At 42.8% G+C, this 251,090-nt stretch overlaps 3 protein-coding genes, 1 long non-coding RNA gene and 1 pseudogene across 7 annotated transcripts; 1 reads left to right on the top strand and 4 right to left on the bottom strand.

The window, feature by feature from the left end:
- Positions 1-15,410: 15,410 nt before the first annotated feature.
- NOB1 (NIN1 (RPN12) binding protein 1 homolog) lies at positions 15,411-24,034 on the bottom strand. Its single transcript, XM_082711753.1, has 9 exons — positions 23,798-24,034; positions 23,542-23,674; positions 22,586-22,716; positions 19,949-20,020; positions 19,623-19,751; positions 19,327-19,530; positions 18,658-18,755; positions 16,712-16,856; positions 15,411-16,009 (listed from the first exon to the last, which is right to left on the bottom strand). Exons 1-9 carry the CDS (start codon positions 23,858-23,860, stop codon positions 15,740-15,742), a joined length of 1,245 nt encoding a protein of 414 aa, XP_082567879.1. The 5' UTR covers positions 23,861-24,034; the 3' UTR covers positions 15,411-15,739.
- Positions 24,035-30,470: 6,436 nt separating this feature from the next.
- On the top strand, positions 30,471-178,122 carry WWP2 (WW domain containing E3 ubiquitin protein ligase 2). 3 transcript variants are annotated; one of them, XM_082711686.1, is made up of 24 exons: positions 30,471-30,572; positions 52,504-52,588; positions 61,753-61,900; positions 62,273-62,394; positions 96,644-96,781; positions 98,596-98,692; positions 121,635-121,762; positions 134,966-135,176; positions 148,307-148,396; positions 156,888-157,062; positions 164,151-164,205; positions 167,589-167,670; positions 168,230-168,358; positions 168,715-168,790; positions 169,088-169,159; positions 169,385-169,473; positions 171,253-171,412; positions 172,667-172,800; positions 173,123-173,263; positions 173,540-173,660; positions 173,965-174,069; positions 175,332-175,428; positions 175,590-175,662; positions 176,142-178,122. In XM_082711686.1, exons 2-24 carry the CDS (start codon positions 52,519-52,521, stop codon positions 176,239-176,241), a joined length of 2,613 nt encoding a protein of 870 aa, XP_082567812.1. In that variant the 5' UTR covers positions 30,471-30,572; positions 52,504-52,518; the 3' UTR covers positions 176,242-178,122. The 3 variants fall into 3 exon arrangements, with proteins under 3 accessions (XP_082567812.1, XP_082567813.1, XP_082567814.1); XM_082711687.1 differs by lacking the exon at positions 30,471-30,572 and adding an exon at positions 30,727-30,819; XM_082711688.1 differs by lacking the exons at positions 30,471-30,572; positions 52,504-52,588; positions 61,753-61,900 and adding an exon at positions 62,103-62,194.
- Positions 78,023-78,525, bottom strand: LOC309853918 (large ribosomal subunit protein eL22 pseudogene; annotated as a pseudogene). The gene is made up of 2 exons: positions 78,440-78,525; positions 78,023-78,310 (listed from the first exon to the last, which is right to left on the bottom strand). The product of its transcript is annotated as a large ribosomal subunit protein eL22 pseudogene (transcript).
- Positions 96,183-96,725, bottom strand: LOC309853584. The gene is made up of 2 exons (XR_014305817.1): positions 96,583-96,725; positions 96,183-96,362 (listed from the first exon to the last, which is right to left on the bottom strand). It is a non-coding gene; the product is annotated as an uncharacterized lncRNA (long non-coding RNA).
- A 12,986-nt stretch (positions 178,123-191,108) lies between the features above and the next one.
- Positions 191,109-198,768, bottom strand: PSMD7 (proteasome 26S subunit, non-ATPase 7). The gene is made up of 7 exons (XM_082711768.1): positions 198,577-198,768; positions 196,438-196,529; positions 195,532-195,624; positions 194,727-194,824; positions 194,091-194,171; positions 192,254-192,345; positions 191,109-191,597 (listed from the first exon to the last, which is right to left on the bottom strand). The coding sequence occupies exons 1-7, from the start codon at positions 198,648-198,650 to the stop codon at positions 191,153-191,155; spliced, it is 975 nt and encodes a 324-aa protein (XP_082567894.1). The 5' UTR covers positions 198,651-198,768; the 3' UTR covers positions 191,109-191,152.
- Between the last annotated feature and the right edge of the window lie 52,322 nt (positions 198,769-251,090).

Raw genomic sequence — 251,090 nt, 5'->3', positions numbered from 1 at the left:
CCCCCTCACCCCCAGTGGCGCAGTCTGTTAAATGCCTGCCTTCACTCAGGTGGTGATCCTGGAGACTGGAGATCAAGCTGTGCTTCTGGCCACTTGCTCAGCAGAGAGCCTACTTCTCCCTCTGCCCTTACCCTGCTTTTGCTCCCTGGCTCTCTCTCTCAAATAAGTAAATAAAATCTTAAAACACACACATAATGAAGGATTTTTAAATTAAGGTATGCACATTGTTAGACGTAATGCTATTGTACATTTACTAGAGTAAGTGTGGGGTAAACATAATTGTTATACACACTAGGAAACCAAAAAACTGATGCGATTTAATTTATTGTGGTTGTCTGCAACCAAACCTGCAATATCTCCGAGGAATGCCTGTATTACCAAAGGGGAAGGAAAAAGAAATAGGACTTTAAAGTGTAACAATCAGGGGTGCCTGGGGGGCTCAGTGGGTTAAGCCTCTGCCTTCAGCTCTGGTCCTGATCTTAGGGTCCTGGAATAGAGTCCTGTATCAGGCTCTCTGCTCAGCAGGGAGCCTGCTTCCCACTGTCTCTGCCTGCCTCTCTGGCTACTTGTGATCTCTCTCTGTCAAATAAATAAAAATCTTTAAAAAAATAATAAAAAAATAAAGTGTAACCATCAGAAAAATTAGAAATGAAAAGTACATCCTTAGGGTAGGGTTTGTAAAATTTAAGGGTGTGCTAAAAAACTCGATAATCAAGACAAATAACTATCTTTTAAGTCTGTTTTTTTCCTTTTTTAAGGTTTTATTTTTTAAGTAATCTGCATACCCAATATGGGGATTGAGAGTTACACACTCCACCGAGTGGGCCAGCCAGACACCCTGATAAATAACTCTTTAACACAATGTTTTTGAAAATTATTTTGCAGAAAAGAAAGTGATCATAGACAAAATACAAAAATGTTAGGGGCGCCTGGGTGGTTCAGTAGTTAAGCCTCTGCCTTGGGCTTGGGTCATGATCCCAGAGTCCTGGGATCGAGCCCCACATTGGGCTCCTTGCTCAGTAGAGAGCCTGCTTCTCCCTCTCCCTTTGCTTCTCCCCCTGCATGTGTGTGCTCTCTCTGTCAAATAAATAAATAAACAAAATCTTTAAAAAAAAAAAAAAATATATATATATATATATATATATATATGTTAAAGATTAGTAGCAGTGCCAAGCCATGTTGAGCCTAGAGAAAAATGAACATTCACTTAATACCAATTCATTCTTTATTCTGTTAAAAAATAAAATTAAGGGGCACCTGGGTGGCTTAGTCATTAAGAGTCTGCCTTTGGCCACGGTCATGATCCCAGGGTCCTGGAATTAAGACCTACATTGGGCTCCCTGCTCAGTGGGAAACATGCTTCTCTCTCTCCCTCTGCCTGCTGTTCCCCCTACTTGTCCTCACTCTCTGTCAAATAAATAAATAAAATCTTTGAAAAAAAAATTAAAATAAAAAAAAAATTCAACAGTACGTTTGGAAGAGGCTTTATTTAATGATTCATGAACCAGGCAGCATCCAGTCTAGCAGGTAGAATGGGGGTCTGAGGAGCTGTACAAATGAAAGACTTCTATAGGCAGAAAAGAGGGGGGACAAGGAAGTTACACTTTGTGAAAAGTGGATTGGTTTCTTTTGAGGTTACTTTCCTTGAGTGGGTGGTGGAAGGGTCTATCAGGTAGATTACCTAACTAGTACTGATCAGGCCATTCCTGACTGATTTATTTAAGATTCTAGGTCAGGGTGAGCTGAAACCGCAAGTCTGTTCAGTAACATAGGGCTAAGCGTAAGTGACTCCATTTTGGATCTGTTGTCTTGCTTTAGCAATTGCCCCCTTCAGTTAGACCCTCAGCCTAAAAGATCTGATTTAAAAATGCAAGGTTTTAAGGGTACCTCAGTCAGTTAAGTGTCTGCTTCTGGCTCAGGTCATAATCTCTTAGGATCAAGTCCTGCTGGGGCTCCCTACTCAGCCTTCTGCCCCCTCGCCTTCTGCCCCTTGCCCCCCCCCCAGCTCATGCTCACTCACTCTCTCTTGTGAGCCCTCTCTCTCTCTCTAATAAATAAATAGAATATTTTTTAAAAAATGCAAGGCTTTGGTCCTATTGCCAGTTACTCTCTGGAAGACTTCGTTGATTATGTGTAATTCACAGGTCACACAACATTGGGTTCACATTCTTTAAATCAGTTATTCTCTTGAATTCTTTTTTTTTTTTTAAGATTTTATTTATTCATTCAACAGACAGAGATCACAAGTAGGCAGAGAGGCAGGCAGAGAGAAAGGGGGAAGCAGGCTCCCTGCTGAGCAGAGAGCCTGATGCAGGGCTCAATCCCAGGACCCTCAGAGCATAACCTGAACCAAAGGCAGAGACTTAACCCACTGAGCCACACAGGTGCCCCTTCTCTTGGATTCTTTACTGAGATCATTTGCTTGGTGGTGGAGGGCAGAAAATATGCCTTTAAAACTTTTGAGAGAATATAGCACACTGAGGAGGCTATGGTTATTATAAGCAAGATAATGCCCAATGTCTGGAGTACACATGACAGCCATGGTCCCCAAGACCTAAGCCAATCAGAATCAAATAGGTCAAAGACAGACCCCAGTTGAACGGGCACTTTTAAAGGCCAACTGACTTATTTCAGTGATCTTGTGCAGCCGAGTCTCAACTTCCAAGTGTCCACCTGAGTGCAGCATGTGGTGCTGGCCACGGCACAAAAACCTCTTGCTCAGCTAAAAGATCATCAGGGGCTCTCCTCTTACCAGGAACGGTGTTGACTGGAGAGATTAGGGATTTCTATAGGGCAGCTAACGCTTTAGCAGCAGATTCTACATGTCTTCAAGAGTTAGGGAGAGGTGCCTGATCATAGCCTCACTGGCACTTACCTTAACCAGGACAGGACAGTAGGGATCTGCCACAGGACATGAATTTTGAATAATGAGTGACTCTCGGTAATTCCCATTTGAATCTGTGACTAGGGACTGGAAAGGTGACAGTAAAACTGAAGGGTCTGCAGACTGCACAAGTGATTTATTCTGGTTACCCTTGCCTTGTGTCTCCTTCTTTGAACAGAGACATGAGTTTCCCTGGTTTGGGGTCGTTAACAAGAGTCCAGGAAAGGGGGACGCCTGGGTGGCTCAGTTGGTTAAGCAGCTGCCTTCGGCTCGGGTCATGATCCCAGCGTCCTGGGATCGAGTCCCGATCGGGCTCCTTGCTTGGCGGGGAGCCTGCTTCTCCCTCTGTCTCTGCCTGCCACTCTGTCTGCCTGTACTCACTCTCGTTCCTCTCTTCTGACAAATAAATAAATAAAATCTTAAAAAAAAAAAAAAAAGAGTCCAGGAAAAGGACCCTCAGGATTAGGGAGCCTAACATGATAGAAAGTGGCTGTTTGTTTCAGAGAAACCAAAGCATTGGGAATCAAGGAGGCAGGTATCCCAGATCACCAGTTTGGTGGCAAATATAACAGTTACTTAAAGGTTGCATTACCCACTCCCCTGCTGCCCCACCCCACACACAGCTTGCAGTGGCCTAAGCTAAGTGAGCAATGACAGCATCTTTCCAGGCCAGAGCAAGGCAAAAGGTGAGCAAGAATCATTAAGACCTTCATGGTGTAACAATTAGGAAAAAGATGGTCATAGAGGGAAGGAGGAATGGAAACAAGGTCAGAGCAACATTAGTTACTTGTCTTTTTCCTGTTAGATTTTTTTTTTTTTTTTTTGAGGTCTCTGTCTTGCACAGGGCCCGGTACCAAGTAGCACCTTCTTTAGCTGTGAGATGTGTGTCCCCAGGTTTGACACTTTGTAATTGGGCACCAGGGTCAGTGGTCAAGAGTACTTGGTAGGATCCTTCCCGTGAATCTTCATTTTGCAAAAGCATCAGAGTAAAACAGGAACTGTCTGTAAATGACAAAAGATTTTAAAATGTCCATGGTTGGGGCGCCCGGGTGGCTCCGTTGTTAAGCATCTGCCTTTGGCTCAGGTCATGATCATCATGCAGGGATCAAGCCCTGCATCGGGCTCCCTGCTCAGCGGGAAGCTTGCTTCTCCCTCTCTCACTCCCTCTGCTCTGTTCCCTCTCTCGTGTCTTTCTCCTTCAAATTAATTAATTAATTCAATGTCTATGGTTAAGCATCTGATGAGAATTCATTATAATAGAATTGACAAGGACATTTGGTTATTTCTGTGATACACAGTATTTTAAGATCATAACTGGAATGATAACATTGTTCTAGGACATATCAGGTTTGTAGGAATTTTGTATAATTTCTATAACCCCTATCTTAATAGGCATCCATACAAATATCACCTAAGAAGAATTAGCCTCACTTCTTATTTGATAATGCTTGCTGGGTAATTTAATATACCAAAGAAATGTTATTTTTTTAACATCTTTGTAGGTGAGAGAGAAATCCTTTAGCTTTCCCAGGGAACATCTGGTTAAACCTCAAAGTTAGTTTGAGGTCAAAAGATCCCATTTAGAATTTTATTTGAAGAAAATGTCGAGTGGTTTTATACATTTGATTAGATAGGATATAGATCAGGGGCACCTGGGTGGCTCAGTCAGTTAAGTGTCTAACTCTTGATGTCAGCTCAGGTCGTGATCTCAAGGTCCCTAAGATTGAGCCCTATGTCAGGCTCTGCAATGATCATGGAGCCTCCTCGGGATTTTTTTTTTTTTTTCCACTCTTCCCTGGCTTGCATTTGCTCTCTATTAAATAAATAAATACTAGGAAATAATGGGGAATTACCTACTTAACCAAAGTGACAATATATGTTAAAGGCAAGTACAGATATTTACTTTGTTGTGAGAAGACCCAAAATCTTAGCTGTCCAGGCAAATTACCTAAATGATAAGGAAACTTTTACAATCACATATAAAAAGCAGACCAGAAATCTAAGAAAACCTGTCCTTTTAAGAGTAAGAAAACTAAATCTAATTTTGTACCAGTGTATTTTCCATATGAAAACTCGTTAAAGGGGGCACCTAGGTGGCTCAATCAGTTCAGGGTCCGCCTTTGGTTCAGCTCATGATCCTAGAGTCCTGGGATCAAGTTCCAGGTCAGATTCCCTGATCAGCGGGGAGTCTGCTTCTCCCTCTGCCCCTCCCCCTGCTCCTGTGTTCTCCCTCTCTGTCTGTCTGTCTCTCTCTCTCAAATAAAGAAAATCAATCAATCCCATTTTAAAAAGTCCCAAATACCCTTAAATCCCTTCCAATCTTAGCTAGCTGAACCAAACATAGACTTCCTTTCCCAACATACTTTTTGCACAAATCCTGTTTTTTTTTTTTTTTTTTTTAAGATTCATTTATTTATTTACAGACAGAGATCACAAGTAGGCAGAAAGGCAGGCAGAGAGAGAGGGGAAAGCAGGCTCCCTGCTGAACAGAGAGCCGGATGCGGGGCTCAATCCCCAGACCCTGGGATCGTGACCCGAGCAGAAGGTAGAGGCCTTAACCCACTGAGCCACCCAGGCGCCCCAAATCCTGTTTTTGTTTTTTATCGCCATTCAAATTTTGTCCTATGTTTTATTGTTTTATTCCCACTTTTTTTCATTCTGGAACATTCATTTTATTTCTTTGTCTAGTTTTCATACACATTGTTTCCTTTCATCCTTTTTACTTTTTTTTTTCTTTTTTAAGTAAGCTCTGCACCCAACATGGGGCTTAAACTCATGACCCAGAGATCAAGAGTCATCTGCTCTAGGGACTGAGCCAAACAGGTGCCCCAAATTGTTGTTGTTGTTGTTTTAATTGAGATATAATTGACATATAACATTGTGTCAGTTTATGGTGTGCCAGTGTTGGTTTGATACATTTTTTTTAAATTTTACCTATTTATTTATTAGAGAGAGAGAGATCACAAGCAGGTAGAGAGGCAGGCAGAGAGAGAGAGGGGGAAGCAGGCTCCCCGCTGAACAGAGAGCCCAATGCAGGGCTCCATCCCAGGACTCTGGGATCATGACCTGAGCTGAAGGCAGAGGCTTTAACCCACTGAGCCACTCAGGCACCCTGGTTTGATACATTTTTGTATTGCAATATGATTGCTACAATATTAGCTAACACCCTTTTCAAGTCACATACTTATCTCTTCCTTTTTGTGTTGAAAACCAGTTAAGATTTAGTATCTTGGTAACCTGGAAGTTTGTCATATAGTATTGTTGACTTTAGTCACCATGTTGCCCTTAGAGCTCTAGAACGAACTTCTAGTTATAAGTTTGTACCCTTAAATGTCTCCCCAACTCCCCACCCCCAGCTGAGAACCACCATTCTACTCTGGTTTTTGTAAGCTCAGTATTTTTTAGATTTTACAGATGAGTGATATCACATGGTATTTGTTCTTCTCTCTTGGATTTACTTTCCCTAGCGTAATGCCTTCAGGGTCCACCCATCTTGTCAAAAATGGTGGGATCTCCTTTCTCATGTCTGCATAATGCCCAGCTGTGTATGTGAATGTCTCCTTTATCCACTCATCTGTTGACAGACACATAATAGCCACACGCCCTATGGTTAATTATTTTAAGACCTTATCTATTGGCTTGATATTATGAAAGGCAGGGACTAGAACTTTGATACTGTCCACCATCTTTCCTCCTTCTATTCTCCCAATATGGCAATATAAAAAAATTGGCCAAATCAGTGATTAGGGTTTACTATTATGGTAATTAGTCAAATAGTGAATTATGATCATTTTCTTTCTTCAATTTCTTGTTTACCTAGAGTTAACAATTGCCTCTTTTCCTCATTGGTTTTCTACACCATAAACACTCTAATTTTCCTAAACCTTCCATTGAAATTGTGAAAAACAGGGGAGCCTGAGTGGCTCAGTTGTTAAGCATCTGCCTTCAGCTCAGGTCATGATCCTATGGTCCTGGAATCGAGCCTCACATTGGGCTCCTTGCTTGGTGGGAATTCTGCTTCTCCCTCTCCCACGCCCCCTGCTTGTGTTCCCTCTCTCGCCGTGTATCTCTCTGTCAAATAAATAAATAAAATCTTTAAAAAAAAAAAAAGAAAGAAAGAAAGAAAGAAATTGTGAAAAACAGTGGTGCCTGGCTGACTCGGTTGGTGGAGAACGGAACTCTTGATCTTGAGATTGTGAGCTGAGCCCCACATTGAGTATAGAGATTCCTTTAAAATCTTGGGGTGCCTCGGTGGCTCAGCTGGGATCTCAGGGTCATGGGATTGAGCCCAGTGTAGCCCTGTGTAGCCCCGTGTCTGGCTCTCTGCTCAGTGAGGACTCTGTTTACACTCTCCCTCTGTTCCCTGCCCACCCCTGCCCTCCCTCCAGTGGCTTGGGGGATGATCTCAGGGTCCTAGGTTTGAGCCTGCATTGGGTTCCCTGCTCAGCTGGGAACCTGCTTCTCCCTCTACTGTTCCCACTGCCTGTGCTCTCTTGTGCTTGCTCTCTGTGTCAAATAAATAAATTCTTTTTTTAAAAAATGTGTAAAACAAAGATAAACATACCATGAATGCTAATTTTCACTTAATCAAACTCATCAGTTATAACCCTTCTATTCTTCTGGGAATAGTTCTGGAAGTCCTCTGTTTCAGTCCAGGCTGATCGCTCTCTGAGGTTTGCTGCAGAGGTATCTTTCTGAGGGCTTCTCTCTTATGCTGGAGTCCGTGTATTCTCTTTGGTTTACTGTCCTCACCTCCCCCCAGATTACATTTTCTAATAGTTTGCTAACAAAGGATAAATGGAAGGTAAGTTTTTTTATATTGTAATATCAAATTGATATTACAATTCAATTATCAATAGATTATCAAATTGATACTGTAATATCAAATATCAAATTGATATTATAATATCAATTGCAATGGTCACAGTAATCTGATCTTAGAACATTTTCATTACTCCAGAAAGCATCCATTAGCATCTCCATTTCTCCTGCCTGTCCCACTCTTTGGTCCTAGGCAAAAACTAATCTTTCGGTTTCTATGGATTTGCCCATCCCAGTCATCTCATACAAACGGTATACATTATGTGGTCTTTTTAACTATCTTCTTTCACTTCACCTAATGTTTTCAGGGTTCATCCATGTTGTAGCAGATAACAGTACTGCATTTGTTTTTATGACTGATTAGTATTCCATTGTACGGATGAACCACATTTTGATTATCCTCTCATCTGTTGGTGGACATTTGGGTGGTTACCACCTTTTGCTCTTATGAAGAATGCTACCATGAACACATGTGTCTAAGTTTTCATTTCTCTTGGGTAGATATCCAGGGAGAGAATTGCTGGTTACATGATGTTTAACATCAGAGAAACTGCCAAACTGTTTTCCAAGGTAGCTGTACTATCTTCCATTCCTACCAGCAAAGTAGGAGTGTTAGAATTTCTCCTCACCTACACTTGCTGTTGTCTCATTTATTATAACCATCCCAGTATGTGTGTGAAGTGGTATCTCATTGTGGTTTTGAGTTGCATTTTCCAAATGACTGGTGATAGTCAATATTTTTTCATGTAATTCTTGGACATTTATATATCTTCTTTGGAGAAACATTTAATCCTTTTCTTTGCATATTTTAAAATTAGATTGTCTTTTTTATTACTGAATTGTAAGGGTTCTTAACCAACTGAGCCACCCAGGCGTCCCTGAATTGTAAGGGTTCTTTATACAAGCTCGTTCATTCATTCGTTCCTTCCTTCCTTTAAAGTAAGCTCTACACCCCACATGGGACTTGAACTCACAACCCCGATTTCAAGAATCACACACTCTACCATGAGCCAGCTAGGCGCCTCCTTTATACAAATTCCTTATCAGATACATGATTTGTGAATATTTTATCCTATTCCTTGGGTTATCTTTTTATTTTCTCAGAGGTGTCTTTTAAACCACATATTTAATTTTGATGAAGTCTAACTTATGATCCTTTTATCAGTTCTGCTTTGGTGTCCTAAGAAATCATTGTCTAACCCTAGATTTATACCTGTTTGTTTGTTTTTTTTTTTTTTTTTTTAAATCTGTGAGTTTTACAGTGTTAGCTCTTATATTTAGGTCTGCAATCTGCTTTGTAGTAATTTTCATGTATGATGTGATTAGGGGAAAAAAGCCTCATTTTAGAGATAGGGAACCTGATGAACCAAGTGGTAATATGGTTTGTCCATGGCTGTACAGCTAGTTAGTGGTATAGTTCGGAATTTGAACTCGGGCCCTCAGATTCTAGAAGAAGCTTCCAGCCCTCACTTGCCCTCAGTATTAGAGTCAGAATTTATTTATTTATTTATTTATTTATTTATTTATTTATTTATTTGACAGAGATCACAAGTAGGCAGAGAGGCAGGTGGAGGGTGGTGGGGAATGGGGGAAGCAGGCTCCCTGCTGAGCAGAGAACCCGATGTGGGGCTCGATCCCAGGACCCTAGGATCATGACCTGAACCGAAGGCAGAGGCTTCAACCCACTGAGCCACCCAGGCGCCCCTAGAGTCAGAATTCTTGTGTCCAGCTCCAGATCAGCTGCCAGTGCTCTTCTTTTTGAGCCCTGGTTGTATCTGTAGCAACACAGGTTTCAGCTGCATTACCCTAAAGGTCCCTCCAGCTTTAATTTGCTGTCAGTTTAAAAATTGTACAGTTCCCAGGGATTCTCTGAGCAGACTTTTCCCTGGAGTATGTAGGTAGCAGCATCACGTTGGTCACATTGACTTAAAACTGTGTCCTCAAGGTCTCTCCCACATCATCAGGGAGCAGCCAGCGCTGACGGTCTTCATTATCTAGAAACAAAGAAGCAGAGGCAGGAGAAATCTCAGGAGTCCCCCATCCTCCTCCCGATGAAAGAACACAAACAGCCTCATTAGTCACCTTAGCAGGTGGCTGCCTCCATGAGGGTGCCTCCTTTTTAGCATAAGAAGTCCCCAACGCCCCTTGCTGTGGATCCGGGACTTGGTGCAGCAGAGCTGGGCCACACAGGCCTGTCTGGGGACCCAGGCATCTGTCGTCCTCAGTGGCTCCCATGGCTACCAGCCAGATATCCCTGGAGGGAACAGGCCTTTGGTATTAGGGGATTAATGATTCTTCTGCTGTAAACCTCCTCCTCTCTTGTCCCCCAGCCCAGTCACGAGGCTGTGGAACCTGCACTGTTAGGTTGGACTAATATGTTCCTGTGTGTTTTGCTGGAACTTTGTCATGTTATATGTTGTGTCAGTTAGGCCATTCTCTATTGGTCTTAGACCACTATGTGTAAACTGAAATTTCTCTTGAAATAGCATGTATGTGTTGTGGAGAGGTATTATCTGATAGAGCAAATTGAGTTCTGATGTCAGATCACAGAGTTTTAATTTTAAGTATAGAATGAGGGCATCTGGGTGGCTCAGTCGTGATTCCCGGGTCCCGGGATCAGGCCCCTCGTAAGGCTCCCTGCTCAGTGGGGAAGCCTGCTTCTCCCTCCCACACTCCCCTTGCTTGTGTTCCCTCTCTCACTGTGTCTCTCTCTGTCAAATAAATAAAATCTTTGAAGAAATATAAAGTATAGAAGGGACTCCATTTTCAATGCTTGATCCTTTTTCTCCCACTAGTAACTCTTCAGTTGTGGCACAAATACCTTCAGGAGGAGGGAACTCATCTGTAATTTCCAAGAGCAAACTACCAGAAAAGTTAGGGAAAAGCATTCTTTGTCTCTTGATCATTTTCTCCAAACTGGTGTGAGTCATGCACTCAGTCCTACAAGCATTTATGAAACATCATTCAAGAACTTGGCTATGTGCCTCACGAAGGGTGTAGAAAGATAAACCCCACCCAGTTCCCAAGTTTGCAGACCTGTGAACAGCTCATTACTACAGTGTGGTAAATGTTCACCATATCTCCATGTCATCATGGGTCCCAGAATTACAGTCTCATTGTTGTCTTAATAATGCAGAAAGTTTGCATTGATGAGAATTTACCTCCAAACTCATGAACACACAAACACAGTGAGCTAGACACGGCAATCATTTCCACTATAGCTATCCCCAGTCCACGTGTACTGGGGTGGAAATAACTACTACATGTGGGGGCTGTGCTTCCAGAGGTCCCAGGGTTTTGCATTTGCTGCTTGATGGTGGGTTACAGTGGTACTCTTTCCTAGGAGGTGTTTTGGGAATGTCACTAACACTGCAATTAATGGATCTTGCTTTAAAGAAGATAGTTGTGTAGCACTGATGCTGGCACTCTTGATCCAGGGACCCAGAGGGGGTCCTGCAGTACTAGACAAGAGGGTCCTTGGCTTCATGCAGGAGAGAAATCAAATGCGAGTCCACAGAGCTTATTGGAGATAGGGAACCGATATAGTTGATGTGTCTGGGAGACTCAGAAAGGAAAGGAGTAGGAGTCTCTTTTTTGTTCAAATGGGAGGATAGTCATCCAGTGTATGTGTGCTCCCCGGCATCCAGGAACCTGTTAGAACAAAGACGGGAGCCCAGGTGTTCTTCTTTGGAGCCTGAGGGTCTTGGCATCGAGATGTCTGGCCCCAGTGGTCTGGAATATGCACATGATGGCTTTGTGGGGGTCCCTTTCATCTGGCCCTTCCTTAGATATTATCGACTCTCGAGAAATCATTAACTCTTTGTTGCTTATAAGGAGGACATTCTGAGCCTTGTGTAAAGTGGGATAGGGGTGCAGGTCCTGGCAAGAATAGAAGCAAGAAAAGGAGCAAAGAGCAGATTTTTATGGAGTACTTCCATTTCCTTATCTCAGAACTCTTATTAATTATTAATAACTAAAAGTGTCAATCAAGGTTGCCAGTAGTATTTGGGTTAAATATGAGTTTCACATGTCCTGAACTAGCAATCAAAACTTTCAAGGATAACTTAGATAAAAGTTCCTAAACTTTTAAAACTTCAAGTCCTAATGACCTAAACACTAGAATTAACAGCCTGCTATGCACAAACTTAGAACATTTTATCCATTGTTCCTGCTCCCAAGTTTCTTTCTTTTCTTTTTCTTAAGTTGTTGTTGTTGTTGTTGTTTTTATTTACTTGAGAGAGAGCACAAATAGGCAGAGAGACAGGCAGAGAGAGAGAGGAGGAAGCAGGCTCCCCACTGAGCAGAGAGCCCAATGTGGGGCTCGATCCCAAGACCCTGGGATCATGACCCAAGCTGAAGGCAGAGGCCATCCAGGAACCCCTCCCAAGTTTATTTCAAAGTTACTTGTATGCATCTCTACAATTTGTGGTTGTTACTAATGGCTATTCACCAAGTATTTCTAACATCCTACCTTCCAGCTGTTGACTGGAATGCATTTCCTGGTCCTGTCTGGGTGGGTGGGGCCACAGTACTAGCTCTGGCCTGTGAACTGTGAGAAGCATCCTTCTGAGGTTTTCTTTGCTGGGTGGGACCAGAGCAGCCTTTTGGGAAAGTATGGAATTTTCCTTTTTTGGTATCTGTGTCTGAGTATAAGTAACCTATTGTTCAGCTGGGACTTACGGATATTTCGTGGTGGGTCACCTGATGGGCCCGATTGTATGTAGTGGCGGGGGTGGGGTGAGATGGTCTGGGGTTGGGTGTCCCTAAAGGTCCTTCTACCTGACTCAGGTTTCCATTGTTCAAGTTGGTTGCCTAAAACTGACCTCTATGTTGGCACATGAGTGTTATACTACCCCCTGCTTTTCTCTAACAGTATGAGGAGAAAGAGAAACAGACTCTCACAGGATCTTGCCCCTATGGCCCTCTCCTCCAGCACCCTGGGCAGCAGCGGTGACGGCCAGCCTGTACGCCGCCGGCACCTTCAGTGAGCTTCACAGAGGTGGAGAGCAGGAGAGCCAGTGTTCACCCTGTTTCTTATGGTCTCCACTGGCCCATTTGTTGCATAAAAGCAGACAGACTAAGCTGAAATCTTGGGCAGGACACTCACAAGCTATGTGACTTTAAGGCATTTAATCTTACGTAGAGGATGACTGCTGTTCACAGTACCTACATCTCGTAAACAATGAATGTCCTGCCCAGTAAATGGATGAATGTGGATTACATACTCAACCCAGAGCCTGTAACATGATGAAGTGCTTGAACTAGTAGCTTTTCATGACAGTGATAAAAACAAGGAAGATCTCTGTGGATGGATATGGATTGATTTTACTGAGCCAGCCAAGCGCCCCTACTACTATTAGTTTAAGAAAAAAGTTAGGGCACCTGGCTGCCTTGGTCAGTGGAACATGGGGCTTTTGATCTCAGAGTTGTGAATTCAAGTCCCACGATGGGTGTAGAGATTATTTAAAAATAAAATCTTAAAAAAAGTTGCAGAACAAAACAAAGATGAAGTAGAAACAAAAGAAACCAATGACCTTATCTGTTAAGATGAAACAGGAGGGGAGGGAATGGCATCTGCCTCTAAGTATACCTTTTGGTTTTTACTTTTATTTTTTTTTTTAAAGATTTTATTTATTTATTTGATAGAGATCACAAGTAGGCAGAGAGGCAGGCAGAGAGAGGAGGAAGCAGGTTCCCCACTGAGCAGAGAGCTTCATGTGGGGCTTGATCCCAGAACCCTGGGATCATGACCTGAGCCAAAGGCAGAGTCTTCAACCCATTGAGCCACCCAGGTGCCCCTGGGTTTTACTTTTAAAACTGTGTTTATTTATGTTAAAAAAAAAAATGGGAAAAACCTTAATGTTTTTTTTTTTAAATTTTATTTATTTGACAGACCGAGATCACAAGTAGGCAGAGGCAGGCAGAGAGAGAGGGGGAAGCAGGCTCCCTGCTGAGCAGAGCCCAATACGGGACCTGATCCCAGGACCCTGGGATCATGACCTGAGCCAAAGGCAGAGGCTTTAACCCACTGAGCCATCCAGGTGCCCCAATGTTTTTGGTTTAAATTCAATCTAACTATATGCCAAATGGGTGAGATAACTATACAAGAAAAAAACCTAATTAAGGAGATCATCAAAAGCTCCTTAAGATTAGGTATATATATATGTATTTTGTATATATACTATCAATATATAAAGACCTTGGGAAAAGTCTTGTACTAGGTTCATATCCCAAGTAACCAAAGTTAGCGTCATTTAACATGATACTCTATATATCTACCATTCATGGAACATTCCCGCCCAAAGGGTTTCCCCCTACCACCATTGCTTATGCAATCTGTCAAACCCAAATGGAGGGACATTTAAAAAACGTGATACTGGGGCCCCTGGGTGGCTCAGTGCGTTAAGCCTTGGCCTTCGGCTCAGGTCATGATCTCAGGGTCTTGAATCGAGCCCGGCTTCTGGGCTCTCTGCTCAGCAGGGAACCTCCTTCCCCCTCTCTCTGCCTGCTTGTGATCTCTGTCAAATAAATAAATAAAACCTTAAAAAAAAAAAAAAGACTTGTTTAAAAAAAGTTATAATATTAAAAATGTCAACTGCAGGGGCGCCTGGGTGGTGCAACTGATAAAGCATCTCTTCAGCAGGAAGCCTGCTTCTCCCTCTGCCTGTAGCTTTCCTTGCTTGTGTACTTTCTCTCATAAATAAAATACTTTTTAAAAAGGTCAACTGCACAAGGCATAGGTTAAAAGTGTTCAGGGGTGTCTGGGTGGCTCAGTGGATTGTGTCCAACTCTTGGTTGCTCAGGTCATGATCTCAGGGTAGTGGGACTGAGCCCCATGTTAGGCTTCATGCTCTGTGTGAAACTCTCCCTCTGCCCCTCTCTCACTAAAATGCATCAATCTTTAAGAAAAGGGTTCAGAAATAGGAAGGATGGTGGAACAAACTGGAGAAACTGAGTTCTGCTCTACTTCATTAATGGTAATATATCAATGTTAAGTTTCCTAAATTGATGCAAAAGAACATCCTTTTCCTAGGAGATTCTTGGCGTACTCAAGGGTGTAGAAAGGAAAAAGGAAACAAGGCAAAGTAAGACTGAAACTAGGTGAAAGGCTATAGCAGTTCACTACACTGAACTCTCTTAAATGAATGAAAGGCTCCAGAGTAAGTTTTTTTTTTTTTAAATATTTTATTTATTTATTTGACAGAAAGATCACAGTAGACAGAGAGGCAGGCAGAGAGAGAAGGAAGCAAGCTCCCCACCGAGCAGAGAGCCCGATGTGGGACTCGATCCCAGGACCCTGAGATCATGACCTGAGCTGAAGGCAGCAGCCTAACCCACTGAGGCCACCCAGGCGCCCCGTGTGTTGTTTTTTAAAAAAATACTTTATTTATTTGACAGAGAAAGAGAAAGCACACACACAAGAAGGGGAGCAGCATGCAGGAGCTTGCCATGGGGCTGGATCCCAGGACCCCAGGATCATGACCTGAGCTGAACGCAGATACTTAACTGACTGAGCCATCCAGGTGCCCCAAGAATAAGTTTTAAAAAAGAAAAAATAGTTGCTTTTGTTTTATTATAACAGACCTAGTATATTTTTTTGTAAAAAATATAATCTAAATGCTTGATAGTTGAGTATACAGCTTAAGTGTTACCTTCCAACTACCTAAGCATTAGACATTTGGTGACGTAATGAAAAGGCACAGCAGCTCACAACCACATTTATTAGAAAAATACTACAAGCTGGAAGTTCCTTTCTTTGAATGCTGAGGATGTGCTCCATGGCGCCATTCCTTCTGTTTTCATCAAACTCTGCTCAGCATGCCAGGAATCCCAGCTCTCTGGATGTTCCCAGGCCAAGGGATGGCCCAGTTCCACCATGAACCTGACCCATCCCAGGCAGTCAGGAAGCAGTGCTGCGTAAGCCAGGTCCAGTGCCTGGACCCAGAGGGATCTGGACCTGACAACTGGGCAGCGAGGTACCTGCGCGCCTCAGCAGCCACGGCGGCAATCCCGCCGGCCCGCGGAGCTTGCACTTCACCTCTTCTTCACAAACTTCTTTCTGGAAGCATTGGGATTTAACCGCCTTCTCCCTGCTCCCAAGGTGGTGTCTCGGATCTGCAGCGTAGCCGACCGGCTGGAGATGTCATTCTCCGCAAAGGGAGATACCCCAGCTATGTAGTCAGGGGCAAACACGTCCGTTTTCTGCCTGGCCTTTCGGGACAGTCTCAGCTGAGGGAAGCGCTGGTCCTCAGTCAGATGGGGGTTGATGGCGTATTTGCCCCCTTTGGGAGTGGGAAGCGAATACTGCAAACAAGAAAGGAAAGGTCATTAGGCGGGCAACCTATCTAAACACGTCCGATCCTGTTAATGTCAAGCTTCCTGACGGCTCTGGATGCAGGCAGATGACATCAGGGGAGTTTATCAGTCACTGCTCCTTGTGCTGTGATTACACACCCTCAGCTAACAATGGAGTTACCTCCAAACACAGAACTCTACTAAGCAGGTACCGTTTTCACTGGCGTGGGTAACTCTGAAACAAGTGTTCTAGGATTGAGCAAATAAGTAATTATGGAAAATGGTGTCAAGGTATCAGGGAGGGCTAGCATGAACTCTGTTGGGTTGAAATGGAACTTACAAACTCATTTTAAAATACAGATATCTAACAGAAAATATTCCTTGTATGATCACATACAATCTCTATCCACCATGGGTTGAGACATCTCTGACCCCCTAGGGCAAGGAGCCTACCCTGTGCTCAGCTCTGTGCTTCAAAACCCCATTGTCCATAGGAATCAGAGAAAGGGCTGATCTCAGGGCAGGGACGGAACTAGAAGAGTGCCAGACCATCTTGGGCCACAAGGTAAGGATGGGTTCAAGGCATCAGAGGGACAGTTCCATGCCAAGCCTCTCCTGGTCCTCTCTGCAGATTCTGGTCCTGGAGCTAAGAGGTCTTGCTCTGCCAGTTGCAGGCCCGGCTGTGAGGGGAGTGGGAGAGCTGCCACTTACCCGGAGGCCCCGAGGGTTCAGCACCTTCGGGTTGCGTGAGAAGTGCATGTGCAGGCTTCCATCGTCACTAACGGTCACGGACACTTTCTTCAGGGTCTTGTTTCCACAATGCGAACAGAATACTCGGCTCATATCAGATGTGGTTCTGGAGAGAAAAGGAAAGTTTTGGCAAAGAAGTCATGGGGGGCAAACCCCGTCCCCAGAGCACAAGATGAGTCATGGTTGTCAGAGGAGGAGAAGGAAGCAACAAGGAACAGGGGAGACTGAATGGCCCAACATGTCACAGACCATGGCCGCCCAGCCTTGTGTTGCTGAGAAAAGCCGCCACTGCGCTGTGCCAAGGGCAAAGATGAACAAAGTAACACAGGCAGCAAGTCCGTAATTCAGCTCGAAGTTGAGCCAAATGTTGTTACACTAGTAAATGAAATCTTACTGTTAGACATTATTCCACAAGTTTAACATCAAAACAGTCCTATAGAGCTGGCATTCTGTCCATCTTATAGATGGGGAAACTGAGGCACGGAGCCAGTAAGTGGCAGCTACAAGGCCAGGAAGGTGGCTCCACAATCAGTGCTGTCAATGGCACCTGACTCAAGTCAAAGGGCTTATTGCTCCTTATTCCTGCGGCTCTCCGCACCTTGCCTGGAGATGGCAGCCATGCTGCTGGGCCAGGAGGGAGCTCCAAAAGTGCCCAGAATGTATTAATGAATGCCGCAGGAAACACTGGAAAGCTGCTACGACTGGATGAATCTCCCAAGAAGCTGAATTCCTGACCTGCAAGTCTTTAAGAATAAACCGCAAGTGCCTCAGTCACTGGGCTAATCTCACAAGAATGGAGAATGTTTCTTAGGGCTGCTAAGAATGCATGTTCATTTGGGGAACTTGGGGTTTTATAACAAAGGGCAACGGGGGAAATGGGATTTCATGAAGCTTCACTGTCCTAGGCCTGGTACATTTCCAAACTGAAGATTGAGAAAAAGGTGGAGGCTGATGGTAGGGCAGGGCCCCTGGGGCACGAGTGCCTGGTTGTCTTAAAGCTGGCAGGGGAGCAGTGGTCCATCTACACAACTTTACCCTCAGTGGAACAGCACTAGGGACCCAGGAGACATCTTGCTCCTCCACGAGATGATCTGTATGATGGCCACCAAATCTGGAGTGAATCTACAGAGAGGCTCTCAGCCACCGCAGCGTAAAATCCCAGGGCCATGCTTCCCTGGCAAAGCTGAAGTACAGCCTCGTCCGTTCCAAGCAGGTCTCCGGGACCCCACCATCCCCCCATGAAGACCACTTTATGAGCCAGAGAGAAGGGCATGCTCTGTGAACTAACAGTTCACCTGAGTGGACTGCGTCCTGTGTTCTAGATATCACACTCTTCTAGGACAATCAGCCCTTCTGATTTTATGCAAGAAAAATCTGAGTTCACCAACTTCTGTAAAGCTACTGCGATACAGAATCTGGATCTGAGCCTGTGTCATCCAAATCCATTCCACCTTTTTTTTTTTTTTTTAAATAGAAAATCTAAAGTAGACCAAAGAACACAACGGACCCCCAAGGGCCCCTCACACAGCTTCAACAACTATCCATTGATGGCCATCCTGTTCCATCCTACCCTCACCCGCTCTTCCCATCCGTGGATTATTTCAAAGCAAATCCCAGGCATCATTTCATCCATAAATGCTGCAGTGCATGTGGTTAAATGATAAGGGCTCTTTGCTCCACAATCCACGCCTTTAATCCTGTGACTAAGAAACTAAGACAGGAGGAGGTCACTGGTGGCCTCTGTCCCAGAGGTTTCAGCACTCTGGTGAGGACAGAACCTAGGTACATATGAAGGACAAGGGGGAGGAAAACCTACACACAAGGCCATCCTTCCGGAAGCTGACACCAAGGACAGGGAGAGAAGCAGTCCACAAAGAGGCCGCGGGTGTAGATCGTCAGCTGCGTACCTGAAACAGCCGTGGCAGCGCAGGATGTAGCTCCGGGCCTCTCGGACCAGCATGCCGTTCACGGCCAGAACATGCAGCCCCATCTGTAGCAGGACGTTCTGCAACCAATGAGCAAAAGCACCACCCAAGTCAGCAAAACCAAAGTCTAACATCTGTACAATTACAGTGAAAAGACTTCGCAAAGCCTGGTTTGGTTCATAAGGGGGTTTTGCTGAGGGAAAGGAAGATCAGGAGGCCACTCAAGGCATGTAAACTAGAGCTAAGACCTAGATTTCCCCCTTGTATTTGAAGGGGCCAGGTCTTTGGCCCAGGGCCCCTCACTAAGCATCTCTCTTAACAAAGACATTTACCGTGTCGCCTTTAAAAGCTTAAACACACACACACACACACACACAAAGATATTTATTTTGTCAAACACAAAAATACACTCTTTCAGGAGCTGGAAACCTCTACTTTTTCCAAGAACCTAACTGAGAACAGAAACTTAACACAAGACATCTACTTTGTCACTATGTTGATTTTCTAGTTCCCAACCAAAGCTACAGAAAATCAAAGAGCACAGGTAAAGTTTCTAGAACCAGGAAAAGAGGCATCACAGGGTAGAGCTGTACATACTCCTATAAAGGTTATGAACTAGAGCCCAGGTCCGGCTGATGCCCATCCACCCACCTGCATGGCAAAGTCTGTAGTCACACAGCCAACCCGCACATCCTTCGGCACAGCGCACTGCTCTGACTCGCGCTGTATCTGCTTGATGTTGCTGGGAGTTATCCAACCGCCCCCGTCATCGTCGCTATCCCTGTCTTTCCCTTCTTCAAATCCGTTCTCTCCTTCCTCATCCTCCTCACTTGGAACATCATCATCTCTGTCCATCTGAAACAACAGAATTCACACAGTCCCAGCCCACGGGAACGGCAGGAAGAAGCTGGCGTGCTGTCCTCGGGGAATCATACATAGGGCCTTACCAGCAGCTCCTGCAGTTCATGATCAATATTAGGCAAAGGGTTTCTCCAGAACATGAAGGAAGTGAATTCTAGGTTCTCAGGCTCACCAGCTGGCTGTCCATGTTGTACTGTTTCTCGTGGGGATTTAGACTGAGGTGAAAAGAAAATTAATTTTAAGACCTGAAAATTGAGAGGATTACATTCGGAATGATAGATGACACAAGTCAGATCTGACAGGGGCTGGACAAACTAGGATATTAGTTTACATAAATGTGGTTCACTGCATACAATTTGTGGAAATATATAGCAAAAGAGGGCAGGAGAGCATGGCTTATCTAAGCAATTACCTTTGAGGGGAGATGGAAACCAGAAATGTGGAGAGGAGTTTCTGGGTGCTGACTTGATAAGCTCACTTTAACCTTTAAAAAAAAAAGAAAAAAGTGACAGCTCTAAGCAGAGAAATACACAGTCTGACAACTGAGCATGAAGAGTAAGTCAACAGAAAACAAAGTATCTTCCCTACAGTTATTAAAAATTGGGAAACATAAAAATAATTATTCAGTGATCCCGTAACTACCAAATAACGACTTTGGAATAGTTCTTTTTTGAATGCATGGATGAACAACGTTACTTATAAAACTTACATGTATCTTTAGTTATATACTTGGGATAAATGCCTAAGAGTGGAATTGCTGGGTCAAAACATAATGTATTATTATTATAATGTATTATATTATTATTATTATTTTAAAGATTTTATTTATTTATTTACACAGAGAGAGAGATCACAAGTAGGCAGAGAGGCAGGTGGAGGGAGAGGGGGAAAGCAAGCTCCTCGCTGAGCAGAGAGCCCGATGCAGGGCTCGATCCCAGGACCCTGAGATCATGACCTGAGCCGAAGGCAGAGGCTCAACCCACTGAGCCACCCAGTCACCTGATACTGTATTATTTTTTAAAGATATACTGTTTTAAAGCTTCTGATAGAAACTATCTAACTCCTGGGGCACCTGGCTAGCTCAGTGGGTAGAGCATGAGATTCTTAAGCTGACAGTCATGAGTTCAAGATCCCCACAGAATTTATAAAAAACAAAACAATCCCCAAATCTAACTTCTGCCCAAAAGGCTGTAGGAAAAGGGCTATTTTTAGGAATCACGAACTGACGGATGCCAAATGGATAGCCAGCGTCTAGTCACACTGTGCTCAGTCTCAGACTCAGGCTTTATGTTTCCCTTTACCCCATCTCCCTAAAACATTTCAGTGACACACAGAAATCTGTGTTTTACCCATCAGTTTTAGGCTCTTTGCACTGGAGGGCTCTAAATCTGGTTGAAAACATGTGAAGGCAGTCCCAATTAGTACACATGAGTTTAGAAGACTTCTGATGATTTGAGACAGAGAATATTAAGCAATTCTTAGTTAACACTATTTGAATTAATTATTACATGATTATTTGGCTTATAAAATCTTCTGGCCTGGGAAAAGCCAATAGGACCCAGCCACAAATCAATTAATCTCTTGAACTAACCAATGCAGGCAAGTCCCTGAAAGCACAATAGGAACCTAGAATTTTAAAAGTGGCAAGAGTTTAAACAAACAAACAAACAAACAAAAAACCAGACAAGCACATAGTGTTCTCTCTTGCTTTTGGAAAGAACTCTGTTTAAAAATAGCAAGAACACAGCTTTTTTTTTTTTTTTTTTGAAGATTTTATTTATTTATTTGGCAGACAAAGATCACAAGTAGGCAGAGAGGCAGGCAGAGAGAGAGGAGAAAGCAGGCTCCCCGCCGAGCAGAGAGCCTGATGCGGGGCTCGATCCCAGGACCCTGGGATCATACCTGAGCCGAAGGCAGAAGCTTTAACCCACTGAGCCACTCAGGCGCCCTGAACATAGCTGATTTTACTCTATTTCTGCATTTTCCAAATTTAACCAACCCTTTCTAAAAACCTGCAGATCAAGAGACAGATACTGAGATGCATCTGCTAAATGGAACATTAGAATCTTACTGGGATCGTGATCCAGACAAATGTTAAAAAAAAAAATTGTAAAATAATTGGGAAATGTGAATACTAGGTAGACATTTTTTTTTTTTTTAAAGATTTTATTTATTTATTTGACAGAGAGAAATCACAAGTAGATGGAGAGGCAGGCAGAGAGAGAGAGGGAAGCAGGCTCCCCGCCGAGCAGAGAGCCTGACGCGGGACTCGATCCCAGGACCCTGGGATCATACCTGAGCCGAAGGCAGAAGCTTTAACCCACTGAGCCACTCAGGCGCCCTGAACATAGCTGATTTTACTCTATTTCTGCATTTTCCAAATTTAACCAACCCTTTCTAAAAACCTGCAGATCAAGAGACAGATACTGAGATGCATCTGCTAAATGGAACATTAGAATCTTACTGGGATCGTGATCCAGACAAATGTTAAAAAAAAAAATTGTAAAATAATTGGGAAATGTGAATACTAGGTAGACATTTTTTTTTTTTTTTAAAGATTTTATTTATTTATTTGACAGAGAGAAATCACAAGTAGATGGAGAGGCAGGCAGAGAGAGAGAGGGAAGCAGGCTCCCCGCCGAGCAGAGAGCCTGACGCGGGACTCGATCCCAGGACCCCAAGATCATGACCTGAGCCGAAGGCAGCGGCTTAACCCACTGAGCCACCCAGGCGCCCACTAGGTAGACATTTGACAGTATTAGGGAATTACTATTAATTCTGTTTAATGATTTTGTGGTTTTTTGTTTTTTTTTTTTTTTTTTTGCTTTTTGAGAGAGAGACCAAGAAATATCAATGAAATACAATGTCTGAGTTCAAAATCCTAAGGGCTGGGGGTCAGTAGAAATGAACCTGATAGATCATGACTTGCTAAGTGTGGAGACAGAGTAATGTGGAGACTGGGTCCAACTATTCCCTCTACTCCGTGTATCTGATAGTTCCCGGAATAAAAAAGTTAAAAGGAGGAAAACCAATAATCCTCCTGATTTACCTTTTCTGGTTCTTGTTTTAGGTGAGACACCCCAACAAATTCTGCTTCTAACTGATAGGTGAGTGCCAGCACTTGAATATCTGTGGCAGAGAGGCTGGGATAGTCGCCAGTTTTCTTTGAAAACTCAGTCACTGTAAAGAGAGCCCCAACTCAAATTAGAAACAAAAAGCTATATGACCTTGGGGAACCATAGTGAAAGTATGAAAAAGAACTCAGGATCAATATCCCCAAAAAACATTCTTAATATTTTCATTCATTTCCTTTTTCTACTCACTGTTGAGACATTTGTACTCCCTATCATTAAAATTCAAGCCAGTTAGGTTTACTGTGACATCCTTATTCAGTCCAGACCATGGGACACAGAACAAAGTTAACAGAAAGTAACTAAAAGCATAATGTCTGCAAATGATGAGAGTTCCTTATTAAATCTGGTATTATGTTGGAATAGAAGGTATCTTCTCTGGTCTAAAATTCTTTCATTCTAAGTATAACAAGCCAGATTAATAGGATATTCAGATTCCATAATGGGATTACAAGTTAATTCTGTTAATAACTGTTGTAGTTTATGATAAACAAAATTATTGGACTGCTCTGTAACGACTCTGCTTTATAACAATACCACTCACATTTCCTAAAAAGCAGGTATTAGCAGCTAAAATTTGTTGGGCACTTACTATGTATTAAGTACTGTACTAAAAGCTTCTTATTTTATCCTTCAACCAAACCCTATTACCATTAGTTACTTCTCAGAAAGAGTGAGTAACCCGTATATAGCTAATAACTGGCAAGGCCTGGCTGACTCCTGACCCAGAGAGCCTCTGCCACCATGATCTCCTAGATCGTGGTTCTGAATCAAAGCTGATAAAACAGCCAGACCTCCACTCCCACCCGAGCCGGTCCCGAGCAGGTAGCCTGGGACCCAGCTTCGCCATCGACACCGAGGCAGAGGCACTCACCCAGCCGCACGTACTCCGGGAAGGGCTCCTTGAAACGCAGCTCGTAGGGCAGGACGGCGAGCCGCCTGCGCGTGGCCTTATCCCGAATCTCGTTCACGACATCCCGGATTGTATAGATGTTCTTCCCGATGTCCTGCGGAAAGACCCACACAGCTTACACCCATCCATACCACGCAATGCACTGACCGACTGCCCGCAACACTTCAGGGGTCGGTCCAGCTCGGTCCCTGCTCCTCTTGGCGGTAGCCCTCCTTACCTGCAGAGCCGCGTCTCGCAGGAAAGCCCCGGCATCCGCCACAACGTGCTCCACGAGCGCCATCTTGACGGAACGCACCCTCAGCGCGCTTGCGCACAGAACTGGCTCCACCCCTACGTTCCGAACTGGGCCTCTGGGAGCCGGGAGGTCCAGTTGTGACTCCGCGGCGCCTCCTGGCGGCCGCGTAGGCCTTTCCTAGCTCAGGGATACCCGCGCGCATGCGCGGCGTCTCCAGCAGCCCTGTCAGGTGTGGGCAGGTCAAACTTTGGGAGACACTGTAGGAGGTAGGCTCCTGCGGCCCACCCCTTAGCGCCTTATTTACTTTCAATGTAAAACCTGATGTAGTCCTATTATTACAAGTCAATACAGAGAAACTACAGTTTATTTTAAGATCACAAGTCGATGAGATAGGTACTGTTTTGTGTCTAAGGGCTAGCTGCTCAGGACAGCTAGTCTCGGCTAACATGCCTAGTATCCGGTTTTACGAAGATTAACATCTGGGGGTAACTCTCGATCTCACGGTCGTGGGTGTGGAGCCTACTTACAAAAAGGGAGAAAGAGAGAAAGAAAAGGAAAAGGAAGGAAGGAAGAAAGGAGAGGGGGCGAGAGGGGAGGGGGAAAAGGAAAGGAGAGGATAGGTAAGAATAGATTGATTAACGGACAAACCAACCCCTGAGCCACTTTCTTATCCATTATGCTCTGTTGACCGCTGCTTACGTACCCCCACTTGATTTTGAGAGTCTTTGATATCCTCACCTACTCTCTAAGCAAGGCACGTAATTTACTAGCAAATAAACCCTTGCGGTATGGAACTGAAAGGGAGTATTGGATGACTTCTAAGTTCCTTTTGCAATCTGAGATTCTATAATTATGAGATCTGGTCTGTCAAAATTCATGCTGGAGAATTTCAGCAAAATGATGACGTGGGTTTTCTGTCATTCATCTTCAGCGTAATTGATTCATTCCAAGCCTCCTTTGTCAAGTCTTCAATCTTATCGCTTGATTATAATTTATTCATCCTACCCCCAAAAACCTTTCAGTGCCCTAGGCAGCTCTTTGAACAGTTGCCCAAATCTCCTTTCTTTCTCTAAACATCTGTCTCAACTTTTCTTACTATTTATTCTCTTCAATGACTCCTGTCTTACCTGCCCTGCCTGAAATAGCATGGTGGAAATGGAAAGCTGTTTCTTTCTTTTTTCTTTTCTTTTTTTTAAAGATTTGTTTTTTAAATTTTTATATATTTATTTGACAGAGAGACACAGTAAGAGAGGGAACATAAGCAGGGGGAGCGGGAGAGGAAGAAGCAGGCTTCCCACTGAGCAGGGAGCGGGATGTGGGGCTCTATCACATGACCCTGGGATCATGACCTGAGCAGAAGGCAGATACTTAACAACTGAGACACCCAGGTACCCCTGGAAAGCGGTTTCTAATGTTCTAGTGGATCATATCAAAATTTTTTGGTTTTTATTTTCCAGCTTTGTTTCCTTGCAAAATTTGACACTGCTGACCAACTCCTCTTTATGGACTGTCTCTCCTCTCTTGACTTTGGTAATACTTAAGGATCCTGGTCCCCCTGCCTCTCTGATGGCTTCCCACACTCCTTCACTGGATTTTATTCTGCCTTGCACACAGAGCACCCTCCACAGAAATGTTTTGGCCCCTTTGTCCTTCTAAGTTCTCTCCTTCAGCAATACTATCTATCTTCAAGGCTTCACTTATTACATTGTAGGAATGTCTCCCAAATCTTTAGGTCCGATCCCTATTTATCTCCCAATTTAGCTTCCTGGAAACATCTATCTAAAATTTTTAGACATCTTGGGGTGCCTTGGTGCTTCAGCCAGTTAAGCATCTGCCTTTGGCTCAGGTTGTGATCCCAGGGTTCTAGAGTCCAGAGTCTGGCTCCTTGCTCTGCTGGGAACTTGCTTCTCCCTCTTCCTCGGCCTGCCACTCTCCCAGCTTGTGCTTTCTCTCCCAAATATATAAATAAAATCTTTAAAAATAAATTAATAAAAAATAAATAAAAATTTTAGACATCTTCACTCAAGGGGAAGGTTGAAATTGATGTAATTATCTCTTAACCTGCTTAAACTTTTTTTCACTCATTAGAGTTCTTATTTTTTACTAGTGGCATTTCCAACAAAGGCACTCAAGGTAAGAATCTGAGTCATCTTAATTCCCACGTTCATTTTTTAAAAAAAGATTTTATTTATTTGAGAGAGGAAAAGAGCATGGGTTGGGGTGAGGGGCAGAGGGAGAGGGAGAGAGAGAATCCCAAACTCTCCAGTGATTGTGGAGCCCCACACCAGGCTCAATCCCACAAACCTGAGATCATGACCTGAACTGAAACAAAGAGCTGGACCACTTAACTGATTGAGCCACGCAGGTGCCCCCCCACCTCTTTACCTTCGTTTGCAACCAGTACTCTCCTTGATGCAACTTCTGAAATATTTGGGGTGCCTCTGACTCCTCTACATGCATCCCGTTTACTCATCTTAATCTCATGCCTAGAATATATAATCCACTCAACATTGGTATTCTTTTCTCTCCTTCTTTAATTGATTGCTCCTGTTGCCTAAAAAGGGAGGAGGATGTGGGAACTGGACTCCATAATAGGTTTATTAAAATTGGCAGTAATAATTCTGTAATCCCTGTAATGAAGAAGAATGATCTAGATCAGTGGTTCTCAAACTGGAGGGTGCGTCAGAGTCATCTGGAGAGCTTGTAAAAACAGATGGGTAATACGGGTGCCTGGCTGACTCAGTCTATGGAGCAAGCAACTCTTTATCCTGGAGTCCCGAGCTGGAGCCCCACACTGGGTGTAGAGGTTACTTAAAAATAAAATCTTAGGAACAAAAACGAAACCAAAAATGGATGGCTAGGCTTCATCCTCACATTCTGATTTGTAGATCCGGGCAGTGTCTGAGAATTTGCATTTCTAATAAGTTTTATGTGCTGCTGCTGAGCTGAGCTGAGGACACACTCAAGAACCACAGATTTAGGGGAATCATGACAAAGAAGATCAGGCTTTGAGGCATTCGTTTTCCAGTGATGACTGAGAATATGTATTAATATAGAAGGTCTCTTGACACTGTGTATCTTTTGTCACTTTTTAAAGCAGTATTTTAATTGCTTTTTTGTTTCTTTCTAACATTAGTCTCCAAGTTCCCTAAAGCCTTAGAAGGAATTTAATTTACTCCACAAATATGTATCAGGAGCTAATTTATACCATCATGGGTTGGGTGATACAACAAAATGAGTTTGTGGCTTTGGAGCTAGATCTTGAAGGACAAGTAAGGCAGAAGCACCGAGGTATGAAAGTCCAAGTAGTGTTCAGGAAATTGAAGATAGTATGTGTGGTAGCTGAGGACATCTGGGAACAGGATCTCTCACAGATGAAGTAAGACCTGAAACCCTTCAATTTTTTGAAGTTTATGGGTTTTCAAAAGTAAAGAAATCTAACACACTATTACAAAAATTATGGTCACTTTAATTAGTTTACATTAAATTAACACTTTGAAAAACATGTAGAAGGACTCAATGTATGACTCATTTTGGAGATAATGTCAAGTTTTACATGTGAAGCCCTGGTGGTTTTTTTTTTTTTTTTTTTTAACGTGAACTTGGGTGGCTCAGGTCATGATCTCAGGGTCCTGGGATTGAGCCTTGCTTCAGGCTCCCTGTTCAGCAGAAAGCCTTTCTCCCTCAGCCCCTGCACTCCTGCTCCCTGCTTGTGCTCTCTCTCTCTTCCTCTCTCTCTCAAATGAATAAATAAAAATCTTTTAAAAAATAAAAGAGAAAGGTCTTACTTGTGGGCCAGTGAAGATCTGAATTCATTTCCAGGACTGGAACATGAGGAGGCTGTGGAACTATGCACTTAACAGTGGGCTAGGGGAAGGGAATAGTTGATGCAGAAGAAACACTACAAGGAATCAATAAGTATCCCTAGAACTCCTTTGAACATTTTTGGGAGTGTCCCAAACTTTTTGTCTCTGTCTTTGCCCTTGGTTTTTCTTCTTCAGGGACATTGTGTTGGCCAGTCACTACTTAGTCTCCCGAAGCAGTTCAGTGGTCCCTTCTGTAAACCAGTCTCTGATTACTCAAATCAGATTTTTCCCCAAGGACAGATTTGTACTTTTCTTTCTTTTTTTTAAAAATATTTTTTTAAAAAAGATTTTATTTATTGGACAGAGAGATCACAAGTAGGCAGAGAGGTAGGCAGAGAGAGAGGGAGAAGCAGACTCCCCGCTGAGCAGAGAGCCCGATGCGGCACTCGATCCCAGGACCCTGGGATCATGACCTGAGCCCGAAGGCAGAGACTTTAATCCAATGAGCCACCCAGGTGCCCCTGTACTTTTTTTCTTATCAAACTTAAGACATTTTAGTTCTTTTGCTCAATGAGCAGTTATTATTTGTTTTGCATTGTAATTAATTGTGCATTTAAAAAAAAGATTTTATTTATTTGAGAGTGAGAATGAGAGAGAAAACATGAGGAGGAGGAGGGATAGAGGGGGAAGCAAACTCCCTGCTGAGCAGGGAGCCCGATGTGACTTGATCCCAGGACCCTGGGATCATGACCTGAGCTGAAGGCAACTACTTAACTGATGAGCCACCCAGGGGCCCCAGTTGTGTGTCTTCTTCAAGTGGGGTGGTGGGGGGAGAGGGATATTTTTCCTCAAATGAGCATTTCAATTTACCTTTTAACTTTGAGGGGACACTTTTATGAAAACGTATTTCATATATTTTGGTGTGTCTTTGAAAAACGTCTTCTATACTGTGGGATCTACAGCAATGTGTTCAGTGCTCAATAAATGTTGATGAAATCTATTCATTCACCAGTTTACTTAAAGAGACCTCCTGTGAGCCAGGCACTGCTTTAGGACTATGGCTTTGGGGATATGGCTCCTGTCCTTATAATTCTTCTGGTGGGAAACAGATTACACACACACACACACACACACATGCATACATTCATTTGTAAGTAAGGTAGTGATTAAGTGTGGAGGAAATATGGAGGAAAAATATTAAGCAGGAACAGGGGCTGGTAGGAGGTATAATATATTTTTATATTTAATAAAAATATTAAGCAGGAACAACTTGTCAAAGAAATGGGCTGCAATAATTAAGCAGGCTGATCAGGAAAGGCTTTACTGTGGACAGTCGAGCAAACATTGGATGAGAGATGAGGGAGTCAGCCATCTGACTTTGGGGAAAGAGCTTTCCAGGCAAAGGGAAAATCAAGTCCAAAAAGAGTAACTGGAGATAAGATGTGGGGAGGGATCATGTAGGGCCCCATAGGTGACCATATACACTTTAGGTTTTACTCCTTTAATACACACACAATTGTGAGCATGTTTGCTTAGTTCTTTTTCTTTTTTAAAAATACTTTATTTGACAGAGAGACAGGGAGAGAGAGTGCACAAGCAAGGGGAGTGGCAGGCAGAGGGAGAGAAACAGGCTCCCCATAGAGAAGGGAGCCCAATGTGGGGCTCCATGCAGGGGCTTACCTCAGAATGCTGGGATCATGACTTAAAGTGAAGAGACGCTTAACCGACTGAGCCACCCACGGACCCCTGCCTAATCATTTCTTTCTTTTGGTAAACATCTACTTAAATGCTTCCAAATCAAGGAATTCTTTCCTAATCCCTCTGGAATAAGAAAAACTTCCTTCAGTGGAACTAGAGAAGTTTTAATAGTTTTATAAGAGGAAATTAATATAGAGTTTAAGGTATTAAAGAGGCCTGTATTTCCATGAAATACCATCTCCTGGATTTGGAATGGGAATAGGAAAAGTAGCAGTGCTCAACCAATTTAATTTGCATGCATAATAGGATCCATCTAAATTTGAAAACCCAAAAATAACGATAATTAATTCGCAGTGCTTAAGGCTAATTAAGTGATTAGTATTAATTTTAGTTAATGGTGATTAAGAATGAAAAAACTGAGTCTTCATTCAACTTGTCAAAGCTTAAGGTCCATACAACTAGTACAGAATGTTGATTTAAAATGTTCTTTATAATTAATAAAATTCTGTTTTGTAAATTAAGGGAATGGGGGTTAGTTTGGTGTGGTGGGGCATTTTATGGACCCAACCGGGGGTTTTGAATCTTTCCTATCTTAGCTTTATGTCACAAAAAACAGATGCTCCATAAACTGCCACTTTTGTGTTTCTAGAGCCTAGTACAGTGCGTGGTACCTACTAGGCATAGGGTTGCCAGATATATCAAATAAAATTACAGAATGCCCCAATTTTTAGCTAAACAGCAAATACTTTTTTTTTTCTATCTGTCTATCATGGGAGTATTTATAGTATAATACTCTCATGCAGTATTTGGGGCACGTCTACATATTGCATAATTATTCGAAATTCAAATTTAACTAGGCGTCCGTACTTACGGGGTAACCCTTAGTAGCTCAATAAATACTTGCTGACTTGATTGGCCTCCTCTCACCTGTAAAATGGGGCTAATGATAGACCCGCCTCGGGGGTTGACGGAGTGAACGAAGCTCCTGGCAGACAGTGAGCCTTCAACGTATTTGCTTACTCCAGGACCATCTGGTGAGTGGGAACCCCTTCTATTTTGACATACACAAAGGACAAGAAGGCCGACTCCCGGCCAAAGGCGCCCAAACCAGGCCTAGGTTGCCCACACCTGAAAGTACGGCCGGCCTCTTCCGGGTCAGGTGACCGCGGGCGGTCACGTGACCCGGCCCGAGTGCGGGCGGTGGAAGGCGGAAGTGGGAGCGGAGTTGGGCGCCGCTTCTGTGGCCGCGGCAGGTAGCGAGCGCCGGCGCGACGGGCGCGGGGGGTGCGGCGAGCGGGCGGGCGGGCCGGGGGCGCGGGGCGGGCGGGGGGGCGGGGGACGGCGCGGGGTGGGCCGGGGCGGTGCGGCCCGGGCGCCGGGGGGCGGCGGCTTCCTGTGGGAGGGGCCTGGCTCGGCGGTTCCGGCCTCCGAGGAGGGGTGTCCCGGCTCCCGCCCGAGCGGGGTGGGCGTGCGGCGGGCCGCGCGCGGGGGTGCTTGGAGGTGGGCGCGGAGACAGCCGGGGGTGCGGAGGCCAGCGGGTCCTGCCGGAAGAGGGAAAGGAGCTTAGGTCCTAGGGATGGAGAGGCGTGACCTTTGTGGAGGGTTCGGGTCTGGAGGAAGGGGCGACTTGGGACTGAGCTGGAACCGTGCGCTTGAGTGTTTGAAGTGGAGGGAAAGGAGAAATCAGGAAGAAGATGCTGTGTGAACCCCAGCTGAGAGTCTCTTTCTTCCTTTCTCTTTGGAAATGGTTGTTACCCGAGGCTTTGATTTTGGTCCCATTCAGTTTTTAAACTTCAGGAAGGATCACAGAATCTGGATCATTTTGCTTTCGTCACACCCACTTAGTCCTGGTTGGGTAGGGTTCCACTTCTTGGGAACCTAGCCCTTCAGATCATCTTTCTTTTAGATTTTCCCAGATCTCATCAACTTCGAGCCTTAAAAAAAAGAGTGAGGGCACTTTGCTCTGACCGTAAAATGGCTTTTAGCCTAAATTATTGACCACGACCTAGCCCAGCATTACCTCAGCAACAGTGACTGCAGAAATCTTGGGCAGAGTATTTGTAGTGCTTTATGACTTTTATTCTTTCTTCGATTTAAATTATTCAGTTTCACTTATCATGTGACTGCTTATCTTGATAAAGTGTAACTAGGTAGGGTGACTGAACGGTCTCTTTTGTGTTTCTTTTATTGTGACCTTAATCATGATTTTGATATTAAACACCTGTGTAAAAGCTGCTTACCCTCTTCATGTTTACTAAAATTCGCAGAAGTGAAATGAATGTGCCACAAAGATGTGGTATAACTAGAGTGAATGTTCCAGCTGGACTTTCACAGGAGCCGGAGTCGTTTTGGATTACCCGTAGGAAAAAAAAATGACTTTGCTGACATGTTATGAGTTAAAGTTCTTGGAGTCTTTGACATTTAAAAATTATTTTCTTTCGCAGCCTTTGAGTTAGGTTGGGAAGGTATTATTCATACTTTGGAATGAACAAACAGCCCTAAGGGAGAGAGACTTGTTTTGTTGTTGTTGTTGTTGTTTTGTTGTTGGTTTTTTTTTTTTTTAGCAGTTTATTGCTTTCTTTTTTACTGGTCTCTTTGTTCCTGCTAGACTGCACATCCTTCAAGGGTAGGGTTCATATTGCATTTGGCTCCTACCCTAGTGGCTGGATATTGTGGGCACTTGGTAAATGTTTGGTGAATAAATGACTTTCTAGAGGTCGCACAGCTGTAAGTGAAGGACAAGGGATTTGAACCCAAGACCTAGCTTTTCTCTTATCAGACCATTTTCTGTGCTATTGGTCCATATGAAGATGATGGGCATAGGAATAAGGCTTGGGTTGGCTTCTTAATCCCTTTTACCTAATGATGACTTCCTTGGTTACAAAGAGCTCTTACCAACATCTCGGGACCATGATCCTGTGAAGTTCAGGACTGTCCCAATTCCACAGATGAGGAAGCTAAGGCTTATTGATGTTCTTGCTTTAGATTCTAGAGCTAGTGACTGAGCAGGGACTCAAACCCAGGCAACAGACTCATTCTCTACCATTTACAGAAGGAGTATAAAGTATTTTTTTAAAAAGATTTATTTATTTACTTATTTGACACACAGAGAGATCACAAGTAGGCAGAGAGAGAGAGGGGGAAGCAGGCTCCCTGCTGAGCAGAGAGCCCGATGCGAGGCTTGATCCCAGGACCCTGGAATCATGCCCTGAGCTGAAGGCAGAGGCTTTAACCCACTGAGCCACCCAGACCCCCCTATAAAGTATTATTTTAAAGTATTTTTTCAAGTACAGAAAGAATGACATTTTAAGGAAAAATAAAGTATACCAAAAATTATGAATATGGAATGTAATTGAAGTTTAAAAAATTCCAAGAGGCACCTATGGTGCCTCTTCCTGGGAGAACATTCTTTCATTCAGTGAGTATGTAAGTGCCTACTCTTGGAGTTGCACTGTCCAGTATGGTTGAGTACTGGAGATCTGCAATGGAGTATAAAATACACTGGAGTTTGAAGAGTCAGCTTGAAAAAAAAAATATGTCATTGATTTGTTTTGACTGTTGTAAGAAGCATAATATTAATATAATACCAACTTATGCGACACACGATAACATTTTAAGTTTATTGGGATAAATGCAGTATAATTGAAATTAATTTCACCTGTATCTTTCTACTTTTTAAAATGTGTTTCCTAGAAAATTAAAGATTATATTGGACAGTCCTGTTCTAAACACTGGGAATATAGTACCCAAGAAAAGGAAAAACTCTTGCCCTTGTGGATCTTAAATTTTAGTGGAAAGGAACAATAAACAAAATAACCAAGTAAAGTGCATGTTTTATTGTAATAAAGGGGGGAAGTGGGATGTGGAGTGTTGGCTGCGGCTGCAGTTTTGCATAGGGTCTTTAGAGATGCCTTCCTGGGAAGGTGACTGTTGAGTAATGACCTGAAGGAGGTGAGGGGAGGAGCCATGGAAGTGGGGACATTGTGGTCCAGGCAGAGGGGACAGCAAGTTCAGTAGCCCTAAGTAGGCGCACCCCTAGCAGGTTTATGGGCCAGCTAGGGGGCTCCGGTGGCTGGAGGAGTATGAGCAAGGGAGAGGAGGAGATTGAGGTCAAAGAGATGTTGGGGGCAAGGGGAGTGATGGGCACGTCATGGCGGGCCTTGCAACCCATTTTAAGGGTATGGGTTTTAGTCAGTGATTGGGTTCATTGGAAAGTCTTAAGCAGTGGCTTGGACACGGTCACCCTGCCTTTTAACAGGCTCGGTCTGGTTGCTGTGTGGAGAAGGAGTACAGAGGAGCAAGGCTAGGGCAGGGAATTGAATTTAGAGACCTCCAAGAGCCGTGGGAAAGACACAGGATGGATAGTGAGTTTCTAATGTTTAATTATTGGTCTTACCTGACATGTATCGGATGCATTTTGTTTGTCAGGTATTCTGTTGTTTTACAGATTTAAAACAAACAGAACCTCACTGAGGCGAAGTGATGTACGTGAGGTCATGTAGCTCGGTCATGGAAGAACTGGGAGTTGAGTCTTGATCTTTGAGTGCAGAGCTCTTGCCTTCCTTAGTGAGATACTTGGCGGTGGATACATGAACATAATCTCCCACTGGAAGCAAATCAGTGAGCTGCTTTTGAATGATTTTGAGTCACCATGGGCTCTTATAGATTCTGGAATTTCCGAGAGTTAGGAACAAAAGGGAAGTTCATGTTTCCCTTAAAAACGAACCAGTTGAATCTTTTTTAGAAAGTTGCAGGCCTCTGCTTCTCCCCACAAGGTTGTAAACAAACACTCAGTGATTTAAGTCAAGTGTTAATAACTACTTCTAGGAAAATACCAAACACTAAGGCTTGGCAGTCCTGACCTAGGGCAGGTCCGCTTCCTCTGTGTCACCCATGCCTTTTGCTTCCTGTTTTGTTGTGCGATCTGCTTTCTATTCTCTTTTATTATTAGCCTATAATTCCACTGTACTTCCAAAGATATGACCTTCCCTGTCCCTCCCTCTCTGTTTTTATGTGCTTGGCCTTTTACCGATGTCATTTGGCAAAGTTTAGTTGTGTTTGATTGTTTTTCAATGTGGGGCTTTGGAAAATGGAAGGTAACTCAATGCTGGCCAGAGAAAAGAGGCCAAGCAAGAAGAATTAGTGTTGGGAAAGAAAGAAAGAGCTGGGAAAGCAGGAGAGTATGAAGGAAAGGAGAAATTTTTGAACAGACCCTTCTCTTCACATTTTTTAAAAAGTGGATATAGAGTAGATCTGTAATTATAAGAAGCTCTGCCTGTTTCTACAACTGCCTAATTAAAACCTTGATGTCGGTGAATAGTTTTTGCCCTTCTTTGGTCCATGTGCTTCACAGGTCCTTTCATCTTGAGATCAGTGTTCAGTGGTTTCTTGACTCAAAGCTGAGTGAAGAATTTGAGGAATTGCAGAGCCTAGACTTTGAGCTTCAAGAACTGTTTTAGCTTGTATTTTAGTTAATATTGAAGAGCACTTACTGTGTGCCAGCCGCTTTCCTTGATTGGGCTCATTTAATCCCTACAGTAATCTTAGAAGGTAAGTAATATTCTTAGGTTCATTTCACAGATGAAGAATTGAGCTTTAGGGAGGGTGAGTAACTTGTCCACTATCACACAAAGGCTTGTGAGTGACCAGACCTATTTGCCTCTAAAAATTGACTGGTCTGAAAGGTTCTCCTGCAGTTGGGTGAGAAAAAGCATCAGGTGCTCTAGATACTGCAAGAGCTATCCCTTGCTAAAATTTATGCATGGTTGCTTTCTTGTGCCAAAAGCCCTTTGAAGATTTCTTTAATGGGGGTCCCTCAAAGTAAGAGATCTGAGGTCCCAGATGTCAGGGACCCCCTGACATTCCCCATTGTATTTTCAGGGCCTGGCACAGAGTGGGGCCTATCAGCATTATTGAAAGACTGACCCTGGCTCTGGACCGCGCAGGTTGGAATAAGGGTCCAGAAGAGGCACAGTCAGACAGCGGGCTGCCAGGCCCTGGAAATACAAAGGTGAATGTCAGGGATTCCTTGGCCATTTTAGTCCCCTGGTTTCAAGAATCAACCTGTCCTAGCCACCTTTTGTATCTGGAATCACAACTATGAAGCACAGTTTAAGCATGACCACATCTCCTGTGACTGCTGGGCTGCTTTCTTTTCGGAAGTTACTGCGGGCCTGGGAGTTGGGCCTCCAAAGAATGTGTAATGGGAAGGGGACTTTGAGTTTCAGCCTGATGTCATTTGAAATCTGGGTCTTCTAAAGCCTTTGCTGCTAATTGTATTAGTTTCCTCTTCCTCATCTGTTGTTGTTTTTTTTTAAGATTTTATTTTTTTATTTATTTGACAGACAGAGATCACAAGTAGGCAGAGAGGCAGGCAGAGAGAGAAGAGGAAGCAGGCCCCCCTGCTGAGCAGAGAGCCCAATGGGGGGCTCGATCCCAGGACCCTAAGATCATGACCTGAGCCAAAGGCAGAGGCTTTAACCCACTCAGCCACCCAGGCGCCCCTTCCTCATCTGTTTAATGCATTACTGTAAACCTGACCAACGTGATGGTTTAAAACAATGTTCTGGAGGCCTGAAGTCTGCAGTCAAGGTGACAGTATCAGTATCGACAGAGCCTCTGGGGGTGGTGGGGTGGGGGGTGGGTGGGGTGGTATTGGTGGGATCGAGGGGAATTCTTTCTTTGCCTCTCTTAGTGGCTCAAGGCATTTGTTGGTTTGGAATCATAGGACTCCAATCCCTGCTCGGCCTTCACATGGCTTCCTCCCCTGTGTGTGTCTCCTCTCTGTCTCCTGTACAGATACTGTGCCCACTCTAAATTCAAGGTGATCTCATCTCCAGACCTTTAACTTAATTGCCTCTGCACAGACCCTGTTGCAAAATAAGGTCACATTCACAAGGTTCCTTCCACATCCACAGATTCAGACATATGTTTTTGGGTGCCACAATTCAACCCCCTACTCTAATTGAATGTAGGATGGAATGTTCTTATTAAAATTAAATAAGGACATCATCCTATGACCTGATTTGAAGAGGAACCTTTTTCTTTTCTGAATGTAAATTTTATTTGTGACTAAAATAATACATGCACATAGTTTAAAGAGCCAAAGAGCCTTATAAGACTGAGAACGCAACAACAGTTCCTGGCTTCGCCTCTCTTTGTTCTTGATTCTGATATGTGTAGTCAGTGACTTTCAACTCTTAGTTTTCTTCTAGTATTGACTTGTGCGTTTCTTTTCTTTTATTATTTTTTTCCGATTTTATTTGTTTGTTTGAGAGAGAAAGCATGAGAAGCGGGGAGGGTCAGAGGGAAAAGCAGACTCCCCACTGAGCAGGGAGCCCAATGCGGGACTCTGATTCTGAAACTCCAGGACCATGACCTGAGCTGAAGGCAGTCACTTAGCTAACTGAGCCACCCAGGTGCCCCCCTCCCTTTTTTTCCTTTCAAAGTAGGCTCCACACCCAACATAGGGCTTGAACTCATGACTGAGATCGAGTCACATGCTCTACCTTCCGACTGAGCCAGCAAGACATTCCAACTTCTGCATTCCTGAATGACAGTTTTATCCTGCTCTCTTAGCCTGTCAGTTTTATCTACTGTCTTTTAACTATTGAAGGTGAGGATTTAGCCCTGTTTCGGGCCAGTCTCCACAAATACAGAGTTCTACACACTTGTACCTCCACCTTGTGATTATTCCCACATCACAAGTTTTGATTAAGTTGTTTATGCTGTTATAAATATTCACAGCTGAGCCACGTAGTATGTTAGGATTGCATTTCCTATCATATAACTTGTTGCTAGTTCCATATTTCCTGATTTTTTCATTTGCATAGTTTTCTGTGTTCCTGTCACTTATCCTGCATCAAATACTGCGATAGAGCTAAAAGTGCCACTTTTTTCAGTGCACTCGGATGCATCATGTAATCTCTTTCTTCCATTTTCTTTCTTTCCTCTAGAGGTGACATTTCCTATAAATTCTCTAATCCGGACTGTAATGCCTTGGGATTTTTCACTGTTAACCTTGTAATTGCTTTTGTCTCTCCCACGTGAATCCCCACTGTTCTCCATCTTTTTCCTTTATTCCCCTGGAACACATCTTTCAGTAGCTTCCTGACAAAAGCAGCATAGGGAGGAGTTTCTGTGAGACCTTACAAACCATGGTTTTCCAATCCTACTTGACTGATGGTTTTTTGGTTGTAGAATTATAGATTGAAAAGTTAAAAAAAAATCATTTTATCTCAAATTTGAAAGCATTGCATTGTCTTTTCACCTTTGGTGTTACTTCTGAGAAGTCTGATGCCATTCTGATTTTTCTTGTTTGTAAATGTGACTGGAAGCTTGTATACCCTTTGTTCTTGTGTTCTGAAATTTCATGACATTGTGCAATAGAAATTTTTTTTTTTCATCGTTTGGGGCACTCAGTTGGGTTCTTTCTGTTTAGAACTGTGTATTCTTCAGCTTAAGAAAAATCTTCTGTGACATTTCTTTGATGATTTCTCTTTTTTTTTCTCTTTTATTTCTGCGACTTGCTATAAGATGGACATTGGACACTTTAAAGATTTATTTGTTTTAGAGAGGGAGCGCGCACAAGTGGAAGGGGCAGAGGGAGAGAATCCAAAGTAGACTCTGTGCTGAGCATGGAGCCTGAGGCAGGGCTCGATCTCACCACTCTGAGATCATGACCTGAAACCAAGAGTTGGGTGCTCAACCGACTGAACCACCTGGGTGTCCTAGACTTTGGACATTTTGAACAAAACGACTGTTTTAAAAAAGTCATTTTTTACCTATTTACCATCTTCTTTGTCTTTCAGGTCACTTTTTAGTGTATTTCCTCGCTTTATCAGCTTGGTTTCTGCTATGAGGACTGTCCTTTCTAAGAGCAGATTGTTATTCTCTGAGTCCACCAACCAGCCAACTTACTTGCCTGCCTGCCTTCCTTTAAAATTGCATTCTGTTCTTGTTTCATGGGTGCAATATTTTATCTCTCTAAGTTGTTTTGAGGTTTTCTTTGACCTCTATTTTATATAACAGTGAGCTTTTATTTTTTTTAAGATTTTTATTTATTTATTCGGCAGACAGAGATCACAAGTAGGCAGAGGCGGGCAGAGAGAGAGAGGAGGAAGCAGGCTCCCTGTTGTGCAGAGCCCAGAGAGAAAGAGAGCACGCATGAGCCAAGGGAAGGGCAGAAAAGCGGACTCCCTGCTGAGCAGGGAGTCCAGTGAGGGCCTCCGTTCTGGGACTCTTGAATCATGACCTGAGCTAAAGGCAGACACTTAACCTACTGAGCCACCCAGGCACCCCTCTTTGTAACTTTATGAGGAACTGCCAGACTTTTCTAAAACTGCACTATTTTTCATTTCTAATTAGCAGTGTATGAAGATTCTAATTTCTCAAAGTTCTCAGTACTATTTGTTATTGTATCCTTTTTGATTTTGGCCATTTTAGTTTGTGTGAGGTGATGTCTTATTGTGGTTTTAGTTTGTATTTCTCTAGTGACTAATGATATACATTTTTAAAAAAGATTTTATTTATTTATTTGACAGAGAGAGATCACAAGTAGGCAGAGAGGCAGGCAGAGAGAGAGAGAGAGAGAGAGGGAGGGAAGCAGGCTCCCTGCTGAGCAGAGAGCCCAATGCAGGACTCAGTTCCAGGACCCTGAGATCATGACCTGAGCTGAAGGCAGTGGCTTAACCCACTGATCCACCCAGGCACCCATGATATACATTTTTTATATGCTTATTTTTAAAATATATTTTTTAAAGATTTTATTTATTTGAGAGAGAGGGTGAGACCGAATATAAGCAGGGGGAGCAGCTCAGGGAGAGGGAGAAGCAGATTCCCACTGAGCAGGGAACCTGATACAGGACTCCATCCCAGGACCATGAGATCATGACCTGGGCTGAAGACAGATGCTCAAACAACTGAGCCACCCAGGTGCCCCAGTTTTTATATCTTTTTTAGAGAAATGTCTGTTTAGACCCTTTGCCCATTTTTTTAAAAAAATTGGATTGTCTTTTTATTATTGAGTTGTAAAAGTTCTTTATATATTCTAGACATTTTTTTTAAGGTTTTATTTATTTGACAGAGAGGGATATCACAAGTAGGCAGAGGGGAAACAGGCTCCCCGCTGAGTAGAGAGCCTGACTTAGGGCTTGACCCCAGGACCTGAGATCATGACCTGAGATGAAGCCAGAGGCTTTACCCACTGAGCCACCCAGGTGCCCCTCTAGACTTGATTTGCAAATATTTTCTCTCATTCTTTGGTTGTCTTCACTTTCTTGATGGTATCCTCTGAAACATAGAAGATTTTAATTTTGATGAAGTCAAATTTATCTTGTTTTTATTGGTTATACTTTTCATATTATATCTAAGAAACCATTTCTTGACTTAAAGCCATGAACATTTAAACCTGTGGTTTTTTTTCTGAGTTTTATAGTTTTGCTCTTATATTTTGGATTTCGGTGCATTCTGGATTCATTTTTGTATAAGGTATGAAGTAGGGGTCTAACTTTGTGCATTTGCTCATGGATACCCAGTTGTCCCAGCACCATTTGTTGAAAAGACTGTTACTCTTTTTCCATTGTATTGCCTTGGCATCCTTGTCTAAAATCAGTTGTATGTAGGTGTATGAATTTGTATCTGGACTCTCAATTATCTTTTCTTTCTTTTTTTTTTTTTTAAGATTTTATGTATTTATTTATTTGAGAGAGAGAGAGTGCACAAGCTGAGGGTGGAGAGAGACAGACAGACGTGGAGGGACCAGCAGACTCCCTGCTGTACAGGGATCCTAGCTCAGGACTTGATCCCAGAGCCCTGAGAGCATGACCTGAGCTGATGGCAAACATTTAACTGACTAAACCACCCAGGCTCTCCTTGACTCTCAATTTTCTTCACTTGCTCTGTGTCTATCTTTATAGTAGTACCATGGTCTTGATTACTGTAGCTTGCTAGTAAGTTTTGAAATTAAGTAAGATCCTGGGTGTTATATGCAACTGATGAGTTATTGAACACTACATCTGAAACTAATGATATGCTATATGCTGGCTAATTGAATTTAAGTTAAAAAAAAAAAAGAAATTAAGTAGTATGAATCCTCCAACTTTGTTTTTTCTAAGATTATTTTGGCTATTCTGGGTCCCTTGTATTTCCTTATGTATTTTAGAATGACTTTATCAATTGAGTTCTGTTTTTTCTTCTTATGTTTTATTTTAAAAAATTATTTATTTATTTATTTATTTATTTATTTGACAGACACAGATTACAAGAGGCAGGCAGAGAGGGGAGGAGGGGAGGAAGCAGGCTCCCTGCTGAGCAGAGAGTCTGATACGGGGCTTGATTCCAGGACCTTGGGATCATGACCTGAGCCGAAGGCAGAGGCTTTGACCCACTGAGCCACCCAGGCGCCCCTCTTTTTATGTTTTAATATCTGGCTTTTCTTTCTAAGGGTCTCTTTAGATAGTTGGATTCCTTTATGTATTTAGTAGCCACAGGCTGAGCTGTGTGCTCAGCCTCAAATGGGGGAAGGTGAGTGGGGATGGGACAGTGACTTCTCATAGCTCGGGATGTAGACTTCCACTTATCTGTCTGGATCAGTATGGTGCCTAATTGCTACCCTCAGCTGTGCCTGACGTCCTCAGGTCTGGTGTAATCTATCCAGAGACTAAAAATGAACTCTTCCTATTTGGGATTGGGGAGAGGGTGACTGCCTGGCTGAATAGTTGGGGAGGGGGTCTGGGAACTGTTTCTCATACAGGCTTTTACTCTTCTCTCCTGTTTGTAGGCCAACTCTGCTGTCACTTTCAGACACACCTAGTGCCCGCAGTCACCCTTTCTGTGATTCCCCAGTGCTACTAGCCTGCTTTTTGTCAACCCTACCCCCCAACCATTACAGGCATCTCACTTGCCCCTTTCCAGGATGTGGCTGCTGCCCCCTCTGTCTGTTGTTTCCTTTCCCATTCATTTTTAGTTGGTTTATATTTTTGTGTTTCTTTTCTGTCATTTTGATGGGATTTGAGAAGAGAGCAGAGATAAATATATGTGTTTAATCTGTTACGTTTATTAAGAGCTCCTGGAAGGTTCTCTAAGGGAAAAGTTGGTATCAGGGAAGGTGCTATAATACTTAGTCTCCTCAGAACCAGTCCTGGCACAGAGCTCCTTCACTGTGTACTGTTCCTAAAGTTTTATATTGCCCCTTTAAAAAAAATCTGCATATTGTTTAGTGCAATCTTTCTGCATAATTTTAGTTTAGCCTTAAACATTCTCATAGAGCTGGGCGCCTGGGTGGCTCAGTGGATTAAGCCTCTGCCTTCAGCTCAGGTCATGATCTCAGGGTCCTGGGATGGAGTCCCGCACTGGGCTCCCTGCTCCATGGGGACCCTGCTTCTCCCTCTGCCTCTGCCTCTCTGTCTCTTTCTGTCTTTCATGAATAAATAAATAAAATCTTTAAAAACAACAACAACAACAGCAAAACATTCTGATTGAGGTGAAGTCCTACTCTTAGTGTAGACAACTAATTCAGTAATGCTATACCAGTGGTTCTCACCCCAGCTTTATATAAGGATCCCCTGGGGAATTTTTAAATAATGTAACTGACTGTACCCTACTCCAGACCAGTCAAATGGGAATCCCTGAGGTGGGTTTGGCTGTCATTGTTGACTGGTTCGTTTTTAGTGCTCTCCAGTTAATTCCAGTGTGCAGAAAGAATTGAGGACCGCTGTTCCAAAGCATTTCATAGTTCATTAAGAATAATTTTACCTCGGCACCTGCGTGGTTCACTGAGTTAAAGCTTCTCCCTTTGGCTCAGGTCATGATCTCAGGTTCCTGGGATAGAGCCCCACATTGGGCTCTCTGCTCAGCAGGGAGCCTGCTCCCCCCCCCCCCCCGCCTCTCTGCCTACTTGTGATCTCTGTCAAATTAAAAAAAAAAAAGAATAATTTTATCTAACAGGATACATTCCATTATATCCCTTATTGCCATTTTCTTCCTCCTTCACTGGCCCCTGTTTGTTTTGTAGCGTCCCAAGACTTACTACTACCTCGAGAGCTCTTGCTCTTTTATCTGCCTGGAATGTTCTTCCAGTGTCATTCTCAGTTCTGTCCTTCACCTTCTTCTGATCTTTGGTTAAAAGCCACCTTCTTGGGGCGCCTGGGTGGCTCAGTGGGTTAAAGCCTCTTCCTTCAGCTCAGGTTATGGTCCAAGGGTCCTGGGATCGAGCCCCGCGTTGGTGGGGGAGGGGTCTCTGCTCGGTGGGGAGTCTGCTTCTCGCTCTCTCTGCCTACTTGTGATCTCTGTCTGTTGAATAAATAAATAAAATCTTTAAAAAAAAAAAAGCCACCTTCTCAATGAGACTTTCCTCATCCACAGCTTTTTTCACTTTGGCCGCCATCTTAAATTCCTGTCCTCCTTCGCTGCTTTGTTTTTCTCGGAGTCACTTGTTACCTCTGCAGTTCTTTCATTTGCTTCATATCTGGCATCCCTTTTGACACATGTCCTTTCCCTATGTTATCAGTCTTTTAGAGTTTAAAGAATCCAGTGGATGGAGCGTCATTTATTCTCTCTCCCATGCCCTTCTCTGCTGTTTGTAGATGCAAGCTTCTGACCTGTATCATTTCTTTCTCCTGGAAGGACTTCTTTTAAATGTTTCTTTCAGGGTATGTTTTTGTTTGAGGAAGTCTTTTGTTTACTCCTTCACTTGTAAAGAATAACTCCATTGGACACAAAATTCTAGGTTAGTATGTTTTTTCTTTCAATACTTTAAATATTTCTCTCTGCTCTCTTCCTGCTTATATGGTTTCTGGTAAAACAAACCAACCAACCAACCCTGTTGTAATTCTTATCATTATTCCTGTATAGGTTAGCTGTTTTCTTTCCCCTTTTGGCTTCATTCAAGACTTTCCTTTTGTTTTTAGTTTTCTCTAGATTCAGTATGGTAATATTCTGTATCTAGTTGTTTGTTTGTTTGTTTGTTTGTTTTGTTCTAGTGTTTGGTGTTTCTCCTGCTTCTTGTTCTCTGAGCTTCCTGGATTTGGGGCTTGCTGTAGGTCATTGACTTTGGAAAATTCTTGGCCATTATTACTTCAGATATTTCTTTTGCTCTGTTCTCGCTTCTTCTGGTATTCCAGTTATGCATATTTTGCACATTTTGAAACTATCCCACAGTACTTGGACTTTTAAAAACATTCTTTCTTGTGTGCTTGGACAGCTTTGTTGGTTGAGTGGCTGCCTTCGGCTCCTGTCACGATCTTAGGGTCCTGGGATGGAGCACTATATCAGGCTCTCTGCTCAGTGGTGAGTCTGCTTCTCCCTCTGCCCCTTCTTCTCCACTCATTCTCTCTCTCTCAAGAAAATAAATAAAATCCTAAAGAAAAATTCTTTCTTTTTGCATTTCTATTTGGGAAGTTTTTATTGACATAGCTCTAAACTCTGTGATTCTATAGCTGTGCTGTCTACGGATGAACCCATGGAGACAATCTACGTTTCTTTTACACTGTTTTGGATTTCTAGCCTTTTCTTCTTTCTTTCTTAGGGCTTCCATGTCTCTGCTTACATTATCCATCTGTTCTTGTGTGTTGTCTCCTCTTTCCATTAGGGCCCTTAATATATCTATCCATAGTTATTTTAAATTCCCTGTCCATTAGTTTTAAAATCTGTGTCTTCTCTAAGTCTGGTTCTGATGCTTGCTTTGTCTCTTCACACTTTTTATTGCCTTTTAGCATTGCTTATAATTTTTTGAAAAGATTTTTTTATTCTACAGAGAGAGTGAGAGAGCATGTGGAGCGGGGAGGGGCAGAGGGAGAGGGAGAGAGATTTCAAAGCAGATTCCCTGCTGAGCGTGGTGCCCTACATGGGGCTTGATCCCAAGCTGAAATCAAGAGTCAGACACTCAACCGACGGAGCCACCCAGGTGCCCTTTGACATTATTTATAATTTTTAATTGAAAGCTGGACATCATGTATTGGGTTAAAGGAGCTGAGGTGAATAGGCCTTTAGTTTGGGGTTTTATGTTAATCTGGCTAGGAGTTAATTTGGGTTTAACAATTGCTCTGACTTGGTGCACCAGGGTGGCTCAGTTGGTTAAGCATACAGCTTTCGATTTCATCTCAGGTCTTGATCTCATGTTCATGAGTTCAGGCACCCTTGGGTGTGGAGCCTACTTAAAACAAAACAAAATAATTGCTGTAACTGTAGGTACCAGAGGTTTCAAATTTATCTAGTATCCTTGTTTTGGTCTCCCTGTTATCTTTGGTCTTCCTTAAGAACAACTTTGTGAATAGTATTTGCACCTTTCAGCTCTTTCAGCTGTATTCCAGCTTTATTAGACCTATGATATGGTGGGAAAGTATGGGGGAGGGCCAGAATTTTGTAGTCTTATCATTAAATCCCAGTCTTTTAGGGGTGTCCAGGTGGTACAGGTAAGCGTCCGATCTTAGTTTTAGCTCAGGTCGTGATCGTGTGGTTGTGAGACTGAGCTCTGCATTGGGCTCAAAGCTCAGCATGGAGTCTGCTTAAGTTTCTCTCCCTCTCTTTCTGTGTCTCCCCTTCACATGCTCTTTCTCTAAAATAAATACATCTTAAAAAAAAAACCACCCTCAGTCTTTTAACGAGTCTATGTCCATGGGTTGTCACCTTCAAAAGTGTTTTTTAACTAGTTTTCCTCAAGTGATACAGGAAGAGTAGAAGGACCTCAGGCAGGGGAACTTCCTTCCCCTAGTTAGGATAAAGCTCTGGTGAAGTTGTTTTCGCTAGAGAGTAGGCCCTCGTTGTGAACATTTGGGATATTTTACAGTGGTTACTTTTTCCTTTTCCATGCAAGAGCCAGGAGGGAATCTTTCTTGGCTCTTCACCAGGACAACCTCTAAAGCAGGAATTTTGTTTTGTTTCATTTTACTCACCGTTTATCACTAGCACCAAAACCAGTGCATGGTATATAGTAGATGCTCAATAAATATTTGTTCATCCAGGCCCATGAGGTTATTTTACATATGTGTGGGAAAATTTCTCAGACCTAAGATGGTAATGAACTGATGACATTTCTCTGAGTGAATAGTTAGTCCTCAAATCTATTGATTACTTGTTGGGTTTTGTGGTGTTTTGTGAGTGTCTCTCTAATTTGAAGCCCTACCCAACATGGGATTGTTACAGAGCTGCTCTCATGCAACCTTTAGTAAGGAAACTAGTAAGGAATGTATTTTATATCATGATCCAGTGTACTTGTTTTGTTTGTTTGTTTGCTTTTTAAGATTTTATTTATTTGACAGTGAGAGAGGGAATACAAGCAGGGGAAGTGGGAGAGGGAGAAACAGCTTCCTGCTGAGCAGAGAGCCCGATGTGGGGCTCGATCCCAGGACCCTGGGATCTCAACCGAAGCTGAAGGCAGAGGCTTAACGACTGAGCCACTCAGGTACCCCGATCCAGTGTACTTGTACATATAAATGTCCATTTATCTGGACAGACTTTTCATGAAATAATACTTTCCTTTATGTATGATGTACTCTTATATTTTATATTCTGTTATATTTTACTTAAAAAAGGTTTTTTTTTTGCCCCAAAGATTTTTATTTATTTGACAGAGAGAGAGAGAGATAACAAGTAGGCAGAGAGGCAGGCAGAAAGAGAGAAGGGGAAGCAGGCTCCCCACTGAGCAGAGAGCCCAATGCAGGCCTTGATCCCAGGACCCTGAGATCATGACCTGACCTGAAGGCAGAGGCGTAACCCACTGAGTAACCCGGACGCCCCTAAAAAAAGGCTTTTTATTTATTTTTATTTTAAAAAAGATTTTATTTATTTGACAGAGAGAGAGAGATCACAAGTATGCAGAGAGGCAGGCAGAGAGAGAGAGTGGGGGGAGCAGGCTTCCAGCTGAGCAGAGATCCTGATGCAGGGCTCGATCCTAGGACCCTGAGATCATGACCTGAGCTGAAGGCAGAGGCTTAACCCACTGAGCCACCGAGGTGCCCCAAAAAAGGCTTTTTTTTTTTTTTTTAAATATTTTATTCATTCATCTGTCAGAGGAGAGAGCAAGAAAGAGAGCACACACAAGCAGGCAGAGGCAGAGAGAGAAGCAGGCTCCACACTGAGCAAAAAGCCTGATGTGGGATTCGATCCGAGGAGCCTGGGATGATGACCTGAGCCTAAGGCAGCAGCTTAACTGACTGAGCCACCCAGGTCTCCCCAAAAAAGACTTAAAAAAAAAAAAGATTTTATTTATTTGTCAGAGAGAGAAGCATGCACACACGCTTGTGAGCACTAGCAGGGGGAGGGGTGGAAGGAAAAGCAGGCTCCGCACCGAGCAAAGAGCCCAATCCAGGACCCTGGGATCGGAACCTGAGTTGAAGGCAGATGCTTAAGCAACTGAGCCACCCAGGCATCCCTAAAAAAATGCTTTTCAAGATTTACATAGAGGACAGGTTCAGAGGACAATACGCTTTTAGTGTTTTTACACTTGATCTTAGCCAAAAGCCAAGAAGCGATTGTTTTTAGTGTTTTTAAAGAAATTTGGGTTAATTCAACTAACCAGAGGTAGATTTGATTTTCCTCTTCCCCACCCAATAAATCCATTACGCCCTTCAATAATGAAATTCTCTGTGTGTCTATAACCTTTGGTGATACTTAAAACATTGTTCCCCTTCCTCCTCCTTCCTACCCTGGGCTTATGCTAACTCATGTTTTTGGGAGTGATTTGGATGCAAACATTGCCCATTGCTATGAGCAAGGGAAAAAATTAAACTTGAGTCCAGGTGCAGGGCTGCTGAGACAGGTATAGCATAAATCCTGGGCCTCAGGTTTCATGACCTTCCGGTAGTAGGTAGTTGGGGATTGGAGCCTCCTGCCTATTAGGGACCATGTCTCATATGGGACCCTGAGGCAGAGGCTGAGAGGCTAAATGTACTTTGGGATGGGGTCTGACTTCTTTTCTCAAGTAATGGTTACTTTTAAAAAATACATGGTTGGAAAGGTCTTACAGTTCAAAACACCTACCTTGTAAAGTCAAGGTGGTATTTTCCTTAATAGATCTGGAAAGACAGACAGTCCCCGATGTAATAACACTGATTATTATTAATAAACACTGGACTACCATCTCGAAAGACATTGGAAAAAGAAAACTTGTTATCTACTCTAATTCTTCTGCTTTCCCAGTTGGCTTTCTTCCTTCTGAGACTTCATTAGAATTTATCTGCTTGGTTTTGTTGTGGGGCCCTGACGGATACAGATCCAGAGGTTTGGTCTTCTCCCATTTAGGCCATGTAGGAGGTTTCATTCTCTCGAATTCTCTTTGAGTTTAGGCCATAGGCTAAAAGGAGAAAAGCTCAGGGAGGACGTGCTAGTTTAAAACTACCCTCAGTTGAGTTGTCTTAGGAAAAGAGTCCTAATAGATATAAAGATTTTTAAAATATTCTTTTATTTTTTGAGTCTCTAAATAATGGATCTCCTGCTTGTAGTGCTTTAACCTCTGTTACCGAAAGCCCTGAGGCATATTTATAATCATTAATTTTTCCTTCATTATTCAAGATATGATCTTCCCCCTCCTTAAAATTATCGTTAAATTATGAGAGAGATCAAACATGTAAAATGGTTCAGAGAATAAGATAATGAATAGTCATAAAAACCACCATCTGGATTTCATGAATATTAACATCTTGCCATATTTGCTTCAGAAACTTTTTCTTTAAAAGACAAAATGTTGCAGATACCTTTGAAGTTCCCGTGGTCTCTGTCCTTCCACCAGTTCCCATGGTCCCTTCTGTGCTACCCCAGAAGTAACTTCCATTCTCATCTCGGTGTGGTTACTTCCCAGCCACACTTTTATACCTTTATTCCATTCATGTCTTGCCACAGCAGTATATACAACTGATTCTGTGTAAGTTCAAGCGTGCACCAATGACATCATACTACACTTAGGTTTTCACTTGCTTTTTTCCCCCTTTTGCCATTATAATGTGGGATTTTTTAAAAAAGATTTTATTTACTTACTTGACATACAGAGATCACAAGTAGGCAGAGAAGCAGTCTCCCCACCGAGCAGAGAGCCCGATGCGGGGCTCGATCCCAGGACCCTGAGATCATGACCTGAGCCACCCAGGCGCCCCATAATGTGGGATTTGTATGTGTAGATTGAATTCAGATATTCCAGCTATTCCACAGAATTCCATTTTTTAAGTAGATTCAGTTTATTCATTCCCCCACTGATGGACATTTAGATCGTTTACAAATTTTTGCTATTACAAACGTTGTGATGAACATCTCTGCAACACGGCTTCTTCGGCATGTGTTGGGAGATTTTTCCCGGGGCCGAGACCCAGGAGGGAAATCCTGCCAGGCACAATATATGCATCTTTCACTATACGGAGGTTGCCAGGTACCATCTCATTTGCCTTCAGAACTGTGTAAGGCTTCTCACCACTACTTTTTCTCTGACATCTCATCTCTTGCTGGTCTGCTCGGGGGAAAGAGAGCATTGATCTTTTTATTGCTTTACCAAAACAAATTTAGTCTAGGAAATCAAAACATCTTCCTTTTAAATTTCAGACAGTGATGCTCCAGTTCACTGGGTAAACATTTATGGAGCTCCTGTTAAGAGCCAGGCATCATTCTGGACGGCAGAGCAGGGCTCCAGGGCTAATAGATGGGGCACACATCTCAGCCTTTGTGGAGCTTACATTCTAGGGGAGGGAGAGAGACAATAAATACGATAAATCCATACAGTATGAACCATGCCAGTGATAAATGCTAGGGAGGAAAAGTAAAATAGGGAAGGAGGGGTCCAAATGCATGTGGAAAGGTAGTGTAATAGAGTGGTCCAGGAACACCTCTTAAGAAAGTGACTTCTGAGTACATGTCTGAGGTAGTCCCTATAGGTGAGCAATTGGGGAAAGAACATTCTAGATGGAAAAGGTAGAATTCCAATAGGGGAGCAAGTCTGGCATGTTCAGGGATGAGTGGGGAGGCTTGTATAGCTTCAGGAGAGGGAGGAAGTGGGGAAAGAAAAGAGAGGGGAGGTCAGAGAGGCGTGTGGACTGTATCATGCAGGGCCTACATTTTAAGGACTTTGACTTGTACTTTGCAGTAGACTGGAAGCCCTGAATGGTTTTGAATAGCAGAGTGATGTAATCTGACATATGTCTTAAAAAAAAATCAGTCTGCTGAGCATAGAGATTAGAATGAAGGTAAAGAGGATCTGAGCAAGAGAAAGATAATCTGGGTAAGAGATCACAGGGCTTTGGACCAAGATGGTGCCAAGAGGTAGAGAGAAATGTTTGAACTTGGGAATATTTTAAAGGTAAAACCAAGACGATTTCCAAATATGTTTTAAAGATTCTTAAATTTTATTTTAGAGAGAGAGACAGCCCGGAGGGGAGGGGTAGAGGGAGAGGGAAAGAATCTCAAGCAGACTCCGGACTCCGTACCGAGCCCACCATGGGGCTTGATTGCACCACCCTGTGATCACGACCTGAGCTGAAATCAAGAGTCGGACGCTCAACCGACTGAGCCACCCAGTGGCCCCCAAACAACAAGATTTCTTGACAGTTTTAATGTGGGGTGTGAGAGGGAAGGTAGAAGCAGGGATGAGTCCTAGAATTTTGGCCTGAGCCACTGGTTGGAAAGAGTTGTCATTAACTGAGATGCAGAAGGCCAAGAAGCAGGTTTGAGAGGGAATATCGGAAGATTCGTTTGGTCATTAGACAAAGAGGGGCTGAGGTTCGAGGGTGAAGTTTGTACTAAACACACCAATTTGGGATTGTCAACAGTTGGCTGGTATTTAAAGCCATACGAGAAATTACCAGAAGACATGCAAGGCCTGAGCTGTGGGACACCCTGCTGGTTAGAGGTTGAGGAGTAGAGAGGGAGCCTGTAAAGAGGCTGAGAACGAGCAGCCCGAGAGGCAGGGGGAAACATCGGGCAGCTGTGATGTCCTGGAAACCCCAGGAAGAAAGCATTCCAAGGAAGAGTGTGATCGATCTGTCATATCAGGTGTGCCGGTAGGTTGTATGAGACGAGGACTGAGAATTCACTATTGGACTTAGCAACACAGAGGTCTGGTCTTAAGAACTTGATAGCGGTAGTTTCTGTATTGTCTTCTTAGATGCTCCCTAGAACTTTTTAGATGTTTCTATTGCCACCCCATATCTAAGATTGTAAGTCAAATGCCTGTTATAGACTAGTCTGGGAAAAACTAGTCACTAAAAATTTTTTTGGACTGCATGTACCTCATAAATAAGGCAGTTGTTTTGTTTTGGCTAAAATCTTGAAGTATAAAAGTATTTGACTTCAGCTATGGAAAATGTCAAAATCAGTGTGACTTTATGGTAGCTACATTTTCATCCTCACATAAAGGGTTTCCATTCTTAGTGAAATGTGGTGACTTAACATCTTTTAAGGCTGAGTAACCCTTCAGAATAGCAAGTTGGAGGAGAGATCAGAAAGAAATACAATGGAAGAAGGTATTAATGATGTCGAACAGAAGAGGACTTTCTTAGTGTCTTTACAGTAGCAGTTCTCCACGCGAGGGAGCAGCAGTGACCTCTGCTGGCCACTTGAGACTTAAAAGGTTTTGCAAGATCAAAACTATTTTCATAATAACCTTATTTGCCTTTTCCACCGTGATTGCATTTGCACTGATGGTGCAAAAGCGAAGGTGAGTACAACTGTTGCTGCCGTTGTTGGAATCTGGGCTGTGCTGCGAGGCTGAGCTGTTGTCCTTGTCTTAAAAAAAAATCAGCGGACTTAGTAAAAAGAGAGCAGGCCAGTTTGACTTCAGAATGTGCTTGACAAAGCAGTAAAAATTAGTAATTTTATTAAGTCTCAACCCCTATGCATGTCTTTTTTCTAATATTCTGTGTGATGAAGTGGGAAATACGCCTACAGCACTTCTGCACGCCTAAGTATGATGGTTGTCTTGGGAGGAAGCGCTTGTGTGAATTGAGAGCGAAGTTGCTTTTTTCATGAAATGCTATTTTTACTTAAAAAAACTGAACAAACTGAAGTTACTAGATTGGGTATTTGGCAGACATTTTGTTGAAGATGAATGAAGTGAGCCTGTCACTTGAAGGAAAACAATGGACAATATTTGTTGCCAATGATAAAATATGAGTTTTTAAGTGAAGATTAGAATTTTGGAATACTTACATCTGCCACCAAGAGCTTGACACTTTCCCAATACTTAAAGATCTGTTTGATGAGATCAGTGGTGACATTCACAAATGTGCTTTTTCTGATAGTGTATAATGAAATGTGTCAACATTTGGAATATCTACATAGCTCAGTGAACCAATATTTTTCAAATGATAAAGGGCGATGTTACAAAATTGTGTATAAAAGATCCATTCAAAATGCAAGATAGACTTATGCTTTGAGCCAAGGTAGAGTGACAGGGATGCCTGATGGCTAATGATGTCCAGAATGTGCTAATTGGCCATTCGTGTATCTTTTTATTATTTACTTATTTATTCGTTTTTATTTTAGACAGTGTACCTGGGAGGGTGGAGGGCAGAGAGAGAAGGGAGAGAGAGAATCCCAAGCAGAGAATTCTAAGCTCCACACTGGGTGTAGAGCCTGATTCTGGTCTTGATCTCACAATCCTGAGATCATGACCTGAGCCTAAGTCAAGAGTTGGTCACTTAATCTGCTGAGCCACCCAGGCACCCCTTTTGTGTATTCTTTATTGATTTTAAAAATTGGAATTTTATTTATTTATTTATTTTTAAAAAGATTTTATTTGTTTATTTGACAGACAGAGATTACAAATAGGCAGAGAGCCAGGCAGAGAGAGAGGAAGGGAAGCAGGCCTCCTACTGAGCAGAGAGCCCGATGTGGGGCTCGATCCCAGGATCCTGGGATTATGACCTGAGCGGGAGGCAGAGGCTTTAACCCACTGAGCCACCCAGGTGCCCCCCCAAAATTGGACTTTTAAAAAATTGTTGAACTGTGGTTTTCTTTTTGAAAGTGTTATATTAGGCTCTCTCCTCTAAATGTTGATGTCGTAGTAGTCCTTTGCCCTTCCTAGGCTAGCAGAGACCTAGCTAGGCTCAGGACAAGACAGACAAACTCCACCCCGACGGAAGTAGCACGGAGTTGCTTGGACCTTTATATTTTTCTGGTTCATCTCTTTCAACTGAAATATTAAAAAGGGGTTCAGTTCCTTAGTCTCTTACCGGATATCCTCTAAACCTCCTGCTGTTTGTCTTGCAGTTTTCTGGTGATGACATGGCATCTGCCAGCTCCAGCCGGGCAGGAGTGGCCCTGCCTTTTGAGAAGTCACAGCTTACTTTGAAAGGTGAGTGGCACCCTGTGAAATGTTTTCTGTTTGAGGTCCAGTGCAGTCTATGGGGAAGAGGCAGAATTATACCACGCCTCCGTCTGAGAGCCAGATACTGTGAAACAGCCTAAGAGTCTAATCTTCATTCTCATAGTGTTACCATATAGCTGGATTTCTTTTTCTTTTTAATATTTCATTTTATTTATTTATTTTTTTAAAGATTTTATTTATTTATTTGACAGAGAGAGATCACAAGTAGGCAGAGAGGCAGGCAGAGAGAGAGAGAGAGGAGGAAGCAGGCTTCCCGCCGAGCAAAGAGCATGATGCGGGACTCGATCCCAGGACCCTGAGATCATGACCCGAGCCGAAGGCAGCAGCCTAACCCACTGAGCCATCCAGGCGCCCCTTAATATTTTATTTTTAAGTAATCTCTGGAACCAGCATGGGGCTCAGACTCACAATCTGACCGAGCCAGCCAGGTGCCCATAGAGCTGGAATTCTTTTCCTTTCTTCCCTTTTTTTTAAAGATTTTATTTATTTATTTATTTGAGAGAGGGAGAGAGCACAAACAGGAGGAGTGGCAGAGGGAGATGGAGAAGCAGACTCCCCTCTGAGCTGGGACTTGACATGGGGCTCCCTCCCAGGTCCCTGAGATCATGACCTGAACTAAAGGCAAATGTTTTACCACTGGAGCCACTCAGGCACCCCTGTCGCTGGAATTCTTAAAAAAGAAGGATAAAAGGAACTTTTGGCAAAAATTAATGGTGATTCCTTCACCATTTCTGCCTATACTCATTCCCTAGGTAATCTCATCCAACCTCATGGTTTATTTATTTATTTTTAAAGATTTATTAATTTATTTGAGAAAGAGAGAGTGCTTGCACAAGCACACAGTGGGGAGAGGCAGAGGGAGAGAGAAACTTTAGCAGACTCCATGCTGAGCGTGGAGCCTGATGCGTGGGGCTCGATCTCAGGATCTTGAGATCAGGACTTGAGTTGAAACCAAGAGTCAGTCACTTAACCAACTTCACCACCCAGGCGCCTCCCCCAACCTCATGGCTTTAAATGCCACCAATAATAAGAACACTGCCAAAATTATGTCTCTAGCCTGGACCTCTCCTTTGATTTATTTCCAGATTTTTATCTCTAGTAGCCCACTTGTCATTCCACTTGAATGGTTAGTAACCATATAAGCTCCTGGTTTTCCTTATCATATTCTATATTCAGCCAATCAGAGAATCTGCTCATGTCTGCCTTCAGAACTATCCATCATTCAGCCTCTTCGTGCCACCTGCAGCGTCTAGGAGCTGCCATCTCCACCCTAGATGAAGGCAGTAGCCTCCTAACCTGCCTCCCTGCCTCTGTCCTTTGTCTTACTTCGTCCTCTCAGTCACACAGCAGGCACATCGTGTCAAGGGTGCTCCATCTCACCCAGTAAAAGCTGAGGATCCCATGGGATATGACCCCACCCACCATTCCCATTTCTCATCTCCTGTTACTCTTCACATACACCCTGCTGCGGCCACGTGGGCCTCTTTGCTCTTCACTGTGTGTGCCGGGCACACTCCCACCTCCGAGCCTTTGCATTTGCTGTTCCTTTTGAGTGAAATCCTTTGGGGCCAGATATATACCTGGTTTGCTTCCTTGCTTTCTTTAGGTCTTTACTCAAAAGTCAACCTCTTTTTTTTTTTTTAAGATTTTATTTATCTATTTGACAGAGATCACAAGTAGGCAGAGAGGCAAGCAGGGGGCCAGGGTGGGGGGGAAGCAGGCTCCCTGCTGAGCAGAGAGCCCGATGCGGGACTCAATCCCAGGACCCTGAGATCATGACCTGAGCCGAAGGCAGCGGCTTAACCCACTGAGCCACCCAGGCGCCCCAGAAATCATCCTCTTTAACAAGCCTTCCTGATTCCCCCATTTGCAGCCTCCCGCCCTCCTCATGTCTATCCCCTTCACTACTTTATATTTTTTCTTAGCCTTGTTACCATTTAACGTAGTACGTATATATTTTTAAAGATTTTGCTTATTTATTTTAGAGAGAGCAAGTGTGGGTGCGCAATTGAGGGGAAGAGCACGTGGGAGGGAGAGGGACAAGCAGACTGCACTTAGTGCAGAGCCCAACTTGGGGCTCAACCCCACCACCCTGCAAGTGTGACTGACCTGAGACGAAAATCAAGAGTTGGACATTCACCTGACTGAGTCATTCAGGTGCCCCAATGCAATTTACAGATTTTTATGTATTTCTTTTATTGACTTTCTCCTTCAATAGAATGTAAACACAAAAATAGGGCTTTTGGTCTCTTTTGATTACTTTTGGTACCCCAGTGACAGAGAACAGTGCCGGACACTTAGTGGGCTGTCAATATTGCTTGAGTGACAGAAGGTTGCTTTGGTAGCCTTAGCTCTACAGAAGAGTCATGGGACTGAGAGATGCCTGGTGACCCGGGACAGTACTTAGTATCACAGCTCTGGCCTCTCAGAGACATGGTCATTTGGAGGCAAAATTGTCGCATCATTTTTAAAAATTATTATTTCTGAAATGCAAGTATTATTCATCTCTTTAATTCATTCAGATGCTTTAAAATTGTTTCCTTTCCTCCAGTTCCTCAGTGCCCCTGCTGGGAAACTAATATTACCAGCTTCTTGTGTGTCCTTTCCAAGATACCTGAAAGGGGATATGGTTTTGTAATCTTGAGAGTCAGGTTGTCTTCCTTGGAAGGAATAATTTTCTGGCAGTGCATGAGAGTGCCCATTTCCCCACATCTTTACCGATACAATGTGTTCTCAGACTTTTTTTTTTAATCTTTGCCAGTCTGATTAGTTAAAAAAAAAAAAAAAACTTTTTTCTTTTTCTCTGTCTTTTTGTTTTTAAAAGATTTATTTATTTGAGAGAGAGAGAGAGAGTGTGCATGAGCAGAGGGGTAGGGGCAGGGGAGAAGCAGGCTCCCCTCTGAGCCTGATGTGGGGGCTCCATCCCAGACTCCAGGATCATGAATTGAGCCAAAGGCAGATCCTTAATCCACTGAGCCATCCAGGTGCCCCCAAATAACTGTTTTCTCAGTGGACTTTTATTTCACATTTCTTTCATTATAAATGATGTGTAACATCTTATCCTATGTTTAAGGGAAATTTGGATTTCCTAGTCTGTAGATTCTCTGCCTGTTTCTTATTTACTTATTGATTTAAAAAATAGTCTTGATACATTTTAACCACTTTTGTTGATGTCTCATGGTTACTCTAGTCTAGCCCTCTTGAGGAGGGAGAAGCATTAGAGAGAACTTGATAGGGTTTTGAAGTTGGGAGTTTAGCTTTTACTACCTGGTCTAAAAATTATCAAGTCTAGGTTAAAACAGAAGGCTGCCCATAGACCTGGTGACACAATGAGGTCCCTGTTTTGGGGCCATATTATTCAGGAATGCATTTGACTTGTAAAGATGTCTGTTTGCCTTTCCTCAGTGTGAATTTTTACTAGTGTGGAATGAGCTAACTGGATAATACAAGCGTGTCTGACTACAGATGCATTTAACCAATAAGGATTCTGTAATACCACTGAGGAAAATGATGGGGGGAAGAGAAAAAGAGAAATAACAAAGTAGATGATGTAGCTGGTTCCTCCTCCCATGTGTTTCATTAAGAGAGCCTATAGTGTAATTTGGGAAAGGGGACTTTGCCATTCCTTCTCTCTGCCTCGCTTCCCTTATGTTTCTCTATAATGCAGTCCTACAGTTTTATTTTATTTAGTTAGTTATTTATTTATTTAAAAAGATTTTATTTATTTATTTGACAGAGATCACAACTAGGCAGAGAGGCAGGCAGAGAGAGGGGGAAAGCAGGCTCCCTGCTGAGCAGAGAGCCTGTTGTGGGGCTCGATCCCAGGACCCTGAGATCATGATATGTGCCGAAGGCAGAGGCTTAAAATATAGCAGGGTCCTTAAACATAAGCGAGCTGTTTTATCTGATACTTAACTGAAGAAGCACCGAGAAACTGAACCCTGAAAACCAGCACAACAAAGCAAAAACTGGCTTTTTGCTTTATATTGAAAGACATTAGATTAGACTCTATTCTGTACCTTCCTAAGAGCTTTTCAAGGTTACAGTTTTGGCCATGTGTGGTTTTTTTTGTTTTTTGTTTTTTTGTTTTTTTGTTTTTGTTTTTTTTGCCTTATTTGTTAACTTTAAAAGCTAAATTCTATGTGAAGATGTGAAATTGGCATTTATATTTCATCAAACAGTAAATAAGCTTTCCAGATAAATCTGCTCAGATGTTGCAGCTTTTAATTTGGCTTGTGTTTTAAGAACATGAAACCTTCAAAATATCATCCCACTGATTAATTGTAAGTTATGAAGGGGAAAATGTATCTTTACAGTGGAGTGACCTGACAGACCGCACATTAAACAGAGGATCAAACTTAGTATCCACGGTAGGAGGACAGCCCAGTGTGTATAGTAAGACACATGCAATGTAACCTATGTAGTATTCTTGACAAAAATATTCACTGTGAATCTCACCATGAGGGTAACAATCAGAAAAACAGCATTTGGTGCATTATATGAGACAGCTGGTGGAAGTCTTTAAAAATTATTGTCAGGGAAAAAGAAGGGAGAGCATTCTAGGTTTTAGAAGATTAAGGAACCAGTAACCAAATCCAATTTGCTCATGCCGATAGGTTCTTGGATTGGGCGGAAACAGCTCTAACAAATATGTTTGGAGAAATTGGGGAAATTTGGATATGTAATGAATATCAAATGATAGAGGGAGTAACTGCATTTTTTTCAGGTATAATAATGGTGGTGTGGTTAGGTGGAAAAACGTCTTCCCTTTCTTTTCTTTCTTTTTTTTTTCTTTTTTAAAAAGATTTTATTTATTTATTTGGCAGACAGAGATCACAAGTAGGCAGAGAGGCAGGCAGAGAGAGGAGGAAGCAGGCTCCATGCTGAGCAGAGAGCCCGATGTGGGGCTTGTTCCCAGGACCCTGGGATCATGACCTGAGCTGAAGTAGAGGCTTTAACCTCTGAGCCACCCAGGTGCCCCTCTTTTCTTTTTTTCTTTTTTTTTTTTTTTAAGTAGGCTCCATGCCTAGCTTGGAGCCCAACTCAGGACTTGAGCTCACAACCCTGAGATCAAAACCTGAGCTGAGATCAGGAGTTGGAGTTAATCGACTGGATCACCCAGGTGCCTGCATTTCTTTCGTCCCCCCCCCCCTTTTTTTTTTTTTAAAAGATTTTATTTATTTATTTGACAGAGAGAAATCACAAGTAGATGGGGAGGCAGGCAGAGAGAGAGAGAGGGAAGCAGGCTCCCGACTGAGCAGAGAGCCCGATGCGGGACTCGATCCCAGGACCCTGAGGTCATGACCTGAGCTGAAGGCAGCGGCCCAACCCACTGAGCCATCCAGACGCCCCATCTTTTGTCCCCTTTTTTAAAGGAAGTTCTATACCCAGCATGGGGCTCAAACTCACAACCCTGAGAGTGAGTTGAATGCTGTACAAACTGAACCAGCCAGATGCCCCTCCTTATTTTTTTTTAATTGAAGTATAATGAACATACTGTGTTACATTAGTTTCAAGTGTACAATGTTTAGAATGTCCATATTCTTTTTTATTTTTTAAGATTTTATTTATTTATTTGAGAGAGACTGAGAGAGAGCATGAGAGGAGAGAAGGTCAGAGGGAGAATCAGACTCCCCAAGGAGCTGGGAGCCCGATGTGGGAGTCAATCCCAGGACTCTGGGACCATGACCTGAGTCGAAGGCAGTCACCCAATCAACGGAGCCACCCCTGCACCCTAAAACGTCCGTATTCTTACAAGTTGTATACTGGAAGTATTTAGGTTTGATCAGTCATGATATCTACAATTTTCAAATGGATTAACAAAAAAAAGTTTATGGGTATATGCAGAGTCATGCCCATACACAAATACAGATCTCCTGTATCTGTATCCTGGGCTATCTAGAAAGAGCCACCCCTAGCCACATAGAACTACTTATGTTAAGATTAAAATTAAACTTTAAATTTAAATCCTCAGTCATACCAGCTATATTCCGAGAGCTCAGTAGCCATGTGTATCTCATGGCCATGCATTAGCCTGTGTTGGCATAGAACTTTTCCTTATCACTGAAGTTCTCTCTCTCTCTCTTTTTTTTTTTTTTAAAGATTTTATTTATTTATTTAACAGAGAGAGACACAGTGAGAGAGGGAAGACAAGCAGGCGGAGTGGGAAAGGGAGAACCAGGGTCTCCTCTGAGCTGGGAGCCCGAGGTGGGACCTGATCCCAGGATTCTGGGATCATGACCTGAGTCGAATGCAGACACCCAACTGAGCCACCCAGGCGCTTCTGAAGTTCTCTTGAATAGCAATGATGAAGGCACACACATAGAAAAACAAAAACAAAAACAAAAAAACACTAATGTGGTGGGGTGCCTAGCTGGCTTAGTTGGTAGAGCACATGCCTCTTGATCTTGGGATTGTGAGTTCAAGCCCACTGATGTGGGGCTCGATTCCAGAACCCTGAGATCATGACCTGAGCTGAAGGCATACACGTAACCTTCTGAGCTACCAGGGTGTCCCGGAAAAAAGGTTTTTAAAAAAAGCAAATGTGGCAAAGTGATAGTTGCTGCAGAATATATAGTTATGTATTGTCCTATTCTTCTTCTTTATTTTTTTCTTTTGAGATTTTATTTATTTGACAGAGATCACAAGTAGGCTGAGAGGCAGGCAGAGAGACAGGGAAGCAGGCTCCCTGCTGAGCAGAGAGCCCGGATGCGGGGCTTGTTCCCAGGACCCTGTGACCATGACCTGAGCCGAAGGCAGAGGCTGTAACCCACTGAGCCACCCAGGCATCCCTTATTGTCCTATTCTTTAACCCTTTCTGTAGATTGGACACTTCAGAATAAAACTACCAACTGCAATATGTAATCCTAGATTGGATCTTGGGCCCCCCCCCCCCCCCCACACACACACACACAAAGTGTCTTTTCTCTTTTGCTATAATGGACATTGATAGGACATTTAACAAAATTTAAATGAGGTCTGTACATTAGATCATAGTTTTAAAGATTATTTAATTTCTCCATGTTGATAATTATATTATGGTATTATCAGAAACTGTTCTTAGAAATATACACTGAAGTATTTAGAAGAAAAGGGGCACAGCATCTCAAACTCACTCTTAAAGTTTCAGGAACGGATGTGTATGTATATGAGAGAGACTCAGGGAAGAGAAAGAATAACAAAGCAAATATAGTAACAAGTTAGTATTTGGTGTCGCTTAGGCGAAGGGTTTAAAGGAATTCTTTGTATTTTTGTTGCAACTTTTCTAAATCTGAAATTATGTCAAGATAAAAAAGAAAGTAAAGATACCACAAAACAAAACAAAAAATAAATCTCCAAAGGGGGGAAAAAGAACCTAGGGGTAAAAGCTAGAGGGACAAAAAAGGAAACATTATAACAGAGTTCTGAGAATTGGCCTGTGTGCTCCCTGATTTTGGATATGTTATCTCACCTTTCTGCACCTTACTTAATTGGCCCAACTATTAAATGAAGGGTTCAAACTTGTTGATTTCTTCTTTTTTCTTAATTTAAATTCATTTAATTAACATATAGTATATTATTAGTTTCAGAAGTAGAGTTCAGTGATTCATCAGTCTTATATAACACCTAATACTAATCATTATATCAGGTGCTCTCCTTATGAACTTGTTGATTTCAAAGAAACTGTCTAGCTCAAAATGATAGGACTATAATTATAACTAGTCCTCTCCCCTTGCCTGTTTTTTTAGACTCTGTGTGCAGAGCTACTCTCCCACCACGAGGTGGCGTCAGTTAACCTTAGTCTATGTGAAAAGTAGTTCAGTTTTCTACTCTGGCCCCCATTTCCCCTCGCCCCGACCTGTTTCTCCTACCATACCCTCTTGCTCCTGAATCTTAGCCACAGCTTTTGCTGCTGTTGTTCTTTGACTTGCTCTCTACTGTTCTAATGGGCCTGGAAAACACAGGTATTGCTAAAAGAATCCAGAGGTAGTTTTGTCCTTTCTCAAGTTGTGGACCCTTATAGGACTCTCAGAAGGGTATGGGAGAGAGAGGTTTGCTAAACCTTATCAGAGGGGAGCTCAGTCTTGCCTCATGGGTAAGAAATGCCAGTCACATGCTCTGATTTGGGTCACGGGATCGAGGACATCTTAGGTGTGGTTTGTCTCGGTGACCCGGAGTTTCCACCATGGGTAATATATGCTCTAAGAGATGCCTGCATACTTGTTCAGTTTGGCTTGCTCGTACCAAATAAACATCAGAAATGCTGCCACATGAAGGTTACAGATATACCAGGAAAGGCAGTTGGCTAACAAGCTCATGGAAAACATATTCACCCTCACTAGTAATTGAAGAACGGTAATATAACCAATAATCGTGGTGGGGAGTCAGCTTGCCTGGGTGCACATCCTAGTTTGAAGCCCCCAGGCTCTGTCACCTGGGGCAATGACTTAACTTCCCTAAGCCTGCTTCCACTTGGGTGAAGTGGGGATGATGATGTAATTTAGATGATGTGTGCATAGCCTAGTGTCTGTAATAAGTGCTCATTAAATCTTCCGTAACTTAGATTTTTTTTTCCTCTGATTTGCAAATATTGAAAAAACCTAATAGTACGATGGTGGTGACATGGATATATTGGTATCTACATGGGTTTATCCTTTTTGCAAAGGAATGAAGCAGTTTGAAGAAAAAATACTCATATCATTTGAGGAATACTGAGAAAGGCATGCAAATATATACATTCGTGATGATTTTCCCAGAGTGAAAAATTGTAAGCACTGGAAGAATAGTTAACTAAATTATGGTATGTCTCTACAATTGGCTCATATTGAAGCCATTTAGAATTGATTTTCGAGGGAGAACAATTCTTGAAGAAGTGGGAGCATAAAAGATTGAGAGTGTTAAGTGTGGATTTGCCAATATTTCAATGATAATTATCCCAGTCTTTTCAGGTTAGGAGTGCTTATTTCCTTATGCTTCATAGTTTTAAAATATCCTTACATTTTTTTTTAAATAAATTTTTTTAGGGTCAAAAAAAAAATCCCAAACCTATTTTTTTTTAAAGAAACACTAAAAAAGAGCGAGAACATCTGCCACAGGGGGGCAGCTGGGAGCCTTCTGACTCATCTTTGACTTTTTCTTTCTTTCCCGTCCAGTGGTGTCAGCAAAGCCCAAGGTGCATAACCGTCAACCTCGAATTAACTCATTTGTGGAGGTGGCAGTGGATGGACTCCCCAGTGAGACCAAGAAGACGGGGAAGCGAATTGGGAGCTCCGAGCTTCTCTGGAATGAGATCATCATTTTGTAAGAGAGTCTCTTCTCTTTGCAGTAACCTGGGAGAAAGAGAGAAGGTGCTCCACGGGGGTTGTGGGAGATCCTGCTTTCCTGTGACACCTCTAATTTCTCTGCCTTTGGTTCCCAAGGCACCTCTCACCAGGTGTTTCTACTTCATTGAGGTCACAGAGCGTTCATTATTAGCTGGATGGTTAAAGGGTCAGCTTTGTGGGGGGAAGAGTACACATACTCACAAACAGTGTATCTCCCTGTTTGAGGCCTCCCCCCACCGCCACCCACCCCCCCCATTCCAAGATGTCAGCAGTAAGTTTATCTGTTTTCTTTTAAGCTGCAGGAAGACCAATAGGCTCGGATGTGATGAATCAAGTTTTTGTTTTCCAGGAATGTCACGGCCCAGAGTCATTTAGATTTGAAGGTCTGGAGCTGCCATACTTTGAGAAATGAACTGCTAGGCACTGCCTCTGTCAACCTCTCCAATGTTCTGAAGAACAATGGGGGCAAAAGTACGTATGATGAAGGGGTGGCCGGTGTGATTCACTTATGAGGGTGGGGAAAAGAATTTGCGGGCTTGGGTTCCTCTCACACGCCACGGATAGGCCTGGGGCTGTAGTTTCCTCCAGGACCGGGAGCTGCGGTGGCTGTTTCCTGTGAATGCTGTCGTGGAGTATTAGGAAGGCAGGAGCTCTTCTCTGCCTCCACTGCTGGGTTTCAGCCTCTTTTGTCCCCGGGTTCTCCTGCTGGGATGCAGTGATGTGTCCCCTTGATACTTTCTGGAGGTTGAATGCTCTCCTTCTGCCTCTCCTCCTCTCTTCTCAATCTGGGTGACATGTGGTCTGTTGACTCCAACCGTCCGGTGCCTCCAGCCTAAATCATTACTTTCCTGGTGTGAGTTCTTGAGCAGAACAAAGAAGCAGCGTGTGTTTGTGTGTGTGTGTTGGGGGGATGGTGTTACAAATAGTGCCTTGTGCTTAGTAGGCACTCAGTAAACATTTACTGAAGGTTGCAATGTGATGGGAGCTCTGTCTTAATTATTCAGGGAGCCTCTGCTGCATGGCAGTCCAAATCCTACAGTCTATTTATTGCTGCTTGTGGTCCGTGGCATAGTCCATGCCTGTGGTATCTGGACCCTCCCTCATAAAGCCTCTATTGAGAGCAGGACCATATGTGGTGAGGGAATGCCACGGAAAGAAAGGCTCCTTTTTCTCTTGATGTCTGCTGTCTAGAAAATATTTTCTGAAAGTGGATTTAGCTTAAGAGAGATGTGTGGGGGTGGGGAGTGTTGACTCCCAGGGAGAGCACCATGTTGATTCGAGAGTCTTTTCTTTCTGAGCTTGTCCAGGCCACTCGAGTGGTGTTTAGAGGCTCCTCTGGTCTTTCCCTTTCTGCGGGGCACACAGGCATGTGGTGAACCCACTCCAGCTTCACGAATTGTTTAAAACCAGGAATATGCCTCTCTTTTAATTCCCTGATGGTTTATCTTCTGAGTTGGTCTTTATTTTCCAAAACTCTAGCATGCATTTTATAATTTGATTATCAAATTTGTTATGTCATTTGGAAATACTTTGAGGACATTCTCACATTAAGATCAGCAGCCGCTGTGACTGTCCCCTTCTTCATTTGTTCTGTCAACATACTTTTGATTATAAAAGTAATTGTAGAAAAACTAGAAATTACACGAAAGCACATAGACACACAAAGAAAATAAAGTTCTCCTGTAAGCCACAGTACTTAGTGATAATTACTACCATTTTGATATAGTTTTTTCCGAACCTTTTTTTCCCTGCATACAAATATTTAAGACATCAATGAAACAAAATTGAGACCATACATAAACATAATATCTTGCAACATGCCTTTTTCTCTTCAAAATGTATGAATATATCTTTTTTTTTAAAATGAGCACTTATTTTTATTTTTTTTAAAGATTTTATTTATTTATTTGACAGAGAGAAATCACAAGTAGGCAGAGAGGCAGGCAGAGAGAGGAGGAAGCAGGCTCCCCATGGAGCAGAGAGCCTGATGCGGGGCTTGATTCCAGGACCCTGGCATCACGGCCTGAGCCGAAGGCAGAGGCTTTAACCCACTGAGGCACCCAGGCGCCCCTGAATATATCTTTTTTTTAAAAAGTTTATTTATTTACTTTTTTCTTTTTTCTTTTTTTTTGGTAATCTCTACATGGGGATTTTGGGGCTCAAACCTACAACCCCCAGATCAAGAGTCACACACTCTTCAGATTGAGCCAGTCAGGCACCCCTCAATATATCTTTATTTACTTATTTATTTCTAACTGTGGTAAAATGCACGTAAACATAAAGTTTATCATCTTTATCATTTTTCGGTGTGCAGCGTAGTGGCATTAAGTACATTCACATTATTGTGCAACCGTCACCACCATCTGTCTCCAGAATTTCAAACACAAAATCGGTAGCCATCAGACAGGTCATTCGCTCTCTTCACTTCCCGCCATTCTAGTTTCTGTCTCTGTGTATCTGAGTAGGTACTTCATGTAGGTAGAATCATACAGTATTTGTCCTTACAAAAAAGGGAGAGATTTTATTTATTTATTTATTTATTTAGAGAATGAGCAGGGGAAGGGGCAGAGGGAGAGGCAATCTTTTTTTTTTTTTTTTAAAGATTTATTATTTTTTTTATTTGACAGAGATCACAGGTAGGCAGAACAGCAGGCAGAGAGAAAGGAAGGTTAGCAGACTCCCCGCTGAGCAGAGAGCCCAATGTTGGGCTTGATCCCAGGACCCTGGGATCATGACCTGAGTCAAAGGCAGAGGCTTTAATCCACTGAGCCACCCGGGCGCGCCGCAGGAGAGGCCATCTTAAGCAGACTTCATGCTGAGTGTGGAGGCTGACATGGGGCTTGATTTCTCACTCCAGAGATCACAGCTTGAGCCAAAACCAAGGGTTGGGCACTTAATGGACTGTGCCAACCAGGCACCCCCCCAATGTATTGAAATAGCTGTAGTTTTTTTTTTTTTTTTTAAGATTTTATTTATTTATTTGACAGACGGAGATCACAAGCAGGCAGAGAGGCAGGCAGGGAGAGGAAGAAGCAGGCTCCCTGTGGAGCAGAGAGCCTGATGTGGGGCTCAATCCCAGGACTCTGGGATCATGACCTGAGCTGAAGGCAGAGGCTTTAACCCAGTGAGCCACCCAGGCGCCCCTAAACTCATATGTTTATTAATCTTTGTGCCCATTTTGACAGTTGTGATAAATTACTGAAGATGGGTTTACTGGATTTGAGTATTTTTCACATACCTGTGACATTGGATACATATTGCAAGATTACTCTCTGGAAAAGGTCTGCCAGTTTACTCTCCCATCAGCAGTGGTCAAGACTGCTGGTTTCTTTTGCCTCTTGGCTTTTATTAGGGACTTTTTTTTGGGGGGGGTCTATTTGATAATTAATATTATGCCAGATTTGCTTCATCTAATTTTTTTTTTTTTAACTTGTAGTATTTCAAAGTAAATTACAGGTGTTTCAGTATTATATTTTAGAGTTTTCAGCATTTGTCTTATAAAAAAGATATTTTTGGGGCGCCTGAGTGGCTCAGTGGGTTAAGCCTCTGCCTTCGGCTCAGGTCATGATCTCGGGTCCTGGGATCGAGCCCCACATTGGGCTCTCTGCTCAGTGGGGAGCCTGCTTCCCCTCTCTCTCTGCCTGTCTCTATGACTACTTGTGATCTCTCTCTCTGTCTCTCTCTCCGCACCAAATAAATAAATAAAATCTTAAAAGAAAAAGGTATTTTCTTTTTTGAAATTTTACTTTGTTGCATAAATTAACCCATTTATTATAGGCTCATAATGTTTCAGATGGTGGAGCTTCTACTGGTCTCTCAAGTCCTGCAAGGTTCTGATGGCCACCAACATTACTGTGACTGCAGAGCAGTACTGTAGGTCTGAACCCCACCAGCTGCTGTTTCCATGCAAGAAGCACCAAGCCAGATCCCTGAAGCTTGTCTTTTCATCTTGGTTTTGCCACAGAAGGAACAAAAGTGCCTTGCATATTGTATTACTTCAGTCTTTTTCACCATTTTCCTTCGAGAGGCACCATAATGGGTCTCGTATGTACCAATGATTCTGACCTTCTTGGTCCATTTAGCCATGTCACTGCAAACTAGGTCTAAGCCCAAAGAGGAAACAAGAAGGATCTTTTCTTACATAATTACTATACCATTATCACACCTGGCAATATTAACGTGAATTCCTTATTATCACCTAATACCCAGTTCCTGTTCAATTTCACTATTGTCTCAAAGTGTTGTTTTCAAGTTTGTTTGCTTGAACCTGAATTTAGACAAGGTCTACTCTTTGAATTTGGTTGTTATGGCTCCGAAGTTACCCCAGCTTCGCTCTGCTTTTTGATGCTATGATTTACTGAAGGAGATGGAATGTTTTTAGAGTGTGTTCATTGCCTTACTAATGTTCTTTGCTCATTTTTCTGTCAAAGTGTACATTTTTTTCTTTCAGTTTTGAAAGAGTTCTTTATATGTTAAAGCCTTTTCTCTTTGTCTCATAATTTGTAAATATTTTAAATTTGCATTTTAGTTTTTTTTTCAATTTTTCATTTTCAGTTTTTCATTTACATTTTAGGTTTTTTTTTTTCATTTTTTCAAACAGATGTTTTAAACTTGCATTTGTAACTTTTTCCTTTATGAAGGCTTTTTCCATCCTGAGTTTGGATGAATTCTCACCTCTGGTTTTTCCTAGTTTATTGTAATTTTCTTTTTTCACATTAATTCTTTTTTTTTTTTTTAAAGATTATTTATTTGAGAGTGAGAGAGTGAGAGAGAGGGAGCCCAAGCAGGAGTGGGGAGCAGAAGGAGAGGGAGAAGCAGGCTCCCTGTGGGCCTTAATCCCAGGACCTGGGATCACGACCTCATCCAAGGTGGATGATTAATCAACTGAACCACCCAGGCATCCCACATTTTATTCTTCAAGTGAGCTTATTTTTGTGAACAGTGTGAGTAGGGATCTAATTTAATTTTTCCCTAGAGTTTACTGGTTGCTTTAGTACTAACTGAAATCTGTGATTATTATCCCTGATGGTTTGTTACCTTTAGCCTATATTTAAAAAAAAAAAAATTGTGCACACACAGACACACACATACACATACACATACACATACTTGGACCTGTGGGGGATTTTCCATTTCATTTGTTGTTTTATTGGACTTTTAAAATCACTCTGTCTTAGCTGTTATAACATTACCACGTTTTAATATCTAACTTTTTGAGCTTCTCTGCTTTTCAAAATCTTCCTTCCTCTTTTTCTTTGCATATATGACAATACCACCTGAACTTTGAATTATTTTCTGAGGTTCTTCCCCTCCTCCTCCTCTAAGATTTATGGAAATTCTATTCTATGTAAAGTTCCTTTATGGAGAATGTCTATACTAATTCTTCCTACTTAAAAACATGTAGTGTCTCTAAATTCACTCAAATCATTTTGAAGTTATCTTTAGATAGACTCTTTTATTTTTTATTTTTATTATTATTATTTTTTTAAAGATTTATTTATTTATTTGACAGACAGAAATCACAAAGAGGCAGAGAGGCAGGCAGAGAGAGAGGAGGAAGCAGGGTCTCGGCTAAGCAGAGAGCCTAATGCGGGGCTCGATCCCAGGACCCTGGGATCATGACCCGAGCCGAAGGCAGAGGCTTTAACCCACTGAGCCACCCAGGCGCCCCTAGATAGACTCTTTTAAATTGTAAAAATATTTTTGATCTTATTTTTAGTGGGATTTTTTCCTGTTGGGCTTCCTAATTTAATGTTGTTGATATATGACTATTAGTTTTTACATGTTTTTGTTTTGTTTTGTTTTTATAATTGGTCAACTACTGAATTCTCAGTATAGTTTTTCAATAGTTTCTTTTGGGTTTTCTTGGTAGACATTTATGTGGTTTCTAAGATTGATAATTTTGCTCACATTAGGAAATAATTATGCTTTTTTCCCATTAGTTGTTTTTTTTTTTTTTTTTTAAAGATTTTATTTATTTATTTGACAGAGAGAAATCACAAGTAGGCAGAGAGGCAGGCAGAGAGAGAGAGGGAAGCAGGCTCTCTGCTCAGCAGAGAGCCCGATGCGGGACTCGATCCCAGGACTCTGAGATCATGACCTGAGCTGAAGGCAGCGGCTTAACCCACTGAGCCACCCAGGCGCCCCCCATTAGTTGTTTTGCATATAACTTCCTGTTTTAGTTGTGATGGAATGACCATCCCACCCTGTCTGGTAACGCGGCTTCTAATGACTCTTCTCTGGGTATAAAGTTGGGTGTTAGTAATCTCTTCTTGCCCCCCCCCCCTTAGTTTATTAATCACTTTTTTGTTGTTGTTATTGTTTTAATCAGGAAGGGTGTTGAATTTTTGTCAAATATCTTTTTTTTTTGAGATTTTATTTATTTATTTGACACACAGAGAGAGAAATCACAAATAGGCAGAGAGGCAGGCAGGGGAGGGGGGAAGCAGGCTCTCTGCTGAGCAGAGAGCCGGATGCAGGACTCGATCCTAGGACCCTGAGATCATGACCTTAGCCGAAGGTAGAGGCTTAACCCACTGAGCCACCAAGGCGCCCCCTGTCAAATATCTTTTATGTAACTGGGGCTGGGTGGAGTCTGGGTGGTGCAGTTCGTTGAGCTTCAGACTCTTGGTTTCTGCTCAGGTCATGATCCCAGGGCTGTGAGATCAAGCCCCGCATTAGACTTCTGGGTCAGCGTGGAGTCCGCTTGAGTTTCTCTCTCCATCTACCTCTCCCTCCCTGCTCATGCTCTCTCTCTCTCTCTAAAATAAGTAAAGTCTTTTTTTAAAAAAAGGTAACTATTGGGATAATTAAATGGTTTTTCTTCTTTCTATTTCTTGCATGGATTACTTAATAGTAACAATCTTTAAATTTCTAGAATATACCCAATTGCTCATGTTGGATTGTTCCTTGAAAATTTTGTTAGAATTGCTTGTTAATATGTTATTTGGGGGTTTTCTGCCTATATTCATAAGTGATATTTGTCTGTAGTTTTGTACTATTTTTGTCAGCTTTAGAATTGAGGTTTAGCTAATTTTGTAAAGTAAATTGAAGCTCTTTCCAGCTTCAGGAACAGACTCTATAACATGGGAATTATCTGTTCTGTGAGTGCAGGAAAGAGCTTACCCGTAAAACCAACTGGGTCTGGCTGCTTTCTCTGAAAGAATTCTTTGATGACTTTTTCAGTTTTTTACCCCATAATGATTGGTTTGCTCAGCTTTTCTGATTCATCTTTCTTTCTTTTTAAGAGTTATTTAGAGAGAGAGAGACAGCAAAAGAGGGAACACAGGCAGGGGGAGTGAAAGAGGGAGAAGCAGGCCTATTGATGAGGAGGGAGCTGGATGTGGGGCTTGGTCCTAAGACCCTGGGATCATGACCTGAGCTGAAGGCAGCTGCCCAACTGATTGAGCCACCCAGGTACCCTAATAATTCCATTTTTAACTTTAACTTTTTCAACAATTTGTCCTAGATACATATATTTTTAATCCAGTCAGTTGGTCGTTTCTAGCTTTTTGAGTTGAAAGCTTATAGTGCATTTATTTTTGTCTTGTTTAATGATGAAAACCATCATGCTTTCAACTTGGCTTTTTTTTTTTTTAATCCCCCCATGGGTATTCACATTTTTTTCTTTTAAAGAAAAGTGCACAAACCTTAAGTGATATAGTTCAGTGAATGTTTACATATGTTCACATCTGTGTAATCACTACTCAGATCAAGATAAAGAACATTTCCAGGATCCCAGGAGATTCCCACATTACTGTTAGTCAACATCCCTTTGCTCACCCTGAGATAACCACTATCCTGACATCTAACACTATTGGTTAGTTTGGCCTATTCTTGAATTTTTATCAATGAAACCATACAGTACAGTTTCTTGTCCTGGCTCACTGTTGTATCTGTGAGAGTCACCCATGCTTTTGCATGTAATGCTGGCTTGTTTTTTTATAGGGGTAAAGGTTTCTATTGTATAACTATACCACAATTTATTTACTGTCCTTCTGCTGGACATCGGGGCTCTTTTCCAGTTTGGGGCCATCATGAACAAAGCTGCTTTGCATATTCTTTTACATGTATTTTGGAAGACATATACGTATATTTCTATTGAGTGTGTTTACACACACACACACACACACACACACACACACACGTAGGGCCCTCGGTTCAGAGTGGATGTATGTTTAGCTTTGGTAGATACTGTCCAGCAGTTTTTGAGGGGCAAATCCATACCTGTTGTTCTGTTCCTTGTTTGTAATTGCTGTTGTGATTTTTCTCTTTGAGCCTGGAGCTACTCAGGGGCTTATGCTGTGTGGCAGTCACTGTAGCTGCTTCTGCTCTGGCCAGCACCAGCTGAAGCACTTAAATTATGTGGCTGGGGGGAGCAGTGAGGCACATCAGATCCAAATCTGATGGAAAATGTGGGTCGTAATAGGCAGTGGGCTGTTTTTTCATAGAAAAAGAAATCTAGGATGACAATGGCATAGACGAGATATGTAACATTCCAGCCGTGTTTCATAAAGCCTTCTGTTCAGAGCAAGGCTGCTTCTGGTGGTTACAGAGCTGTTGCATAGAAAAGTGGTTAAGAACATATAGGTTCCAGAGTCTGACTCCCTGGGTTTGAATCCTGATTCCATCAGCTTTGTGGCGTCAGACCATCACATAACTTCTTTGTGCTTCTGTTTCTTTGTCTGTAAAACGTCATTTTGAGGTTAAATGATCTAAAAATAGTGCCAGACATGTTTCAGTACTATATAAGTAGTAGCCGTGGTAGCCTTCTTTTTTTTTTTTTTTAATATATATTTTTTAAAGATTTTATTTATTTGACAGACAGAGATCACAGGTAGGCAGAGAGGCAGACAGAGAGAGAGGAAGGGAAACAGGCTCCCCCCGCTGAACAGAGAGCCCGACGTGGGGCTTGATCCCAAGACCCTGGCATCATGACAGGAGCTGAAGGCAGAGGCTTTAGCCCAGTGAGCCACCCAGGCACCCCCCGTGGTAGCCTTCTGCCTCCACTGATTCTTTTCTTCCCAAAGCTGGGGACGTTCAAATCCTTGAGATGGTGGCAGAGACCTTGTTTCTCCTTGCCTAAATGAGAGGTAGCCCCAAGATTGTTCCAAGGGAGAGTTCTTTTTTTTTTTTTTTTTTTTAAAGATTTTATTTATTTGTCACAGAGAGCCCAGGAGCACAAGCAGGGGGAGCAGCAGCCAGAGGGAGAAGCAGCCTCCCTGCCAAGCAAGGAGCCCCATGTGGGACTTGATCCCAGGATTCTGGGATCACAACCCACGCCGAAGGCAGATGCTCAACCGACTGAGCCACTCAGGTGCCCTTCAAGGGAGAGTTCTAAGCCTGGACAGATGCAAAGACTCTGGGGATGTGGAGTGGAGAGGCTGCCATTAACATGAGGCATTTCAGCTCCAGGGCCTTGGCACCTGCATTCCTCGGGGAGCTGCTAGGCTGGGAATGTGTCCAGAGTGGTGTGTTAAGTATGAATATGGTTGTGTAGGTTAGTAGGTCACGGCATATTAGGTGACTCCTCTTCTTGTGGCCTCGTCTTTCCGAAACAGCCTTTCTTGGGAAAAGACCTGACCGGTAGCGCCTGTCCTGCTACAATTCCCTCCTTCACTCACTGCCTTGTTGTCCCCTGGGTGGACTTGAAGTTGACTGGGAAGCTCAGCTGGTGTGTTATGCCTGGTTGGAGGGCTTTGCTTGAGTCCTGCAGTTGCATAAGGGTCAGCCTTGACCGACTTTCTGAAAGGACCTTGACCTGGCTGTGGCTGCAAGAAGTACTTGACTCCAAGGATTGGTTTGGCTCTTAAGGATGGCTCTACTCATCTCGGTGTGGAAGCCACATATTGGGGCTGAATATTGATTTTTAAAAACCTTCTTATTAGGGGTATTTTCAAGCAGAATCCCTATCACCCAGCTTCAGTAGTTATTAGCATGTTCCATTTTTACCTGCCCACTGGATGATCTTGATTTCTTTCTAAATTGGTAGCAGGTAGGATGTAAGACTTGACTGATTTTCTCTTGCAGTTCTCCTCTCCTGCAGCTGGCCTCATTAACGCTGTAGATTTTGGCACTGCCAGATTGTCCTCCTTGCAAGGAGGGAGATGTAGCTTGAAGTAGATTTAAAAAAAAACAAAAACAAACCAGGGGTGCCTGGTGGCTCAGTGGGTAAAAGCCTCTGCCTTCGGCTCAGGTCATGCTCCCAGGGTCCTAGGTTAGAGCCCCACATTGGGCTCTCCGCTCGGCAGGGAGCCTGCTTCTCCTCGGCACCCCGCCTGCCTCTCTGCCTACTTATGATCTCTGTCAAATAAATAAATAAAATCTTAAAAAAAAAATTAAAAAACCACACAAAAATCTTTCCTATTTTAAACTAATGTCAAATTGAGACACAAGTTAAAGCTTTTTTTTTTTAACTTTTTTTTTTTAAGATTTTATTTATTTATTTGACAGACAACGATCACAAGTAGGCAGAGAGGCAGGCAGAGAGAGAGAGAGGGGAGGAAGCAGGCTCCCTGCCGAGCAGAGAGCCTGACGTGGGGCTCGATCCCACGACCTGGGATCATGACCTGAGCCGAACGCAGAGGCTTTAACCCACTGAGCCACCCAGGCGCCCCAAGACACAAGTTAAAAGAATGGGGAAAGGAATTCCCCTGTACCCTGCATCCAGCTGTTAATATTTTGATACATTTGCTTTAACATTGTCCCTGTCTATACTTACATCTATAATAATTTTCTAAACCATTTTATTGTATTTTTTTGTTCTTTTCTTTTTAAAAATTTATTATCTTTATTAACATATAATGTATTATTTGCCCCAGGGGTACAGGTCTGTGAATCGTCAGGCTTACACATTTCACAGCAGTCACTGTAGCACATACCCTCCCCAATGTCCATAACCCAGCCACCCTCTCCATGTCCCTTCTCCCCCCAGCAACCCTCAGTTTGTTTTGTGAGATTAAGACTCTCTTATGGTGGGCGCCTGGGTGGTTCAGTGGGTTAAGCCGCTGCCTTTGGCTCAGGTCATGATCTCAGGGTCCTGGGATCGAGTCCCACGTCTGGCTCTCTGCTCAGCAGGGGGCCTGCTTCCCTTCCTCTCTCTCTGCCTGCCTCTCTGCCTACTTGTGATCTCTGTCTGTCAAATAAATAAAATCTTAAAAAAAAAAAAAGAGTCTCTTATGGTTTATCTCCCTCCCAAACCCATCTTGTTTCATTTTTTCCTTCCCTACCCCCCAAACCTCCCACTCTGCCTCTCAGATTCCTCATATCAGGGAGATCATATGATAATTGTCTTTCTCTGATTCACTTATTTTGCTCAGCATAATACCCTCTAGTTCCATCCACGTCATTGCAAATGGCAAGATTTCATTTCTTTTGATGGCTGCATAGTATTCTATTGTATATATATACACCACATCTTCTTTATCCATTCATCTGTTGATGGACATCTAGGTTCTTTCCATAGTTTGGCTATTGTGGACATTGCTGCTAAAAACCTTCAAGTGCACGTGCCCCTTCGGATCACTACATTTGTATCTTTGGGGTAGATACCCAGTAGTGCGATTGCTGGGTCTTAGGGTAGCTCTATTTTCAACTTTTTGAGGAGCCTCCATGCTTTTTTCCAGAGTGGCTGCACCAGCTTGCATTCCCACCAACAATGTAGGAGGGTTCCCCTTTCTCCACATTTACATTTTTATAAGATTTTATTTATTTACTTGACAGAGATAGAGAGCACAAACAGGGGGAGCAGAAAGGGGAGAGGGAGAAGCAGGCTTCCCTCTGAGCAGGGAGCCTGATGCAGGACCCGATCCCAGGACCCTGGGATCATGACCCAAGCCGAAGGCAGATGCCCAACTGACTGAGCCACCCAGGCATCCCTGAATCATTTTAAATTATCAACCTTGTACTTTTTTTGCATGCTCAGTACAAGTAATTTTTTTTTTAAAGATTTTATTTATTTATTTGACAGAGAGAGATCACAAGTAGATGGAGAGGCAGGCGGGGGGGCGGGAAGCAGGCTCCCTGCTGAGCAGAGAGCCCGATGTGGGACTCGATCCCAGGACCTTGAGACCATGACCTGAGCCAAAGGCAGCGGCTTTAACCCACTGAGCCACCCAGGCGCCCTCAGTACAAGTAATTTATTGTTATTATTATGCCATGCCATGTATATTGTTATTATTAGAGTCCATGTATATATCATTCTTTTTAAAAAATTTTATTTAAATTCAATTAACATACAGTATATTATTAGTTTCAGAAGTAGAGTTCAGTGATGCATCAGTTTCCTATAATACCCAGTGCTTGTTAAGCATGTCCCCATCCCCCAAGTTACCCCATCCCCCCATGTACCTCCTTTCTAGCAATCCTCAGTTTTTTTTTTTTTTTAAGATCTTTATTTATTTGACAGATAGAGATCACAAGTAGGCAGAGAGGCAGGTAGAGAGAGAGGGGGAAGCAGGCTCCTTGCTGTGCAGAGAGCCTGATGAGGGGCTTGATCCCAGGACCCTGAGATCATGACCTGAGCCAAAGGCAGAGGCCTAACCCACCCAGCCACCCAGATGCCCCCTCAGTTTCTTTCTTAATTTCTTTTTAAAGATTTTATGTATTTATTTGAGAGAGGTCACAAGTAGGCAGAGAAGCAGGCAGAGAGACAGGGAAGGAGGCTCCCTGCTGAGCCGAGATCCCAATGTGGGGCTCAATCCCAGGACCCTGAGCTGAATCCCAGATCATCACCTGAGCTGAAGGCAGAGGCTTAACGCACTGAGCCACCAGGTGCTCCCTCAGTTTGTTTCTTAATAGTTAAGAGTCTCTTAAGGTTTGTCTCCCTCTCTGATTTCATCTTATTTTATTTTCCCCACCCTTCCTCTATGATCCTCTTTTAATTCCACATATGAGTGAAATCATTTGATAATTATCTTTCTCTGATTGACTTATTTCGCTTAGCATCATACCCTCTAGTTCCATCCGTGTCGTTGCAAATGGCAAGATTTCATTTTTTTGATGGATGCGTAATATTCCATTGTATGTATATACCATATCTTCTTTGTCCATTCATCTGTGGATGGACATCTGCGCTCTTTCCATAGTTTGGCTGTTTGTGGGTACTGCTGCTTTAAAACATTGGGAGAACCTTGTACTTCTTTGTCCCTAAATACCTGTCTATTTTTTAAGAAGAAGGATGTTTTCTTACCTAACCACTGTACAATTAAATAAGAAACCTAACATTTTTGCAACATTGCAAAAATGCACTTCAAGTGATTTTTTTACCCCCATGATCCAGGGTCCTGTGCAAAATTAGGCATTGCATTTGGTTGTCATGTCTCCTTAAATCTGAGATTAGTTCTTCAGCCTATTTTTGTCTTTCATGACACGGTCATTGTTGAGGAGTTCAGGCCAGTCTTTTCGTAGAATCCTCTCAGTTTGGCTCTGTCTGGGTTTTCTTCAGGATTAGATTCAGGGTATGTATTGTTGGCAGCCACACTGCGGAAACGATATTGTGTCCTCAGTGCAAAATATCAGGAGGCATATGACTCAGTGTGTTTCACTGTTAACTTTGTTGATGTTAACTTTGATCATTGGCTTAAAGTGGTATCTGCCATGTTCTCCACAGTAAAATGACTATTTTCTATTTATAACTAAAAAGTATTTTCTTGGGAGATATAATACTTTGCAATTATGTAAATATCTGTCTCTTGTCACACCTTCACCTACTTGTTTTTGCATTCATTAATGATTTTTTTCTGAATCAGTTAGTGTGATGGTTGCAAATTTTTTACTATTCCTTGTACATTTATTAGTTGCTATACTATTGCAAGGAAGAGCATTTCCTTTTCTTTTAGGAATGTAGGTATGTATTATCAGTCTCAATTCATGAATTCTTATTTCATTCAGTGGGTTATAATTTATTTTTGCCATTATTTTGGTGCTTATATTATCCCTGGTTTGGCTAGTGGGTATCTCTTCAAACTTGGTCCTGTATCCTTATATGTCCTCCATCGTATATTATTTTCTAAATATGTTCCAATATAGATAGAATTTACTATTTGATAAAGGTGGCATTAAGAACCAGAAGAGTTGAAGCATGCCTAGCTGGCTCAGTGAGTTAAGCCTCTGCCTTCAGCTCAGGTCATGATCTCAGGGTCCTGGGATTGAGCCCTGCATGGGGGTCTCTGCTTGGTGGAGAGCCTGCTTCCCGCCCCCCACCCCGCCCAACCCCCTGCTTGCCTCTCTGCCTGTTTGTGATCTCTGTCTGTCAAATAAATAAAATCTTTAAAAAAAAAATTTTTTTTTTTAATTTATTTGACAGAGATCACAAGTAGGCAGAGAGGCAGGCAGAGAGAGAGGAAGGAAAGCAGGCTCCCTGCCGAGCAGAGATCCCGATGTGGGGCTCCATCCCAGGACCCTGGGATCATGACTAGAGCCGAAAGCAGAGCCACTGAGCCACCCAGGTGCCCCAATAAATAAAATCTTTAAAAGAAAATCAGAAGAGGTGAACATGGGCATCAGTTGGAAACATGCTAGAATGTAAATTCTGGGACACCTGGGTGGCTTAGTGGGTCAAGCATCTGCCTGCAGCTCAAGTCATGATCCTGGGGCCCTGAATTGAGCCCTGTGACAGGCTCCTTGCTTATCAGGAAATCTGCTTCTCCCTCTCCCTCTGCCTCTCCCCCTGGCTCATGTACTCTCTCTTTCTCTCAAGTAAATAAACTCTTAAAAAGAAAAAAAAAAGAAATAGAGATTCTGAGTCCCTATCCCAAACCTGCAGAATCAGAAACTCTGGGGCTGGGGTTCAAGCAATCTGTTTTAACAGATTTTCCAGGGAATTCTGATATATGCTCAAGTCTGAGAACCACAAAGCTAACTGCTTAGGAAAAAACGGTAAGCTTGATACCTTCCTTAAGTTGACACTTGTGATAATTTGTTCGTCCGTCCTTCCTTCCTTCCTCCCTGTATCTCTCTCTCTCTTTCTTATTTTTAAGTAATCTCTACACCCAACGTGGGGGCTCGAATTTACAATCCTGAGATCAAGAGTCGCGTGCTCTACCAACTGAGCCAGCGAGGTGCCCCGTAACCATTTTCTTTAATTAGTTTTTGAAATACTTAACCCTTTAGTCAGTCGAGAGTTTATTTTGATATATGATGTGGGATAGGGATCCAGTTGTATTTTTTTCCTAATGGGTTTTACACAGTCTCACTGTTTTCTTTGGACGGAGTGTCAGCATCAGGTTGGACATAATTCTTCTCCCTGCTCCTCTTCTTCAAAACTTTTTCAGCTATTAAGCATTCATTTTTTTCTGACAGACTTTCTGTCTGTCCATCCAGCTATTTAGCTAGCTCTCTGTGCACATGTGTACACACATATGTGTAAATATCTATTTCTGTGTTTATGTATTAAACACCATGAGTTCATAATTGAACCTCCATTTCTAGTTCAGTCCCGCAGGGCTCTTCCTAACTTGTCTTTCTTCCTGTATGAGAGCTCTGGCTCTCAGCATCATCCGTATATTTACTCATTCCCTCTATTCTAGAATGTACACAAGGTGTTTCGAGAATTGCTGTACCCATACCACTGTGAAAAGTGAAGTAGACTTTGAAAAGTCCCTTGCTTATGCTCTCCATTTCCTATGCATCTCTCTTTTCTTTGCCCATGTTTGTTTAAAAAAAGAAAGAAAAAGGCAAGCAAGAAAGCAAACAGCTCCCTTTAAAAAAAAAATCTTATAAGCAGAGGGTTGTTTCGGCACTTTACATTTTGAGAACAGATAGGCCAGTCATGAGGGCTGCGGCACCTCCCTCACTCTCCTGTAAGGATGGAGTGTTCTGGTGGGTGGGCTGTGCATCTCAAGGAGGCATGCCCGACAGACAGTGCATGCATTTATTTTAAAGTAAACACAGCGCTGTTTTTCCAGTTTTTCAACTGAAAGATAAATAAAACTACTACTTCTTGGAACTTGGATCAGAGGGAGAAGAGAGAAAATGAAAAAAAAATTGGCTCTACAGTTAAAAGCAGTTTTACATTTATTTTTAAAATTAATTAATTAATTATTTGGCGCCCAAGCTTTATTTAAGAACTCCTACAAAATATTCCAGATAAATGACTTTTTTAATTCTCCTCTTCCTCTTCCTGGTTAATCTGGAAGTAACACAGTTTATAACTCTCTACTCTTAGCAGTTATGTGCAACGAATCACGTAGATTGTGCTTTTTCAGATATTTCTTGGTGAGATATTTGAAATACCTTTTGGAAAAAGGTACCATAGAAGTTACAGTAATCTTGCTCTTGCTCTTTCAGTGGTACAACCCCTCCACTGAGAATCCCAGCTTTGCTGTTGACTTTGATTCTCTCTCAGAGAAACTCCTCAAAATTGGTGGCATCTTTGGTTCCATCTTCTCTGTACGTATGTGTGTACGTACGTATGTACGCTGTACACCCCGCATGCTGCTCGTACTCTCAACTCTGAGATCAGGAATCACTGGCCCTTCCAACTGAGCCAGCCGGGCGCCCCACAATTCAGTCTTCTGTAGGGTGGATGCCATCAAGGGTAAACTTAAGAACTTGCTTCTTTTTTGTGCCTCCCCAGCCCCCAAGCTTTATTGCAGGGGCCATGGCAGCAACGGAAGCAGAAAGGCAAAAATAATTATACATTTAAATTCATAAAGTTGTTCACTACTTCATTTTATTTTATTTTATTTATTTGACAGAGATTGCAAGGAGGCAGAGAGAGCACAGGAGAAGCAGGCTCCTTGCTGAGCAGGGAGCCTGATACAGGGCTTGATCCCAGGACCCTGGGATCTGAGCTGAAGGCAGAGGCTTAACCCAGTGAGCCACCCAGGCACCCTTGTTCATGGCTTCTTAAACTTGAGGAAGAAGTGAGAAGGGACAAAAGCGAAAGGCAATATGTGACAGTCCTCTAAGCTGATCGGGAGATCTTACTTAGGACATACCTACAAACTCCAGTGTTTTGAAAAGGCCTGATGATAGAAATGGTCAAAGCAGTCCTACATAGCCCATGATTTTTAACCCTGGTAAACAAACAAGACCTAGTTTTTTTTAGTTTTGCGGAATGCTTATAGAAAATTTCTAAGAAATTCTCCAAATTGAAAATATTATTATCTTTTCTATAATACATGCCTCTAAAACTGAAAATATTATTGTTGTTTTTCTTCTTATGATTTCCATGCTTATTTGAATAAAAAAAGACAACCGTTCTATTTTTTTTTTTTTTAAGATTGTATTTATTTATTTGACAGAGTGAGATTACAAGCAGGCAGAGAGAGAGAGGGAAGCGGGCTCCCTACTGAGCAGAGAGCCTGATGTGGGGCTTGATCCCGTGACCCTGAAATCATGACCTGAGCCAAAGGCAGAGGCTTTAACCCACTGAGCCACCCAGGTCCCCCACCTACTTTTTAAGATTTTATTTGAGAGAAAGAGAGCATGACTGGGGATGGAGATAGAGGGAGAGGGAGAAGCAGACACCCCACTGAGCAGGGAGTCTGATGTGGGACTCGATCCCAGGACCCTGGATCATGACCTGAGCCGAAGGCAGACACCCAAAACTGACTGAGCCACCCAGGCCTCCTGACAAAAGCATTCTGAACTGCTTTAGTGTGTATCAGGCATTGTTTTGAATTCTTGAAATACAAATATTAAAACTTACTCAATCCTCCCATATACCAGTGAGATAGATTGTATTGCTATCCCCTAAGATGAGGGGATGTTACCTAAATAGGTAGATGTTGTTATAACTTTTCCAAGGCCACACAGTAGGTGGACAGAACAGGGATTTAATCCAGGCCTTCTCGTCCCACATCCTGTCTGCATCTACTGCCTTCCAATGAGGGAGAGGGTTAAAATCACCTAAAATTTTAACGTTCAGAGGTAACCCCATAAATCCTTTGTTATATATCCACTAAGCTTTTTGGGGTGGTATGTAAATCATATATGTATGTATGTGTAGCTTTTTTTTTCCAAAATGGGAACTCACTATGCAGATTCCTTTGTAACTTTTTTCACCTAGTTTTGTTTTCTTTTTTTAACTTCAGTGAAACCAGACCATTTTCAATGGCTGCAGTAGCCTTTTTTGGGAATGAATGTGCCATAATTTAGCCAACTCCTATTGTTGGCCATTTCTTCTCTTTTGCTGTTATAAGAAAAACTTTTTGGTCATTCTTTTTTTTTTTTTTTTAAGATTTTATTTATTTATTTGTCAGAGAGAGTGAGCATAGGCAGAGGGAGAAGCAGGCTCCCTGCTGAGCAAGGAGCCCAATGTGGAACTTGATCCCAGGACTCTGGGATCATGACTTGAGCCAAAGGCAGCCACTTAACCAACTGAGCCACCCAGGCATCCTCTTTTGGTCAGTTCTTCTAAAGAGAGCTGTGCCGCATTTTTTTTCTTAAGGTGGTAAATTCCTAGGCATGCAGCTGCTGGGTCAAAGGCATGCAAGTTTCAAGGTTTTTGATCCCTGTGGCCTGGGTCTGTTTCAAAGCCTAGGCCATTCACATGCTCACCACTCACCCATTCACCCTTCTCTACCTGTGTCCCTGGTGCTGCGGGTTACCAACCCGTTCACCCCAATTAAGTGAAAAGCAATTACTCTTTGTTATGTTAATTTGCATCTCTTTAGTCCTCTCTCCTCTTCTTGGGAAACTTCCAGGGAGGCTTCTGTCCTGCTTGCCCTGAGTCACCGGCCTCAGTCACCTCCCTGTTGTGCAATCTAGTGGTCAGGTGGCATCCCGGCTCACTTGCTTCCCTGATGGGATATGATGAGTGATCCCTCCTCTGGACTTTGTTTTCACTTGGTTTTCTGGACACCACACCCGACTGGTTTTCTATCTTTCTGGCCACTCCTTTTTTGTCATTTTTTGTTGGTTTACTCCTCACCAGGCTGGAGACATTGGGATACCCTAGGTTGACTTAGTCCTGCGTCCACTTGTTCATTCTCACCCCCATCTTTCATGATTTCATCTAGCCTCACGGCTTTCACCTTTGGTCTGGACACATGTGACTTGCAGCCTGGGCCGCAGCCGTGGAAACCAAAGACTGCGTGTTTCTGGATGTCTAATTAACATCTTCAAAGGAACATGTTAAAAGTCAAGCGACCTGCTTTCCCATAGCTTCCTCCATCTCAGGCAATGGTGATTGAGTCTTGCTCAGGCTTAGAACCTTAGTGTCTTCCTTGATGCCACTCTTTCTTTCTGTTATGACCCACGTCCAGTTAGCATGTCCCGCCTGTGTTACCCTTGAGATATGTTCGAGGAACTGACCGTTTCTCACCGTGACCGCTGCCATCACCCCTGTCCGGATGCCTCTGTTCAGCAGTCTCCCTGCGATGCCCTTTGTCTCCCTGCTGTGCGCTTTTGAACCCAGCAGCTAGAGTAACCCAAACTAACTGTGAACCACATCATAACACTCCCACCGTGGTTGCCCACTGAACTAAGAGTAAAAATTAAAGTCCTCCCCTATTGGCCTAAAAGGCCCTCCCTGATCTTCCTGTCACTCCTCTGTTATCTCAACCATTATCCCCCTCTACAGGCCCCACTCTGGTCCCAAAGCCTCCTTGCTGTTCTTCTAACCCACTGCTCATCTTGGCCTCAGGGCCTTGGCACTGACCTTACCGTCTTCCTGAAATATTCTTCCTCGTGTCCTCATGGCTTTGCTCCCTCACCCTCTTCCCGTCTACTCAGATACCATCCCATGGAGGCTTTCTTTGACTATTCTTTGTATTTCAGGAGTGTAGAATTCAGTGATTTCTTTTTTTTAAGATTTTATTTATTTATTTGACAGACAGAGATCACAAGTAGGCAGAGAGGCAGGCAGAGAGGAGGAAGCAGGCTCCCCGCAGAGCAGAGAGCCCAATGCGGGGCTCGATCCCGGGACCCTGAGATCATGACCCGAGCTGAAGGCAGCGGCTCAACCTACTGAGCCACCCAGGCACCCCTAATTCAGTGATTTTTAAATCATTGATTTTATTTTTAAAATTTATGAGAGAGAGTGAGAGAGAGCATGTGGATGGGGAGGGGCAGAGGGAGAGGGAGAAGCAGACTCCCCACTGAGCAGGGAGCCTGACTCAGGGCTCGATCCCACGACCCTGGAATCATGACCAGAGCAAAAGGCAGATGCTTAACTGATTGAACCACCCAGGTGCCCCAATTCAGTGATTTTTAAAAATTTTACCAAGTTAGGCATCATTCCCATGAGCTTTTCCAGCACCCCAGTAAGATCTCTTATGCCCACTTACCATTAATTTCCGTTTCCACCCCCCACTTCTGGCAACCACAAATCTACCTTCTGTGTCTGTAGATTTGCCTTTTCTGCACATTTTGTACAAATGGAATCATTTGGCCTTGGCCAAATGGTCTTAATTGCAATTCTTCCCTACCCAGCATTCCCTGCTCCTTTCTCTGCTTTATTTTCTTTCTAGCACTATCCCTATATAATACGATATATTTAGTGTATATCACTCCTTGCCCTCTACTACTGGAATGTAAGTTTCACGGAGCAGGCATTGTTTGATTTTTGTTCACTCTCGGGCATCCCTTCACTCCTGTGCCTAGAACACAAGACACTAACACATATGTCTAAAATATAGGCCCTATATTTTATATGTCCTCAATTAGATTAGTGAGGATGAACATTTTTTGTTGTGACTTCGGTTTTTGTGGCCAGTGTCATGACTCACCTCTGAGGCAGAGGTGGGGCCAGGGTAGTCCCGAGTGCCTGCTCTGGGGAGGCATCAGGCTGAATCCATCCCTAGCCTCCAAATGCAAGCCTTTGTTTCATTTTGCCCTGGTCTGGTTGCAGTTACATCAGTGACTACTGTTTTCTTGATTGGCACCAGATGCCAGGCATTGGGATTTAAAACCGTCTTTAATACTCTCTGAAAAGCTCTCTGTGTGTTGCTTTCCATCATCTGCACCTCAGGCAGATATGGCCAAGCCAGAACCTCAAGGAATTCCCAAAGAAGCCAGAAGCACCCCCCCCCCCCAACCCCACATCCCCAGCTTCTCAGAGTTACAGCCGGGCCCAGTTCGTGGCTTTGGTGTCAGTGGAGAGCTGTTTGAAAGAAAAGGTCCTTTTAGCCAGAAGTCTCAAAAGTAAACACACAGGCCCCTGCGATGAATGTTAAAACAGACCCACTCTCTGTGTCACCAGCAGAGAGGTTGCCTTGTGAAACCTCACTTGAAGGAAGAAGAAAAGCTTTCTGTCAGGAATCTTTTCCCCTGTACGTGGCTGCCTCAGCGTAGCCTGGGGTTTACTGCTGCCTCTGGAGTGTTCTGTAAGCCTCTCGGTTTTGGAAGCCCGTCACCCTCCCTCCTGGGAGCATATATTGAGCAAAGAGTGTTTCTACCCCTTGAAACACGAATGCCAGCCACGGCTGTTACCCTTTCTCTTCCTCTAGAGGTGTATTGTGACCTCCTGCATTTTAGTCCGTGGTAGGTGGTCAAGGCATTCTTCCCTCCATCTTGTTTTTTTGCCATTTTAGATGTAAGGATGTCTCAGTGTTGGAGAAGGGTTTTGTATGAGAGGAAATCTGCACTCTTGCACATTTTCTCAGGATTGTGGGACCTGCCTGGAGTAGGGAGTGGATATGGAGTTTACTTACCAGCATTCACATGGTAAATTTTTACCTTCAGCTCTGGGCAAGATGCTGGAGAGGTGGAATGAGCAAGGCACTGTCCTGGAATTTAGGATCTAGAGAGGGAACCGGGCAGACATTAAGTAGGTCAGTACAAGACACTAGTCCAGGGGTGACAGACGTGATGGAAGGAAGTACAAGATGCTCTGGGACTGTTTCACTGAGGACTTCATCTATCCCGAGGTGGGGGGTGTCAAGGAAGGCTTCCCTGCGGAAGAACTCCAGGGGATGTGAAGGGATGCCTAGGCCAACAGGAGAAAAGCATTCCAGGCTGAGGGAACACTTGGGAAGCTTTGAGGCAAGAATGGGCTTGGTGCTGTTAAGTCATACAGAGATGGCCCTTGGTGCCATCCGGGCCTTGTGGTGAGAGCTGCTCAAGATTATGACCAAAAATTGGCAGGGAGGAGGCACTGGAACAGTACTGGCCAGTAGAAATATAATGTGAACCACATATATAATTTAAAATTTTCTAGTAGCCACATTAAAAAAAGTGAAAACAAAAATAAGCGGGTGAAATTAATTTTAGTACTGTATTTTATTTAGTATACCCCAAGTGTTATCGATTTATATATAACCAGTATAAAGAAAGCTATTACTGAGGGATATTTGCATTCTTTTTTGTGTGTATGTCGTGCATTTGAAATCTGGTATGTTGTTATACCCTCGCAGCACATCTCAGTGTGGACGGGTCTCATTTCTAGTGCTCTGGCCATGTGTAGCTTGGGGCTTCCACATTGGACAGTGCAGGCCTGGAGGTTGTTAACTTAAGGAAGACTTGGGAGACTTTCCTCCTAAATTAGGTTGTTAGTATAGGACTGTACTGTTTGTACAGTTCTAGAAACTCCTCTCATTCCTCTTAAGCCTTCCCCACAGAGGCATAGTGCCATGTCCTAGAGAACCTGTAGTGTTTCTAATCAGATGTGTAGCATTTCAATTCTAAACTGACAGCTGTTTAGGCCTGAAATGGTGGCCTTGCGGAGAGCCCAGAATCAGTGATAGGAAAATGAGACTGTTGCCCGGATATGAGCTGTTTCCTTCCCCTTGCCAACACAACACAACACAACACAACAAAAAGAAACCCCTGCAACATTTCATCTAATGTTCAGGTCTCTATTTTACGCCAGTTACTTGGGAGTGGCTTCTGCCCGATTATCCATTCGAGTCTCCCAGGTTCTCCTAGGGCAGGCATTGTGGCTGCTGGAAGAGTATTAGGATGAAGCCTTATTTATCCCACTTGAGTGTATTACTTTCCCTTTTCCCCCAGTCTTCCAGGATGCTCAGAGTATTTTTCTTAGAGGAGGAGACTTAACTCTTGGCAGAAAGTGGCGTGTCGGGAGGGAGAGCGATAGTGCACCAGAGCGCGGATGCCGTAATTAGATGGTGGCGTTTAGGGCCGCTGTTAGGTACAGGGTGGAGATCTTCACCCCTGGCTTGGGGGATGCTGTTTATGATGCATAGGACAGCACGGCGCCCATTTCTCAGGTTATGATCTCTGTGCCTTCCTTCCCTCCCTCTCGCTTCTCCTCCCTTCTCTTAATCAGTGTTCACTTAAACACACATTACATACATTCATTCTCATAGAGGGGGGCATTACAGACCAGGCTGAATTCACCTTGAATATGCCCCTTCCTCGATCCGAAAAGCCCCCTAAATGGATAGATTGCTTCTGTATATATTTTTGAAGATTCATGGAACACATTAAGTGAAAAATCGAAGGTTAAAGTCAGTTTTGGATGTGTAGTTTATGTGTATTCATGTTACTGCTGACAAGTACAATGACTTCAAACAAAGTCGACAACTATGAGTTATATCCTGGGGAAGGGATTTGGAATGTGTGCTTCTATGGCGCAGGTGTTTTCTTTGCATTTGCATATTATTTTAATTTTTAAAAAGACTTATTTATTTTAGAGAAAGAGACAGAGAGAGAGAGAGCATGAGTGGGAGGGACAGAGGCAGAGGGAGAGAGAATCTCAAGCAGACTCTGCACTGAGCGTAGGGCCCAATGCAAAGTCAAGTCTCCCAACCCTGAGATCATGGCCGGAGCCAAAACCAAGAGTCAGATGCTCAACTGACTGCCACCCAGATGCCCCATTTCAGTTTTTCATAATAAGCCTGCTGTTGTTATTTTTTATTTTTTAAGTTCTTATTATTTATTGTGAAGGCAATATTTTATAGCATAAATGGGACATTTAAAAAAACTTTTTATTATGGAAAGTATCAAACATAAATTAATGTAGAGCAGTGTAATGAACCATCCCATACTTGTTACCCACTTTTAAGAAGGATCAGCATGTGTCAGGTTGTCTTTAGCCTCCAGACCCAACTTTTTTGGGGGGAGTGTTTGAAAGCAAATCGTAGACATCCTGTCATTTCATGTGTAAACACTTCCAGGTACATGTCTAACTGATAGGCATTTCTATCTGATAGATTTCTGTCTAACTGATAGAAAAAAAATTGTCCACTATGCAGATAATGGAAATTTAAAAAAATAAAACCTTGTTTCATAATCTTACTCTTCAAACACAACTTACTGTCTTTCTCTGGTTCATTTATTTCTTTGTCCCTTTACATATTTATTTTTATAGGATTTTAGTAATAGGGTGCATTCTATAACTTCTTGTTTTTTTTTTTAACTCAATGTAGTGTGAATAATGTTTTATATTCTTATATACTCTTTGTAATCATTAATCCATACCTTCATTGTGGCATAGCATTTCATTTCACTTATCTGACATTCTAATTTTTAAAAAGCAGTTGCTTACAAAGGAGATTTTTGCGTGTGTGTGCGGAATGATTACCACAAGTTTAGCTAATGTTTATCACCTCAAACAGATTCAGAAAGAAAAAAGAAAATGTGTTTTTCTCCTTGCGATGAGAATTTTTAGTTACTTTCTCGAATAGATCAGTGTTAACTGTAATCACCATGTTGTACATTACATCCTCAGTCTTTATAACTGGAAGTTTATAACTACTGACTTTTTAAAAGCAGAATCTTAATGGTGAAAGTTCTCTTCTAGCTGGGCTCCTACATTTTATATTTAAAGACCTTTGAAAAGGAGAGGTTTGTTCATTGAAAGCCTTCCCCTGCCATGTTTATAAGCATGGCTTTGATCCTGTACCACCCGGGAGACGTGGTGTGTTGCTGAGTTTCCCTGAGGGCACAGAGAATGGATGAGCTGTTAAGGGTCTGTGGTATAGGAATCTAGGAATTACTTTCATGGGTGACAAGGACTTTCCTTCCCATTAGGGACAAGGAGCTTTAATGACGAGGTAGCAGTAACTCAGATGGATTCATAGTTTATTCTGAAGACCTGGCTTTCCCAGATCTGTATTTATTCCCCCTGAAAAATTTATTCCCCCTTGAAAAATTAAAAAATATGCTACAGCTTGACATTGAGATTTACCAAAATGAGGCCTTTTGTATCCTGTGTTAAAAGGACCTTCAGTTGGTTCAAGAGAGACTTTGTCTCTAATATACCTTTCTCGGTGGATGACTGTGACGAGGGGCCAGTTCTGAAAAGTGTATGCCTGTGTGCTTTTTTTTTTTTCTTGTAAGTGAAGAAAAAATGTCTGTTTCTGCATGGACTTTGGCTTTTGACTTGAGTTTAGAGAAATAAGGATGATGATGATTAACAAAATCTGTCATGTACTAAAATGAGGATGCGCGTGCCTAATTCCTCCTCCCTCTTTCCTCTGGTAGGAGAGGAGGTGTCCCTCTTCCTCTTTCTAAGGGTGGAGTCTCCATCCATGCTTTGGAGCCTGTGTTTCCTGCCTTCTCGGGAGTCCTTTCTGATTTCCCTGTTGCCTCTCTAACTATTCTCTGTTTTGCAAGGTCATCGTCATCTGTTTGTTAGCTGAGTTTCCTATCATTCCATCTTCTTCTGTGCTCACATTCTTGTCCGTACCTCCTCTTTATGCATAACCACCATGTGCAGGTGACCCATAGATTTGAATCTCCAGCCTAGATCTCTCCCATGAGCTCCATGCCCACATACCTGACTGTTTTCTTGCTGTCTTCTTGTGCATATGTCAGAAACCTGTCCAAATCTTAACTCACTGACTCTTTCCCAGGCTTGACCCTTTTCCACTGTTCCATATTTCAGTTTGTAGATCCACCATTTATTTATTTAAAATAAGTTAGAAACTCGGGAGTCATCTTCAATACTTCGACTGCTCTTGCCTGTTTACTTTGCTAATCTATTTTAAGATTCTCTTGGGTTTTACCTTTACAAATTTTCCCACCTCTTTCATCTCCACCTCTGTTGGCCTGGTCTTTTCTTTCACCCTCTTGTCTGCTCTGCCTGTATCCGTCCTTACTTCCCTCCAGTCTTTTCCACACTGCAGACAGAACGATTTTTGAAATCACAAAGCTGATCTTGTCACAGCTCGATTAAAAACCCTTAAGTACCATGCTCGTACTCTTAGGATAGAGAGAAACTTTTCAACATGGCGGGCCCACGAGGCACTGCCATGTATGGCCACCACCTGGGTCATCTACCCCAATTGGATCACATTCCATTCCATCCCCACTCATCTGTGTTCAATTTCTTGAGTGCGTTTGTGCCACAAGGCCTTTGCACATGGTATTTCCTCTGCCTCACTTGGTCTTCCTCTATATTCTATCCCACCCTTCAATGTGCTCTGTGCCTGAAACTTCAGAGCACAGTTGAGTTGTCAGTTCCTTAGGAAATTTTCCCTGATGCATTGATGAGACCAGCTATCCAGTGCTCATGAGACCATAGATGTCTTCCATGATGTCTGTTAATATAGTTGCAGTTATACATGCTTTGTGAGATTTTTTAGTTCCTTTTCTCTCAAGTGACTTTTGAGTTTCCTCAATGCAGAGACTTAGTCTATTTTCATTCTTCGTTATAAACCAGCCTCTCACCCAGTGTCAGACGGATAGTGGAGGCCTAGAAAATGCTTCTTGAAGGAATGAATAAGAACGAGAGAGAGAATATGAAAGTTTACAACCTGGATTTGTAAAATGAAGCTATTTTCATTTTTAGTGGAGTTAATGCAACCCCCATAGACCTAAACTTTGATTTAGGGACCATTGAGGGACTCTCAGCAGCACCATACAGAAGAGGCTTCAAGACCAGAGTAGACTCTTCTTTGCACCTTGTGTTCTAGGAAGAGCCTGCCAAATTGTCAGTAATGGGGGCTGAGGGGAGATGGGATGAAGCCAAGTCAACACTGGTACCCCAACAAGAATTCCAATGTTTATAATCTGATGGTGGTTTGCTAGAAAAGACTTTCTCTTGTTAGGCTCTGGGTAAGTTTGGAAGCCAAAGAGACATCGTAACAGTAAATCCTGGAAGCCTCTGGCTTCCTTTACTGCAAAGGGAATGTGAAAGAGTGTTCTCTTTAAACCTGGGGTACACTCCAGCCTGTGTGTGTCTGAGTTACAGGGAGCTGGGGAATGGAAAGGAGACTATTTACTCTCTGCCCTTCTGGAATTTCCTCCGGTTCCGTTCCTCTGTGCTCCAGTGTTTCACAGCTCTGTGTAGAATGAACACTGACCTGTTAATGAATGCCCTGCTTATTTTCACTTTCTTTTGATGGGCCTATGGGACTGAGGGCAGAGGGAGGCAGGAAGAAGGTTTGTTTGTTCCACTGAGCAGCTCAGTTAAGGCCAGATCAATCACATCTTCATTGGGCTTCCGAGACACTTGACCCGAGAGTACTTAGTCTCCTTTAAAAGTATCTTACTTTTGTGTCCTGTTTTATTTTTCTCACATTTCCTGGTAAATCTTTACATTTGTATTCTGAGTGAGGAAGAAAAAGAAAAAAATAAGATCTCTCTCTTTTTTTTTTTTTTTTTAAAGGAGTCTCCACACTCAGCATGGAGCCCAACATGGTGCTTGATCTCACAACGCTGAGATCAAGACCTGAGCTGAAATCAGGAGTTGGACGTTTAATGGGCTAAGCCACCCAGGCACCCCAAGATCTTTCCTTTTAAAAAGATATGTGTGTACATGCATATACATTGTCATGCTGTGTGAGCGGGAGAGGCAGTGATGATAGAAGATTCTAAAGTTGAACATTCTTTCTCACACACCACAGTGAAGCTGTCTAGGCAGGAGTTCTGGATTTCGTAACTGAATCCCATTACCAGTGGCATAGTTTGGCAGTTCTGGTTTACCTCATTTTCTCTTTTGTTGGAATAAGGAAGGCAACTTCCATGTTCTATTTATCTATACTTATTAATACCATATGCAAAAAACACGATAAAAAGTCCAAGTCAAGGAAGGGAAAAAGTAACTCTTAGAAAAATATTACTCATCTTTATTGCACGTAACCGCTCTTCCCAATAGGAAATGATTAACTCGAAGCCACTTGTAAATCTGAGGCTTTGAAGTAAGGAAAAATGAGAGTAGGAGTGCCTCCCGAAGCATCTTGATTGTGGATCCCCTACCTTTTTGTTCTTCAGACTGTATATTTAATGTAAAATTCTTATTTTTAGTTGATTCCAGTCACTGTTTGTGCCTTAGGTATGCTGGCTTGGGTGGGGGGAGCTATTATAGAAAATGTCACGCATTCATGAAAGTGGACAGAAGAGTCCATGAGTGTCTGTCATGCAGCTCCACAGCCATCAACAGTGGCCATTCCTGTTTCATCTTTCTTCTTACTCCACCCCCTACTGGGTTAGGGTTTTGGTTTTTTTTTTTTTTCTCCCCCATTTAATTTATTTTTTGAGAGTGGGAGAGTGGGTGCCTGCAAGCTAGGGCGGGGCAGAGGTAGAAGGAAAGAGAACCTCAAGCAGACCCGGCTCCCCTGCCTCCCCAGACCAGAGCCCTTGGTAGAGCTCAGTCTCATCACCCTGAGATCATGAGGTGAGCAGAAATCAAGAGTCTGTTCTTAATGGACTGAGCCACCCAGGTGTCTCCTCGGTCATTTTTCCTTAAAGCCCAGGTGTATTTCATTCACAGATATTTTAGTAGGGAGCTCTAAAAGAGAAGGGCTCCCATAACTATAAAACCAATTTCATACCTAAAAACCATAATGGTAGTTATTTAAGTATTATCAGTTTTACATCCCCTAGTTGTCTTAAAGTTTCTAACATCCGTTTGTTCGCTTTGTTTGAATCAGGATCCGAACGGCGCTGATGTCTCTTCAGTCTCTTTTAACCGATACATTCTCCTTCTTTTTGTCCACACCGGTTCAGTGTTGCAAAAACTGGACAGCTTGTCCTGTACTTCACCACCTTTTGGATCTTGCTGCTGTTCCTCTGTCCTTCCGTGTCTCCTGTAAATTCAAAGGTAGATCAAGAGACTTGATCTGATCAGGTTCTGTTTTCCTTTCTGACGAGGTGGCTTGTGCCTCTATTAGGAAGCATCTGGATGTTTGCTGGTCACTCTTGGTATGCCAGCGTTTGAAGGATTCTCCTGGCATGGTCCTTGACATTTTCCAGATTCTTTCCCTAGGATCTGATAGTCAGCTCTACTGCTGTCTTGACCTTCATGTTATGTAGCATTATAAGGCCTGGCTAACCAGACAGTATGTAGAACAGAAGGGCACAGTCCTGTAACTGAAGTACATTTGTTGACTGCTGAAGTTAGCATGAGCTCAGGCCTTTGGCTTTCTCAGAGAACGGAAGCCTCTTGCCAGCGGGATATTTTCATTATATATGTTCCATCTGCTTCTAATTGAATCAGACTTCCTCGAGCCATGCTCTAAGTTGGCCCTTTCTGCAGCACCTGCCTGTCCTTTGCCCCAAGACTCCGAGAGACTGGTGGGCCCATGTGGTTGGGGAATCACGGGTCTTTCCTAACACACGCTAGGGAGGAAGCCATGGTAGTCTTCCTTAAGCTGTGTTCCTAGAAGACCTTGCCATCGTCCTGGCCCACGCCAGCAGCTGTTGCACCTGGAATATCGCACTGACTTCCTCCCCGGTCTCGTCTGCCTCAGCCCTTGCTCCTCCCACAGCCCGAGGGAATCCACTGCAGCACCACTCATGGCCCTTCCTTGCTCATAGCCCCCCAGTGGCTCCCAGTCTCACGCAGAGGAAATGCAGAGACCTTGTGGGAGCTTCTAAGACTTTCCTTGTGGGCTCTAGGGACCCATCTCCTGCCCTCATCTGCTCATGTCGTCCCTCATCCACTCCAGCCACGCCAGCCTCCCTGCCATTCCTCAGACACACTAGGCCTGCTCCTATGTGGGGCCTCTGTGCTTCCTTTTCTCTCTGCAGAATATTCTTGAATATTCTTCCTCCAGACACCTACCCGGCTTCCCCTGGCTCTTCCTCTTTTTAGTCTCTGCTCAGTTGTCACCTCCCCAGCGAGCTTTTCTCACAACGGCAAGTCCTAATGGCCATCTCTAGCACTCACCCTCTTCTTTGCTCTGTGCATTGGTTTTTCCTGCCCTTGCCGCCTTCTGACAGATGATGCAGTTGTCTTTTAAAAAATTGCTAATTGTCTGTTTTCCCTAACTTGAATAGAAACACCCAGGCACACAATTTTTGTCTGTTTGGTTGCTGTTAAATCTCAGTGACCCGTGGCATCCGGGTGGCTCAGTCAGTTAAGTGGCTGCCTTCGGCTCAGGTCATGATCCCAGGGCCCTGGGATCGAGTCCCGCATCAGGCTCCCTGCTCAGCAGGGAGTCTGCTTCTCCCTCTCCCTCTGCCTGCTGCTCTGCATACTTGTACTCTCTCTCTGTCAAATAAATAAATAAAATCTTAAAAAAAAAAAGTCTCAGTGACTCAACTAGTAGGTAGGTGCTCTCTACACACACGTGGACGCCATGACCATGGGTGGGGTGGGATGACGAGGCTGAGAGTGACTGGTGCGCTTCCTGGGCACAGTCTCATTCTGGTTTATGGCAGTCGTCTTACCATGCCCCTTTTTTCAGCGATTTCTTGGTGTTTGAGCAATGCCTCAAAAGGCAGTAGGAAGACCTGCTGCGAGAGAAAGGCCCTTTGTAGAGTTGTCCGCGTGGCTGTAGTGAAACCCGAGGGCCCCAGAGGCGAACTGGCTAAGGCTGCTATTTATAACTCAGCTTCCAGTGTATGTTTTCCAGCCACACTTACTCCTTTCAGCCTCCCCTGTACGCTCAAGTCTGTCACTCAATTAGCTAATGGTTTCTTTAGTCCCATTATGCATTGTAGGGCTCCCCTGGCTCAGGTATTTTTTTCAAAGAGAATAATGGGGTGTTCTGTTCTCAGAGGTTTAATTTTTTAATAGCCTTGCCAATTAAAAAAAAAAACCCTTTGCCAACTTTGTATTATGAAATTTTTGAACAGACAAGAGAATGGGAAGAAGAATATAATGAACACCCAGAGGCCCTCCACCTTGACCCGACACTTGTTACCATTTTGTTGCATTTGTTTTATCTGTATGTGTGAGCCCCGTGGGCACATGCATTTTCCCCCCAAAGCAGTTGAAGGTAAATTGCAGCTATCGTGACACTTCCTTCCCCAGAACTGCAGATTATTCTCCTATAAGAACCATTCAGTAATTGTAGATACCCTCAAAATCTTCTTGCATCTCTCAAGACTAGGAGCGTTCATATGTAAAACCACATGTTCTTATTGAACCTAAGAAAATTAACAGTCATTTCAGACAACATTTAATATCCAGTCAGTCTGGATATAAATTTCTCCACTTACCCCAAGAATATATTGTTTTTAGATTTTATTTATTTATTTGAGAGAGAGTGTTGTGGGGGGAAGGGGTGGAGAGAGGGAGAGAGTCTTAAGCAGACTCTGTGCTGAGCATGGAGTCTGAGACTGGGCTCGATCTCATGACCCTGAGATCACTACCTAAGCTAAAACCAAGAGTCAGACACTCAACTGACTATGTCACTCAGGCACTCCACCCCAAGAATATTTTTTTCAAACTAATGTTTAATAAAACATTGCATGGCATTTGGTGGTTATGTTTGCTCAGATCTAAAAGAGTCTCCTCCTTGTCCCACTATCTTCAGAAAAGAAATCCATTTGATGACATTGTCTTTTTGAAGAGCCCAGGACAGTTATTGTATAGATGTCCCATATTCTGGGTTTGTCTGATTGCTTCCTCGTGGCACTGTTGAATTTATTTCTCTGTCCCCTTATTTCATGTATGTCGGGAAGGAGATTGAGTGGCTTAATTGAATTCAGGCTCAGTGCTTTTAGCAAGAAGACTTTAAAAATGATGTTGTGTGCCTCATGCTGCATCACGTCAGGAAAGTGTGTGTGTGTGTGTGTGTGTGTGAGCTTGTCTCGCTCTTAGGAATGCTTCATTTGATCACTTGGTGAGGACGGCGATGGTCAGAGGTCTCTCTGACTCTCTTTTTTTAGTAAATAGAACAAAGGAGGAATTATGGTCTGAAAAGTTTTGTTTAAAGAGGAAAGATGTCCCTCCTCCCTAGGTTTTTGGGAAGGCAAAATGTATCTCAAGGCATTGCAAGGTCACTTTGGAGCCTACAAGTATATAATGACTACTGGACGTGACTAATGGGTAGAGAGAAGAGCTAAGTTGGAACCTTAAGACGAGACCGTGTAGAGATAACTTCAAATTATGCCTGTGGCTTCTGTCAGAGGACCATGGCAGTATGACTTTCAGGAGTTTGAAATAAGCAACAAGAAGCCTGGGGCTCCCCTAGCTTCCCTTTGACCAATATCATCCCTCCAGAAAGGAGGGAAAGCCATGCCCACACTCCATTTGTAAAATAATGGTTTTTGAGATACGGAGAAAAGAATCAAGGAACCCTTTTGAAATGCTCATCCCAGCACATTTCTGAGTTCAGAAGGCAGGGCATCTTTCGGAAGTGTCCTAGAATCAAGATGAGAAGGTGACTGGTCCTTGGGATGGTTAGGTAGCTCACCTTGGAAGACTTTTTGAAGTTTGTTGCTCCAACCTGGAAAAGGCTCCAAAAGGTCCAGAGAAGTACACCTTCACAGTGAACAAGTTAGACCAAGAGAAATTGGGACTCTTCAGCCTGAAGACAGGAAAGTCAACAGGGAGATAATAAAAATGACAGGCTATTAGGAGCCTGCGAGGCCCTAATAAATGTGCTCTTGCTATTCCTGTTTTCCAGGTGGGGAGACTGAGGCTCGTGTTAAATAATTTGCATAATGCTATAGCTACTAAGTAGTGGAATTGAGATTTGAACCCAGTCTGCCTGGCTGGTGCCCGTCCTGAACCTCTGTGCTGTACTACCTGCTAGGGACTTAGGCCCTGGATCCTGCATAATACAGTAGGGAGACACCCCTTGACTTCTCTTTTAAGCAATAATAATAAGTATTTATTACCTGCGGGTTTCGGTGGGTCAGGATTTATGAGTGGCTTAGCTGGGAGATCTGGCCTAGGATCTCTCATGAGGTTCTAGTCTCTATGGTGGCTGGACCACAGTTGTCTGAAGGCTCAACTGGGGCTGGAGGCCCTCCTTTCTGGGTGGCTCATTTGCAAGGCTGGCAAAGGGGTGCTGGTGGTCGAAAGGCTTCAGTTCTTTCCCAAGAGCTAGACTTTTGAAGGAACTCGTTTTCAGATTACAGGTATTACTTTATAGAAATATTTGGAGCTCACCAAGCCCCTGAGTGAAACTGACTGAAAGTAGCAACAGGCTCAAAAGGACTTGGAGAGATCCATTACAGGCAAGAGAGAGTGAGGGAAGGTAGAGATACTTAGGAGAACTTGAGCAGGCAAAGGTAACTGGTTTCCACATTCTTTTTTTTTTTTTTTTTAAAGATTTTATTTATTAATTTGACAGAGAGAAATCACAAGTAGATGGAGAGGCAGCCAGAGAGAGAGAGGGAAGCAGGCTCTCCGCTGAGCAGAGAGCCTGATGCGGGACTCGATCCCAGGACTCTGAGATCATGACCTGAGCCGAAGGCAGCGGCTTAACCCACTGAGCCACCCAGGCGCCCCTGGTTTCCACATTCTTATAGTAGATCCTTGAATTGATCCAGACTTTTCCTTGGTTCTTAAAGGATTGTGTCTGTATCTTAGATTTGGGGCTGGCTTTTTTAGTTGGGGGAATTTGTTTCTAGAAAGTACTTAAAAGAGAGACTTTTTTATGCATATGCTGCTTCGTGATAGAAAACCAGTGAGATAGCTTATAATAATAGAGTAGCAATTAAGAGATAGAGTAGAGCAGGTGGTTTCGTGGGTGGTGGGTGGGGAAGGAGGTTGGAATATGTGGTGCTCTCCTAGCCTGGCTCTGTAAGGTGTGGGAAGGCATGGAACAACCGCATGCCCTTTGGAAATCCTCGTAAATGCTGTTCTCTCGGTCATTACCGAGTGACCCTGAACTGGAGGTTTTAGCTCCTGAGCATAACTGGGTGGAAGCTGTTCCCTGTGGCCAAGCTTGGTGGTGAGGTTTGGGGGGTGGGGTACAGCAGTTTCCAGACCATGGAGGGCTTGGGGCTTCTGCCTCGTGTCAGTTTGTTCTGTTTTTCTGCTGTGGTTTCCTGACTCTTCTTGCTCGCCCACAGGACTTGACTGCCTGGTGTTCTAGGGGCCAGGCGACAGTGAGGTGCCTTCTTACTCCTTACAGAGCTACTTGTCGACTGCTTTTTCCTCAGGGACTAACCCAGGGCCGTGTGACTGTTGTGGGGCTGACTTACCTTTGTTGAACTTCTGTTGCTTAAACATTTTTCCTTATTTCTAAGTGAAACATCTTCAGAAGTGAAAATTAAAAACAATATTTTTAACATACAGATAATCTTTAATTCCTCATCTAGAGATGACTCCTGATGACATTTCCTCAGGTCTCCTGACCTGTTTCTCTTCTTTTTTTGCCACCGTTCTTTATGTGGATAGGGGGATGCTGCTTCTCACTGCTTCCCCTATATGCCATCAGTATCTCTGGACTTTAATCACAGCCCTGCAAGCATAACCAAACAGATCAGTCACATTGAAATTATAAAGATACAACGTGTTTAGAAAAACAAGAGTCCAGCCTTTCCCCGCAGTCTAATACAACAGTGATGACAATGAGACCTATTCCTTCCCATTCCTCTTTCCATGCCACAAGACAGATTCGAAGTGACAGAAAAATATTGCCTGGGGTGCCAGACTAGGTTAAATGAGGGCAGAGAACTTACAGAATCCTAACTTGGGGTGCATTTGGTTTAGTCCATCCCTGTTGCTTTTCGTGTTCAACAGTGGAGAACACGCAGCTGACCCTGAACCTGCAGACGGAGAACAAAGGCGGTGTTGTCTCGGGTGGTGAGCTGACAATTTTCCTGGACGGGCCAACTGTTGATCTGGGAAGTGTGCCTAATGGCAGCGCCGTGACAGACGGTGAGTGCCGCCCTGCTCCCTGGGGCTGTGCCGGGATGGGGTGGGGCAGGGATGGGGTGGGGCGTGCCCGGGGCTTGGTTCTCGCCAGGTACCTGCCTTTGGGTCCCACTCAGCCCTTGACTGTAGCTAGTCCTGAATCCTCCTAACAATCTTAGCATGATCAAAACTGTGACATGGTTTTTTAAGGGCAGCTTTCTGATAAAGGACCAAAATTAATGTCAAGTGTGTTGTTGTTTTGCTTTGAGGGCAGAGAAAATATCTTTTCATCCCACATGGGCTCTGGAACATAAAGTGTCTTTATTAAATGTTACTTGGGCCCATTTTTTCCTCCCAGTACAGTTACACTTCCTGGGGGATCTTGGAGGTGACTTTTATATGACGGTATTGGTTGGGAAAGGGGACTGTATGTCTTAGAGATTCACCCTAGCAAAATACAGGCAGAAGCAGGGAAATTGGAGTATCTCCCACTTTGTCCTGAGTGAGGGCAGTTTGTTTCTTTTGATCTAGTCTGAAATTAGTCACCTTTGGATCTAGCAGGAAATTATTTCATGAAGTCTGAGGTCTGAGATGGATTGGGTTTCTCCACAATTTTTCTTGTTAAATGTGAGGTAACTATAGCACTTTCCAAGCCCTAAACAGCCTTTCTGGAGCTTCAAGGGAGTGAAATTTGAATTCTAATTTAAGGGAATTTGGGTAGAATCTCAGTAATTGGATGGGCCTTGACTGGAGAATCCTCCCTGGATGGAGTGATGCTTCGGGTACTGTAGGTGCATGGAGGAGGAAACATGCATCATTAACTCATTCTGCACGTATTTCTATAATTGAGCACCTGGTATGTATTAAATCTTGGACCAGGTGCTAGCCAGATGACAGGGGCAAATTCATATGGTCTCTACTCCTAGAAGCTCATGATTTACTTGGTGGGTGCAGGGATGTTAGACATGAAACAGGTAAACGAAGAAATAATTATGTAATTGTAATCATGACAAAAGCGATGAAGTAAAAGTACCAGGTGATAGGAGATTCTCATACTTTAGGGGGATCTCACTTAAATTGGGGGCCAGGAAAGATTTCTTTGAGGAAGCTCAGACCCACTGGAGTTGAAGAGTTTAGATAGGCCAAGATGGAGGTTTGGGAATGGGGTGGCTGAATAAGAGGTAGAGGGATCCCCTGTGCAAAGGCCCTGAGGTGGGAATAAGCTTAGCCTACAGTGGAAGCAGAAGTGGTCCGGGTGGCTGGACCAGGGAGAGCAAGAAGGAGGGTGGTGGCAGGTAAGCCCATAAGAGCAGGTCAGTTCAGATCACCACAGTCTTGAAGACCTTGGTGAGGATTTTGGACTTCATCCTAAGAAGCCGAAAGCTGTTGAGGAGTCTTGAGCAAGAGTGTCATGATTTGATTTGAATTGAATTGGCTTTGGATTTTTAAAAAGCTTTCTGGTTGCGATACAGACAAATGCTCCCACTGCTTGCCCCTACTTTGCCTGGTCAGCATCTGCTCTCTGTCTCCTATGATGCGGCTGAAGTTTATTAAATGCACAGGCAAGTTGCTTATAAGTGCCTCAGATGTTCTTGAAGGTCTTGGAGAAGAAGAGCTGTTTCCCAGGTTTGAGCGCCTCTGCTCTGGGGCCCTGCTCGAATCCCATCTGGCTGTCCTATTCCTGTTCCTGCTGGAGGCCGCAGCTGGCTAGACTGCCAGGGTCCCATGTGGTGGGGCACTTGGATGCGCGAACTGGACTTTGCTCCTGAGCCACATCTCAAACAAAGGTTGAGCTTCTCAATGTTTCTGTCTTTTCTTGTGATGGGTCTCCTGTTTAGGATCCCAGCCACCCTCGAGAGAATCCAGTGGGACTGCTGTTGCTCCAGAGAACCGTCACCAGCCCCCCAGCACAAACTGCTTTGGTGGGAGATCGCGGTAAGAGCCCCCCCTTGTGGATGAGTAGGAGCTAGGAAGGTGCTCAAAGCTATTGAAAACCTGTTGGGAGGTGGCAGGGAACAATTAATGTGAGAAACTCCTGGAAATTTCCAACTGACTTACTGTGTTAAGGAGGTCCAGAGGGGAGTACAGAATTCAGGATTCTCGGGAGGGTCAGGGGTTCCTTGTCAGCGATCAGGACTGGCTAAGCTGGTTATTTGGATAAGAGAGACTGTCGAACAGAGCTTAACTGGTGTTTTATGTTGCGGGGGCAGTGACCACAGTGACCTTTTGGTATACACACGAAATGCTTAGAGCAATGGTTCTTTATATGTGAGATTTTCTGTTGTGCATTTCTATTTTTGGGGATGATCCATGATTCCCTCCTGCTCTTGGAGTCTGAGTTATGTTATACTTATTATAGCTATGAGGAATGACTTAATTTTATTTATTGACATACCCATCTTATGTGTGGGGTAACAGTGCAGATTCACTTCCATGCCACCTGAATTCCCAGGTATGTTAGAGAGGTGGGGAAGATGGACTTGGGGACTTTTAAAATTTTATTTATTTATTTATCACGGTGTACAAAATCTCCAGATGTTTAAAGGAAGTGTTAGGGAAAAGAATCTTATGACTGTATTTGTAAATCGTTACTATCTGCAGAGAGTAGATGAAAAAACTAGTAAAATTAGTCTTCCTGAACAAATCCCAGGGAAGGAGTGGGAGTAATGCTTTGAGAAACACAGTATGACTTCAGCCAGTACCCACAGCATCTTTTTTTTTTTTTTTTTAAGATTTTTATTTATTTATTTGACAGAGAGAGAGATCACAAGTAGGCAGAGAGAGAGAGAGAGAGAGGAGGAAGCAGGCTCCCTGCTGAGCAGAGAGCCTGATGCGGGGCTCGATCCCAGGACCCTGAGATCATGACCTGAGCCGAAGGCAGAGGCTTAACCCACTGAGCCACTCAGGTGCCCCTCTTTTTTTTTTTTTTTTTTTTAAGATTTTATTTATTTATTTGACAGACAGAGATTACAAGTAGGAGGAGAGGCAGGCTGAGAGAGGGGAAGGGAAGCAGGCTCCCTGCTGATCAGAGAGCCCGATTCAGGGCTGGATCCCAGGACCCTGGGATCATGACCTGAGCCAAAGGCAGAGGCTTTAACCCACCAAGCCACCCAGGTGCCCCTACCCACAGCATCTTGAAAGATCCCTGTAATGATAGCCACCAGCTGTCTCTGGACTCATTTATTTTAAGGGTTGGCCAGGGAGGTGTTGGGAGCAAGAGAGGGTTGCATGTTTGCATCTTTTGTGTGTAGCGTCAGTAGAAGCCAGGGTACCATTTCCCTGTTCTCTTTTCCCCAAGCCTGTGCAAAGGTGTTGCCTCACATCCCAAAGACCATTCACTCTTTTCCTTGACTTGCTAGGTGAGTTATAAGTTGGGATAAATAGTCAAGTCTCACAGGGTAAGGACCAGTGATATAATTGGCAAATGTTGTGTCAACAGAGGCATGAGGGACACCTCGAGCTAGAGAAAACAGAATCTCTTTGGTGGTGAATAGCTGGCGGAGAAGAACACCTCAGCATTTCAGTCTCTGAGAATGATGCCTTCTTAGCTTTGGCCCTAGCAGTTGCCATCTTGGTCTTTGAGCTGACTTGGAAAGTTTTGTGTCATATGCAACTGATGTCACTTATTTGGGGGCTGGAAGGCAGGCTCCAACCCTTAACAACTTTGGAATTAAGTTCTTGACCCATTTATTGCTCTCTGAAGTTCTCTAGTGAGTAGATCTTGAAACTCACATGTCCTAGGAGCCATTCTTTGTTGTTTTGTGTTGAGGGTTGTTGTCTTATAAAGCAGCAACCAGACTTCAGCAGAGAATTGGATGCACCTTTTCTCATAAGCCACAGTAGATGTTCGATGCTAATTAACTATGGGTGGGCAGCATGCCCTCCAAGTAGTTTGAGTGCTATGGGAGCTTGCCCTTGTCTGCTTCGCTCCTGTAGCATCTTCCACGCATGGCTGCTGAGCTTTCACAGGCCTCTGCCATCCAAGTATTTATTCACATGGAGCCTGCTGCCATTCAGTAACAGACACTTTTGAAAGGTTCTCCTATAGGCAGTGTCTTCTCTGTCCCTACGAACTGTTGTCCCCGTCGCCGCTGCACCGAAGAAGAGTGTGTGCAGGCAGGTGGTAGTAGGGTAGTTGGCTGGATCAAGGTATGGGGCTTTACTAGCAGAAAAAGTAGATTGAGTCTTGGCCTGTCGTTTACTTGCTGTGTGATATTGGACAAGCCATTAAACCTCTTGACACCTCAGTTTTTTCAGATGCAAAATGGGGATATTGCCTGCCTCATGGGGTTGTTGTCGGAATTAACTGAGATGAGCTGTGTCAGGCTGAGTGAGGGCCTTGCACACTGGGAGGGCTCAGGGACAGTGGCAGGGGCTGCCTTTGCTCTGGAGATGCTCCTTCGTACCCATTTCCTCGCCTACAAATCTGAGAAGTGTGGCCTGGCTGATGTTTTTGCATCAAGGTCTGTAATTGGCAGGGTGACGAATCAAACCTGCAGGATTCAAGGACAGTCCTCTGCTGTCCTTGGTTTCCTCGGGTAGAGAGGATGGGCTTCTGCCTGCTGTCTCCTAGACTAAATATTTAGCCTTTGCTGTCTGGTGGGTAGGTTTTTTTTTTTGGACGTGGGTGCTATTCACTCTGATCAAAGATGCTTTGATGTGTCCATGAAGGTGAAAATGGTGAAGTCAAACATCTTTTCCTCTCCTTCCACCTCTTTTATTAAGCTGTCGAACTAGAACCATGTAAGGGTTTTATTTAAGGGTTCATCTACCCAAGGTCATCCAGTCAAGGGACCATTTGCTTGTAGAATAAGACCCCTCCCCCACCCCCAGCTCTGTCTTTCAGTGGGATCTTGCTCACTCTTTAAGAAGAATTGGGTGAGGGACGTTTGAGTGGCTCAGTCCATTAACAGCTGCCTTCGTCTTGGGTCATGATCCCTGGGGTCCTGGGAATGAGCCCTGCATCGGGCTCCCTGCTCAGCATGGGTCCCTGCTGAGCAGGGAGCCTGGTTCTCCCTCTCCCTCTGCCACCTGCCCTGCTCGTCTTCTCTCACTCTCTCAAATAAATAAGTAAATAAGTAAGTAAATAGATAAATACAGTCTTTAAAAAAAAAAGAAGAATTGGGTGAAACATCCCTAGTTATTTTATCATGTGGCATAAACTGATTTATAGACACACCGCATTAGTATGCTGTCAGTGGGTCTGGTTGAGTAAGGTAAATATAAATTGTTGTGTAGTCTTACAGGGAAGTACCATCCCATACTAAAATGGGTGAAAGGCAGTTGCATCCATATGGTGGAATCTCAGAAACATAATGTTGAACAAGAGAGGCAGGGCATGGGGGAAAATCCCACAGTATGATGTAATTTATATGAAGTTTAAAAATGTCAAAATAAACCATATATATTTTTTATGGATGCCTTCATAACCAGTAAAGCCATAAAAAATGGAAGGGAATAAATGACCTTGAATTTAGTAGGTTGGTTTTCACTGTGGGGCCGGAGGTGCGTAAAACAAGGAAAAAGCACACGGAAAGTTCCCCGCCTTGTGGATACGGGGCATGGGTCCCCATGTGTTCATCGTACTCATCTTTGAACTGAACATATATTTAATGTATTCTTTGGTTTGCATGATTTATTTCACAATAAAAAAGGAAGAAGTGTCTTCTGTCAATCTGAGAAAACCGAACAGCAATGGTATTAGGTTGGGGACACTGTTGTTGGCTGTTGAGGTAGACAGATGTCAGAATGTCAGAACTTAGGATTTCTTCAGGCTCCATAACGACCACTTCTCTTCCTTCTGCCTGGTTGATCTATGTAGCAGTAGCCACTGATTCAAAGTCGGTGCTTTACATTGGCCTCATAGGTCGTGCTCCTGTCACTTCAGCTTGAGGCTTGAGAATTTAATTTGGGAGTTGGGGGGAACGGGTTCCAGATGGAAGCCGGCCACTGCCAGATAATGTGTCCAAACAGTGCTAGTGTTGGTAGCCTGAGAGGCCCGGCCTCACACTATTTGGTGTTTGATTGGAGTGGGCATGATTACGTGGCGCCCCCGGATTCTGTCCGTATCATCCTGCCCGGCATCCTCAGCCAGTGTTCCTTCTTCCAGGGCAGTGGTGGAGCGGGCCTGGTGTGGGACGGAGCCCCCTGGGAGAGTGCATGCTCGTTGGCACAGGGAGTACCTACCACACCTTTTAATAATCCCCAAGCGTTTATTTTATTTTGCTGGAATGAGAGCTGACTTTGGGAATGGTGCCTAAGTCAATTCAGGTTTTGCAGATCTGATATGTGCCTGGTACCGTGCACACACTGCACACGGCTTGCCAGGAGCATGACCTCCCCTTTCCATGGCCAGTTCACAGTCTTCATGATACATGAGATCTGTGTGCAACAGGCAGATAAAATTATGAGCGTTCTGGGCACTTCAGAGGGAGAAGAAATCTGTGGGTGTGGAGGGAAAGACGGAGGAGAGAGTGGAAGTGGGAGTTTGCAGAGAGACTGTGGTCCCTTGTGTGAGGGTTCAGTCCAATATCTCAGGGACTGACTAGTGGAGGGAGTGAACAGTCAACGAGAGAAGCCACCAGTGGGGCGTCCGTGGAGGGAAAGGACCCGGCAGAGGGGATCCGCGCCAGTACTGACAGCTGTCCCCAGAGGTACCGTTCGGTTAGAAATGAGTGTGTAATTCGAGACTGGAGAGTAGAAAGTCGGGATGTGTGAGTCCTTCGTACTTTGCTGATGCTCCGTCACCTGTGAGTTTTTCCTTTGCGCCTCCCCAGCCGTTTCTGTGAAATCAGGGCAAGGAGGGAAACCCAGCTCACGGCTGTCTGTGAGCCGGGCTGCTCCTCCAAGCACAGTTGGAGATGCCTTCTGACTTGGACCAATTAGCTCCTCAGTCAAGAATCCCTGTGGATTTTCCACAGTTCTATAGGGAACTGGGGAGACAAAAAGGGGAGGTGTTGAATTTCATGAATGGGCCTGAAAACTGAAAGAGATCTAGTTGAAGAAGCTGTAAGGAGCTTAAGCAATTAATTTTCCTTTGTCGTGTGTGTCCACATTTGTTTTGTGGAAGCGTAGATGCAGATGTGCAGGGAGGCCCGTGCCTCTGTGTGTTTGGTGTGAGGGGATGGAGACCTGGAATTACTCCACGTCCATGGCCAGCTGTGAGCACTGGCCAGTGTGGGCAGACCTCATGTTTTAACATGCTCCCCTGTGATTCTTCTACATGTAGAAGTTTCAGAACCTCTTCTGATAGAGTTTTCACCCACTCTTCTTTCCTCTTTTCAGTTTTGTCCTGCTTTGTTGAAAGCATATGAAATTTATTGACTCCCTTGCCTTGGCATTAATGACCTCTGAAGATTTAAAAGAGTTATCGTCTCAGGGACTTACAAAGCCCCAAGGTCTCTGGTGAGCTCTAAATAGCTCATCAGCTGTGTCTGCAGACAGCCGAGCCCAGAAAGGAAAGAAAAATAAACTCAACAGGGCGTGAGTCTGCTGGGAACACTGCTGGGAGTCCTGGGCGGACCAAGGGGGTTTGGGAAGCAAAGCTAATGGGGACAGAGGCACGGACAGGACGGGAGTTGAGCCTTTGGGCACTGGGCCATTTTCTCAGTCATCGTTGGCCACTGCTACCTCTCCTGCACTTGAGATGACCAAACTGTAGTTACTTAGAGATGTCACCCAGTCAACATGAAACACAGTTGAACACCTTTACAATTTTCATGCAAGCCTCCCCCCAACAGCTTCTACTTCACATCTGGGTAGAGCCTCAGGATTGCTCAGGAAGAGAAAGGAGTAACAGGAGAAATAAGTGGAATTCATTTACTCCTTTAGAAATGACTAAGATTCAGTCCCTGCTTGCAAGGGACTCTTTCCTGAGTAGTTGGTTTATTTGGAATAGGATTGAGACCGTGGGCAGGAACCTCACTGCATTGTCAAAGCAAGGCATTGGAAGGTAATCATGGAGATTAATTACACATTCATTTATACATTATTAATTTTTCACTAATTAAAATCCTGCACTATACATTATTATACACTTATCTCTTCAGATCTATGTATTTTGTAGGTATTTTTGGGGCATTTCTTCTCCATGAGCCTAGAAAGGTGTGGTGTGTGCCAGAAAGCTGGTTGGGAACTTTTCAGGAACTAGGACAAGGTAAGGCAGATGTCTGTACTTGAAGGCAGTATTGGTTCCACAGACAAGAATGCTGGGCTCTGAGCTAGGTTGTGGTGATAAACAGATGGAAAGCCATGCTCCCCGTCATCAAGGACATCTAGTGGGAGATACGAAGGTGACCATCAGTGTAGCGCAATGGACTGTGTAGTGGTGGTGAGTTCACATGCGAGAGGAAGGTAGTGGGAAGTGTTCCTGAATCTACCTGGGGGGTTTTGGGGAATGCCTCCCATGTTTGAGCTGTACTTTGGAAGGAGTTTGAAGACCAGTGTGGTATCAACGTAAGGCAAGTCACTCCAGGAAGAGGGTACAGCATGGTCAAAGGCAAGGCAGAATAAAGAGAACTTAGCATATTTGAGGAACTATTAATCATTTGCTAATGTCCGTATAAAAGATATTTGTGGAGATAGCTATAGCAAACTGGTTCACAGACCAGCTCTAGGATGCCACCTGTTTACTTGCTTCGCTTTGGGGGGTTTTTTAAGAGCAGTGTTAGGTTTACTGCAAAATTGAATGGAGATTTCCCATAAACCTGACCCCACGTACACAGTCTTGCCTTCTGTCAACATCACACACTGGCATAGCCCATTTGTTAAACAGTTGATGAACCTACACGGACATACCATTATCCCCAAAGTCCATAGTTGGCATTACAATTCACTCTCAGTGTTGTACGTTCTTTGGGTTTTGATGAACTTACAGTGACACTTACCTACCATTATAGTGTCATATAGATTAGTTTCGCTGCCCTGAGCATCCTCTGGGCTCGACTTTTTCATCCTTCTCTCACCCTCAACTCCTGCAACCACTGATTCTTTTATGGTTCCCAAAAGCTGCCTTTTCTAGAACATCATATAATTGGAATCAAAGTATGTGGCTCAGATTGGCTTCTTTTCCTCAATAATATGCATTTAGGCTCCCTTCCTGTCTCTTTATGGACTGAGAGCTCATTTCTTTTTAGCGCTGAATAATACTCCATTGGCTGTACCACAGTTGATTCATCCATTCACCTACTGAAGAACAGGCTTGATTCTTTCCAGGTTTTGACAACCATGAATAAAGCTGGTATAAACATCTGTGTGCAGGGTTTTTTTGTGTGTGCACATGTTTTAACTCCTTCAGGTACCAAGGAGAGTGACTGTTGTAAGAAACTGCCAGGCTGTCTTCCAAAGTGGTTGCACCGTATTGCCTTCCAACCAGCAATGAAACAGAGTTCCTATTGTTCCGTACCCTCACTAATATTTGGTGTTATCAGTGTTCTAGATTCTGGCCATTCTTAAAGCTTTGTAGTAGTATCTCATTGCTGTTTTAATTTGCATTTTCCTGATGACATATGATGTACGGCATTTTTTTTCTTTCAAGTTTTTATTTAAATATAGTTAGTTAACATATATGATAAAATTGGTTTCAGATGCAGAATTTAGTGATTCATCACTTACGTACAACACCCAGAGCTGATTGCAACAAGTGCCCTCCTTAATACCTATCACTCATTTAACCCCCCCCACCATCAACCCTCAATTTGTTCTCTATCATTCTGGTTTACTTCTCTCTCTTTTTTCCCTCTCCTAGTGTATTCATTTGTTTTGTTTCTTCAATTCCACATGAGTCAAATCCTATGGTATTTGTCTTTAACTTACTTGACTTCACATAACATCTTCTGGCTCCATCCACGTCATTGCAAATGGCAAGGTTTCATTCTTTTTGGTGGCTGATATTCCGTTTTATTTTTTATTATTTTTTTTATTTTTTAAAGGTTTTATTTATTTATTTGACAGAGAGAGATCACAAGTAGGCAGAGAGGCAGGCAGAGAGAGAGAGAGAGGAGGAAGCAGGCTCCCCACCAAGGAGAGAGCCCGATGCGGGTGGGATCATGACCTAAGCCGAAGGCAGAGGCTTTAACCCTCTAAGCCACCCAGGTGCCCCTGATATTCCGTTTTATACACACATACACACATACCCCAACTTTTTTATCCATTAATCATTCAATGGACATTTGGGCTCTTTCTGTAGTATGGCTATTGTTGACAATGCTGCTATAAACATCGGGAACATTGAGGTGCATATGCCCCTTCGAATCTGTATTTTGTATCCTTTGGGTAAATACCTAGTAGTGCAGTTGCTGGGTCGTAGGGTAGCTCTATTTTTAACTTTTTGAGGAACCTCCATACTCTTTTCCAGAGTAGCTACACCAGTTTGCAATCCCACCAACAGTGCAAGAGTGTTCTACCTTTCATAGGTTTTTTTTGTCACCTGTGTATCATCTTTGGTGGGGTGTCTGTTCAGGTCTTTGATCTGTTTTTTACTTGGGTGGTTTCTTTTCTGATTGTTGACTTGTAAGAGTTCTTCATATATTTTGAGTGATAGTCCTTTATCAGATATGTCTTTTGCAAATATTTTCCCCTGGTCTGTGGCTTGTCTTAATTCTCTTGAGCACCTGTTTTTGTAAATAATATTTTATTTGAATACAGCTATGCTTATTCATTTACATACTGTCTGTGGCCCCTTTTATGCTCCAAAGGGGCAGAGTTATGTAGCTGTGGCAGAGATCAGGTGGTCTGCAAAGCCCAAAATATTTGCTCTCCGGCCCTTTGTAGACAGTTTGCTGATCCCTGCTATAGGAGAGGGTAAGAAGGCAAGACCATTTTGTAAAGGGCCTTTATGCTTTACTGAGGACTTGAGATTTTATTCTTTGGAACTAAGGAACCACTGAATTTTGAGCAAGGGTGTGGTGTGCTATTTTTGTGATAAATTATCCAGAAATGTACCAAATGCATAAATTTGAAGCTGTATCACTTAGGGTTCATTGCAGGAAGCAGAAACCATGCTAGGTATTTTGAGCAGAAGGGATTTAATATGGGGAATTAGGTGTTTACAGAAGTCTTTGTATGGGCTGGAGGAACAGTAGTTTCAAGGTCACAGCCTTGCATCTGCAGTCCAGATGTCAGGAAACTGCTACTACCTCTCCAGCTGCCTTCCCTGCACACAGGCAAGATTGCAATAGAAGGCGGCTGGAGTGTTTGCCACGGTGAAGGTTGAGATTAGAACCAGGGACCGAGAGGAGGACTGTTGTAGGAACTGGTGAGATAGAAGTTGATGACTGGCCTTAGGCAGTGGCAGAATGGAGAGAAGTCAAGAGAAATACCTACAAGGCGTCATCATTGAGCAGGACTGGTTGATTGACTAAGAGCCAGAGTGAAGAGCAGGAATAGAGAGGTCTCAGCGCTTTGTGATGTTATTCATGGAAATAAGAAATGGGGGTGGGGGGAGGAGCTTATGAATTTGTCTCTTTAAAATGGCATCTTCCAGAATAGTTGGAAATGGTGTTAGTGGCCATGTGGCCTTGAGGTAGTCATAATCCGAAAGTGTATCCACAGAGGGAGGAATGAAAACCAAACTTTAAGAGATACAGAGCAAAACAAAATGTAATTCTGACATTGAACAACGGGGCCATTATAAGGGTCACCACAGTGAGGGCACAGCGGTGATGTCTCTTTAATTAGGTCTGTATCTGGATTTTGGGATTTTTCAGTTCTAGAAAATTGTGGTTGAAAGGGAGAGGATTTACAGAGAAGCAAATAAGAAGTTGTGTGGGTCTTGGAGAAATGGCTTTTTAGTCATGGTTGCTTAGGCAGCTTGAGTCTGTGGTGATTAAAGAGTAGAACAGAACTGATGGCAGATGCTTTGGACAGATGGGGATGGCCGGGAAGGGGGTTGCTTATGCCAGTTTGTGGCGTAGTATGGAGTGATGAGGTTAGACTTTTCCTTTAGGATTCTGTTGGCGCTGGATGACTCTTTTTGAGAGTGCCAAGGTTTGTGGAGGTGGAACTTTGGCGTTTAGTTTAGTGACTGTCTCTATGATGATGTACTCAGTAGCCTTGATAGAATGACTCCTTTCAAACACTGAAACAGTTCTATATTTAAGTTTTGAATTTAGATGTAAAGTTCCAGAACTGAATTACAGAGTTTATAGAGCATGATGCTTCACCTGTCAGTGTTCTGAAGTTATTATGTACCCTTAGCTTATTAAAAATATAGTGAAGCTATTGGACTCAGTATTCTTTGTGCCTCCCTTCCTGATTTCCCTTTAGGTATTAGTTCATTTCATTCTGGCATCTGGTTCAAGCATCCTGCCAAAATTATACCCACAAAGGCCCACCTGACCTATTTGCAGGTTTAACCTTGTGGACTAGTTCTTTCTGGAAATGTACATCCTGTGCCTTGCAGAATCCCAGGGTGTTCCTCTTTTTTCTGATTTCATTGATATTTATTTATTTATTTATAATTTGATTAAAATTTTTTTTATTTTTAAAAATTATTTTAAATGATTTTATTTATTTATTTGACAGACAGAGATCACAAGTAGGCAGCGAGGCAGGCAGAGAGAGAGAAGGAAGCAGGCTCCCTGCCGAGCAGAGTCCGATTTGGGGCTCAATCCCAGCAGCTGGGATCATGACCTGAGCCAAAGGCAGAGGCTTTAACCCACTGAGCCACCCAGGCACCCCTGATTTAAATTTTTTTTTTTAAAGATTTTATTTTTATTTATTTGACAGAGACAGAGAGATCACAGGTAGGCAGAGAGGCAGGCAAAGAGAGAGAGGAGGAAGCAGGCTCCCTGCTGAGCAGAGAGCCCGATGCGGGGCTCTATACCAGGATGCTGGGATCATGACCCGAGCCAAAGACAGAGGCTTAACTCACTGAGCCACCCAGGTGCCCCTGATTTTTTAAATTTTTAAAAAATATTTTATTTATTTATTTGACAGAGAGAGAGAGATCACAAGTTGGCAGAGAGCCAGGTAGAGAGAGAGGGGGAAGCAGGCTCCCTGCTGAGTAGAGAGCCCGAAGCGGGGCTTGATCCCAGGACTCTGAGATCATGACTTGAGCCGAAGGCAGAGGCTTAACCCACTGAGCCTCTCAGGTGCCCCTGATCTTTATTATTTAAAAAATAAATCTGACCAATGCAATATATTTATATATCTATATATCTATATCTATATCTGTATTATTTAACAACAAGATTCAGGAATAAACAGGCAGTCAGAGAGGCATTATTAAGAAGATGACCTTTCCACAAAGATTAGACAATGAGGGCTGACCATGAGCATATCTGGGAGGAAGAATATTTGGGCAGAGGAATGGCTTCTGCCAAGGCCTTTGGAGGTGGAGCGAGGGTAGGGAGGCCAATCTGGTGGTTGGTGTGGAGGGAGTAGTGGGAAGGAAGGAGATGAGGGAGGCAGTAGGTGGGGCCAGCTTGTCTCTGAGAACTTCCGCTTTATGCATTTCTCAAGATTATTTTATTGGGTCCACGCTCTGAATTTGAAATATGAGTTATGTGCAAATTGAATTTTTTAATCTTTATCTCAGTATCCTCCTTTTTTAGTACTTTTTTTCTGGAAATTTATTTGGTCTGAAGGATGAAAAGGAACAACCTATAACAACATAGATGACACTCAAAAATATTATGCTAAGTGCAGGAGCCTAGACACAAAAGGCTATATTGTGTATGAATCCATTTATATATAACATTCTGGAAGAGGCGAAATCATAGGGATAGATATCCAATCAGCAGTTCCTAGGAATTGACGGGTTGGGTGGTGGGATTAACTGCAAAAGGGTACCAGAAATGTTTGGGGGGGATAGAAATGCTCTGTGTCTTCATTGTGGTGGTGGTAGCACGATTGTATACATTTGTTATAGCTCCTTAGACTGTACCCCTAAAAAGCATGAATTTAACTCTATGTAAATTATACCTGATTTGTAAAAATTTTTAAAAATCTATTTGGTTTGACATTAGCATAGCTGTCCCAGCTTCTTTTTGTTTTGTTTTGCTTGGCATATTTCCCCCCCACCCATTTAGTTTCAACCTTTTTGGTGTTTGTATTTTAGGTGGTATTGCTTGTGACGCCATTGAAGTGTATTTTTAAAATACCGGTATGATAGTGTCTATCTTGAAACTTCACAGGCCATTTATGTTTCTTTGTTTCTGGATATCCTTGGAGTTGTTTCACCATCCTCTTGCCTTTTCTGTGCTGTCTTTTTTGTTTCCTATCTCTGGGCTGACTTTGCACTTTAAGCCTGTGTTTGCTGTGCCTTTTCTTGGTCTTGATGAATTGAAGTCAGCTTTGGCTCGCTGATTATTTGATAATGGAGTGTGAAATTCTGCATCAGCAGTGTGAAGAGAACAGGAACTTACTGGCTTACTCCCTGTCTGAATATTTTGTTTGCCTTTACTATTTAGCATGCCTAACGGGTTCGGTCTACTTTGTGTAGACAAATAGCCTTTAAAGGTACAAGGTTTTAATGACAAAATGACAAGAATTTTTCAAAAATGAAAGTAGTGAAAACCCAGGGTAGAATGTAGTGCAAATAATTATTTCGCAAAGGAGAAGGAGAGCCTAAGACCAGGTTTGTTTGTTGTTGTGTTCTTTTATTTTTTAAAAATGTTACCTTTAAAAAAGGCTTAAGAAAGATTTATTTTAAATCACATCATTCAGTTTTGCTTTCAGCTTAGAAAAGAATGAATTACAGACTACCGAGGAGTGACTTCTTCCATCCACTTCTTTTTGGAGGGGGAGAAGGTGCAGGGGGAGTGGCGCCAAACTCTCAGCCAAATATTGTGTTAAAGGCATCTGTGCATTATTCATCTTTCTCTCCTTAGCAGAGCCTAGAATAGTGCCTTGCTGCACGTAGCAGCAGCTCAATAAATATTTGTTGAGTTGAAAGAGTCTTGTGTTCTCGTTCCGTATTTGCCAAAACTTTGGGGTGGGTCTTGCTACTAGTTTACATTCCTTGGCGCCACTTCTCCTGAGAAGTGATGATTTCAGGGGCCCAGGGTGTAGGGGAGACTTTTTATCAGGACTGCCTTGTGCTTTCCAGGGCATAGCCTAATCGCCAAGAGCATGGTGGGTTCCCTGTGCCTGCTCTCTCCTGTTTCATCTGTTTTTTTCTTCATGACTGGTATTTCCGTACTGAACCGTTTGCGTGGACTATTCTTTTCAAATCTTTGCAACTTTTTAGGTTGACATTGGAATCAGACACAAGTTGATACATAAATATGTCTTTTTTGGGAAAAGAATGTGTAAAGTCCCTGGAGCTGAACTGTACCATAGGAGAATGTAACCCATTAAGAACAGTAATGCCTCACTTATATATAGTTGAAATTCCCAAGTGAATGTTGAATCTTTGATGCTTGTCTCATAAAAGGACATCATATTACAGAAATGCTGTTGCTGTGAGATGAGCCCTGATCACATAGAGCTGTACCACACCTGCATAAGGCGTTCTGGAATCGGAGTGAAATAGGGTGATCTGTAAGAATTTGGCCAAGGCTGTTATCTAGCCTCATATTTGAAAGTTGGTATAGTCTTCTGTGGAAATTGACATTTATTTGTATTGAAAAGTTGTATCAGTTTTCTATTGCTGTGTAATAAATCACCACAAACTTAGGCCTTAAAGCGATAACATTTTTTAGCTCATAATTCTATAGCAGCACAGTGTGGCTGGCTGGGCTGCTGCCTTCTGATCTGGAAAGCCTAAGGAGGACTTTGCTTTAAGCTCATTCCGGTGGTTGGTAGACTTCTGTTACTTTCGGGTGTAGGACTAAGGTCCTTATTTCCTTCCTGGCTGTTAACTGGGGCCTCGCTTAGGTATGGAAAGCCACCTGCATTCCTTCTCATATAGGTACCGCCCCCCACTCCCTTGAGCTTTCAGTCAATCTCTCTGATTTTCTTTTCTGCTCTCCACTTCTGACATCTGCTAGAGAAAGCATACTGTTTTGATATTATATAATAAGATCAGGCCTGCTTGTATGAGCCCTTTCTTAAATTTACCGGTGCCACATAATATAACATAATGAAGGGTGCGATATTTTGTCACATTCACTGGTTTTAGGCATTAGGGTGGAGTATCTGGGAGGAGGGGTCATTCTAGAAATTCTGCCTACCATAGAAGGTGTCTCTCTAAATTCTCATGTTTAGTCACTCGCCTACTCTTTACTTGTTAGAATATGCTTAAAAATTATAGCTAGAACAAATAAAAACCCATGCCAAATAAAACTTGTTGGATTTAGAGATTGTCTCACAATTTTAGTATATGCTTTTGGGCATGAATTGAGTCTAGTGAAATGATTTTTATTTCTAGACATGATATTAGAGAATGTTTTTACATGATGCTTAGAGCTGGTCTTTCCGGAAGGCAGTAGCTCTGATACTTCTTAGTTACCTCGTAGGCCCTGGATTCCATTCCCTGGCTGGATGCCATTCTCTGGAGGGATGGTGGGAGATGAGGATGTGATGAGTGACTGGGCTCCAGAGAACATAGGCAGCACTTGAGGTTACAGGCCCAAGAGTACTTTTGAACTTGGCAGCCTGCTTCTTTTATTCATTCAGCAAATATTTTTACATGCCTTCTTGTGGGACCAGGCTCATGCTGGGTGCTGGTTATGCAAAGGTACACAAAAGAGATACGGTGCCTGCCCTCATGGATGTTCTTGGAGATAGACATTGAACAAATAAACACACAAACAAATACATAATTACAAATAGAAGTATTTTAATACTTCTGTTTGCCATAAAAGGAAAATTAGAATGCTTTGTGAGAGAGTATCAAGGAACTTATTGTAGCCTCGGAGATGAGGCCCATTTAGACCAAGATTTGGTTTCGGTGCCCAGAGAAGCGTCTGCCAGGTGAGTAGATGTACAAAGACCCTCAATTATCCTCAGGAGCAGTTTAGAGGGATGTTCTGAGGAATGTCCAAGGACCATACTCTTTTTGGAGCTTACCTCACTTCCACTGGATTTCTGCCTTTGTGATTTGCTGGGTCAGAACGCTTAGGAATAACAGCAGAATGCACTGTTTGACCCCAGTATCTCAGGTCCCTATGTCGACCTTTTTGGTCTGAGGTTGTAGCACAAGGGACACTCGAAAGAGACGACTTGAGTAGGACAAGGTGGAGACGCCCTTCTGGCTTACCTGTACGAAACGAGGTGGGGCTCCGCCTCGTGGGGATCTCAGGGTCTGCTCATGCAGGTTCCTCCTGCATGAGAGCCGGTGGCCCACAACGCTTGCCGCTTGAGCTGCATATGTCCTCGTGGCATCTGAGGGCAAGGGACATTGATCAGTCATTGACTGCTGCAGCGAGCTGGGTAGAATGAGGAGTGAATACTTCCCCTGAACTTCAGCTCCCGTTCAGCTTGGGGAGGGTGTTGGGGTATTCTTTTCTGTTATTCTCGACCTACAACATGGAATTAGGTTAGAGGAATCGTATGTTCTTGTGTAAGATGAATCTTTTAGTCTCTTAAAGCTGCCACTGTTGAGATGATTGCTCTGTACTCCAGGTTGGGCACAAGTAAATCATTTGTCTTTCCAAAACGTTGAATGGACTTGGCAGCAGTTTTATTTTTACCTTTCCTGTCATTTCAGAGGCTGGCAGCCTAGAGGTAGGGTGTGGAATGGAGCTGTAAATTACCCTTGGTTTGATGAGAATGGTCCCAGTTTAACTCTTAATTGCGCCTTCCCTTTTCACCTCTCCTTTTTCATCCCTTCCTTATTTTTATTTATTTGTTTGTTTGTTTATTTATCTATTTATTTAGTTTCCCCTGAATCCACATTTGAATGGAGAGGAAGGATTGAGGAGCGTGGAGGTGGGGAGCAGGTTTGATTGACAATGCATCTCTGAATGGTGGAAACCATTTCTTTTCCCATCGCCAATTCCTTTTTTTTTTCATTGCTTCTATTTTAAGTGCCTGTTTTTTGTGCTGGTTCTGTCTTACTGGAAACTGGCCCAGCCTCACTCAGTTTTGTTTCCATGCTGCTATTAAAAGACAATGCCCAGTTAAGAGGCCATGGAGGAGGGGCCGAACAGCCACCCTCTTGGGTCCAGTCATCCCGGCAAATATCAGTTTGCTGGATTGGAACGTGAGAAGAGTTTGAAGGTTATTAGGTGATTTTTAACTTTTGCATTATTATCGATTGGACTTTGTAAATGGAGGAAAACTCACTGTTAGTTGTTACACTCTGAAACTTTGTATGAGCTGAGGTCAAATACTAATGGGCTGAATCTGAGGTCACAGAACCTCCCTTTTGTACCCCAGTCCTCTCACAGAACCTCCCTTTTGTACCCCAGTCCTCTTTTACCAACGTAGAAAATTTTGCTCAGCAACCTGTGTCCAGGCAACCAGGAATTCTAAGTATTTCAGAGAAATGTATTCCTGAGCTTTTTTTTTTTTTTTTTTTTAAGATTTTATTTATTTATCAGAGAGAGAGGGGGAGAGAGCGAGCACAGGCAGACAGAATGGCAGGCAGAGGCAGAGGGAGAAGCAGGCTCCCTGCTGAGCAAGGAGCCCAATGTGGGACTCGATCCCAGGACGCTGGGATCATGACCTGAGCCGAAGGCAGCTGCTTAACCAACTGAGCCACCCAGGCGTCCCTATTCCTGAGCTTTGAAGAACCCTCACATTTAGTAATACAGAGTGTTTGGAGAGTCTTAAATATCGCCTAAAGTACATTCTTCCTGAGATTCTTGGTTTTTGTGTGTGGGGTTTTTTTTGTTGTTGTTTTTTTGTTTTTTGTTTTTTTGTTTGTTTTTTTTTAGCATTTCCTCACACAGTAAGTTACCTGTCTTTTAAAACTTTTGCTGACTTTTATTTTTTCTCGTGTGATGAACTGTTTTTTCAGTGGCTGAAATATATAAATTGATGTTTAAAAATTATTAAGTTAGGTTTACTGAGGTGTACTTTATAAACAGTAAAATTCATCCTTTGCTGTGTATAGTTCTGTGGGTTTTGACAGAAGCATAAGTCCGGTAGCCACTACTGTATTCAAGATATAGATAGCTTTATCTTCCTGAAAAATTCCCTTGTGGCTCTTTGCAGTCATCCTCTCTTTCTACCTCCCACCACTGGCCAACACCAATCTGTTTTCTTTCCATACAGTTTGCCTTGCTTTGTCCTAAATACTATAAAAATGGAATGAAACACTGTAGCCTTTTGAGCCTGTCTTCTGGTTCCTGTAGTGTGTTTGATGTGAATCTATGTTGTTACATGTATTAGTAGTTTGTTTGCTTTTATTTGCTACGTACTAGTCCCTTATATGGATGTACCACAGTCTGAAGGACTTTGGGTTGTTAACCGTTTTGGAAATTATGAATAAAGTCACTATAAAATATGGCTAAAGTTTATGGAAACATATTTTCCCCCCATTTTTGGGTAAATACCTAGGAGTGGGATTGCTGGTTTGTATGCTAAGTGCATATTTAACTTTATAAGAAACTGCCAATGGTTTTTCTTTTCTTTTTCCTCCAAACTGTAATCTAAAGTGGCTGTACCACATTCCATTCCTTCCAGCAGTGTTTGACTTTCAGTTGCTTTGTGTCCATGTTCCTCAGCACTTGCTACTGTCAGTTCTTTTGTTTGTCTGTTTTTATTGTGTCCATCTAATAGGCATGTGATGGTATCTCATTGTGATTTTAATTCATATTTCCCTAATGACTAAGGATGTTGAACAACTTTCTGTGTTTATTTGCCTTTTCTAGATTGTCTCTGGTGAAATGTTTGTTAAAATCTTTTTTTTTTTTAAAGATTTTATTTATTTATTTGACAGAGAGAAATCACAAGTAGATGGAGAGGCAGGCAGAGAGAGAGAGAGGGAAGCAGGCTCCCTGCTGAGCAGAGAGCCCGATGCGGGACTCGATCCCAGGACCCTGAGATCATGACCTGAGCTGAAGGCAGTGGCTTAACCCACTGAGCCACCCAGGCGCCCCTGTTAAAATCTTTTGATTATTTTTTATATTGGTTTGTTATTGAGTTTTGAGAGTTCCTTATATATTCTGGATTTAAGTCCTTTATCATATAAATAGTTTCAAATATTTTTTCCCAGTCTCTGGATTACCTTTTTGTTTTCTTGACAATGTCTTTGGAAGAGCAGGAATTTTGAATTTTGATGAAGCTACCAACTATGTTTAAAAATCAGTTTCCCGGGGCACCTGGGTGGCTCAGTGAGTTCAAGCCTCTGCCTTTGGCTCAGGTCATTATCCCAGGGTTCTGGGATCAAGCCCTGCATCAGGCCCTCTGCTTAGCAGGGGGCCTGCTTCCTCCTCTCTCTCTCTCTCTGCCTGCCTCTCTGCCTACTTGTGATCTCTGTCTGTCAAGTAAATAAATAAAATCTTTAAAAAAAAAATCAATTTCCTCATGAAGGATATGATAGACTAATCTCAAATTCTAAGCCACCACCAAATTTTGAATTCCACTGTTAATTTTGCAAAAGGTTTTGTGTTCTGACTTGTGAGCTATTACTTTTTTGGATTGTTCCTCTTCTTTTCACTTATACTTCCAGTGCTAGGGCAGGCCTCTTTTTAAACCAAAGAAACAAAGTTTTGTTCAACTACACCACATAAATTATTGCTTATGTGAGGCTCCTGGGTGGCTCAGCCAGTTAAGTGCTTGCCTTCAGCTCAGGTTAAGAACCCAGAGTCCTGGGATTGAGTCCCACATCGGGCTCCCTGCTCAGTGGGGGGACTGCTTCTCCCTCTGCCTGCTGCTCCCTTTGCTTGTGCTCGTTCTCCCTCTGTGTCAAATAAATAAAATCTTTAAAAAATTATTGTATATGTGATGATGGTCAACAAAGTTGTACTGGAGTGACACTGCCAAATTGTCAGCCAGTCTCACTCACTGGCCCAGTGGCTCTCACATGTCAGTATTGTACAGTGTGATGCAAAATTACAGATCAGTACATTTCCACTAAGATGTAAACTTTTTGAGATCAGGGACTCTTTCTGTTTTTGTCTTTAAGTGTTTGCCAGTTTGCCAAAGGATATGATAAAGAATATGAATCAACAACCAGATGGAAGACACACATAGGGCGAGGTATGAGGAAAGGTGGGGAGCTTCCACGCCCTCTCCAGGCACACCACTCTACCCACATCTCCATGTGTTCACCAACCTGGAGCACCAGGGACCCTTTCTGTTTTGTTATTAGCCCTAGACCGGGGCTTAGTGCTCAGAAAATAATCGAATGCTATTCAGTGGCTTTCATGAAGCCACTTTCATGCAAGATGTCCCAAAGCAACCAGGGCTGTGGCTCTCGGTACAGCTGAGGACTGAGGCCAGCTCTGTGAATGGCAAAGCTTGAATGCCAAGGGACAGCCCAGAGCCCCATCTGGGGGACTTCACATGCAGCAGATCTGCTTCTGGGAACGTGGAGAGAGAATTCTAGGGCCCTGGCCTTGACTGGATTTTTTAGGGAGGCCTCAGGTCCTGAGAGAGGAACTTAGGTAAGGATATACCAGCATTCTGAGTAGGGCATGCTGTTGAGAAAGCTGAATCTGGGTGCCTGGATGGCTCAGTTGGTTGAGCAACTGCCTTAGGCTCCGTCATGATCCTGGAGAGCCAGGATCGAGTCCCACATCAGGATCTCTGCTCAGCAGGGAGTCTGCTTCTCCCTTTGACCTTCCCCCACTCTTCATGCTAGCTCTCTCTCATTATCTCTCTCTCAAATAAGTAAATAAAATCTTAAAAAAAAAAAAAAAGAGCGAGAACTGAATCTCTGTAACTAGGTAACTTGAAACCAGTTGTGGAGTTTTGCTGTTCTATCTTCTGTCTCCGGGGTTGCTTACCACCCTCTCCCCTGCCCTCTGCTGCCTCCCGCCCCTGCTGACTTCTCCACCCTCAAAATGGTGGCGGGATCAGGCCAAAGTTGAAGTCACTGGCAGAGCCGGAGCCAGGCCGCCTGTGGTGGAGCCCAGCTCATCTCCACCCCATCGTCTCACTTTTTTCCTGATACTATTTTGGCTTATGGTGTGTGGTTTCAGCATTTGAGCCAGCTTTTAATCACGACACAATCCCATCTTGTAAGGGCTGAGCGAGTTCTCCAAGAGAGGAAACTGCTGAAGAGATTTTCCTCAACTGCTGAGGCCTGTCTTCCTTCAGAGAGTCTTATGTTAAAGGTAATTCAAGGTGAAAAAAAAAAAGTGGAAACTGCAGACTGAGAGCAAGGGAAGAATCTGGGGAATGGGTGTCTGCGTGTGTGTGTTGGGGGGAGGGCGGAGGTGGCAGTGGGCTGCGGCCAGGGAGGCAGCAATTCCTGCCAAGTGGTCCCAGCTGCCCCTGGTTACAGGCTAATCCCAGCCCTGCTGCAGCCCATCATTCAGGGCGAGCTGCTATCATTAGTGGTGAAGCATTTCTGAGAGTATTCGCTCTCAACTCTGACCACAGGCCCTTTCGGGGAAGGGAGGGAGGAGCCAGGAGACTTAATGGGGCCCACCCTGTTGTCATGTCCAGCTGCTCTGCAGAGGGACAAGCAGCTGCAGACTGGAAGTGATCACGGGCCCCTCAGAGCCTGTGCGTGTGACGGGACTGATGTCGCCTTTCCTGTGCTGCCCACACAGCCTGCTGCTTCTTGAGTGGTACAGCCCTCTACTGTGGGCTGTGTGTACCAAATCAAAAAGGCTTTTTTTTTTTTGTCCTTTTAAGGGTATTCTTGGCTGGAATAAACCTTTTATTAACCAATTTTATCTCTGTCAAGCTCTCTGCACTCAGCACATTCACATACTTTCACCAGTGGCCGAAGATTCTTTCCCTTTGGAACGAATCTGTACTCCTTCTACTTTCGATGAGGAGTTGTGGGAAGATGCTCAATACTAACATTTCTTCCCATGAAGTGGGGACTTTGAAATATTTTTTTTGACTGAGGTGTGGTTGACAGCTTTTAATTTATGAAATTAGCTCAGGGAAAAGTAAGATGGAAAAAGAGAGTCTAAATTAAATCTTTATTTCCATAGCTCAGTTGCACCTTCTTTATCCATTTTTAACGGCCATGCAGTCTTTAGCAGTGAAAAACTTTACGGTTTGCTAGGTGTCTTCTTTCCTTCCTTCCTTCCTTCCATCCATTTTGATCCAAGAAAAAACTTTTTCCTCCTTAAAAAATTGTGTTTTTTCCTTACTTAAAAGTGTATAATTTCTTTCTTTTTTTTTTTTTTAAGATTTTATTTATTTATTTGCCAGACAGAGATCACAAGTAGGCAGCAAGGCAGGCAGAGAGAGAGGAAGAGAAGCAGGCTCCCTGTTGAGCAGAGAGCCCAATGTGGGGCTCGATTCCAGGACCCTGAGATCATGACCTGAGCCGAAGGCAGAGGCTCTAACCCCCTGAGATACCCAGGTGCTGCAAAAGTGTATAATTTCAATGAAGAAAACTAGAAAACTCTAGAAAAGCACAAAAGGAAAAACCAAGGGAATTCATAGTCACAACAGTCAAAGATAATCACTAGTAATATTTTGACTTATGCCTTTCATGTTCGAAAAAGTCCATTTCTTGTGCTGGAGAAGGTGGTTGGTGGGGGCACTTCTCACGCCCCTAGAAACCTCCAAGTTTGTTGTGTTGCGGACTTGTCCCAATACACTGGACGAGAGTCTCACGGGCAGAGGTGTTCTATGGATATGGAGCCTTCCAGCCCAGCAGGGGACCTTTTCCTTTGGACTCTACATCTCACCATCGGCGCAGTGAGCAGTGAAAGAATAGCCTAGGAGGGATTCAGTTCAAGTCCAGGCTGCCCACACCCAGTCTCCACCAAAGAACAGGAGCTCTTGATCTTAGGCTGCCTGGACTTGAGTCTTGCTCCATTGCTTACTTTATCTTCTTTCTTACCTGTAAAATAGGCATAATAATCGTTAACTCCTTCTAGGGTTTCCATGTTAGATGAGATAAAATAAAGTGCACAGCACACCAGGGATACCTGTTACGTCATGTTCCAGCCCAGTGCATAGTACACACTCCTGTAGCTACTGCTGTTCCTTTTGTTGCTGATCGTATTCTCACGGCCCGTGTACATGGTGTGAGACTTCTCTCCAAGCAGGTGTGTGTTCTGGACTTCTGTTTCTTTACCTAGACAGGGGTGGTCTTTTCTTTACTAGACAATATTGAAATACTCTCACTTTTAAATACTCTCACTTGAAAACTAATAGATAATGAGTAGTCAGTAGAATAATCTCCTTTGACAAAACCCCTGGACTGAAGGGTGGGGAGCTTAGACATTGTCACTGAGTGAACAAAGTCGGGACAACAGGACTGGGAGAATACGGACTGCCCATTGCCTCGTGTTCTCTGAAGTTGTCAGACGCTCTGCTCCTGGATTCCGCCGTCTTCGGTGATGTAGATCCCTTTATGCTATGTTCCTCATTTATTTGGAACGGACCATTGAGTCATCTTTCCTAGATAAAACCTGTCAACATATGCGTGGGCTGGAGTTGTCTAGTGCCCCTTGACTTCTTTTTCCCTAGGACTGTATGTTTCTAGCTATAGAGAAAATATATTTAGATAAGTTTTGGGCACTTTTTACCTAATGGGAGAATTATGTAATCTGTAGCCTGTCCAGTGATTGGTGTTTATTTATTACATTTGAGCCCAATAAAAATAATGTGATGGTCATAGGATATTTTGCCAGTTACTTCAGATGTGGGGGCAATTCACTCTGGATTTGTTTACTTCAAGTGGAAAAGTTTACCCAAAGTTGCTTTCTGGGCTATGACCAAGAGGGAAGCTTACCTGTGTCTCTCTGTTTGGAGCCAGCTTCTGTTGAGTCAAAGACTACTGGGGCTTTTAAAAGTCTTATTTCCAATAAATAGTGAGAGAGGGGATACGATGACTTAGATGGGACATACTTCTTTCTTTTTCACAGTGACTTATATCTGTCTGCTTTATACTTTGAATTTCCAGGACACACAGACATTCAGGTGGCTCAGCCAGAACAGCCCCAGCAACTGGTGAGCAAAGCCCTGGTACTAGCAACCGGCACCGCCAGCCCGTCAAGAACCCAACCCACAATGGCTTGGCCAATGGCACAGGTGAGTGACAGCACAAAATACCGGCCTGGACTAAAGCAGTGGCTTCTAACCTTGCTCACTGCGTCAGAATGTAGGGTGGGCTAGAGAAGACTCCAATACTAAAATCCATCAGCCTTCCCATCTTCTTTTGTCTGTGACATATTCTTTTCAGCCGAGAATATTCTCCATATGACTGCAGTCTTCTAAAATATTCCTTTGCACAAAAATCAAAAGTGTTAATTTTTAAATTCATTTCTGATCAGTATTGGGGGAAAGGGGGTACCTTATTTAAATATGACACATTTTTTATTTTCTTAATTTAAGGGAATGATCAGACTAGGGAGAAAAAGACTAAGTATTGTTTCTCAGAGCTGGGTTTGAGCAGATGGCAGCACTGTTGGGATGCTGACTAGCAGCAAAGCGCCATAGGGGGTGTGGATGTGGGGGGGGTGAGTGTGGGGGGCACATTCCGTGGTTGTTCCAGTGAGAGTATTCATACCATTGGAGAATGGGTAGCCCTTCCATATCCACAGAGAACTTTTGTGCCCTTGATTCTACTTCTCTGTAAGTGGGAAGGGAAGGACGTGTTTCAAAACAAATCAATTTTTTTGTCATGCTTTCTTTCTGTCTCCTCAGGACAGTGTCAAATTAAAAAGCAAAAAAGTTTGTTTTTCTCAATGTCTTGGAGATATGTCAAATCTTTAGTGACTGCCAGTCATTTGGTAATTTGTCTTAATTTGAAGCGTTTGGGAGAGGACTTGGATGTTTATTTCAGTAAACTGTAGATGAGGGAGATGCAGATTTTTTAAAAAATGTATTTTTAATTATTTTTTTAAGAGTAGATCTCTTTTTGTTGTTGTTCTGGTTTTTTATTTATTTGACAGAGAGATAGAGAGCACAAGCAGGGGGAGCAGGACAGGGAGAAGCAGGCTCACTCACCCCATGTGGGTGGAGCTTGATCCCAGGACCCTGAGATCATGACCTGAGCCGAAGGCAGATGCTGAACCAACTGAGCCACCCAGGCTCAGATGTTTAAATCAGTACGTGACATGGAATGAGTTTTGTAGATGCTGTGATAGCCGAGGTGTGGCGTGAAGGAGGGGAGATTGGAGCAGCATACCTTCTTGACAGGCTAGTAGATAGGTCTTGTTGCTGCCCCTTGTGAGCCGACTTACTGAGTCAGAGAATTCAACTAGGAATGCTTTCTAGTGGCTTTCAGCTGGCGGGCAGCACCGTATGAGGGCTGCAGAGCCCCTCCGATAGTTCAGGGTGGAGGGGCCTGTCCTTCTGGCCTCTGTGCATGTGTGGTGAGTGGACATTCTCCCTGGAGTTGGGGACCTACCTGAAGGAATTAAGTTAGTTTGTTCCTCCTGAGCCTTGAGGATGAGGATGAGCTGGGGATGAGGAGTACAAGTAGCTACCATCTCAGCGCACCTGGTGCTCCTGTGCTGACCGCCATATTCACGTGCTGGGACATCCAGTCGTAGTGACCATGGGGGGCCCTGGCTTCCAGTCTGGGGGAAGGGGATGGTGAGGTGGCAGCCATGGAATGTGATATAGAAAACCATATATAGCTCCATGAGCACCAATAAACGTGCTTCTCTTTGGAAAATAAGTCACGGGGTGCCTGGGTGGCTCAGTGGGTTAAACATTTGCCTTTGGCTCAGGTCATGATCCCACAGTCCTGGGATCAAGCCCCATGTCAGGCTCCCTGATCAGCAGACGAGTGTGCTTTTCCCTCTCCCTGCCCACGTTCATGCTCTCTAGCTCACTTTTCTCAAATAAATAAATAAAAATCTTTAAAAAAAAAAAAAGGGAAAGAAATAAGTCACTTGTAGAGAAGGGCCACCATTTACAAATGGGGGAGGGGAACTGGGTTTTTGGAACCACTTGTTTCTGGAGGCTGTGGCCAGGCTACCATGGGCCTTTGTTTTTTAGGGGCCTACATTACTTGAAACTGGTTTCCTTCAACCACCTCTGCTTTTCTTATAAAAACTATTGGTAAATTGACTTTATATGGCGATGGTCTTTGAGTCACTCCTATTGGGTACTGGAGCAGATCTGTGTTTCCCCTACGTTTATTTTTAGGTACCGTTGCGTATTGTCCTTATCTCCAGGAACGCTATGTTTCAGCAGACAAGGCAGGTGCCAGCCATGTCTTCAGAAAGCCAAATGTCTCTAACCCCAAACTGCACTGGGAATGTTTTATAGTGTTGTATCTGAGTGCCCAGACTGTTCCCAGAACCCATCTGTGAAGGACAGTCGTTGCATTTTGGGGATTTCTGCCTGTTAAAATACTAAAGCCTTGGCCTCTATCTCGTCTCTCTACTTTCTGCTGCGGTGACGGTTCACCTTTGCTTCCAGCCAGCCTGGGTTTTGTAGGCTTTTTAATGTCTATCCAAGGGGTACAGAAAGATCTTACCTTTCCTTTGGGGAGCAGACAGAAACCCTCCTTTCCGGCAGCACGAGACGAGAAAGGAGTTTGAGGCTTTGAATGAGGACATCTTCATCTTTCAATATGTTGCTCTTAGAACTGTGAGGATCAGTTCCAAAATGGTGGTAGTAGCTGTGCCTCCAGGAAATATTTCCACAGACATACAAGATTTATTTAGCAAGCCTTCTTGGCTATGCTCTGCAGTTATGCATGAAAAAGACATTTAGGGCAAAAACAGAGCTGAGTTCCAGGTGGTTTTTTCATGTTGTCACAACTGTAAAGTATCCTTTTTTGTAAAATGAAAGTGAATGGCAGCCTGTCTGTATAAATGTAACATTACGAAGTTTTAGAAGTGGTGCAGCCGAGTAGATGAATAGTATAGCACTTCATTGAGACCTGTGTGCCATGATTTACTTTCTAACTTTTTATTGAAAACTTTATCCAAGAAAATTACATCTCTTATTCCTCTCTTAAATGTGATTTCCATGCACATAAAGCCTGGAGTCACACTGGTCGCGGTCAGATTCCGGAGGCGCCCCTCCCCCTGCACACACCATGTACAGTATGTGTGTAAGGCCCAGTTTCCTCATTGATAAAATGAGGACAAGAGTATATATCTCATAAAGTTGTTAGAAGGAATAAATTATATAAAACATGTAGAGTGCCTGAGACTGTCAAAGTTAGTTTTTCATACAATTTTAATTATGTAGCATAGATATGAGGGTTTTTAAAATCCCATTTTTTTTTTAAAGATTTTATTTATTTATTTGACAGAGATCACAAGTAGAGAGGCAGTCAGAGAGAGAGAGAGAAGCAGGCTCCCTGTTGAGCAGAGAGCCAGATGCGGGGCTCGATCCCAGGGCTCTGGGATCATGACCTGAGCCGAAGGCAGAGGCTTTAACCCACTGAACCACCCAGACACCCCCAGATCCCATTGTTTTTTTACATACAGTTCTATGTCTATGTTGTCTTGTTTGCTTTTTTAGTGACCTCCTACTGTTTCACAGTTAATATGTCAGAATTCATTTAACCATTCAATTCATACGCATTTCCCTATTATAAAACAAAATCTGATTGCAAATGTCTTTGCACACATCTTTGTTTCTTCTTGCGTAGTTTGAGTCAAAGGACATAAATTTTTAAAAATGAGATCCAATGTGTTATTATCAGCTTGCCTTCCAAAGGGATTGAAGCAATCACAGTAGTATAAAATTTCTGTTAGGTTGTATATGAAGTTTATTTTTTCCTGAAACTGTGTAAATACTGGCTTATCATTTTGCTAACAGCTGTTAAGTGCCACTTCATTGTTGAGCCTAATTGCACGTTTCCAGTTACTAGTTGCTTGCTCGACTGTTTCTTTCCTCTTGTGTGATTTTTTTTTCATAGCATTTGATTTTTGTTTGTTTGGAGATTGAGAGATTTATATATTTTGGTACAAGTTTTTTTTTTTTTTTTAAATTGTGGCAAAATATACATAGCCATTAAACCATTTGAAGTGTGTAATGTAGTAGTATTAAGTACATTGTCAGTGTTATGCAATTGTCACCACCACTGTGCACATCCAGATCTTTCTCATCTTCTCAAACTGAAACTCTGTATCCCTTGAACAATAACTTTCTCCTCTCTATCTGCCCTCCAGCGCCCACCCTTGGTAACCTCTAGTCTCCTCTCTTATTTGTCTTGTTTGCTTATTCTTGGCTCCTGGCTGGCTTGGTCAGTAGGACAAGAGACTCTTGATCTTGGGGTCATGAGTTCGAGCTCCATGCTGTGCATAGAGATTACTGGGGGAGGGGGGGAACTTAAAAGATAACCAGTGGCTAATAATTTAATCTATGATTTTGCTTATTCTGGTACCTCTTATAAGTGGAATAGTTTGTACTTTGTCTCTGGCCTATTTCACTTAGCATGTTTTCAAGATTTATCCACATTGTAGCATGTTTCATTCCCTTTTAAGGCTGAATAATGTTCCATTGCATGTGTATACCACATTTTATTTATCGCTTCATCTATTGGTGGACCCAGTGGATGGTGCTTACCTTTTGGCTGTTTTGAATAATATCAAATAATGCTGTTGTGAATATGGGTGTACATCTTTCAGTTCTTTTGGCTATAAACCTAGGAGTAGAGTTGGTGGGGGTAAATGTCTGGTAGTTTTGTGTAACTTTTTGAGGAGCCCCCAAACTATTTTCCATTGCAGCTGCACCATTTTACATTTCCTCTAGCAGTGAATGAGTGTTCCAGTTTTTTCATATCCCTTGCCAACACTTGTTTTCTGGTGTTTTTTTTTTTTTTTTTTAATGTAATAGCTATCAATATATACTAAGTATTTAGGTCTAAGTTTTATCTGTTAAATTTGTGATTTTAAGTTTCCTTCCTATATTATTGTTTTACATTTTATCTCATTTTCTGTGGCTTTTGTAGTAAAGGGGAATGAAAATTTAAAAATAATTATGCCTGAGCATTTAAAAAAAATGTTTATAGTTTTACTTTTTGCTTCAGTAGTAGAAAAAATTCTCTCTTGTCTGTGGCTAGGATAAATACTTTATCTGTTTGACTTTTTTTTTTTTCATGATTACAAAATAACTTATCCTAATGGAATGTTGTATACTGATATGTCTGAATACATATTAAATATAATGAAGTCTGGGTCCGAATTAATTTTTCTTTATATTAGGGTCCTATTATTCCAGAAACAATTTTTTTTCCTCGCTGGTGGTTTTACTTAGTGTTTATCACTTATCATGTTCTTAATATGTAGTGAGAATTTATTTCTGAACTCATTCCATTTATTTCCAGTTTGGGGCTGTTCCCATGTGATTCTGATTCTTGACGTGTGATAGTGTGTTTTCTAATGTTTTGAAGGGTTATTCCTGATATTTTTTGGTATTACACATTTTCAGAACAAATTTCAGTCTTTGAGTTCTTAGAAGTGTGATGGGATATACTTGGAAGTTGGGCAAATCTGTGTTTTGGTCAAGGAAGGACTGAACTTTCCCATGGTATGGCTTTGTAAGGTTTTCAAGTCTCTCTTCTTGCTTTCCAGCTAATTTTTCTTCTTTTTCCCCCCCATCTAATTTGGTTGTTTTTCTTTATATAAGCGCCTCACCGAGTGTCATGCTAATAATGAAAGATTTTTCTGGTTTTGGTTGCTCTCATGAAGAACCGAGCAGCTAGTTGCCTTGGAATCCATTGCTTGTGTTTCATGGATGAGCGATAGTGACTGCTTTGCTGTGAATCATATGTTATGAGCTGATCTTCAGTTTAAAAAGTTTCCACTGTTGGCAATAGCCTTTGCCATGCCTGAATGTGGGGGTTAAAAAGGCCTGTGTATATACCAAGAGCCAGCACTATGCTACACACACCTGAAGGTCTTGGAACATACAGTGAGCTGGCAGCGTGTCCAGGATTAAGAACAAGAATTTACAAATCCTGATCTTTTCTTGGCTAACTGCGACTAGGGTATGTCTCAGTCCTGACTGAATAACTGATTCATAAATTTAAGTTGTTTAACCAGCCTCACAGAGGGAAGCTTGTGAAATATTCCTTGTTGCAGAAACCAGAGGCCGTTCAACTACCATTTTACCTACTTACCCCATTTACTGCGTCATCTTGGTACCCAACTTTTTTTCCCATAGGGGAAAGCCTTCAAAGCCATCTTCGTTTCTTCTCCCGTCCATTCCTCTCCCCTCTTCCTCCAAGTAAAACCATTGCTTTTACTTTGTGGTGTTCTGGATTTGAGTACTGGTTTTGCTATTTGCCAACTGCATGGCTCCTGTCTGGATGGAACCTCTGAGCTTCAGTTTTGTCTTAAATAGAATGAGAATAGTAGGGGTGCCTGGGTGGCTCAGTGGGTTAAAGCCTCTGCCTTCGGCTCAGGTCATGATCCCAGAGCCCTGGGATCGAGCCCCGCATCAGGCTCTCTGCTCAGCAGGGAGCCTGCTTCTCTCTCTCTCTCTCTGCCTGTCTCTCTGCTTACTTGTGATCTCTCTCTGTCAAATAAATAAATAAAATCTTAAAAAAAAAAAAAAAGAATGGGAATAGTTATCTTCCTTGCAGAGCTATTAGGCAGGTAAAAGAGTTGATGAAAATAAGTTTGCTAAAGGGATTGTAGGTTCCTGGATTGGATCTTGGAACAGAAAAAGGGCATGAGTGGTAAAGCTGGTGCATCCAAATAAAGTCTGAAGTTGGGTTGATAGTAATGTACTGGTGTTCATTTTTCAGCTTCAACATATGTGTTAACCTTCCCGTACTATTGCTCTTCGTGGTATCTTTTCAACTTTTCTGTAAGTCTATAAAGTTATTCCAAAATAAAAATGAAAAGAAACTGCTTTGTGATTGATAGTGTTACACAAATGTCAGATGGTTTTATTTCAGACTTCTTTCACTAGATTATTAGGTTTATTAAACAAGTATTTCTTTTTGGGGGGAAGATTTTATTTATTTATTTGACAGACAGAGATCACAAGTAGGCAGAGAGGCAGGCAGAGAGAGAGAGGGGGAAGCAGACTCCCTGCTGAGCAGAGAGCCCGATGTGGGGCTCGATCCCAGGACCATGGAATCATGACCTGAGCTGACGGCAGAGGCTTTAGCTCACTGAGCCACCCAGGTGCCCCTAAACAAGTATTTCTTGAACAAATATCTGTCGAATGACATTTTGCTAAGGAGCATAGATGGTGTAAAGAGTTATAAAATAAGGGGGCATGTGGGTGGCTCGGCCAGTTGGGCATCTGCCTTTGGCTCAGATCCTGATCCAGGGTCCTGGGATCGAGCCCTGCATTGGGTTCCCTGCTCGGTGGGCAGCCTGCCTGTCCTGCTCCCCCTGCTTGTGCTTTCTCTCTCTGTCAAATAAATGAATCTTTTTTTTTTTTAAAGATTTTATTCATTTCTTTGACAGAGAAAGATCACAGGTAGGCAGAGAGGCAGTCAGAGAGAGAGAGAGAGAGAGAGAGAGAAGCGGGCTTCCCGCTGAGCAAAGAGCTGGATGATCCCAAGACCCTGAGATCATGACCTGAGCCGAAGGCAGCGGCTTAACCTACTGAGCCATCCAGGTGCCCCAGTGAATAAAATCTTTAAAAAAATTATAAAATAAGTTTCTGCCCTCCAGTCTGTTTAGAAAAAGAAGCTCAAGACACTGTCAGCTAAGTATCAACACAGCAGATGTCACAGGGGCTGTGTGTTGAGTAGTCAAGAGCACAGGTATTGTGGGATTCATGGAGAGGATCAGTCTGGCTTATGTGGTGTAGAGGGCTCCAGGGAGTGGGGCTCAAGTGAGAAAGAGGTGTAGACAAGAACACAGGAGACAGAGAGTGGAAGTAGTGAAAAACAAAGGAAACAAATTTGCTCTTGTTTTCAAGAAGGGTGCAGTCTTTGCAGGGAGCTACGTTGTCTATATCACACGATTAGGATTAATAGAAAACATGTAAAATACAGCAGTTCTCTAAATCATGACTAAATTGTAACTCCTTGTCTTTGTCAGTCCAGTTTTTTCTCTACTTGAAGCCCCATCACGGCCTGATTATGGTGCTCTGTCCTTGGCTTACTGGTGTAACCAGTAACTTAATCATCTGCAGAGTCAGAAGCCGTGATGGGCTGCATTTACTGCTGAGTTTCTTTCAAGCTCTCATGTTCTAAGACACACACATAAACTTTTTGAGCATAGAAGAATACAAGCACGGACACAGAAAGTTTGTCAGTGCAAGGATATCCGGCTCGCACACTCTATTTCCAAATCAAAGTGTAGCACAGAGCTCCAAAACAGATGAGCGCCTGTGGTGAATCAAGGTCTATGAACGGATGCAGTCCTGGTGGGAACCCTTCGAACTAGATTTATATCTGCAAGTGTGACCTGATCCAAATAGCGTTGATTAGAGGGTCTTTACCATTGGCATGCTGTGGAAAATGGGGCTCTGCTTTTGTTCTTTTCATGTCAATAATTTCGTTATAATTATTTTCAATAGGTAATACATATACATTATGAGAATTTTATTTTTATTTTTCAAAGATTTTATTTATTTATTTGACAGAGAAAGAATACAAGCAGGTAGAGCAGCAAGCAGAGAGAGAGGGAGAAGCAGGCTTCCCAAAGAGTGGGGAGCATGATGTGGGGCTTGACCCCAGAATCCTAGGATCGCAACCTGACACTTAATGGACTAAGCCACCCAGGCGCCCCCATCTTGAGAATTTGAAAAGTATAAGAACTCAGTGTAAAGAAAGTCTCCTTCCCGTTCTCGTCCTCTCGCCCCCAGTTTCCTCCCCAGAGGCAGTCACTGTTGTGTTTCTTATGATTCTTTGAAAGATACTCTTTGACTATACAGGCATATGCACATCTTTTTGAAGGCACACATATACACACACACACGCTAGCAAAATATATATGCTGTTCTGCCCTTTCCCACTTAATAATTATCTTAGAAATTTTTGCATAGATTTTTGAAGCAAACTTGAAGAAATTTGCCACTTTACTCCCTTTGCCATTTTACTAACCCCAACCAGATATGGGGGCAATTTTAGTATCAAAAATAATAATAATCGCTATGGATTGAAATATTTTAAATAAGTTTAAATCCAAGAGCTTATGATGATTTTTACACAAAACAAAATTTCATTTTTTATTTTTGGAGGATGGAAGGAAATCAATTCATTATTCTGAAAATTGGTAAATAAAAAGAAAGACCCAAGCATTTCTCCTGCCTTTTCTTTGCAAGCTGAACCTCAAGGTAGCCAAATAATTGACGAGGGAAAGTTTCTCCTATAGGCACGGTAGGATTAGAATATGGCTGTTTTGCAATCCCCAAACAACTTATGGACCTAGGCAATAATCATCAGTGGGTGCTGACATTGCAGAAGGGTGACAGCCAGCTGTGATGTGCCTCCTAATGGAAGTATGCAACTCCCTGTGTGTCACCAACATTGAATATATAACAGCAAAAAGAAAATTACAGTAAACCCAGCTCTAAATATTACTGGTTCATGGCTATTTTAATTTCATCTCTAGGCCCACCACCTCTGTTCTACACCCCCACCCCACATTCCCCCCACCTCCCTCTTACTGCATCTATTTTATTTTTTAAGTTTTATTATTATTATTATTATTATTATTTTAAATGGATGTCCTGTGTGGTGGGTGAGCTCAGGGTTGGTAAGATCACTCTTTCTTTCTTTCTTTTTTTTATTTTATTTTATTTTATTTATTTATTCGACAGACAGAAATCACATGTAGGCAGAGAGAGAGGAAGAGAAGCTGGCTTCCCGCTGAGCAGAGAGCCCGACGAGGGGCTTGATCCCAGAACCCTGGGATCATGACCTGAGCCAAAGGCAGAGGCTTAACCCACTGAACCACCCAGGCGCCCCAAGTTTCATTATTTTTTTAAAGATTTTATTTATTTGTCAGAGAGAGAGAGGGAGAGCACAAGCAGGGGGAGCAGTAGGCAAAGGGAGACGGGGCTCCCCGCTGAGCAGGGAGCCCCAAATGGGACTTGTTCCCAGCACCCTGGGATCATGACTTGAGCCAAAGGCAGACACTAAACCAACTGAGCTACCCAGGCACCCCCTCTTACTGCATTTAAATTTTCCATATTGCCAGCTGTTCTCCACAGAGGTTCTAATAATTTCTGCTCCTGCCAACAGTATGTGAGAATGCCAGTTTTTCTTATACTCTTACCAGTGTTTTTTTTTTTTTTTTAATTTACCAGATTAATTTTTTTAAAGGGGGGATGGGGCAGAGGGAGAGAATCTTAAGCAGCCTCCACACCCAGGCAGAGACTGATGCGGGGCTCCATCTCACAGCCCTGAGATCATGACCCAAGCTGAAATCAGGAGTCGGATATCTACTTAACTGCCTAAGCCATCCGGGTGCCCCTTAGATTGCATCTCTCATAGTTGAGATTGAGCATCTTTTAATATGTTTAGGGGTAATTTGTATTTCTTTTACTCTGAAGTGCCTGTGCATATTTTTGGTCTTTTTCTTACTGATTTGTAGAGATACTTTTCATATCAAAGGAATTAGCCATTAATCCGTAGTATGAGTTGGCAATAATTTTTCCCAGCTTGTTTTTCTTTGATTTTTGTTTGTGATTTTTTTTTTTTTTTGCCATTAAAAAAAAACACCCTTTAATATAGTTGAATTCATTCATTTTTATGTCTTCTAGATTTTGGGTGATACTTCAGAAAGTTTTTTCCACTTTGAGATAAAAATATTCTCCTGTGTTTTCTTTAGTTTCTTTTTAGCTTCATTTCTTATGTCAAAATTTTTGATTCATCTGGAATTTATTTTCATGTCCTGGATAAGGGAGGGCTATAACTCATCTTTTCCTCAGTGTACTACCCAGTTGTCACAGTGCTGTCCACTGAATGATCTCTTTGCTACGGTCATTTAAAATGCCGCCTTTGTCATATACTGAATTCCTGTGTGTGTTTAATAATGTTTCTGAACTTCCTGTTTATTTCATCAACATCTGCTTATTCTTCTGTTAACCCCACATTCTTTTAATTGTTACAGCTTTATGATGTGTTACTACTTTAGAGAACTCTTCTCCCTCCCACACACATTCACACAGCACTCTTCAGAATTTTCATGGCTGTTCTTCTGTATTTCATTTTGTTTTTTTAAATTATTTTTTCCCAAACATTTTATGTATTTTAAGGAGAGAGAGCGAGAATGAGTGTGAGCAGGGAGAGGGGCAGAAGGGGAGGGAGAAGGACAAGCAGATTCTTTGCTTAGCACACAGCCCGACACAGGGCTCCGTCCCACCACCCGGAGATCATGACCTGAGCTGAAGTTACTAGTCAGAGGCTTAACATCTTGAGCCATCCAGGCACCCCTAGTTTTTCTTATAACTTTTAGAATGAACTTATTTGGTTCTCAAAAATGTCATGATGATTTTTGTATTGGAATCGAGTAAAATTTATAGATTTGCCTGAAGAGAGTTGCCATCTGTTGTGTCTCACCAACTCAGCTGAGCTAGAATAGGAATAGAAGTACGAAGTCTCACATCTGTGTGGGGGAAATACCAGTTGCGTAAGATGGCATCACTTATTAAACAACTAATTTAGTTGATGTGCCAGACCGTGTTTCATACATTGGTGAGAAAGCAAATGAATGGATTACAGGTAGTCCCTAGGCTCTTTTTCATTTCTGAAGAGCGGGTGGCATCACATCGTGTGAAGAAATTTTGGTTCCAGCTGGCCCCCGGTCTCAGGTAAGCCAGGAGGATCCTGTCTTGGCTTCAGTTGTTACCGTCTTAGGTTGCTTTAAAGGATATTCACAGAGGGAGAAGGAGAGCATCGTTAGTGAGGAGTTCAGGCTCTGGACACAGGCAGTAGGGGTGAGAATTAGGGGCCTATCGACCTCAGCAGTTTATTTTACCTCTTTGAGCCTTAGTTTCCACAACTGTAAAATGGGATATTCATTGTACCTAATGTGTGGGGTTGTGTGTGAGGCTTACATGAGGTAATGCAAAATGCTTTGCACTTTGCCTGGCATACACTGGTGTTGTGTACATGTTAACTACTACCATTTAGATTGGAAATCTGACTCTGCTGGTCTGGTGGTGTCTGTTATATTATGTTCAGTTCCTGCTGTCATTATTGAGGAGAGGCAGTAGGAGAAAATACCAAAAGAGAGCAGCCTGGTGATAAGAAGGGAAGGGCCTAGTAACATTAAAGAAAGAACAGGCCTTCTTACCAGAGAAGAGAAGGTGAATGAGAAACAGGGTAGCCACATACTTACACTGTATTGGGTGGGGGGAGGGGTGGGTGGGGCCCCACTCTAAGCCCCACCCCATAGGACCAGCCAGTAAAATTCTGCTTCACGTAAGAAAAAACTTGCTGTCAGGACATCTGCTCAGTGATGGGATAGTAGCGAATTCCTTGTCAGAAGCGTTTAAGAAGAGTCTAGATAGTGCATTTGTTACATTTGAAACTGCAAAAAGAATTTCTGAATTAGGAAGATGAGGCTAAATCACATCTAAGGGGTTTTCCTACAAAATTCTAGTATAAATGTGCACATATGCAATCACATATGTAGAAAATTCTCGGCATATGGCTTAGCCATTTTCAAAGAATTCTTCGAAAACCTCATTGGATCCCTTTTTGAATAAGAAGCTATTGCATTGTCTTGGGGTCCTTGTGAACATGAGTGATCATAAAAGAGATAAAGAAGTAGAGAAATAAGGAGACTCAGAACAGGCTTATTTGACTTCTTCCTCTTTGTCTATCGTTATTTGGCAGACAAGTCCCTCATCTTTTTCATCTATAGTATTAATCTTTGTTCCATGCTTTGAGCATGAGACTTTAAAAGAACAAGCACATGGTTGGAAGTTCTTTGCTTCTTATAGTATTGAGAGCTTTTTGAAGGAAGGTGCTATTTGTGCCTGGCAGACAAATGGCAAGGTCAAAGAAATGTGACCCTGCAGATGTGGCCTTGGCCTTGCTTCATTTAGCACCAACACACCTCCCTATTACCCGCCTTCTTGCTCCTCTTTTATTGTAATATGTGTAATCAGAATACTTTAGAAAAATGTAATACAGGTATACAAAAGAGATAACATTATATATATTTATTTCAGATCCATCTCCCACTTGTTGGGGGTGCGGTGCAGGGGTGGAGAACAGGGGCAGGCCATTACTGACTTGCTATCATTTCCAAAGTTATGTTTTATAAAACTTTTTGCTGTTGCCAGATACATGCGTGGTAACATCATAGGTGCTGTGTTACCACTTTAAGGGAAAAATCTAGTTATTGTGAATACGAGTCTGAGTTGATCTCTCCAGTACGATTTCTCTGTTTTCAGTGAACGACGAACCCACTGCAGCCACTGATCCTGAAGAACCCTCTGTTGTTGGGGTGACATCGTCGCCTGCTGCAGTGTCGAGTGTGACCCCGAACCCCACCTCAGTGTCTCTCCCTGCTTCGGCCACCCCAGCGGAAGGAGAGGAGCCTAGCACCTCAGGCACCCAGCAGCTCCCGGCAGCTGCCCAAGCCCTTGATGCTCTGCCCGCCGGGTGAGTAGCCTTTTGGCCCACAGCAGCGCTTACCCCTCTCAAAACTCAGGCTCCTTCGCCAGGACAGAAACAACATGGTTATTTATTACCTAGTGGCTTGTAGTCTCTGGGGAGGCTGCCATGCACAGGAGTGAGGGAGGTGTAGAAGAACTGCTTATTCTACAGAAATCCTGAAAAGAATCTAAATCATCTGGGGCAGAATCAATGCTACCTTATACCATGACTTGAAATGAATGGCTTGACTTAAAGAGTCAAGGAACAAGGAGCTCATTTTGCCTTCCTTCGTCTTTGGAGGGTGTTCATTGAGATCCTGCTGAGAAAGCTGCTTTTCTCTCCTGAATTTTATCTTAACCATCTCTGGAGGATATCCGGCTCAGAATATTATTGTATAAACGTCCTGTAATACACTGGGGCTAACAACTAACTAACTACAACAACTACTAACAACACGGACTAACTCGTTTTCTGGCCATCCTTTAGTTCAGAGTTAAATCTAATGGTAAGACCTTGGATGGTAAGACGGCGACCCCATTAAGCCAAAAGGAAGCTCAAATTGGGCTATATAGTCGAGAGAGATTAAAAACGTGGACCCTGGAATCAAACAGATCTGGCTTCCGGTCTCCACTGGATCCGATGTGTCCTTGCTCAAATGCTTCACCGTCTCTGCAAGGGGGAGTTCATAACCTTACGTGTCTGTCTAGGAAGTGGAAGGCGGAACATGCTGGATGTTCTACCTGGTGAGTGATATTTTTGAATCGACTGTGAGGGAACGGTGAAGAAAGGGAATGGTTCTGAACCGGGGAATGAAGTCTTATCTCAGCAACCGGCAGTCATTGTCAGAGCCAGTCCTGTTCTGGTCCTCAAATCCATCCTGCTTATCAGTTTGGTACCAAGGAAACCAGTGTCTTTATCACCCTAGTCCCTGGTCTGGCTGATGGCGGTGGTGGTGATGTGTGGGTAGCTCCCCTGAACCCTGGTAGTTCATAAAGGGCAAGGGAAGGATGCACAGTCTCTTGCTTGATGTATAATATGCTCCATCTTCTTAAGCCTCTTTAGAAAACCAGCTTGTTAGAAACAAAAATCGTAAATCTGAAGGCAAATGTGATTTTTACCACGTACATATCACATCCTTAGCATTGGCCCACTAGCTAACATATATCTTACTAAAATATGATGAATAAACAACAGGTATTGCAAGCGGTTCCTAATACCTCAGACCCCGAGAGATGGGACATTGAGAGGTGGTCTGAAAAGTTTTTGTGAAGTTCCTGGTTTTGTGAAAAAATTAATAACCAATTGCTGGTGTCCAGCCCTTTCCTGCAGAGATTTATGTTTTCTCTCGTATGTGGTGAAGAATACTAGAAAGACCTTTGTTTGGTTTATAATTTTAGATCTGTATGCTGTAATTTGGGGGGAACAGAGCAAAATCATTTTGGCAGAAAGGAGAGAAAATGGCTGCCTGTGTCCCCTGTGAGCTGTTTGTTTTCTTTCCGCTGAGCAAATGCCTGGAAGGCCGGCTTTGCTCCTGTGTCAGTCATAGGCAATTAGGGCTAATGGCTCAACATGTCTTTATGTAGGGTGTGTGTGAGGGTTACTGTTCTCTGGGATTGGGCTCTTCCTGTTTCCAGGCAGCTGGAAAACTCCAGGCCCTGAAAACACTCTTTATTCTAAGTTTGGCAGATGGAGCAGCCCAGGGAAGCCGATTCCCCACCCCCATCCTTGCCAGAGGCTGAAACACTTTGCCGAGGTAGAGTTTGAACTGTATCTTTTCCTTAGAGCATTTGGAATGTGGCGAGATCCGTGTGCGGGTCTGGGGAGGCCACTGCCCACTCTAACGTGGGTATGATGGTATTGAGACCCAGTTTTCCATCTTAAGGTGCCCATCCCTAAGACAGCGGGAGCTTAGTACTCTGCAGGCTGGTTCCGGGCGTAGAGATTGGAAATCACCACCAGAACTGCTGAGTGCCAGGCACGAGGATGGCGTGCTTTTGTTGTGCTGCTCTGTGATGGCAAGTTGGAGAAGACATGGTTCCCGCAGTGACCTCTGCAACTCAAAGACCTACCGTCACCACACCAGCTTATTTACAAGTTCAGGAGATCTGATCAGGATGGGTTATTCCTTTATTCCTGGCACTTTGGCTTTATGTGTAAGGAGACCAATTTTCATCTTTAAAAAAAAAACTCTGAGCATGACATTTTACACTTAGAATGTTGTCCTGGCTGCCCCTTGTCCTTAGGTGTAAATTCCCAAATCCTTCATAAGGCCTAAGAAGCCCCACATGGTATGACCCCATCTGCCCCCTCAGGCCTTCCATGGAAGGCTCTGCTCGGCTCTCTAAGCTCTAGCCTTATGGCTTAGGCTAGTTGGACAGATGGAGCACCCTTTCCCTGGACTTTGGACGCTCCACCATGCAGGTCACTCTTCCCAAAACCTTCCTTACCATTTTTTCCATCAGTCAACTAGCACTTCCCCTGGGCCTCTTTCCTTGATCCGTGGTAGACAAGGTCAAGCTGCTTTGTCTACTGTAACTCTTCTCACATGTGTATCTGCTTGTTTCGCATCTCTCTGCCTCACTGGGCTGTAAATGGCAGGGTGACAGAGAGCCTGACACAAAGTAGGCCCCCCCAGACATATTTGTCATGAGTAAATTTAAATGCCATCTTTTTTTTTTTCTTCTTTTTTTCTCTCCACCTGGATGAATGTGTTCTGCTTCTTTGGTACTGCAACTATGACAGGAATATTGCATTTTCCTTCCCAGAGGCCAGAGTGGAGGGTTGTCATCCACTGGGTTGCCCGGCTTTGGGTTCAGATATGCCACTCTCACAGGCTGGGGGACACTCTTCGCCACTCATGAGGAGACCTTGTGTACTGGGAGATCCCAGGACCATGTCTCCTCTTGGCCAAGTCATTTCTGAGCCACAAGACTTTGCTTTATCGAGGCATCTAGCCAGCTGTCTCTTCCCAACTTGATCTTCTTGACCCCTTCAGTCTCCTCTACTGAGCGATTGCCTAAGGTCCACTTGGGAATCCTGAGGGCCTGTCTCCCTGGTGGCTGCATTGCCTTTCTGAAATTTGCAGCATTTGCAGCTCTGATCTTGAAGAGTTTACACACGCCTGTCTGTAGTTTTAAGGACCGAAGGTACGGAAGGCTGGGCTGTGTGAGTCCACAGAGCACACCTCGGCCCCTTTCTCTCTCCCTGTCTCCAAACCGACCGGCTTTCTGTACTTTTAAATTTAATTAGGCTGAAGGAAGCCAAGTGGAAGGGTGAGGCATTTTCAGGTTGCAAACGTTCATTAAAGAAGGGGGTGCCAGGAAGACCCAGGAGACGTGAGATAGTGGTCCCAGGCAGCGGGGAGCGAGGCCACTTTGCTCGGCTGGCCCTGCATCTGTTTTTTATCAGCAGCGAGCCCACTTTGGGAACCAAGTGCTCATTAACAGACCGTGTGTACATGGCTTAGATAAACTCCAAGTGCGTCCTGGGCTCTGCAGCTCCCTCAGTCCCTCGCACACAGAGGCACATTATTTGACTCTGGCAGCCTGCGCTCTGCTGTGGTTTCTTACATAAGGGAGGCCGTTGTGTTTGGACTGCCGACTTACCTCAGCACTGCCATTTCACACCATCCTTTTTCTCCCGCAGTCATTGGCTGGCCTGTCTGTTTCCTGCCTCAAAGTAGAATTAATTGAGGAGGGGTGTTTCTAGATCTTTCGGCTCTGCCATCTCCGCTACCCCACACCCATTCATGGATGTCCAGAGGCCCTTTTCCCCAGGTGCTCCTTGAAACGCCATCAAGGATGACAGTCTTGTACGAGCTCTTGGATGTTTTGTTTGTGGAGAGCTTTCAGAGACGTTGGGATTTGGAGCTTCTCCGCTAAGTTATAAACCAGCCGCTGCCATTGCATTTCATTCCAAACTCATTTTTGGCACTAGCCAAAGCTCCTTACCCAGGGAGTTAGAAAACGGTCCTTCTTACACTGTCTGTGAAGAACCAATCCTTTTTTTTTTTTCCCTCTCTTTTCTGTTTTTATTTTCTTATTTTCAGTCTGTTAGGAATCCCTACTTTTGTTCTCTGCTTCTCCACTGATCACATTACTTAGATGTGGCGATGCCAAATTGGTACAAAAGTTTCTAAATGCTTAAAAACTTATGTACTTTTCTGGTCACTAAAGAGTAACCGTTTGGGCCAGGGAAACATGCTTTGAGTGCCGCCAGATTAAAGGATTATACCGGGAGACTCTGTGCCTTCTTGTTGAATATGATTTAGTTCTTGGCCGTGCAAGGACTCTTATACACTTAGGTAACGCTGAATATCGGCACATGCTTCTGGCTTCCTCCTCCTCGTCTCAGAATGAAACCTTATTTCCAAAGATTTTTGTGTTGTCCGAGGCTGGTCCATGAGACATTCTCACACTACTATATGTGTGTGTAATTACAAATGTCCATTCTCACTACACTTTCTTGAGAGCTCCTCAAGAGCAGAGATGATTTTGTCCATTTTCGTATCCACCAGCACCTAGCATAGTACCCGGCTTAGAGGGAGATGGGGTGAGAAGTATTTGATAATGACTAGGTAAATGATTTCACATTCTCAGTAGCATTTAAAATTTAAAAAAGATTCTTTTTAAGTAGGAAAAAGAAAATGGAGAAGAACAGCAGTAACAAGCCAATGCCCAGATTTAACCATTGGTGCTTTCCAGATTGTATATATTTTTTCCTGACCATTAGTGACTGCTAGCATGTGTTCAGTGTTTACATTATGTAGGGGAATGCTAAGTTTTGCCCATGGATTATTTGGTGCAGTCTTGACAACACTGTGTGGGGTAGCTGCTTTTATCCTCATTTTACAAATGAGGAAACCTTAAGCAATTTGCCCAGGACCACACATATATAGACACATACATGTAAACATACATCTACTAAAATTTAATAATCTTTTAGCGTGTGCTTTTAAAATTTATATTTTTATTGTAACATATTGTAAGCATGCAGTTAAGCATGGAGAGTAATATGAAACATACTTTGAGCTCATCACCCAGCTATATCAGACTTTAGAGTTATGCTGTGTTTGCTGCAAGCTTCCCCTTTCTTTAACCTCTTGACAAAGACATTACAAATCCAGTAGAAAGTTCCGTGAATCTCTTCCCATTTCCATTCTCTATATACAGAGCTACATGGCATTGGCATATTCATTTAAACTGCTATAAGGTATTCCATTGTATGAATAGGTAAATTTTATTTATAAATCAAATTTCCTTATATTTACTATATTTATATGTCATGTAAATATAAAATATAAAAACATATAAATGTATATTTAAACACATATTATTTTAATAAACATTTATATTTGATAATTTATTTTTATATATAATTTATACCTATATACTTAATAATATAACAGCTAAGTAAATGTTTATATATTTTATATTTATACTGTTTTTATCTCCTCACAATTATAAACATGCTACAGTGAAATTTTTCTGTGCATATCTTGACTGTATTGTCTATTTTTTTTTTTTTTAAGATTTTATTTATAAAGGAGCGAGTACACAGGGCTTTGGGGGAAAAGGGGCAAGGGAGAGGGAGAGAGAATCCTCAGGTAGATTCCCCACTGGACGTGGACTGTGAGATGCAGGGCTGGATCCCAGGACTTTTAAGATTGTGATGTGAGATGAAACCGAGAGTTAGATGCCTAACTGACTGAGCCACCTAGGTGTTCCTGCATGTCTGTTTCTTTAAGGCATGTGCTGGAGCTGGAATGTTATTGTAAGGATTGAAGATCTTCAGTTTTCGTAGATACGATCAAATTGCTCACCAGTACTCACACTCCCTGGAGCATGCATAAGCATTCCTGCTAAAACTTAATATTGTGGGGCGCCGGGGTTGCTCAGTCAGTTAAGTGTCTGCCTTTGGCTCAGGTCATGGTCCTATAGTCCCAACCTGCATCAGGCTCCCTGCTCATGAAGAGTCTCCTTCTCCCTCTTCCTCTGCTGCTGCTCTCCCTGCTTGTGCCCTCTCTGTCTCTATCAAATAAATAAGTAAATAATCTTAAAAACAACAACAAAAATATTGTGAGGTTTTTTTTTCTTTTTGGCCAGTTTGATTGGTGGATGCTTTGTGGTTTTAATTAGAATTTCCTTTATTACCACTGAGATTGAACCTCTTTTACATGTTTTTATTTGGTTCTTTGATTTCCTATTTTGTGAGTTGCCTCTTTGTATCTTTTTGTCAATTTTTCTATATGGCTGTCTTTTTCTCTCTAATCTGTAGTGTTTCTTTATATATGCTAGATACTAATTGCTTTTTAATTCTGTGCATTGCAGACATTTTCTTCCAGCATGTGGTTCATCTTTTCACTTTTTAATGTTGCCTTTCATTGTGCAGGAATTCAAAATTTGAAGCAACCTTGTTTGTTAAGCTTCGGGTGCTGCTGTTTGTGTCTTGTCTAAAATTCCTCCTTACGCTGATGTAAAAATTTTACTCACGTACACTCTCCATATTTTGTTGATTCTGATACACTTGTTATTTTACATTTAAATGTGAAGTAAACTTGAAAATCAATATGTAATTTATAAGCTTAATTGGCAGCATTTTTTTCTTTCTTAGTAATATGTTAAATCATATAATTGATGTCATTTTAGATTTAATGAAAAATAGTATATTAACGTTATTTTTAAACAAAATTTTGACTAAATTATATGTGTTATTTGTTAACTTGCTTTTTCCACCCAATATATGGTAACTAGCTGGGCAAGTCTATATTATCTATCATGTTATTTTCAATGAGTGTTATACCCATTAGAGAAATGACATAATTTATTGTACTAATCCTCCATTTTGGGAACATTTAGGTTGTTTTCAGGTTTTGTGTAACATGCTGTAACCTACTGTGACAGATATACTTACAGCTAAATCGTTGACACGTAATTATTTCCACAGTATACATCCTAGAAGAAGAGCTGCTAAGTTATGAGATATTCATATAGGAAAGGTTTTTGACCAGGCTGCCAAATTGCCCTTTTCAAAGAGTATACTTCAAAGAGTATACCCATTTTTGCTCCCACAACTCTTTTATTTTCAGTGACTATTCCTCTTCATTGCCGAATTTATCTGCAAAATCTGTTATCAGCAAAAATGTTTCCCTTTTTTTTTTTTTTTTAAATTTTTAATGTACACCATCTCTAGGAATTGTCTTGCCTCTGCGTGAGAGCATACATTTTAATATTGTCATCCTTCCCGGAGGAGCTTTGGAGACTTTTCCAGTGCAAAGAAATTGTATGGTTGAAGGGGAAGAAAAACAGACTTAATTCAGAAGCCTTGATTACTACTAAACATTGCCATTCTCTGCTTATAGGGCATAAAGTGCTGGTTGCTGATGGTTTTTTAAGAAGGGGTTAGTGTGCTTAGATTGAAAGGGAAGCTCAGTATCCCAAGAAAGTTTGCTGAGGGAAGACCGAGTTTAGCACATTCTTACCCAGTTTACAAAGGATCTACTGAATCCATGAAAACGGTGAGCAGATTTGTTCCCTTGCACCTAGATTTCTGGCTCATAAAAGTCTAAAAACGTCCCTAACAAAAGAAATAAATCTTATGGTTCACCCAGGAAGTGGCCGAAGCTTGGGGATTAGGGGTTGGTTCAGAGTCATTTATTAGACCAGCATAAAATAAGAAACTGTGAGTTCAGTGGGGTTTGGGCCTCTGCAGAGCTGAACTTCCACACTGGCAGCTTTAAGAGTGCTTGAATACTTTGTGTCTTTTTCTGAAGTTGAGTTTTTTTTCTAAGTAGCCAGCGAGACATCTTTTTTTGGGGGGCATGTAAGGGTTTGGGCCTGACTTTGTTTTGTAACAGAGTGTATTTTGGATGAGAGTCAACTTTATTAATGCCCAGTGCCTGTATTAGTCATAATGTATAAATTAGTAAATAATAAAAGGTAATTAAGGTTGAATTTTTTGAGCATGTTGATAGGTAAATCTGTGAGGCCTTTTATTTTTTTATTTATTTTTAGAAAGATTTTATTTATTTCTTTGACAGAGAAAAGCACAAATACGGGGAGCGGCAGGTAGAGGGAGAGGGAGAAGCAGGCTCCCTGCTGAGCAGGGCCTTGGGATCATGACCCGAGCCCAAGGCAGAGGCTTAACCAGCTGAGCCCCCTAGGCATCCCTATGAGGTCCTTTTAAAGAGAACATCTCTGATACTAACCTGAACTCCTTGCCTTGCTTTCTGCCCTTCTCAACTTAATCTGACTCTTGGTGAAAATGTGATTCTGCCCAAACATAAGGAAATCTGACTAGGTGACATGTTGATCAGGGTTGGTTGAATGACAGAATAATCGAGAATTCCCTGAAGACCTTTCAGGAAACCTTCCACAAGAAATGTAGTTTGGGGGACCAGACAATTTCCTTTCAGTTTGTACAGGAGAGAAATGATTGGGTGTCATCCTGACAAGGGGATTTTTTTACCCTTTTAAGATGGTGATGCTGGGAGGTGGGATGGGGGTGGCATGCGTGTTAGGGCATGGGCACGGAAGACACAGAACTGAATAAAAGGCATAGGGACAAAGGTAATTTAAGTTAAAAAAAATTACCTACGATTAATTGAAATTGGAGACTACTTTTTAAGTGCCTTGGAATACAAAGACCCTGTGTAGTTCGTGGTCGAACTGAATGTTACTCGTTGAAGGCCAAGGAGCAATGTGTTGGGAAGGCACCTGAATCAAGCTTGATGCTTTGAACACTGTTTCTGAGAGCATCAAAGAAAGCTATTCAGTGGGAGAGGATATGACCATGTGACCAGGATGCAGTATTGAGACCCATGGGTAGTGTGATTGAAAAGCCTTTTTATCTCAGTGTGAAGAAGATGCTTATAAGGGACAGAAACCTAACCCCTGACAGGGATGTGCTGATGAAAGGTCGCTGCCAGTATCACTTTCTTGGCATGGGGAGACCAAACCAAGACAGTCGGAAGGCTTAATCTATGTGGGTCAGCAGCTACTGAGGAGACAGGAGAATCGGGAGGCTCTTTTGATTGTCGCTAGAATTGACCGACTGTGCTGCAGTGAATGAAGGGAAGAGGTTTGTATGAATTCTGAGGAGCCGTGCAGGTAAGGGAGGAGTCGAGAGTTCTCTAAGAAAAGCAGTTAGGCCAGGTCATGGATCAGGGAGGACCCACATGGACATTTAATCTGAGCAGGAGTCCAATTTTAAAAAGAAAAAAATGTAGATATCAAAAAAGGTAATGCAAGAAAGGTCTTGTTCCTCTCGTAACTATTCTTCCAGTTAGGCCAATTGAGAGGGTTCACAGAAGGACATGGAGATTTGCTGGACAATAACAGCCCATGAAAGAGAGACTTTCATTTCCAGGATCAGCTGGGATCAAAGATGGGATGGACGGATCTTATCCGCGCTTGGAAAGAGCTGCGGTAACTCTTGAATATAAGCGAAGAGGACTTCACACCGATTTTCTTTCTGCCAGCGTGTGGGAAGACCACGGTGTCAATTCAATGCATTGACTTCATGGAATTTTAAGTATTATCCCATCTTCGAATTAAAATAAGAGCCAAAGAATAACAAAACCAAGTTTTCTCTTCGCCTGAAATGAATCGTAAAAGTAGAGACTATTTATAAGATGAAAGTTGTAACAAAAGAATTTTTGGAATAAAGAAAAATGTGTGTTTGGCACCTTTTATCTGCAATTGCTACAACAAATATCTTGTCTTCTTTAAAAGGTGCAGCTTTACCCACATATTATGGATGGGTTTCCAGACAGTGACTACAAAATGAGCAGACTCACTTTGTTGGTGGTTTTGTGCCAGAAATTGCGAAGGAAGGGAAGGAGCTGGCTAACTTCTCAGGGAAACTGAGGGGTTCTCAGCCACATAAGCCTTCCTGGGAGTGAATGTTATGAAAGAGTGGTTTGTTGCCATTTCCTTGAGCAGCTTCCATATTTCAGTACTTAACCCATAAGCCAAGCATCTTTCTCAAGACTGTCTCATTTCAGAATTCAGATGAATAAAGAGGGTATCAGATTTGCTGCTCTGTTACCGGGCAGACAAGGAGGACTTTGAGGGTCTGGTGTGAAGCCACAGTACGTTAGCCTGGCTTTTTGGCGGAGAGGTCCTCACCAGCCTCTCGAGCTGGAGTTATTTGTTACTCTTTTGTCTTTGATTCAGAAGGGCATCTAGAGGGAGAAGATCTTTAACTTTTTACCTAGTGTGCATTTTCATCTGGTCACTTTCGGCAGAATATTCTGCCCTTTTAATAAAATAGTGAAGTGTAACTCCTCTGCAGTGGGAGGAGTTAGGGTTCCAGGAACAAGTCACCCATATATGCTTTAACCAGTACCTCAAGCAAGAATACCCAGGAGAGAAGATGTTCTCGAGCAGCGTTAACAATGTGGATAGCACTCTGGTCCTCCGGCCAGTAGTTGATCTCTTTTGAGACGTGGGATTGTGGAACAAGTGGACTTCACTGTTCCCAGGGCTAACCCTCCCAGTTGTGTGGAATGTGCAGCCTCCTCCGGCAGATCATTTTGGAGCAGAGGGTTGTAATTCAGATGGAGCCTAGAGATGAACGTGGTACAGCCGCTGCAATAACTCCACAGCCGTCTTGATTCTGCAGGGCCCCCTACCTGGACTTCGGTGCTGTTCACTTTGAGATGGAGTTTGGGAAGGCACCTGTTTGTTTTCTGGGTAGTAGGTTCCCTATAAATTCCAGTTAACCTTCCTTTTTCCTCATTTCTTCCTTTGAGCGTGTTGTGGTGAAACTCACTGGCTGGGGAGTCAGCTGAGTTGTAAGGACACATGAGAGTCACCTGGCTTTTCTGATCCTCAGTTTCGCCCATGGTGGTGGCATTTCTCACCTTAAAGTGTGGAGGCAAGAACTGCTTGGGTAGAGCTTGAGCCCACTGTAGCTCATTATAGATGCTCGGAGGGTGATTGCGCCCCCCCCCTTCTTTTCCTTTTCTTCCAAGCCTCATGTGTATCTGTATCTGAACCAGCCTCTGAGGTGTCGATCAGTGCAGGCTGCTGATTAGACATTTTGGTTTAAATGAGAAACAGTATTGGATAAAGCTAATGTCTATTAGAATGGCCACACCAGGCTTAGTCATAGAAGTTAGGACATGTATTTCGGTATGCGGTCTGCACTGCTATTATGTACCTGTTCCTAAAAATCACCACGAAGTGCAAAAAAAAAAAAAAAAAAAAGGCAATAAAAACTATAGGGCTTACAGGAAAAGAATGAGTTAGGGGTATAACCCTCAAAAAGGTATCAGTGACAGGGGCATCTGGGTGGCTCAGTTGGTTAATCATCTGCCTTCAGCTCATGATCTCAGGGTCCTGGGATCGAGCCCCACATCAGCAGTGAGTCTGCTTCTCTCTCTCCCTCTGTGATCTCTCTCACTCTTTCATATAAATAAATAAAATCTTTTTAAAAATGTGTCATTGACACACATGAAAAACAGGAACGTAATAATGGTAGTAGCAGAGTTTTACACATGTTAAATGGTTGAGGTACATAACACTATAATAAGTGTGTGTTTCCATGAAAAGACCTGAAGTGTGCTTGTGGAAGCGGGTGTCTGAAGAGTGTGAGCTTGTGAGTGTTGTTGCAAAGTGGTACAAAAAAGGGCTGTCTGAAATCAGACGGGAGTTGTGATGCCAGATGTGGGTGAGTATGGCGTATGGCCTGTAGTAAACCAAGGCAGCTGGTAGATGCATATGGGCTCTGTGTATTCCTACGTGACTGGGTTCAGCTGGGGGAAGTCATCTGAGTGCATTTCGTGTTTCGAAAAGGAAAAGTCATTCATAAGCAAACACAAAATTCACATTATGCTCACATTGTTCCCTCATGTATCAATCATGCCGGGATAGATTTATGTTTTCAAAACAAGTGTTTCAGCAGAACTGACTGTACTAATAACTTCCTGGAAAAGGTCACCTTCTAGGCAGTACCTACAAGTAGAACTGAATGAATTCAATGTAAAGCATAAAGGCTAAGGGGGCCATTAACATCCTTTATAAAGCAGTGATCATTTTATAAATATAAAAATTTGCATCCCTTATTTATGGATTACTGTGTTCTGAGTGAGTGGAATTATTGTCAGATTGCATTGAGTGTGAGAATAATAGGAGTGTAGGGGTGGGTACTAGTTGGCTGTATTTTGTAGTGGTTTTGCTTGTAGATTATTTCTTTGGATCATCTGCTACCTTGTTGTTCTTCCATTAGCACAGAATGGCCACTGTCGGCACGCCTACCTCATCATTACACATAGGCACATGAGAAGGGAAGTCAATAAATAACATGAGGAGAGCAGTCAGTAAGTGACAGTATGCGGTGTGTCTTGATTCAACCTGATCTCTTTTAAAGATCCTCTGTAAATGAAGCTTATATATATATTATTTATTTATTTATTTGACAGACAGAGATCACAAGTAGGCAGAGAGAGAGGAGGAAGCAGGCTCCCTGCTGAGCAGAGAGCCCGATGCGGGACTCGATCCCAGGACCCTGGGATCATGACCTGAGCCGAAGGCAGAGGCTTTAACCCACTGAGCCACCCAGGCGTCCCATGAAGCTTATATTTTAAAAAGAAATGTGATCATAAATATATTTTGATGCTAGGAGAATAGGGATAGTCCTATAATTTGTGACTTTAAAAGGTAGTATTGGCTACAAAGATTGAGGGTCCCTAGATAAACTTTAGGCGAGGTCTGTGAAGCCCAGACATGGCATACAAATTTTTGTTGGTAAGTGCACTTTGGAAGGAAAGTGTCCTTGGCTTTCATCCCATTCCTACAGGGATCTGTGATCCTGAAATGGCCATGAAACACTGATTTAGAAAAGTTCATAGAATGTAGATTTTTATAGGTCATTTAGGAGAAGCTAGAGTGACCCATGGCATATGCTAGTACACTGACTTCATTAAAGGGAGGTTTTGTTCTCAAGAAGTACTCCTGGGTGCCACCGTCAGTGACAGAATGGACCTGGTTTGACCACTGGGCTGATATCATATGTCGTCTTTATCCTCTTAAAGTTGCCACACCAGCAGCATCAGTAGTGAAGGACTCCTTCTCCAACAAGTGCTTATGCTTTTCAACTGTGTATCTCATGCTTCCTTTCACTTTATTTTTCAGATGGGAACAGCGAGAACTGCCTAATGGGCGCGTCTATTATGTTGACCATAATACCAAAACCACCACCTGGGAGCGGCCTCTTCCTCCAGGGTAAGGCTTGGACTGGCAAGCCCTGAGACTCTAGAACTGGCACCAAGAATCCCCCGCTGGCTTCTCTACCAGCACTGCCACAGCCATCTCTTTATTTCCCACTATTCTCGGCTCCTTTCCCTCTCTTTCCCCCGCTTCCGTTGTCATCTTCTACATTCTTTCCTCTCTTCAGTTTCCTTCTTCCCCACATTCATTGTGTAGGCCAGGACTGATGGCCAGGAGCTTTAGTAAATGATACTCAGAACTACTATGGCTCTCTGGTCCCGGAGGTAGGAGGGCTAGGAATCCTGCCTCTTGGGCCATTGGTATCCTGATGCCCTCAGTTATTTTACCTACAGAGATACCCTATCAGGGCCAGGTTCTCAGTCTCTTTCTGCAGAGATAGCAAAGAACAGGGACCTTTTCCCCTGGTCACTTAATTGCTTTTCCTATTCACTTCATTCTCTCATTTCTTAGGACATCCCAAGATTTATAGAGCATCTCCAGGGAAAAGGGGGCATGGGGAAGCCAAGATAGAGAGGGTGTTGGTGCATTTCATAGCATCCTGTCCCCATTCGGCCCCTGAAGGGTGCTGCTCATTCAGCTGGGCTTTGTGAGAATGCAGCTAAGTTCTCTAAAACCAGAGGATGAGTGAGGCTTCCAAGTGAGGGAAGACGGTCCAAGTTCAAGGAGAAGGAGTTTGGTTCCCAGCTTGCCAGGGACAGAAAGTTCTTTCCACATGTGCCTTTTGGTCCTGAGAGCATTCAGACGAGAACGTATTCTGCTCTCAGGAGAGAATTCCCTCCCAGTAAAGCAGTCACGAAGGGCTCCTGCAGAACATCTGAACACCTCCCCACCAACCTTGTAGAGGGAGAGGATGTCAGAGCTGGGGAATATTTGGAAAACCCTTAGACTCTGGTTCAGCCGTCAGTTATGTGCCAGGCAAATACCGCCTCACCTTCTGGTCCTACTGATTTCTGTGGATGGGCTGTTCCTGGTTTCAGTTTTCCAGTAGAATTCTGTGTTTTCCTTTTTTTCCCTTAACTTTCTGGAAATGAAACTATAATCTGTCATCATTGGTCCTCATTCTGTTTTCTACTTTAAGTCCAGAATATTTATTTACATATTTAACCAAAGGAAAATATTGACTTCTTAGAAAAAGGTCAAACTTATTACTTTGGAAATATTGGAAATTTTCATATTATGATGGATAGTTTCATATACACACTAAATAGAGAGAATCCCTACATACTTACCACTTAGCTTCAGTAATTATTCAAATCATGGCCAGTCTTGTTTCATCTGTACTAGAGGTTGACAAGCTATGAACCTGTGGACAAAATCCGACCTCTACCTGTCTTTGTAAATAAAGTTTTATTGGACAGACACACTCATTTGTTTATATGTATAATCTGTGGTTGTTTTTATGCTCAATGGCAGAGTTGAGTAATTGCGACCTAGACTGTATAGCCTGCCAAGCCTAAAATATTCACGTTGCGGCCCTTTATAGAAAAAAATTTGCCAACTCCTGATCTGTAATCCTCACGCGGCCCTATCCCCCTTTCTTAGATCATTTTGAGACAAACCCCAGGCATCATATAATTTTAACCATATTTTGGTATGTATTTCTAAAAAATGTTCTCTTATTAAAAACAAAACCACTGTATTGTTAACAGTATTCCTTTGCTGTCATCGAATACCCAGTCAGTAGTCAAATTTCTCCAGTGTCTTGCAAATTAATTGTTGATTTTTAACAGGATACATTTCATACTTTTACTTTTTGTGTTAACAGCCCATATATTTAAAAGCAGCATTTTTTTCTGAAACCAATAATACATTATATGTTAATTAATTGAGTTAAAATAATTAAAAAATATAAAAGCAGTCTTAACTCTAGAAGTGTTCTGGTTGTTTCCTCTTACCCCCTCTGGTCTATAAGTTATGTAGGCCTTGATCTCATGAACATTTGGATGAATCTAAATAAAGATATTTAATGGTGTTTTCTAAGAATGGCTGAGGTGGGACACTAGAGCCAGTTTTCCTTCTTTCTTTCTTTCTTTTTTTTTTTTTTAGTTTTTAAAAAGATTTTATTTATGTGACATAGAGAGCCACACACTGAGAGAGGGAACACAAGCAGGGGAGCGAGAGAGGGAGAAGCAGGCTTCCCACTGAGCAGGGAGCCCGATGTGGGGCTCATTCTCAGGACCCTGGGATCAAGGCCTGAGCCGAAGGCAGATGCTTAACGACTGAGCCACCCAGGCACCTCTAGCCCGTTAGTTCTTACTGAGTTTTAGTCGCATACCTCTGAGCCCCTGGCAGGTACTTCGCACTGTAACAGGGAGCCCAGAGAGAACAGAGTGCTTCAGTTCTCATTGCTCACTTATGGAAGAAGTTCCACCCCAGGGGAATATTACCATGCACACAGGACACTTGAAACTACAGATGGAGCCATTATTTCAGCAGACATAGGCACCCAGGAGTAAGATTGAGCCAAAGGATTCACTTTATCATGGCCGGCCACCGCCTTCTGTCAGAGCCAGGGAATGCTTGTATGAGAAATGGTAATTTTTAAAAAGAGACTTTATTTATTTATTTGAGAGAAAGACAGAAAGCATGCTTGAGTGCACTAGCAGCGGGAGAGGAAGAGGGAGAGGGAGAACCAAACTCCCCCCTGCGCAGGGAGCCCAGTGATGAGGTGGGGCCCAGTCCTGGGATCCCGAGACCATGACCTGAGCCGAAGGCAGATGCTTAACCGACTGAGCCATCCAGGTGCCCTCAAATGGTCATTTTTTAAAATCTAGGAACAAGAAATTTTAGATGTAAAGAGGAAGTAAAGATGAATGCAGTCATTTGCTCTTAGGAGGTGCTCAGACCAGAGGGGAGCAGGGAGAGGGGTCTCCGTAGAGTGTGGTGTAGGGGAGCCCTCTTAGAGGGAAGTGGCTCAGACTCATCTTGTAGGAAATGCTGGAGGTGGACTTCAATGACAAGAGGAAGTTGATCCAGGTTTGGGGAAGAGTGTGAGTATAAAAGACATCTGTAGGGAATGATTCATGGAACAGTTCTGTTGTAGTGGAAGGTGTATGTGAAACAAAGGTGCTCAGAGTGTGTCTAACAAGGCACCTGGGTGCAGCAGACACGCCTACTGGAAGTGGAGAGGGTAAAGGGCGGACTGGACCTCCCCCTACTGCTCTGTTTGTCAGTCTTTGTAAGATTGCACCCGGAATCAGGGTAAGCTTATGCTGCTTGGAAGTTTGAAATTCACCAGTGCTGAGGAATTTCAGTTAAACATGTAGATTGAACATGTGTTTATTTCCATTCCTTTCTAAAAACTCCCTAAAATGGCAATAGAAGTATAATGATAAAGAAATGGAAGAGGAGAAGCAGCATATGGGAGATGGTAATCAAAGTTTAGTTGCTGATAGATAAATGGCAGAGCTGAGAAAGCTGAAACCCAAGTTTGCAGTGTGGGTATCCCCCAGGAAGCCAGCCAGTTTGCAGCTAGAAGCCCTGGAAAGCCTCAACAGTCAGACATTTGGGTGGGGTGTGTGTGTGTGTGTGTGTGTGTGTGTGTGTGTGTGTGCACGTGCGCGTGCGTGTAATGAGACTTAAAAACTCTGAAGTTAAGTCAAAAATATGTGCAGGGAGCAGTTAGACTTTCTCAAGTTGTCACCCATCACTTGCATCCTGTTGTCCCATGCATGTGTGCACATGTGTACGCCTCTCACACACATGCACACACGCAGCCATCCTGTGGGATACAGCCATAGCAGAAGGCAGAGATGAACTCAGACAAAAAGGGATTAAGTGAGGATACTGTCCCCAAGTTAAAGATTGGAGTTTTTTGTTGGCTAAAGTGACCAGTCTAAGGGAAGAAAACTATAGATCGTGCTGTTCAGGGGTCTTTTAGTCAAAGAGCAGGGTAAAGCCACTGGTCAGCCTGCCACACCCTGGATACCCAGAGTGTCCATTCAGCATTTTAGTGACTCACTTTTCAGTGTGAAAGAATAACATGGAACCAGCAGACAAAGAAAGGGGGCCTTGGTGAAAACAATGTGGAAATAGAACCAAATTATAATTCATATCCTCAAAAGTTTGGGAGAAAATATGGCATCTCTACAAGAACAGGAGATTGTAAAAGGGATCATTCAGGAAACAAGAACTTTTATTTTTATTTTTTATTTTTAAAAAAAGATTTTATTTATTTATTTATTTGCCAGAGAGAGAAAGAGAGAGAGAGAGCGAGCGCACAAGCAAGGGTAGCGGCAGGCAGAGGGAGAAGCAGGCTCCTTACTGCCCGATGTGGGGCTCAATCCCAGAACCCTGGGACCATGAGCTGAGCTGAAGGCAGGCACTTAACCAGTGGAGCCATTCAGGTGTCCCAAGAGGACCTTTTAAAAATTAATAAATAGTTGACTGTTAAACAGCCTAGGGACTAGGACAGTTGACACCCTGCACAGTTGAAAATACGGATATAACTTGGATTCCCCCAAGACTTAACTATTAATAGCTTACTGTTGACCAAAAGCCTTACAATGATGAACAAATATTTTGTATGTATATGTATTATATGCTATAATCTTAAAGTAAAGTAAGGTAGGGAAAAGAAAATCACAAGGAAGAAAAATGCATTTCTAGTACTATAGTGTATTTATTGAAAAAAAATCCATGTGTAAGCAGACCCTCACAGTTCAAACCCTTGCTGATCAAGGGTCAACTACATATAACAGCAGAAAAAAAAAAATTACAGGATTGAAAGATAATGTTGGAGATAAGAAAAATAGAGGATGAGTCTAGGAGCTTCAACATCATTCATGAATAGTTCCAGCAAGAACTAGAAATAGAGGATAGGAAATTGTCAAAGAAAGAATGAAGGGATTTTGCTGGAATTGAGAGGTGAGGTATTCACATTGAAAGGGCCTACAAATGCCCAACCCAGAGAATGGGAAAAGAAGTGGCCCTTGAATTTCATTCTAGTGAAATTTTGGGATGGCAAGAGAACATCTCAGAAGGCCCCAGAAGGTGAAAGTAGGGTACATATCAAAGATCAGGAATCAAGGATACCATCTCTCATCTCAACAGCCCACTATAGAACTGGATCCTTAAAATTCTGATGGAAAATTATTTCCTGCCTGGAAATCAACTCCTAGTCATCTTAACAGCCCTGAGGGTTGAAATTAAGGTATCTTTAGTGTGTTCAAATGGTTCGTTTTGGTGCATTCTTTCTCAGAAGCTACTAGATGGTTTGTTCCACCAGACAAGAGGAAACCAAGAAAGAAGTCATGAGTTGCAGGACACAGGGGACTCCATTCAGGGGCCAAAGACATTCCCACAAGGAAGGTAAGGGAAGCTGACTCAGGACAGTGATGTAGAGCTGGCCTGGAGGACAGGTGTCCGCGTAGGATGAAGTGGGCCTGGAGAAACGTGGGGAGGCACATCTAACTGACACCGAGGGGCCACCTGTGCTATGAGAAACTGGGGGTGCAGTAGTGATAGCTTCTTGCGAATCAAGCAGAATGAAATGCATAGTTCTTTAACTTCAGAAAAAAAGAAAAAGTTGTACAAATAAGGAAATGCATTTCTAATTCTACAAAGTCATAATACAAACTCTGAATGTTCATTTATGATGATTTTCTAAATTGGAAGGCTGGGGGAGGAGAGGGCACTGTGTGTCTTGTGGGGTGGGATACAATAACTCAGTGCTCAGCTCCAATAGTGGAAGGTTCACAGGTAATGTCTAATATGACAGAAATCAAGAAATAGTAAGAGAAGCATGTTATTCAGCAATATGGCTGTAAATAGAAGAAACAATTGAGAATGGAAGTTTGTTGCTTTTCAGGAGCAGGAATTGGCAATGGGGAGAGCTAGGGAAGGGGATGATGTTTTTTATTGTACCTCCTATAGAATTGTTTGTATTTGTTAACTCTTGATACTTGATTCCTTTGATAAAAAAAGAAAAAGAAAAGTCACTAGTTGAGAGGATTTATGAGAAGGGTGGGAAGGTTCCAGTTTGTTGTGAACCTTGAATACTAATTTGAGGTTTTGACTCAAGGGTGATGAGGAGTCACTTGAAGTTTTTGAGCAGAAGCATTGTGCACAAGCGGGGGCTGGGGGCGGGGGGGTGTAGTCTGATGTGATTATCCCCATGACAGTTTATAGGCTGGCTCAGAGTGGGGAGATTTGTTCGGGGATAGTTGGACGTAGAAATGGAAAGTCAAGGGCGAACACCAGAAGTGTTAAATAGTTTGCTGACATCAGCAGGAAGGGAAGAGTCAGGAGTGATGGGGTAGCTTCACCCCTGGGAGGGGGACTGGCAGGAGGAACACCCGGGAAGACTCAGGTTTGGGAAGAGGCTTGTGGCATTTAGCTGAGTCCAAAGTGACAGTAGGTCATGAAGTCAGTGCAGTCTAGCAGGCCGAATTCTGATGCAGTGTGGGCACTGGCCATCAGGACTGGGGACTCCTTGAAGAGAAGCCATTTTTAGAGAGGCTTTGAGTTGAAAGAATCACTGAAGAGGTGGCCAAAAAAAGTCAGTTAGGAAGCTAACTGAAAACTGAGGAAGCAGACCAAAGCATGGTAGTCACATGAGTAAGATAAGGATTCATGAGAAGATGAAATGAGAAGGTAGTTAGGGAACAAAGACTTTCCAACACATACAGTGCAATCCCTACTGGTTCCCTTTGTATTGGGTTACTGCTGTTTTCTTCAATTATATCTCTTTCTTATCTTTTTAAGCCCCTTTGTCCCTCTCCCCCTTTCCAATTTATAATGGAAACATCAGGCATATTGGAGAGAGTAGTACAATGAATCCCTTGTAACCACCACTTGGTTCTGACAATAACATTTTGTTTCATCTGACCTCCTACTTTTCAGGGGAGGTGGCTGATGAAATTTAAAGCAAATCCCAGATGTCATATTCTTTGAACCATAAATACATCACATACATCTTTAACAGATAAGGGTTAAAAAAAAAAAAGGACAAAACTAGGGGTGCCTCGCTGGTTCAGTCGGTAGAGCATGCAGCTCTTAATCTCAGGGTCATGAGTTTGAGCCCCACATTGGGCATAGAGATTACTTTAAAAACAAAACCAAAACTGAAATACCATTATCCCACCCAACAAAATTAACCGTATTTCCTTACTTCATGTCATCTATTTTCCCCAGTTGTCTTAAAACTATTTTTACAGTGTGATTTGTTTGAGTCCAGTTCAAACTCAAGACCATCACGTTGCTTTTGGCTGATACGTCTCATAAGTCTCTCTTAATCTATAAGTCTCCCACACTTTCTTATTTTATTCTGACCATTTATTTCTTGAAGATCCATAGCATTTGCTCTGCAGAATTTCTCATATTCTGAATGTGACTGGTGTGACCTTGAGGTATTGGGAAACATGCTCCTCTATCCCTTGTCTTCCCTGTAAACTGGTAGGTAGATATGAAGGCTTGATTAGATTTAAATTTACTGTTTAAAATTGAAGTATGATTTACATACAGTAAGATATACAGATCTCAGGTACGTAACTGGCTGAATTTTGACAAATGCATACATTTGTGTAACTTACACTCCAGCAAAATGTTAAAGCATTTCCATCATTCCACAAAGTTCCCTCTCTTACTTTCTCTTGATCACTTCTTCTCTCGGTGTGTGCAAATCAAGTTACACCTACCAACCACAGATGAAGATTTTGACCATCTGTTCTAGCCTTGCCTTGCCCATGGGTATTTTAGGTGTTTTAGTACTTTGGTAAGATTGCTTTCTCACTAAGAATCCTGCCATTGTTCATACCAACTCTTCTTCTCATGACCATGCAGCCTGTTTTCACTGGCACTTTATATCAGGATGATTTCTGTTGCAAGGAACAACAATTGGGATCCAAGTTGGCTTAAATAATGATGAGAATTCACTGGCTAATGTAACTGAAAATTCTAGATGTAGATCCTGGCAAGTAAACCCTGATCTAGTGACTCAGCAATTTCACCAAGGAGCTGGCATTTTTGTTTTGTTTTGTTTTTCTACTCTGCCATCTATTGGGTCAACCTCATATTGTGTTTACGTCGAAAATGGCAGCCAGTGGCTCCTCAGACTGCATACTTTCTCAGTCCTATCTGGCAAGGAAGAGAGACTGTATTTTCCTGAGAATTCCTAGCAAAAGTCTTGAGATTTGCCTTGATTAAGCTCCGCATAGGTCACATGCCCACTCCTGACCCAGTCAGCTGTTCACTTTGCACTTGGAGGAAAGTCACCTTCCCCAGGAAAAACATGGATCTCCTAAATGGAACTCAGGAGCTAATGGTGAGGAGGGACTGGTGGCTGCAGAGGCGGCCACAAATGACGGCTTTCATCACATAAGCCCCAGAAGCCTCCATGACCGGGCCTTGCTTGGCCAGGCTCCTGGGCCAGACACCAGGCTAAACTCTCCCTCAGTCCCTCCTTGCCGGCCATCCTGGGATGTCTCTGGAATTTGAAGGTCGGGGTGGGTGGTCCCTGTGTTCATTCTGAGCTTAATGTTTCCAGCTGGGAAAAGCGCACAGACCCCCGAGGCAGGTTTTACTATGTGGATCACAACACTCGGACCACCACCTGGCAGCGCCCGACAGCCGAGTACGTGCGGAACTACGAGCAGTGGCAGTCCCAGCGCAATCAGCTCCAGGGCGCCATGCAGCACTTCAGCCAAAGATTCCTCTACCAGGTGAGAGGGCGGGGGCTCGCCACACGGGCTGGAGCCTCCCGGCCCCCGAGAATGTGCTGCCTCATGCAGCAGCCGTTGATCTGTTTGGTGAGCGGGGAAAACTGTGGCTGGGAACGTCAGTGCTCTGAAGATTTTACGCATCACCGTGAAATTCCTCAAATTCCATTATTTCTAATTTAGTAACTCAATGTCTAGCCTCTGTGTTTAAGGATTCGAGATACCATCTTTCTTCCAAGACCGGATTTATTTTCTGGTCCCTCCCTCCAAGCCCATTTATTCTAATTTGAAACCTGAAGGTCAGCTGTGACCTCTCCCATACCCCTACTTTTCAGAACAAAACAGTTACCCAAATCCTTTTCGTAGCTGCTACTGTTTTTCTTTAGATCTTTCTTATTTGACAGATTCTCAAGGATAGAGGACCTTTAAAATTGATCTGAATCAGGGCTTGGCGAACTATGGCCCATGGGCCAAACTGGCCCACATTTTGTTTTGTAAATAAAGTTTTATTGGCACAGAAGCACTCCCAGTAGTTTAGATATTGACTCTGGCTGCTTTTATGTTGTAACAACAGAGTTGGGTAGTTACAGCAGAGATCATTTAGTCTATAAAGCCTAAAATATTTACTGTCTGGCCCATAGAAGAAAAAACTTACTGACCCTTGCTCTGTTTCAGCTTCCTTCTATCTGATGCCTGATTTTTCTCCATCCCTCCCAACTGAACAGTTAGGGCAGCCTCTGAATTGTTCTGTGTGTTGGCTTTGCTTTCTTCTCTGATCGGTACTGCTTGTTCCCAGCAGAGTAGTCTTCAAATGTCATTGTTGCTTGACCACTTTTTAAAAGTCACTGTGAAAGGTTTAAGAAGAGGGGCTTTTTCTCGGCATTTATCACTGCCATTTTAATCACTGGCTGGAAGCTTTCTGTAGTCATTATCTACAGAATAGCATTAGATTTCCTACTCTAGAATTCAGAGTGCTGTGGTTCCAAATAAACTGTCTAATGGCCTGTTGTACTGTTCCCTTCAGAAACCCTCCCAACCTCACCTGCCATCCCATTAGAGCCTCTACCAGTGACGTGGTGGCTGAGGGGAACCGAGCCACACAGCCTCTTTGGTAGGAATGGGAATTCCCAAGCTGGAACTCTGTGAATTCTCATGGCACCTTGAACATGAAGCTTGGGATCTGCACTAGAATTTCTGTAGAAGGTAGTGACTTAGAGGCTGGAAACTTTTTGACCTGGTCCACAACACTGAATCACCTTATTTAGTCAACATTGTTTCTACTTGACATAAACTCTAAGCCCACAACAATACCTTTTTTTTTTTTAAAAGATTTTATTTATTTATTTGACAGAGATCACAAGTAGGCAGAAAGAGAGAGAGAGGAGGAAGCAGGCTCCCCGCTGAGCAGAGAGCCCGATGTGGGGCTCGATCCCAGGACCCTGGGATCATGACTTGAGCTGAAGGCAGAGGCTTTAACCCACTGAGCCACCCAGGCGCCCCCCACAACAATACCTTTTTAAATTAGAAACTTGCCCAGTTAGATGCTCAGAAAATCTTTAATTCTGTTTAACCAAGTAGCATTCCTTATCAGGTTTGTCTTTGTTTGTAGCTTCTAACCCAAAGCAGGAATTACACCAGCAACCACAAGGGATTTATCTACTTGGTCTGCTCTGCCTCCTCTTCCATCTGTGGGGGCTGATGCTCATCGTATAGCGAGTAAACTGATGAGGAACCTCAGTTTCCCTAGTATGGATGTACAAAAAGCACAAAGTTTGTCACATCATGTTGTGTCGAGATGAGCTGTAATGCCTGGCTCTAATCCGTTCCACTCCACAGCCCTTTTCACACTTGCCTGGCATCCATTTTGAGCACGAGTTGCACAACTGGGTGGGGTCACTCATTCTCTGCATTTCAAAAACCATTCCTCCAGAGCAAGGGCCCAAAGGCTTTACCTGCTCTTTTCCTGGGTGGTTATAGCTGAAAAACTAGAAAAGTCTGGGTATCTCTGTCCTTTGACTTAGAGTTAAGGACACGTTCTAGAAGTCTCACAGTCATTTTGTTTCCTTGCTTACTCAGCTTCTCTAATTAAAAAAAAAAAAAAAAAAAATCTCTTAAAGGAATCTTGTTTTCCTCCACGATGCACCAAGTATGTTCTGCTAGTTGACTGAGATGTTTGGTGTGTGAAAGGGCAGGTTCTAGGGGTCGCATTCACTTGGTCTTTTGGAACATCCATTTCATCCATTTCTCTGGCCTGCTTCTGTCGCTCTAGCAGCATCATTTCGAGCACACAGAGGTAGAACTTTGCCTTGGAGTGTCTCCTTGAAGGAATTTTTTTTTTTTTTTTTAAGTACTTTAACCTGGTTTTCTCAGCTTGGCTGGGGATTCAGGGGGGTTCTGGATGGAGGTGATGGTTCCTTTTTCTCTGTGAAACAAGATTCATATTGAAAAACGTGTTAGGAATCTTTTCTGGGTCAGCTTTCAATGTGTCTCTGTTGACTTCCCTCTCCCCTGGATTTGCTTTGCCCCTCGTTTGCTATGGTGCCATGTCCTGGTTACAAGTAAGAAGCCTCGCTTTCATACAGTTATTTTGGGGTTTGGCCTCGGCCCAGGGTTTGACTCGGAAGACTTAAGAGCTGATACTGTACCAGTGGTTTCCCCTCCTCCTCCTCCTGCTGGGCTGAAACCAAGACTTCGTTCTTCTTCACTTGCTCTACAGAGAACATGAAGAGCAGTTCAAGATGGAAGCCAGGGGAACCCCACAGCGCAGTCTCCCACAGTTCCTTCCTGCCCTCGGCTTCAACACACTTTTATTGGTTTCTTTTATTGTTCCCTCATTTCTGATATGCTTCTGTTTCTTGATATCCCAGCACGCCTTTGTTTCTTGTGAGCATCACACACATACTTGCATTTTGCTCTCACAGTTTCACTGTGCCCGCTCTTTTGTGATTCTGCTGTGGACCCGTGGGGCTGCACCGGCATTCATGTGCATTGTGCCTTCTGCTTTCTGAGAGGCTCCTGTAACCCCCACTTTGGTCCTCCTTTAAGAACTAGAGGAGGGGGTACCTGGGTGGCTCAGTGGGTTAAAGCCTCTGCTTTCGGCTCGTGGGATCAAGGCCCGCATCGGGCTCTCTGCTCAGCAGGGAGCCTGCTTCCCCCTGTCTCTGCCTACTTGTGATCTCTGTCTGTCAAATAAATAAAATCTTTAAAAAAAAGAACTAGAGGAGGTAGCCAGTGTCCCCAGGACTGAACAGGATCATTCTGTGGCTCCTAATGTGTGCTTGCCAAATTGTGTTCTCCAGAAACAGACAACTCTCGTTGCTTACTCTGCAGAGAGCCCTTTGGATTGAACTCTCAAACACCTGGGTTTTGTTCTGCACCCACAGGGTGGATCCTGAAAAAAAGGAGCCTGCTTTCCATACAGTAACCTTTATGCCCTTCCCAGAGCCTTTCTTGCCCTCGGCTGTGTTTGTTAGACATTCTTTATTTCTGAGTTTGTATCTTAAAATATTACTGGAACTTAGTGCTTAGTCCCTGAGGGAACTGAACTCAACGTGAGCTGTCTGGCTCGCGGCCTGCACCTCAGATGTCCCAGCCACGGGACATTTACCAGGAAAATGATTCGATAGTGTTGCTTTCTATTGCTACTGGTAAAGGAAACGGTCTTGTCGCTTAGAGTCACCTGCACATCCCAGGATCTTTCTTCTGATCCCTTCTGTAATCCCTCCAGGCCCCCTTCTCTGTGCTTCTCTGGCTGTGCTCCAAGCACTACTTAGGATCTCTCATTTTAGGGGAAATGTGGGAGAAGAGAAGGGGCAGTTGGTTGACTTAGTGGAGATGCGGGGTTTTGTTTTCAGACCATGATGTGTAGCTCTTATTTATTTATTTATTTATTTATTTTCTCTTCAGCTTCTTTCTCTCCACTTCCTTTTCTTATTTTTCAGGTTGTACTGTGTACATTAGGGAAGAAATGTCAGAGTAGTTGTGTTATGCTTTAACTGCAAGCAGTCAGACTGTTGTGCGTGTCCACTTTCACTGACTTCTCATGTGTTGTTCATGCTTCTCAATCTCTGGTCACTTTCCCTTCTCTCTTGCTTCCTCTTCTGTTCCCCTTTTCGCAGGTTTTGAGGGGGATGTGGATCTGATAGGATGAGAATAGGACAATGTTAGGGGCACCTGGGTGGCTCAGAAGGTTAAAGCCTTTGCCGTTGGCTCAGGTCATGATCTCAGGGTCCTGGGATCGAGCCCCGCATTGGGCTCTCTGCTTGGCAGGGAGCCTGCTCTCTCTTTTCTCTCTGCCTGTCTCTCTGCCTACTTGTGATTTCTGTCTGTCAAATAAATAAATAAAAATCTTAAAAAAAAAAAAGAGAGTAGGACAATGCTAAGAAATTAAAAAAAAAATAAAAAGAACAATAGTACATGAAAGAGAACCAACATTGTATGAAGATATAAAAAAGGCAAGGATCAAGAAAAAGATTGGATCACCTGGGTGGCTCAATCAGTTAAGTGTCCGACTCGATCTCAGCTCAGGTCTTGATCTCAGGTTTAGGAGTTCAAGCCCCTCATTGGGTTCCATGCTGTGTGTGGAGCCTACTTAAAAAAAAGAGAGAGAGAAAGAAAGGAAAGAAAAGAAAAGAAAGAGACAAGAGTTGGTATTTTTTTTTAATTTCCTCCCTATGCTTTGTGTACAAGTCATGGTTGATTTTGATGAATAATAGAAATCCACTTGGTTAAACTTAAGCAGAAAAGGAATTTACCAAATGGGAATGGGGGGTAGTTCATAGAATGAACAGGACGATGAAGAACCAAGCTCCGGCAGAAACCAGGGTAGGCTAGGCAGAGGAAAAGTTTGTGCAGGGCGGTGCCTGCTGTGCTGCCATTGAACACCCGTTGCTCCCGCGGACAGTGGGCTCCACTGCAACAGTGAGTCATTGCCCGGACCTCGTGCTTTCCTGCCAGTCCCCGGAAGTTCAGAGTGGGAGCATCTGATCAGCTGTTCTTTAAGTCATGTGCCTGCACCCGTAGGTGCTGTAGTATTGGAAAAGGAAATGTTTGCTAGCCGATAAATATTTTTTGGTTTCTAGTACAATGCGGGTCAGCAAGGCCGTTAGTAAAGATGGTTTGTCTGTTGATCTGTCGAGTTACACAGAAGATGACTGTCAGTCTCCTGAAGCCCAGTTGGTACCAGTTGGGAGTTGATTTCCCACTGGAGCCCGTGACCGCTTTATGGATTATCCACTCATTCCAAAAAAAAAAAATTGAAGCAGCAAACAGTTTTGCTCTGAATGCTTCTTTTACTTACTTTTTAAAAATGATCTTTTTTGTATTTCTTCCCTTTTGCTACAGTTCATTACCCAGTGAGTTCTATTTGGCTTCATTATCTGAAATGCATACGTATTTCACAAGTTAGTTCCTTTCCTTCTGTTACCGAATGCTTTTATAGCTACTGCTCTTCTGTGTTAACAAGGTTGGAGGAACTTGGGTTTTATGAGCTGCTGCAACACCCCCCCTCCCCACCCCCGCATTGTCACCAGAATGGCCTCTGGGAGATGTCACATTTGGGAGCTCTCTTCCAGTAGCCACCAGGCAAATCTGAATTGGGATGGAAGTTTGAGCATGTCCTCCAGGATGATGGTAACTGGGGCCCTAAATCGAGCACAGCCCAGCTTCCCACACCTTTGTGCAGTTTCATTCTGTTGGGCAGGAGACCTTTTGCTGAAAGGGGGCTCTGTTCTATCAAGGAACCTATGGTTTCAAGACTTAAACTCTTTGTTGGAACTTGCTTTGGAAGAGTTGCCTGTGCTGCCACCTTGGAAAGAAAGTTTCTCTGTCCTTTCAGCTTGGGGGTGGAGAGCCGCCTGTGAAGGGGTGGGCTGGGGTCGGCGGTGGGGGGTGTGCATGGGCAGTTGAGTTCCACCAATGTTTTCTCAAGCCGAGACTGAGCCCCATTCATCGTCCTGCCCGTGTGTGGCTCCGTCGCCCCCAGACAGAGCCGGCCAGGCAGCCCGAAGTCTGCACTGAGAACTTGATCCCTTCATGCAACGATTAAGTTTTAGTAAGTGAAATAAAAATGCTTCAGCAAAAAAGAAAAGGAAAGAAAAAAGCAAGCAAGTGTGGAACAACAGAACAGTACTTGTTTTATTTAACTATGAAGAGTTTTTGACAGCAGCTCCTTTCCCCGCAGGATATGAGAACTCTCGGTCCACTGCAGCCCTGCCCCGGGATCTCCCAGCAGAATTAGGCTGGGGGTGGGGGGCTCGAATGTAAACAGTGACCCTGAAGGCCTGGAGTCCTCTCCCCCCTTTTTTCTCCTGTCTCTCCTGCTCGCTTGCCACCTCGCCCCCAGCCCCACCTCCCCAGACAGGCACACGCAGAACACTGAGCAACTTCAGGTTCAGGCTGGAGGAGAATAAAGGTGCTTTGTGAAGGGAAGCAAAACATTCCTGGGGGAGGTGAGGGGCCTGGGGCATGAATGTACCCTCAGTCTGGGCCGGGTGTGCGCACCACGGCTGCTGGGGAGGCTGCTCCCTCTCCCAGGGCACCCAGGAGGGTGGTGGAGGGAGGAGGGCCCAGCCCCCAGCCAGGAAGCTCTGGGCGTGGGCAGGGCTTGTGGGAATGATTTCATTGGAAAGGCCTGCGATATTTTTTCCCCTCCCGTGTGTGGTTCTTGGAGAAAGTTGGAGGTGGTGGTGATTTCAGTCGCCCCGGCTGCCGGGAGCAGGAGCCGAGAGCAGGGCACTGGCCGAGCTTGCGGGGCTGTCCGCTCTGGGCCCTCCTGCTTGTCTGGGGCCTGAGGCCGTCTCTCTTCCTCCACTGCCCTGGCCGACATCCTTCTGCACGCATCTTCTTCCCCCTCGCTCCACCCTCTCCACAACCTGTCCGGGCCCTCCGTGTGGGGGGGTTCTTTCTTGGTTTTTCTTTTTTGGGAAAAACTTCCGAGAGTCGCCGATGTCACCTCAGGCCCCACTGTAGCCTGTACAAAGTGCTCAAATGTGGAAATGAGTCCTTGGCATTTTTATTTTTATCAGTCCGTTTATTTTTAAACCAGTGGCTTTTTTTTAACCTCTGTGTTCTGCTGTGTTTCTTGTGTTTAGTCTTCAAGTACTTCGACTGACCATGACCCACTGGGCCCCCTCCCTCCTGGCTGGGGTAAGTACCGAGTTCTCTGTCCTCAGCCGTCTGTCAGCTGATGCTCCTCCGTGCTCTGTTGTCTTTCGCTGAGAGTCTGCCTCACTCCCAGCCCTCAGTTTCCCATTTCGCTTCTCGCCAGCTTGCTTTGTGGGGAGGCCCAGCCCGAGCGGTTACAGGCGCTAGAGCTGGAAGGTTGGGAAAGCAGCCCTAGAGCATTTACCCGCCATGGCTGAAGCAGCGTATGAGACTGTGGAGAGTCCCTGGGCAGCCATGGGACTGTTGGGTTTTGGTCCTAACCTTAAACTGTCTACCCAACCATCCAGCCTGTCATTGGCGAAGGCATTCTGGTGCTGGCTTACTTGCTGGTGCATTGGTTTCAGGTCTGCGGCTGTGTGATCGGAAGGAGCCACCTCACCAAACCTTTCTTTGCAGCTGAGATGTTGGACTTCATTCTGATTTTGGCTAAAGAAAGCCGCCTTTTTCTTTGTGACACAGTTGTGAGGGAAGCTGATGGGAGAGTTGAGCGCTGGGTGGCAAGTTAGTGATAGCACATCGCTGCCAGTTAATGGTACCGTGCTGGATTCTCTTTGACACTGGAGAACCTTGGGTCCGTGCTGCCATCTGCCAATAATGAGTTAGAAGGATGGACATCCATGACTTGGGAGAGATTATGGGCTTTGTGGCTATTCTGGGAGGGCGTGCTCGTGCAAAAAGGGGTCACACGAGATAGACTCAGTGCATCCTGCAGCTCAGAGCTGGGGCAGGGTTTTGTTGGGTACAGCGAGAGTCGCTGGGAGTGGAAGAGGGAGGTTTTTGCAGGAATCAGCAGGTGTTGGATTTAATGTATTGGTTGGGCCAGTGGAGGACAGTGAATGCTGCTTTGGTGGTGTGCACGCGTGGTATTAAATCGGGCAGGGGCTTGCTCCCCAATAATGACAGAGAAGTGGACAAATGATAGGATGAGCATGATGTGGAAAAGTATGGCTTTTGAGCTGGGACCCCTCGTGGAGACACACTGCTCCCTGGTAGTAATTTACCAGGTTGCTTCACTGCAGCACCACCACCCCCACCCCGCCCCAGGCCCACAGGGTGTCACTTAGTGAATTACCACTGTATTCCAGAGCTTTGGAAGGACCTCATAGGCCTTCTGGGGGGGCATATGGGTTAACGGAGCCTCCAGACAGTTCCTGATTTTCAGCTAGGGAATCCCTTAGGTACACAGATCATCCACCTGGATCTTTGAACTGATAAAAGTTCCCTGGTGTCTCAGAGACCAGCAGCCAGTCACATATGAGGAGTCGAGCACAGGATCCCTGGCTAGGCAGGGGAGAGCACATCTGATTAAGCAAGAATCCATGATGTTGTTTGGCAACCAGTAGACGCTTGTGACCTGGAGCCAGGGACCCAGACTTGTTCCTGGATCTATAGAGTCACGTGCTTGTTTGCTGTACTGGTTCTGCTACATGATGGTCGCCAAGTAAGAGCAGCTCTAGCACCTCGAAAAGAGCTCCCAGAAGCCAAGTGTGAAATGTCTGGGATGGGAAAGGGGAGCCATGGAGTCAGTGGTGTTTACATGTGATCAGGGAAACACACAAGATCATAGCAGTATGAAACTGAGAAAAAAGAACATCCAGCCGAGGGCCAGGAGCCTTCCTAATCAGATCCTTTGGGCTCTGTGTTGGCTCTTTCAGGGATGGGCCAAGACAGGGCCACCTTCCCAAGGAGAGTTCAGAGTGAACAGAAAGAGCAGCAGAATCGAGTGAGAATTACGTTTAGTGGGAGCCTGTGATCAAAGCTACTGGGCCTCCTGCTCTCCATCCTGGGCCCTTTGTGCTCCTCCAGAAGAGAGGCCATGGTTCTCCCTGCACCCAGGGGTCAGGACACCTCAGGTTTAGATCCACATCTCTTCAGCGGCCCTGACCCTGGCACGTGACTAAGTGCTTCCAAGTTTGTTTCTTCCTAGAGGATGCAAGCTAGCCCCGGAGCAGCTGGACAGATACCCTGGCCTGATGATGAGCATTGGCTTTGGCCCTTGGCCAAGCAGACACAGAGGATCTAGTTCAAAGCAGAAGCTTCTGGGTCGGGAGCATCTTCTCCTGTTCCTCAGAAACTTCTTGGGAAGCCTGACTTCCATGGGACAGTCCCATAAACTGAGCAGAGGTGTTGGTAGCTCTGTCATAATCTTGGGCATCTTCTTTTCTTTCTTTCATCTGTGTTTTAAAAATTTCACACGAATAATGGATACCACATAAGGCAGAGAGAGACCAAGACCCTGGGTTGATGCTGGGAACGTTGCAGCCTGATGCTTGAGGGAGAGGATTGGGCTCCTTGATTCTGTGCCCTTTTTAGCTCTTGGTTTCCCTGTAGCTTCTGGAACTAATTATTTTTATTTCTTTAATTTCACCCTGTAATTGTAAAAGAGGGAGGGCCATTCATATCATTTGTTTGCGGGGACAGAAATAGATTTGAAGGCTCAGGAACTTCCTGGGAAAGGTGACCTCTCTTCCATTCACAGCCTTGCCCCTAGTCTTGCCTGTTGTCTCCTTGGACCTGATGGGGCATCCTTCTCAATGCCTCTCAAAGCCTGGAATCACCAGCTAAAGTTGGGTCTGCCCAGACTCCCACCCATAAGCACGTAAGCCCCAGGAGAGGGGAGAGAGCAAAGATTGTCCAGAGGACAGAGACCGAATGCCTGAGCCCCCTGCCCCCCCAAATACTGCCCTGGCTTGCAGGGTACACTTAGGTGAAAGCACAAGATGGGCATTGTAAGTGCCCGTGGCCCCAGGCATTTATCGCACACGTGCAGCATCGTGGTTTTGCTGGGATGTGAGTTTTAGAACAAAGCTCTGCCTTCATGCAAGGAGAAAGAGATAGGGTGGGTGGTAGATATGCCCTGTGGTACAGAGCGCTGATCAAAAGGATATGAAGGAAATGCAGCCATCCCACAGTGGTCCTGTTTGGATGGAGCTGTTGCAGGACCAGAGACCAGCCTGTGCGGGACTGGGGTGGGGACTGGGCTTGAGAGGTGGCTGGCTGCGCCTCCACTTTGCACACAGCTGGATGCAATTACGCCTCTGGTTTCAGCTGGGCTGCTCCCCCTCCTTGTTGCCACACCGCCCCCTTCTCTCCAGCAAATCAACCAACCAAAGACAGTGCTGGATCTTGAGTTTGAAATGGTTTATTCTTCCCCCACTCCCCAGTAGGGAAAGATTCTCTTTGTCCTTTTTACCAGTGACAGATGCGAGTGAGCCAGGCTTTCAGCAGTTAAACTTCTCTAACAGGTTGGGAACGGGGGCAGAAATTTGGACCTGGCGCTCAGGAGGAGGGAGCCAGAGGGAAGTGGACATGGACTCAAGATGTTTCAAGCTGATTGTCCTCTTTTCTTTCTTCTCCCCTGGCAGAGAAGAGACAGGACAATGGACGGGTGTATTACGTGAACCATAACACACGCACTACCCAGTGGGAGGACCCTCGGACCCAGGGGTAAGGACTTGGGCCGGGTGGGCCCCATGTTGTTCCAGGCCAAGTGTCTTGGACTGTGTTGGTTCTCTGTGGTCGGTATTCTAGGATCTTTAGCCACACACAGGCGCCTCAGGATCCTTACCATATAGTTTCTGCCTAATGAGACTTGAACATGGCTTCTTAAATTGAACTTCCCGAAGGATGGAGAGTGGCCCAACTGGCGGGTGTTGCTGGTCTCTCTGCCACTTGTGCGGGTTACTAATAGGGCGATTTCAAGATATTTGAGGGAACCTCTCCAGAAGCTAGTCTAGGATAGGGGCGTGTGGAGTCTCTGGATAGCTATTTCACCACTTAGGCCACAGCCATCCACCCAGAGCTGGTAGATGACCTCTCTCTGCTCCAGAACTGTCCTCATGACTTGGGTGGTACCAGGTGCCTTTCCTCAAAGGCCCACCCTCAGGGCGGTTTGGGGCCTGGGTGAAAGCAGAGAGAAAGCAACACTTTAGGAACCCCAGCCTCATAAGCACTGAGGCCCAGAAGGAGAGCTCGGCTTTTAATTCCTCTCTTCCCGTGCTTCCAGGATGATCCAGGAACCAGCATTGCCCCCAGGGTGGGAGATGAAGTACACCAGTGAGGGGGTACGCTATTTTGTGGACCACAATACACGCACCACCACCTTTAAGGATCCTCGCCCTGGGTTTGAGTCTGGGTAAGGACTTCCCACAGGCCGCATTAGTAGCTGTTCACACAGTCGGGTTTTATCTTTGTCTTGCTCCTCTTGCTGCCCTCTGGTGGCTAATTTTGGTGTCACATTAGAGGGGATGGGAGAAGCCGGGGAGGTGGGGAGGAAGGGGCTATCCTGTTTATTTGGAATAACACTTGAGGTCTGGCTTTATTTCTGGTTTTTCTTTTTACTCTTCAAATCTGTCTACAGAAATGGCGGTCATTTCCTTTCTTTCATGCCTGCCTTTCTGGTCTTCAACATAGTATCAGCTTTCCTCGGGGCTAATCTTTGCTAATTCTTGAGAAATCACATGGATTCTAGAACAGCTTTCCTCTTCCCAGGACGAAGCAAGGTTCCCCTGGTGCCTATGACCGAAGTTTTCGGTGGAAGTATCACCAGTTCCGTTTCCTCTGTCACGTGAGTTCTGGGACCGGACCTCCCCCAGACAGTGGGGTTAATTGAGTTACTTTAGCATGATTTCCTAACCTCGCAGAGATGTTGGGATACCTGCGTCTGAGGTGGGGGCCAGTTACTTGTCCTGCCCGCAGCATTGTCTGACATCGTCTCCAGTCACTAGCTCCCATTTCTAGGGTACCAGGTTCTTCGCCACTGGCCCGGGAGACGGGAAGCCTGTTCATACACACAGGAGACCTGACTGAATAGTGACCACTGAGGTCCTGATTCGGCTGTTTTCTTTTTCTCTTTCTTTTTTAGTCAAATGCCCTCCCCAGCCATGTGAAGATCAGTGTTTCCAGGCAGACGCTGTTTGAGGATTCTTTCCAACAGGTTAGAGAATAATCATGGTGTTTAAGACCCAACAAGCAGAAGGCCCCCTCGCACCACACCATCTTCTGTCACATGGTCTGTTAAACCCACATGGTAGAGTTTCCAGGGTATGGGCCTTGGTGACAAGTCTCTGTGGAAGAGAAGGACTTAGAATTCCCTGCCCCAACCCCTGAGCTGCCAAGGAAGTAGGAGTGGCAGGTGGGCCACAATGTTTTGTCTCCCCAGATCATGAACATGAAGCCCTATGACCTCCGCCGCCGGCTCTACATCATCATGCGTGGCGAGGAGGGCCTGGACTATGGAGGCATCGCCAGGTGAGCTCAGCACCCTTAGAAGGCTGGGCCACACCCATTTCCCCAGCCTATAGAGCTCAGGGCCAGAAAGCTGCCTCCCCCTCGTTCACAGAATTCTCACGCACTTTCAGGAGTGGGCATGGGTATGGCCGGTTCACATGGGTACAGGAACAGGGTCCTGGGGTCCCCTTTTGGGCTAGGCATTAACCCTTTAGTTAATGGTCTGTGGAGAGGCTGGGGGCTTCAGAGGGCAGGGCTTAGGACAGTGATTCAAGAAACTATCTGAACTTGAACCAATCTGGCTGCACCGGTGGATGGGGGTTAAATATCGTTGTCCTATTGTTTCTGTTAAAAATTGACCCTAGGTTCTCTTGTTGAGGCAGCTGGGGCAGGTATATCGCTGATACCTAGTATATCGGCGTGTGCCTGACATAAATTGTGTCACCATCCAGAGGGCCTCAATCAGTGCTCAGCTACACGTCATGCGCATAGCGTCAATAAAGTTAAAATGGCTGACGTACCCATAAAAAGAGCCTAAAGCATTGTCTTGCCCTCACCCTAGCCTACCTACGAAAGCTAACAGAGTCTCTTGACAAAACGTTGCGTTGGATCATGGGGCTGACGTCCCTGGCAGGGAGAAGGAGCATCTTGGCCTGCGGCGACTGCTCAACTCACTGACCTCTCCTGGTGTTGGGGACATCTCTCTCGGTGTTGGGTTCACTTGTTTCTGATCCTCTGTTTGCTGGTGGTGCTGCCCTCCTTGCTGGCCCCTGTGGATCAATTGCTCTTTTTCTGTGGTGACTATGGTGACCTTCTCTCCAGGCTCTGCTTGGTGGTGTGGCTCCCACCCCGTGTGTGTCTGTCTCTCTGTGTCCTGCCAGTGGTTTTACCCTATGGTAGGTTACGTCATGCTGTTCTACCACAGGGTAGAACCACGGACAGGATACCGAGGCACCCTCTGCATCGAAGGACTCCTCGTCTGCCCGGCCACAAGCAGCCAGGGACTGGCCCCCTTGGGATGTCCCCCTGCTGGTTTGGCTCAAGCCTGAAAGGACCCTGAATTCTGGCTTGAGGCTTGTTACCTAGGCCACAAAAAGATGTCAAGGCATGGGTGTTGGTTCAGACAAATGCGTGGTGATGGGGTTTGGGGTGAGGGGAGGGCAAAGAGCAAGAGAAATGAGATGCCTTTTGTGTAGCTAATGGGAATGAGATTTAAAAATCTATTCCTTTCATGCTGCCTACTCAGGTTGGAAACGGGGTGGGGGGCTGTTTTCTTCAGTACCTCTGCAAGATTTAGAAAAAGATGCCCTTTCTCAAGACACTTCCATGTTGGGAAATGGTCATGATACTTTGGTTTTATCAGGAAAAAACCAGATTGACTGCTGTATGCAGGAAAATTATTGTAATAAATGTGCAAGTCTCTGATACTTTAACATAGTGCTCTTGTACAGAGCAGCCTACACAAGTGTACATGGTGGCCTCAGGGTACCACACACTCTTTTGCCATCAGCCATACTGGATATCGGATAGAAAGTCCTGGAATACATCGTCAGGGAGCCCGGAGACATGCACGCAGGCTTTCCTGAGCACTGTCCGCAAGTGCAGTTGTCCTGATTCACCCTTGCTCACTGACCAGCCGTGAATGCAGGTTATACCAGGTGTTCATCCCAGTGGGGCTCGACTCCAGGGAACCGTGTCTCCAAACTCACCAAAGCAGGACAGCAAAAGAGAGCCCCATCTCCAGTGCACGTGTGCAGGAAGGGATCCATTACTCTTGTTTTTCTCTGTCTTCTCTCCCAGGGAGTGGTTTTTCCTCCTGTCCCATGAGGTGCTCAACCCCATGTATTGTTTATTTGAGTATGCCGGGAAGAACAATTACTGCCTACAGATCAACCCTGCCTCCTCCATCAACCCCGACCACCTCACCTACTTCCGCTTTATTGGCAGATTCATCGCTATGGTAAGACACATTGCTGTGAGATCTCTACACAGGGCGGCATGTACCAAGAACAACCTGCAGTGGATGCCCCAACTTTGAGCTCCACACTCCTCACAGAACACCTAACAGGAAATGCAAGAAGCTGGAGAGAGTTCTGGAGATAGTTCAGAGCTCCCTCAGGGGCATCCCCAGGGGCTTCGAGAGGGTTTTCTTGTGTTGATTTGTGTGGAATTTGTCCGTGATAGCCCAGGGTTTCTGGGCCATGGGCATCACTGAACTTTCAGCATGCACCCTGTCGAGGGTGTTGGCATGACATACGCTGCCGACATGGTGTCTTTCTTGCAGAGGGGAAGGGAGATGCAGGGCAGGCTACCACCGTTTGTCACAGCCCTTGGGTGAGAGTGTTAGGGAATGTCTGCCTGAGACACTTGGGCCTTCTGGAAGGAGATTTGGAATCAACAGTAGCTTAGAAGAGAGCCCTGGTAGACCAGCTGGTCAGGACATAGGAGGCATCATCAGGGACTGGGTAAAGAGTAGGTACCCATATTTATCTAGAAATAGGGACACTGTGACTAGAGGAGGGAGTCATGTCATGTGCATCCTGTTGAATGTCTCGTGAGGGTAGAGAGCCAGGATTGAGGAAGGGGAGCCCATGGTAGCCATAGTCCTTCTGCCATATTTGGTAGTTTGAGATGTTTCATTGTTAATTTTCCTTTGCTTCTTCCTGACTTCCTGAATGCTCTGCCCGCAAGAACCCAAGAGCCATGACTAAATATGTCCCTTCCCCTTGTCTGGAAGTTCTTGGCCAAGGTGCTGGGCTCAGGAAGTGGGCACATTCTTCCCAGGTCTAGAGACCCAGCAGCCAACAGGACAGACCAGTAAAACCCTAGACTATTACTCACCGTTGGCGGCCGCCAGCTCTCGCCGTCCACAGTGTCTGCATTATTTTTGGCTGCCTCCGCCGCCCAGCTCGGAGCGTCAGTGAGCCAGGGCTGCCACCTGGCGTTGTGCTGTCCATGAGCGTGGGGCAGTTCTCTGCTAGAGCAGGGAGCTGGTGGGCAAGTGTGCTGGGCAGGCACTGGGTTCCTAAGTAGGCTGGTTTTGTTTGCCCCGGTGGTCTGCAGGTGTGATGAGAGTCTGTGTCAAGGTCACAACTGCTCTTGGGGAGAAAGGGTCGGTAGCAGTAGTTGGGCTTTGGTGTGGAGCATCCAAGAGCCTGCTTCGGGCAGTGTCCTAAGAAGACCAAAGCCCTTTTCCATGTCTCCTCTTCCTCAGGCTCTGTACCATGGAAAGTTCATTGACACAGGCTTCACCCTCCCTTTCTATAAGCGGATGCTCAATAAGAGACCAACCCTGAAGGACCTGGAATCTATTGATCCCGAATTCTACAACTCTATTGTCTGGATCAAGTGAGTCCTCTCCCCTGTGCCATGCTGGGAGGACAGGGGTCTCTGGTTGGGGAGCAGGCTCTGCTGGCCTTTATTTTCTCTGCCAGACTAGCTCTGCGTTCAGATGGGCTTTAGAAGTGCTTGTGGAGATGTGCAGCTCCTAGGTTTCTCTGTAGGGCAGCTCCAGAATTCTCTCCATGTCTCAGGGAGAGGTCCCGTGCAGCTGCTCTGGATCAAGGCTGTGAGTCCTGGCATCCCATGAGCACTGACGTGAGGGACGGAGCAGGATGAGGGGGGCCCTTCTAAGGTAGAACTCTTCCCTTTTGGTCTCTTGTGCCGCCAGAGAGAACAACCTGGAAGAGTGCGGTCTAGAGCTGTACTTCATCCAGGACATGGAGATCCTGGGCAAGGTGACAACCCACGAGCTCAAGGAAGGTGGTGAGAGCATCCGAGTGACAGAGGAGAACAAGGACGAGTATATCATGTGAGTCTTAAGTGCTGGAGAGCCAGTGCGGGGGGAGGGGAGCAGAGCCACCCTTGTCTCTGGGATACCCCGCATCCATGCCCCCCATGCATTTCACCAGGGATCACAGCCTCCCCTTTGGCATCCCCCCCGGGGCCACCCCTATACTGGCTCTGGGTGTGCACCTGGGTCACCTCTCAGCCGATTCCTCGCTGCTGTGTGCAGCCTCCTGGCAGGTCCTGAGGTGCACGTAAGCTTCGGGTCTCAGCTCCCCTGACGGCTCGTCTTCGGTTTCAGGCTGCTGACTGACTGGCGTTTCACCCGCGGCGTGGAAGAGCAGACCAAAGCCTTCCTGGATGGCTTCAACGAGGTGGCCCCTCTGGAGTGGTTGCGCTACTTTGACGAGAAGGAGCTGGAGGTGAGAGCTGAGGTCGCTGGGACCCTGAGCCCTGGCCTCCGGGGCGTTTGTGCCCTTTGTTGGCAAACTCTGTCTCCAGAGAAGCTCGCCAGTGGAACCTCACACTCCCTCCGGACCGAGGCTGCAGGGTAGATCGTTGTGCTTGGGTTTCTCACACTGTTTCGAGGGGCCCACATTTAACACTCATATCCCTCCTGTTATTACCGCTGCCAGCAGAGATCTGGAAGATGTTCGGGATGCTTTTATCTGCTAGTGAGTGGGGCCGGGGCTGGTCCTGGGCCACTGACATCTGTCTTCCCTGCAGCTCATGCTGTGCGGCATGCAGGAGATAGACATGAGCGACTGGCAGAAGAACACTATTTACCGACACTACACCAAGAACAGCAAGCAGATCCAGTGGTTCTGGCAGGTAGGTCCTGGGGCCCATCCCAGGGAGGCTGGGGTAGGGGTCCAGACAGGCTTTAGCAGTCAGCCTCAGGAAGGAGACCTGATTCGATCTCGGGCTCAGGGATGCGTGTGGCGTGGTCCACCTCCCTCATCTCTCGCGCTCTCCTCACTTTGTGGAAGGAGAAGAGAGACCCAGCCTTGAGACGAACAGAGCTGTTGCAGCTGGACTGTGTCCAGGGCTCTTGACAGGCCACGTTGGTGGTTAGCCTTGGTGGGACAGGGGTGAGTCTGCAGGCAGGAAGGAAAGCTCCCATTGGTCGTGTGGTTTCCTTCCAGCCAGGGGACACGGGCCAGCATGTGCTTGTCTCTGGAGAAACTGAATGAGCTGAGTCCTGGATGTAATGAGTTGATTCTTTTGTATGTGTAGTCTTGTTGTCATTATGAAGTATAGCATACATGAGGAAGAATAGGTTATAAACATTCCTTTGTGAAGGCAAAATTCCCACCCCATAAAACTCACCATGTTCAGCATTTTAAGATACTACGATTCATTGACCTTTCGCAGTACAAGGCAGTCATGACCACCGTCTAATTTCAGAACATTTCATCTCCCCCCCAAAACAAACCCCATTCCCATGAAGCAGTCACTCCCATCCTTAGTATATGTGTATTTTTAAAGACTATATTTATTTATTTGACAGTGAGAGAGGTAACACAAGCACGGGGAGTGGGAGAAGGAGAAGCAGGCTTCCCACCAAGTAGAGAGCCTGATGTAGGGCTCGATCCCAGGTCCCTGGGATAATGAGCTGACGGCAGACACTTAATTACTGAGCCACCCAGGCGCCCCCCCCCCCACTTTTAAAAAATATTTACTTTTTAATTATTTTTTGAAGATTTTATTTATTTATTTGAGAGAGTGCGCAGAGAGAGAGCACAAGCAGGGGGAGCCGCTAGCAGAGGGAGAAGCAGGCTCCCCGTTGTGCAAGGGAGCCCATCCTTAGTATATTTTTAAAGGCAGAACTTGGATGGGAAGAGAAAACCTGGCTCACGGTGCCCCTGAGACCGAGATGTCCCATGGGCTACAGGGACTGGCCTACAAACCCCGCCTCTCAGAGGGAGCGGCTTTGGGGTTCCCAAGGTTGGTGGCTGTAACCCCCCACCCAACCCGTGCTTGTGTTCTCAGCCCCGAAGAGGGGTGCCGGCCGACCGGAATCCCAGGTTAGGGCGAGGCTCTGGGTCAGGTGGGCGTCCTGGCTTTGCTCTGACCGGCTGAGTTCGTCCTAGGTGGTGAAGGAGATGGACAACGAGAAGAGGATCCGACTGCTGCAGTTTGTCACTGGGACTTGCCGCCTGCCTGTTGGCGGATTTGCTGAACTCATTGGTACGTGTTCCCTCGCCTGGCTGGCGCTCTAGGGTGAGCCTGGGGGGCTACTCCCAGGATGTGAGTGGGCGGGGCCTGAGCCGTCTGTCCGGGGGGAGTCAGAGTCCTGCCCATGGGAGGTATGGTCCTGTTGCCTATGCTGTTCCTCTTTTGGATAACAGGTAGCAACGGACCACAGAAATTTTGCATCGACAGGGTTGGCAAGGAAACCTGGCTGCCCAGAAGCCACACGTGGTGAGTGTGCTGGTTTTGGTGGGAGGTGGCCACAGCTCACAGACCACAGGAGCTCCTGAGGGCAGCCCTTTGAGTGGGGCAGCTTCAGGGACTTTGGCAACGTCTGTGTGGCTCTGGGGTTGGAGAGGAGGGGCCTCTGAGCTTCTGGCATTTGTGGCAGCAGTTCGTATCCCTCACCAAACACTTCCACTCCAGTAGACAAGGAGCTGCTTCCCTGTGTGCCCTCTGCCCAGGCCCCCATGTCCCCATTTCTCCAGCTGCCCTGCCCTCTCTGCTGAACCTTCCAAGGACCAGGCACAGGAAGCATGAAGGCCTCACACAGCAGGGCTCGCAAGGACTCTGTTCTGGCATCTGGCCACATGGTGGGCGCGTTCACCACGGCCGCGGGAACTACTTTGACCCCACTCTGGCCAGGTTGGGGCAGGGCCGTGGAGCCCTGACCTCCCCGTGCTGACTGTTCTGCTTCCCTCTCTTCACAGTTTCAACCGCCTGGATCTCCCACCATATAAGAGCTACGAACAGCTGAAGGAGAAGCTGCTGTACGCCATCGAGGAGACTGAGGGCTTCGGACAGGAGTAACTGAGGCAGCCCCCTCCCACACCCCCCAGCACAACATGTAGTCATGAGTTCTTTCTGCCCCGAGAGGCCGGTGGCCACAGAGCTCCCGGGAGGCCCCCCCAGGTGGTGGCTGTGCGTGGGACCACAGTGTCATCAGGCTGGTGGTAGCAGAGCTCGACCTCAAGAGGCCCTGCCTGTCCCTTCCTTTCTTCTACCCAGTGGTGGCAGTCTGGAATAAAGCCCCCATGTTACCTTTGGCCCCGTCACCCGTTGCAAAGTCTGGAGGCCTGACCCTCTCGTAAGCTCTTCCTCCTTTTCCCCAAGCCCAGTGCTACGTGTGTGTGAGCGCGCAGGGAAGGGTGTTCTGTGCCGAAGAGCTGTGCAGAAGCCCTGGTTCTCATGGGCCAGTTCGGCAAGGAGGAGACGGGCCGCTCACTCGGGATAGCTCTTCTGGGCTGCGAAAGCCCAGGGTCTTTGCCAGTAAAAGAGGTTCTGTTTTAAATAGAACTTTTCCAGTGATCTGTGTAGAACGGAGGTCTGAGGGAGAGAAACTCTTCCCGCACCGGAGAGAGCTCTGGGTGGAGGCCTGCTGCTGCCTGTCCCTGCAGGACCGAGCCACTGAGGCTGTGCAGCGAGGCCCATCTCTGCACTCGGTGCGGGACAGTTTGTTCTTTCCTGCAAATAAAGGGTTGTACCAGCTGCTCGGGTGTCGGGGGTTGGAAACGACAAACTCCCTCAGACTTTCTTTTCCCTTTTATATCAACCTGAAGCATTTTGTGTGTCGGGTTACTTTGTGTTTTGATGTCGGTATGCTGCTGTCACTCTCTGTCAAGGAGCTGGTACACCGGGAGTCGAGGGGACCCGGAGGGACCCGACACCATTGGTTCAAGATCTTCCCAAACAGCTGCTCCTCTTAGGAACCCCCTTAGCAGTTCTGTGAGCAAGGCAGGCCCGACTCGGCGGCCCAGCTTCACAGCGGCATAGTCCCCAAGCCCTGACAGAGAGGGGAAGGAATGGCGTCCCAGGTGTCACCCAACCTTGCCGTGTTCCACAGAGAACTCCCTTTCCTAGACGTAGATGTCCAGCAACCCCGAGTGATGGAGCATGTGGGGGCGGGGGGCCCTGTCATTCCCCAGCGGCCCCTGAGGCTACAGGCAGGTCCATTAGTCTCCTGTTGAGAATGCAGTGCGTCCAGCTGCCCTAGAGCACATTCATCCTGCCCGGGAGTGAGGCTTTGTCTGCCCACTGAGGTCAGTGGAAGGGCCTCGAGCTGCTGCACATGGTCTGACTCGGTGTCTGGAACCCCCGCCAGCCTCTGACATGGGTGGTCCGCCACGTGTGGAGATGTGCAAAGGCGAATGCGCTCCTCTGGGATACTGGCATGGTGGCGGTTCCGAGCTCCCTGGTCTAGGCCCCCAGGGCTTTCATGCTGCACACCAGCTGCAGACTAGCTTGAGCCTCCCAGGACCCCAGGCAGGCCCACTGACCGGTCACGGGGCCTTCTTAGGACTGGCTCACATCCCCAGACCCTTGTCCTTCCCCGCCCCGGCCCATGGAGGGATAGCCCGTGTCCAGTTGCGTGTGCTGATTTGAGTGGCTTGGCTCACTGGAGCTCAACCTGTTTTCTTTCCTGGAGTTATTTGCTGTGCTTCCCTGCAGTGTCCCTCTCTCCTGGGGGGTTGGGGTGCAGGCTGCTGTGTGGGGTGTGGAAGCCTGAGACTCCTAGGTGTTCCAAGTGTGTTCATGTGTGTGCGTGTGTGTACATACATGTATATAACTGAGGTGTTGTGTAGAGTGTCCTTCGGTAGCTCTGGGTTGGTCAACAGATGGTTTTGTAATGCCTTCCCCCTTGCCTTGGTATTGCCAGTTTCTTGTGCAATAAACAATCAGCAGCTGTGGGCAGCATTGGTGTGGATGTCTGTAAGATCACTGTGCTCGGGACGAGAGGCCTCTGGGCCCCCCAGATCCTCCAGGCCCAGACAGGGGTGGAAATTCCATGACCTTGCTGGTGTCAGGAATGTGTGTGTTATTAACTGAGACAGTCACACTTCTTGTGGGCAGCTGAGTCCTTGTGTAGGGATCACGGGGGTGGCCCTTGGTCAGGGTTGGACGCCCTCACCGCTCCCCCCTCCGCTCCCACCAGGCCAGGGTTTCTGTGAACAGTTGTTGTGGGGCCAGAACATGAACTGTTGTGGCTGCAGGTCCAGTGGGTTTTAGAAACCAGCTTCTGGGGACAGTGTGTGGGCAGTTGTTCATTCGAGAAACATTTACTGAGTCTCACCATGATAGAGGGATGCCATGATCTTGAGCTAATGGTCATACAAGGTCTTGCTCCCCACTTTTTGAACACCTAAGAATTCACATGGGACAGATCACCAGGCTGTTGCGTCTTAAGGCATTTTGACATGGAAATGACGTTGATCAAGCCTTGCCCTGATTGTGCCTCTTCTCAAGGGAGGAAGAGATGTTCGGATTGGTTCTTCCCTGGAGTTTGCTTGGGGAGTTCACTGCGCCCCTCCAAAGCCTTTTCCCACTTGACAGAGCAATGCTATTTTGAGAACATTATTGAAGGAAGTCTACACATACGCAGAAATCCCATAACAAATTCAAGTAAGACACAAGTAAGAAACTGTTCTCCCCAGTCTTACCTCGGAAATGACTGCTGTTAAGTTTGCTGTGGCCCTTCCATACTACTCACTGTGCCTATGCAGATCGTATATACATATCACTTTTAAATATATCAAAAATGGGATCTTATCTATGCTAACCACTTGTCTTATTCACGAGGTGTTTGGGAAACCTTTCCATCTTCCTCAACATAGGTCTAAATGATTCTTTAACTACTGCCTATAGTTTCTATGGTTCCTATGATATGCCCATCTCCACCCTAAGGGGCATTAGAGTTGTGTCCAACAGTTTGCTCCTGGCTGCACCCCTTCAGCGAATGCCCTTTGGCGGGTCTTGTGCCCTGGTGCTGCTCTTCCAGGAGGGGGCAGTCCTGGAAGTTGGAAGTAGTTACCTTCACTTTTACTTAAAAATTTTTTAAGGGGCGCCTGGGTGGCTCAGTGGGTTAAGCAGCTGCCTTCAGCTCAGGTCATGATCTCAGGGTCCTGGGATCGAGTCCCGCATCAAACTCCCTGCTGAGCAGAGAGCCTGCTTCCGTGTCTCTCTCTCTCTCTCTCTCTCTCTGCCTGCCTCTCCATCTACTGTCAAATAAATAAATAAAATCTTTAAAAATATATTTTTTTAAAGTTTTAAAATTCAAAGATACATAGTGTCTACAGTGAAAGGCTACCACCCACCCTCCCTTTACTCTTGTTCCTCTGATCATCTGCTAGAGGCTAGGATTGCTAGTTTCTTTTGTATCTTTCTGGATACAACTTTAAACCCCCAACAGAGTCTACCCCATGGTCCTCAGAAAGGTTCCTCTGTTCCTAGCCCTAGCAATGGACAGGGTCCCTTGCCACCCCACTTTGAGCAGTGCATCTGAGCTCCCCTGGCTGTCCTTCCAGCTCTCCGTCTGCATTCCCTCTCCTGACTTTGGGTAGCTGTCCTTTTACTTCTACACAAATCCTTTTTTTTTTTTTTCTTTAAACATTGTTTTGTGTAATCACAATGAAATCATCTGTATTTTTTCTAAAGGTTTATTCAAAAAGCTGAAAAGTAACAAAAGACATCTATAATACTATGATTATATAAATATATATTGTTTGCTCCAGAATTAATAGTATAATATAATACAGTTTTTTCTTCCTCATCCAGTCTCTCACCCTGGGGTGGGGGTGGGGAGGTTCTAAGTACCTCTCTTTGCTTTTCCTATATCCTCAATTTCTTTTTTCCTTATTCTGAAAGGGTTTCAAGCAGAATTAGGCAGGCAGAGAGGCGCCCCTACCCCTACACTCTGTAAGAAGTTCTGATGTAATTAGTCAAAGCTATACGATTATTTTGGAAGTAAAGCGAGCTGATAGGACTTCCTTTGTTGCCAAAGATCTCCAGTGGGTCTCCCAGGTGTCAGTGAGACTTTACATAAGGTGGGATCTCCGTGGATCTGGAGTCTCAGTTCTTGCCACCCCACTGGCATTCTGTATTGGGGCTTACACCACCCTTCTAGAAAAACCCTAAAGATCTCTGTGTCTGTGTTTAGAGGTATGCTTACAGATAGCAAGCTCTCCTGGTTCGTCGGCTAGACTTGGCATCAATAAGGCCCCAGCCCCACTGAAGAAAATGAGTTAGTGCCTAAAGTTCTTATCCCAGACCCTATGGTCTACCTTATGAACCTTATGAAGTTTTAAATATCCTTTTACTTATCAGGACCCTGTGATTCTGAGCTTGATTGAAGTGACCCAGTCTGGCTCACTTTTCTGTAGCCCATGCTTTATGAGTCCGCCTTCAGCCAACTCACATTGGACATGTGATTTTTTGGCGCACTTTTATCCGTACCATTTGAACATCGTGGATTCAGGGTCTACCTCGGACTCAGTTGGCCCCAGAGACAGCAGTCATTATTTTCTTAGATGCCTGTCAGTTTTGGCCCCTTCAACTTGCCTCTTTTGGATGTCTTTGATGATCTCTGTGATACTCTATTCCCAACTTCAACACTATCGCCCCAACACAGAATCAACTCTTCTTTGTTCTTTTCGGAGTAAAGTCAGTGTTAGAAACCAAAATGCGTTCTGTTGAGATGGCGCAGTAAATTCACGACTTGGCCAACCTCTCTGTTCCAAACATATAATAAAGACACATAAAATATAACAAGAGAAACCCTAAAAGGCTTGTTCAAAAACAAGGGAGAGACTTCCAAGGGTCAGAAATAGAGCAAAATGCAAAATGTCGACCAAGATCGCGAGTGTGCTGTTGCACGCAGAGCCTGCCAGAGTGCCTGGGTGTGCGGCTGCTGGGGGTCAAGGGCTCTAAATAAGCTCCAGTCTGGACGCGGCCTGAGCACCAGCCCAGTGCTGCCTCCTGTTTCATGAAAAGCGGCCAACCAGCAAACTGTCGCAAAACCCAGCTGCCTCTGCTATGCACGGGCCATGGCTTTGAAAAAGATGGAGGCAGAAATTCATCAAGACAAACCATCCAGGGATCTAGTCTGAATCCGTGATATTCCTAGGTATGCCCAGGCCAAGGCCCAGACTGCCCCTCAGAAGAGAAGGCTGTCGAGTGGATGCCCCGCAGGACCCGAGGAGATAGCTGCAGCACCATTAGGAAAAAGCACACACACAGGGAGGCGACAACCCCTTCCCTAACCTTCGTGGTTCTCCCTGTTTCAGAAGACACGCCTGGATGGTCTCTTGCCTGCTGGTCTTCACTGTAAGAGGACTCGTGGCAGGTGGACCTTTATACTGGGACCGTAAATGTCACTGCTCACGTGTCTTTTCTCTGGGGTGATCATTTTCCCTGGAGAGGCATGAGGAAAGTTCTGTTCTCTGCCTGGGGTGGGAGGAGATACCTGAGCAGGGGTACACCTGACTGTAGGCTTGCTGGGGATCAGGGGAAGGAAGGAACCGTGGTTCTCAGAGTCCTGGCCCCTGACTTGACCTTTTCTCACTTTCTTGCCCTTCCCCTCAGCCTGGGCTCCTGCAGCTGGCAGAGGGGAGATGGCCAGGCTGTGTGGCTGGGCATGGGGACCTGGGTGTCCCACCCTTCCATAGAGAAACTACTTTGAATGACCTGAGTTGTCCACACTTTTCCTGCCCTCCTGCTGCTCCCAAGTCCTGTGTCTCTCTGGGGACTTGCTCACTTCTCCACTGCATCTCCCTCTGCAGGGTTTTAGGTTAAAACTTCTGCTTGGCTATGTTCCTCCATCTGCTTTCTGCCTTTCAACACCTGCGTGACCATCCTTGTCCAGTCACTGAATCCTCTTACGTTCTCTTTGTCCTTGTGGAGAAAGATCTATAAAGCTTTCTTCACTGTCATTTTAGCGAGGCTGGAGAGGGCAAAGAGATGGTTAATCTGCCTTCTCGATTAACTTCCTTTCCCTTGCGGGGTGAGGGGAGGCAGAGGAGGAACAGCTTGCAGCTGGCAGTCTGTGCGTCGGGGTCCCAGAGGGGACCTGACTTTGATCAGATCTGCTCCTATTTACCCCTGTGGCATTAATTCCAGCCTCTCTCGGATGAGCCTTTCCCGGCTTTCCAGAACTCTCCTTGGCAAACCTCCTTCCATACTCATTTTGGCTGGAGATCCGGCTGCAGGCCACTTCTGCTTTCCTCCTAGAAATTTGTTGAATTTTCTTTTCTATCTCTCAGGTTCTCTCTCTCTCTCTCTCTCTCAAATTGGGCCAAGTGGCCAGGGGACAATGAGAAATCTTTTACATTTATTCACTATCATTTTAATGGAATCTCTGCAGGAAGCATTGATAAATACATGTCAGAATTGAATTTTGCTGTTTTGCCACAGTTAAGGCCATTAGGCCTTACCTCTCTAAGAGCGCTGATTTGGTTCCTGATGCTTGGGCTTGGCTTTGCTTTGTTTTGTTTTGCTAATAATAGATAGTCCTGTTTATTAACAGGAGGAATGTTTTCCTTCTGCATTTTCTATTAACATTATCTTCATTCTAAGACATTAATTAAGTGCTGGAATTTAAAAAGGGAACCCCCTCTGGAGCCTATTGTGGATTACTCTGATGAAATTCTATCAGTGGAAGGCGGATAACGCCGAGGACTGCTACTGCTACTTTTTCTTCTCCTCCTTCTTCCCCCTCCCCCCTCCCCCCTTCTTCTTCTTCTAGATTTTACTTATTACAGAAAGAGAGCACGAGCTGGGGGAAGGGCAGAGGGAGGGAGAAGCAGACTCCCAGCTGAGTAGGGAATCCAATGCAGGACTCTCCCAGAATCCCAGGATCATGGTCTTAGCTAAAGGCAGACTTTTTTTTTTTTAAGATTTTATTTATTTATTTGACATATTTTTTTAATTTATTTGACAGATTTTTTAAGATTTTATTTATTTATTTGACAGATCACAAGTAGGCAGAGAGGGGGAAGCAGGCTCCCCGCAGAGCGGAGAGCCCGATGTGGGGCTCGATCCCAGGACCCTGGGATTATGACCTGAGCCGAAGGCAGAGGCTTTAACCCATAAGCCACCCAGGCGCCCCTAAAGGCAGACTCTTAATCAACTGAACGACCCAGGTGCCCCAGGAAGGCAGACTTCTTAGGTGGTCCCCTTATGACCTCCTCCTGGTATTTATACCCGAGTAGGCTAATCCCCTCCTCTTGAGTGGCTCTGGGCTAATGATTTGCTTCTTACAAATAGAACATGGCCAAGGTGACGGGTGTCACTTGTGTGCCTGCGTTTCAGAGGTTTTTGACCTCTCCCTTGCCAGCTGACTCTGCCTTGCCCTCTTGACTTGTGCACTTCGACGAAGTAAACTTTCATGTTGAAGAGACCCATGTAGCAAAGAACTGAGGGCAGCTTTGTGTCAACAACCAGTGAGGGACTAGGTCCTCCATCCAACAACCCATGAGGAATTGAAACCTGCCCATGAGCACATATGCTTGGAAGCTTAAGATGACTGCAGCCCAGCTGACCCCTTGATTGCTGCCTGCCCGTGAGCAGAGAACCCAGCCACGCTGCGCTGCAGCTCTGACACACAGAAACTGTGAGATCATAACATGTGTTGTTTTAGCTGCTGCATTTTATGGCAATTTGTTAACACAGTAATAGATAACTCATACACTATCCTAGGTCAGATTCAGTGTCCTCGGATTAGCATCTCTTCCATGTTCTGGGCCCTGAATGTGGCCATGATTTTTAGTAAACAAAAAAGCCAGAGCATGGAAATTGTGTGTAGATTAAAAAAAAAAAAAAAAAAAAATCCCACTAAGCAGGAACAAAGGCGGAAAGGGACCAGTATTGCTCTTCTTCCTCTCCTTGGGGAAAGCAACTGCTGGGAAGAGGGAGTCATTTCAGTCCCTGTATCCAGTCCACAGCCTGACGTCAGTTGCCTGGCAGCACCAATGATCTTAGAGGCCTTGGGTCTGGCCCAGCCTGTGACTGTGGCCCTCTGCGTTGGGATGTCATTAGTGCTTATGTGAGCCTCCAGCCAAACCCAGTTGGCAAAGAGTTATGTCCAATCTCTCAAGGACAATTTTGGGTCTGTTTCCTCTATAATTATAGGGTGAGCAGCTAGGTAGGTGGTACCATTACAGCAGTGAACCAGCCTGAAGGAGGGTCTCTGCAGCTGCACGACTCCCGCTGAGGTTGGCTCGAGGGGCACAACTTCCTCCCCAATAGTGGCTTCATCTGGCCCTGGCTGGCCAGGGACATGGAAGCACTGATTCTTTTGTGAGGGAATTCATTTCACCGTTGAACTTTTGGATTTTATAGTCATGATGGTTTGCTACCTCCTTGTAATTGTTTCACAGTGGCTAAAATACAGGGTATATGTGGTGGGGATTGAATTTGACTCACCCTGTCCCTGCTCTCCAACAGACACACACCCCAGTGCATCAGTGGTCTGCCACAGGGTCTGGGAGACCCCTGGATAGGTATTTTTTTTTTCTGAATTTATTCAGATACAATTGACATGGAATATTGTGTAAGTTTAAGGTGATTTGTATATGTATATTGCAAAATGATTAGCACATCCATCACCTCACATAGTTGCCATTTGTTTTTAATGTTGAGGACATTTAAGGCTGTGTTGTGGTAGGGACATTTCAGATCCGTTCTCTTAGCGATGTTCAAGTATACAATATTTGGAAGTAGTATTAGGAACTTATAGTCACCATGAAGTACCCTGGATAAACAGGATAGAGAATAGTATGGGCAAGTGGGATAGGGGAGAAAGGGTCTTTTAGAGAGGACCTTAGGGAAGGTCCTTTAGATAGGACCTTAGGGAAAGCATCTCCAAACAGGTGTTTCAGCCTGGAGACCTGAAAGCTGGGAAGGAGCCCATCAAGCAAAGAGCCACATCTGGGGTTGGGCCCATCAGGTACAGTGGCCTGACTGGGAGACTGGCATGTTCCAGAAGTGGGTAGAAGGCTGGTGTGGCTGAGCACTGATGGAGGGTAAGCAGGAACAGTGTGAATGAGGTTGGTGGGTCAGGGCTCACCATGTTCCTCCTCTATTGCCAAGGCAAGGGGAGGAAGAGATAAAAGGGTCTTTATACCGTGTACACCACTCCCGTCTCTTCATTGCCTAGGCTAACCTGTGGCTGTCTCTAACAGCAAAGTGGATGGGAGGTGTTTTTTGTGGTAGGTCAGGAACAAGGAATATGAAATGGGATTTGAAGATCACGTAGTAATGTCTTTGCCACATGTGATTAAAAGCTATGAAGTAAATGAAGATAGGCCTTTACAATATTGCCTTGAATTTTATTTATGTATTTATTTAATTTAGAGAGAGAGAGCATGTGTGAGCAGGGGGGAGAGGCGGAGGGAGAGGGACAGAGAATCTTAAGCAGACTCCATGCCCAATGTGGAACCCGATGCTGGACTGGACCTCACAACCCTGAGATCATGACTTGAGCCAAAATCAAGAGTCGGACGCTTAACTGACCCAGGAGACCTAATATTGTTTTGAATTTTAAGAGAGCATGAAAGAATGAAATCGAAAGGGAAGTAAATGTAGTGTAAAATGTGTACCCATTCAAAACTAGACTGCACATTCTTCCACGATCCATCCATATGTAAGGACATTTACTAAACACACTGAAGCATCTTTCACTTGTGTGTATGTGTGTGTTGGGAGGAGTTAAAACTATAATGGAAATCAGGATAAAGGTAAAAACAGGGCAAGTGAGACGGGCCATAAAAGTGACAGTGGTGATAGGCATGAGCTGATGAGTAAAATTATGCAACCCTCTCCCTCTTCATCGTCCAGCCAAGCTGACTCTGGTGTGAGGATAGAATATGGAAAAGGAAGGTGAGAAAGTACGAAGAAAGTGCAGGTAGACAACCTTAGCCACAGAAGAGGTAGCTGGAGTTGTGAGCAGGGGCAGGGAAATGCAGAGGGCAGCTGTCAGACATGGTCCACGTGGTAGGATCCACAGGGGCTGAAAGTAGAGGCTGACGGTGAGCAGTGTGACCAGTGTGACTCCGAAACTCTGATTGAGTGGGTAACTAGCCAGGATTTGGAATAAAGAGGAGAAACAAATTTTGGAATTAGAAGCATCACATAGATTGAGACTTTTAAAAATTTGTGTTAGGTTAAGTAAGATGACACTTTAGAAGAGCAAAGGGCCCATGAGGGTCCAAGAGAAGCAGGACAAGCTCCTGGAGAGAAGCCTTCAGAGGTCAGGTCAAGTGAGGTCAGGGCTGACAGATCAGGGTGAATTGAATGGGAAAGCAGAAGCCATTGGTGACTTTAGTACAGGCTGTTAGGGGCATGGTGGGGACAAAAACTGGGCTGCATAAGATTTTAAAAATGCTCGGAAGATAAAAAAAATTTAGTGAATATAGGTGTTTATTTGCTGAATGAAGTTAACTGAAACAGAGGGGTGTGTGTGTGTATGTGGCGATGGGAGATAATTGAGTGTTTACATGCTGACGGGTAAGAGGTAGGGATAAGGCCAGGGTTGAAAATAAGGAAAGACCCTAATAGTTAAAGTGAGGACTTTAGTTGGTTATTTTGGTTAAAATAGTAGCCACATTATGTTACGATTGATCTGAGAAGCTTTAATAGTAGAAAGAGGTTGATAGGGTACCAAACTGAGAAGGAAAACACCTTGTGGAGTATAATAGATATGTGTGTATGAGAAGAAGTCTTGAGCTGGGAAAGGACTTCTTCTTATTTTTTTTTTTTTCTTTAAGATTTTGTTTATTTGAATGGGGGAGGGGCAAAGGGAGAGAATCCTCAAGCAGACTCCCTGCTGAGTGCAAAGCCAGGACCCTGGGATCTTGAGTTGGAGGCTTAACCAATGGAGCCACCAGGTGACCCAGAGCTGGGAAAGGACTTGACTGACAGAGTGACCCAGAGTGCTAACCAGAGGTAAGAAATGGATAGATTTGTCTATATCAAAGTAAAGGTTCTCACTCCCATGTGTATAGGAACCGCAAAGAGGGGATCTTAACACAGATTCCCAGAGAGTCTAGTGAGGTTGGTAAGTTGTATAAATTTTTATTGAAATAAGTTATATCTAAAAAGGTCATACTCAAAATGCATCATTTCCAAATAATCTTACTACATTTTACTATCATGTGTGTTCTTGAGGTTACTGGTGTCTATTGTATCTGTATTCAGGAAGTACTTAGTCATGCCGTGTCACCATGCATCTCTTCTCAACTCATGCTGGGCTCTTCCCATCAACTAATGCTGGGATCATGCCATCAAGCCATGGTGGGAGTATTTACACCAGGGGAATTGGCCAAGGCTACAAATCAAACCCCGCCACCCCCTTTTTTTGGAGAACCAGTTGTTTCACATTTACCAGAACACCAGTAAATATGGTTTTTAAAGCAACCAGGGGTCGTATCAGCAGTGAGGAAAATCAAAGCACGAGCTATCTGAAGAGCAAAGAAGATTGAGTATATTCATTGCCTAAGCAGTAGTGTGAGTAGACAGGAGTGGCAACCTTACCCAATCTTTTTGCACCCATACACTCTCCATGTTCCTTCAAAGTCTTGTCTGGATGGTTGTAGCTCAAAGCAGAAATGATGGCCTCTGGGGAAGGTTCCCAATCCTGTGCAGAACGGGCATCAAAGGCTTCGCTGGGCGAGAGACGAGACTAGCCAATGGCGCCCTCTAGTGTCGAAGAACAGATTGGCTCCAAAGAGGAATGCTGAGAAAAAGGTTTCTCTGGATTTATGCCCTGGAAACATTTAACTTCTCTGGTCTTCCCTTCCTTTCTTTTCCTCTATTTTATTTCCCCACTTCCATTTCCCTGCTTTCTGAGTCACTTTCTACCTACTCTCCCAACAAGAATGTCTATTATTTTTTTGAAAGATCTGCACTATGTGTTGTTCCCAGGCAAACATTGATAATAGAATTGAATAGCACAAGGATAAGCAAATCAGCACTTGCCTCTATTACATAGAATAATTTGGAATGAATTTGTTTAGGAAAGCTGTAAAAATGTCTGCTCTTGTGGGTCACATAAATGAAATCTTCCCTTGCCTTTGAAGCATGCCACAAATCCTCCCCATTTCTGGGAACAGGAGCAGATGAGGTAGTTTTCTTAGTCTGTTGTAGTTTAACAAACAACCCTGATTTCATTCTTTTATGAGGGCCTGTGTTAATTCTTTTGTTTGAAGTCAAAGTCATTGTATATGGCTGAGTTCTCATAGCTCCAGGGTCCTCCAGAAATTGGATTGCCATTCTGAGGTTGCTGTTTCCTGCTGGAAAGGTTTACTCTGCATCTAGCACATAGAAGTAATAAGGTAGCTCCTTAATAGGATTAGTTCTCTTTTGTCCCTTTAGTGACTGGTGGGCTGAGTGAACATAATTAAAGAACATTTAATTAGTTGGCCCACAGTTGTTCCATTCCGATAGCTTCCATCTTTACATGAAGGATAACTAATTTACAAGTCAAGGGATATTTCAGATATTAGTTATCACGCAAAACCAGTAAGATACAAATACTGTCCTCTGTAATGTGCGTAGCCTGTTAAATCAGTCTGAAGCCTTGGAAGTGGAAGTGAGGGTAATGTTACAGCTACAGAGTTTGGAGGAGACTTTTCCCAGGACATAATTTTTGGTATTTTCAAAAACAGCAGGGGCGCCTGGCTGGCGGCTCAGTGTCTTAAGCCTCTGCCTTCCGCTCAGGTCATGGTTTCAGGGTCCTGGGATCGAGCTCTGCATCGGGTTCTCTGCTCAGCCGGGAGCCTGCTTCCCTCCCCCCACCCCCGCCACCCCCGGCCTGCCTTGTAATCTCTCTGTGTCAAATAAAATTAAAAACAACAACAACAACCAAAAAACCCAACAACAGACGTGGTTTAGAAATCTCATCTTGAGACTGCCAGGCTATACAAACACAAGGCTTTATGTCAGGTGTGTGTTTACCGTGAATTCATCTGCTATTTGTATAAGCAAGACTTCAGTAATAACCTTATGAGAGTCACTCTCTTATATTATTATATAATTTTGTCTTAGAAAATGAGCCTAAGCTACAAGCTACAAACTTTTTGCAAGAAACAGAGGAGCCTGTCAGAAAGATGGAATTGTTTCGGACATCTGGCTGGCTCAGTCCCTAAGCATGTGACTCTTGATCTCAGGGTTGTGAGTTTGAACCCCATGTTGGGTGAAGAGATTAATTAAAAAAACAAACAAACAAACTAAGAAAAAAAAAGGTAAAGTCAATTCTGCCCATTTGTGGGTCAAACACAGCAAAGCCTGGGTATTCTCATGGTCTTAGATGCTCAACAAACTTTCCAGTTTATGAAATGGTGAGTAACTTTAAAGCTGTAGCATTGTTGTTGCAAGACCCTGGAAAGCTTTTTGAGTTCAGATTATACTACTAAAAGTGGACTGAATCCTGTGTGGTCTCTAATTGCCCAGACGACTTACATAAATGACCCACTCCTTGGAATGACGTTCTCATTACCCCTAGAGCCCCAGAAATATCCTGGCTCTTCCCTATTTGCTGGATAAAGTTAATGTTCGAAGTTTCCTTTCTCAATCAGTTTGTTTAAAATGTCCAATCTCAAAAGCTTCTTCAGCACTCCTCTGATAACAGTTCTCTGGCCTTGACTGTTATTTCAAATATTTTATTCGATTAGGTGCAGCAACCCTGTTCTTGACTGCTGAAATAGATTAAGTAAAAGTTGGTTTTCCAGTTCTTCCTTGACCATCCCATTTTAGATCAGAATCTTCATGAACTATGAAGTCAGCCCTTCATGTTGACATGCCTCTAGTAAGTAGAATAAAACCTTATTTATACATCATACTGTCAACTTCCCCCTTTCCACTCACTAGCTCTTTGGAATAAAAATCGGTGTTTCTGGTAAACTTTGACACATTAGAACACTGTACAGTGGTTACTGAGAGTCAGCTGACTTAGTTTTAGTGCCATTTTATTATATCCTTAAGTTTTTGAGCAGTGATAATCCATATGGTACATGAAAGAACTATCTGCTCCAGAGAGGAAATTAGTATCTAAGGGACTCCCGGAAGTCAAATGATTAAGTACTTATTTGTTCGGAGACCTGAAATTTTGGGGCAATTTTGTTCCATCCACTGAAACATCCCCACTAACGTCGAGGTCCAAGGTACCAAAGCCTGCAGCTACTATAGTAACTGTGTCCCTTATGAAAAGCTGTTCCAAGGGACTTCACAGATGACCTGAGACACAAACTAGGACCCAGGTCTTCTGGGATTGGTTGAGAGTTCTTCTCACCATCAGGTTGTTTTTAAAGGAATGAGACTCTCCTTCATGAAAGATTGCAAGTCTAAATTCTTTAAGGCAGCTTCAATTAAAAACGAAGTCTTGGCTGCTTCTGAAAACGACTACCACTCTCAATCAAAAACGACTAGAACACAGACTTACAAACCAAGTCATTTAATTGTATCTTCAAAGGTAAACAATATATGGAGCTGGCTCCCATGCCCTGAGCTTGCCAGAGCTCCGGGTACAGAGTTCAGAGGGGTCAGAACTCAGGGTGTTCTAAGGCTTATGGAATTCATGCACTCCACTTTGCAATTCTGGAAACTGCCAAAAACCAACCCCAAGAGTCTTCTGAGATGGGGAAAATTCAACTTCCAGTTTTACAGGTAAAAGAGTGAAGAGTACCAATAATGTTCTGCTTACCTCTCTTCACTTTTCTCCTGAGATCTGAAGTCTGAGCTATCATATCCCCCACGCACAGCAGCCTAAGCCACCGTTCGGCTGTGACATCAGTGCCTCTGTGCACTCGCTTTCCCGCCACGGCGAGCATGACCCAGGCCAGAGAGCTCTCAGCAGTACAGCTTTTTAAAAAGCACTTAAAGTAAAAAGAACCCTCTAGTGGCACACTGAGTTAGTTTATAAGATTTTAATTTACAAATTAAAAAGCTACATGTTTTATTTTTTCTCCTTTTTCTCCTCTTTCTTTCCATCACTCTTTTCCTTATCTTTCTCTTTTTCTTTGTCATCTTTTCTATCCTTTTTGCTCTCTTCTTTTTCTTGCCCTTCTTTCTTCTCTGCATCCCGGTTGGCAATCTTGTTGTTGATGAGGTTGTGCAGGGCGACCACCGAACGGATCAGTGAGGCCAAATATACCACCACCATCTGGTCGTTGGTCTTCAGGTAAAAGGCCTTGACAAACTCCTGGAGGCTGACATCTGGCAGCAGGTTGAACACGTCCTGTAGCTGGTAGATGATCTGGTGGTTGATGGGCAGCTTGCCTGTGGCCACTTTCTCCAGATAGCTCCTGATATCCAGAAGCTTGGAGTTCAGTCCCTTCAAACCATGGACCTGGTTTGTGATCCGCTGGGAAAGAGTGCCCACTGTAGTGTCCTTGATGTCTCTGTAATAACCCACAAGAAGAAAGGGCGGGAGAAAGCCTCAGTACACCATATTATCACACAGGTTCCCACAGTCTAGGCAAACACCCTGCTTGGTGGGGAAGGGCAAGTTTTCAAAAGAAAAATGTTACTTCATCATTTTGTAAACTGCCTTAGTTTTGATTTGGAGGCGTGTATTTTTCTCATCATGGGACGTTTTTTCAAAAAAAGAGAACAAAAAAAAAAAAAAAAAAAAAAAGAGAACTAAAATGAAACCACTTTTCACTTAAAGGGTGGCATTTTTTCACTTGCATCTATACGATGTTGTGAGAAGTTTCCATCCTGACTAACTTTTTGAATTGAGAAAAACTACGACCCTTTCGAATTAAGTCAATTATAGTATTTAAAATAAAAACCCATTCTAACATACCTTCTCCACAGACAACTGGCTACCTTCACTTAAAACAATACACATGGCAAGAATAAACGCCTGACTTTCCTTCCCACACGTGTTCTTGTCACAGTCAACACTGCCCTTTGCCGATAAGGTATATTATCCATGGTCATAAACTGTGACTCAAGACACTCTAGAAATGATCCAGGCCTGGAACCCAGATCTCCCCACTCCTAACAGAGCCTCTTGGGCCGCTTATGATTCCGATGCCATCCTGCAGCTCACCGTAACAAATGCTCAACTCCAACTTCCTCGGCTTCCTCGGCTCCAATTTCACTGGTCACGTGCTCAAATGTTTTCGAGGTTGGAGTTCCATCCTGGGAGAGGAGGCTTAACTGTAGTTATTTACTTACAAACACCCTGGCACATGTTCCTTTCACACTTTGATTCCTCTGCTTTCAGTCAGATCACCTCGCGGGTGCACACCGGGCTTCCCAAGTGCTGGCAGAAATGGGTGAGGTTTGCTCTGAAAGGTCAGCCTTCCAGATTGACACTGCAATGGTGCTGCTCCGTGTTTCTGAGGAAAATCTTGATAATCCCTTAAGCCCAGTGGGAATGGACACTTGAGGAAGTCTCAATTAGGCCGATTTTTAGAGCATGCAGTTCTTTCTAGAATAGGCAGTATACAGAATACGTATACCGGAGGCCAGCTCGTGTCAGATAATCTAACTTTTAACCACCTACTGTCCCTCAGATCAAATGATGCCCGAGCACCAAAACAATGCGGTCAGAATAACCAGCTTTCTGTGGCCTGAATTAGTCAAAAGGTCCGTTCAGGGATATGGCTCCCTGTTATCACCTAGTGATTTCTGATGGGATTCAGGAACAACTTTCCTCAGATCTCGTGCCAGAAGAGGCTGGATGTATGTAACGACTGTGAAGTGTCCGCAAGGCAGCAGCGAGACCTTGGGAAAGTCACTAAGTGGTATAAATGTTAGCAGTAATTATTTTATCCCGGACAGTGTGAATCCTCCAAGTGCCATTTTCGTCTTGATTATGCCTGCCAGAACGGTCAGGACTACATGGAATGCCTTTTCAGGTACTCATTTTTCCTTGGCTTGATTTAATGTTGTGGCCTTCATGTGCCTTTTGTCCCCTACTTAAAATCTTCATTTGTATGTGTGCATGCATGGGTATGTGTGTATGTAAGAGCCTCTGATTCCTTTTTGAAAAAGACAGGGTAAAATTAACTTTAAAAACTGTACCAGACCAACAATGAAAGCCTTATTGCAACAAGGAAATATATTTCTATGTAAGATCTCTGGTGGCAAGACGAGAGAAACAGGAGGACAGAGCTCGGTGCAAGGAACATTTGCAGGGAGTTACCCTAAAATCTTTTTCCTGATTTAAAAACTGAATATAAGGATAAAGTCTACATATCTAAATCCAAAGGCAGAGTTTATCCTCAGACTTTTGACTCTGAAAATTCAAGAGGAAGCTCAAGTGCAAAATTTTATGCTCACGACAAAACACACATATATTTTCACATCAAATGCTACCCTAGAATCTGAGTTTAGTTTTCCTGGAAATAGAGAAAAGCTATACTCTGAAACCTCTTTGTGTCTACATCCAAAGCATGCAGCAGGTATTAGATGCTGTGGAGCTGAGTATTTAGGTGTCAAATCACACAGATGGGTCTTGCCATCTGGCTCCAAGCAGCTCTGACTCACTCTATCTGAAAACCTCTGGCTCATCTATAGGGAATGATAATCTTCGATAATCTTCAAGGAGAAAGGAATGCTGGCGCAGAGGACCTGAACAGTGGAAACTGCATTAGGTTAAGACTAAGCTCACCAGGCTCTGCATTTCCTTTGCTGTGAACATCTCTGGGCAATCACAGGATGAGTATGGGCCTCAATTTCATGTGTAAAAAGGGATTTTAGATTTGGTGACTCAGAAACTCAAGGGAGAAAGAAACATAGTATCAAGCTGTTGACAAAAATCAACAACCTACTCTTTGTTAACAAAGATGAAAGATCTGTTGACTTAAAAACAACACAAAATCCAAATCATCCAATAAGCAGCAAATCTAATCTCCTTGGCTCCTAGGAAGAGGACTTACATCATGGACTTCTTCCACTGAAATATACGCTTCTGTGGGCAGTCCCAGGTCCTTTGGCTTCACGTCAATGATGACCAGTACCTGGCAGAAAAACACACCTTAGCAAACCACCTCACACCAAGCACATAAGGAATAATCACAGCCATTCTTCTGATGATGATTACCGAAGCTATTTCGTTCACTCAACCAGACAAGAGTTGGAATTTTCAGCAAAAATGAGTCTACATTTCACATGATCCCACCATTTGCCCCGCTCTTATCACCCTCATCCACTAACAAGCTCTGAGGTGGTAGTGTGGTCATCAAGCACGAGGAAGCCAGAATCAAGAGAGCCAACGGTTTGATCATGGCCCCCACAAGCAGGAGACCTTACTAACAATTCTGAATCTCAATTTTCTTATTGTAAGGAGAATAAACCCGTATAGTGACCGAGAGGATTAAGCACCTAATACGTATTTACTGTTACTTACTAAATATCCTGGGTTATTGTATACTATACAAAACACTACCAATTAACACAGGCAGTTTAGAGAAAAAGCATGAAATGATATGCTACCTGAATCCTTCCTAGGATTCTTATATAAGTTAGCTGGCAAGGAATATCATTCAAGCGTTTTAAAGATAGAGCACACTTACTGAGTTAGGGCAGTATCTTTTCATGAGTTCGTTAATGGCGATGTCATTCTTGTGAAGTTTAGGACCTGTGTGGTACCACCCAACTATTCTTTCTCTGGCTGGGAAGGAAAACATGAGTGGGTTTGAACTGTTACATGAAGATCTATAGAATTCCCTCAAAAAAGGTGGTAAGAACGCTAGTCCTTATGTTCTCTACTTTTTCAAAATTCCATACATCTATTTTAAATCTTGACAGACCTGTGAAATCTAAAACTGAAAACCAGAATTCTCAGAAAATAAGCAGTGAGGGAAATTCAGAGATATCTGTATCTCAGACTAGCTGAGAGCAGTCACGCATGACACTAGGAAACAATTCCAAGGCAACACATAAACAAATGCAAGTGTATGTCACAGAGACTACAACTGTAAACATTGTGGGTATAAACATTTCCAAAGCATACATGGTTGCTATAATGAAATAAAATGAAAATGATACATGTGACAGAGAGCAAGATTTACCCGATGGTACTTAGGCTCTAGGGGCAGGTAGATTTTGTTTGATAGTTCTTCACTTTTCTGCTACAGAGGGCTGGCTAGATCCCAAATCAAGGTCTAGCTGGCCTTAAACTGCTACTCTATCTTCTCATTCCTCTACTACGACTATGCTTACCTAAGTATAACTAAGAGAAAGAGCCCTCAACATGGAAGAAAATGGAATAATAATGAATGAAAAGACATCAGGGGCATGTACCTGGGTACATGCACACACCTAAAAACACGCATAAATCAATGCCACAATGCCTTCTTAAAAAACATCAAGACATACCATTGACCTTCTTAAACATTCCATACATGTTTTCCAAATAATCATGGTCTAAAAACCAGACAGAATCATCTTTGTCATCTTCATCAAAAGGGACTAAAAAAAAAAAAAATAAAATAAAATAAAGATTTAGTTTGGGGTGATGGATAGAACTAGCCTAGGGGACCCCTAGGCCACATCGGATCCACTTTAAGTGGTTTGTACAGTATGGTATTAAAATTATTTTTGAGTAGCTCTCATTAAAAACTGGGAGATTTCATGTAAAATCCAGACTTCCAGCTTCTCTTGAAATTGGAAGACCTGGTAACAACTGGCTAGAGCCAGGGAGAGCTTTCCCCCTTTAAAATGGACACCTGCTCATCAGTTTACTAAAAGTCCCATCACTCGCTAATACTTTCCTTTGACAAATAACATTAACTGCTTGGTCTTTTCAAATACTGAAGTTCATGACCTCTAGTCTAGAGTTCATTGTAGAGCAATTATTTTATTCTTTGTTGTTACTTTAGTCATAAAATATACGAATACATTCTTGTAAAGGTTCATGACACTGAGTAAAAAGTAATGGTCTCCATAACCATGGCTATGTGAAGGGATTTACAAACATCAGAGCTGCCTATTTTTATAAAGTTTTGCTAGCATACAGTCACCCCTTTGTCAACATACTGTCTATAGTTGCTTTCCTGCTACAAAATCTGAGGAACTGAGAGGTTGTAATGGAGACCATATGGCTTGCAAATTTAAAATATTTACTACTCAGTTTAGTGAGTAACCTTTAGCCTTCCTATATTTAAGCAATTCTGACAGAATTTCTAGGTTGGAGTAAAAAATAGAAATCATGTTTCTTTTTTTTAATTTTGAAAATATTTGACATTTTAGCCCAGGCTCAGAACGTTAAGATTTTGCTTATACCTGCAAAACTGTTGGATACATCGAGTACTTTCTTTTGCCATGACCCTAAAAGCACACCAACAACACGCTTCTGGTTTCCAACCTTGCCTATTCTGAAAGAAAAAGCAGAAGGTCAGTCTGACAGGCATATAGAGATATTGAACCAAAAATTAGATACTCAGAGGGAAATATCAATGGTACACATACAATCTGGTTTACCTGGGAACTAATCCCACTAAACAAACAGAATAGTGTCAGGTAAGTCCTTAATATTAAATTTTAATAAACATAATGGGTAATTTACCAACTTTGTACATTGGCAGTCTTTACACTGTTGACTGCAAGAAATACACACTCAGAAAAATTTCAAACTTTCTAGAACCTGAAAACAGAGAAAATGAAAGCTCCCCACATCTGAAGAGTTTTAAAATGTTACTTGGTGTTTGAAAAGTACATTTCATTTAAGTTATGCTGCCACCTTTAACTTTTTCTTTCACAGTTTTCTCCTTTGAACTTTCCCCAACTTTCTTATCCTTAAATATTTTCAGAGATAAAGATGCTGAAGTAGAACCACTTTTATGGGGTGGCTTTCCAGTTATTCTTTGGAATATCTATTCCACATGGACAAGCCCCACTAGAAGTTCTAATTCTTTGTACTATCTAGGGGCTCAGAAAATGGGTTCTGAGGCGGAGATATGCGTGTGCCACCTGTGGTCTCCGTGAATGGCTTAATCAGGCAGAAGTCAGAAGTGAGCTGGTGACTGGTAACACTGGCAGGATGGCTGAATGAGTAACACAGAGTTTATAACAGAATTTCTATCTACTTGTCAAACCTTCTCAGTGACTTCTGTCTTTGAGAGCTACAAGTGTTTCACTTATACGATCTCATTTCACTGACCTTAATGTAGTCTCCTTTGACCAGTAGCAAATGTGTCTCAAAATACAATTCCACATTCAAAGGAAAGACAGAGGCCACTGTGAAACGAACTATAGTTTCTTAACAGTCACTGTTTTCACTGTACTATTCTTCTAAACATACAGTCTGGCAAATATATAAATGCTTACTAAATTTGGGATTTGACTAAAATGAAGCTTTCTGTATCCATGGTAGTTCTGATTTGGGGAGAAGTCTGAGGCACAGAATTGTCACACATCAAAGGAAAGTTCTACACTCATGTGCTTTTCTTTTGGTCTACAAAAATACAATTTTTTTTTCCCTTAAAAACCCTACATCTCTTATGACACAGCAGTTAGCAGTGTCTGTGCACTGTGTCCTCCAAATAGAACTGAAATGGTGCTTGTTCCCTTAGCACCTCTAGTATCCAAGGGAGAAAGACAGTGACTACAGTTGGGAATGCATGCAAAAGCTGTGGAAATGGGGACCCTAAACCTCATGGAGTCGTGACTGTTTTATTAGCTATGGTTGAATGAGTAGTTGTAGGAGGCAAGCTGCAAGACAACAGGCACTTCGCAACTGACTTTATAGCAGATGCTCCCAAGTGGGCCTTTACACTTGCCAATTCAAGTAATTACTGTGTAAAAGTTATGAACACGTGTAACAGGTCCAGCGGGACGAACAGCTCCAAAACAAGGAAAGGGAAGGCAGAAGAAACATCTATGGGATGTTTCAGCTTATTCATTAATGCCCAAAGCTGCTCAGGCTCTCATTTTTAAAAGAAAAGCTTGACACCTAATCTACATTTTAGGTTACCATCAAAACAGATTCCTGCTTAGGAACTACAGCTTTTCAAGGGAGCCCCCGCAGAGACCAGAATTTTGGTGACAGCTTTCACAGGCACAGAGACGCAAATTTGTTAGGCCTTCCCACGAGGCACCGAGTCTTTCTGGTGAAAAGGGGAGGTCGAGGTGACAGATGGGCACGAGGCCTGGGGGATCAGGACCAAATGAAGCTTCCCCCCCATACTCTGGCAGCGTGCGGATTTGGGTAAAAGGAACGTGCAGTCCGGGCCGCAGAGTGACGGCTGGGGACGGGGGACGGGCCTGGTGATTTAGGCTTCGTGATCCGAGGCTGGTCCGGGCCCCTCCGCGAGGCTGTGCCGCCCCCCCGCCCTTCAGCGCCCCGGCGGCCGCCGCGCCGTCCCAGCGTGCCAGTGACTCAGCAGCGGCGATCCCGATAGGCCGCCCCGCGCACCCACTCACCGGTTGAAATGATCCACCACACTGAGCAGCACCAGGGGGTGAACCACCACCTTCTGCACCGCCAGCTCCGGCATCGCGACACACCCCGCCCGCCAGACTCCGCTCCTTGCGACCCGCAAACACCGGCAGCCGCAGCGACACTGGCGGATCCTCCAGGCCCGGCTCCTCCTCTTCCGGCTCGGCCGCCGCCGCGGTCCCCCTTTTCCGCTCCCAGAGTGCCGCGCGCGCCACCCCGGATTTTCGCGCCTGCTGCCATCTTGAGGAGGGGCAAGGCCGGAGCAAGGTGGGGCCCGGCCTGGGTGACTCATTACGAGTTTCCCTGGTCTTCGAAGCTAAAGGGACAGTGGCGACTGATAAAGGTTGACCTCCTGGTGTTGGGCCTGCACCGTCACCGGCAGCGGCTTTTCGTTTTAGTTCCTTCCCACTTCACACCCTCCTCCCCCACCCCGTTCGAAGACTAGAAAAATTATTAGAAGGAAGTAATAACTCCTATCTCCACCACCCAGAAAATGTTCACCTTTGTTTCAAGCCAGAATCCTCCAGTGCTTCTTGACTTTTAAGTCTTTAGCTTTAGGGCATGTCGTTAAAGTAGATTTGGTAATTTATTTCATTCTTGTCGGGGAATTAACCCTTAATATTTATTATGGACTCATGACAGATAATCCCCTTGTATTTATATTTTTCTACCTGTTTATATTACTTACCATTTAATTAGGGCTAGAAGAATTCAGTTTGTACCTGGAGTCAGGTCATTCAGGTTGATTTTCAAACGAAAGCTTAGGTAAGAGTTGAAGTAAGGGTAAAAATTAATTTCAAATATGCTTTGGTGTTTAGCGAGGAGAGAAAAAGGAAGACTAAAGGGGGTAATGGCGGGAGGCAAAAATTTAAGCGTATCTGTGGAAGGAGACAAAATTATTTAATTCCATACAAGTTTGTATTTATAATTTTAAGTTGCTGGTTGTATAAACAGAAACAATACTTAAGCAACTTGAATTGTTGGCTTATTGTTTGCCCTTTTTTTTCCCCTTAAGATTTTATTTGTTTATTTGAGAGAGGGAGAGAGAGAGCAGGGGGTTGGACAGAGGGAGAATCAGGCTCCCTGCAGGGCAGGGAGCCCGGTTTGGGGGCTCATCCCAGGATCTGGGGATCATGACCTGAGCCGAGGCAGGCGCTTAACTGACTGAGCCAACCGGATGCACCTGTTTGCCCTGTCTGACTTTTTACCTTCCCCATAGTACTGGAGGTCGGATCTGACCTCTCTCAAAAATAACCAAGAGACTTTTGCTCTGAATTTTGGTCTCCTTCCAGGGTAATCAGAGAGCTTTTGATAATTCTTTTCTGGGTTCTACCCATCAATTTATTATATGTACTCTTCCTACTTCTGGGGACATTGCTTTGGATTTTCCTCATTTGTTTTAATATTTTTGATTTGGCTAATAAGGATTGCTACTAATTAAGATAACTTTAAGGTAAAGAAAATTTAGGTCAGCCCCTATTATGTGATTGTTAAAGCATGCTTACTGTTGTTTAGTGCCTGATTCAAAGTAGATATTCTTAAACTTTTTTTTTTTTTTTTTAAGATTTTATTTATTTGAGAGAGAGAGACAGGAGAGAGATAGAGTGCACAAGCAGGAGGAGAGGCAGACAAAGGGAGAAGCAGGCTCCTCGTAGAGCAAGGAGCACGAAATGGGAAGATCAGGACCCCAAGCCTAAGGGAAGCCAGGCACTTACTGGATTGAGCCACCCTGTCCTTTCCAAAGTAGATATTCTTGTTTCATCTCTTACATAATGCTGTTCAACACAGGATAGACATGTATCTGGTACTGAAAGAGCTCTGAAGGATTCTCTTTCCCCAGTTTTGTTATTAAAAATGTAATAGGTATCAGAAGATCAAAGATTGATTTTGATTTTTCTCCTGTCAAGTACGTCTAAAGAAAACTTTTATTTTTTTTCTAAAATATGTAGAGTTTAATGAAAATGGCCTAAGATCGTAAGGAAGTTTTTTTTTTTTTTTTTTTTAAGATTTTATTTATTTATTCGAGAAAGAGAGAGGCAGAGGGAGAAACAAATTCCCCACTTGAGCCAAGGAGCTATTTATGGGACTTGATCCCAGGACTCTGGGATCACAACCTGATCCAAAGGCATTTGCTTAACCATCTGAGCCACTCAGGCATCCTGCAAGTTATTTTCTGACTTGCCCTTCCTTTTATTTAATGGAATGAAATTTTTTATTTTTTAATAAATGAGATTTTCATTTTTTAAATGAAATCATACTTCATATTATAGCCACTACTGGGGGCTGAATTCATTCAGAGGAGTGCAGAAGAAGGTATAAGAAATTCACTTCTTTTGTTCATTGAATTCTGTACTTTAGGAGGACCTGATGGCATCTTAAGGATAATACATTTTCCTCTCTTTGATCATCTTTGTTATTCTTTATTTTTTTTAATGTTCTTCTTTTTCCAGATTTATAATGATGTAATTAACATATGACATTGTGTGTTTAATGTGTACAACATGATGATTTGATACACATATATATTACAAAATGATTACCACAGTAAGGTTAGTTAATACCTGTATCCCCTCACATAATTACCTTTTGTGTGTGTGTGTGTGTGTTGTTGGAGTTGTTGAGAACATTTCAGATTTGCTCTCTTAGCAACTCTCAAGTATATAGGGCAGTATTGTACATTATATCCCCAGCTTATAACTGGAAATTTGCTCCTTTTCACCCATTTCTCCCACCCTTTCAACCTCTGGCAACCAGCTTATAACTGGAAATTTGCTCCTTTTCACCCATTTCTCCCACCCTTTCAACCTCTGGCAACCATTATTCTACTCTTTGTAAGTTCAACTTTTTAAGATTCTCCATACAAGTGAGATCATACAGTATTTGTTTTTCTCATGTATTTCACTTAGAAAAATGCCCTTATGTTCCATTCCAACCATATTGCAAGTGGCAGGATTTTCTTCTTTCTGATGGCTGAATAATATTTCGTTATATATGTATAACTCTTTTTCCATTCCTTTTCCCCCTGTTCATCCATTTTCTTTATCAATTGATCCATTAATGGACACTGATGTTTTTTCTATGTCTTGCCATTGTGAATAATGCCACAATGAACATAGGACTATGGACGTCTCAGATAGTGATTTCATTTCCTCTCTATCTATACCCAGAAGTGGGTTGCTAAATCATGTAGTTTTTTGAGGCATCTTCATACTTTTTTTCATAGTGGCTGTACCAATTTACATTCTCATCAACAGTGCACAGGTGTTGGTTGCCTTTTCTCCTTGTCCTTGCCAGCACTTGATATCTCTTGTCTAGCCATGTTATTATGGTGTGAGATGATATCTCTTTGTGGTTTTGATTTATATTTCCTTGGTGACTAATGTTTTCATGTACCTGTCGGCCATTTGTATGGATGGAAAAATGTCTATCCAGGTCCTCTGCCCATTTTTAAAAAACTATTATTGTTTTACTGTTTGCTAATGAGTTGTATGAATTCTTCACGTATTTTGGATGGTAACCTCTTATTAGGTACATGGTTTGCAAATATTTTTTCCCTATTCCATAGTTTGCTTATTTTGTTGTACAGAAGGTTTTTAGTTTGATGTAGTCACACTCATTTATTTTAGCTTTTGCTGCTTAATGCTTTTGGTGTCGTGTCCACCATATTGTTAAGATCAGTGTCAAGCATCTGTTTCCCCTGTGTTTTCTTCTAGGAGCTTTACGTTTTAAGGTCTTAAATGAAAGTCTTAAACCCATTTTAAGTTAATTTTTGTGAATGATGTAAGATAGGGGTCCAATTTCATTCTTTTGCATGTGACTATTTGTTTTTCTCTACTTAATGAAGAGACTATCTTTTCCCCTTTGAGTATTCTTAGTTCCCCTGTCAAATATTGACCACTGTGTACAACATGAGTAAGCTGTACAAAACAGCTTACCATACTGTTTTGGTTGCTATAGCTTTGTAATAAAGTTTGAAATCAAAGGTGTGATGCCTCTAGCTTTGTTTTTGCTCAAGATTGCTTTGGCTATTTGGGGGTCTTTTGTGGTTCCATACAAATTCTAGGATTGTTTTTTCTATTTCTGTAAAAAATGTCATTGGAATTTTGGTAGGGGTTGCATTGAATCTATAGATGGCTTGGAGATTATGGACATTTTAACATTATTAATTCTTCTGATTCATTTTTAAAAAAGATTTATATTTATTTACTTGAGAGAGAGCATGAGAGAGTGAAATCATGAGCAGGGGGAGGGGCAGAGGGAGAAGCAGGCTTCCCACCAAGCAGGGAGCCCAATGTGGGGCATGATCTCAGGACCCTGGGATCATGACCTGAGCTGAAGGCAGAGGCTTAACCGACTGAGCCACCGAGGTGCCCCTATTTGTGCCATTTTTAATCTTTCATCAGTGTCATAATTTTCAGTGTATAAATCTTTTGCCCTTGGTTAAATTTATTCCTAAGTATGTTATAGATTTTGATGCTATTGTAAATGGGATTGTTTTCTTTATTTCTTTTCTAGGTATTTTGTTGTTAGTTTTTAGAATCCCAACTGATTTTTTTAATAAGCATGTTTTTATAAATTTATTTTTTAAAGTAGCTTCCATACCCAACATGTGCCTTGAACTCACATCCCCTGAGATCAAGAGTCACATACTGTACTAATTGAGCCAGCCAGGAGCCACAGGCTCCCAAATGATTTCGTATGTTGATTTTGTATCTTGCATCTTTACTGAATTTGTTTATTCTAATAATTACTTGGGTGACCTTTAGAATTTTCCATGTATAAGATCATGTGCAAACAGATACAGTTTTATTTCTTCCTTTCTGATTTTGATGCAATTTCTTTCTTTCGTTTTTTTCTTTCTTAATTACTCTGGCTAGGACTTCCAGTATTGTGTTGAATGGGAGTGGTGAGAGTGGCCCCTCTTGTCTTGTTCCTGATCTTAGTGGAAAAGCATTCAACCTTTCACCATTGAGTATGATGTTAGCTATGGGCTTATTATGGCGTGGCATTTGTTATGTTGATGTATGTTCCTTCCAAACTCAGTTTGTTGAGAGGTTTTGTTTGTTTGTTTGTTTTTTTAAAAGGTTTTCTTTATTTGACAGAGACAGAGAGACAGACACAGAGAGAGCACAAGCAGGGGGCGCTGCAGAGGGAGAGGGAGAAGCAGGCTCTCCACTGAGCAGGGAGCCCAAAGCAGGGCTTAGTCCCAGGACCCTGAGATCATGACTTCAGCCAAAGACAGGTGCTTAACACCATAGCCACCCAGACACCCCTGCTGAGAGTTTCAATCATGAAACAATGTTGAATTTTGTCAAATACTTTTTCTGTATTTGAGATGATCATATGGTTTTAATCTATTAATGCAGTATATCTTATTTATTTTTCTCTGTGTGTGTTGAACCATTCTTGTATCTTGTGTATGAATCTCACTTGATTGTGGTGTCTGATACTTTTCACATGCTGTTGACTTTGGTTTGCTAGTATTTTTGTTGAGAATTTTTGCATCTATATTTATCAGTGATATTGGCCTGTAGTTTTCTTGTGTTATCTTATCTGGCTTTGGTATTAGGGTAATGCTGGCCTTATAAAATGAGTTAGAAGTGTTCCCTCTTCAATTTTTGGATGAATGTGAGAAAGATTGGCATTAATTCTTCTTTATTTTTTTTTTTTTTAAGATTTTTTCTTTTATTTATTTATTTGACAGAGAGAGATCACAAGTAGGCAGAGAGGCAGGCAGAGAGAGAGAGGAGGAAGCAGGCTCCCTGCCGAGCAGAGAGCCCGATGCGGGGCTCGATCCCAGGACCCTGGGATCATGACCTGAGCCGAAGGCAGAGGCTTAACCCACTGAGCCACCCAGGCGCCCCTTAATTCTTCTTTAAATGTTTGGTAAATTCAATGATGGTTTCCATGAAATCCTCTGGTCTTGAATTTTTCTTTGTTGGGAGGTTTTTGATTATTGCTTCAGTCTTCTTGTTATTAGTCTGTTCAAATTTTCTGTTTCTTCATGATTCAGTCTTCTTTTTATAATTTTCTTTTTTAAAGTAAGCTCTACACCCAATGTGGGGCTTGAACTTACAACCCTAAGACCAAGAATCACATGCTCTACTGACTGCATAGCCAACCATTCCCTGATTCAGTCTTGGTATGTTTGTGGGAATTTACCCATTTCTTCTAGATCATCCAGTTTGTTGGTAATTGTTCATAGTAGCCTCTTATGATGCTTTATATTTTTGTGGTGTCAGTTGTAATCTCTCCTCTTTCATTTCTGATTTTATTTGATTATATCTCTGTTTTTTTTCCTAGTCCAGCTAATGTCTTGTCAATGTAGTTTATCATTTAAAAAATAGCTCTTAGTTTCATTGATCTTTTCTGGTCTCTATTTCTGCTCTGATCTTTGTTATATCTTCTGCTAATTTGGGGCTTGGCTTTTTTTCTTCTAATTCCTTGAGGTGGTTCTAGAAAGAAAGATCTCAAATAAACAAACTAACTTTAGTTAGTTTGTTTATTTGAGATCTTTCTTTCTTTCCTTTTTTTTTTTTTTTTAAAAGAGAGGGAGTGGGGAGGGGCAGCAGAATAAGGAAAGAGAGAATCTTAAGCAGGTTCCATGCTCAGCATGGAGCCCAGTGCTGGGCTGGATTTCACCACCCTGAAGTCATAACCGGAATGGAAATCAACAGTTAGGCGCTTAACCAACTGAGTCATCCGGGTGCCCCTGAGAACTTTCTTTATTCATAATGTAGGTATTTATCCTGTAAATTTCCCTCTTAGAACTGCTTTTGCTACATCGCATAAATGTTGATATATTGCGTTTTCAGCTTTCATTTGTTTCAAGATATATTTTGATCTCTTTTTTGATGTTTTTCCTTCAAACCATTGGTTGTTCAGGAGGATGTTGTTTAATTTCAAATGTTTGTGACTTTTCCAGTTTTCCTCCTTTTACTGAATTCTAGTTTTATATTATTGTGTTTGGAAGAGAATTTTGGTATAATTTCAGTGTTTTTACATTTGCTAAGGCTTGTTTTGTGACCTAACATATGACCCATGTTCCCTGTGCCCTTGAGAAGAATGTGCATTCTGCTGCTTTTGGGTAGAATGTTGTGTATGTGTCTCTAAGGTTCATTTCATCTAGATTATAGCTTAAATTTGGTAGGGGACTGGAGTTGGGATGGTCTGGGGGCCTGAGGCCACAGGAGCTTGTCTGGCTCTGGGGCTGGCCAGGAGCCTGGGTTTGTGGGAGTCTACTTGGAGCCTGAATTCAGGGGGTCTTTCTGGGATTTTGGGGTCATAGAAGCTACCTGGGCCCACAGGAGCCAGCTGAAGGTAGGGTGGGTTGGAAGCCTTGGTTTGTGGGATTTGGCCTGTAGGTGCAGGCCTGGCGCTGGGGTTCATGGTAAAGTTGGGTGCTCACTCTTCTCTCCTTCCCCTACAGAAAGGATGTCTCTTTACCTTTAAGCTGCCCAGGCTTCAGGGAAATGTGACAGGAGTAATGTAAAACTGTCTTTCCCATTCTCTTCAATGCATCTTTTCTTGTTTCTGTGTTTACCTTGAATTTTTACCTCTTGTGAAGGTATTTTTGCATGTGGATAGTTCAAATTGATATTTCTGGAAGGTAATAAGTGCTAGAAATTTCTTTTTTTTTTTTTTTAAGATTTTATTTATTTATTTGACGGACAGAGATCACAAGTAGGCAGAGAGGCAGGCAGAGAGAGAGAGAGAGAGACCGATGCGGGGCTCGATCCCAGGACCCTGAGATCATGACCCGAGCCGAAGGCAGCAGCCCAAACCACTGAGCCACCCAGGCGCCCCAAGTGCTAGAAATTTCTTTACTGCCATCTTGTTCATATCTTTTCTTTCAATTTTTGGGGATAACTCCTACAGACCTTGGTATTTTGAAAGAGTTTTTATTTTTGTTAATTCCACAACCTGGAACACTGGTCCTATAAGCATGGCGGCAATACTTTGAACTTTATAGTTTCTATTTATCATTTTATTACGTTTGGAAGAAAAACAGAAGTATACATAGCAGACTGACTGACCACCTTCAGCCTTAGCTACATTCATTGCTGGTATTCAGACATCTTTGGAAATGTCTGGCAAAACTGGGTAGGCCCTCTAGTATTCTACTTGCATATAACACTGAGAAACCTGCAGTGGGACTGTTGTAAGGGGAGAGTCAGATAGACCCATTTGACCATCAAATGCTAAGCCTTAGTCTTCAGAGGAAGAGCACTGATTCTTGAGAATGTATATATCTGCCACTCAACTTTGACTAACATTTCAGCCTATCTTAGACTCATAGCTGAGGCCAGAAAGCCATGTTGGGTAAGTTTTATGAGGAAATTGCAGGAGTTATTTCACAAAAGCTCTGTGAGACATTTGTGCACATGTACTAGTACTGCTCATAGTATTTCTCCAACAGAGTAACTCTTCTTCCCCACTTTGTGGTTTTGGCTCCTTGAGGCACTGGTATCTGAGCAAAGATGTTTGCAGGAGACTGGAGTCTGTAGAAGATGGTGATATCTAGCAGTGTCAGCAGGCCTGGGAGCCATGGAGATATACAACAGATGGGTCAGAGCAGGAAGAGATAAAACCAAGAATACTACAGGCTCATTGTATGCATACACTACATCCTCGGAACCTTGAGAAGTACTTGTGTTGGGACAAACATAGTGAAGTCCTGGGTTCCTGCAATAAGAATGCAATAGCTAATGAGCAGTGATTATGTGTGTATATAAGATAGTATTACATATTCAACAAATACTGCCTAAAAATAGCTCTCCGCTAGCTATAAATTAGATAACATAGCTCAAGGCCTCTGTTGATCATTTGAAGAAAAAAATGCAGTATTTTCCTAAGAGGAGGACTTTAGATTTTCCTGTCATTTCATAATAAAAGTACGAAAATAATTTAAAAATTCTAGTACTTTATTAATCAGAGTCGACGACCTACTAGAAAACAGGAAATGAAAAAGTAAGACTTTTAGAAATAATATATACAAAGGCAGAAAGCATTGTAAGGGTATGTGTATGTGTCTATGTGCATTGGACTGTGATTATGTTATAATGAACTTGTCTATCTGTTCTAATGGAGGCTATTGTGTATGTGCAATGGAGGTAGTCGTTGGAAAATTATTAATGTCCTTTCTGTCTTTTGCCGTTTCCATACAAAACATTTGCTCCAGGTTTTAGGAGGCTTCCATCTGCGGGGAGGGTGTGGGTCAAGGAGAAGTAAGAGAGAAAGATGCAATATTTAGCTTCTGACACGCACAATTGGGTTATTCAATAAGTTAATAGCTCTGCAAGCCAGAGCATTGTCTTGAGAGATAATTTTCTAAATCTTTTTACTCTTTTTGTTTCCAGCCTAGGTTGGAGATCTTAGTTCATGGAACTGTAAGGTCCTCTGGTAGTTTAAGGAAATGCTCTGCTTACCATTAAGGCATAGCAAGAGTCAGGAAGAATGAAGATACAATATAAAGAAGGTAAAAGAAAATCCCACTCCTTTTCCTGTCAAGGGGAGTGGAGGAAGAACACGAGCAGGATGATCAGATGTGTTTCAGTTTCCCCTTCTTTGGGCTTTGTCTTATTGTCTTAGAGAGTGGGCAGTGTGTTGGATTACAGGAGTGTGAGTATGAGAGGGCAAGGAAGATTTCCTATCTTGTGCCTTTTTGGGACTCAGGGAGATCTTAGATTGCCCTGCATCTAGCTAGGTGCAGCCACATTGATATGACAGTGCAGTGAAGGTGGTGGAATGAAGGTTTTCAGGTTTGGCTGCCTGTTCCACTCTTGGTTCTGGTGTGGTGTGAACCTAGGCTTCTCTCTGCCTGTGGTGTCTTTCCCTCTATTACCTGCTTAGAGAGCCCCTACATCATCATTTGGGTCTCAGTGCAGGAATCTTTGCGAGGTCTTTGGCCCTTAGGACAGTTAGACTGAAGTATTTGGCATGTGGTCTGTTCTTGGACTTTTTGTATCATTTAGTCTCTGTTTATTTTCAGGCTCCCACAGTAGAATGAGGATTCCTAGAGGACAGAGATTTTGTACTTTCCATCTTTGGATCCCAAGGCAGACTAGTGCCAGAATGAACATTCGTTGAGTAAATAAAATTCTCAAAGCCAGGCTTTTAGAATCTTCTTATAATTTTTGATTCTTTCCAGGAATGCTGGTAACTTAATATTTGAATTGTTGAGAGGTCTGTGCAAATTCTGAATTCTGAACTCTGAATTCTCAAATTCTGTGCATATTCTGAATGTTTTTAAAGTTTCTGTATTTTTTTTTAAAGATTTTATTTATTTATTTGACAGAGAGCGATCACAGTAGACAGAGAGGCAGGCAGAGAGAGAGAGAGAGGGAAGCAGGCTCCCCGCCGAGCAGAGAGCCCAATATGGGACTCAATCCCAGGACCCTGAGATCATGACCTGAGCCGAGCGGCTTAACCCACTGAGCCACCCAGGTGCCCCTAAAGTTTCTGTATTTTTGAGTAAACCTATATGTATCAATATAGGCTGGTTTGCAAATGAGGCCCTCAAGTTGTGTATTGCCTTCTGCTTACAATTTAACCTTTTCAGGGGCGGGTTTTGAACGCATTGAACAGTGATGTGAGGTTTTTAATACGTATAGGAAATACCAAATAGTAGTTTAAGTACCCACTGAATAGTTAAGTATTAATATGGAATATTACTGGATAATGCTTCAGGAAAAAAACGTACCAAATTGTTAGCAGTGGTTATCCCCAGCTAGTAATGACAGTTAGTAGTATATTGCCTCTCCTTCCTTCCTTCCTTCCTTCCTTCCTTCCATTCTTTCATTCTTTCTAAGATTTTATTTATTTGAGAGAGAGAGAGAGAGATTCAGAGAATGAGTGGGAGGAGGGGCAGAGGGAGAATCAGACTCCCTACAGAGCAGGGAGCCCAATGCAGGACTCCATCCCAGGACCCTGGGATCATGACCTGAGCTGAAGGCAGCCGCTTAACTGACTGAGCCACTAGACATCCTTGCATTTTCTTATTGTTCTGTTTTTCAGTTTTTCCATGGTCATATATTATTGTTATTTTTGTGGAAATATGTTGTCATATCAGCAGGGCAGAAGAGTACAGTGGGTTAATAGCACAGCCTTTATAATCAGGCAGTCCTGTCTACTTTAACATCCTTTGTTTCCTCATCTGTAAAAATGGATGATAATATACCTGCTGATGTATCCATATTAGCCAGACAATTCTTTGATTCCCCTTTCTTTACTTTTTGTGTGTCTTCTGTAGATTTTTCCTTTGTGGTTACTATGAGACTTATATAAAACATCTTACAGGAGTAATATTCTACTTTAAGCTGATCAGTATACCTTCATTTGCCTTTTACCCCCCCCCCCCCAACATTTTATGTTTTTGATGTTACACTTTACATCTTTTTATATTGTGTATCCATTAACAAGTTACTATAGCTATAGTTATTTTTAATACTTCTGTCCTTTAATCTTTATAATGGAGTTAAATGATTAATACACTATCATATTACAGTATTAGAGTATTCTGAGTTTGACTGTACTTATCTTCACAGGTGTCTTTTTTCTCATATTTTCATGTTACTATTGGAGTCTTTTCATTTCAGCTTCAAGGATTCCTCTCAGTATTTCCTGTAAGGCAGGTCTACTGTTGTTACACTCCCTCAGCTTTTGTTTATTTGGGAAAGTCTTTACCTGTCTTTCATTTCTAAAAAAATTTTTTTTTATTCATTTATTTGTCAGAGTGAGTACAGGCAGACAGAGTGGCAGGCAGAGGCAGAATGGAGAAGCAGGCTCCTGCTGAGCAAGGAGCCTGATGTGGGACTCGATCCCAGGATGCTGGGATCATGACCTGAGCTGAAGGCAGCGGCTTAACAACTGAGCCACCCAGGCGTCCCACCTGTCTTTTCATTTCTGAAGGACATTTTTACTGGGTACCATATTCTTGGTCAGCAGCTTTTCTCTTTCAGAACTTTGAATGTATCATCCTACTCTTTCCTAGCTTGCAAAGTTTCTGCTGAGAAAGCAACTAATAGCCTTTTGGGGTTTTCCTTTATATATGAAGAATTTTCTTGTTTTTGCTGCCTTAAAATTCATTCTTTTTCTTTTAGTTTATTATAATGTGTTTTAGAGATGATCTCTTTAGGTTGAATTAGTTTAGGGACCTATGATCTTCATGAACTTGGAACTAGATTTGGGAAGTTCTCAGCTATTATTTCTTTAAATTTTTTTTTTTTGCCCCTTTCTCTCTTTCTTTTCCATCTGGGACTGCCATAATGCTTAGGTTGTTTCTTTTAATGGTATCTTGTAAATCCTGTAGGCTTTCTTCATTCGTTTTCATTCTTTTTTCTTTTTGCTCCTTTGGATAATTATAAGTGATCTCTCTTCAAGTTCACTGATTCTTTCTTATGTTTGGTTGTGTCTGCTGTTGAAAGCTCTCTTTCTTTTTTCTTTTCTTTTCTTTTTTTTTTTTTTTTAAATATTTTATTTATTTATTTGAAAGACAGAGATCACAAGTAGGCAGAAAGGCAGACAGAGAGGAGGAAGCAGGCTCCCTGCTGAGTAGAGAGCCCGATGCAGGGCTCGATCCCAGGACCCCGGGATCATGACCTGAGCCGAAGGCAGAGGCTTTAACCCACTGAGCCACCCAGGTGCCCCTCTTTTTTTTTTTTAAAGATTTTTATTTATTTATTGAGAGGTAGTGAGAGAGAGATGAGCGAGGAGAAAAAGGAGGGAGAAGCAGACTCCCCATGGAGCTGGGAGCCCTATGAGGGACTCGATCCCAGGACTCCGGGATCATGACCTGAGCCGAAGGCAGTCATCCAACCAACTGAGCCACCCAGGCGTCCCGAAAGCTCTCTTTCAAATTCTTCATTCATTGCATTCTTCAGCTCCAAAATTTGTTTTTTTAAAAAAATATTTTCTTTTTTTTTTTTTAAAGATTTTGTTTATTTATTTGTCAGAGAAAGAAAGAGACAGTGCACAAGCAATGGGAGCAACTGGCAGAGCAAGGGAAGCAGGCTCCCTGCTGAGTGAGAACCCCGATATGGGACTTGATCCCAGGACCCGGGGATCATAACCTGAGCCAAAGGCAGATGAAGCAGATGCTTAACTGACTGAGCCACCCAGGCATCCCAGTGTTTTGCTTTTTTAAAAAAATTTTTTTGTCAAAATATCTTATTTTGTTCTTATATTGTTTTCCTGATTTTGTTAAATTATTTTTGTGTATTCTCTTATATCTCTGAGCATCTTTAGAATGATTATTCTGAATTTTTTGTCAGGCACTTCCATTTTGGGGTGGTCAGATGCTAGAAATTTATTGTTTCATTTGGTAGTGTCATGTTTCCCAGATTCTTTATGATCCCTATAGCCTTACATAGGTGTCCTCATACTTGAAGAGGCAGCTACCTCTTCTAGACTTTATGGACTGACTTCAGTAAGGAAAGACCTCCACTTGTAGGTGAGGGCCCTGCATCTAATGGTAGTGAGGGATGGCTCTGCAGCCAGGGGTATGTGGTGTCCCATTGGCTTGAGCAGCTGAGGAGTTCCACATCAACTGCATGATCCTTGGTGAAGGCAGTGGGATGTCAGGAGTGGTTGTAGGGTTGTTGAGGTCCTTAGTGTTGCCTCTAGTTCTGGTGGGTAAGACTAGGGCAGCAGCAGTGGTGGCCAGAGTTGGTAGTATCCACACAGCTATGGGGATCAGCTACAGGTACCTGTGTGTGCCTGCTGCAGACATACATTCAGTGGGGAGGGCTGGTGCCAGCAGCAGGGGTTGGGCTAATTACAGGCATTTAAGCAGCTGTGGGGGCCCTTGCTGTCAGTGTGTATTTGTGTGACTGAGGGGGCTACCCATATACACGTGCAATAACCAAATCTATCGATCGATCGATCTTTCTTTCAAGTAAACTCTGTGTCCATCATGGATCTCAAGCTCATGACCCTGTGATCATTTTTTAGTTTTTTATTTATCAGACCATTCTTGATTGCTGTTCTAACCAGCTGACTGTCAAAGGGATATTTATTATCACATGTACCGGGCTGGTCCAGGGGCCCTCTTTTTTTCTGGGGCCCAAATGATATTTTCATTTTTCTATCTTTTATCATCTTTCAGTGTTTTGGCTCCATTTTCAGACCAGTTTCCTACAAGTAACAAGGAAGCATGTTGATAGCTACAGACAGTTACAGGTTTAAATCTTTAAAGGAAGGGAGACCTTGAACTCTAAACCTTTATTTATGGAATTTGATTAGACTTTCTAGGACTAGGGGGTTTCCCTGAACTAACTAACCACTATGCTCAGAGGAATAGAGTTCTCTAAATGTCCAGTTTGGGATCATGAGCTACTGTGATGGGTCAGCTCACCAGGACCACATGGGATGGAGAAGGAAAAGGGGATGTTGTCATCAGAAGTGGGTACTGAATACTGGGCACATAAAAACAGCAAGTCTGTCCTGTGACATAAATTGTTTAGCACAGTTTGTAGAACATAGGAAGAGCTCAGAGATGTTAGATATCATTATCATTGGAGTGTAGAGTCCTCATCATTGTTATATTTTATAACAGATTATAAGAATTTTTTATTTTTATTAGCTGATGTTTATGTTCTAAGTAATCCAGTAGAAAAAGAGGTAGAATTCATGTTTCATTGTTGCTGAATATTTCTTTATCCTTATATTTTCCCTGAGTTATTTTTAGTTTATGAAAATGTGTTTTTTTAAATACCTACTTCTAAATGTATTGTTGATCATTTTGATTTTTCAAATGGCTAATTGTTGTATAATGACTTAGTTAGTTTAAGGAGTTTTTTTCTTTGTTTTGTTTTACGTAAGAGATGGTCCTGTGTGTTGGCCCTGGATGGTGGTTATTCCTCTTATTGTTGTCATGGTTCACTTAACTGCAAATTAAAAAGAACTAAAAAAATTACAGCAATTTCTAGTTTATATCCAGGAAATAGAACTCTCCACAGGACCCCATGCATGGTACAAATATGTTAGAAAACTGTTTTCCATTGTGCTCTGAAAGCCTGTAAGCAGGCCACAATGGTGCACAGTTTACCAGTCTTGGATGAAGCCCAGAGAGACTGCAGTGCATAGACTGTAGGAAATCTCCCATCTGAAGAGTTAATTTTCTTTCAGGATCAGTGTTAGGGGCTGCTGTGATTACAACAAGACACTTTAAGATTGGTACAGGAACACTTATAACAGTTGACTATAAAAGAAAACCCAGGAGGCCACATTCAGCCCTGGTAGATCCTTTGGTTTGAGCCTCAAAGACCTTTATTTTGAATTTACCTCTTCCTTGGATTACACATGCTGTCAGCTTTAATAAAAAGAATTCATTGCATTAACATAAATAAGCAAACAACTAGTTGCATTTCTTTAATGTTTTAAAATGCCGGGAAGGCCACTTTTGTCTCTTATTTCCATTCTGATTCTTTTCAGAATCTTATGGCTCTTATGGCTGTGTAAAATTAAATATTTCTTTTCTTCTTGGTTTTATCTAAATTTTAGATGAAGATTTATGAATTTAGTAGCAAAACAATTACTAGGCTTGAAGACAGATGAAGCTTTTTTTTTTTTAAAGAGGGAGATATTTTTGCTTCCCCCTCTATCTCTGCCTGCCTCTCTTTCTACTTGTGATCTCACTCTCTCTGTCAAATAAATAAATAAGTAAATAAATAAAATCTGTAAAGAGAGAGATATTTTTTCTTATTTTCTTCCAGATAGTAAATCAAAGAGGAACTTTTTTATTTTAAATTTGAAAAGCTGGGGCAACAATATTAAATAACTGCTGTCGAAGAAAAAAATCAACCATAATTCTCATCTCAGATATAGCCACTAGTTTTAGTTTTGTATATACCTTTCAGTTTTAGATACACACATACGTACTTTTTCAAGTTGAAGTTAAGTTTTAATGCACCTGGAAAAACTATGGAGAAGGAATTTGAAGGAAGTTTAATCAACATGGCATACTTCATGTTTTAAGAATAGAGCAAGGCTTGTCAATAGTAAATGGTAATTTCTTGCTTTCTCTAAGAAAAGGAAAGGGAAAAGTCTCATTTTATTTTAAAGATTTTATTTTAAAGATTTTATTATTTTTTATTTTTTAAAGATTTTATTTATTTACTTGACAGACAGAGATCACAAGTAGGCAGAGAGGCAGGCAGAGAGAGGGGGGAAGCAGGCTCCCCGCTGAGCAGAGAGCCCGATGCAGGGCTCCATCCCAGGACCCTGAGATCATGACCTGAGCCGAAGGCAGAGGCTTTAACCCACTGAGCCACCCAGGCGCCCCTATTTTATATATTTTAGAGATAGAGCACAAGTAGGCGGAGGGGCAGAGGGAGAGAGAAAATCTCAAGCAGACTCTGCACTGAGCGCAGAACTCCATGTGGGGCTCCCATCTTATGACCCTGAGATCATGATCTGAGCTGAAATCAAGAGTCAGACCCTCATATGAGCCACCCAGGCACCCTGGGAAAAACTCTTTAAAAAAAAAAAAATTCCCCGCCCCAGTAATATTTCCTTAAAATCCTTCTAAACCTTTCCAACGCCTATGGGACAAAAATCTGAACTTAAGGCAAATATCCAAGACACTACCCAGCCTGGCTTCTACCAACCCCTCAGACCTCTTGCCTTCTGCCAAAGCAACCTGAAACTCCAGCCTTTTCAGATCTTACTTGGCATTTGCTTTTCTCTGTGCTTATCCCACTTTTTGAATTATCTTTGACTACCTTATATACCAGGAGAGTTTTTAGGTCTTTCTCAAGGATCCCACTCAGAAGGTCATCTCTACCATTAGCATTTTCCTTGCCTCCCCAGGCAGTGTTAGTTCCTCCGTCCTCTGGGTCCCCACAGCACTTTGTGCATCTTTCTAATATGGTGCTCATCATGCTCTACAGTAATGGTTCATTTGACATGTGACTCTTCTGCCCTGGGGTATGTGTAAAGGCTGGCTTAGTCATCTTTATAGCATCCGCACCTAGCAAGAGTCAGACATTCATTACCCATATTGTGAAACTTGGGTGGTATGTTACAGCGCCTCTGTAACATGTTGGTCAGTGATCTTTCAGCACGCGAAAATGATTTTCTCCATAGTTTCCTTTTTAATCTCCCTACACACGAAACAAAGCAACACAAAGGCAAACCAAATGCAGAATGAGCACAACTCTGATTACAAATTTCCTATCAATGCATGTAATTTTATATATACCATTGTTTTAAATATAAATGAAATGTGTTGAAATAGTGAGTGAAAAATATATGGACTATTATTGAAGGAATTCCAAACCAAAATGTTATATTTTCTGGTTCACAGTAATTTTTGAAAGGTACTATATACAATTTTAGGTTAGTGTCAGATAACCTCTTCACCTTCATTTCTCTCTTAACACCTTTTATCATAATTTCTGAAGCTTCCCTTTGTAGTTTGAATTTAAAGTCCTGAGGCAAGCTCTTCAGAACTCTAACACCTGCTTAGGGCTGAACTGGCAGGGGGAGAAATTGAAAAGCAGTGAAGAGTCTTTTCAATAAAGTACTTAACATTTTAAATAGTAGATGTTTGGGGAAAAAAATAATGGTAATAATAGTATTGGAAACTGCCCTACAACTCCATGCAGGGAGAAATGTGAAGCTGTTTAGTGGATTCATACTTTGAGTTCTCAAAAATCTTCTTTTGTAAAGATAGTTCAAATTTGATTTTGATCAAATTAAACTACTGAGAATGTAGACTTTTCCTTGAGCACAGATTTATACTTTCTCTTTTAAAATTCAAACCCTTTCCTTCTGACATCAAAGAGAAAGTATTCAAGGCTTTTAGAATCTTACTCTAAGATACCAAAGAACCCTAGGATAATGGTTAGAAAATTAGGAAGAGAGTTTTGAAATAATTGAATTCTGGTTCTCATCTGCTGTTGTATATTGAACATAAATTCCCATAGTCCAGGTTAATGACAAAGTTTTAAAAAGGTACATGTGTTTATTAACCCTTAATGATTTTATATTATTCCCAAGAATTTCTGGAGCCTGGCTGAGGCCTATGGTGAACTTTTGAGGTTATATCTTTTAATTTTTTTGATCTTTTTGTTCTGTAGCTAAAGAAAATTATTTAACTTGTTTTTCCAGCAGAGGGAGACATCTGACCATGAACGTGCTATTGCTACTTGCCCGGAGTATTCTGTAGCCCATTTTATCAATATACATAAAAAACTCAATGTTCAAATTAACTAGTTCAATAAGTAATTTAGCTCATTGATTTTTGGGCATATCCTAAGTGCCATTACAAGCTACGGATATTTTAAATGCCATTACCTAATAGAAGGAATGTTTTAAGCACCTTTTATTGATTTTATTACTGCTTTATTTTGCTGTCTTGGTTTAAAATCATTTTAACCACTCCGTAATCAAGAAGAAATATATCGTTGGTGAAATACAGTCAATTTCCTAAAAACCTTTGACATCGTTAAATAAGGAATTACAGTTGTTAAATCATGTCAGGCAATAACTAAGGGACAGAAGAGATATAAAATTTGGAGCAGTGGGCCAGCATACCAGTAAGCCATGCTGACCTCTGACATTCTCATTCTGCAGGTGACAGTCACACTTCAGGTTTGCTTCTGGTTTCTAGATCAGCAAGAAAGATTTAAAATCTCAGGTAGGAAGGAGGGTGGAGTGAGAGCGTGATCCAGGGACAATTACAGTGCCTTGTAATCACTTCATGTGATTCTTGGTTGAAATGATTCTCTAAGCAATTTTTAAATTTCATTTGCTTTTCTTGGTAGATTATAGTGTGTTGATATTCTGCATATCAGGGGACCAGAGTGCTCAGAGGGTTTTTACCACTTTTTCTTTTGCTCATTTGATTTTACATTAGCAGTGTTACTGAGCTGATCAGCTGGTAGACAGACAAGGAATGTGGTCCATACACTGCTTCATCAAAGAGGCGCCGAAGTGGGTAGCGAGCACTGAAGCTCGATACAAGCCTGCTAATGAGTTGATTGCATTGACATTTGATGTAATTTAACTGTAGAGTGGCAAATATCAATACCTGTATATGATTTGGCAGATGGTTGTTGAACTGTGATTAGAAGTTTAGAGTGATTCCCGGTAAAAGACCACCTGGCAGTAACCCAAGAACAGAGAACTGAGTTTTCCCCATTAAATGGAATAGGTCCAGAAAGTCAAGTGTTTTGATCATTAATAGAATCTTCCCTTTTCTTTTAACAAATGTTAGCTTCAAGAGGAAATTGATAATTATGCATAGGTCTATTAAATGATCTTTGGGATAGCTCTTTTCATTCTTTCAAATGAGGTCATATCTACAGTAGTGGCAGTTACTCACTGGCAAGGAAAGAAAACTAGTTAAAATGCCAATAGGTATCATTACAGTGTATTGGGGATGCTGGAAGCATCTTTGTAGTTTTAATCTATTTGAGGCTGAAAACCAGATTTTTTCCCCTAACAATATAATAATATAAATATAGTATAAATAATATAAATATTTCTAATAATACTATTTTATAAATTATATAAACATAATAAGAAATAAGCAATGCCGAGTATCTATTGTATGCAAGACATTCTTGGTGTTTGAAATATGAAGAACACCAGGATGATGCCTTCCTTTCTCTCAGTGGACATGCAGTGCACATCCCATGAAAGAGTGGGAATGAAGGGCAGGAACTGTGGCAGCACGGGGAGGAATAATGGGTTTCCCCTGTGGGAAGAGGAAGTGTCAGGGAGGGCCTTATGGAGGTGTGACTGAAAATAGTTACAACAGTTGGAGATGAGCATTCCGAAGTAGAGAGACCAGCAGTACAAATCCCTTTTTTTTTTTTTTAAAATGAGCTTTATTTATTTATTTTTTTACAACAGTTTTAGGTTCACAGCAGAATTGAATAGGATGTAAAAAGAGTTCCCAAATGCACTCTGACCCCAGACGTGCACAGCTTCCCCTACTATCAACATCCTCCACCGGAGTGGCACTTTTTTTTTTTTTTTTTTTAAAGATTTTACTTATTTGACAGAGCACAAGCAGGCAGAACACCATGCAGACGGGGAGGGAGAAGCAGACTCCCTGTTGAGCAGAGAGCCCAGTGCCGGGCTTGATCCCAGGACCCTGAGACCATGACCTAAGTTGAAGACAGACGCTTAACCGACTGAGACACCCAGGAGCCCCCAGAGTGGTACATTTATTACAATTGATGAATCTACATTGACATACGCTGTTATCACTCAAAGTCCGTAGTTGACATTAGTGGTCACTCTTTGTGTTATACGTTCTGTGGGTGTGGCCAAAGTATAAGGACATGTATCTACCTTTACAGTGTCGTACAGAATAGTTTCTCTGCCCTAAAGATCCTCTGTGTTCCACCTATTTATCCATCCCTCCCTCCTTCCCGTCCCCTAGGAACCGTTGATCTTTTTACTGGTTCCATAAAGATAAAAGGTTTTGAAAATTTGGAAATGTTTACTATACCATTATATATATTTGTGTGTGATGCATAAAAAACAAGGAAATAAATTAAATGTGTTCATCTTCCAGCTGGAATATTAAAATATTGCCAATATTTTTTTTTCAAAGATTTTATTTATTTATTTGACAGAGAGAGATTACAAGTAGGCAGAGAGAGAGAGGAGGAAGCAGGCTCCCTGCTGAGCAGAGAGCCCGATGCGGGACTCGATCCCAGGACCCTGAGATCATGACCTGAGCCGAAGGCAGTGGCTTAACCCACTGAGCCACCCAGGCGCCCAAAATATTGCCAATATTTTTGAAGCTCTTATGTGTTCTTCCCCAGATGCTCCCCTTTACCTTGCCAATACTTCAATTCTTTTTTTTTTTTTTTTTTAATTCTTAAACCTAGTTGCAAAGCACACAAAAACCTGGGTCTTTCAAGACCCACTATCCCCTTATTCTTTGGTTGGATCCGTGCAAGATGAAGTGAAGGAATAGGTTGATGTTTGTCTAGTGAATTCAGATGGTGTGGAAAGCTTTTTTTTTTTTTTCTTTTTTCGTAGTTAGGATGTGGGAGTTCTAGATAATCTAAGTGACTATCAAAATCATTTGAAATAGGAAATAGTCTGATTTATTCAAATTATAGCTCTGCTTCACTTTGAGCTTTATAGGCTTTTCTTCTCTTGCTCAGTATATTCAGACGAATGACTAAACTAATCCCAGTGCGATATGATAGAGACACATGTTTGATTACGGAGACTCATTCAGAATTTCATGCATTTAGACTTCCATGTCAGCATGGAGTGTTCATCTTTAAATCCAGCAACAAATACTTTAAGAATTAATTTTTAATTTGACTGATGTCCATGCTCTTCTGTTTTCATTTTGTAGTTTCGTAGGACTTATTAGGTGAACACACTTTATATTAAAATCAATGGCATGTTGGAAAGAAATCTAGAATACAAACTATATTCTTTCCTCCACCCCCAAACCCACTTTGTGCCAGTTCTTTGCCTGCATTTGTATGAAATCTTGGACACACATTTTAGCTTTTCCAGCTACTCTTCAATTTAAGAAAATACACTCTGGTTACTTCTGGTCATAAGAACAGTCTAATTTCAGTAATAAAAATGACCAGTTCAGTGTAACATTCTGACTTTTATTGCCCATCATGGTGTTGCTTTAGATTGAGAAGCCCACAGTAGGAGGTGCGGAATAGGTTGAGTTCTCTATTTCTTTCCTAGAGGAGCTTCTCCCCTGAATCCATCCTACCCCCAGGGTGGAGCTGGAAGAGGTGAAGGGGAGTGGGAGGGATAGAGAGAGTTTTAGCCGTCCCGCACTGGTCTGCTGGTGGTGTTCTCTGGGCTTGGCAGATCCTCAGTGCTGACTCAAGATGTACTCTCTTGAGGTCCCCTTCTGGGAATGGCAGACTGCAGGTGCCGTGTCTGTCCTCTGGTGGCATTCCAGGGTTCATCTCTAGTCTCCTTCTCCTGAGGTCCACGGACCCTACTGGAACTGGATCTATTTTTTTAATTTTTAAATAAGATTTTATTTATTTCTTTGACAGAGAGAGAGGGAGCACAAGTATGCAGAGTGGCAGGCAAAGGGAGAAAGAGAAGCAGGCTCTCCACTGAGCAGGGAGCCTGACATGGGAGCTTGATCCTAGGACCCCAGAATCACGACCTGAGCCAAACAAAGGCAGACGCTTAACCGACTGAGCCACCCAGGCGCCCCTGGAAATGGATCTATTTTAAAGTAATCTTCTGATGACCTCTCTTTTGCATAAGGGCCAGTCCTACACTTGTGTGGGGATTAAATGCAATAATGTATGTAAAGTTCTTTTCCTGCACATTGGTATTGAACAAATTAATGAGTAATTCAGTGGGTGCCTCCTCTGTGGAGCACCTTACAAGTGTAAACTTTCATATATACCAGTCCTATGAAATGTATTTAAAGGAACTCTCAGATATATTAGTTTATTTGGAAGGTCACACAGCTCCAAAGTGGCTGAGCTTAGATTTGCACCTAGATCTGTCCAATGCTAGAGTTTCTTTTCCTTTGGGCTATGGTCCACTGCCTTCAGAAACAGCCTGGCATAAGTCTTAATGTTCTAAACCATCGGAAATCTGGTCAATACCGTGGATATTAGTGCCCATTCTATTTTTGTCAGTTTCTTAAATGTCAAGTGTGCTATAAATCTATAAGGATGCTCCTCAGATACTTTCAGTTGATCACATCTATATGACATTCGGACAGTCTGACTTCCTTGACATGAATCCTTTATCTCCAAAGGCTTTGACCAGATTTCTACTGTTGAACCCAAGTACAGGCTCAAGGAAATTCATCATAATAATCTGACAGAACCTGGATTCCAGACAAACCCCTCAGTGTTTCATAGGCATTTGTAGCACATGTGTTCTAGGCCTCCTAGAATAATCTCTGGAAGTAAAGAGAGATGACATTGTAGTAGATGTACGGTGGATCGGTAATGACATGTCTTTTTTCCACCTCCCATGGTTCAAGGACTGATGACCAAGTCTGAGCTCTGAAAGATCTGTCCTCTGCCAACTGCCCCAGGTGACTCCCAGGGTGACGTGTGCAGGTTGCAAATCTCAACAGAGAGACCTGGAAGAACATGGATTCTTGTTTATTCCCATTCACATAGGATGATGGATTAAGGAAATTTACTTTGGAAAGAATTGGCCAGAGAGAGATTAGGATAAAGCAAACCATAGGAAGGAAACAAAAACCTCTGGAACATTCATTCTGTTTCAGTAAAATGTTACTAATCAAATCCTAATAATAAGTCTGTGTCCTGGATATACACTACTATGAAATGTGTAATTAATCCTGATGTTCTAAAAAAACCTACATTAAATTACCTAGTCCCCTTTAACTTTATGCCTATCAAGCTACAAACTGCCTCAACTAGATAATTTGAAAGTCTGATTTTTATTTGGCCTTGTTGCTTGGGTCAAAGTGAAGTGGAACTCCAGATTGTAAACTGGCCAGTTTCTGGTTTACAGATAGTTAGCTAATTTATGTGGATTACTAACCCTTCTTTTCTGTGCTGTGGAGATACTGTCAGAGGAAAATGCATTCAAAATTCTTATTTTGTGTACTGTAAGGTAAGAGAGATTTTGTGAGAAGAACACCAACTCTAGCTAGTCCTGTTTTAGCTATATGGAGAACTTAGCAATAATCAGGAAAAGGCATTTCTTACTTTTTGTGCCTCAGTTTCCTTTGCAAGAAAGTACAACTAATAAACCTGCCCTTTAGGACTTTGTAAGGCTGTTGTGGCAAAGTATTTTGAGCTCCTTGGAGAAAAAGGCTGCTTGGTAAGGTAGCTTTGTTATTCCTTTTAGCGTCAATTATATTCTGAAATATGATTTCAGAATTTCAGGATTCCAGGACCTATGATTGAACTGGCAGCTGATCAATTCAGTGGAATTTAGAGTTCTCTTTCTTGACACTGAACTGAAATTTGCTTTGGCTAAAAGAGGTAAAGCATACAATTATGGTCAGAAACGTAACAATAAATCTACTGTAACAACCTTCTTTCCACCACATACCTTTTCTGCTATTTATCCAAATACCCAGCTTCTAAAAACTAGAAAAGATTGTCATTTCAGTAGCAACTCACCAGCAACTCTGTGAGTATACGAAACCATTTCATCTATGATCTTCTTTTGTTTTCCCAATGTGCATGTCTGAAAGGTTTTCTTTCTTTTGGTTCTGAAAATTAAAAAAAAAAAAAAAAAAGGAGGCAAACAGTTAAAAGTATAGAAGTTCTACCCGTGCTCCTTTTTCTACACCTTCAGGACTAGCAAAATCTTTAATATGAGACTTTATTTGTACAAAGCAAAACTTCAAAACCACTCAAAAGCTTTTCTTATTAACTGCTGTCAGTCCTGTGATTTACAGAGGCAATAAAGAACTAGAGGGGGCACATTTATCATGGAGTTCAGCACACCAGGAGCCATTTTCTCCAGCGGTAAAGGCAAGTGATAAAACGAATTCTTTTGTTCTATAACCAAGACACATTCTCTGTTCCCTGTTCTCTAAACGTGGGCACACCAGGCTTCTCTGGTGGCAACCTGGCACCACCTCGTCTACACTCAATGATGAATTGTTAACATGAAAACCCTGATGATACACCTGGAACACCTGGCTGTGACCGGTGCTACTTATTTACTTTCAACACACAGCAGTTCACTGCCAACATATTTGTAGTATTAATTCTGAGTTTACTTTGAACAATACTTTGTGTGTGTGTGTGTGTGTGTGTGTGTGTGTGTGTGTGCTTGCTTGCTTTTCAGAAGGGAATAGTTGGGAATGTTAATAGTGTCGGGTTTGTTTGTTTAGTAAAACTTTGGATTTTGAATCTCGGTTGTCTTGTTGTATCAAAGAATGCTTCATCTGAATTTCGATGCTGAAGAGCAGACGGTTCCGGTACATGTATTTTCAATTTAGTTTGTATTTGGTTTTGATTTTTGTGTTTTGCGTTCTAGGCAAGCAGGTGTGATACATAGAGACACTTTTAAGCTGTCTCTTAGTATTGATTACACATTTTTGAGTTTTTGAAATGAATTCAGCAGAGTACGAGCTAAGCTGGACATAAAGGCTATAACAGTTTTGCTGTTTGGGAGACTTAAGAAAAGGAGCATTTTTGAATATTTAAAAATTGAGTACATCCATCTTCCAGTAGTATTTATTAAGCACTCACCTGTGCATGACAATGTGCTGGGCACAAAGCTTACCGGGGAAAAGGTCAATGATTTGGAACCAGAGACAGTGGTAATATTTATACTTATGGGGAAATGAACACAAATGTTAAGTCATGAATGTTATTCCTAACGGAGCAAGTTATGTAGTTAATTTAGTCTCTGGAAAAGACAGGCATTTTCCTGTCTTTTCAAGTAAACTCTCCGGGCATTTTCCAGTTATGCAGTCACTAACTATGCTCCTTATTTGTGTATTAGTGAAAAATAATATTTTCAAAAGGCTGTAGTAAGGCAGAGGACATGAAAAATCCAGGAAAAAAATTTCTGGTCAGGTGCTTTTGTGACTTGTTGGTCATTCTTACAAACCTTCAGCTGTTAAGGAATTTAGAATGGAATTATGTGGGAGTGCTATTTATCTGTCCATTCTTTGCAATGTGTAATATAGTGGTTAAAGTTGCTTCTGTCACTATCATTTCTTTTCATAGGTGGGGAAATACGTCCTTCTGTCAGTAATTTGGCAAAAGTGCTGAAAAGCCCATTATCCCTGTTGGAAAGAAAGCAAACCACCTCTGGTATGTGAGGACCTGGCTGGCTTCATAGAGAGAGATGAGCCCAACAAGAAGCTTCTATTGAGAGATGGTGTTTTATTTTATGAGAGATACCGACCATTAGTCATTCTTCTTGAATCCACCTAACATTTTCTCAGAGTAAAGTTATCTACCAAAACAAATGTATCAGTCTAGATGATATGGGATTGAGCAGGGGGGAAAAAAAAAGCGTTATTTGAATAAAGAAGTCACACTCTTTATGTAATTTGTGTTGTATTCTGTACACTTGGGAAGGGACCACATCTTTCTGGAGGATGGTGGGAAATTGAACACTACAATTCACGGTGTGCTTCTTGTGTAGTATTTCCTTAACCGAAAGGGAACAGCTGTTGGGTAGCAGAAAAAGCATTGTTACCAACCAGAGCATATGGAAGCCTGAAGCTTTGGCTAATTTGGATGTCTGGGCACCATTGCAGAAAGACCGTCATAATTATTTGCTATGATTTTAGGTCCACACCTCACTGTTGGAAGAAAAAACTTTGCAGAGGCTTACTCTTTTATATGGCTTTGAAGGGAATTGCATTTTATTTCTGACACTTATTGTATTGTAAAATCTCTAGTCTCTGATATTTAAAGGTGGAAACTTTTAACTTTCTCTCTTAAAAAAGAAACAACTCTGGGGACTTTTTAGTACTATAGCCTCTCAAATAATCCTCAAGCTTTGAAAAATGAAATACTTTATTTTATGAAGCAGTTTTGGGGTCAAATTTTTTTCCTAAAATGTATGCTTTTATGTTGGGTAGTTTAAAGACCAGCTGTTAACTGAAACCAACCGTCAACGAAGTTGCATAAAGTTGTGTTTCCTATTAGTCTTGTATCTTTCCTATTAGTCATTTATGAAAGGATACAGGAACATCTAAGAGAACTCCAAACAAAATTGAAAAAACAGATGTTGAAACCATATTGGCTTGATGGTTAGCTATTTTTTTTTAAATAAAAAAGGAGCTTAGTAATTATTAATGGATTATGAAATAAGGCTTTTGTTGCTAGTGTACCACAAAATTATTTGTAGTAGCTTGCAGTTGAAAATTGGTGTTTTAGTAGAATTTCAGAGAATTAGAAAAATGAGTTAAAGTTTATACCTGGGAGCACCATGAAGGAGGAACTCTGACATTTTCAAAGTTGGGCATGTATGAGCCTCCAAAGGTGTGTTTATTATGTTGTCATGGTGAGCAGTGAATTAAAAAAATAACAAGACTGCTCCTTGGGTAGTTATGACTTATTGGTAGTTATCTTTACAAGAGTTCCATGCTGACTTAAGTAAAGATCTTCAGGGAAAAAAAAAACAAACTTTATTTTTCAAATAAATTCAGTTAAGAGCCTACAGGCTTCCATGACACTGCACTGAATTATTATTAATGTGCACTGCTGTGAGAATAATGCTTGCTGCTGTTTAACAATAACCCCGTCCTCTGGAATTTCAGGAAAGTGGTAGGAAAATGAGAGGCAGATTTAAGTGCTGCTGCTGAATTAAACGTGCTAGTTGATGGGCACAACATTTTTATCGTTACTTGTACGAGGGAGTGTCGAAAGAGACCGTTATTCAGGGTCAGGTCACATGTGGGACTGGTGAGATTATTTGAGTGGTATTTTTGGCAGGCATGGACATTGCTTCTGGTGAGGCAAAGGTTTGTTCAACCTATTGCCTTTACCTGGATAACGTATTTTCATTCTCCTGAGAGTTACGTGTGGTCTTTCTTGAACACAGGGATATATCTTTAAAGGGTCTTCCTTCTTGACTGTAAGAGTCTTATTAAAATCAAATATTGGGGGGTACCTGGGTGGCTCAGTGGGTTAGGCCTCTGCCTTCACCTTGGGTCGTGGTCTTGTGGTCCTGGGATCGAGCCCCGCATCGGGCTCTCTGATCTCTCTGTCAAATAAATAAATAAAATCTTTAAAAAAAAAAATCAAATACTGGGCACATCATTGCTCATTGATGATTAGTACTCCTTAACTTGGATGGTTAGTACAGTTGCTTTGAAGTTCATTATTACCACGATAGATACCTTTTCCATTTGGAATTAGCTCTAAGTCAAGGTCTCTCAGTCAACATTTTCAAAGTATCTTCTGCTATTCCCAGTAGCCTTTCCTCCTCTCTCTCTCCTCCCTATTCCCACCCCCCATCCTTTAGCCATTCTGGACTGTTTACTGTTCTCCACATATGCTACCTAATATCTTGCCTCTTGAGTGTCTAATGTCCTGTGTACCTTTGCTCATGCTGTCCATGTGGAGGATCTTAGACCAACTCCTGTGCATTCTATAAGGTCTACATCACCTTCAGAGAATGTTTTCCAAACTCTTACACATGATTCTGTGGAATAAACTTTCCCTCTTCCTCCTGCCCAACTGCCACCGTGTATTCTTTATTAAGTTATTTGTGAATAGGTTTCCTTCCTTTCATGGGTGGTGGGCCCTGGAAATCGGGGCAGTGTGATTTTATCTTTGTATCCTGCATATGGTCAGGTCTAGCACTTCACGCTAATGTGCAGGGCAGGTAATAGATAAATCTTGAGTGACTGGAATTCATTCACAGGTGATTGTAGACTCCATGTAACAGGAGACATTCATGAAGTCCAGAAACTATTAACTATTCATTTAATTGTAATTCTAGTGGGTGGAGTTTAATTTTATTTATTTTATTAGGGGAGGACTCATGGCCATTGGGGAAACAGGTGCCATTGAAGAGGTGGAGTTGGTGAAGTTCCTTCTGCTGTGCAGTGTTTCCCTCTGCCTCTTGTGCCTTTGCACATGCCATCTAAGTGCAGCTTCCTGATGGGGTGGAAAAAACTCAACAGACAATCTGAAAGCTGGTATTTTGGAGAACATTTAAAATGCTTATATAAGGTGTGTTTGGTACCTTTTTCAACAAATCCTGAATTATCTGCAAATTCATAGGGATCTTAGAGATCACCTAAAGCCCATACCTTCCCTAAGCAGAAATCTCTTCTTAGCCTTCCTCATTGTGTCTGCTTCAACACATCAGTGATATGGAGGTTGGCACTCTGACCACTAAAGAAATGCTGGTGAGGAAGTAGTCTGTTCCTGTGACAGCTTGTCCATAGTTAAAGACTCTTTTCTCTTTAGTTTTCCTTTTTCTAAGCTGAATATTTTTGATTTCCCCCACCATGTGAATGTAGCTTCCCATCCAGTGTAGCTAATGGAGATGGACACCTCATCAAAGTCAGCTGTTCCACTGGCTGGCCAGTGCCCAATCCAACTTTCTCTCTCTGGATTCTGACTCAGCGTCAGAAACTGTAGCCAGTTATCTGTCCGGCATTGAGCTAAAGGGTCATGTGGGGTAGAGGCCTGAGTCAGCACCAGGGCAGGCCAAAGTCAGAGGAAAGCTAAAGTTTTGTTGGAACTGAAACCACAAGTAAGAGGAAGCTGGGTGTAGAGGGGATGGTGCAGAACTGCAAGGAGAGAGTCAGTGACGACTCCTGCAGTCTCAGAGAGAGATGAAGAGAGAGGCTGTGTCAGTCCCCAAAAGTGGGGCCTCATGGGAACTGAAACTGGGAGCTCTTCCAATGGCATCCACAGTACTGGTGTGTGGCACAGGAAATGGAATGCCAACAGTTACTCCAGAGGCAGTTTAGTGCTCTTCTCTTGAGGCAAGAGTCATTAAGATCATGGATGCTGGTGTGAGACTGCCAGGGTTGAGTCCTCTCTCTGCCACTTACTCTGGGTTAATTTCTTAGTCTTTCTCTGGGTGTTGGTTTCCTCACATGTAGAATGGGTGCAGTACCAAGACCTGCATTACAGGGTTATTGAGGGATCAAACAAATTGATGTGTGAAAAACATTTCACTTGAAAGAGTATCTAGTGCCCAAGATGTTAGCCATTACTATCACAGATAATAAGAGTTATGCTTTTTTTGTGTGTCTGAGAAATTATTCAAGCCCTGGTTCTGAGAGAAAGTGAAATGTAGTAGTTAAAATGGTAGACTCTAGAGTCTGACTCCCTGCTTGGTTTCAGATTATACCATTTCCACTGTATGGTACACAAGCTAAATAAGCTTCTTGTGCCTTGATTTCCTCATTTATCCAAAAGGGGTAATAGTTGTACCTACCGTGCAGTGGTTCTATGCATATTAGCTGAATTAATATGTTTAAAATGTTTAAAAAAGAACTTGGATAGAAAGGATCTCCAGATAATTTACAATATATTATATTAATAATTGATATATATTAATAAGATAAGGATTATTATTACTTATTGTGACGTTAGCATGCCTTTGGGTTCTCATTAAGACACATTATCTTTATAGAGGTATAGGAGACCTAAATAAGAGAGCTCATATTTACTTGGATGCAATTCTGTATCATTTTTCTTGAGAGAGTTCATAGTCTCTCTGATGGTCATCTCCAGCCAATATAGGGCTTCTCCAGGAGTCTTGAAGTTAAAGCTTGGAGATGTCTTGTAGGCAGTAGAAAGTGTGGCTTGGGGGCTCAAAAAAAGATTTAAAATAAAAATAGAGATTTGAGTAGGTATAGTGGAAGTCATGGGAATGGACAAGATCACCTTGGGAGAATGTCCAGAATGAAAAGAGTAAAGTTTTGGGGCAGATGGATCCCTGGAAGGGGGTTTTGGGCATGGCAGAGATTTTGGAGTCAGGTAGAGGGTGACAGAGGAATGTGAGCCAGCAGATAAACCTCACTGTCATCAGACGAGTGATACTTATAATGAATATGATTGAAAATGTACCAAATGTGAGACATTGCTTCAAGCTCTTTCATTCATCCCTTTAATCTTATCAACAATTCTTAAGGAGAGAGTATTATATTTTCACTTTATAGATGGGAAAATTGAGATACAGAGAAATTCAGTATTTTGCCTTAGACTGCAAAGCTAGCAGATGGTAAAGCCAGAAGAGTCTGAACCTAGGTAATCTGATTCTAAATCTTATAATCTTTTTTTTAGGTTTATTTATTTATTTATTTGAGAGAGATAGAGAGAATTTACACAAGCAGTGGGTAGGGCAGAGGGAGAGGCAGGCTCTCTCCCGAGCAGGAACCTAATGCGGAACTCGATCCCAGGACCCTGAGATCATGACCTGAGCTGAAGGCAAGACGTTTAACAACTGAACCACCCATGTGTGCCTACATCTTATAATCTTAATGATTGTATGAAACGGCCTCCAGGAGCGAGTAGAAGAAAAATCAGACTAAATAAAGACAAAGGAATTATATCTGTCAGATCTAGTGTTTATCTCTGTTGGTATTTAGTATTTAGGTTATAAAGTACATTTAGATTGTTGATGTTTTCATTTTGGTTTATCTCTTTTATTGAATATTTCAAATCAACAGCACATGATGTTATTTGGCAGTAGCATATCACAGCGTATTCAGAAGCTAAATGACCATCAATTCGGAAATGAAAGTGTATTGGTCAGTTTTTGCTGCAATAATAATGCATAACAAGCAATCCTAAGATATCAGTGGTTTACAGCCATAAATATTATTTCTTGCTCATGGATCTGTGGTTTGGCTCTGGTTCAGTCTATAAGATGAGTTAGGCCTATTCCACATCTGTATTAATTTGCTCTAGCTACCTTAACAGTGCTATAGACTGTGTGGCCTAAACAACAGAAATTAATTTTCTCCCAGTTCTGAAAGCTACAAGTCCAAGATGAAGGTATCAGCAAGCTTGGTGTCTTCTGAGGCCCCTCTTGTTGGCCTGCAGGTGACGATGTCTCACTGTGTCCTCACTGTGTTCTTATCTGTGTATACGAACAGTCCTGGTATCTCTTTGTGTGTCCAAATTTCCTTTTCTTATAAGGACACCAGTCATGTTGGATCAGGTTCCACTCTAATGCCTCATTTTAACTTCATCACCTCTTTAAAAACCTTATACCCAAATATAGTCACATTTTGAGATTCTGGGGGTTAGATTCTGGGGATTATATTTTGGAAGATTTTTTTTTTTTTTAAGAAGACACAATTCAGTCCCTATCAATGTGTCTCCTCATCCTTCATGACTCAGTTCAAAAGTCACTTTCTCCATGATGCTTCTGTTTCCCTGAGGCAAAGCAGATGCTTCCTTCCCTCTTCTCTCATGGTACCTCTGTTTTAGCTTTTATTACTTTTTAAATTATAACTTTGTGTAACTCAGATATCAACTTTACTTCTGTCCTTTGGGTCCAGCATCATCGTGATCAGTGTATGCCCTGGGCCCGTGAGGATTCAAGGTCAAACACTGTGTTGGGCTCACAAACTGAAGGCCATTCCCACAACAAAACCCCAAATGATAACTGCCACCATCACCTACTATATGGAAACAAAAACCAATAGTAAAAGTTCACTTATAAAAGTCTTAAGAGAAAGTTGATTTTGGAAAGAAGGTTGAAAAAGGGTTTATGTCCTGCTCCAAGGCAAGTAACCACCAAAATCCCTTCTAGACTTTTCTGCTCTTGCCTCAAATTTCTTCTTGGCCCTTGGTGATTCTTTTACTGCCCAGTGCAGCCCAGGCCCTCTGTAAGGTTGTTGGCTTGTACAATGCCATTCACATAGAATAAATTATGTGTGGTTCTCCCTGGGGTTGTGTGTCAGAGCCAGTTCTGTCCTCTCCATTGCACATCTATCTGCACCGTTGTGACTCTCAGTTGCTATTTTCTGTTGTACAGAGCAATCTGGCTTGCTTTGTATAATACAGCTTGCTATTTAGTCCCTCAACTATAGTGGGGCTCAACCCAGAAAAGGGAAACCAGGACCTGTTGACTTTAGAAGGAGGTTTAGTGACCATTTGTGGTTATTTTAGGTTGCCCTTTGGTAGGCCCATACTCAGAGGGGCTCATTAAGACATTTTCCAAACCAAAGAGAGGTACCCTTTAAGAAAGTCTTTTTTTTTTTTTTTTAAAGATTTTATTTATTTATTTGACAGAGAGAGATTACAAGTAGGCAGAGAGAGAGAGAGGAGGAAGCAGGCTCCCTGCCCAGCAGAGAGCCCGATGCGGGACTCGATCCCAGGACCCTGAGATCATGACCTGAGCCGAAGGCAGCAGCTTAACCCACTGAGCCACCCAGGCGCCCAAGAAAGTCTTAATATAGCTCTTAGGGTACTATATTTTCCTCCAGGTCACTACACCTGTTCACATGACTGTTTCGTAGCCAGACTATGGTGGTTATTCTTTAAGGCAGGAATTTTGCTGTGTTATTTTTTGTATTCCAACATCCACAGCAATCTCTTAAACACAGTAAGGACTTAAAAAATGTTGCCTGAATACCTAAATGTTCTTTTATTTTAAATTATAATCAGGAAGCCAATGGAATGTGAATCAGAAACTAGTAAATATGTTTCCACATTCCCAGAACTGCACGAGGACTGTTATTTTATTGAACCTGAACCTGAACTAAATTGAAACAAAGCTTCTTGATATTTTCATTGCAAATCAGTTAGAATTGCTTACTAGCTTGAACCAGAGTAAAACTGCTTCACTGCTGAACTCAAAGTGGAACTAATCTGAAAAACGTACTGGTTTATTTTTAGTTACTTAGTAAGGTACTTGGACATTCTATGAATATGAAATTGCCATTTCATTGACAGTGGATCTAAATGTATTAACTCATAGGTGAATTTTTTTCCTGTTTCTTCTAGCGAGAGCACAGGATTGTTCCTCTGACCTAAGAGAGGTTAGTCTAGCACCTGCCAAAATAATGTGGGTAGTCTTATTATCTCTCTCTTCATTCGTTCATTCATTGATTCATATCTTTCCTTATTGCCAAAAGCCCATTCTAGAATAAGATGAAAGTTCATTAGGAAATCAGGAGATGAGAGTAAGAGATTTTTTGGGGGGAAGGGTAGGAACGCAAGTAAAAATTGGAAAAATAAAATGAAGTTAGGAAAATCTTTTTATCTAAGTACATGCTTAAAGTTCTTACTCATCTTGCTAAATGATACTATAAACTTTTATAAAATTAAAAGAGAGTATTTAGAAGCACTGATGATAATACAAAGTTAAATTTGATCTAATAGAAAAAAGCTGAATGAATTATGAGGGGAAAATCTTTGTGTTTAAATTTTACCAATTTTCTTTTTTCCTTCCTGATTTGTGCAGAAGTTACATTGGTTTACCGTTCAAAAATGCCATTCTGTGGTTATTTGAATCTGCTTGCAAGACAAACTAAAGTCCAGTGAATAATTTCAGAGTTTTGTGCTTTAATTTGGCTACATGGGTCAGTCCATAGAAAAGTTTCTGAAAAATATTTCCTTTTTACTAAAAATAATATGTATGGCTCCAGATATCCTTACTTTATGATGAAATGCCATACTATCTCATCTCACAATCTGGCGATGGCCCCTTTAATTTTCCCATGATTTTATTAGGATTTAGAAAAGGTTTATTAGTTATCCACTGATCTTAGTGAAAGAAGACTAAAAAAAATATAATATTACAAAACGTCCTAGTAGGGTATGAAGGTAACACCACAAGGGGGTACTATAATTTTATCAAATTTGTCCTGGTAACTTGGCTCAGAAGGTGAAATGATTAGAGCCTGCAGAGTTAATTTTAATATGCTAATACATCACAGCAAGTTGGGAACTTAAATAAAATTATACAATTAATATACTTTTATGGGATGTAGAAAGACTTAGTAAGGTCATTTGTAGATTATATTAGAGCTACATTTAGACTTACTGGGTTTAAAATTCAGCATTCTAAAAGAAAGCAGCAGATGTCTGACGTCAGCATTTTAGTGACCTTTGAATGAAGAAGTGAATGTCGAATTGTGTGGATCTAGATCCGTGTTCTTAAAATAAATTAGCTCCCTGGTCTTCCCTCTAAATACAGCTAGGATCAGGCATTTAGATATTAATTTCCGTAGTGTTGCCACATAGAAAATGTTGCAGTATGTTAATCCTGGGAGGGATTTTTTTAAAGAATATTTAATCATAGAAGACTTTAGTTTCTTAATGCACCTCTGAAAGTGATTCTGCAGTTTTGCTTGGTAATAAATTTGAGTGGCTTGTAGTCCATCTTGGTTGGAGAATTCTCTTTTATTTAAACTGAAAATGTTGAAGGTGGTTATGTGGCCAAAGGAATTTTTTTTTTAATGTCACATCCTGGTACTCTGTGTGTTTATACATGAATTTTAGCAGCTGTTGCTCATTTGCTGAGCGAGGTGGATTGGGGCATTTGAAATAAGCTAGTGATTAATCTTAGTGGAAGAATAATTAATTACCTGTTTATAGACTATGAATAGAACTGCTAGGCGTTATATCTGTTGTCACACACTTACCCAGTGGCCCATTGGACCGATATCTTAGTATCATGCTAAGACTAAAAGAGATAACGTGTAAATTGCCTATCATAGTAGCTGGAGCAATGATGAGGCAACCTACAACCTTAGGGCTGCTGCAGGCCTTGGCTCTGCCATGTAGCTCTCAGTCCCATGACAAAATGCAAGATTAGGAAACTGCTGGTGTCTCCACTTCTCTCCTATGCACAAAATGTTAGAGTTTGGTGGCTAAAAAACACTGTCATTTTTCTTGATATTCTTCATTTCAGTAATAAAAACAATTTGAATTTTAAGGATTTGTCCTGTATTCCTCCACAGGACTAAATGCAGCTATTTTTTGTTTTATACTTTTTTTTTTTTTAAAGTAACCCATAAACCTTTTGAGGTTTTTAAGATGATCCTAGCCTATAAAAGGTTTCTCCTGACTGTCTAAGGACATAATTGGTAAAGGATATTTTTCTGTCATTCTTTTTTTTTCTTAATGATTTATTTATTTCAGGGAGAGGGAGTGTACGAATTGGGAGCAGGGGACAGAGGGTGGGGGTGGAGAGGGGAAACAGACTCTGGCAGGCTGAACCGGATAAGGGACCCTAATATGGGGCTGATCCAGCAACCCTGAGATCTTGACCTGCGCTGAAGCCAGACACTTAACTGACTGAGCCACCCACATGTACCTCCTTTTTCCTTGTTGCCAGCAAGGAGCTGCTATTTACTTGAAGGCCCTGACTTGCCTCCACCCTTAGAATGTTTTTATTAGTATTATGTTCTCGTCTGGGCTGTTCTGAAATTTGTTCCTCAAATCCTTTGTGTGAATTTGATCTCTTATAACTCATATTATCTCTGTTCTCTGCTTTCTGTGTGGGATATCCTAATGCCAGTTTGTGGCATTTCAGAGTTTGAAATCTACTTGTCTGTCTTCCCCTCTGTTCTGCTTCATGCAAGGTATAGTTGACTTGACTGATAGAATAATCATACAAGTGTCTGGCATTGCTATTTTTAAACAAAAAAACCCTTTTCTGGAAAGGCCTAATGTTATTTTATCAGTCCTGATGATGGATTGATGGTATTGGGAGAGATGACTTCACTTTGCCTTTAACTCCTCCATCTATACGAGGGACTTACTGTCCAAAACATCTTTGCTTCCTGGGATAAGAGAGGAGTGAATGTCTTATAGACTTAGTGGAAGAGTCATAGGAGTGAAAGGGGGTAATTGATGGGCAAGGCTCTGGGCAGGCAGCTGGTGATGGGGTCAGCATCACAAAGTGAGAGGAGGGATGCTTTTTCTAGAATCTTTTAGAAATTAGACTCTTCCCTGCCTTCATCTGCCACATTGGGCATCATGAATGAAGTATCTGCTTCCTCAGCAGTCCCTTCTCTTTTTCAGCTGGGGCTGTCTTTGTTCAGGCTTTCACTCTTTGCAGCCTGGACTCCTGTAACATGGTACAGTGCTGTACTGCTGAACCGTTGTAATAGAGCAAAACCCTATGCTAGACTAGTAAGTGTCCTTTTCCTCCATCAAGTGTCTACCCTGCTGCCGAAACGATCTTCCCTGTGTATTCTCTGTTTCACGCCCGACCCCACCCAACCCCACCCTGCCCAGCAGTGACTCCCAATTGCTATCATGATAAAATCCCCACGTTCCAATGACTTAGTCTGGAAGCCAGGTTTTTTGTGATCTGGACTATACCTATTTTTTTTCTTCTTTGGATTCTAGAATTTTTGATAATTGATAGCATAATACTCATTTTAAAATTGTAGTTGACACACAATGTTACATTAGATTCAATGTGCAACACATCAATTTGACATGGACTATACCTACGTGTTTAGCTTCACTTATTATAGTTCCTTCTCTTGTACCCTAGATCCCAGCCATTTACACTAGAATTTATCAGCTCCTTTATCCCTGTATTTTTACCTGGGCCATTTCTTGAACTTGAGATGTCCTTGCTGTAGTTCCATGCCTCTGTACTTAGTTGTGGTAATGGGGTCTTGATGGTGGAGCCATCTTTCCCTGGTGCCTGCATTACATTTATTGGTTAGAGGAAGTCTGCCTTCTTAAGCCATTTCAAAGCCAGTGCCTTGTTACGGGATATTCATAATGTTTCTTGTTTTCTCTTCTACTTTAAAACATTTGATGATTTTACAATCCAGTTAAAAAGTAATATTCCCAAATAAACTGTAATTTCATATCAAAGTGTTAACCATACAGTAAAAACCACAGCGATGATTTCTACTAAATTAGAGGCTGTTCTCTCATTGTCAAAGGACAGAGGGTTTTTTTTTGAGAGACAGAGTGCGCGTGCGCATGCTCGCACACACACAAGTGAGTTGGCGGAGGGGTAGAGGGAGAGAGAATCTTAAGCAGGTTCCCCACTCCATGCAATGTAACATGGGCCTTGATCTCAGGACCCTGAGCTCATGACCTGAGCTGAAATCAAGAGTTAGATGCCTTAACTAACTGAACCACCCAAGTGCCCTAGGTACAGCCCATTTTATTTTATAGTGTTCCTAACGGTAAAGAGATGAACTATTGTGGGCTTTTATATTTGGTGGAGAAAAGGTAAAGAAGAGGGGGATGGCTGAAAGAGAGATTATTTAAAAACACAAAGCAAATATACTTACTGGATAATTTTTTCTTGCACCTATTAAAATTTTTTCTTTCTGCCTCCTCTGGGAATAGGTATACAACTATCTGTTTTTGAATTTATGTGGAATCTTGTTAAATTATTACAGGGTTATTCTTAATTATCTGTGTGAAGCTTAAACTAGAAGAGTATAATAGTGTATTTTTTAAGTGGAAGAGATATAGGAAGGGGTGCCTGGGTGGTTCAGTTGGTTAAGCGTCTACCTTCAGCTCAGGTCATGATCCCAAGACTCTGGGATGGAGTCCCACATAGGGCTTCCTGCTCAGCAGAGAGCCTGCTTCTCCCTCTCCCCCTGCCTGCTGCTTTCGCTGCTTGTGCGCGCGCTCTCTCTCTCTCTCTCTCTGTCAAATAAATAAATAAAATCTTTAAAAAACCAAAACAAAACAAAACAGACAGGATTAAAAAAAAATACTTCAAATAATTCTCAGTTTCTATTTAGCAAGATCTGATATGAGCAGGAATAATTAGAGTGATAAAGTCTAACTGGCACTAGTAAATTTGACTAAAAGCCAAGAGAACCACAGCCAGGACATTTATGTTCATGTTTAAATTACTCAAGTGCCTAATTGTTTAATTTCAGTTTCAATTACCAAATGGCCTTACTTTTAAAATTGGTCCTTTGAGTATTAGCTGCATGATGTTGTTATTAAAGTTGAAAATCTGCTATTATGGTTTTAGAGGATTATTGCAAAGTTGTTGGCATATGTCTTGTTTAATAAATAAGTTTAATTGTGCATGTAATCTTATAATGTAATAATGATGAATTACATTTTACAGAAATGTAGAATGACTATTTTTTTCTAAGGGTAAAACAAAATTACTTTTTAGCGTTTATTTTCCAAAGGAAATATTTTACTATAAAAATACCTAAGATACCTCTTATACCATATAATTTCCCATAAAGGGGGAGATTTAATGGAGATTTAACAGTAACAATCCCCCCTCCCATATAAAAGAGGTTAACAGTAGGGAAATTTAGTCCAACAAACAGTGATGTTTATACCTTTAATGCTTTCTCAGTTTATCTTAGCTCCAGAATCTTGAAAATATGACAAAGTAGCCTGTAGAGTAGATTAGTGTATTTTTATTCAATGAAGCACCTTCCTGTTTAGATATGAACTTACAGCTGCCACTAATGTGAATGAGCTTCACTACTTAGGAAAGTCCATTGAGTTCATCCTGAATTACAGAACCTTGGGCAAAACCATCTCACTGGCAGTATATTATTTATGCTTCCATTAATTCTAGTTGTGTCTGTTGAATTCTGGGGAGGGAGGGACAAATTGTTTTAGACCTGTACCTCAGAATATGAAATTTTAGAATTCCAGTATCTATATATTTTTCTATATGATTTTTGTCTCTTGGCTGATTTTTAGATGAAGTCTTTGCATCAAGAAGTTTTGCTTAATTGATGTTTGCCTTCATTTGATGGATGAAGAAATGGAAGGACACCTTTTTTTCCACCCTTTGTATAGGATTGCCTAACGATAAAGGACTAAAATCCAACTCCAATAATTAAAAATTCAGTTGATAGATTACTAATTTGTTTCCACATACTGAGAAAAGATTGAATGTTTTCAGAAAACTTGGGTATAAGTTTATGATGGACTCGTAGAATATTAAGTAATAAAGAAACAAGATAATTATTACCTCTATGGGAAACAACAAGTTGTACTAGAAATTACACCATGAGGCTCAGTTGTAAACAATATTTACATAATCGTGTTACTTTAAACACTGATTATTGATTTAACAAAAAGTGATACAGCTGTATTGGGAAGATGAAGTAAGAGGAGTTGTGTGTGTGTGTGTGTGGTAGGGGGTAGTGGTCTATAGATCATTCTATTGCAAGGATTCTGTTTTAGGTGGGGTAATGTTTGTAAACAGATCTGTGATGAACAGTGGAATAACAGATTCCATACTCAATGAGGAACCTCAGGAAAAACTAATCATAACCAGCTGTGGCAGCACTGTTGCTACCCCCGCCCACATTCTATCAGCCCACCTGCATTTGCTGCAGCTGTGGTCAGTCCCAGACTGGAACTTCTCACCTTAACATCTGCCACCCAGGGGCTTGCTTTGGTTTTGTAGGAATTGGGCTTGGCACAGGTGCAGCTTCTAAGGGTGGAGTTGGTTCTGTGCTTAATTCTCAGCCAATGACGGATGGGTGTTCATAGATAAATACCCCAGTTCCCTTGCCTCAGGTGTGTAGGTTCTGAGGCGTGTGTCACAGAACAGCTCAGACGGGTCCAGCAGAACTGTGCCCTGGTGTCTGTCAGGTAACATGCTCCTGGTTATGGCTTATATATATATATATATTTTTTTTTTTTTTCTTTTTCCTACTTCCTTATTGATCCCTTTTGGGACCACTCTTCAAATAAACTATCTGCAGCTTTTAAAAAAAGTTATTTTTTTTTGAGGCGGAGAGAGAGCACAAGCAGGGAGGAGGGTTGGAGGGAAAGAGAGAAGCAGACTCCCCACTGCGCTGGGAGCCCGAAGAGGGACTCCATCCCAGGACCATGAGATTATGCCCTGAGCTGAAGGCAGATGCCTAACTGATGAAACCACCCAGGCACCCCACCACCTGCATCTTTGTGACAGGATCTGCTTCTGGGGGAACTGTAAGATATCATCAGATAGATAAAAACTTTTATTTTTTAATCCTATGTATAATGGAATCTTCCTCCATGGGTTTTGAAGGCTAACAATCCTCCATGTTGGTTTTCCTTGCTTAAACACAGAAATGACTTCTCTTTGAATTTAGATTTAAGGAAAATTAACTTTACGGTAACCATTTTGGATTGATTTATGAAGTGTAGGTTTCTTTGGTCATTTTTCACTAAGGGAAAAAAAAAATACTGGGCATCCCTGGCTGGCTCAGTGGGAGGAGCATGTGGTGCTGGATCTCGGGGTCCTGAGATCAGGCCCATTTTGGGTATAGAGATTCCTTAAATAAAACTTAAATGCTAGAGGAAAAGTGCAGGTGAACACCCTTTCCTTTTTTGGTTTTCTTTGGTACTTCGATTCAGTTTTTATCTTTTAAACATGTTTTCAAATTATCTCAAACTGTTAATTGACCCAGAAAGTAAAGTGCTAAGTCTTTATAGAAGTTTGCAAGTGTCCCGAAGTGGTAGCATAAAGTGAGATTGCAGTGATTATTGCCTAAAAAAGGTCACAAAGTGAGTAAGAAAAGAGTTAATTCCAATCTCTGTGAAATAGGAAAGAGGCTACAATATTGGTAAGGATTCCCCTTGCTCTATTTTTCTTTTGTTTAATCTCCTTTATATATTTTGAAGCACAGAACTGATTTGCATGTCTTGTGGCCTTTGTGTGTGTATGTGTGGCCATCATTGCAAACCCAAAGTTACTTTTTAAGTTTCAGGTTTTGAGAGTAGAAAATAATTGAAACTGAGTACATATGCAAATAATCTTGACTTTGTAAGACCGTCAATGGCGATTTGAGAGTTCTTTGGTGATGCTGGAAGTTTTGAGCAGGATGGAGGGCCAGGATGGCCAAGTGGAAGACGACGTTTGAACTCCAGTCCCCATTTCCACCTGTTCCTAACTATGTACACTTGGGCAAATGTTATTTTCTCATCTGGAAAGCCTACTTTGTAAGGTAGTTACACAGATGAAACGAAATAATACATATGAAGTACTAAATAAAGTGGCCTATACCAGAGTTCTGTAAATGCTGACTTAGTGTGAGGTAGAAATCTTGAAGTAATCTGAGCAGGATGGATATTTCCCATTTCTATTTATGTATAAGCAACTATAATTTCTGAAGAAATGTGATTTTTGAGTTTATAACTTAACAGGGGACCTTTTTCAGACTTGTTCATTTAGTGTACTAACATATTAATATTGTTACATGGTTTAAGACGAGATGTTTCAAGAGAAGTGAAGTATGGATTTTTCCCTCAAGTTGTAATTTCAACTCTGGCATCCTTGCCAAAAATAGTTTGGCTGTAGAATTGGTGTTCCAAGTAACAGCATATGTTTGATCTACCCCATTTTTTTTTGAAAACTCACATTTGGCCCAGCTCCAGGATGAATATTTTATTTCAGGGTTCTCCTGGATATTGTATCTTAGTCCCCAAATTCTTCCAAGTGGCTCCCAAAATCTAACTTAGGCCCCAAAATGTCATTTTAGGGTGCCATGTAGCTTACTTCTGGGGTAGTGTCATATTTGAGAAAACAGCTTAGTTACTAACAGTAATGCAGGAGTTAAGAATTGATCCCAATGTAATTACTCCTTTCATAAAGTATGTTGAGTAATGCTTGCCACCTGATGAGTGCTTAAACCTAGGAAGCTTCATTCTTAGGCACCTCTGTTCTCAATTGGGTTACATACTTACCATAAGTCAGGTCTGTTCTCAAGTCTATTTAAGGGAGTTTATTATTTTTTTTAAGATTTTATTTATTTGACAGACAGATCACAAGCAGGCAGAGAGACAGGCAGAGAGAGAGGAAGGGAAGCAGGCTCCCTACTGAGCAGAGAGCCCAATGCGGGGCTCAATCCCAGAAGCCCGAGATCATGTTCTGAACCTAAGGCAGAGGCTTTAAACCCACTAAGCCACCCAGGTGCCCCAAGGGAGTTTATTTTTGATGTTATAGCTATGCAATGTAGTTAAATATGTAAGTTTATGAACTATGAGTATATAAACGTTTTCTTTGAAATTATACCTAATATTAGGAAAACTCAAAGGCTTCCTGCTAGGAACAAAAAACCTGTCCAGTTAAGGGTTTAACATGAGAAAATATAAAAATGGAAGTATCCTGTTCTTAGATTGACGAACAAGTGTCTTTGCATTCTTGCTATATGTTGAGCAAACTGGAAATCCTAGACAGTGTATTTTAAGTGTAGCTCATGCAAGAAAGAAGTGTTCCACACCAGCTGGTGGACTTAGACTGAAAGTCTTGTTATTTTATTTTTTAAATTTAATTTTTTTTTCTTAAGAGACTTTGAGAAAGAAAAGAGCCTATGTGAGTATGTGCATGGGTAAGGGGAGAGTTGCGGGAGAGGGAAAGGGAGAAGCAGACTCTCTGCTGAGTCCGGAGCCTGCAGGGATCCCATGATCCCAGGATGTCGAGATCATGATGGGTCAGACACTTAACCTACTGAGCCACCCAGGTACCCCCTTTTTGGTATTTTACAGCAAATAATAAATGGCTTAGATGGTGGGGAAATAAATCAGGATGTCTACATAGTGGATAGCAGCAAAAGAAAATATTAATAGAACAATTTGCTGAAGAGTAATCTACAGGTGGGTGAATCATTTATTAAAGTATTTTTGGAGAAATATTTTACAGTATTGATAAATTGTCCCACAGTGGAGGGAGTTGCTTATAAAAACAATGATCTGATTTCTCTGATATGAGGAATTTGAGAGATAGGACTGGGGAGGGGGGTCATGGGTTTAGGGAAGGAAACAAAGAACAAGATGGGATTCGGAGGGAGACAAACCGTAAGAGACTGTTTATCTCAGGAAGCAAACTGAGGGTTGCTGGGGGTGGGGAGGGCAGGGATAGGGTGCCTGGGTTATGGACATTGGGGAGGGTATGTGCTATGGTGAGTGCTGTGAGTTGTGTAAGACTGATGATTCATAGACCTGTACCCCCCAAGCAAATAATACATATGTTAACTAAAAAAAAGAAAAGACAAAACAAAAAAAACAATGAGCTGAAAGCAGAGTATGCATCATCAAAATAGAAACAAAATAGCAGTGGCTTACTCCTGCAGCTTTAAAATTGCCACTTGAGGTTATTCATCAGCAAATCCTGGAGCATTTCAAAGTATGAATTGTTTTCTTTACTGGTTAACTACAACTGTCAAAATAAGGTGTGGATGAACTCCGGACAAAGAATCTGTTTTTTTATGAAGTTGGATATTTTCTGAAAAAAAAAAAAAAAAAAAAACAAAAAACCAAAAAACCAAAAAACCAAAACTGAGCTTAAAACAAAACAAAACAAAACAAAAAACAAAACAACTCTGTCCATTTAGCTATCCTTTATCCTTTATCCTATTAGGTAGGGGATAAAAGTACTTTCCTGTTCCATAGCAGATATAGGATCATTATTGATCTAGTCAATGATGAGTTAAATATTTCTGAAATCTGTATAGAGTAATAAAAGTGAAAAATTTTGACTTTTAATTTGGAATGATTGAAGATAAAATGTAGCTAAGATAAAATTAAAAGTCAACAACATATTAGGTAGTATTTATAATATTGGAATAGAATAGTTCCCTGTTCAGCCTATACTGCCTATTAGGAAACTAGACTGAGCTTGACAATTCCTGCAGAAAATCCCAAGTGTTGTAGAAGAAAATAGAGGTCCTGGTGTATTAATCTGAAACAAATCAAACAAATCAAATCAAACAATCTACTGTGCTTTTTTTTTTTTTTAAAGGATGATTGTATGTTACAAGATTAAGCATGGCAATTTGTGGGGAAAATGAAGTTGTGAGTGATGTAGAAATTGTTCATGACGAAACAAAAGGTGAAGCTGAACATGAAGGAAAAGGTACAAACAAATCCAGAGGCAAAAATTACTCCTGTTGTGGCCAAAAAATGTCCCTTCACAGTATACAGCATCACAGCCTGAATTGACAGTCAACACTATGGTATGTCAAGAACTACACTGAAAAACAGTTTTCTATCCTTCAACAAATTTTGTTAGATGAGTATTTGCACTTTAAGGTGAAATGTTTGTTAAGATTTTTAAAATTGTGCTTTAACCATAGAATTTTTTAGGAAGCTAACCTGTCAACAAGCAATGCTGAGTTAAGCAGAATTTCTACTCTATTCTTAAATAGCTCCTCTAAGTTTCAATTACCACTCCTAGCTAGATTCTTAAATTGTATTGAGTACTACGGATTGAAGCTGGAACAGATGATAAAGTGTCATTTTTTTTGGTGTGGAGGGAGAGTTGACAGGCGTTCTGAGTCAGAAGGCATCCCCCTCCATACCCACCAAGTGATGCAGTAGTTTCTTCATAGGCCAGGAGCAAGGTGACTGTCTAGGTGGGTATGTGACTTGAAGCTGTGATCTGGACCCACATTGCTCAGCCTGCACTGCGACACTTCCTATTCCAGTTATGGAAGTATGTATGGGTAGACTGGGGAACTGAAAGCTGTTAGGATAGTCCCGGAGTTTGCCTCATGGGAAAATCTGACTTCTGCCTCAGCGCCACACATCGCCTAGCTGCAGTGCCCCCTTCTTCAGTGGCAGCTTTGCCGTGTACCAACAGGTGAGGTCAGGAATGGTGGCAATTTTGTGGGCTAATAAAAATTATTATAGGATTATAAAACTATCTACATGTAAGGCTTTGTATGTGTTTCTGTTTTAGTTATACTTTTTCTTCCTGTTTTTCTCCCATCACCCTTCAGCTATTACAGTGTTGAGGAAGGAATCCCTTGTGGATTGTGTGAGCTTCAGAGGAATAAAGCAAACAAAGACAAAAGACTTGATTCACTGTTCTTACTGTCTACTTGAACACCCACCCACTGTTTCCTTTTCACAATGAACAGGCCCTAATGTGCTTCACATTACAAACTCCAGAGCTTCAATTAAGTGATTCAATCACTCTGTTTTGGTCATTATGCAGAATTGACAGAAAGTTTTCCTCCTGCTCCCAGAAATTGCTGATACTCCTTTGGGAGAGCTAAATAAAGACACTGTATTAAGAGGAACGTTAAGAAACCTGACAAATGAGAACATCAGACAGCAGAAGTCAGCACATGTTCAAAGGAAAGTGACTACAACCTCTATCACTGCATTTTCAGAAAATCTTGGATGATTAATAACATGTTCACGTATTTTCTAATGTGTTTTTTCCTCATGACATGATGGTCTTCAGTAGGCATGCTTGTGGGTGTCGTGGGCTTTTCTTTTACAAAAGATCTGAATCACAAGACAGAGTGTGTAAGGGTTTTTTGTTTGTTTGTTTTGCTGTTGTTTTTTGGTTTTAAAAATGTAATATTGAGATGTAACAGTAGCAAAACTCTATACTAATAACCCTCCCTCTCCCTAGCTTTGGATCAGAAAGAAAGCTACTTTATCATTAGTAATACAAATAAGGAATTCATATATACAGTTGACAGTATGGCTATATCCCTTTGAGCTTAAAGGAACTGAGAATACAAAAACAAAAACCAAACAAAAAACAAAAACCGACAACAAAAAACCCAAACCTCTATTATTTTCCTATATTCATGAACATCCGTTTATCATCAAAATACCTCATTAATGTTATATCACTTCCTGTTCCTTTTTGCTTTTAAAGTCCTCCATTTCATCCCACTGTAGCTCTGGACGATAGCAGTAACATCTGGCTCTTGCTTTCCTAAGGAATTTATCCACCAGGCTAGAAAGATGGTTGGTACGCTCTTGGCAAATGTTGGAGGACTATAAGTGATCTCAGTCTCTTTTCTTACATTTCGATAGTAGCCCATCCTATCTACCAATTTTGCTTTTCACTGTTCCTCACGGGCATTCCAGTCATCCTAGTCTCCTGCTTTCATCTAGTCTATTTGGTTGAGTTGTCATTCTCCATCTCAAGGGTACCTTCTCCAGGGCTTTGGTCTAGTACAGTTCTCTCACCTTGTGCAGATTATCAGGCTTTCATTTCTTGTTTTTATTTTTATTTAAAAAAAAAAGATTTTATTTATTTATTTAATTGACAGAGAGAGCGAGGATCACAGTAGAGAGGCAGGCGGGGTGGGGGGAGGCAGGGTAAGCAGGCTCCTTGCTGAGCAGAGAGCCTGATGTGGGGCTTGATACTAGGCCCCTGAGGTCCTGACCTGAGCCAAAGGCGGAGGCTTAACCCACTGAGCCACCCAGGTGCTCTATTTATTTGAAATAAAGAGTCCCAGAGAGCATGAGTGGGGTAGTTGGAGGAGGAGAGCCAGAGGGAGAGGGGCCAAGCAGATTCCCCACTGAGCAGAGAGCCAGATGTGGGAATTGATGCCAGGATCCTGGGATCATGTCCTGAGCTGAAGGCAGAGGCTTAACTGCCTGAGCCACCCAGGTGCTCCCAGGCTTTCATTTCTTCGGTACCTCACTACCTCTCCCATACATACGTACCACCTAACTCCTTAACATGTAGTCAATGATAGTATACACCAAGGCCTGCCCTCTTAAATCTTTCACTTATACTCCTTGTAAATGCCTTATGGTCTCTATTAGAGTATGAGTTGCTCTTCTGATTTAAGGGAAATTAGACTACCCAGTAGGACTACATATCCTATATGTGACCCCTGTTTCATAGGCATTGTTATTTCTTTCATACTTTCCTAGCCGTCTCCGATGATGTTTCTTTCTGTAAAGCTTGTCCTTACGTTTTGGGATGTCAGCCCCATACTTATTTATAAATCATGGATTGTTTGAAATCTTCTGTTGTTTTCGTTCTGTTTCAATTTACATTGCCTTTGGTTTAGCATTTAATATGTTTCTTCCAGTTATTTTTTTTTAAAGATTTTATTTATTTATTTGACAGAGAGATCACAAGTAGGCAGAGAGGCAGGCAGAGAGAAGAGGGAGAGAGAAGCAGGCTCCCTGCTGAGCAGAGAGCCTGATGCGGGACTCCATCCCAGGACCCTGAGATCATGACCTGAGCCGAAGGCAGAGGCTTTAACCCAGGCGCCCTGTCTCCTCCAGTCTATTTTCTCTTCTAATTAGTTGGATACACATTTTTAAGGAGACATTTTCTCTCATATGTTAAGAGACACATTACATCCTCACCCCCGCATCTGTTGTGTTCAAATAAGAAAGGTAGGTTAGGGTGCTTGACTGGCCCAGTTGAGGGAGTGCATGACTCTTGATCTCTAGGTTGTGAGTTCAAGCCCTATATTGGGTGTAGAGATTACTTAAAAATAAAATATAAAAAATAGGATAAATGTTTAACTCATTTGTTTATCTTTTTTTAAGATTATGAATTGTTCTCTGAAGGTGGCTAATTTCTTTCTTTTAAAAGTTACTTTGTGGGGCACCTGGATGGTTCAGTTGGTTAGGCAACTGCCTTCGGCTTAGATCATGATCTTGGAGTCCGGGGATTGAGTCCTGCATTGGGCTCCCAGCTCCATGGGGAGTCTGCTTCTCCCTCTGACCTCTCCCCTTTCCTGCTCTCTCTCAAATAAATAAATAAAATCATTAAAAAAAAGTTACTTTGTCACAAACTTATGGATTGGAACATGTTTGATAGGTTTTTCTCCTTATCGAGGCTCAGGTTCTCCCAGACTTGATCGCTGGGAGGCTCTTCACATTGGCTCCTCAGTCTTTTGGGCACGGCAAAAGATAGCTTTCCTGCTGTGTGGAATAACGAAACATTCAAGTTCACTTTATTCATTTCTCGCCAAAGACTCAGAGTCAATTATTTCTCCAAGAAGCCTTGTTTTCTTTTGGTAGGAAGTAGTATTTTATCACCATAATCTGGGCACCAAAGAGATTCCTTACTGTATTTCACTTCATTTTTACAAAATACTTGGTGGAATTTTCATTGGGATTGCTTTGAATCTATAGATCAACTTGGAGATAATTGACCTTCTAGTATGGAGTCTTCTGGTATATCACTTTACTCATTTAGGGCTTTAATTTTCCTCACAGTGGTCTCTTCATAGCAAACACTGTATCCATATTTTAAAAATATATATGTATGGGTTACTGTTCAATATTACTGTAATTGGTATTGTGGATTTAATTTTCCAGTATTTTTGCTTGTTACCATATAGAAATACAACTTCCTTTGTATATTGAACTTGGATTCTGTAATCATGGTTTTAGTTGTTTTTTTTTTTCTTAAATAGAATCTGTAAGATTTCCTACATCAGTGACAGTATTGTCTCTCAGGACAGTTTTACTTTATTATTTGAATGCCTTTTATTTCTTTTCTTGCTTTATTCACTGGCTAAAACCCAATACTATAATATTGAGTAGAGGTGGTGATTTTGGGCATCTTTATTTTGTTCCTGGTTTTAGGGAGAATGTATTTATCAGTCTTTTACTATTAACTATGCTGTCAGAAGTTTACATAGATGTCATTTATAAGGCTGGGAAAATTCTCTTCTATTCCTAGTTTGCTGAGAGGTTTTATCAAGAATAGATGTTGAGGGGCACCTGGGTGGCTCAGTGGATTAAAACCTCTGCCTTTGGGTCAGGTCATGATCCCAGGGTCCTGGGATCGAGCCCCACATCGGGCTCTCTGCTCAGTGGGGAGCCTGCTTCCCCTTCTCTCTGCCTGCCTCTCTGCCTACTTATGATTTCTCTCTCTGTCAAGTAAATAAATAAAATCTTAAAAAAAAAATAGATGTTGAATTTTAGGAGCGCCTGTGTGGCTCAGTGGCTCAGTGGGTTAAGCCTCTGCCTTCAGCTCAGGTCATGATCCCAGAGTCCTGGGATCCAGCCCCGCATTGGGCTCTGTGCTTAGCAGGAGTCATGCTTCCCCCTCCCCTTCTGCCTGCCTCTCTGCCTACTTGTGATCTCTCTCTCTCTGTCAAATAAATAAATAAAATCTTTTTAAAAAAAGAAGTTGAATTTTGTCAAATGCTTTTTCTCCATCTACTGAGATATTTATAGGTCTTCCTTATTTTGTTACATTTTGAGTTACATTGATTGATATTTGAATACTAACCCAGCCTTGTATTCCTGGCTTAAAACCCTCTTGGTCATACTATATTACTTATCCTATATATTTTCCTATCTGATGTGTTGTAATATTTTTAAAAAATTTTGCATCTATGCTCAGGAAGGATTTTGGTTTATACTTGTCCTTTCTCATAACGACTCTTGTCTGGTTTTGGTATCAGGGTAATATTTTACTCATAAAATGTGTTGGGAAAGATCCCTCTTCTTCAGTTTGCTGAAAGTACTTGTGTAGAATTCATAGTATTTTTTTTTAAGAGTTTAGTATAATTCAGCAAAGTATGCAAACCTTGAGTGTTCTTTGTGGGAAAGATTTAAGTAGGCAGAGCAGCAGACAGAGAGAGGGAAAAGTGTCACGGCTGTCGGGACAAATCGACCAGGAAACGTGAGGGGAAGAGGATGGTGAAAAGAAATTAAGAGACAAAGAGATGGGGGCAGAAGGGACACTGAGGAGGATGTCCAACGGTGCCGATTTTATTCCACATCTTACAAGCATTTATAAGGCAGACCACAATAGAAGGAGTAATACATCAGTACCTAGTCAGATGACCGCAAGTTTCTATAACAAGTTTACATTAACTACAAGCAAACCTCGGGATGCCAGGTAGTCTCGGCTAAATCCATTAGCAAGACAGTCAACCAGGGAGTGTGTTATGGGAAGTACAGGAATGACAAGGACCAACTAAGAATTCATGACCCTGACCACATTGTTCCCTTCTGTAGGGAGAGTGTGTGGGAAGTCATGTAGGCGAGATCACGACACATAGCACAGACCCTTTCTCAGTGTTACTCAACTTTCCCGTCCTTAACCCCTTGTCAAGGTGTCCGGAATTTAAAGGAGACAACTCAGGGCCTGGTTTGATCCTCGACTCCAACCATACCGTAGCCTCCAACAGGGAAGCAGGCTCCTTGCTGAGCAGAGAGCCCAATGTGGGGCTTGTTCCCTGGACCCTGAGATCATGACCTGAGCCAAAGGCAGAGGTTTAATCTGCTGAGCCATCCAGGTGCCCCCTACATATTCAATTTCGTAAATAGATAAAAGGTTATATAAGTTGTTCCTTCTGAGTCAACTTCGGTGTCTTCCAAGGAATCTGTCCATCAAGATGGTCAAATTTATTGCCCTAAAGTTTATATTTTTTATTCTTTTCCTATCTGTAGGATCTCTAGTGATGTCACTCTCATTCTTGATCTTGCCAATTTATATCTTCTCTTTTTCTCCTGATCATTATGGTTAGTAGTTTCCTGAGAAAAGAGTAGCAAGGTTAAAGAACTATTGCATACATAAAATGATAAAGGGATCAATTAATAAAGAGGATAGAACAATTCTAAGTGTTTACATACCTAGTAACAAAACTTCAAGGTACATTAAGCAAAAACAGAGAAATCCTGGAGAAATAGGCAAATGGAGATTCCATCACATCTCTTAATTATTGATAGAACAAGGAGAGTAATCAGAAAGGACAAAGAAGTCTTTAGTAACCTTAATCAACTTTAATTGATACTTATAGAAAATTCCACATAACAACAAAATACACATTTTTCTTAGGTGAATATGAAGTCATTGCCAAGATCACTTCATGGTCTATAAAACAAGTCCAGAATTAAAGAGGATTCAAATTATACAAAATATGTTCTCTGACTTCAGTGGAATTTAGAAATCTAACAAATATAAAATTCCTCAAATACTCAGAAATTAAACAACATACTTACTTCTAAGAAAACCAGGTGTTGAAGAAATCAAAGGGATCTTAGAAATTATTTTTCATTAAATGGAAATGAAAGCATAAATATGTTGCTGCAATGAAGTAGTTCTAGAGGAAATTCATGGCACTAAATGCCTGTATTAGAAAAGAAGTCTTACCTTAAGAAACTTCTATCTTTCAACATAGAAACTAGAAAAAGAGAAATTTAAAACTAAGCAGAAGAAAGGAAGCAAAGAGTGGAAGTCATTGAATTGTTTTCTAAAGAAGAACAGTGAGCAAAAGCATCTTACTGAGAACTTCTTTCAGAGAAGAGGGAAAACAGTAAAGGTCCTTGCTCACATAGAGCTTATGTTCCAGTGGGATTAGATTAAAAAAAAAAAAAGTCAAGAAATTGAAAATAAAGCTTATGAAGAAAGTAAAATACAGGTGATTGTATACTTTAGAATTAGTGGTTAGAATGGCCTATTTGAATGGGGTGCGTGTCACATTTTTAATCCATGTCCTGGCTAAGAAGAAGGTTGGGCCAAGATTTGGGGAAAATGATTCAAGGCAGAACTAAAGACTGATATAAAAACCCTGTTGCAGGCAGAATGATGTGAGGAAGAAATACACGCTTATGTTATTTAAGCCACTTAGAGTATCTTTTTTGTTTTGTTTGTTTATTCCCAACCTACCCAGGGAAGTTTATTTTAGGCATATTTCATTAAGATCTAGCTGGATTTTTAAGCTGGTTTGAAACTTTCTATATTTTAAAGGAGTCATTTAACTTATGTATATATATATAATTATAAACAAATCTAGTCTTCTAACTTCCATTTTTTAAGATTTTATTTATTTGAGAGAGAAAGAGAGCATGCAAGAGAGTCAGTGCACAGTCGGGGGTGGGGGGGCGGAGTTGAGGCGGTAAGAGAGAAGCAGACTTCCCTGAGCAGGGAGCCTGATGGGGTATTCAGTCCCAGAACCCTGAAATAATGATCTGAGCCACCCAGGTGTCCTAAGTTTTCTAATTGTTATCTTAACTTTTTCCTCCCAATTTATTATGCTTCCTTGATTCATTTTTACCTTTTCCTTTACAGAGTTTCAAATTTTTTCTTACTTTTTGCTGATCCATTTTTTATGATGTTTTGGGAATTAACTATAAATGCCACAGTGTGTGTATGTATGTATTTATTTATTTAACATATAATGTATTATTTGCCCCGGGGATACAGGTCTGTGAATCGTCAGGCTTACACACTTCACAGCACTCACCATAGCACACATTCTCCCCAATGTCCATAACCCAACCACCCTCTCCATACCCTTCCTCCCCATGGCAATCCTCAGTTTGTTTAGTGAGATTAAGAGTCTCTTATGGTTTGTCTCCCTCCCGATCCCATCTTGTTTCATTTTTTCCTTCCCTACCCCCCAAACCCCCCACTTTGCCTCTCAAATTCCTCATATCAGGGAGATCATATGACAGTTGTCTTTCTCTGATTGACTTATTTAGCTTAGCATAATACC

Source organism: Mustela nivalis (assembly GCF_964662115.1).
Source record: "Mustela nivalis genome assembly, chromosome: 18".
In the NCBI taxonomy this organism is placed as follows: domain Eukaryota; kingdom Metazoa; phylum Chordata; class Mammalia; order Carnivora; family Mustelidae; genus Mustela; species Mustela nivalis.
Note: the sequence above shows the minus strand (reverse complement) of the source record. Positions and strands in the feature narration are given on the sequence as shown.

What these genes read in the sequence shown, in the direction of transcription:
- NOB1 (XM_082711753.1), bottom strand. Translation starts at nt 23,860, where the DNA reads ATGGCGCTCGTGGAGCACGTTGTGGCGGATGCCGGGGCTTTCCTGCGA. An exon ending in CCCGGAGTACGTGCGGCTGG is followed by an intron (nt 22,717 to 23,541) that starts GTGAGTGCCTCT and finishes CTCTCTTTACAG; the next exon opens with TGACTGAGTTTTCAAAGAAA. An exon ending in GTTTCCATCTCCCCTCAAAG is followed by an intron (nt 19,752 to 19,948) that starts GTAATTGCTTAG and finishes TTTTCACCTCAG; the next exon opens with TCTAAATCCCCACGAGAAAC.
- WWP2 (XM_082711686.1), top strand. Translation starts at nt 52,519, where the DNA reads ATGGCATCTGCCAGCTCCAGCCGGGCAGGAGTGGCCCTGCCTTTTGAG. An exon ending in GAAGAACAATGGGGGCAAAA is followed by an intron (nt 62,395 to 96,643) that starts GTACGTATGATG and finishes CGTGTTCAACAG; the next exon opens with TGGAGAACACGCAGCTGACC. An exon ending in TGGCTTGGCCAATGGCACAG is followed by an intron (nt 121,763 to 134,965) that starts GTGAGTGACAGC and finishes CTCTGTTTTCAG; the next exon opens with TGAACGACGAACCCACTGCA.
- PSMD7 (XM_082711768.1), bottom strand. Translation starts at nt 198,650, where the DNA reads ATGCCGGAGCTGGCGGTGCAGAAGGTGGTGGTTCACCCCCTGGTGCTG. An exon ending in CAGTGGAAGAAGTCCATGAT is followed by an intron (nt 192,346 to 194,090) that starts GTAAGTCCTCTT and finishes CTCCTCTCCCAG; the next exon opens with GATGGAACTCCAACCTCGAA. An exon ending in GGAGTTGAGCATTTGTTACG is followed by an intron (nt 191,598 to 192,253) that starts GTGAGCTGCAGG and finishes GGGTTATTACAG; the next exon opens with AGACATCAAGGACACTACAG.